The sequence below is a fragment of the Nothobranchius furzeri genome, chromosome 16, assembly GCF_043380555.1.
Source record: "Nothobranchius furzeri strain GRZ-AD chromosome 16, NfurGRZ-RIMD1, whole genome shotgun sequence".
NCBI lineage: Eukaryota > Metazoa > Chordata > Actinopteri > Cyprinodontiformes > Nothobranchiidae > Nothobranchius > Nothobranchius furzeri.
In genome coordinates this window covers 37,948,150-38,182,781 of record NC_091756.1, presented here as the reverse complement: position 1 = coordinate 38,182,781, position 234,632 = coordinate 37,948,150, and the positions used below count along the sequence as shown (strand labels likewise).

Below are 234,632 nucleotides of genomic sequence, written 5' to 3'. Positions count from 1 at the left end.
ATCACTGGAGAAACGTTATCCCTCTCTTGCAGAATTGATTGAATTTATAATTAGGTGTTTTCCAGTCATGTTAAAGGTCAAAGGTCAGTCCTCCTTCAGGCTGTCTGCTATATCCAGTCCACTTTATTTAAAGAGCACTTTATGAGCAATGTGGACAAGTTTTGAATAATGCAAAAAAAAAAATTTTTACATCCGAGCTATGAATGCACTGAACAGCAACGGAACCCCCAGACCATTGCACTGCCACCACAGTGTTTGATTGTTGTAATGATGTTCTGTTAATGTAAAGTTTTACAACAGATACCGTGAGATGCGCCTCTCCAACAGTTCCACTTTACTAGTCCACAGAACAGTTGCCAAAACATCGACTTTTTTGCAAATGTGGGTTGAGTCTTTATGTCCAGCAGAGAGTTGGGCTTTGGAACACCCCCTGCTTTGTTGAATCATGAGTTCTTATCTTAATTTGAACTAAGTGAGGCAAAGCTTTACATGTTTTATTTGGTTATCTTGACTGTCTAACCCTCAGGCTTCATTAGGGACGTTTTTGTCCATTTGGGCAGGTTTTTTTTTGCTTTTCTTTTGGATGCCATTTCACCATTGTTTGTGCTTATGGTACAAAATTTTGTCACAAAGCCCCTCTGGACAAATTTTGAAATTCAATTTGGAATTTTGAAAATAGACCAAGGGAACAGTATGAAAAAAACCCCATCACTATACACGTGAGTCTTAAGAGGACAAAAACGCCCCGTTGACTTCCATTCAAACCAGTTTTTTATCCTGTAACAAATAATCATGCTTTCTGTGATATCGGGCTCATTTTGGAGAAAGTAGTCTCTTTGATTTTTACTGTTCACCACCAAATTAATTTCTCCATATGTGGTCCAAGCAAGAAACCACATTTCTTTAGATCTTCTGCTGTTTGTGTTTAATTCAAACGGTCAACCTGACCTCTGATAAGTAGATTAAACACAGTTTGACTCTCTGAACTTCAAAGTGTAGAAAACAAAAACAATTAGTATTTATTTTTGCACCTGGGTAGAGTTTCTCACTTGGACCACATATGGAGAAATGACTGAATTTGGTGGTGAACAGTAAAAATAAATTTGACTTTCTCCAAACTGAAACCCTGATATCACAAAGCATGATTTGTGGCAGATCTTAAAGAATCAAAAACTGGTTTTAATGGAAGTCAATGGGACGTTTTTGTCCACTATAAGATCGATCTGTTGCTAAACAGCACCTTGTTTGGTTGTAATGCCTTGTGAATGCGCTTTATAAATAAAATTGGATTGGATAAACAATAGCTATTGATGCAAAATGTGTATTTTTTTTTAGATATTTCATAACATGACCAAGACTGACTTCTAATAAATGCCCCAGGAAGAAAAAGTAGTTTTTTGGGGGGGGGGGGGGGGGACTAATTTATTTATTTTTCATAAATTACAGAAATGACTGAGTAATCAAACTGGCATTTTGGGTTTTAAATTCTCAAAATGATGGAAATTTTTATATGTTTGAGCAGGACTGACATTGTTTAGCAGATTTATGGGGGGGGGGGGGGGGGGTAATTAATGAATACATTTTATAGCCATTTTACCAGCGCACGTTTTTATCCTCTAAAGGCTCAAGTGTTTTGTAAACTTTAATTTACTATACACTGAGGGTTAAAACAGGACATGGTGTGTTGCTTTTTGAGATCTTGTAGTCCGCTTCATGGTCTCAGGTGCTATTGGAATGATTTCCTAATGATGTAGATCTGGTAGTAATCAGGTCTCAAAACTGAACACAGCTTTCTAAATAATGTGGTTAATCAGTTATCTTTATTTTTTAAGAGGGTCAATTAGTTTTCACATAAGAGCTGGTTGGTTCAGGTAGGTTTTTGTTTTCTTAATTGAAAACCTTAATTGGTAAAAGTAATTTTTTTTTTTACTGAGTATTGATTTCTGATCTGGTCTGTCAGGCTGAGTATAAAACGGTCTTAACACACCTGGATGAGAGGACAGACTCCTGCAGGTATACCAGAGGAGGGTTAGGAGTGGGCGTGGCCGCTGCTCTGGGGCAAAGCTCTTCAGTCAGAGCTGCAGAATGAGAGAGGACCACTTTGCGAAGGAGCCGTGAGCACATTCAGGACCTGATCAAGGAGACGCAGCGGGGTGAGGGGAGTCATCGGTGTCAGAGTGGGGTGCGTTTGTTTTACCCACCTGCAGGTGGTGGACCGATCATCATTGAAGGAAACAGGTTTGGTCATTTCCGTGTTAGAGTAAGAAAATGCACGCTTAGTGATTTATTTAGGTAAAAGAAAAGTGAGTTTCTGTCTTTGTAGAACTGACGCAACCCGACAGCGCGTCCATCCTGACCTCTGACACGTGACCAGATGTTGACAGCTAACTAAAAGGTAATAAGCTGGCAGGAAAACTTCAAAGGCTGAACCAGTAAAGTTACGTTTACTGCTCAGGTCGTTATATTTTAGCATCCATGAAGAGTTTAAAAAGATGGAAAGAGGGTCAAAGTTCACATTTAAGACCTGCTGTTCTGTTAGACATGATTGATGGTTTTCATCATTACAGGGCAAACATTTTGAACAATAATTTTAGAATTAAATCTATATATTTTCTTTGTTTAGGCTATATTCCTGAAGCTGTTTATATTAAATATTTTCTATATTTTCACAAATATTTAATTGCAAATTTAATATATTGTGATATTACTATGAGGCTCTATTACCCACCCCTCATGCCTTATTTCCCCTAAAACACCTTTCCTTTTATGCTCATCAGTTGCAGACATTAATCTTATTTCTGCAAGGTTGGATTTTTGCAAACATTTCAAATTAAAAACACATTTTCAACATTTTAGTGTGAAATGCCTTACTGTAAGAAACATGTTGAATAAAAGCAAGGTGTTTACCACTAAACAGCATTTGCCGTGTGTGTCTCCCATATTTCAGTTATTTGACAAAATAACACACATTTCAGATATAGGTTGGTTGGCTGGGTTTGGTATGAAGCTGGCTCAGAAGGAGTGCTCCTTTCTAATTACAGTGTTCAGCATGAAAGCATTTTCCATCCTAAGAACTTAAACAATCCATATCTGAGCTTCAGACCTTTCTTTTACTCAATTGAAGGGACTTCTTTGTGTCTAGATGAGTTTTCTAAACAGTTAACATGAGAAAGAACTAGCTGACAAGAGAGGGAGCCGGCTAGACTTTTAATAGTATTCTCCCCTCCTGTTGATGTGTAGCGGTTGTTAAGTACAGGCTTGTTCAAAAGCATGGCGACAAACTGAACGAGGCCGGTGAAATCCAGTGGAATGCCTGTGAAGAAGCAGCCAATTTTTCAGACAGGTGTGTGTGTTTTAAGTAGCTTGGCAAGCATACACACCCCAAACTGCACCCGGTGGCAGCAATGAAACTTTGTCATCGAGATGTTGCAGCGAGAGAGCACAGTAACGCATCAAAAGCTTGTGATGATGATTATCCACTCAGGTCTTCATAGTCTGCCGCCATGTCAGCTCCGCAGATCTCTATCACAGACGCCCATACTCTGTCCTGCACACAAGTCCATCTCTGTCTCAGAAACACACACAGCTCAGCACAGAGGGGTCTCCCTCCCTGGCACGTCCCTCTTCTTTGCCTACCTCAGTGCACACAGTTGAACAGCAGACAAGCAGGATATTATAGCTGAGCTTATCATCAGCTGGAGATAATCAGACCTTATCTGCAGCGTCCACAGACCCTTTATGTGCAGCCAGTAATGACCAAATACAAAGCTGACAGATGACAGGTGGGATTATCAGGCTAATAGGATGGTAACGAGGTCAAAATGGATACTCCAGAAGGTTTTTATTAGCTCCACGTGTAATCTGATGTCTTAAACACAAATAAAGGCCCAGCGTCACCTATGCACACTGCTCATTGTCCTTCATACCAGAGTTGTTAAATCCAATGTTGGTAAATGTTCAGTTAAAGACATTTTAGTCACATTTTGAAAATAACATTATGCGTGAACTCATTGTGTGCAGTCACTTGCAATGACATCACCTTAAGCTCAGCGTTTTAAAGCTAACTGTTTGTGTTAGCCTGTTTGTTCTCTACCTGTGGTGGTCCTTTTGAACTGGGCTCACTCCAAAGATAAAATTGAGTTCCTATCATTAAAATGCTTCAAATTATTCATATGTGTGGGTGAATGACAGGATGTATTGTAATGTGCCTGGGGGTTACACCCTAGAAGGTGCTATATAAATACAGACCATTTTGTTCTGCAGTTGTTTTTGTTGCTGCATGGTGCTTTTCAATCATACATTTTTGTGTGGCCTCAATGTCATATTTTTGAAAATCCCCAACACCAAAGTTACAAATTATATGATTTCTATGCCCATAACAGTACCGGGAGCTTTTGTTGTTTACCTGCATTAAAAATGGGCTCAAAAAGATTTGTGTAATTATTATTTTTCCAAGTCTGTCCAAGCCTTGTAATCTTGTGCAGAGTGGGAGTGAAAGACATGGATGGGGTGGATGTAACTAGAACTGAAATACCTGTCTCTATAAATCACAAGCTTGTTCCATCATAAGCTGGAAATCCTGCTCCCATTGGAGCTGATCAGTGTGCAGACAGAATAAAGAACAGACTCAACACGCGTGCTGAGAATCCGCCTCACGCAGACAAAACGGTTTCATGTGCAGGTGTTGGTCTGAAGTCAGAGTGCTGTGTTTTGTTGTTTTGTGGGCTAGTATGCCAACTTGACACGAGTTTCTATTATCTTGCAAGTTCTGACCTGACCTGTGTAAAAGCAAAACACAGTAATTCTTTCAAATAGATGCTTCTTGTTTTTGTTTTTTACGGACAAACTTTGTCCAAATGTTTTGATTTGAAGTTCATGTTCTGTGGAAGCCCTGAAGGCAAGCAGAGAAAAAACATTTCAGGGTTGTCTCATTTTTTTCCAGTTTAAGTTAAAAGCTGATATTTAAAAAAATGTAGAGAGAGAATGGACTTTTAAAAACCTTTTCCCTTTTATTTTTCTGAAAGAAGCACAAATGGGAATTTCCATTTTTGTCTTTAAATGCATCTTTCAGAAATATGAAAATTAGCTTATGTAGCTTAAATATCAATCACAAGGCGGCAGGCACGTTTGTCAACGTACCAAGACTGATGAACATTTCATATGGACTAGTAATTCTTGGGGGGGAAAGATATATATATATATATACACACACACAAAATTTGCACTGGAGGTTCCCATCAAGCCAAATATTTAATTCATACAAAGGAATCAGAACATTTAAGTTTATAAGTTGAGTCATAATAACTAAAGTGACACAGGGAAAAAATATTGAACACACTTTATTTAATACTTTGTAGAAAAGTCTTTGTTGGTGATTGCAGCTTCTAGATGCTTTCTCTTTGTTATCTTCATGTGTTTAACACTTTTCCCCCATGTCTTTTCATTTTATTACACATAACTTAATTTATGGTCTTTAGATGTCTTTGTATGAATTAAACACAATATTGACTTGTGGTGGAACTTTTGTGTCAATAGCCCGCTTAGAAAAACTCTTACTGATGAAAATGCTGATGTGTCAAATTTGTTTTCTCCCACACTGACTTGCCGCTGAATTTTTCTTCCAAAATTGCCACACAAAGCTTAAAAAGAGCACTAGAACACACCTCTTTGATGCTGTTAGCTGATCAACAGAAGAGAGTCGCAGCAGCACAAGCCGTGTGTGTTCACACAGAATAATCTGCTTCTGTTTGTCGTTCCAGGTTTCCCGACATGTGCCCTGGTACCTGCGCCACCCTCGTCCTAACTCTGCTGCTCCTTCAAGGTTGGTTCATGGGTTGGATTAAAGCTCTGCACTTTATGTTTCCCATCTGGTATTCCAAGCCTCTAGAGATGGTTTAAAAGGATGGTTTTCATTTATAGTTCTTTTTTGTTGCTTTTTGTGAAAAGAAAAAGAAATGAAAGCAGGATCATAATGGGACTAAACACAAAAACATAAGACGTGCTATAATAGATGTGTGGAGACCACAGCGGGTGGTCCTTATTTCTGTTGGTTTCTCCACAGAAGTAAAAGTGTCGGTTTCACAAGATGTTCTGCTTTTTCTTCCGTTTACTCTAGCATAGAGAAGATCTTGTTTTTGTCTGTTTTTTTTTGCATGGCATCGGTTTAACGTGCGTGTGTTTGTGCAAAAGGAAACCCCCGATATGTGATTCAGCACCCCCTCACGCCTGCTGGTGGTGGTCGGAGTATTCAGCAGCCTCACCTTCGTCAGTGAGCCCCAGGGCAGCTGTGGCTACGTCGTAGCTCATCACCAGAGCGTGAACGTGTGTGTGAATGGGTGGATGCATGATTGTGTTGTAAAGTGCCTTGGGGGGCTGTGGAACTCTAATGCGATATACAAATACAGGCCATTTATCATTTAAAGCGATTCTCAGTTTTCTTCTGCTGAAAATGTTTATTTTTCTTGTTTCATGGGCCGTCTTCCATCTTCATCTTGAACTAAAGTGTTGGTATTTGTCTGAGGTAGTTGTGCAGGAATATAATATTTAAGTTGTATTCCAAAAGGGCAGCTTTATCACTGTGTCGAGCATTTATTGTGGACCATTTTAAGACTTTGTAACTGAACCACACAAGACAGTTTCACCTCATCAGGAGGCTCCTGCTCTCTCCTCCAGCTGTCAGCATGGGTAACTTGTTGAGGTGTTAATTCTGTCAAATTGAGTTCTAACAACAAGCATAATAGTAGTTGTTGCTGGCTCGTTTAGAGCTCTCCATAAATCCCTCTGTCTGTGATGTGAGAATGGCCAAATGGACATCAGTCCCACAGCAGGAGGATTTCTGCTCATTATCTCACTCCTGGTTTCCCTCTGTAATTATGCTCACATTAAAGACAGACTTTTACTTTACTGGAGGGGCTTGGCTGCACGGTTGGCTTCTCTGAGCTCCGGGGCCCCGCTGACCAGAACACGGCCCTAAACTTTCACTTCCAGGAGAGCTTTGAGGCGGGAATCTTGCTGAAATCGGGGGCAGATGAAAGGGTCAGGAACGTGAAAAGGTCAGACAACATGGCTTCTGGTTTGCAGGTGGAGATCTTCTGTCATCATTTGGTTTCTCTTTAATCGCCAGTGGTGGGATTCCTCTGCTTTCTTTTATTTTAGGATTTAGTCTTGTACTGTTCTCTATTCTTTAGAGTTAGGATGTTAGGGACTTTTAAAGTAGGCCTACTTGTAAATATTCATTCATTTTTACCCTTCTCTGCCTATAAAACCCAGCCTGCGACACATACAGAGAAGAAAAAGCAACTTTTAATTCTAGCATCTAAACCACATTAAACTGACACAGATGTTATTTTTTCTGTGCTTGCATTAAAATGTCTGTTTTGTTCCTCTCCAGCGATGCATTTTGCATCTTGCTGAAAGCTGAAGAGTTTAATCTCTAATTTCTGACTAATCATAAGTCATTTCTGTCAAGTCAGCACTTCACATCCCAGCATAAAATAACACAAATTCTAAGATTATGTATGTACATATAATTTTTAAATATTTAAATATACATTACTATAACATATAATAATGTATTTGTTTTATTCCAGTTGCCACTTGTTAGACTGAGTACATTTGATTAGAACATACTTGTATTTACATCCTCTAGTGGGGGACAGGAGTCGATCCTGTAGAAGAGATGGAGCTCTTGAATCAAATGTAATATATTTAGTGTTTCTAGGGTTAAATGAGTTCTAGTGACGGTTGTTTCCTGTTTATGTCTGTAAAATGACTAAGTTGTGTCTTAATGTAGTTTTACATGTTTGCGTACATAAATGTACTTGCATCATTGAGAAAGCAGTAGATTTGACTTCATTTTAAAGTTTTAAAGACTTTTAAAGTTTTCTGTATTTCTGTAAGTTTATTTGCTGTTTTGAACGTTCCAAAAATGTTTCCAGCAGCTTCTAGTTTTACAGAAGATGCTTTCTGACCAGTGCTGAAATGCACATTCATGTTCGTGTCTCTGTGATCTGTTGTGGTTGCCGGGGGTGACGAGGCATGTTGGCAGTAAATCACATAACACCCCCCCCCCCCCCCCCCTTCTCCTATCCCTGGTGTGCATGTATCTGAGCAGAGGAATGTCCCGTCAGTGAATGGAACAGCAGAAGGGTTTTCTTCACTTGTCTGTTCACATTAGCCTGAATTAGTCAATTAGGGTTTGCAGGAAAGGGGCCGAGTGTAAATCTGTGCTGGCTCAGTGAAAAGTATCTGATTTACTAGATTATTTTTTATCTTTACTAGGATTATAGTGATGGATGCATTTGTGTGTTGTCTATATTTCAGTGTGTGTGTTTCTGCATGCAGCTATAATGACTTAAATACACACAAGTTCAATTTTAAAGAAATCTGAAGTGTTACAAAGATGTTTTTTTTTCTTTTAACAGTAATTTATAAATTCTAAGAATAAAAGAGATTAGCAACCGGAAAATGAGATTTCAGTTCAAGCCTCAATTTTTCTTTGCCAATTCTCTTATAATCTCTGTCAGATTGTTAGTATAGCTAATGTCAAGATGTAAGACTATGAATTCATTAAGGTTTAAAGCTACTGATACCTTTCTCTAAAGAGGCATCCGTCCTGATATAAACATTTTTTCAAGCGGAAAAGAAAAAAATCTACTTTTTTTTTTACAATGTTCCATGTCCACTGACACTTCATCAGTGACACATTTACTAATATTAACAAACTCAACAAATCCCACAACAGTTCCCTTTGAAATGAAACCAAATTTAATCAAATAGACTTTGTGGTTAGAGAAATATACTCCATAACGTGTGGGCATGTCATTGTTGAGCAGATTTCTCAAAAAAAAAAAGGCCTAGAGCTCAAACTCATGTGGGTCATGGACAGAGTAAGCAACCACTTCATAATAAAACCTTCATATTGAGATGGAGTTAACACTTTTTTGGACAAACAGCAAGGAAATGTTGAGGTCTGATCCTTTACCTCTTGTGGCTCCTAGTTCAGCAGGGTAAACCAGTGCAAGAGATCAAAACCAGCCATGACAACATCATGAAGATCAACACAGCAGCAGAAAGTAAGTGTCTTATTCAGTGATTGTATAAATATGTAGTGAAATATTTCATTCAATTGTTTCTTTGAAGAAATTATCTAATTAAAAGAGAGTGCCCCAGTCACTGTAATGATTCTAAAGATAATCTCATCAGATATTCCTGCCATGTGTGGTGTTAAGAGCACTCTGACCTGGCCTTGGAACATCAAGAAGGCTCCAGTAACAAATTTGGGATATTGAAAATGTTAGATTAACTTGCCATGATTTCTTGGACAAAGGACCAAAACTGCCTGTTGATTGTGACATTTAGCCAATCCGAGAGCGAGGGGTTTGGGCTTTGGGCTTCCTGACAGGGTTGCGGAAGGCGCTTTATAAATAAAGCTTTGATTGATTGATTGATTGATTGATTGATTGATTGATTGATTGATTGAGGTGACAAAGTGAGGTATACGAGGTGAGGGAATTCCAAATCCTCATCATATTTGACATATAGAGTATTTTTTGTTTTGTTTGATCTCGAGAGATCTTTACGAGATTTCTTGTAAGAATGTCTGTGAGTCTTCAGCACATCCTGAGCTCCTTTAAAGGAATCTGCTACCATTTTTATGCAGATGACATCTCCTTTAATCTCCATGAGATGTCTAAGCTGCAGCTGATACACACCTGCGTAGACTCTATTAAAACCTGGATGGCTGGGAGCTTTCTACAGCTGAATGAAGATAAGACTGAGATCCTCATCTGTGCCCCAGAAAAGCTGGTTCCCAAAGTCAGAGATTCTCTTGGTCAGCTTGCTTCTCACACCAAACCCTCTGTCAGGAATCTTGGTGTGACCTTTGACCCAGCTCTCACCCTGGATTCTCATCAGTTCTCTTGTTCGCTCTTCCTTCTTCCATCTCAGGAACACTGCTGAGTCTAATTCTGTCCCGTTCTGAACTTGAGACAGTTCTCCACACCTTCATCTCCTCACGCTTAGACTACTGCAACTCTCTCTTCACGTGTCTGAGCAGAACCTCCCTGAACCGTCTACAGGTGGTTCAGAATGCCTGTGCTCGGTTTCTGACCAAGCCCTCCAAACACACCCACATCACCCCGCTTCTCCTCCAGCTTCATTGGCTGTCAGGCAACTTCAGGGATCATTTCAAGGTCCTGGTTCTGGTCTATAGGGCCTTACATGGACAAGCACCATCTTACATTGGTGATCTTTTCAGTCCCTACACCCCCAGCAGGTCCCTGAGGTCCCGTGACCAAAGCCTACTGTTTGTTCAGCACCAGCCTAAAGACCAAAGGTGTTAGATCATTTGCTGCTGTGGCCCCCAGACTCTGGACCTCTCACCCCCTGAGCCTGAGATCAGCGGACTCAGTGGTCTCCTTTAATAGCAGCTGAAAACTCACCTGTTCAGGCTGGTTTTGGTGTGATCTTCAGCACCACCCTCTCCTTATTCTGCTATTTCCACTTATTGCGCCATTGCCGCGATATGTCCACGTGTGTGGTCTTATGTTTGGAAAATCGTCCAACAACTTTTAAATTCCTCTATGTGAACTGTGCCCTTACATCACACAAGTCCTGAGCCTGGTTTGACTAACAAACAGCATTTGCAAAAAGGTTTGGGAAAGTCCCTTGTGTCACGCCCACTCATCAAAGATGTCTGGAACCCAACTCAGCTGCCTTTTTTGTTATTAAACTTTTTAATTACTTGCGTGAAAATCCCAGATTTGTTGACCCTTTCTTTATATGATATAGGTTTTTGTAGCCTTATAGAGAGCTTTAAATTGGTAGAAATGGACAAATAGAAGTGTGGAGACAGTGATAACTAAAGTGTGTGTGTGTGTGTGTGTGTGTGTGTGTGTGTGTGTGTGTGTGTGTGTGTGTGTGTGTGTGTTTCCATTTGAAGCGATGCAATGCTCAGCAGCCATGGACATCCTCTTTCTCATGGATGGCTCCTACAGTGTGGGGAAAGGCAGCTTTGAGAGGTCCAAACATTACGCAGTCCAGCTGTGCCAAGCACTAGACGTTGGTCCCGACAAGGTGTGTTTTCTGTAACATTTGTCATGTCTTTTTCAGCTTCCCATCTATTAAACTTCTTGTCCCCCACTGCCGGCACTCGCAGAGTACAGACGCTTCTGCTTTTGCTCCCTTATCTTTTTTTCCCAAGGCTCTTTGTCCTGTCTTCCCACAGAGCGCTTCTCTGCATTTCTTCTGAAAAACCCTATTTTTTAGAATGGATTTAATTAATTGGTCATTCAACGCAATTGACAAGATTTTTTCTACGATGAGAATGGAAGAGGGGGCTCCCACTTGCCCGCAAGGGACACACGCAGCGGGATATATGCTCGATCCCTGGAGGGAGTGGAAGATCGTATGCCTCTCTCAGTTGTCCATTGAGGATGTCGAAGATGTGTGGATATTTGGCCTGATGATCACTGGATTTCTTCTGATTGGAGAATAGAATAGAATAGAATAGAATACTTTATTTGTCAATTCTTCGAATGTGCTTGCCATACAAGGAATTGAAATTACGTTTCACACTGTCCCATGCGTAGACATTTACATAAAGTGCAGATGCACAACAATAACAAAACAAAAAACATCCCTAACAATAAGATAATATTAAACAGGTAAATATCGCTAATAATATACAAAACATATAGCAGCAGGTGTGTGCAATTTCTATGCAGAGGTAGTTGTTTACAATCAGAAATGTTTACCCCATTATTGGTTCAACCACTATTTCCTTTTTGTATAATGTGTATGTGTGTGTGTGTGTGTGTGTGTGGTGTGTGGTGTGTGGTGTGTGTGTGTGTGTGCGTGTGTGTGTGGAGTGGGAGGATATTTGGTTTTCTGGAAATTTGGGAAGACGGGAGCGATTGGAGGGCGACCCACACCCACGGAAAGCACCGTCCGTGTGGAGACCTCACAGACTGGGACATTACTCGAGGTGAATCGTAAGCTGGACAATGTTCTAGCTGCGATACCGGTATTAGTGCGCAAAATGGATGTTATCTCGGAGAGGGTCACTGGACGGTGTGGAGATGTTTAAAACCTGAATTGGCTTCACTGGAGGATTTGAATGATCAGTTACAGACTTCAAGGCAGAGAGGAAAATTATCTCTGCCTGACCCAAACAAAGTCTTGTTATCTGAACCTGACGCCATGGCAGCCTTGTGAATGCCAACAACAAACCCCCACGAAGGAATGCAGACAGATGCTGTGAAAACCCGACCTACCCCCCGCCTTCAGATTGGTGGATTTCAGCCTGGCAAGGTCATCAACCTGCAGGTGTCAATGTGCTCTGCGCTCCTCCCAAGATCTCCCTCCCACCTGTGCCTACAGTGGCTGAGCGCCATAGGGCTGCTCTTGCTGGGGAAACAGGATCCCAGCCGCCCCCCCCCCCCCCCCCCCCCCCACCCCGCCTTCCTCTCGGTGTCTCGTGTTGTGAATTGTCGATGCTCGTGCTTATATGTTTGAGGCGTATGTTTTTTTTTTTTTTTTTGCATAGTAAAGCTACGCCCTGCCGGGAGTAACTCTGGTATGCCTTTTTTATCCCTCCCCCAATTTATCCTCATGTGATCCCCTTTTCATCTAATTAACGGTAGCGCAACTCTTGTTGCGAATGACCACAGTACCAATTCTTCTGTACTGAAACAATTGCCCCTCGGGGATGATTAAAGTTTTTTTGAATTTGAATTTGAATTTGAATTAAATGTGGTATAATTCTGATTTTGAGCAGGTGCGAGTTGGTTTGATTCAGTTTGGCTCGGGCCCTCAACTTGAGTTTTCGCTGAACTCGTACTCCACCAGGCAGGAGCTGAAGAAACAAATAAAAAGGATTTCCTACCGGTGTGTTTCCTTTCATCTTGCACACAAACTTTGAATGCTTTTGTTTTGAAAAGAAAAAATTTCAAATCAAATTCAAATTATTAGAATCACATATTGGTTGAATAGACTTGCACAATCTTACCATCAAAGAGACTCCAAGACCTACAAGCTATACTTCCATCTTTTTTATTTGTATGTTAGCTAAACATTTAGTTTAAATTTGCCACTTTTATATTTTGATTTTAACATTAAGCTACATTTGTATTTAATTCTAAATATTCATCTGTATCATTATCAGTTGAATTTAACATTTAGACATTGTAATGGTCTATATATACATATATATATATATATATATATATATATATATATATATACATATATATATATATATATATATATATATATATATATATATATATATATAATAACTTTTGCCCTATTGAATTGTTTATATTTAGTAGTTATTTAGTTTTTTTGTCTAATGTATTTTTTAAATCTTCATGGTTCTACTATGTAATGAAATATTTCTCCAAATGCAGAGGAGGCAGCACACAGACAGGCCTGGCTCTAAAATACATCCTGAGGAAGGGTTTTCTGGGTGGCCGTAACTCCTCTGTCCCCCACATCGTCATCCTGCTGTCAGATGGGAGGTCTCAGGGCAACGTGGTCCAGGCGGCAGCACAGCTAAAAGAGACAGGCGTGATCTTGTTTGCTATTGGTTTACGGTACCCAAAGTAAGTAAGAAAACATGAGTTGCCTGTAATTATTCAGTAAAGTGAAAATATGTTTAAACCCCTGTTTTTCTGTAGGTGGGAGGAGCTACATGCTGTTGCCAGTGAGCCAGTGGAGAGCCATGTCTTCTTTGCTGAGGATTTTCACGATGCCATCAATGGCTTGTACACCACTCTGAGCACTTTCTCTGTCTGCAGTGCAGCTCCTGCAGGTTGGAGTCTTGACTGAATCTAGCTAGGAACACCTCCCATTCCAACTATTTAAACTTTCCTTTCCTCCTGTCCCGTCCCGCAGGTTGTCAGGTGGAGTCGTTCCCATGTGAGAGAAAAACTCTAGAGACTGTGAAGGAGCTACAGGGGAATTTCATGTGCTGGAAAGGCTCCAAGGGGTATTCCCCATACACTTATCTATGTCCCTACTACAGGCAAGTGTGAAGCTCCTTCCGGACAAAAAAAGTGTTCACTGATAAATGCGGAAGTTTGTTTCTACACGTGGTAATTATGCACTTGACAAAATAATTTGGTGTTCTTTCATTTTCAATTGGAATTTGTGTGAATATTTTTTTATTGAACACAGAAAAATGAACCTTTAAGATCCAAATAGTAATTAAAATCTATCAGCCACAAACACTCCTCCTTGAACCGTCACCTTATCGTGGTGGAGGAGTTTGAGTGCATTGATCCTAGGAGCTATGTTGTCTGGGGCACTTTGTGCCCCTGGTAGGGTCTCCCATGACAAATTGGTCTTAGGTGAAGGGTGAGACAAAGAACGGTTCAGAGGATCTTTCATGGATGTACAATCAAAGAGTCGGAGTACCCGGCCCGGAGGGTTTCCGGGGTCCCACCCTGGAGCCAGGCCTGGGGTTGGGGCCCGTGAACGAGCACCTGGTGGCCGGGCTTTCGCCCATGGGGCCCGGCCGGGCCCAGCCCGAACCGGATACATGGGCTCATCCAACTGTGGATCCACCAGCTGCAGGAGGAACATGAAGGGTCCGGTCTCAGTGTGGATCGGGTGGCAGATCAAGGCGGGAGCCTTGGCGGTCCGATCCCTGGACAAGGAAACTGGTTTTTGGGACATGGAACATCACCTCGCTGGCGGGGAAGGAGCAAGAGCTTGTGGCAGAGGTTGAGCGGTACCGGCTAGATATGGTCGGACTCACCTCGACACATAGCATTGGCTCTGGAACCCAAGTCCTTGAGAGGGGTTGGACACTCTCCTTTGCTGGAGTTGCTCCGGGTGAGAGGCGGAGGGCTGGGGTTGGCTTTTTGTTAGCCCCAAGACTCTCTGCCTGTGTGTTGGGGTTTACCCCGGGGGACGAGGGGGTAGCTTCCTTGAGCCTTCGGGTCAGGTAACGGTTCTTGACTGTTGTTTGTGCTTATGCGCCAAGTATCAGTTCAGAGTACCCACCCTTTTTGGAGTTCCTGGGACGAGTGCTAGATAGTGCTCCATCAGGGGACTCCATTGTCCTGCTGGGGGACTTCTATGCTCACGTGGGCAATGACAGCATGACCTGGAGGGCAGTGATTGGGAGGAATGGCCCGCCTGATCTGAACTCGAGTGGTGTTTCGTTATTGGACTTCTGTGCAAGCCGCAGTTTGGCCATAACGAACACCATGTTCGAACATAAGGATGCCCATCGGTACACTTGGTACCAGGTAGCCTAGGTCGCAGGTCGATGATACATTTTATAGTCATATCATCTGACCTGCGGCCATATGTTTTGGACACCTGAGTGAAGAGAGGAGCGGAGCTGTCAACTGATCACCACCTGGTGGTGAGTTAGATCAGATGGCAGGGGAAGATGCAGCATAGACCTGTCAGACCTAAACGCATAGTCAGGGTCTGCTGGGAACACCTGGCAGAAAAACCTGTTAAGACAGTCTTCAACTCCCACCTCCGGCAGAGCTTTGACCGCTTCCCGAGAGCAGTGCGGGACATTGAGTCCAAGTGGGCCTTGTTCCACTCTGTGATTGTTGAGGCGGCTGTTGCTAGCTGTGGTCGCAAGGTGACCGGTGCCAGTCGTGGTGGCAACCCCCGTACCCGCTGGTGGACACAAGAGGTTCGGGGAGCCGTCAGGCTGAAGAAGGAGGCCTACAAGGTGTGGCTGGTCTGTGGGTCTCTGGAGGCAGCAGACAGGTACCGGATAGCCAAGCAGGGTGCAGCAGTGGCAGTTGCCGAGGCAAAATCTTGGGCATGGGAGGAGTTTGGTGAGGCCATGGAGAAAGACTATCAATCGGATCCAAAGAGGTTCTGTCAAACTGTCCGGCGCCTCGGGAGAGGAAGCAGCAACTCACTCATTCTGTTTACAGTGGGGATGGGGAGCTGCTGATGTCAACTGGGGCTATAGTTGGACGGTGGAAGGAATACTTTGAGGAGCTCCTCAATCCCACCTACGCGCATTCCGAGGAGGAACCAGAGCCGGGAGACCTGGGGATGGACTGTCCGATCTCGGGGGTGGAAGTTGCTGAGGTAGTCAAACAACTACACCGCGGCGGAGCCCCGGGGGCGGATGAGATTTGTCCTGGGTATCTCAAGGCTATGGATGTTGTAGGGCTGTCATGGTTGACACGTCTCTGCAGCATTGCGTGGTCATCGGGGGCAGTTTCTGTGGAGTGGCAGACCGGGGTGGTGGTCCCCATCTTTATGAAAGGTGACCTGAAGGTGTGTTCCAACTTTAGGGGGATCACACTCCTCAGCCTCCCTGGAAAGGTGTACTCCAAGGTACTGGAGAGGAGGGTCTGATCGATAGTTGAATCTCAGATTGAGGAGGAGCAATGTGGTTTTCGTCCTGGCCGTAGAACTGTGGACCAGCTCTATACCCTTGCAAGGGTGATGGAGGGGGCATGGGAGTTTGCCCAACCAATCCACATGTGTTTTGTTGATTTTGAGATGGTTTATGACCGTGTCCCCAGGGGCACCCTGTGGGGGACGCTCCAGGAGTATGGGGTGGGTGGCTTTCTGTTAAGGGCCATTCAGTCCCTTTACCAGAGGAGCGTGAGTTTGGTCCGCATAGCCGTAGTAAGTCGGACCTGTTCCCGGTGAGGGTTGGACTCCGCCAGGGCTGCCCTTTGTCACCGGCTCTATTCATTACCTTTATGGACAGAATTTCAAGGCACAGCCGTGGTGTGGAGTGTGTCGAGTTTGGTGGCAGGAGAATCTCGTCTCTGCTTTTTGTGGATGGTGTGGTCCTCCTCGCTTCATCCAGCTCTGATCTTCAGCTCTTGCGGGGTAGGTTCGCGGCCGAGTGTGAAGCGGCTGGGATGAGGATCAGCACCTCCAAATCTGAGACCATGTTTCTCGACCGGAAAAGGATGGCTTGCCAACTCCGGGTCTGGAGAGAGGTCCTACCTCAAGTGGAGGAGTTTAAGTATCTCAGGGTCTTGTTCACGAGTGAGGGTAGGAGGGATCAGGAGATCGACAGGCAGATTGGTTCAGCGTCTGCAGTGATGTGGACGCTGAGCCGATTTGTCGTGGTGAAGAGGGAGCTGAGCCAGAAAGCCAGGCTCTCGATTTTTCCGGTCGACCTACGTCCCAATCCTCACCTATGGTCATGAGCTTTTGGTAATGACCAAAAGAACGAGGTTGCGGATACAAGTGGCCAAAATGAGTTTCCTCCGTAGGGTGGCCGGGATCAGCCTTAGAGATAGGGTAGCCTTAGATAGCCTTAGAGGAGCTCAGACATTCGGGAGGGACTCGGAGTAGAACCGCTGCTCCTCTGGATCGAAAGGAGTCAGTTGAGGTGGTTTGGGCATCTGGTCAGGATGCCTCCTGGACGCCTCCCTGGGGAGGTGTTTCGGGCATGTCCTGCCGGCAGGAGGCCCCTGGGTCGCCCCAGGACACGTTGGAGAGGGTACATCTCCAACCTGGTCCGGGAACGCCTTGGGGTCCTGCTGGAGGAGCTGGTGGAGGTGGCCGGGGAGAGGATGGTCTGGAGCTCCCCAGTTGGGATGCCGCCCCCACGACCCGGACCTGGACAAGAGGACGAAGACAACGACGACAGCCACAAACATTAGCACAGACCACCTTAAAGGACATTGCTCCTTTTTGAGAGATCTAGAGTAAAATAACAAAACAGTCTAATGTCTCAGTCATGGTAGAAGGGAGGTTACATTGAAACAGATTTCATTCTCAGCTGGCTGGGGGTGCCATCAGTCTCCTTTCATAAAAGCCAAAGAGGGACGTAGCTAATTTTTTACAATCTGTGAGCCTGTGAGGTTCCTGAGTCTGCACCAAACTAATACTGCAGTGCCAGCGTCTGTACTTTTGCATCTGCTAGCAAAAAGCTCCAAAGGTGTTTAAAGGGCTGAAGCCAGTAAATAGGAGCGACATCAGCCGTCCTGTCCAGAGCGGCCTGGGTGGATGCCCATGCCCGTCTGGCCCCCCGGAGAAACTGAGAGACCGACGATGGAGCTGAGGACTGCTGGGGAAACAGGGATGGCTGGTAACCTAGAGAGGCTTCAAATGGTGACTGACCTGTAGCGGTAGAAACATGGCAGTTGTGGGTGTACTCCACCCAGGCGAGGTGAGAGCTCCAGGATGACGGTTTTGCGGAGCAGATGCAGCGCAGCATGGCCCCGAGCTCTTGATTCATGCACTCACATTTTCCATTCATCTGTGGGTGATTTCCAGAAGTGAGGGAGACCTTAGTCCCCAGAGCTTCAGCGAACTCCTTCCATAATCTGGAGATGAATTGAGGTCCCCGATCCGAGAGAATCTCCTCTGGAATCCCGTGCAACCTGAACACATGCTTAACGAGGAGTTTAGCGGTAACAGAGGAGGAAGGGAGAGACTTTAGGGGTACGAGGTGGCAAGCCTTAGAAAACCTGTCCACTATGGTGAGGATGGTGGAAAAACCATGCGAATCAGGCAACCCACAGACGAAATCTAAGGCTATGTGTGAGCAGGGACGTGAGGGAGTAGGAAGGGGGTTTAATAAGCCTGCCGGAGACCAATGGTCTTCCTTCTGTTGGGCACATACGTGGCACGCCGAGATGTAGTCCTTCATGTCCTTGTACATAGCAGGCCACCAGAGAGTCCGTTTCAATAGGGCAATAGTGCAGCCTGCACCTGGGTGCAGGGAAAACCTGCCGGTGTGTGCCCAATGGATGACCTTGCCCCTTAAGCCTTGTGGCACATAAAGCCGGCCAGGCAGACCCTTACCTGGACCTGGGTCAGTTTTAAGAGCCTCCAGCACCTGATCCCGGATCTCCCACATGACTCCTCCCACCATACATGCTGGGGGGAGAATGGTGGAGTGCTCAACCTCCTGATCCGGAGCGTACAACCTGGAGAGGGCGTCTGGTCTTGTGTTTTTAGACCCAGGGCGGTAAGAAATCTGGAAATTGAAACGTGAGAAGAAGAGAGACTACCGTACTGTCGTAGATTAAGCCTCTTAGCTTCTCTCAGGTAAACCACATTCTTGTGGTCAGTCCAGATGACGAAAGGTGTTTCTGCCCCCTCCAGGGCAGTGTCTCCACTCCTCAATAGCGAGCTTTACAGCCAGCAGCTCTCGGTCACCCTCTTCATTTCTGCTCTCTGCGGGAGTTAAATGTTGAGAGAAAAAGGCACAGGGATGAAGTTTATTACCCGTGGGAGATACCTGAGAGAGTACAGTGCCGACGCCTGTGTCGGAGGCGTCTACTTCAAGGGTGAACTGGCGTTGCAAATCAGGTCTGTGGAGCAAAGGGGCGTTAGTGAACCTCCTCTTTAAGGTCTGGAAGGCAGCCTCAGCTTCTGAGGACCAAACAAAAGGGCAATTAACAGAGGTCAGGTTGGTCAGCGGGGAGGCAGTCTGGCTGTAGTTCCTTATAAACCTCCTGTAAAAGTTTGTGAAGCCCAGGAACCTTTGTAACTGATTCCGAGAAGTTGGAATGGGCCACTCAGTGACTGCAATGACCTTCTCAGGGTCTGCCCTTAGCCTCCCGCTAAGGAAAACTAAACTAAGGAACTTTACCTTGGGGACGTGGAGCACACATTTCTTTGCCTTTACATATAAGCGGTTCTCCAGGAGGCACTGTAACATGGCCCTAATGTGTCTTACATGTTGCTCTAAGGAGTTAGAAAAAAATCAAAATATCATCTAAATAAAAAGTCACAAACTTATTTAGAAAGTCTCCTAAAACAGAGTTCACTAAGGACTGGAACACGGCTGGTGCATTAGTTAAACCAAAAGGCATCACCAAGTACTCGAAATGTCAGATAGGAGTCTGAAACGCGGTCTTCCATTCATCTCCCTGACGAATTCGAACCAGATGGTAAGCGTTCCGGAGATCCAGTCGACTGAAGATGCTGGCATCCTGAATGGGCTCAAAAGTAGATGTTAGTAGAGGCAGCGGGTATTTGTTCTTAACGGTAATCTGGTTCAGACCCCTGTAGTCAATACAGGGCCTGAGTGTTCCTTCCTTCTTCAGAACGAAGAAGAAACCCGCTCCTAGGGGTGATGAGGACGGTCTGATGAGGCCGGCGGCCAGAGACTCCTGTATGTTGCTCTCCATGCTCTCCCTCTCTCTCTGGTTTAGAGAGGTGGTAAAGGTGGCTGGAGGGAAGAGGAGCCCCCGGCAGTAGATCTATGCTACAATCGAATGGCCGGCGTGGGGGGAGAGATGATGCCCGATCCTTGCTGAAGACTAGGCTGAGGTCGTGGTTGACCAGTGTCAAAGAGGACAGGTCTATTCTTTCTGCTGGAGGAGCGGCGGGGCTGCGGAGAATGGGTGAGGCTGAGCGGAGGCAGGTCTGTGAGCATCATGAGCTCCATTCCTCAACTCTGTGTGTCTCCCAGTTCACGTGGGGGTTCTGGAGAGAGAGCCAGGAATGTCCCAGGACCAGAGGTGACTGAGGAGAGGGAAGCACATAAAAAGCCAAAGCCTCTGTGTTGTTACCTGACACTCGTAACTACAACGGGATGGTCTGGTGAGTAATGGTTGACAGGTGCCGGTCATCCAAGGAAGACACAGAGAGCGGAGTAGGGAGCCGAATGGTTGGGATCTTCCATCTCTTTACTAAGTCTGGGTCCAACAAGGACTGCTCACAACCAGAGTCAACAAGTGCTTCTATAGGAAACTGCTCAGAGTTAAAAAACACAACACACTGAAGTACACAGCGGGAGCTTGCAGAAGAAGAGTTACTGCCCACCAGTAGTCCCGTCTTTACTGGTGGACTCTGCCTTTTAACAGAGTCGGACAGGCTCTAGCAAAGTGTCCTGGCTCCCCACAATGTAAACACAGACCTGACCTGATCCGATGTGACCTCTCCTCCCGGCTGAGGTGTGTCCTTCCCATCTGCATGGGTTCCTCCATGGTGGTGGGCTCCATGGAGGGCCATGTGCCCGACCCATGGTGACGGTCCAGTGTGGGGAAGGTTCTGGTTCTGGAGTTCTGGTGCCGCAGTTCATGCTGGCGTTTATCAATAGAAATGGCCAGGCGGAGGAGTTCCTCCAGCGACTGGGGTTCTGGGCACAGTGCCAGCTGGTTCCGAACTCGGTCGTTGAGGGACTCCGTGAAGGCAGCGAGGAGGGCTTCCTCATTCCAGGATGACTGAGCCGCCAGGATTCTAAACTCCACAGACTTGTCAGCAACCGATCTCCGCCCCTGTGATAAACTCCACAGTCTTACTGATGTCCTTAACAGACTCAGTACTGCCAAAGGTTAATTTAAAATCAGTCAAAAAGTCCTCTAGAGGTCCCGACAGAAAAGTAGCACAGTGACTCTTTGCCTCAGCCCATCTTAGGGCTCTCCCACGAAGTAATCCTACTATGTATGAGATCTTGACTGAGTCCGAAGAAAAGGCTCCTGGTGAGCGCTCGAAAGCGAGCAGACATTGTAGCAGAAAACTGTAACAGTCCTCAAACTCACCACTGAATGTGGTGATGGCGTTGAGGAGGCTGGATGGAAATAGGCGACTACCGGGGTGGCTGCTGCTGCCGGCCCGGGCACTGCAGGAGGAACGGGGGCAGCGAGCGGAGGCTCCACAGAGTGGGCCTGGGGCTGCGGTTGGGACAGTCTGAGTTGTACCTGTCGTACCATGGCCTCCAACTGTTGGAAACGGTTGTTAGCAGCTTGAAGCTGTTCCATAAGCAGTGGCAGGACTTGCTCCTGCTGAGATAACCTGTTGAGTAGATCGGCAAGAGATGAATCTGCGGGATTAGCAGCTTGGCCGGATGATTCTGACATGTTTTGGGACGAGTTTAACCTAAGACATGCAGAATTCACCACTCACAAATCAATTAGAAAAACTGAAGAATTTTATTTTAAAAATCGGGAACTGAGGGTGCACTGGATAAGGTCCAGTGGGGATTGCATCGGAACCGCAGCATCTGAGGAGGGGAGAGCAGAGGAACAGGTGAGTCCAGGGAGGTAATTCTAAACTAGGAAGGTGCAGAGTAAAGACTTACGGGAAGCTGGGGGCTGAGGAATTGGGGAGGGTAGGTGGAGTGCCGGGGTGAATCCAAGAGGGGGTGTCCAGGAGAGGGGGCGCGAGGAGAGCAGGCTGGCAGGGAGGAGAACGGTGAATGCTGCATCCAGGAGTTTTATGGGGGCACAGGTGAGTAATCCAGCGGGATTATGGAAATGTCCAAGTAGTCAATCAGAGGAGCCACAGGAAAACCAGAGAAGCTCCAGAAACTTCAGAAGTCCAAGGAGGTCTTGAGGAGTCAAGGTAAGGTCCACAAACAATCCAAAAATCCTGGGAACAGGTAAGCACAAGAATATCCACAAGGGTTCTAAATCCAAAAATCACTAGAGTTAACCTGGAGACACAAAAGGCTGGAACTACCAAGTTGTAGTTAATCATCCGGTGTGTGTTCTCCTCCTCCTCTTATATCTTGACCCGCTAATTGTTAATGAGCTGCATCTGGAGCCTCCGTCTTCTGAAACACAGCAGCTCAAAGATGGAACAAAAAGGAGAGGAGCACTCATCCCGGCACATGACACTGGGCGTCCCGGCGTAGGCTACTGCCCCTTCGACCTAAGTGGCCAAAAATGGATGGATGGATATTATCTCGGTGGATTACCGTGGCCGCGGTGTAGGCGCGATGACCCTTACCAGCCACCATTGCATCTGTTGAAGTTGCTCGAAAATTTGACTTATTTAAAAGAAATACCGCAATAATACTTAAAACCGTGATAATTTCGGTCACAATAATAACGAGGTTAAATTTTCACACTGTGACAACCCCAGTTAGTACCAACCCAGTGAGGGGGGGATGGACACCAGGAAATACATAAGATGTGGTGATGTAAACAACAGCGGCAAACAGAGAGAGCAGTAGAGTGCTGTATGAGATGGTGGGAACTCCACATATTTCCAAAATCTGGGAAAATCTTTGATTAGATCTGCTGCTCCTCCTTATCAACTGGAATCAGTCTAGATGGTTCAGGCATATTTTTTTAGGATGATTTCTTGGTTTTATTCCTCTGGAGGTAGGACAGACCTAGACCTCTCCAGAGGGATTATACATCCTCTCTGGCCTGGGAACACCCTGTATTCCTCAGGAGGAGCTGGACATTTGCTGGGGAGATGATTACCATTGTTATATCCTGAATCTGTCATTTCTGCTACCCAACTTTGGGAAACAAAATGATGAAAATGGAGCCAATGAATGGTGTTTCATCTACAAAATCTTCTGGTATACTCCATTGTGCCTTCATTACTTTTTTCTAAACCCAGTGGATCCACTCCCACTGCTGTCCTGTGGTCATTCCCAGTTGGGTCGGCGGTATTTGGAGAGTTGGTTAAAAGCCTGGCGGGTGGGTTGGTGCACCCACCTTCAAATTAAAGGAAACACATTATGTATAGTCTTACTATGAGCAGATCAGTGCCCAGCTGTTAATATGCTGTTGTGATGTTTTAATAAAAACCGAGCCGCTCCCTCCTGGGGCACATTTAATTGGCTTTAGCTAAACTCATTTCACACTCTGCTGCATCTTTGTCCTCCCCCCAAAAGGGTCCCGAGGCTTGTAGAGCTCAAGTTAGAGAACAGCTGCACCAACGAGTCAACGTCAGCTCCTTATGTTTTAAAACTTAGTAGAGTTGTAGTTTTGGAGAGCAGCTTCCAGACACATGGAGAACAGCTACTTTGAAACACTTTGCGAACATGTTCTCACAAAGAAAAAGACAGAAAATCTGTTTTAGTTCTATCCCTCTAAACTAACCTGTGTTTTTCAGGTACAGCAAGGTCTACAGGAGCCACCTGTCAGTCTGCCACAGAACCATTTGTACAGGTGATAGCCCCCTTCCCATCTCTTTAATTCTCTGACATTGTTCCCTCTTTCATGATCTCGACTTCCATCCTGTTGTCAGAACCCTGCGACTCTCAGCCCTGTCTGAATGGAGGGATGTGTGTGTCAGAAGGCTCAGAGGGGTACCGCTGTGTGTGTCCACCTGGATATGGAGGAGACCCTCACTGTGGTCAGTACTCACCCTCTGCATGTAAAAAGGACATCAGACATACAGTAATTATATACTAAAACCCTTAATCCTCCCTCAGCTCCTGCGTTATCTCTGGACTGCTCTGTGGATTTGCTCTTCCTGCTTGAGGGCTCTGCCTCGCTGACTTTAGAAGACTTCCTACGCCTTAAATCCTTCTTAAAACGCTTCTTGCAGACTGTGATTGGCTCTGACAGCCCCAGTAAAGTGGGCCTGGCAGTGTTTGGTGGAGAGACCCGAGTGGAGGCCCAGGTTGGAAAGTTCAACGGGAATCTGAAGGGTTTCCTTAAGGCTCTGGATGCACTTAAACCACCTGGTGGCCAGACCCTGACGGGCCACGCACTTCAATATGTTACACGTAACGGGTTTGTCAGCCAGCCCGTGTTCGCTGACGTATCAGATGACCTTCCTCGTGTGGTGGTGCTGCTCACTGCCACTCCTGCTGCTGACGATGTGGTCAAGGCCTCTAAATATGCACGAGACAGAGAGATCTTCCTGATCGGGGTGGGACCTGATGGCCTAAAGGAGCAGCTGAATAGCATCACAGGAAACCCTCAGAGGACTCTCACATACACAGCAGCTGATCAACTCACTGGGAAGATACCAGAGCTGAAGGCCAAGGTCTGCAGCGTAGATATGCAAGGTACTAACTAGGGATGTGTATTGGTGAAATTCTGATGATACGATACGTATCACGATACAGGGGAGACGATACGATATATCATGATATATTGCGATACATTCAGCCAGACGATATTAGCAATTTTTTAGACTGAAATTATTGTGGGAAAATTCAGTAAACGGTCCAAACTGATATGTAGCATGTTTAACATGACGTATCTGAACCATAATAGAGGGATTTACAATTCAGTGGTGGAAACAAAACCCATTGCACACTGCTGCCAAGTAGCGGTTGGTGTTTGAATTGCACCTAAGGAAAGGAAAATACACAAAAGCTGCATGTAAATTCTTACAAAAATTCGATACACGGCTTTTGAATATCGATACAATAGCACAAGAAAAATATTGCGATATATTGCCATGTTTTCTTACATCCCTAGTACTAACTGTCTGATGAGCACCTTTAAAGGTGGAAAGTGGAACACGAACGCCAAAGCAACATGTGTAACAAGGTTTCCAGCCGTCGGGATACCAGGTTCGCTGCTGATATGTGAAATATTTTATTTGGGTCCATCTGTTGTAGGCTTCACTTAAACTCTCTCTGGTTTTAGATCTTTAATGGTCGCTCCTCTTCTGAACAGGATAATGGCAATGGTCCAATCCCAATACTCATACTTCCACCCTTGTGCCCTTCAATTGCACGTTTCAGTCCAGGAGTGCGAGTGTGTAGAGTGTCCTGATTCCCAAGTGGGAAATTTGATCCGCACTTGGCCGAAGTCTGCATCGATGTGGACTTCGGTCAAGGGTATTCTGCAATTCATTGCTGTGTGGAAAGTTTGAGAAGAGGCCAAAGCAATGGCTCAATAGCCTTTTCTAGAAATGTGTATTTTCAAATGAAAGAAGTTAATTTTAAGATGATTAATTATATTTATTCATGGTGTGAATGTTTTAGATTAAGATTTAATGTGGACAGCAATTAATGTAAATTCAGTCGAGAAATTGTTGGTTTAAAAGTTGTTAAAGAAGATTTTTTTTTAAGTAGCACAAGCAGCGAACGGCCCGCGCTGCGGTCGATGACGCAACGCTCAGTGTCCCACTCTGGCAATTATTTGCACACTTGTATACTATGCACTCATAGCCTTACTGTGCACTTCCTCCAAGTGCACTTTGCTAAAGACCACAGGGTGCAGTTCGAATATTGGGATTAAGCCATCTTCTGAGCTCAGAAGCTGCTGCTTGACCTGACAAGTTTACCATTTTCCACAGTGCCAGCCTCGCTGTGCCAAGTGGACTGTTTGAAAACCCACAATGGTGCTCTCCATTGGCTGGTAGATGTAAGCATGAACTATTTTAATTTAAATATAGCTTTTAAATGAAAAGCTGTACCTTCATTCTGCACACCTCTAAATGCCCTGTGGAGGTAAAATAAAAAAAAAAATAGCTTTTTATTAAATTGTTCAATATTCAATCTTAACTCATTAATTAAACTAAATGATTTGTATGCACCTTTAGCCCTTATTTCACATAATGGGATAGGAAATTATTTCTATTTAAATCTGGTCTTTAAAGTGACTGTGTGTATTTTTCCTGGCATTATGGGGCAGCAAGCAAGCTGTATTTTTGTGTCACCAATGGATGCCCATTAGGGTCAAAAAGCCTCAGGGAGTGCAAACTTCAGCAAAATGATGAGCACACCAGACTCCCTTTCATCACTGGCAATAAGTGAAGAGATAAATGTGTAATATCAACAACGTTTATGAATGGTGAAATTTTTTTACTGTTTGTTACAAATCAATAAATGCGTTTTGTCCTTAAGGGCTCCCGTAGAAGGAAACATGGCATCTAATATGAAGTTGCCCAGAGACTTAGACCCGCTCCCATTTATTTTAGACCTGATTTTTATGGTTGTGTGTTACGAAGCCGCCAATAGTTTTCAATAACTGGGCATCATTTAATTAATTTTCAACAACATTTTGATTGATATTTACATAGATTAACAGTAAAAACTACACACTGTCACTTTAGAGTTATTGCAGGCCTATTCCTGTAAAAGTCGGTACATTAGCACCACCTTTAGGTCAAATGGTAAATGCTGTTGTATCATAATATGGAAACGTTTTGCATCTTGTATTCCAGAGTTGATTGATAGTTGACGTGTCTGTAGGGCTTATAGTCTAGAGTGTAACTAATTAAAATGTTAGATCGTAGAAATATTTTGGATGTACCTGGGTCTGAAACGAGCCTCTGGCAGGGATCTTAAAGTTCCGTTTATAAATGATCTTACAATCATTAAAGTTGTGTTTTCAGGTTGTCTGGGTCAAGCGGTGGACCTTGTGTTTGCCCTGGATGCCTCAGGCGGTGTTGGCCGGGAGAACTTTGCTACGCTGAAGGATTTTGTGCGCAGCCTCACCGTTCAGTTTGACATCAACCGCGACGTGGCTCAAGTAGCCCTTGTTATCTACAGTCGAAGAGCCCACACCGTCTTTGGCCTGGACACCCACGACTCCGGCTCTGCCACCCTCAGGGCTGTGGGTGATGCCAGCTATATGGGAGGAGTGGCGTCAACTGGTTCAGCTCTTCTCCACATCTACTCCAACATCCTGACCTTCGCTAAAGGTGCACGGCCAGGAGTTAATAAGGCCGTGGTGGTGTTTACGGACGGTTCTGGTGGGGACGATGCTGTTGTGCCCGCTCACAAGATAAGAGACAGTGGAGTCTCTGTTTTTGTGGTTGGCATCGGAGACATGCAAAGAGACCGGCTGCTGAAGATCGCAGGCTCAGAGCATCATATGATTGCTGTGCCGTCTTACGAGGATCTCAAGTACCATGAGGATGTTCTTGTGCAAATGATGTGCACAGGTAAAGGTTTTCATTTAGAAATTTCCCTCATCAGTACCCAACTGCATTGAAACAGAAAACACAAATGAAATTTTAGACACAAAAAAACATAATTTGTATAATTTGTCTGCATATAAATTATGTTGGAAATTCCTTTCATCAGAAGTGAAGAAACCTGTAAATATGTGCACACCCATACTGTCAGGAGGGAGCTTCAGGTGTCAATGCAAAGGCTACGAAGGACCACATTGTGAAACAAGTAAGAGTACATGCATTTTAGAAGTGTCCCAGATCTATTTCCTTCCCTCTGATATCTGAATTACATCAACTTTTCTACTTGTAAAGGTAATCTGTCATTATGTTGGATAGAAAGTAATGATGAAAAAGCAATGGTTTTATTATCTGTAGAAATCGTAATCTATTATTTTTCTTACAGGAAGCGATAGGTCTTCATCTAGAGGAGATCTCCCAAAACCAACTGGCCTGAGGAAGAGCCACCAGGAGCTTCCACGTCACTATAAACTACACCGTCGAAGACCCGTTGCCTGATACGCAAATAAAACACACACACACACACACACGCGCGCACACACACACACACTTCTGAACCAGGGATGTTTGTGGAGTAAATACAAAGCTGAGATTTTCCTAAATGTCTTGTGTATTTCTATTTCTGTCGCCTCATTAGTCTTGTTATATTGGTTTCTATGTGGTTCTTTTAGCTGTTTAAAGATGCAAACTATAATTTTATTTTGTAATACATGGGCCAAGATTTTCACATTTCCTTTTTTTTAAGCCAAAAACTGTAATGTGTGCATTTTAAAAATCACTTGAAAAGCAGAGGCTATTACATTAAAAAAATAAAATAAAATCTAAAATGGACTCATGGGAGGGGCCAAAGTGGTCAGGTGCATTGTGTGCCAGGTGGTAGCCGAAGGCAGGGACCTTTGCGGTCTGATCCTTGGCTATAAAGTCTAGCTCTCAATACGTGGAATGTCACCACTCTGGTGGGAAAGAGCCGGAGTTGGTGTGTGAGGTTGAGAGGTTCTGATTAGATATAGTTGGACTCACCTCGACAGATGGCTAAAGTTTCCTCCAGAGGGGTTAGAATTTCTACCACTCTGGAGTTGCTCCCAATGAGAGGTGCCAAGCAGGGGTGGGCATACTTGTTGCCCCCCATCTTGGTGCCTGTACGTTTACCCCCATGAACGAGAGGGTAGCCTCCCTTGCCTACGTGTGGGGGAACAGGTCCTGACTTTGGTTTGCGATATGCACCAAACTGCAGCTCAGATTACCCACCCTGTTTGGAGTTCTTAGAGGGGGTGCTGGAGAGCACTTGTTTTGGTGACTCCCTCGTTCTGCTGGGGGACTTTAACGCTCACTCAGGTAACGACAGGGAGGCTTGGAGAGGTGTGGTTGGGAGGAATGTCCCCCCGATCTGAATTTGAGTGGTGTTTTGTTATTGGACTTCTGTGCTAGTCATGGATTGTCCATAACAAACACCATGTTCAGACATAACGGTGTCTATATGTGCTCGAGGGACTATATTTGTTGGCTGACCAGGGAACGCATTAGGATTCCCCCCAAGGGGCTGACCCAAGTAGTTGGGGAGAGGGAAGCCTGGGCCTCTCTGCTTAGGTTGCTGCCTCCGCGACCCAATTCCGAATAACCAGCTAAAAATGGATGGATGGACCAAAATGGACAATCAAATCGATTTCAGGATGGTTAATACTTTTTTTTTATTTAAAGGGATATTATGCAACTTTTTCATATTTTTAAATTATTTACTTGAGCCAGTATGTGCTAAAATGACCCTTTACATGGTTAAAGAAAGGCCACTCAGACCCCCCACTGCCCTCTGTGGCCAGAATATCACACTTGCAACTTCAGAGTGGCGGGCCTCCACCTGTTGGGGGTGGGACATACCAGGCACTGTAGTCTGCTTCTAGCAAGTTTCCTGCATGTTTTAGATCATGAACACAGCTGATTTGTTTTACGTAGTGACGAAACACTCCTGTAGACACTAATGAAGGCTAAGGACACATTTCAGTGGTTAGATTAAGATGTTAAAAAGATGAGCGCACAGTTAGGAGAAAAGTTTCATTTTTGGTTTAACCACAGAATTAATGGACATTAGAGGGTGCTAAAAGCAAAACTAAAGGGTAATACTGATCTTCAGTCCTTGTTAAACTGTTTAAATGGTATTTATTTTATAAAAAGATTGGTTATTTACATAAATGATTATTTTCTGTAAGGAACGAGATGCTCGAATCCTTGTTTTTAGGACCAATTCCACCTGATCTCAAACAACTTTGAAACTGTGGTCCGCAGCTTGACTCCATCGAGGACAGGAGATGATTTTAATGTTTTAAATGGCTGTCGCCCCCCTGTCCCCTTCTCCCTTCAGGAAGTAGCCACACCTCATATATATAGCATTGCACTAACGAGGGCAGCTTTGGCAGCACACCGGCCGTTCTGGGATTCTCCAGAACTCAGATTGCCAGTCCACCCCTGCTTATGTGGCAGTGTGAGCGTCCTGTCACAGTGTCCCGATTGATCATGCGCCCTGGCTACTTGGCCAAAGGGATGTCCCTTTGGCTGACTGGTTAGTGAGCATGACTCTCACCCGGGAGTCTGGGGATTGAATCCCGCCCAGGCATCGTTTCTCCACCTTGCCACACTTAGTAGAAATACTTGTGAATTCTTTAAAACGAGGAACAACTCTGGTTTAAGCCACAAGGGAACTCACTCTACACAATGTTTCTCTTATTTGGCTTAAAGCACAAATTCAATGGTGTTTTTGTAACACGCGCAGATTGTGCAGTCAAAGTGGTAAACCCACCTAGCTACAGTGCTCTAAACTCAATTTTTAATTGATTTCCTATGAATGAATGGGGTATTGATTCCCTCCATTGCAACAAACTGGAACAGTCCAGACGCTCTAGGCTCACGTAATGATTTGTTTTGGTTACAGGCCGGGGGAGGGACTGGGGACAAATATAAATTATGAAAGATCACTAGATTTTTGAGCTACCTCCCCCATGCCCCAACTTTAATAAGGAATTTGTTTGATTTGTGATTGAAAATTGTGATTCTGTAATTAAAAGCCTTTACATAAAACATTTTAAATTGGCTGCTGACTAATTTAGCCTTTCATGGTTAATATTTGCTGAGCTCAATCACCAGATGAACACAAAGCTTTATTAGAATAAAAAGTGCAGTTTAGCTAGCAATATAAGTCAAAAGGCAGAAAAATGGCGTAAATATATTTACATCTTGGCTACCAGCATACATGAACCAAGCTACAATCTAAAATGTACAAAATGGTCATTTTAAAAAAGGGGCTTCTTTCTGCTTTAAAATATAGTGGTTTCTGTTTTTTTATAGAAATTGTCGAAACGTTGAAACAACCCACTTGTGCATTTTCTGCTACTTCATCATCAAATGTGTTCCTTTGCAAAACAACTTAAAAAGTCTGTGTTGAAGAATATCCAGTGGTGATCAGAAAGACTGCTTGTGCTTCCTTCTGATTGGTTCTTCACTCTAGGTAGGATCAGGATGAAGACTCAGACGAGAGGAAGATGGATTTGCTTCTAGGTGGTGGATTTTTTCTCCCATTCCTACAAATACATGCAAAGAATTTCATTTATTTTTTTGCCTTTCAAATTAATTGAACTTAACATCTGTATATTAAAATAATAGTTCTCACTTTAGCTTTCAGCAAGACTTTGCCCTTCGTGGCCATCATGGAAGACGGCCTGTTTTTGAGCGCTGAGGCAGAGTTGACGGGAGAAGCAGAATCTGCCACGGTAATGTTGGGAGGTTGAGGCGAGGCAGAGGAGGGTGATGATAGTGATATGGGAGAATTGGGTAAGGTTGCTGATTTAACCTGAGTAAGTAAAAAGTAGAAGGTGTTTAGGTTTAAAAATGAAATTACATGAAGAAAATCAATGCTCTCTGGACTAACCGTGTTTGTCTCATGGAGACTGCTGTCCAGTGTGGTACCCAGTGTGAAAGGCCCCGACTCCACTTTCTTCAGATTTTCTTTCACTTCCACCAGCAGAAGCTCTACCTCCACCCTGCGGCCCTCCGCTTCACGACACGCCTCCTCTTTCTGCTTCAGGCGGGCCTCTAGGGAGGCCTGCTGCTTGGGGTCTGACGGTAGCAGACAGCCGTCAGTCACGGGCTGATTATTCATCAGCAACAAAGAGTCGCAGGAATAAACATACCCTGGCAGGCATTCAGCTCCTCTTTTACTTCCCTTTTCTCCCTCTTCAGGTTGGCCAAACTGCTCTTCATTTCCTCTTTTTCTTTCTCTAGACGATTCCTCTCATCCGTGTAGCGTCGCATGTCGGCTTCGGTGCGGTTCTTGCCAAATTTTACATCGACAGAAATTGGACTTCCTGGGGGATTAAAGTGTTGATCATTTTAAGAAATATCACCAGTCAGCATGCACATTTTGGCAACTAAAGGGAGCAGGAGAATGAAAAAGATGTAAAGCAGGGCCTCTAGGTGTGAATGATGCTGTTTTCCAGTAGAGGGAGCTAGAGCAGTGAGAAGGTGGCCTCTTGTTTGAGAAGCCATGGCGTTGACAGTATTGGATTTAAACGCCATCATCCCCATTTCTACCCACCTATGGTGTGTGCCTTTTGTCTTCCTGCCTGTGGGCTCTGAGGGAATTTGCTGGCAGGAGTCTGAGCTGATGGACTCCTATGGATCTGTGCCCCAGAAGAGCTGAAGACTTGTGGGATTGTCAAGGCTGTCCTCTTTGTGCTCTCCTGGCTTTGGGATGAGGTCTGTGACTGTTGCTCTGGTTTGCTGGTAGTGGGGGAGCTGGACTCCTGTGATGAAGATAGGTTGGGTTAAAATTCTGTTTCTCACACACACCTGTTTGTTACCTTTAAGGTGCATCACCACTGTGTGACCTGGAGGTTTTCATTACCCTGATATTAAGTTTCCATCAATATTTCACTCAACCACCCCAAGAGTTACAGGTGTTTTGGAAAAATAAAATAAAAAAAGACACTTCCTCCCTAAAAAGACATTTTGTGGGGTAAAATTCTACCCTGGTGATCTGCTCTGGCCCTTTGGTACAGGTGAAACTTGAAAAATTTAAATATGGTGCAAAAGAGAATTCATGTCAGTAATTCAACTTAAAGGGCGAAACTAATATGTGAGATAGACTCATTACAGGCAAAGTCAAATGTTTTAAGCCTTCATTTGTTATAATTGTGATGATTATGGCTCACAGCTGATGAAAACCCCACATTAAACATCTCAGAATATCGTGAAACGGTTCAATATTCTAGACTCAAAGTGTCACACTCAGATCAGCTAATTAATCCAGAACACCCGCAAGGGGTTCCTGAGCCTTTAGATGGTCTTTGGATTTCTGAAATTAATGGACTTCCGCACCACATTGGTATTTTTCCAGTTACACCTGTAGAAAGACACCTTTAGAGTGGTCGAAATTGACTTAACCAACCTCTTTGTCCACAGCGACAGGAGACACTCTGGAAGTGTCATTGACAGGAGAGGATTTATGTCCACTACTTGTGTGGAGGAAGGATGGCAAAGGGACTAAATCCAAATAAATTCGGCTGTCGTCTTCCTCTGATTCGGTTGACTTCTGAGCATTCTGCTCCTGGTCTTTGTTGACCTCACAGTTTGTTGTGCTGCTTTCCTCAGCATCCTTTATAACACAGGAGGTGGATGTTATTGATGGAGAGCAGCCAGAGGAAAGGGGCGTGGGTCAAAATGAAATCGAACCCACAGGGACTCCTAATCCGTATGCATACCTTAAGATCAGCTGGAGATGCCACATCATCATACAACTCATCTGAGTTTTGAGAGATGGAAGGTATGGTGTCGATGTACGTATTTGGCTCAGAGTATTTTCTTTGCATCAAACTACAGAAACAGAAATAAACACCTGAATACCACAAAGTAGGGCTGGGCAACAAATCAAAAATTAATCGAAATTTCTGACTCTTAGATCATTTTCCCATGTCAATAAATTTGGTAATAAAAAATGAAAAGATGTGTGTAGGTTGGCAACGTTCATGTCCCTTTAAGAAGCTGTACTACCTAGAGGCACGTAAAAATGTGACTCAACGTAATACACGTGACAGCTCCATCTAATAGGCAACTTTTGTTTCTGCGCATACCTGTAGTTATCGTCCATTTATCGCTATCGAGGTGAAATCCTCATATCGTGATGTTGATTTTAGGCCATATTGCCCATCCCACCACAAAGGCATACAGATCAGCATCCTGTTGAGAGGACGACTTACTATAACGAAGCCTTGGCAGCACTGACGATGCTAGAGATTTTGTCAGGGCTGACGTAGTCATATGCGAGGTCTTCTGGGTCGGTTTTGGTCCCCGTTTGTGACAGCAAGAGGCCCAGCCAGTGACCCATGTCTGCTGATGTTTTCGCCTGTTTGAAGGATGGAAAAAGAGTAAGAACAACACGAGCTCTTGCAACATCATGCAAAAACAAATGGGCTCATTTAGCATGCCATTCGTCGCTTTGAATTAATAAAGTGATTGCCACAATCCCATTTATTATTTTAATCCTTTTGAGAAGTGAAGTGTTTAGAGGTTTTTTGAAGGAAAGAGAACCTTTTATTATTCATTATACAGTAGATTTCCAAAATAATCTGCCTTTGGACCAGTTTTAAGGTTCATAAGAACAGAAAAACAACAGGAGACCTCAAGGCTAAGTATCAAATTCCAAACGCTATGACCAAATACGCTGCGTGGCAGTGGAGAACTAATGAAAAAGGGTGTAGCATGAAGTCTGAAATCCCAGCTCATCCGCACCCTCACCATCACATGGACCACCCTTGTGTGGATATTCCATAGAGCGAGTCAGAGGCAGGCTTCATTCAGCTTGTTTTCAGATCACTCAGAAACACACCATGACGAAGCAGTAAGGTCTTACCTGAAGCAGAAAAAACCTAGCACATGTATCAAGATCTATTTACAGAAGCTTTAGCTGAAGCATAGCACTCTGATCCAGTCTGAAACCTGCTCTGTAGAATGGGGGTTAGCAAAGACTCAAGCATTTTCTCCTAATCCACACCTAAGTGAAAGAAGTTTGTTTCTACCTCAAGAGTTGCCAGCTGCGTGCCGTCCATCTCAATCCTGAAGGAGTAGAGGTGTTCAGGGCTTGGGTCGGGCAAAATGTTGCAGCCCTCCAGAGTCAAAGCTGGCTGGTTCATTTTGTTCTTGCCCTTGTCTTGGTAGAACCACAGCTGTTGGTTCTTTATGAGACACCAACAGGCCCGCCACTGGCTGTTCAGCAGCACATTCAGGTACCCTGAGCAACGACGGAGGCGGGAGTAAAGAAATGCAGCGTAAGGAAGGGTTTATAAAAGACAGAGTCATGTTTTAGTAGCATGCTGCTATGTGATCCAATAGATTTGACTGGAGATGTGTTTATTTTTATGTTAATTTATTTAGCAGACGCTTTTATCCAAAGCGACTTACAATTTATAACCTATAGGGCATGTTGTGATCTGTGGGGGAAACCGGAGTACCCGGAGGAAACCCACGCATGCATGGGGAGAACATGCAACTCAACGCAGAAAGGACGCAGTCGAGTTTCGAACCTGCAACCTTCGTGCTGCGAGGCAACAGTGCTAACCACTGCGCCACCATGCAGCATGACGTGTGCCTTAACTGAGTTTTGATGCCTGAATGTAACCTTGATGTGGCTAAAAAGAGAACTCTGTGAAATCCTCCTACAAGATCCAGACATTTGAATAAAGAGGTAGATCTGGGTTCACCTGAGGTTTCGATACTTTTCTCAGGGCTCTCGAGGACCGAAGGCTTTCTCTTCCCGATGTTGATCAGGTTGCTAAACATCAAACCTGGACCAGATTTTTTCTTCACTGTGAAGAAAAAAAAAACAATACTGAGCCTGTGCTGAGAAAATCTGAGTGAGGACACTAGAGAAATCAGATTGTGAGTTCACCCACCATCTTTGTTTTCTGCCATCTCAGCGTGGCTGTCTGTACTGCTGCTACTCTCTGAAGCCAAAGAGTGCCTCTCATTCAGCTCTCCCTGTGGTTGTTTTAACATTTATGGTTTTCAAATGCTTCATTTTCAAAAGTTTTTTTTAAAGAAAGATTATTTTACTGAGCCGGGTCTAAAGGATAAAATCAGCATACCTTTGTGCAGATGAGCTTCGGTGAATCAGAGTTTTGCAGGTCCTCAAGTGGTTTGGGACTGATCTCTTGAATAACCTAAAGTGCATAAAGAGATATAAGCTAATTCTACACAATTACACAAAACTCAATTTAAAATGACAGAAAACGCTGAATGTGTCACCTTCAGCCACTGCTCGGCCTGGTCTTTGCTCTGGAGGCCCAGCACTATGGCCTCCCCTCCAACAGGAATGATCTTCAGCTTGTGCTCTTTTTTCTTGAGGTGCTTTTCTTTGTAAGTCACACTGCAGCCCAGCAGACTCACATCCAGCAGGGGCGTCTGGTCCTTGGAGCTTTTGTAGCACTGAGAAGCAGAGAAATCAGAAATGTGGCCAGAAGTTCTTGTCTTTTCACAATGTAAACTTTGAATAAAGAAAATTGTGTCAAAAGTCAAAAATAGAGTAAAAAATACACTTAAACTTGATTACAGCACACATTCACTGTGGGGTTGTTTCGATAAGCTTCTGCAATGTCACCAGATTGATCTTCATCCAGTGTTGCATTAATGTTTCACCAAGATCTTGCATTGATGATGGTAGTGTCTGACTGCTGCACAAAGCCTTCTCCAGCACATCCCAAAGATTCTCGAAGGGGTTAAGGTCTGGACTCTGTGGTGGCCAATCCATGTGTGAAAATGATGTCTCATGCTCCCTGAACCACTCTTTCACTATCTGAGCCTGATGAATCCTGGCATTGTCATCTTGGAATATGCCTGTGCCATCAGGGAAGATGGAACAACCTGGTCATTCAGTATATTCAGGTAGTCATCTGACCTCATTCGTGGAGCACATCCTGTTGCTGAACCTAGACCTGACCAAGTGCAGCAACCCCAGATCACAGCACTGCTGCCACAGGCTTGTACAGTAGGCACTAGGCATGATGGGTGCATCACTTCATCTGCCTCTCTTACCCTGATGATACATATCAATTTAAATTAAATTACAAAAAGCACATGTCACAAAACAGTCAAAGTAAACAAAAAGGAAATCTAAGTGCAGTAGCATTGTCTGAAAACTGACGTAACCTTGTGATATGCTGGTGAAAGTTCTCAGTCATCCAGGCCATGGTAATCCAATGGTGCTTACACATTAGCGCCAGCACGGCCGGCGTTTGGTCGGGCTGGATCGGGCGGTATAGTGTTCACATATATAAATCTGAGGGACTTCTCAAGAATGCAGAAATCCCCGAGCCTGTGGGCGGTGCTTAATACGCGCAGGAAAGTCCGCTCCATAAGGTAAACAAAAGGCAAACATGAGCTGTGTATGTCCTCATAATCTTGTCTCTCTCTCTCTCTCTCTCTCTCTCTCACACACACACACACACACACACACACACACACACACACACACACACACACACACACACACACACACACACACACACACACACACACCTATTCTTTTCTCCCGTTCCCACACTTAACGGCAGCTCTGGAACAGCAGTTCCATGCTACAGACAGAAGTCTACTCAACAGCATCCAGCATGAAAATAAATCGCGTGTGCGGGAAACTACCCCGCTGGCTCATTCTTGGAGGCGGTAGGCGTAGTTTCAGCCAGCCAATCAGTCCATAGTGTCGCCTCGTTCCCAGTCTGACCGCTGGGGAGAAGGTTTGAGAAAAAGAGTCGCCTCGTCACCGAAAACGCAAATCGGACCTGTGTGTGAAACCAAATTCCGGTGCCGGTCGATACCGTATGGGCCCGTGCCGACGCTAATGTGTAAGTGCCACAAAAGGGTCCAAATGAAGGCAACTGGACTTCTTTGGTTTATGTTTATTTCTTTGGAAGCCACTTTTATCCAAAGTGACATACAATCGTTAACCTATAGGGCATGTTGTGATCTGTGGGGGAAACCGGAGTACCCGGAGGTAACCCACGCATGCATGGGGAGAACACGCAACTCCCTGTAGAAAGGCCGCAGCTGAGTTTTGAACCTGCAACGTTCTTGCTGAGAGGCAACAGTGCTAACAACTGTGCCACCACGCAGCCCGAGGAGCTTTGTCATCTCAAATGAGAAGCGAAACATCTTCAAGAAACCAAAGAAGTCCAGTTGCCTTTATGTGAACCCTTTTGGATAGCTTTGTGATTTCACACCTTTTTACCCACTCTTTTTTACATCTTCAGTTTATTGAGGTTTTGTGGACAATAAGCGTTCCTAAAGCTCCATTATACATATTCATCTCTGGACTGAGTTGACTATTGCAACAGTTGCATCCCTTTCAACTGTTCCGACCTTTGCCCTGGTCAAGCAGCAGCTGTCAGATGCATACGTTCACCTCTGACTCAAGAATACACTTGTATATAAAAGTTTACGGTCAACTGTAAAGCCCAAATTATTGACCTTCCATCATCGTGCTCTATAGTTGGTTAAGAGGTTTTGACCAGATATGAACATGGACATTGGGTTTATATTTAGCCTTCAAGAAACACGGTGCTCTGCATTATGGTCAGTCATTTCTATTTCAACCACATGCCATTTGGGTTGTTTTAGATGCAACTTTGCGACGCTAAGCTGCACAACCACATCCTTTCTGAGACTTTCGACTTTATCTAATTGCACTTTTATAAACGATCAACCTGGTGAAGGATTCTTGGTGAGAATTTTCATTTTATGCACCATCTTACCTTCATCTAAATTAGCAGAGACATTCACTCCTGGAAAAATTAAAAGCCATTTTGAATGTTTTATGTTTATAAACAATTATTTGCAGCACTAGAAATTAAATGATTGAAACTAAACTTAGAGCCCTTTCTCTAAGATCACTGCTGACGATCTTTCCCTGGGACTGTGTAAACCCACACCTATATTCTCCAGAGAAGCAAACTGGCACCTTATAGAGGCGATTATACTCCTTGGTGTTAATTGAACTTAATCCATCTTTTTTCCTCTGCTTATCTGAGGTTGGGTCTCAGTGGCAGCAGCCTGAGCAGAGAGGCCACCTCAACTAACCCCAAAATTCCACTACCTCCGCTCCGCCCCCGCCTTCTGCAGCCACTCGCTTCCGAACTCAATTTTTACAGGTACCCGCTCTACAACGGCTCCGCTCCGGTGCGGAGACCTGAGGTGCGAAAACAGGCATGCGCGGGATTTTCGAGATCTTGCGATACAGTCCGAGCAATAAACGTGGAAGTTAGATCCAAACACCCGTTGTGTGGGAGAAGCATCGAAATGAACTGTTTAATCTGCCCATCATTTGTGTTGAGATATCAGCAGTGGAAACTGTATTTATGGCTTATTTTTGTGCATTTAAAGTTCAACCGCCATTGATAGTTGTTAAAAGTTGTTAAACCTGTGCATATGAAACAAAAAACGCTTTTTGTTTATCGATTTCTTGTGAAATAACGGAAGTTGTGCTTGCTCCTTTTCCTGTTGGGTGGTTGTGATTTCTGTCCATTGACTGCGGAGGTGCTCCGGGGTCCGGCAAAAATAGAATCGATCGAATCGATCCTATTTTTGCCGAATGGCGGAACGGCGGGTGGCGCACTGCGCCACATGGCCGCAGTAGTGGAACAGCTCTGATTGACTACAACGGGACAGTTTTTGCTGTGGAGTTCGTAACGGAGCGCAGCGGAGCGGAGCGGAGATAGTGGAATTTTGGGGTAACTCCTCCCAGGGACGAAATTTTGATTTCAGAAGTGGGGGGGACACAGCAGGCTTGTGCGGATTTGGGGTGGGGGGTGTTATGTAAAGACCCCTTGACACGTCATGTGCCCATCTCAATAATTTTTCCTCTCTCTCTCTCTCTCTCTCTCTCTCGCTCTCTCGCTCTCTCGCTCTCTCGCTCTCTCGCTCTCTCTCTCTCTCTCTCTCTATATGTCAAAGTTAAAAAATGTACAACTCTATTATTATTTTTATTTATTATCATTATTGAAGTGCAGTTTTGGCTGTTGACAATGGACAGGCTATTGTATTTATTGTTTTGGGTCTTTTTTTTATTGTTTTTGGTGCAACATTTTCTAACAGGGAGTGAGATTCCTTTTTTATTTAATTTTTGTTTGTTATTTTTATTCATTTAGAAGTTCTGGTTCTAGACATTTCAATGTTAAATGAAGGTTTATTTGTTGCATTTTAAAGGGTGTACTTGCATTATTATGATATATTAACATTATATTAGTGGTTATTTTGGTCTAGATAATGTTGACAATGATATCGTTTATCATCAACAATTTGTTGGACAAAATATCGTCCAGCAAAATGTGTTACTTTCCCAGGCCTAGTCAAAAGTATAAAAATTATTTATACATAAACGGTCCCTCCTGAGATCTGGCCGTTTGTTCATTTGCTGTGTTAGAGGACATGCTGAACTAATGTTTTACACATGATCATCACCCTAACATTTGAGTGTATAAAAACATATTAAATATGTTTTTTTTCCCTTAAAAGTGTTTAAACAGTTGTTGCATTTCAACACACAAAAAATAAATGGAAAAAATAAGATAAATCTAATGAAAAGTGTACATCTTTGACATTAAGCTTAAAAAATCTGTTGACGATGATGATACTGTTCATTTTTCAGAGCTTTTTAATGTGAAAATATACATTGCAATAGATAAGTTTACAATAAAGTTAAATGATAAAAGTTTTGAAGTTACACTTCTACTACTACTACTACTACTAGTAATAATAATTATGATGATAATAGTAATAAAAAAATAATTATTATAATAATACGAATAAATTGTGTCTGAGGAGTCAGTTATGTGGAGGAGATGAGTTTGTAAAAGTTAGTTTTGAGTATGTTTGTGAAGGAGGAGGCGAGTCTGAGCTTAATGCAGGGGTGTCACATGTTCCAACTTACGTTTTGACTTTGAAAGAAGTCTCTTATATTCACTTTTCATTTTCTTGACATGCTGCCTCCTGGCTGTGCCTAACTACCAAAGACTCACAAATGAACACTTATTCAAATGTTATGTAATGGAAGCTGAGCTGAGCTCTTATATTACACAGCGTCTAGTTGACGATGTGACTCAGTACCGGTGTTCCCTAGCGGCTCCAAACTAGCAAAACAACGTGAGCACGTTCTGACTGTTTACAACTTGAGTGACAGCAGCAACAGCCAATAATACGTTAGCAAGTATCAGCAGAGCCAATAGATTAGCTTTTGGGCGGGTCTAATAGTTAACTGGTTTCCGTTTCGGTCCTAGTGCTCAACCAAATCCTTTTAATGGAGCGTAACATTGTTTTTGGACAGAAAAAAGTGCAGGGGACCAAAACTGCCTTTTGAAAAAGTGGGGGGGACATGTCCCACCCGTCCCCCCCCCCCAAAATTACGTCCCAGACTCCTCCCCATGTGGAGGCGCATGGGATCTACTCTGAGCTCCTTCCAGATGATCGAGTGTCTCACCCTATCTCTAAGAGTCCAGCCACCCTGTAATGGAAACTCATTTTGGCCGCTTGTATCTACAATCTAATTCTTTCTGTCACTACCTGCCAACAGTTTCGGCTTCTCGGCTGAAGCCTTCTTCATGGGGCAGCCCATGAAGAAGGCTTCAGCTGAGGAGCCGAAACTGTTGGCAGATAAAGAGATTTATACACTAATATCCCGTGCCTACTAGAAAAAAAAAGTTTTTCTTATTGATTAACTGTGGCACAATGAGCGTCATTTCAATGAGTATTGACAAATCGAATGTGCTCCTGATGTTTTACAAAAAAAAGCAACTCGCTCTGAGTTCAGCATTCATTTGACCAGAGTTTGTTACCCACCAAGAGGCGATAATCTTTGATGACGCAGAGCTGTTTGGCCCACTGGCCGAGCCACTTCTTCCTCCACAGGAAGGCGCAGATCCGAGCATCCTTCATCAGCTCAATAGACGCCTCAGTAGATGGCCACTGGTGCTGAGCTGATGATGTAGACTTCTCTCTGGTCACTTCCTCCTCATCGTAGGACTCGTATGAACTACTAACTGCTTCTCCATCATCTGAGAAAACAAGAAAGGCAGATACAATGATTTACAGTAATGTACAAAAGGGCCGGTCGATTCTAAGCAAGCAGAATCTGTTGAATGAGTATGAAGGAGTTAATGAGGTTAAAGTCAGATTTTTTTTTCACCCTCTTGAATGAGAGTTTTCCTGAAAACACTCAAGCAATTAAGAAAACTGAAATAATTGATGGGTGGTAGCCAGAAACTTGATGTCAGGTTATGATGGAATGCATACATGATACGTCTGATGATTGATGATGATGTTCTGACTGGTAGTTGTTGGTTGTACATGCCAGGGCTCTGTCCATGCTAATCTCCCCATGCACATGTTGGTTGACAGTGCATCTCAACAAGCTGCAGACATTCCATACAGACACACAGGTCCCTAGCTACCACTGGTGATAACAGCATAGACCACATGGTCAGAGCAGTGCACTCGCATCCAGGGCCCCGACAGGAGGCCAGAACCCTCTGGATCTACACAGCATTGAGGGGAAAAACAATAACGAAGCAGCAAAGTTGACATTCTTTCTGAAATTAACAAATATACAAACAAAAATACATCTCCAAAACATTTTCATCAATGCTCCATTGAATGATGCTTATAATTGAGAGCATGTGGAGACTACTTTTAGGCTAAATCACTTCAAACAAACTCCAGTTACTTGTATTCTAAACTTTCCTCGCTAGATGGCACCAAACTCAACTAAGAGTTAACCTAGCAGTTCCCGAATTAGCCATAGAAGAAATGATGAGAAAGATTTAGTTACAATTCCTACCATTATCAGCTTCTTCGTAGGGCTGAGCCTCCTCGTAGTAACCGTCAGAGAGGTCTATACAAGCAGGAGCTGGAGCTGGAACTGCAGGCAAAGGGAACGGCTCCCGAACTCCCATACTCTGATAAAATTGATGGAGAAGAAGACATGAAATTTAACAATAAAAAAAGACAAATCTTCTTTTATCAAATACATTTTAACATTCATTATTCAAACTTCATACATTCTTTAAGATAACTGAAATAAGAGTAAGTAGCTAAATCAGCCGTCTCCTCGGGAATAGGTTTGGGGACCATGTTGCTTCAGTCTGCTGGACAATTACACGTTGGTCTTAAGAGAATGAATGACTGAGGGAGTGTGTTGGCTTGTGTTTTTGTGTCTTTTCCTGAAATCAATCCAAAGACTGGCTTGACATTTGTCTTTCGTCATATCCTGTGCGATAACGACTGACCGTTCGCTTCATACCAAGAACTCAACCAAATACAGGAAATGAGTCACATTATTCCAAAGGTTTTGAGTTATTTTGATTGTCCTTGGGGAGAACTGACCGGGAATGTGAAAGAATTCATTCTGATACATCTTTTACATTAGCTCTCACTTATTAGCTGCGTCCCAATTTTGTAAAATAATTATGATTACTGGCATGTAAAATAAGGTATTTTTAAGATTAAGTCAAACAGACGTTTCTTTTGGTGCAACTTACAGTGAAAGAAAAATAAAATGAAACTCAGAAAATGTTTTACAACTCAATATAAAATTATGTTGAAACAATTTTTGTGCAATCAGATCATTTATGTGCAGTTTGTCATCAGGCTCTCGTCACTGAAGTCAAAACTCTGCAAGTTGAAACTTTTCCCTTGAAAATCTAGAGCTTCTCAACTTCTCAACTAATCACAGATCTAAGAATGTTGGGTTTCTACAATGATGACAGATAAGACAAGTTTGGGCTTGCAGCTCAAAAACAAACAAAGCTGCAAGTAAAAAGATGCAAAAGTGATTGAGAATGAAGATATACTTGCTGGATGGAGGAGGATCCCCTATGAGGTCACACAAACAAGTCAAATAAATGACAAAGTCCTTTAATGGTTTCAAATAATTTAAAACTTCTTGAAAGTTTCCTCCCATTACTGGCATAACAAATGCTGCATTCTTTCACTTTTGCTTTGGTTCCAGTAAAAATTACGATATTTGTAAAAAATCAAAGACATTGAACTCGTAACCACTGTAGCTGAATATACCAGACTAACTGGAGAGGCATCATCAAACAAAATGTTCATCACTTGGATGAAAATACTTGCCCTCAGCACAACTAAAGCTGAAACAAAAATGTCCAACCTCTTAAAAAAATAGAGTAATTTTGTCATTTCTGTTTGGTGGGGACCTTCGTTTGACCACAACTTAAATTAAGAGCAGAGTGCTGGGTTAGTCTTTGAATTACAGATGCACAAAAATGAGAAACAAATCAAATTTGCCCCTTTAAGTGAAAATCTAACAATCATCATTTCTGATGTGGGCTGTTAGACACCGTTACCCCGTAACTCCCATTAATCAGAAAGGTCCCCGCTCAAGGGGTTTTCCCACACTGTTGCGTTAGCAGTTCAACACGTTTCCAGTAATGCGCAGCAGATGCACTAAGCTGTCATAATAACTGGTGTCATGTCACAGTCTACACACAGTTACAGTGACAGAGACTTGTGTGAGTAGCCTGCATGCCAAAACATGTAGGAAGGCATCCACGAAGACACACGGGCGTGGGACCCAGACGTTATCATCACACTTGAAAGAAAACACATCAGTTATTTATTTTAGGGTGGCTTGTTCAGAATGCAAATATCAGCTAATTTAGCCCTCAGAAGAATGTGTGCATGTTCAGCAATATTCAGTAATGAAAACAATTTAAAAAAAACAAAGATATTTCAATTTTGACATGAAACATTAAAGCTGACTTAAAAAACACAGAAAAAGTAATTGCTCCATTAGTTGACAGCAGTTTGACCAAAGAATGCAAGCAAGACCAGGCCAGTCCGTTGCAAAGGCAATATATGCAAATGCTAAGAGCACCATCCACCAGGGGGCGCCACTAACAGAGAAAGAAAAATGTGTAACATTTTTACTATCGTTAACCCTCCCACTGTCCTAATGGGTGTGACCCCGCGAGGAAAGTTGATCATGGAGCAGGATTGATGGTTTAGCCCTTGAAGTCCACGTGGCAGGGGTGAGGGGGTGCTCGCGCCTCACCCCTGCCACGTGGACCCAAGGGATGAACCATCAACCCTGCTCCATGGTCAACTTTCCTCGCAGGGTCACACCCATTAGGACAGTGGGAGGGTTATAGCTAGTAACAAGGCCACCGTGGCACCCCCTTTGTGTAATCTAAATAATAAACATAAACAATAATATAATAATTCTATTTTTTAAAATGACCTCTTTCAGTGCTGACTGCTGAGTCAGGTGTCCTCAGGGTCACAGGTTCAGATTACAGACAGATCTGTTCTTCCATAGACTTTAATATGTAAATGCGCCATTGGGTGCTGGAGAGCGTAACTGCGTTGCCGCCATATTGGGTGGGTTCCTCACTCTCCAATCCCAAGTGGAGTGGAGTCAATGCAGAGTGAGCAATTATGCACGTTTTTTTGTACAGCCTAGAGTTTTAACGACTGGCGCACTGGTGACAACAGATTACGTGTGATTACTATAGACTTTTGAAGCCTACCTGTTGGGGTTTCATTTTTTTTTAGTTAATTATATTTATATATCACTACCATGCCATGCCATATATCTGATTTAGTCAAAAATCATTATAAATGTGTTTTTTAGTTGGGTAAGCACCTTTCTTGGTAGAAATAAATGCACAGGGGCAAATGGGAACCCATCCAAGATGGCAGCCACCAGGTAGGCAAGCTCCAGTCACAGACACTGGCATTGCCTATTGGAGATGGCGTTGCAGCAGGCCGACATCTTGGATGGGTTCCCGTTCGCCCCCAGTGTATTTATTTAAAGTTACATCTAAATGAATGCGTTACAAAATAATTCACCCCCTCAGAGTTGTCATGATGGTAAACTTGACCTATTGAACATAAAATATTATTTGAACCAGGCTGTAAACATGTTTATTTCAGCTGTGAAGTTAGTATTTTTAACTCATTCACTGCCAGCCGTTTCCTGATCGGTAAAGCTGTTCGCTGCCAGCGTTTCTCACCATTTTTACAGTTTTTTTAAGAGTCACAGAATGTTGCGCGCTAGGATGATGTCGATGCCAAAACAACCAAAACAAAGAGGAGACTCACCTCTTACATCAGGAAGAATCCGTGCATTTCTAGCGTTATCCGTTCTTTCATAATACGTTGTTGAATTGTGATCGGCAGAAGCTTTTCCGGTTCGTGCCTCACTTTTTTTACAGCAACGGCCCAAAATGATCTCCTAACACATGGATTTTCTGCTTCCTGATCATGTGACATGTGACGCACGCGGAAGAAGATCGGCTTTGGAGCTGGGATGTTTGTTCTTATGGTGTGGGGGCTCGTTCCGACGCCCACACAGTAAAAAGATGCAAATGACGGCTTTAGTCGGCTTTAGTCGACATTGACAGTGAATGAGTTAAGATGGGAGTCAAAAAGAACTTGCTCTTTTCTGGTTCCAGCCCCTAGTGGGTGAGGTAGGAACTGCGATTTTTGTCACTTCCGTGTTTGCTTCACTTTTGGCAGATGGTTTACCACCCTTGGTTTTTACATAAAGTGAGTATTTAACCTTGTCGGAACAAGCGAGTGATTTCCAGCCGTAAAAACTGCTGTTAGATTTTAGAGGATATAAATCGAGTTTTAAATGAACCATTGTGACCCATCAGTCATTAAAAGCACATGACAAGAACTTCCTGCGACACGGTAATTCACCTGCAAATGAAATGAAGGTTAAGGCTGTGCTGAGTTGGTTATTGGCTCCTCTTAACTTTCATCAGAACCACAACTAACCCAAACACTAAAACAAGATGGCAGTGTCAGGTTTAATGTTTCAGATTATGAACACATGCTATTTGTCCCCCACTTAAAGACACATCCCCTTAATGTGACTGCTAAACAGATTACGCAGAGCAGAAAAGACATCTGTTATTAATTAAAACCCCAAAAAAAAGGCATTCCAGAGCAGCAGCACCCCCCCCCCCCCCAGTGACTGCCCACCCACTGTTATCTCTTTCTCTTTTCCCCGTTTTCCCCTTAATGCATCACTCATCGACACAAAAAAACTAAAGCCTAAATCTCCTTGTTGTGTGGGCTAAAGGGCAGTAGAGTGGACTGACAAGAAAAGCGGCACATGCCAAGTATATGCACTTTTTGCCCCTAAAAGACTTTGGAGTCCCTCCAGCCATTAAACAGCCACTTTATCCTCCTCCACTCACACTCACATACACATACACATATCCTCACCGCAGAAACACCGACTAGACAGAATGGACTGAGCATAAATAACACGAGCAACGAAAAGGGGGTGTTAGGGGAGGGAAATGGGTGTGGTGGTGGAGGGGCTTTGAGGAGAGAGTGGGAAAAAGGGCCCAGAAAACGAACAGCCAGAGGAACATGGAAAATCCCTGGTTCCCATGCCAAGAATCCACCACACACACACACACACACACACGCACGCACGCAAGCATACGCACACGCACACACACACACACACACACGCACACACGCACACGCGCGCGCACACACACACACACACACACACACACACACACACACACACACACACACACACACACACACACACACACACACATGGCAAAGCAGAAGATAGTGATAAAAATCATCTGTGCAGCTCTGCTCTGGAAACAGAAATCCAGAGAAATCATGCCTTTCTGTAGAAGTTACAGGACTTTTGCAAAGATTAAGAAAAAGAGAAATGGGACAAATGACACAGACACAACCTGGATGTGCAAAAACTATTTATCTCACATTATTTGGCCGCCATGGGAACAATAAGCTACACTTTTTAATTTATATTATTTAAAGTTTAACACATGCCTCACCATAAATCATTATAAAGAAACATTTTTAAAGTTTCAAATTTAACAACCAAAAAAGTGTTGGCGTAAAAGGAGGAGCCATCATGAATAATTCAGCACAAATGTCTGCTAGCCACTTGCATTGCGGTTATGATAATGACCAGTTGCAGGCGGCCACATCACAGCTCTCAGCCAACATTTTTCTCTTTCGTGCCTCACAGTCGCAAGTGGTGCAGTGGCTATCTATAGTCCGACACTATTTTCAGCCCACGAAGACAGATGAACTCAAGCAAAGCTTTTATGCCGTGAAGTCTCGGGGACATTAGCTCATCTACTTTCAGTTCACACACAAAATAATTACTTGAAGATGGCTTCAGAAAGAAAATAGATCCCGGTTTAAAAGATCATGGAAGCGCCTGAAGGGCTGGGAATCAGCCAGGATATTAATGACGAGAATGTGACCCTTGGTCGGGAGGAAAGAGAGGAGGGCTGGCTGAGAGTGAAAGTAGAGGAGAGCTGGTTCACTGTAGAGCGGAGGTTTCTCAGAAGGCACAGCGACTATTTCCGGGCTCTTTTTCACTCTGGGATGAAAGAAAGCAAACAGGAAGAGATCCACCTGAAAGATGGAGTGCATGCAAGAGGTTTCCTCATTGCTCTTGCTGTCTGCAGGGAAGAGAATCCCCCCATCAGCGAACCTGACGAGCTGGTCGACGCTGTGGAGTGTGCTGCTTTTCTGCAGATTGCACAATTGGTTCAGCATCTGTGTGACATCATAGACTCGGACAACTGCCTCCTGCTTTACCACGCTGCTGCCATCTTTGGACTGCGTCGTGTGTTCCACAGTGCTGCTCTCTTTCTTTGTGATGCCTTTAATGACCTCAAGCAAGAAGCAGAAAGCAGTATATCTGAAGAGCTGCTATGTTATGCTCAAACATTGTCTCCTGCTTCTTATGTTGCAATAGGAACCCATACTCCTTCAGTGGAGATGCTGAATGACTCTTTCAGGGTTGTCTGCTTCCTTGATGAAAAACAAGGGGAGTGGAAGCATCTGACAAACTTGCCAACTCTTTGTAGTACCTCCATGGCTGGGGTAGCAGTGCTAGACAATCGACTGTACATTGTCGGGGGAATTTATGGTTATGGTAAGGACACAGTGGACAGTAGCTTCTGCTACAACCCAGAATCAGGGGTTTGGTCTGCTTTTGCAGGTCCCCAGCAACCAAGGTGTGACTTCACCCTGATCGGACATGAGGGGCAACTCTATGCCATTGGTGGGGAAGTGCAAAAAAGAATCATTTCCACAGCAGAGAGGTACGACATTGCAAAGGGAGAGTGGACATTTATTCAACGTGCGCCAAGACCTCTAACATCTGCAGCCTGTGCAGTCGCACGTCGGCGAGTGTTTGTGTGCTTCTGGAAACCTCCCAACACCACAGACATCTATGAGTACATACCACTAAAGGACGAGTGGAAGCTTACTACCACGATGATCAGACCTCAAAGTTACGGCCATTGTATGGTGGCTCACAGGGACAATTTGTATGTGATGCGCAATGGGCCTTGTGATGATTTCCTGCGCTGCCTGATGGACTGCTATAATATCACCACAGGCCAGTGGACAGCCATGCCCGGTCACTACATCAACAGCAAGGGGGCACTGTTCACTGCCAAGATAAGGGGGGACTCCGCATTCACAGTTAAACACATGCTTACGCTGGAATACACCATAGCTGCCAATGTCTGGAAGCCTCGCAGGCAGATGAAGGGATTTCCAAAGAGTGGCTCACTGTGGACATGCTTACTCAGGCTTCCCAAAAGTGGACCGGTTACACCAAAACTGGATGCAGAGCAAGAAATACCTCTGTCAGGTGCATCAGAGGGATTTGTAGACACTACACAGCACTTGTGAACTAGTGAGTCAATAAAGAATCCAACAGATCAATAATACAAGTCTAAGAGTAAAAACAATCTAGAGGCTGCACAAAATAAATGCTCCTTTTTCAAATACTCCATCTCTCTCATGCACATGCATGTACACACACACATACATAGAGACAAGTACTGACACAAAAGATTTGTGCTGATTAACAACAGCTGCTACTGTAGTTCTTAAACTGGAGGAGTCTGATTGGTATGTGTGTGTGTGTGTGTGTGTGTGTGTGTGTGTGTGTGTGTGTGTGTGTGTGTGTGTGTGTGTGTGTGTGTGTGTGTGTGTGTGTGTGTGTGTGTGTGTGTTTGTCTTTATATGTTTAAGTGGAAAATATTTGACTTTTAACCTGTAGTGTGTGGACATTTCCACATTGTGTTTGGCTGGTCGACGCAATGTGGATGTGTTAATTAGGTTTTAGTTTAGGTTAGATATAGTGGAGTCCCAAGAATTAATCAAAGTCAGTGAAGGTCCACACAATGATAAAGAGACAAGTGTGTGTGTGTGTGTGCGCGTGTGTGTGCGTGCGCGCGCACGTGTGTGTGTGTGTGTGTGTGTGTGTGAAGCTTAAAGGAATTAATGCAAGAAAAGGAGGCAGAAAATGGTAGGATTTGTAGTAGTACTCATTAATATTCCTGATATTCTGACATCTCGCCTCTGATTGCCTAAAAGCAAAGTAACTCTTCCACTGCATCTGTTCACTAGGCAACACTGATGTTTAATCTCCACAAAAAACGCAATCCTGAAGGAGTTCTGCCGTGTGGTGGAGCTACTTCTACTAGCTGAGACGTGCTCTGGTCTCACTCCTGACTCTCAGAACTTGCGTGGTTAGCGGTGCAGCTACAACGTTAATTAGCTAAAACACGTCCACACGATTTAACTGTTAGGACAATTATTGTCAATGATGTAATTTCACAGTTTTTCTTTCTTGTTCGATGCGCTGATGGGTTTCTATTTTTAGCAGCCATGTCCTGTTACCTGAAGGAAAAGTCTAAAGCTACATAAACATTAGCATTTAGCAGCACGTCTGCTACTGTGTGGCTCTATTCCAGCAACATGACTGGTCCAACGTGGAGCCTCACTTAATGACTTAATATGATCTGTTCTTTATGGAAGTTCTAAACATCATTTAAACTAAAATTAGCTGTTATTGAGATAAACTGATCTGACATTCACTGAACCATTTCATTTAAGTTTACTGGTCAGACATCCCGCTATTCCCACCAAGATGTGATTTGTATGATAGTTTATTCATTCTGTTAAACCGAGATGATATAACTTACAGTCCTGGGAGGTGGCAGGTCAGGAAGGCTCTTCTGTGGCACCAAGACATGTTTGGCTCCTTTTCCATTGACCAGAGCATCTAATCGCTCATCTGGATCAAAAAAAGTTAAAGGAGGAAAATGAATAAATAAAATTAAATACTTTCTCCAGATTATTTTCTAATAACCTTGGTAACACAATACTGTATAACCTTACTGTTAACTTTTGACCCAGAGAGGGATCCGGTGGTCTGTTTCAGACTAAACAAACTGCTGTATGACACCAACAATATAACAGCTCTGAGGTTACGATAGTCAGGAAGTCTGTCTGCTCTTAGGAATTAACTTTTTACTCAAGCATTTGAGCCTAAAATGTTCGTCTCAACTGACTGAGAACTCTTTGATAGCGTTGCTGCTGAACTGACGTGTTAAATTTGGTGTTTGTTCAAACCACATTCTTCATCACCATCCAAACTAAACAGGTCAGCAACGAGTTGCTTCGAAGAACCAGGCAGGAAGTGGTGAGCAGGAGGGGGGTGAAGGGGGGCTGGTTGTCTCCGCTTGAAGCACTTTATCTTTTCTGCTTTTATTTGAATCTAAATTGGCCTTGATATGTGATAGCAGTGCGAGAACGCACGGTTCTGCCCACTTAGACAAACACAAAACATCATTAAGAATCCAAGTGGGGAAACTTGGGCTGTTTGTGTCATGAATGCTTTTATAAATACCTACAGAATTTTACTTGGAAGATTTCTGAAATACAGTAACATTAGTCGCTACAACAGGTTTGAGATGAGATGGTTCAACCTACTGGAAAAAAATTCAACACTATCTATTAGCTTATCAGTCTGATTAGAACTAATATCCGTTTCTTCAAACTGAGGCTGTTCAAAGCATTGTCTAAGATAAGACCAGAGTTGTAATAACATTTCCACAAAAAACCACTAGATCAAACACTAGACCAACCTGAGCCTGGGCATGACTTCACCAGGGTTTCACGCACTCGTGTAATCAGTGATCTCAGATAAACCTCCTCTTATTGTTGTTTTGGTTATGTTATAATAAACTAGTTGGTGACAGAAACATCCCAGTTTCCTAATAATTCTCCACCCTTTGACCATTTTATTTGATGGGTAAACAGCAACTGTTCTATTTTAATGACAATGTTCTCTTGTATCTAATGAAGAAATTAAATATTTATATTATATATATATTACCTTCTGGGTTAAAAATGTAAACAATGGTTAATATTGTTTAAATATGTTTCTGTAGTTGTATTAAAGAAGTGGCTCTTATGGTTTAGGTCTAATATCATAATAGCCACGGCATAAAAATGAACAGAAAAAGCAACATTTGTAGGTAATCATATTAATCATCATTTCCAGAACTATGACAGACTGCACTTAGTTCACAGTTCTAGAAAGGTATTTAATCAAAAACCAAATCAATCGATGGCACAAAATGTACTCTTCACAAATTATTTACCAAGATAAACTATTAAGTATTTCAATAGAAGGTTTTAAGATTTATAGACAGGATGAGATTACAGAGAAAGTCAGAGAAAGGTTTCTCCCTGTTTAAAAAAAGCTACACAAAACAATATCACCTGTTACAGACACAGATAAAGTCATTGGTACCCTTTTGTCCCACATAATGGTTACAACAGTGGACATCTACACGGGATCTATTTAATTATTTTGCTATTAAGCTATGCTGATGAAGACTTTATTGCATTTTATCTCCACAGAAGTGATTTCTTTCTCATCTTGTTTTCACTTTAATAATACTTGGACCCAAAAATGGATTCTTGTCTACGAGAGGTACAGGATCTCTGTCCATAGCTTAATCAGCAGAAATAGTTGGACCGGGAAGGTTGCTTGAGACAACTCTGTCCTCAGCTTTTTGTGGTCCACACCCTGACACCAGACAGTAGTGTGCCTACCGTTCACCCTTTAAACAGGCAGACTGATTCTAAGTGTGAAAACAACAACCCTGCAACATTACAGTTTAACGTGTCCACAAAACATGTAAATCTTTGCGGTATGAGATCAGTTTTACTCATTGGTTTTTCCTCCTTTTTCTCGTCTCGTCTTCCTCCGCTTATCCGGGTCCGGGTCGCGGGGGCAGCATCCCAACTAGGGAGCTCCAGGCTGTCCTCTCCCCGGCCTTGTCCACCAGCTCCTCCGGCAGGACCCCAAGGCGTTCCCGGACCAGATTGGAGATGTAACCTCTCCAACGTGTCCTGGGTCGACCCGGGGGCCTTCTGCCGGCAGGACATGCCCGAAACACCTCCCCGGGGAGGCGTCCAGGAGGCATCCTGGCCAGATGCCCAAACCACCTCAACTGGCTCCTTTCGATCCGGAGGAGCAGCGGTTCTACTCCGAGTCCCTCCCGAATGTCCGAGCTCCTCACCCTATCTCTAAGGCTGAGCCCGGCCACCCTACGGAGGAAACTCATTTCGGCCGCTTGTATCCGCGATCTCGTTCTTTCGGTCATTACCCAAAGCTCATGACCATAGGTGAGGATTGGGACGTAGATCGACCGGTAAATCGAGAGCCTGGCTTTCTGGCTCAGCTCCCTCTTCCCCACGACAGATCGGCTCAGCGTCCGCATCACTGCAGACGCCGAACCAATCAGCCTGTCGATCTCCCGATCCCTCCTACCCTCACTCGTGAACAAGACCCCGAGATACTTAAACTCCTCCACTTGAGGTAGGACCTCTCCCCCGACCCGGAGGTGGCAAGCCACCCTTTTCCGGTCGAGAACCATGGTCTCAGATTTGGAGGTGCTGATCCTCATCCTCCTTTTTGTTTAAACTAAAATTCAAAATCAATTTCTGCTTCTTATTAGTTCTTTTATTAAATTACTTTAGTCAGTTTCGGGTTTTTCCAGTGACCACTGTGGGTTTTTACTGTTCTTAATTGGAAAGGGTACCAGCAGTTGTATGCATGTCTGTAATGATACATTTTCAGTGTTGCACCCTGCTGTAGATACATAACGGACCACTTAGATACACTATTATTGAGCCTTTATAGGTTTGCGTTCATTTTAAGAAGGGAGAAAAAAAATCTAAAAGTAAAAAAAAAAAAGGAAGGACGAAAAAAACATTTTTAGTAACATTTCTGACCAGACTCTTTAAAATTCCCACCTTTGTCATTGCTGTCCTTCCCTGCACCGAGCACTTTGTTCATGTAGATATACTCTTGATCGGCACCTGGGTGAGACAGGAAAATAAGAAGTGGTTGCCAGTTTTAAATGTGTGAAAATACACGGTAGTTTTCCACACCAGATGCCTATTGTTTATTCAGCTTGTCTTCACATCAACTATGCCTCCCTAACTGCGCCTTAACTTCCAGCCAGACTTTTGGCTAAACAGATTAAGATCCAGATTACCATAAGAACCTTTGCTGGGCCTTAGAACCCAGATTTTAACATGCAAAACGTGCAAAAACTGCAGCAGTAGTTAAATTTTGAATATTGATTATTAAACTAACTGTGGTCATACTGTGCTAAATGCTGATAAAATCACACCAATATATTCACCATTTTTAGGTCCATGGAAAGAAAAGGACAAAATAAATATATTTTACAATAAAACAAATTTTAATAACAACCAGAATTTAAAATCGGGCAAATTTCATATATTTTAGACTGGCGGTTCTGAGATTTTCCTTCAAGGATTTTGCAGTAAAAGGGCGCACGATTAGTGACATGACTGGACCTAAAATGTGTTTTACAAGAAGAAAAATCTATGCCAATGACAGAGACCAGAGACTGATGGATGGATCTCATTTGATTTAAGTTTGATTGTTGATTTAAGGGGCAGCAGTAGCTCAAGAGGTTGAGCAGGTTCGCCAGTAATTGGAAGGTTGCAGGTTCGATCCTGGTTCCGGAAAGAGAATTCTGCTGTTGTGTCCTTGGGCAAGACACTTAACGCACCTTGTCTGCTGGTAGTGGTCAGAGGGACCGGTGATACCTGTGCCTGGCAGCCTCACCTCAGTCAGTGCTTCCCAGGGCAGCTGTGGCTACATCGTAGCTCATCACCATCAGTTAGGAATGTGTGTGTGGGTGAATGGATGAATCATACGCCATAAAGCACTTTGGAGTCCTCTGACTCAGAAAGGCGCTACACAAGTTATTGATCATTTATCATTTTAGAACCTAAAAAAAAAAAAAAAAAACGATAAAAAGATTGAATACCAGTTTGCTGGCTTGTCTTGGCCTCAGTTGCTAAAGGGGCCATGTCACTTTAGATTGTCATTTTCTTATGAGAAATACCCCCAAATACGTTTTTGGCAGCATTATGCATTTTATTGCCTCAGCTTCAATTTGGTCCATGTAAAGAGTTTTTCCTGCATCTAGGAGAAAGTCACCCGCATTCGCATCACCAGGCATTGCTTCAGCTGGCTAAATACATGACTGCAGACACTGGGAGTCAAACCCACGTCAGCTCATGGCAAAACGAGACAAAAGGCAGGCCCTCAAACCGCTGGACTACTATAGCCAACACAACAGCAGGCTTGCCCAAAGCCTGGGGCACACAGGAGACAGATGTGCTACGCCACGGAAGTGCAGTGGTTTTGGGAAGTCAAAAGGTCAAATAGGACTCACTACACCACTGAAAACTTCTTGGAAAATCACGCGATAGTCACAAGATCACGCGGGACTTGGGAACAGGAAGTGGAAAGTGACTCTTTTGTTTATACGTGATCAGACTTGTCATTGTATTTTGTGAGACTCTAATTAATTGAAAATGGTTAAGTACGCTATTTATTAGAATATTTAAAGATCAATAGTACTTTTAAGTCATCAGTACTGTAATCAAGTAGCATTTATAAGCTCCTCGTCCATCTTTTGGGTTCGTGCTGTGGAGCCATTCTGCATCATAATCTCTCTTGTAAAGTACTCCACAATATTGTAAACAGTTACACCACGCTGCTTGAAATAGAACTGGCGCCTGTCTTCAGCGCCTCTGTGTTGATGGACGCTGCCGGGATGTGATGTTGTGCTTCCGTGTAGCACCGCTCAGCAACTATAATGGCTTTTTTTAATGCCGGCGAAGGCCTGTTGCAGCACAGCGCATCCGTCTTCTGCGTGCCCCAGGCTTTACGCTGCTGTAGGTGTGTTTTGTCGTCGTGAGCGGAGCTTCACCGAAACAAACCATTTTACTACTGAGAAAGCAGTAGCTCATGAGGTAGCGCGGGTTGTCCAGTAATCGGAGGGTTGCAGGTTTGATACCGGCTCCTACCAGAGAATGCTGATGTTGTGTCCTTAGGCAAGACACTTAACCTGCCTTGCCTGCTGGTGGTCAGATGGACCGGTGACACCAGTGTTTGGCAACACTCTGTCAGTGCACCCTAGGGCAGTTGTGGCTGCATTGTAGCTCATCCCCACCAGTGTGTGAATGTGTGTGTGAATGACTGATTGTGTTGTCATGCCACTTCCTGTCAGTAACAAGATGGCGCCTGTGCTTGACTTAGCCGCAGTCACCGGCCAATTTTTGAACTTTTCTCCTCTAACCTCCTCTTTTCCACCTTGCTCCTGTCTGCGATCCTCTTCAGTCGTGTCCCTGCTACCATCTCCTATGATTGCCAGACTCTTTTGTCTTTATGTTCGTTCACGATCGCCCAAGATGCACTGAGGATGTACCTCCCCATTTGTTTATCTGAGTGACGCACTGACCCGAAGCCAAACGACGATTCCAACCAGGGCGCCTCCAGCGATGTTTATTCGGTCCTGGGAAAACATCGGACGAAAAGAGGTAAACGAGCAGGAATCCAGGTGAGAATAAGACTTCTCTTAAAGCGTGGTTTATCTAGTAAACATCGGCATGATCTTCTAGCTTCTTGTCCTTTGTTTGGCGACTTGAGCGCCACTTCCGCATTCCCGCCAGGCCGCGTTGCTGCGCGGCTTCTCTGTTCAAGTTTTTTTAAGGTCGGTTTATCCTCATTCCTCTGTGGTTTCTCCTCCTGTTCCCTCCATAAGTGGTTTTTGTAAACACCGTGGATCTAACCCTGCTAACTTACGTCCACTAACTCCAGCTGTTTCTGTAGTATCTGATTCCTCCACCTCACTCAGCATGGCTCTATTAAATTCCCGCTCTGTTAACAATAAGTCCTTCCTGCGCAATGATCTAATTCTCCCTAAAAACCTAGATTTTCTGTTTCTGACTGAAGTTTGGCAGCAAACATCTGATTATTCTGCTCTGATTGAACTCTGCCCGAGTGATTATTCTTTTCTTAGCCAGCCCCATGGTTCTGGTCGTGGTGGAGGCCTAGCTGTTGTTTTCAGAGACCATCTTCCATGTAGCTCTACAAGCTCTGGTCACTTTGCTTCCTTTGAACTGCAGCTGATTAAAGTTGGGCGTAAGGACCCGTTCTACCGGGCTGTGGTCTATTGTCCACCTGGTCCAAACAGTTCTTTCCTTCAGGAGTTTAGTGACTTTCTATCCTCCACTGTGAAGCTGTCCAGACTGGTGATTGTTGGTGACTTTAACATCCACATTGATGATCCCTCTGATCACTTTACCATGAATTTCTCCAGCCTTATGGACTCCTTCAGCTTTACCCAGCCCGTTTCTGGCCCCACACACACCAGGGGGCACACTCTAGACCTTGTTTTTACCCTGAGTCTAAACGCTGACAGTGTTTGTCCTGAGAACGTTTATATTTCAGATCACCATTGCATTTTCTTTAACTTGTCAGTTTCTGCATCCCCACCTCCTACTCGCCGCATGGTTAGTTCTCGTTTTCTTAATGAGAGCACAGCTAGCAATTTTTCTGCTGCTTTTGATCCACCCTGTTCTTCTGATAACGACCCAGATTCCTTAACTCCTGAGTTTATTGAGCACTTCCTCTCCATTCTGGACAACATCTGTCCCGTCAGAACCAGATCAGTTCCTACAGTGAACCCTACTCCCAGCCTTCGCAGCCTGAAGCACCAATGCAGAAAAATTGAGCGCTTGTGGAAGAAAACCCATCTCCACATCCATCTGCTGCACCTAAAGGATCTTCTGACATCCTTTAGCTCTGCAGTCAGAGATGCTATGGTTTCCTATTTTTCCAACCTGGTGTCCCAGAGCAAAGGGAACCCCAAGGTGCTGTTTAACACCATCAGCAGCATTGTCTCTCCTGCCACTCCTACAGCCTCCATCCACTGTTGCAGACTGTGAGAACTTTCTGTCTTTCTTTGTGGACAAAGTCAATAAGGTTAGATCTAGCATCTCTCCTTCAGCCTTATCGCCGCCTCTCCCAACTCCAACCAGGCCCATCATCCTAGATAGCTTTGCTCCTGTTTCTTTGCCTGAGTTAACCAAACTAGTTAACTCTATGAAGACCTCTGCATGCCCCCTCGGCATCTTACCCTCATCTCTGTTTAAAAGTGCTTTTCAGTCCATCAGTCCCAGCGTGCTCTCTATAATTAATGCTTCTCTGGTTTCTGGTCAGGTCCCTGCTTACTTTAAGAACGCTGTAATCCACCCGCTTCTTAAAAAACTAAGTCTTGACGCCTCTCTCCATAGCAGCTTCCTACCCATCTCTAAACTTCCGTTCATCTCCAAGATCTTGGAAAAGGTTGTGGCTAAACAACTCACAGCTGCTTTTGATGAACATAACATCTATGATAGCTGCCAATCCGGTTTTCGTAGAGCTCATTCTACTGAAACAGCTCTTCTTAGGGTCTCTAATGACCTTCTGACTCACAGTGATGCAGGGGACTGTTCTGTTCTGGTCCTGCTGGACCTGACTGCAGTCTTTTGGGCCATTCCCATCTGTACCGGGTCGGCCCGGGCCGGGTAGCCCCAGTCGGCCCCAGCCTGGCCCGGTTGATTCCACACATCCTTGCCTTAAGCCCATGTGGGCTGATTCTACCCACCAATCAGAGGCTTGCTCTAATGGAAGGTGTGAATTTGCTGTCAGCAGTGGGTGTGTTGGCCCTGGTCGGCCTGAAGCAGACCCCCTCGAGAAGAGGGCTGAGAATGAGCCTTGGTTGGCCCGGAAAAATACCAGGCCACCCAGATATATAAACAACCTACGCTACCCGGCCCGGGCCGACCCGGTACAGATGGGAATGGTCCATAAGACACTGTTGACCATCACCTGCTACTGGAGAGGCTGAGAGACTGGGTAGGCCTATCAGGATCTGCTCTGGATTGGTTCTCCTCTATCTTTCTGAGCGCTCCTTTTCTGTGGCCGTCTCCAAGTTTAGGTCCACCACCACCTCCCTTACCCATGGTGTCCCACGAGGTTCTGTGCTGGGGCCTCTGCTCTCCTTTAAGCCCCATGAGATGTCTACGCTGCAGCTGTTACACACCTGCTTAGACTCTATCAAAACCTGGATGGCTGGGAACTTTCTTCAGCTGAATGAAGATAAGACTGAGATCCTCATCTGTGCCCCAGACAAGCTGGTCCCCAAAGTCAGAGACTCTCTTGGTCAGCTTGCTTCTCACACCAAACCTTCCGTCAGGAATCTTGGCATGACCTTTGACCCAGCTGTCACCCTGGATTCTCATGTCAGTTCTCTTGTTCGCTCTTCCTTCTTCCATCTCAGGAACATTGCTAAGTTGAGTCCCATTCTGTCCCGCCCTGAACTTGAGACAGTTATCCACACCTTCATCTCCTCACGCTTAGACTACTGTAACTCTCTTTTCACGTGTCTGAGCAGAGCCTCCCTGAACCGTCTACAGGTGGTTCAGAATGCCTGTGCTCGGCTTCTGACCAAGTCCTCCAAATACACCCACATCACACCGCTTCTCCTCCAGCTTCATTGGCTGTCAGTCAACTTCAGGGTTCATTTCAAGATCCTGGTTCTGGTCTACAGGGCCTTACATGGACAAGCACCATCTTACATTGGTGATCTTCTCAGTCCCTACACCCCCAGCAGGTCCCTGAGGTCCAGTGACCAAAGCCTACTGGTTGTGCAGCGCACCAGGCTAAAGACTAAAGGTAACAGATTTTTATCTGGAGAGGCACTATAGAAATTATATTTTCTTCTTCTTCGTCGTCTTCTTCTTCTTCTTCTTCTTCTTCTTGTGAAGCATCTTGGGGGTTGGAGAACCCTAAGAAGGTGCTATACAAATATAGGCCATTTAGAATTGTTTTTTTTTTTACCATTTATTTATTTATAAATTCAAGCTGATGAAATAAAACTCATATATATGAAAAACAACATGTCAATATTACCAACAGTAAGACATGTTCATATACATGTTACATGTAGCATATATGGAACCTTTAAAAGTGGAAAACAGTCCTGGGATCTGACATCAAAATGCTTTTAAAACCTCTTCCTGGTATTTCCTCCTTTTTGACTCATTCATCAGTGAGATCCTATCCACACATACCATCATTACATCATTGGTATGACTACACATTCTTTGTATGTGTTTTTACACGTTCTGATAAGTGGACATTTCTTCTGTCTACCTCCGTTCTCCAACCCACCATTACACCTCTAATCTGCTTTGCTTCTTGACCCATCAGTCTTTGACCCCTAAGATCTTACCAGCCTTCCTCCTTCCACTTCAACCTCCTTTACCCAGAGCACTTTAGGATTTAGTTGCTCACATTCTTAATAATAAAATATTGGTACAATAAAAAAACATAAAGATGCAGAACAAGAAAATGCCATTCTTGGGACCACATAGGTCAATGCGCGTTTGCGAACTATGGACCTCGTACATCACCGCGTGCTCCATAAACTGAACTGTATGGCCGGCGGTGAGATGCCTTTGTGTCCCCTCGTGGAGTTAACCGCCCACCGACCTTCCTCCTTCTACACTACTACCTCTCGCATGGACGACATCTTCATTGCGTACCACCTGCGTGAGTGGTTTCTTCTCGTTATGCGCGTTGGGGACTATCCCGTTTCCTATCCTCTTTGTGCCTGATCAGGATCAAAGACCAAAGGCGCCAGGATCCAAGACAAAGACCAAAGACAAAGGCGTCCAAGGAGACCAACGTCCTAAGGGACAAACCCACCTGTGCTTCCGACAATCAAGTCGACCTACGTTCATGAGGAACAAACCCATCTGTGCTTCCGACGATCGAGCTTTGGGCGCGATCCCCGAAACCAAAAGGGGGAATGTTGAGGGTCTGACCTCATGAGGAAATTACTATGCAGTGATTTTCTCCAAAATGACTGTGCTTAAATTGCTCTGGAAAGCAAATAATCACATCAGCGCCAAGAAACTTCATTTCCCATGATGCTTTGCACACGGAAGCATTGGGTGATGTTACCGCCTAGTACCAGAAACACGTTCTGCGCATGTGCGGGAGGCCGTGGAGCTGTTCCCGCGAACTAAGACCATAAATCTTCAGCAGAGACAAAGAAACCTCGTTCTTTTGCCCAGGATACCTGGCGGTAAGGACACGCTTGTCGAACGCTCCGACAACTTGAGCACGCGGAAGCTCTAAGTGCCCAAGTTGAGCCACGCAACCGCTGGAAACCACTCCACCATTATCGGGACCTGACTGGGAACGAGCGGAGCTCCATTCAGCTCTCAGAGACGCTGTAAGTTGTCAAACTCAGCACAAAAGAAACTTCGTTCTCTTTGTGTCCAGCCCGTGGAGAAACACTCCCAGAGAACGCCAAACAACGGAGAAAGCATTAAACCGACGGATGACGCTGAAAACTGCGGAGAAAACGGAGAACCGTCAAATCAAACAGCTGGGGACGCCTTGCTGCTCATCTGGTGATCAGAAAACTCATTTCTCTCTCTCCTTTTCTTCTCCCGTTTCCTCTATAGTCCAGAATAAGCAATAAAACCGCGCTATTGCTTAAAAAGTAGCTTCGTGTTTTCCTCTTTCGCTCCCAATTCGTCCTTCGGGTCATTTTGAAAGAATAAACTGCTTATTAATCATTGTTTGGTATCTTTAAATGTTTCGGCCATGGCCAGGCTGATAAACTAAGGATATTAACTTGTGATTAATCTTTTATGTTGTTTCATGATCCTTTGAAATGTTTTGAGTGATTTAAGGTTAAGTTACTGATGATTCTAAGTGCCTTGGAAGTTAAAGTGCAAGTTGCCACTCACACTTTAGCCAGACAAAGGGGTCAGCCATCTTGCACACAGACTCCATTTTAGAAACACACACACACATACATACACACAAAACACCTTGAACATTATTTTGAATATACATCCTTTTATTATATCACATGGTTATTATTCATTTATGCCACTGTTTATTCATTTGACAAATTGTTAATTAAACGTTATAAAATTCAGATTTTCGTCTCCAGTAGCTTTGTTGTGTCGAAGAGAAGTCTCTGCTCCAAGGATTCTACGAACTTCAAGAAAGACTGATAAGAGTTTTGGATTCAATTTTTCCCCGGTTAAAGGGGAATGGTGCCCCGTATATCTAAGAATATCTTAATTAATTAATAAATCAGTAAATATTTACATATTTACAGAATTTATTGAAGAATCCAAAAGTAAGTTGAAGCTTACTAATTGTTCGCTCCTAATAACCCCAACATTAATTGGTGAGCCCGCATGAGGCTTGGATACACAGAGATTTCTATCCGGCACAAACAAACAAATAAATCCAAAGAGCTTGAATTAAAAATAATCAGTTGTTCAGCCTTGAACCAGCAACAGAGTGGTGCTGATTTCGCTGAGCAGGAAGCTGCATCGAACTCTCACCAGTAACTCAGTGCTTCTTTAAAGGTGCAACGTGTAAATTAATTCTGGTTGACCTTTTAGGTTAAAATTCAGTTTTTCCTTAAAGGTGCATCGTGTAATTAATTCTGGCTAACCTTTTAGGTTAAAATTCAGTTTTTCCTTAAAGGTGCATCGTGTAATTAATTCTGGCTAACCTTTTAGGTTAAAATTCAGTTTTTCCTTAAAGGTGCAACATGTAATTAATTCTGGCTAACCTTTTAGGTTAAAATTCAGTTCCTCATTAAAGGTGCAGTGTGTAAGTAATTCTGACTAACCCTTTTAGGCAAAAAAAAATTAACTGCTAATTTAGCGACTTTAACTCACAGTGGCTATTATAACTAACTGAAACCTTCACTCAAAGACTGATAACACCCTGTTTGCTAATATTCTGAAGGAATAACTAGCATATTTAACACCACAAGTGTTGTAAGACGTTGCTACGGCAACGCACCAGCTTTTGCTAAAATACTGAAAGGAATAGTATTTTAAGCGTCAGTCACGGCATTCCGTGCAATCTTAAAACGCTAAAACCTGTGCGCACAAAGGTTAATTTAGTGTTTTTCTGCTACAAAGCTAGCAGTTTGCTGCCCAAAAGGTGCAGTTTGAGCTATCTGCAGAAGCTCTACTAGGCTATTTTTGGTTCGGTTGTTAAAATGGAGGGACAGAGTAGTGAACTGACCAACTCCCAGCAACCAGGTGGCGCTGCGGCCCACGACTATGAACCTGGCCTACTTTCTGGACAAATATTGTCCAAACTGGTCGCGGTTGCTCGAGAACCCGACTACCCTTCTAGGGATTTCACTGAAGAACAGCGTAGCGACGAGCTAGAAGCTGTAATTGATCAAATAGAAAACCCGGATGGTACAAAACCAATCCAGGTTCACTTAGCTAAGTTAGCCCTGATCCTCTATCAGAGAGGACTCCAATGTGGTCAGAAGATCATGAACCTCCAGAGTATGCTAGCTGAAAAACAGCGAAATGGAAGGCTGATCGAGGAAGACAACACCAGCACCGATTCTGGGGAAGATGGGGAGAAGACCCCGCCCCCTTCTGCTGATGACAACAGACAGTGGGAAGGGGGGAAACACCATGACTCTCTGGACGGACGCACGCCGCAGGGGAGAGATGAAGCTCATCTGTTCCAACCTTCGGCCCCGTTCCCTACACACACTATAGGGCATTCAGGACCACCTAGGGGCCGAGAGCAGTTCGCCCTCGAATCCCAGGTTGGACCACCACCCTCATCTTCACGGCCTTCTCAATCAGTGAGAAGTCGACCAGCTGAGCGGCACCTCTATTTAGACCGCTCCCCCAGTCCACAAAGGGTGCAAGGTGCCGATTGGGGTTATGCACCCCAAGCTGCACCTCAACCATCCACCCATCCTAGCTACTCCGGTATTCGGCATGCCGGTAACCAGCTGCAGGACAAAGCATCATACGCCAGTCCGTATCCGGACAAAGTGTATTACGCAGAAGCCCCAGTTGAAAGACGCAGGCTGCACTACGCAGACGTGCCCCGGGAGGAGGACCTCCCAAGACACCCACGTGACGTGCCAGCAGCCCGCCACAACATGCCGGACCCCGATTTGGGCCCCAGGAGTCAACATTGGGAGCCCAGAGCACACCAGCGATATCCAGCGCTCTCTGAGACAGACCGTGGGTCAGAGTCAGAGGATGACGCGCCGTACCGTGAGTCAGGGCTCCGTGTACGTCAAATTGAATCGCTAGCTAAAGACATAGAACGCTTTGATCCTAACACCAATGAATCCAATGTCGACGATTATCTCAGGGAGATAGAACGTTGTCTGCTTGATCTTCCAGCACCCTCTTCAAGGGAAAAGCTCAAGCTAATTTGGAAAACCACATCTAGAACGGTGCACGGTTTCATGGAAACTCTACCACCTGACATTCGAGATCGGTACTCCTCGCTCTGCCGAGCGTTGAGGGATGAATACGCCACTTATGCAGACTCTGCATCAGCTACAATGGGGGCCTTCTCCATCAAACACGGGAGGAACGAACCCCCCAGAGAGTATTATCGCCGACTCAAAAGTGCTTATTTCCAAGGTCGAAACGGCCCTGGGCTCGAGGAAGACCCTGCCTTCAGATCCCTTTTCATTCACAACCTGCACGAGTGTGTTCGCTCCGAAGTCTCAATGTATTGTCGGATGAAAAAACTGACAACTCAGGAGATTAGGAGATATGCTCAACAGGCTTGGGAAGCCGGCGGAAAGCCCCAAAAGCCTGACGCACATCACCGCGTCATGCACCTAGCTCCCGACACCGAGCCGCGTTTGGAGCTCGAAGGCACAGAAGCTCCACCCACTAAGCCAAAATCTGCTAAACCTAGACCTGCTAAACCGCGAGAGCAGTCCCAATCTCCTCAACAGGGGAAGGGGGGTGCTGATTGGCCACCTAGGTCTGGACAATCAGACAGGAAGTGGCCCAACCAAAACCAACGGCAGGCAGGTTGGAACAGTGGAAGGTTTAAGGAGCGCCGCCAACAGGTAAGTCCTGAATGCAAGTCCGCAGGTGAGTACTTGACCAAAGCCGACCTCCAGGAGATGTTTCAGCAGTTCCTAGCTAAACAGAAGGAACAGCTGAGATCTGCAGAAGAGACCCCTGCACCAAAGTCTTCTTCTAAGAAGCCAGACCCAGAGCCAACGTCCGCATGACTAGGCGTGGCTCAAACCCCCAGCGTGGCCAGGACCTACCTGATCAGCTGGGGGAACACTACTGGTAGATCACAGGAGTCTCCTGAAATCTACCCCCCAGAGAAACCTGATACTAAATTTCTGAAGTTCCTTGGTGACTTAACAAACCATGATCATGCTCGCCGTTTGTACTGTAGCACCAAGGTAGGTGGATGCATACAGGTTGATGCTCTGCTGGATACCGGCTCAGAAATCACCCTGATGTGCTCCACACTGTTCCATCGCGTGTCTGACACCATGCGGTCGCTCGGGAAACCAGTCCAGGTAGAACCCTGTGACCTGAAAATCACCAGCTACACCCAGACCCGGGAGTGTATCACTCACCGGGCGTGGCTGGACATCACCTTCCAAGACATGACTCTGGTTCACCCATTTTATGTCTGCCAGCTAGACACTGAACCACTTCTCGTTGGTCAGGACCTGCTTGAACGTCTAGCTCCCCTCATCGACTGCCAGAAGGGTCAACTGTGGGCCCAGGTGGACACACCTAAGCCCTGGAACCCGGATAGCAGCCGACCATCCTCCATTCTTGAAGTCAGCATAAGTGAGCAGCAAAACCCTTGTTCCAAGGCCATGCCCCTCCCTACGGCTCCCACAGACGATGTCCGCCTGCAAAGGCATGAAACCGCTCCTGGAACTCCGTTCCGCACACATTCATCTTTTCTCTGCTCGCTGAAGAACGTCAGCCTGCAGCCATATGCACCACACATAGTTGGTGGTCTTACCATCAACTGCACCCACATCTCAGATGCTCGCCTTGCTCTTTGGTCGGAAAAGTCAGCCATCAGCCAGCAGACGTTTGAACACCTGCGTCAGAAGGACCCCCTTCTGGTCAGTGTGACACGTAGCCATCAGCTCTTGTCACCTACTTGGCCGCAGAGGCTCCTGAAAGCGCCAGAGGTCTGCTCCCTGACTATCCAGCTTGGAGCAAGACAGCTCACACATACATTCAGCATCATACCACAGCTTGATCCACCTGCACTCATCGGAGCAGATCTGCTGGTTCGACTCGGTGCCCAGCTGGACACTTGCAATCAAGTCCTTTGGGCCCGAGCCACACCATCCTCTGAGCCTCGCTCAGAAGGCCCTGAACACTTGCTGTCCGGTCAGACCATTCCACAGGCCTGCCGTGCAGTGGTTGAGGCCAGCACGGTTCTGCCCCCACTGGTCAAAGGAGTGCCTGTTCGTCTGACTCTGATGAAGCATCAGAAGCTGCCAGGCACACAGGCCTTCTTCGAGCCATCACCACACTTCTTGGAGCTCAACTTAGCCGTCTGTGGCACGCCACTCTTGGAGCTGAACAATCGTTCTGCCTACTTGTTGGTCGAAAATCCGACCCGGAGTCCTATCCACATGCCGGCAGGAAAGCCCTTGGGCATGCTGATAGATAGCTCATTCCATGACTTCGAACTTTCAGTCCCCGTGATCGGACAACTTCCGTTGTTCTTGAACGACAGACAGGTTGGTGCAGACACATTCAGTACGTTCCCCTCACAAATGATTACCATCAAGCGGCATGAAGCCCTTCCTGAGGAACCCATTTGCAGTGCAACCTTAGATACTGACGGCGGTCAGTGTCTAACGGTTTTTGCAATAAATACTCAACCCTCTGAGTCACCGGTTGAAAGCCCGGAACACCAGAGACCCTCCTCCTCTGAACCTTATGACGGCTTTGAGGCCGAAGTCAGCCAGCAGCTTGACAAAGCGGATGCGCTGGAGTCAGAGGAGCAGAGAGCAGCGCTTAGAAGCCTGTTCTATGATTTTCAGTCCATCTTATCCAGGGACTCCCTGGACTGTGGACTCACAAACCTGCACACGGTTCGCATTCCGACGAACCCGAATGCCCCTCCTACTTTTGTACGTCAGTACAAGATTCCCCTCGCTGCTTATGAGTCGATCCAGGAGATCCTCGATCAGCTGAAGGAGAAAAACATCATCAGAGAGTGTAACTCCACTTACAACTCTCCCATCTGGCCGGTTCTGAAACTGACTGGGAAATGGCGTCTCACCATAGACTATCGTGCACTGAACAAACAAGTACCTCTCTCCAGGTGGCCTATGATCCATTTAGATCAGGAGCTAGCCAGAGTCAGAGATGCTCGTTTCTTCTCTACGGTTGACGTAGCCAACGGCTTCTGGACCATGAAGGTTGAGCCGGCGGACCAGTATAAACTGGCTTTCTCCTTTGGAAATCGCCAATATACTTGGAACCGCTGCCCCTTTGGCTACTCTAACTCACCTGCCGAGTTCAACATCTTCCTCCACAAAGCCATGTCAGATGCTGCTTCCAGAGGGAACCTCATATATGTCGATGACATCTTGATGAGGAGTCGAACCTTCGAGGAGCACCTGGTTGAGCTCCGTCATGTGCTGCAACAGCTCGCTGACGCCGGAGCTAAATTGGCGATTCTCAAGGGACAGTGGTGTCGAACCAAAGTGGAGTATGTTGGACTGCTGGTTGGCCCTAATGGAGTCGAGCCCCAAGCGGGACGCATTAGAGCCATTCAGGACATCAAAGCCCCAGCTAATCTGACTGAACTCAGGAGCTTCCTCGGAGTCTGCAACTACTCCAGGCAGTTCATTGAGGAGTACGCTGAAATAGCAAGGCCCCTCACTGAGCTGCTTCGGAACGACACACCTTTCGTGTGGGACAGACCCCAAGAACTCTCCTTCCAGTTTCTAAAACAGAAGTTGGCGTCCGCACCCTGTCTGGCTTACCCAGACAAGGATAAAGAGTTCTACATAGAGGCTACTTTCTCCTCTCACTGCCTGAGCGCTGCTTTGAAGCAGAAACACGATCAGGACATGAGAGTTGTGGCATACGCCAGCAAGCCTCTGAGCAAGGTGGAACTCCAGTTCTCTGACTGCGAGAGAGCTCTCCTCTCTACAGTCTGGGCCGTCGAACACTTTCGTAGTTACATCGGTGGACAGAAAGTGATCATTGAAACGTGTCATCAGCCTGTCACCTTCCTAAACAGCCAGCGACTGCGCGAAGGAAGAGTGTCAAACAGCCGCATTGCGACGTGGATGATGGTGCTCCAAGGATACAACATTGAGGTCAAGTATGGTCAGAACACCAAGCTAGCGCTAGGACAAGGGCTAGCAGGCGGCCAGCACTGTGACTCTGACTCCGTCATGGGCCCCCTGGACACACCTGCCGCAGTCTACCCGACCGCATCCAATCATCGCTACTTTGATGAGAATGTTTGCCAAGGGCTTCCGAAAGTTTACACTGACGGATGCGCCTACCTTCACGAAGGCCAGCTCCGTGCCGGGGTTGGAGTTGTTTGGGTGGACTGTGACACTAAGCAACCAAATCACTACCGGTTGGGCCAAAAGTCTAGTCAGTACGCCGAAATTGCTGCAGTGTTGATAACCCTCCAGCAGGCGGCAGCCTTGGACATCACTCAAATCGTCCTTTGCTCAGATTCAAACTACGCTAGACACAGCTTCATTTCTCACTTCCCCATGTGGAAGGAGAACCACATGAAAAACTCCAGGAACAGAGACGTGAAACACTCGGAGTTATTCCTAGCGTGTGATCTGCTCACCACTGAGAAAGGCATAATGGTCTACTGGAAAAAGGTCAAAGGTCACTCCAGGACCCTAGGTCCGGAGAAAGATGGTAATGACGAAGCAGACCGCCTTGCTAAGCTCGGTGCTGACCAGGGAACCTGCTGGGAATTCAAAGACGAGTGGCTTCCATCCAAGGCCGTTCACGAGGTCTGCGTGATTACTCGTCGCCATGCTAAACAGGCAGACGGACCTCGGACCGTTGGGGTACCCGTGTTTCTAGGCAGACAACCACAGGACGCGGACTTAGTCACCATGCAGGAACAAGATCCTGACCTGAAGCTCATCCGCGAGCTTCTCCAAAAGGGCCCGATGTCTAAACAACCGTCACCACCTACTGGCGCAAGCCGAGATTTGGTAACCCTGCATCGTCAACTCGCGCACCTGAAACTACAAAACGATTTGTTAGTTTACATGCGTGACGATCACAGCCCGCCGCGCTGGGTCGTTCCACTCGACCACAGAGGAGTAATGCTTGCCTACGCCCACGACACTCCGGTTGGAGGTCACCGCGGAGCAAAAGCTACGCTCGCGTCACTGACAGAAGTAGCATATTGGCCGTCGATGTCCAAGGACGTACACAGCTATGTCCAAGGCTGCCTCATCAGTGCCCAGTTTCTACCCTCCCAGCCGCTTGCTAGAGCACCACTGCAACGCAGGGGAATAACCTTCCCTTGGTCCCATCTGCAGATCGACTGGGTCGGACCGGTTCCCAAATCGGCAAGAGGAAACAAATATATGCTAACTGTAACTTGCAGTTTCACAAAGTGGGTGGAATGCCTTCCAGCGCCAAACGATACAGCTGTCACAACCGCTGTACTGCTGATTAACCACGTTTTCAGTCGATGGGGACTTCCACTCTGCATTGACTCTGACCGGGGAACTCATTTCACATCCAGTGTAATGACGTCCCTGTTTGAACTTCTGGGAGTGGAAGTGAGATTCCATCTCCCCTATCACCCACAGTCATCCGGACAGGTCGAACGGATGAACCGCACGGTCGTCTCTATGCTCAAAAAGTACGTCTGCTCCACTGGGAAGGACTGGGACGTCAAGCTCCCTCTGGTCCTGATGGCCATACGGTCCACTCCACAGCGATCCACGGGGGTTACGCCCTTTGAGATGATGACCGGCAGACTGATGACTCTACCACTGCACCTCCTGTATCACCCAGAGGATGTCAGTGTTGCCACTGCCTATACCGCTCATCAGTATGTGGCAGACTTGAAAACACACCTCAGAGCTACGTTCGTGCATGCTCAGAAGAAACTGGAGACCAACGTAGAAGGCGCTAAAGCCTACTACGACCAAAAGACAACCGGCCGCGAATACGAGGTGGGTGACAAAGTATTCTTCTTTCGGTTCGCCCAACCAGCACGCAAACCTAAGAAGTTCCTGCCCTGCTGGTCAGGACCATTTGAGATCGTGGCAAAACTCTCTCCAGTTGCATACAGGTTACGCATCACCAAAGCGAGACAGGAGCCTGTCTACAAATGGGTGCATGCAAACCAAATCAAACCCTACGTCAAACCATCCCCGCGGGTACAGCGACCAGACTCCCCGCAGGAGGTAGCCGTAGTCTCTACATAGTTCTATGCATGGAAATGGAAAGGGGGGAAAGTGCACGTTTAACCCACTAACATGTACTAACCAACAAAGAACAAGGCCCCCCCGCCGTCCCTTTCACTAACCAAGAGACACTCCTCCTAAAACGCTAACAGGAAGTACTTACTAAAACCTTACAGGGTACTCTGGTACCTGTCAACCTACATTCTGCTCTGATTAATGAATCTCTACGTGCAATCAAGACTTTGTCTGCCACCATACATCAGGATATTGTGTACACACGAGTGGTGAGAGATTTGATGCAGGACCTGCTCAGGGAAGTAAGTTCCACGCTAGACAGCTTGGTTGAAAGTCGTATTTCCCCGTACTTGGTACCACTGGACCTGCTCAAGGTTAGCTTGACAGCTGCTACCCCTCTACTGTGCACCTTTCACAAATCCACCTAGCGTACAGCTTAGGTAGTGCAACTCCCATTCACGTTGATGCAGAAAATTAGAACTCGGTTTCCTGTTAAACGTCCCATAATTGTGACACCTCACATCTATAGGTTTAGGTCGATGCTAAACTTTGATATTTGAAAGGACGGTAGGCATTTCCACCTTGAACTAGAAACCTGGCACTCCATCATCTCAACCTCGAACAGCATGACTCAGAGATTGAGATCATGGACGCTTTCCAGGGTTATAACTTTGCCTTCGATTTAGAAATTGACCAACAATTACTGATTGAAGGAACCAAATTTAAGTTCACACAAACCCGCGTGAACTTACTTTGACGCCCAAGACGCTACATTGACACAGATTATACCACCTTAATCTGCACATTGGTCGCCCTGGGGATGTGATCGCTCATCACGGCCGTGATTGCTTATTCCGCCTACAGGTGTGTTAAGAAACTCCAAGATAAGATGCACTTGCTCACCTACGGTGTGCCTCGTAACTGCGTTCGGGTAGACTCCAAGCGTGAATGTACCACACCTGTCTAAAGGGGGTGAGCAACATTTTCTTTGTTATTCTGTAACCCTAAGAGTAGTTCTCATTTTAGTCTACCTCACATATTTATCTGAGTGTTGCAGTATGTCACATTCTTTATAAGCTACACACTGAATGTATGACCTAAGAATATATTGTATGAGACCTCAAGGTTGCTATGAATTTTCTTGGATGTTATATGTTTTTTTTTGGGGGGTTTTCTGTATTTTTGTTTCTTACTTGGTCACATATTAACTAGTGGTTATGTGCCGGCCCAGCTCAGTCTGTCAATGACTCTGTCTGACGCACCAGCACATTGTAGTACCTCTTAGTTTTATGGTCCTTGTTTTAGCCCAAAGACTGTCCTGATCCACCCTTTGGACCAAAAAGGGGGGAATCTTGGGACCACATAGGTCAATGCGCGTTTGCGAACTATGGACCTCGTACATCACCGCGTGCTCCATAAACTGAACTGTATGGCCGGCGGTGAGATGCCTTTGTGTCCCCTCGTGGAGTTAACCGCCCACCGACCTTCCTCCTTCTACACTACTACCTCTCGCATGGACGACATCTTCATTGCGTACCACCTGCGTGAGTGGTTTCTTCTCGTTATGCGCGTTGGGGACTATCCCGTTTCCTATCCTCTTTGTGCCTGATCAGGATCAAAGACCAAAGGCGCCAGGATCCAAGACAAAGACCAAAGACAAAGGCGTCCAAGGAGACCAACGTCCTAAGGGACAAACCCACCTGTGCTTCCGACAATCAAGTCGACCTACGTTCATGAGGAACAAACCCATCTGTGCTTCCGACGATCGAGCTTTGGGCGCGATCCCCGAAACCAAAAGGGGGAATGTTGAGGGTCTGACCTCATGAGGAAATTACTATGCAGTGATTTTCTCCAAAATGACTGTGCTTAAATTGCTCTGGAAAGCAAATAATCACATCAGCGCCAAGAAACTTCATTTCCCATGATGCTTTGCACACGGAAGCATTGGGTGATGTTACCGCCTAGTACCAGAAACACGTTCTGCGCATGTGCGGGAGGCCGTGGAGCTGTTCCCGCGAACTAAGACCATAAATCTTCAGCAGAGACAAAGAAACCTCGTTCTTTTGCCCAGGATACCTGGCGGTAAGGACACGCTTGTCGAACGCTCCGACAACTTGAGCACGCGGAAGCTCTAAGTGCCCAAGTTGAGCCACGCAACCGCTGGAAACCACTCCACCATTATCGGGACCTGACTGGGAACGAGCGGAGCTCCATTCAGCTCTCAGAGACGCTGTAAGTTGTCAAACTCAGCACAAAAGAAACTTCGTTCTCTTTGTGTCCAGCCCGTGGAGAAACACTCGTGGAGAACGCCAAACAACGGAGAAAGCATTAAACCGACGGATGACGCTGAAAACTGCGGAGAAAACGGAGAACCGTCAAATCAAACAGCTGGGGACGCCTTGCTGCTCATCTGGTGATCAGAAAACTCATTTCTCTCTCTCCTTTTCTTCTCCCGTTTCCTCTATAGTCCAGAATAAGCAATAAAACCGCGCTATTGCTTAAAAAGTAGCTTCGTGTTTTCCTCTTTCGCTCCCAATTCGTCCTTCGGGTCATTTTGAAAGAATAAACTGCTTATTAATCATTGTTTGGTATCTTTAAATGTTTCGGCCATGGCCAGGCTGATAAACTAAGGATATTAACTTGTGATTAATCTTTTATGTTGTTTCATGATCCTTTGAAATGTTTTGAGTGATTTAAGGTTAAGTTACTGATGATTCTAAGTGCCTTGGAAGTTAAAGTGCAAGTTGCCACTCACACTTTAGCCAGACAAAGGGGTCAGCCATCTTGCACACAGACTCCATTTTAGAAACACACACACACATACATACACACAAAACACCTTGAACATTATTTTGAATATACATCCTTTTATTATATCACATGGTTATTATTCATTTATGCCACTGTTTATTCATTTGACAAATTGTTAATTAAACGTTATAAAATTCAGATTTTCGTCTCCAGTAGCTTTGTTGTGTCGAAGAGAAGTCTCTGCTCCAAGGATTCTACGAACTTCAAGAAAGACTGATAAGAGTTTTGGATTCAATTTTTCCCCGGTTAAAGGGGAATGGTGCCCCGTATATCTAAGAATATCTTAATTAATTAATAAATCAGTAAATATTTACATATTTACAGAATTTATTGAAGAATCCAAAAGTAAGTTGAAGCTTACTAATTGTTCGCTCCTAATAACCCCAACACCATTTTTTTAAAGTTTATGCAGCCAAATTCCATCTGAGCTGAGCCTTGATGCTATCTGGCTCCGACTCAAAGATGGAGGAGTGTCCAGACAATGTGAGGATTTGACTTTCTTTCATCCTGTGGATCCCATATGCCCATGGGAAAACACTGATGTCACCTTGGTGCTAAACACACATTAAGGGTGTCCAGGATTACAGGAGCTTCACCCAAACAATCAGGCTTTTGTGTCGACAGATGGGATCAGTTTGACACCCACCCTCACTGCGGCGAGCATTCATCAAACATTAGTCAGAGCCCTCCTCGGCTGCACAGATAAAGCTCTGTGCCACTCCTACTGTATCTTTGATGTCTGTAGATCATCAGCTGGAGGTGGAATGCAGCTTTACATCTGAGTCTCTCTGTAAATACGCGACTAAAAAACAAAAACTATGTCACATATGATCATGGTTTATGTATTTGTTTACTTTATGCAAATCTACACCAAAAAAGAAATGTGAAATAAAAAAAATGAAAGGTCCTGGTTTTTGTTTTAGAGTGTAAAATCACTTTAGAGGAGGCTTAGGGTTTAAACATGAACATAAAATGTGAGGTTTGGCTGAGTTTTGGTCCAAACAGCAGAAAGGACTGCTTTCTGAAGCAGACTTCATATGAGATTCAACACAAAGATGGTTTTTATGGTTGCATTATCTCCATCAGCATAAAATGTGAAGTGATCCAACATTCACCAAGGCAACACATACGGGTTTGGATAACATGGACGAAAGTTCAGAAGGAGTTAGGACCACAGAAAAAAATGGGTTGAGTTTTATTACTCCTCCTACTACAACGAAGCCCGGTCCATCGTCTCTCTGCTACTTCTGCCAGCTCCTTCAGCGAGAGATCAAAGCATTCCCATTTTAAAGAAAGAATCTCTCTAAAATGTCCCGGGTTGGTTCTGAGGTTCACCACCTCCTTCTGTGAGGCATCCTGACCAACCCACCTCAACTGGCTCCTATTGATGCAGAGGAGCAGCAGCTCTACTCCAAATGTCTTCAGGATGTCTGAGCTCCTCCCTCTCTCTAAAGCCTAATTTATACTTTTCCTTCTGCGTCGGGACGGAGACATGCAACACCATTATCCGTCTTTGCTAGCCAGCTAGAGAGCCCTCGCAAAAACAGATGGAGTCAAGCTCCCTTTTCTAAACGCACGTCTGACAAGGAGAACTCAAGCACGTGACTGGTCAGGACGCCACTGTCATCAACAGCGCTGCCATTGTGCCCTCAAAAACATGAGAGCCGAGGATATCTAGAGGCAGACCTGGAGAAGCTTGAAGAATCCCTCGCTGAAAAACTCTAAAAATATGAACGTTTTATTCCCCCGTGACTGGAGGAGTGAAAAGATGCGCAGCGAGCGTTTTATTCACGGACGGAAATGACGGGTTTAGAGGTGGCGACCGCATGAAGAGGTGGAAGAGGATGAGGGACAAATTTGTCTGTGTTAAAAAGTCTCTTAAATACACAAAACACAATATGAACACAATAGCAAATGCACTATCTTGGACAGGGCACCACAGAACAGCGCTAGCCCTCTGTTGTCCTGGCGGGGAATTGCTTTGCAACACTCCCCAGGAGACGAAGAAGTCCGAAAGCAAAACGTCTCCGTCCACGCGCGCGTCTCTCCCTTGTGGAGCTGATGGAGGTATAAATTAGGCTTAAGACTGAACCTGGCTGCCCTGCAAAGGAAATTCATTGCAGCAGTCTTCACAATCTTGTTTATTTAGTCTAGATAAGGGTTTGAACAAATTCCTCCCAGCTTAGCTCCCATTTCTTCACAACAAACAGTTTTAGTCTTCCCACTACTGCCAACCTTGGCTCAGTCCACCTGTCCCTCACTCTTGAACAAGACCCTGAAATTCCTCCACTTGACGAGGAACCTCCTCACCAACCTGGAGTCGGTGATTTTCCCATTTCTGGTTGAGAAACACGGTGTTCCTCGTCGCAGCTGCTTCCCATTCTAGAGCAAACTTCCCCGTTAACGGATGTTTGATGAAGCTAAAACAGCAGAAAACAGAGACAAGATGCTCCTGCCACAAAACTTGCTTCTATCCTTCCATCGCAACACCAAACTTGAATGCGCAACAGCTTCATTCTCCAGGCAAAGATAGTGCTGAATTTCCAATAATGTGATTTTTTTTAAAAACATGAATTGACCTGAATGGCAGAACTCCATATTTTGGTTTGTTTCTAATAACGAGCCGAGAATAATGATCCGAATATGCACAAATGTTTTTCTGTTATTCAAAGCAGCAAATCAGTTTCCCCCCTTTCCCCTGCCAAATACACCCAAGGCTGCTGGTAACTGTAACCTGTTATGTGAATTTGTCCTGAAGCTGTAGCACAGTTCGGAGGAGCGCTGCTTCATTGAATTAAACATTTCAGCTGACTAAGATCGTACCCTGAGAGGAAATCAAACCAAACTCCAACCTCTGGAGAAGCCGTCTCCTTTGAAACCGATCCGGCGAGGAGAAAGCTAACAGCAGCTAAACAAAAACAATGTTTAGCCTGTACAGTGAAAACAGATTTTCAGGGACCGGCGGTTAAAAGGCTATTTATAAACTACTTTGCAAAGGAAGTGAGCATCCCTGGAGGATAAATGCAGCTTTGGAAAAATGATACAGCTTGGAGCCACGAGAGGAAGTACAGAGAGACGAGTCCAGGACCTGAACATGGAAAATTGGGACTGCTTAGAGGATGGTTCTCTGGGAAAGACTATTTTTTTCAACCAACCCAAAAAACAATTCAGCTAATAATTCAATACTTTCAACTAAACACACACCTGCAGGCTGAGGTTCACACTAAAACTAACCAAACTTCTAGGAGACATGAAGCACATCAGCCCACCAGCAGCTGCAACACTTTCATGGAAAGTCTCAGAGCCAGCAGACAACTCAGCCCGTCTGTCACCGTCTGACAGGAAGCATCAGCGCGCCACGCAGCACCTCAGAACGAGGTGAGGGGTCGTCTGCAGGGCCTGTTTATGAGCAGAAGCAGTTATGATTTAAAACAAGGAGAACTCTGCCACCAGAAAGTGTTTATTGCCACAAAATTGTGTTAAAGGGTCCTAAACTGTAATAATAAGAAGCATTCAGGAGCAGATTTACAACATGGTGGTCACTGAGGGGTTAGAACGAGGAAATGAAAGCACAGCAGGCTGCCTTTTAGGTCAAAGAGTGGAACTCCTGTTTGGTGCAGAAACAAAACCAGAAGCTGTTCAGAGGGAACTTTGTGTTTGCATTTTAGCTTTGAAATGACTTTAATGAACCTTTAAGGGTTTCTTATACGTTTTATTTTGAGCCACCAGTGTGGGCTGGATGATGTGAAGGCTAACAAAGCTTTGAATGCTTTAACCAATGGAAAATGCTGCAAAGAATCAGAAGAGGGAAGCTTTTTCTACGTTATCGAAGCCCCAAAGCTTCCTTTTCAAACAACTTTTATCACCTACCAACAAAACTGAAGTGGTGGTCGTGTTTTCTCCTGTGCTTCCTGACGAGTGTTTGTAGAAAAATACCTCACAAACAGCAGGATAGGTATGAATAAAGCTCAATCATCTGATCTCTTTAAGAGCACAAATACAACTGGGCACTTAGCTTCTCTGCGGGCACACACCCCTTCAGGTATGTATGCCCGCAGAGAGCTTGTTTTTGGTATGAAATGACCTTTTGTCTTGGCTTTAAATTGCATCTAAAGTTAGTTTTGTATGTTTTTACACATTTGAACTCTGGTCCTCTAATCCAGGTCTTTCCAGAGCTTAATCTCAATACAACATCAGGCTATACAGCACATCACGTGGTTGTGTTTGTTAAATGAAGAATAACACCAGGGTGTACCCCGCCTACTTGCCCGTTGACTGCTGGAGATAGACTGAACTAAACTACCATAACAAAGTTACAACAGACTGTATTTGTGTGTTTACCTGGAGGAAGGTCTGTTAGATTAGTTAGATTAAAATAGTCTGCAGATGTTTACAAAAATGCGTTCAGTTTACGTCACTTATTAGCAATTTTTGTAAAAGCATCTGGTCAACTCAACCCAGTCGTCTGAATCTTTGACATTTAAACAAACTGGATTCTCAAGCAAGTAGAATAACTTTCTATTTCACTAAACTTGTTGTCTTCAAACGATTCTCATGCTGATGTTTTTCAAGGTTCATGATCAGTGTCCAACCTTTCATTTTTTGTGTGTGTTGGTAAAAATAAGTGAAAAATTCCCAAAAAATATCTATCAGAATAATTTCTTGAATAAATTTAAACTGAGAAGTCAATCCTGTTTGTTTCCTTTCATATTCAAACTAACTTTTCATTGTAAACCTTTTCTTGTTTGATTTGAACCGTTAAACCTGCTAAAGTACACAATGGATTTAAGCAAAAATGTTCCTCTCACCACTTAATGACTTGTAGGACTGGAGGAGATCCGACAGCAGGCCCTTCTGGATGGTGGCGTTCCCGCTCAGGTTCTCCTTGTCCAGGATGAGCAGGAAGCGGTGGAGCTCCATCAGGATTTGATCCAGCACTGAAAGCCCACACAGACAAGAGAAACTTAAATTTACAGCTAAATAAAAATTCCTTTTGCATATTTCTTGGAATGGCAGAATACTATTTAGAGGTATTTCACAGATTTCGGAACAGGATAGTCACAATTCTAACTCAGACATAACAAAAGGTCATGGGAGAAAAAACCCAGAAAAGTCTTTTAGGAGCTAACATTTTACATGGGAGAAACCATTTTCCACTTCCTCTCAACAAGCTGCTGTTCGCACGTCTGTTTGAGGTTGTTTGGGGGAGTTTGGTAGAAGGTCACATTCAGAGGGAGGTGGGGTGGGGGTGGGGGCTAACGTGTCTGGGTGCAGCCCACACACATCCTTCAGGGGTCAGCGCTGAGCTCACAGCCCTCTCCGCACTGTAGGGAGCTCTTTGTGTTGCTCTTCACTGTCTCTTGGCCTCATGAATAGGCCCCTTGCTACAGTGGGCCTCCGCATGAGAGCACTTCTTCAGTAAGAGAACAGACAGAAAGGGGTAAAGAGGGGAAAAAGTCTTTAATAAAGAAAAAATGTGGGGCTGGTGCTTGTGGGAGTAAATGTGGTGGTATTTTGGAACTACAGACTAAAAATACCAGGTTTGGGGTCAGTGAGTGAAAGGAAAACGTCGAGTCGTTACACAGTTGGGGTTGGCATGAACTGCACGGGTCTTTAGGTGTGTTTTTCATATAAATATTTGTAATAAATGCAACCACACTGAACAGCTACCACGGACACCATGGTGCAACACAAGCAACGCAACAGCGAAGCCACTGAATATCAAACCTTAAACACACAAACGCTGAACTTCAATCTGCATAAAATAATACAAAACATCAAAAACTCTTACAAGGGCAGTGAACTGCTCCTGCATGTCTATTAAAACTGTCAAACATTTTGTTTTAGTGGCTCCTTCCGGCTCGGACTCCGACTCCGAGCCTGGAGGCGGGTGGAACAGAGTTCTCTCAGACAAACTTCAAAGTCAAAAACGGGAAATTTATTTTGCACCATGAGGCATCAGAGCTCTATTAGCGTCGCCTCTCGGAGATGAGAGGCTTTCTTATACTGGTAGCACGCTGTAGGTCGATTTAAATGAATCCTGGAGTTTGAATTGAAAGTTAGGATTTAAAGTCATTACATAATAGCTGAAGCAGTCAGATTCTGGCGGGATTATAATACTAGTTTAAGAGTTCAAACCATATTTACTACAACTCCGAGTGGCTCATGGCTGCTGATGCTTGACGGGAATCTAAACATTTTTCCAGCTTCTCCTTCTTGTGTATTTGCAGAGATTGACTCAGATGGCCTTTTGGATCAGAGGACCCTGGGAAACGGAATCAGCTGACAGGACAGGGAGGTCTGTAGCTGGTCCGTTTCTGTGGGCTTTGGGTTGGCCGGACGCCCACTGCACAGCCAGTGAAGTGACCGCATCCGCACAGCATAAACAGTCCACTTCAGCAGAACGGGATTCTGTCGGGATTTGGAACTGTTCTAGTGAAAAAAAAATGTACACATAAAAATGAATTCAAAAGGACACTTGATTCTCTGAAAGACTTTAAATGACTTAAAGGTTTCTGCAGTTAACACTGGAAGCTGCTGTTCTCTTCTTCCATCCTGAAGGTCGAACTTCCTGATTAGCTTTATTATTAAGCACATTTTTGTGTACTTTTCTTTTTTTCCTATTAGCCCATTTGTAAGCCTTAATAGTTGGACTAATTTGATGCTCATGCAAATTTTGGTGCTTTTGTCATAGTAGGATTGAATGAATAGGGAGCCCAAGTTTCCTCCCTTTCCGGTCGGCTCATGAGTCCCCAGAAGTATGAAAAAATGAATGCAAGTCAACGGGGCTATAAGAGTTTGGCCTCTTGCCCTGAATCACAAAGATGCTGTACTCCAATTGAAAGCAAAAGCAATGTTGGGTGTTTCAAGCACGACTGTCAGCTTGTAGAAGCTTGTATTCACTATGACTGCAAATCAGATGTCTGTACGTTGCATATATGACATCCCCATATAATCTCCTCTCCTCTAGCGTAGCTGCTACTTACCACATGGTCAGATTTATGGTGGTTCTTTCCTCCTGAAGGAAGGATTTGAAGTTCACTGAACTTAGAGCCACTTTTCCCTCAGTTTCTTCCGTGTCTAATTCAATGACGTCAATTTGATGAAGCGCATTTGTAGTCCTGGACTTATTTTTACACAAAACCTAAAATAGCATTTGCCCCCTTTCAAAAAAAAAGCTCGTTCTTGGCATCAAAATGTGTCTTTAAAATTTACAAACGTCAAATGTGAAATCCATGCCACGTAACAAACAGAATGAGAAAATAGTGTTTTTAGCCCCATTGACTCGCATTCATTTTTTCATTCTTCCGGGGATCCATGATGCGGAAGTAGATGGGCATGACTTAGGCTCCCTATAGGGAAGAGGGTACTTTGGTGTGCCTGTTTCAGGAAGTACAATTCAGTTGGAGGTGAAAGTAGCTTTGGATGAGTCTAATTTCCTGATATTTCAACATCTCTCCTCTGATTGGCTAACAGCAACAACTCTACCACTGACTCAGTTAGCTCTGCAATGTTGAGGTTTTATCTCCACAAACAACTCAAGTCTGGAAAAGTTCTGTTGTGTAGTGGAAATGCTAACACCAACAGTTAGCTTCTACTAGCTGAGATGTTCTCTGCTGTTTCCTGGACGCTAAAACAACAGCCTTCCTCGTCATGAGTCAACATGGGTGAGTCCATGAATGTTAAGTGACAGTGTGATGTAGATCTGTCAGGCTTTTCATATCCTAGAGATCCATTGTCGATTTTCTAGCAGAAGCTAAAGCAGGAGATAGGTGTAGGAGACTATCTTCATGTTCAGTCTGCATGTTAAAGCTGCAATAGCAAATTTGAAAGAAAGGGAGAAAGAATGAAAGAAAACAATCTTTTATATAGCACCTCTCAAAATAAAAATCACAAGGCACTTCTCAAGAGCAAAAAGAAAATATTAAAATAATTTTTTTTAAATATTAAAAAATGACTAAAAACATTGTGTATAATGCTGTGGAGGAACGCAGGGATGATACGAGGTAGTTCTGCTCACATCCTTTTTTCACTCCAAGTGAGTGCGCACAACAGAGAATACATTTCTGTTTAATCATCCAGCGGACATTAGGCAATCTTCACCCTTACATCTGGATTAATGGACAAATTATTATTTATTTTAACAGCTTGTCACCACAGGTTTTTGTGGAAGAAAATGAGAAGTTTACTGAAGACAAAAAGTCAAGTTTTGACACAATCTGCTGGTTAACTTAATTTATATTTAATAATGAAAACTGATTGATTTCGAAAACATTTCCAGGCAGAACTTAATAATGACTTGTTATAGAGGCAAATTGGATGGAAAAAGTTAGTCTTTCAATGATCTCTGAACTTTGTTCAGGGGTAAAATAATTATTCACCACATGTCTTTAATGGTAAAATCCATGGGAGCCAATATAACATCTAATCTAGGTCCCACATAGAACTAAAAAGTTCTTATTCCTATTAATACATGTTGCAGATAGCTTCCTGAAGGGCATTTGTTCAGAGAAATAGCTTTGGGGATGTATAAACTAGAGAAACCCAGACCAAAGTGAGTTGCTGCCACATTTAAATGATTCTAAAAGTCCAAAGCTGTTCATGCAAACATTTCTTTCAGAACTTTTACACCTCCATCAGTTTAGCTGGTCAGTCATTTTAATGTATAATGTATGGTTATTTCATACAAGCACACATGTCAACATTAGCACCTAAATATTGCACTTCCATGCATTCAGGGATCAAGTCTAGCAGGAGTTTCTTAAAACCTGTTGGTAGAGTTGTAAACATGTTTAAAATAATGTCTTGTGGCCTGCTGTGAAAGGTTGGGGAGTTTGAGCCATTTTTATAACGGCAGCAGGACACCTTGGTTAAAGTCAAGCTCAGTCTAGCTGTTAGCTCTTCAGTTCCAAACAGTCTTCATCCTCCTCATGTTCCGCTCTGGAGACATTTGAGCCAACTTCACTTCCTGCTTTTTAATCTTTTAAAATCTCTTCCAAATGGCCTTTGACACAGCGTGAGTTCATCACCATCCTTTAAATTTTTCAGTTTCTTTAGTTTGTTAATTGATCTGTCCTGTTCAATTTAGGCAGACAACTGGATCTGAGTGGTCTACTCAGCGTCGGAAAAGTGTTGAATTTATGGCACAACAAACACACTTTGTTTCTGTTTCACTTTCTGTTTCTATTATTACCTGTTTTCCTCCTTTTACCCCTGTTGGATTTTTATCTGATTATTGTCATTTGTGTCTTGTTTTGTTGCTGTACCGCGCTTTGGTTTAACATTTTTTGATTTATTTATTTTTGTTATTTTTTGTGATTTACAGATGTTATGTTTGTAATTTTTTTTAATTGATTTTCTAAATTGGATGCATGAAATACAAGAATGGAAACAATATATGTTGCAAGATTCAGCAATTGTGAAATTTAATTAAAAAAAAAAGACCCCTGACTTATTCACTTACGATCAGTGACCAGGAAAGACAACTGAAATGAATGAGATGCTAGATGGCAGCCAGAGATCTGTCAAACACAAAGTATGATCTGAATATTAAAAGAAGTTTAGTAAAAATTTTAAGTCCCATTAGTCATCATCACACACTGTTGAAATTACATCTCACATTTAACCCATCCCCATGGGAAGCAGTGGCTGTGCTCAGGAGCTATTTGGTGGTTTAAGAAGAAGAAGAAGAAGAGATCTTTTCTATAGCACCTCTCAAGATAAAAATCACGAGGCACTTCACAAAAACAAAAATTTTAAATATACAAAGAATTTTAAAAATTATTAAAAATATGTTTAAAATGAGCAAAAATAGACAATTGTGATTAAAAATGTTAAGAAAGAGAGAGAGTGAATAGAAAAAAGGGAAATCAGCGGAACCTGAGGAAGGTGGAATAGGTAGGGAGAGCAGAATAAGGAGAGGGTGGTGAAGAAGGTCACTCAAAAGCTAGCTTGAACAGGTGAGTTTTCAGCTGCTTTCTAACCCCACAAATCCAACCCCCTAAAGCAGAGTGTCAAGCAGGGAGGTATTGGGTCCCATTTTTAAAGTCTTTGGTATGACCCGACCAAGATTTGGACCCCGATCTCCCAGTCCCAGGGCAGACATTCTATCACTAGGCCACTGAAGACACTATGATGTTCCAGCAATGTCTTTTGGAGCCATATACAGACAAGTGGAAATTTCAAAAGCATCCATTTGAACATCTGTAAGAAAAAGTCAACAGTTATCAATCCAACAGCAGATGTGCCAATGTCTAGAAAAAGTTATTCCTACTGTTATCACTTCCTGTCTGGATGTGTGTAATGCTCTCTGTTTGTTGGCTTGGGTCATTTATCTCTGCATAGTCTAAAAACTGTCAAGAACACAGCTGCTCATCTTCTATGACCTCATAACTCCAGTCTTTGCATCTCCATTGGTTTCTTGTTCACTTTTTATGCCAAAGATTCTACTGTCAATGTTTAATCGTTAAAGTGGTCCTGCCTCATCATGCTTAGCAGGTCTTATCAACCCTAACGCCTCAACGCGCTGACACGAGTGTCACTTCAGAAAAAACACAAAAGACTCAACTTTTTACTTAGGATTTGGCTTGAAATAGTGTACAATTTTAACCAACCCCTTAGTTGTTTTTGCTATATTGTTACGTGGATTGATGGTAAACTATTTTAGTCAACTTTAAAACAGACTGACTCACTGGGTCTCAAAGTGAGGCACATGATACTAAAACCACATTAAAATAATTTGTACTAAATGTAGTATTTAGGAACAATCTTCCACTTTACTGCTGTTCAATCTGATTGGAAATTTGAGGAAAATTTTTAAAAATAACATTTTAGAAACTAAAAAACCCAACAAACAAAGAGACAATGTGTATTTATTTTATCATTAAACTCTGGAAATAATCACCATTGAAACATTGTTGAAAATGAATAAAATTATATCCAGCTGTTGAAAAACATTGGTGGCTTTGTACCAAATAACCATAAAAATTGGGTCCAAAGTACATAGGGAGCAGGTCTAGCATCTTTGGGGGACTCCGTGTTTCCTTCTGGTCAGCTTGGGGTCCTGCACCTGTTGATGACATCACACTAGATGACTGGCTGGACGCATGACTTACGGAAGTTACGTTACCATGTTCAAAAATGTTTAGGCAGTAAAAAACAAACTTTATACCAAAACTGCTAAACTCTTTCCAAAACGTTTCTGAAAGAACAGAATTGAAAAGGAGATGTAATATATTTTGGCCGAGCGGTATTGCCATAGTATGATGATGTCATCTGCAAGCACAGGACCCTGGGCAGATCCAGGAAATACAGTGCCAATCGGCATCGCCTTCTCTCCATGGAATTAACTGAAGGACCATCAAAGTCTGAGGAGTCGCACAGATATGTACGTATAATGTCGATGGTACGTACATATGTACTGCCCCCTAGTGGCAGGAAACTACACACTGTCACTTTAAGAGAAATGCATCAATTTTGCCAAACAGAGAAATCGTGTAACACACACACGTTTCTTCTAAAACTACACAGCCTGACATGTTTTTAACAGTTATCTTGATAAAATTGAATTTCTAGTGTCATGTTGATTTTCTTGTGGAGTGTGTGTAAGTAACTAAAGAAAACCAGGGATGCATTCAACAAGCAACATGCTTTAGTCTAAAAGTTGATTTTTGGTTTAGGAAAGAAGAGAAAAATGTTGCTCCAACATTCCTTATTAACCTTGACCATCGGCTGAACAAGGTAGTCTTGTTGAGATTTTGGCCACATTTCCTGTTTTGAAGTCCTTGAGGTTCTGGATCCAAACTGACCAACCGCATGTCACATTCTTAATTAGCTTAACAGCCAAGGGCTATTATCACATAAACACAACTTCCAGGCCAAATGACGGTTTTCCTAAACCTGTAAATAAAATACTGGCAGAGCTAGTCCTTAAATATGATCTTAAAAGAGACAGTTCAGTTTTCATTTTCACTTATGAATCAGAACTATACTTCAGTCCTAAAAATCAGCCCCATTAAAGAGCAGAAACAGTCTTTGACTCCATCTTGCCATCTCTCTTTTTCAGTTGTCCAGTTAAATTTTTTGTATCATCTGTATGTCATTTCCCTTCATCTGTTCTGCTGTAAAAGCAAATCCTTATGTTCAAGTTCATGGTCAGGAAATACCTAACCGATGCAATATTTATGTTTGTTTATAGTGGGTTTGGTCAGCCAGAGAACGAAACACAAAAATGTACTGGGTGGAGGGTCAGACGACAAAAAAATATATAAACTACTTCCAGTTAGTGATGCAATAAAAGCTGCTGAGATGTAAGATTTCCATCTCGTCGGGCTCAGAGCAGCTGGTTACAGGCTGCTTGGGCGCCGTCTTCACTCTGAATCGCTTTCATATTTTTAGATGTGAGGCAGATGTTGAACTTTTACACGGAGCTGAACATAGATGGAACGCTAGATCTGTGTGTTTTTAAGGTGAGAACTTCTGTTTGTCTGCATGTTTTCAGATCTCATCATCAACACAGACCACCTAGACCTACCACACAGTCCATCAGTTTATCTTATGACTCATCTGCATGCCCAGCACTTCACCAACAACAGAAATGCAAAAGGTTTTGCCAAACATCAGCTGGTCTGAAGAAAAATTCTCAGTGTTCACTTACAATTAGCGATACACAATATATCGGCATCAATATCGTATCGCTCCGATAAATAAAACTGGGCCGATATTAACAACAGATATTCTCTCCAGTTTGTTTCCATTTCTTTATCTGTTACAGAGGGTGAGGGTGGTGATGTGTATTTGTTTAGTCATTTGATTGTAATCATCTCAGAAGCATCAATGTGTGCGGTGTGTGTACATAATAATGTAAAATTCAGCTTTATAATGTTCATTCTATACAAAATCTGCAGATTTTAGAACATTAATGTCAGTATATTGGTATTGGCAAATATCGGTTATCGGCCATAACAGCGATATTAATATCGGTTATCGGTATCGGCTCAGTGCATCACTACTTACAATAGTAGTTCTGTAGTTTTATGAATGGGTGTAAGAAACTGGTGAAAATGTTATTTTTAGAATGCAAACCTCAAGCAGATGCAGTCATCTGCATTGAAAGTTTAATATTTCAAATATAAAATAAATAATTAAAGGGTACTCCAGCCTTTTGGAGCAATAATTTGTGGATGCAACACCACCATGCGGAGGATTTTAAGCGTTTTCCTGCCTTGCCTGCCCTCTATTTGTGAGAAACAGTCCATCGGACTGCTCCTTTTAATTTTGAGATGTTAAAACCGTTAGCTATTGGGACACTGGAAATATTTCTTGGTAACTGAATGTCCCAAACACTTCAGTTCTTTGAGATTCAGACACTTTTTACCACGGCAAAAAATGTACAAATTTTAGACAGGTTTTCTTCTAAATAATAATAAAATATCCAGCTTAAATAGGGGCAAATGGCTCCTGAGCAGAGAGGTGCTGTTTGGTTGCTTGGCCAAGTGGAATCATCCTTTTGCAAGGAATTCTGTAAAATGTACAAGGCATAACGCTTTAAGGGCTCTTGCAAGTAATATTAAATAACATTTGTTTTATGAAGTTATTCAGGTCTACGGTGAAACTCGAAAAATTCTAATGTGGAGTACAAGTCCATTTATGTCAGTATTGAAACTGAGAGACCATCGAAAGGCTCAGGAACCCTCTGCAGGTGTTCTGGATTCATTAGCTGATTAAAGTGTGACCGTTTAGAATATGAACCTTTTCACAATATTCTCATTTTCTGAGATTTTGAATGTGGGGTTTTCATCAGCTGTAAGCCATAACCATCACAATTATAACAAACAAAGGCTTAAATATCTGGATTCGCATGTAATGAGTCTGTCTCATATGTTAGTTTTACCTTTTAAGTTGAATTACTGACATAAATTAATTTTAGCACCAGTTTCTAACTCTTCGAGTTTCTTCTGTATACGCTAAAAAAGATGTTTGATTTGACAAAATGTCCAGACAAAAATAACATAAAAATACAACAGTAAAACCTAGACATCTGTCATCTGTGTGATATAAGAATAAATGTATTTAAATGTATTGTAAAGATTAGACCTTACATCTGTTACTGACTGAGGGAGCAACTTCATCTAAAAGGGAAGTGGTGACAGAAAGGAGAATTGGGACAGATGACAGAACATCACAGCAACGTTGGTGTACTTTTTACAACGTCAGACTAAAAGGTGCTTTTTCGTCTGCAGACGTGTTCAACTGTAGTGGCAAAACGTCCAAATTTTCACTTTGTTAAAGTCTTCACTGGGACAGGACTTTTTTAAAATGTCTGTTGTCTTTGTTCCCTAGACTCTTTAACAGATTATTCATGCACTTTATGACATGCCAAATATGGTATAAAAGGTATCGTGTGAAACCTCAATAATGTTGGGAAACCAGCAAATAACACCCATAATAGGACAATAACAAGAGGGTACTTTAGCCTAGCACTAGTTTTCTCATGAGTCTGATCAAAACACAACAAATGCTTTGTTCCAGCCTTACATTGTTCCTGTATCAGTAGCAGATAATTAGCTGATGTCGAGACCCAAATAACTGATCAAACACCCGCTTGACTGGCGGTGGATTGTTATTGGCAGCCATTGGTCTGTCTTCCTGGACTGAGCAGCTGAGGCAGAAACTGAGTCGGCTGGTTAAACCAAGCTGTGCTTTAGTATCACTGCTGTAGAAACCAGAGTATACAAAAAAGAAAAAAAAGTTTAGCTTTGGAAATAAAAGAAAGTAAAACTTGAGGTAAAATCCTAATTCCTTGTCTTTGATTAATTTTATATCAAAAGAGTTGGTTCAAATTATTTGGAGCTGGAGTAGTTGGGAGTCGACAGCAGCATAACTGTAGTGGAGGAGTCAGAGCCACACCAGTCAGAGGATCTGGGTCAGCCTGAGTCAAGCTAAGAGATCAAAGCGGCTGTGAATTTCCACCAATTTCATGCAAGCATAATGTTGTGGAGCTTTACTCAATATTGTTTTTACAGCAGATGATTATGCAAACTGGATGATTTTTATTTTACAGCAGTGTTTCACAAGTAATAATAATAAGTAATAATCAGTCTTCAGTGTAAATAACCGTAAACATCCATGATTGTGTCTGACACAAAAGCAACTTAATCTAAAGGTTTGCTCATCAGTTTGAGGAATATTGTTTCTGGAATTGATTCTTCTTCCCGTTAGCCATTAGCATGACGCCTGTACCAACAGAAACCAGACTGAACAATCCCTTTAGGATTCAAATCCATGCTTATAACATTAGTGGTTTAAATACGTGAATATTCTCAAAGAGACTAAAAAAAAACCTTTCCATCTGTTCAAATGTTTAAAAAGTGAATTTTTAGAACAGTGACATTTTCCTTGTGAGTAATTAAATTTAAACAATGACATCTCACAATGTAACTGTATTAAAAACTTGTTTCAAATAAACAAATGAAGTGAAATTTGTTTAATTTGTGCCACAAATTTAGCAGGTTTGTTTTAGAATGATCCATTTCTAAAGCTAAAGAGATGTTTTCTGCCAATAAAATATAAAAATAATTTTTTATTAATTCAAAATGTAGGCAGTTATAATTCCCTGAAGATACATTTGCAACAGTTTCATGGTGATCGTGTAGAGATGGAGCTAAATGCAAGTCAGACATAGTCTTTGTTTATGATGCTGATTTGAATTTAGCCATGAAGGAAAAGTAGTGGCAGTGTCATGGTTCAGGTGTGAGAAACAAGGGTCAGGGTATCCTACGCTGCATCTCTAAGCACCAAATCATTTTTCAAATGGATTTTTTTATTACAGTTTGAAAAATTAATCAGATTTTTTAAGTTTTCCATTAATTATAATTTGTAAGACTAATCAAAATAAACTACAATTGGTGTCAGTAGGTCAAAGCTCAACTCAACTTTAATTTATATAGTGCCTTACAGACAAAGGCATGCCACCAAAGTGCTTTACAGAACAATAAAAGTTAAAAACATTTTAAAAACAAGTTAAAACAAAATAAAAACCAAGAATACAATAAGATCAGATTGCATAAAAGCAATAGGACTAGTTAAAAGCCAGATCATAAAAGTGAGTTTTCAGTCTTGCTTTAAAAACCACCACAGAAGTAGAGGCCTTAATATTCAGTGGAAGGTCATTCCAGAGCTTACTGCCAGCCACGGCGAAAGCCCCATCTCCCCACGTCTTCAGGCGTGACCTCGGGACGGAGAGTAAACAGGTTGTTGTCCGAGCAAAGCGACCGAGCTGGGGCATATGGCTGGAGTAAAGACACCAGGTAAGGTCGCACAAGACCATTCAGCATTTTAAAGACCAATAAAAAGATCTTAAAACAAACTCTCATGTCATCGACCAACCAGTGCAGGGCTGCCAGGACTGCAGTGATATGATCATGTGGGGCTGCAGCTATCGAATATTTTTGTAATCGAGTACTCGATCAAATCTTTTATCGATTAATCGAGTACTCTAATAAATTACCCTTTTGGGTTTGTAAACCATTATATCAAATAGCATGTTATAAAATATGAAAGACCTCTTAAAATGAGCAAGCAATTGCCGGTTATTCTTCAAGTTTTATTCAAAATTAATTTTTACAACTTCAGCACTTCAACTTTACTTCACAGTAAACAAATGCCTGTACAAAAAATAAGTACACAACCTGAGCGGATTTTCCCCTCGCGCGAGAATCCACCAGCACCAGAACCACAGCGCATGCGCAAACATGGCTCGCCAGCTACTACCCTATTAACACACGTCCGTTTTAATTTCGACACTTTTTTTTTCTCACAATAACAAGGATTGTCAAGAAAGCATGTTTGCCGTTGTTATGTCAAATTATACTGATCACAAAACATTTATTTACTTTCTTTTGTTTTCCTCTGCCACTCTCATAAATACCTGTGTCCTCCTGCAGCAACCCAGAGGGACAACAGACATCAATAACACCATAAAAAGTCCGGCGTGTTGTGTAAAAACTGCTATTTTAGCACATTTTTAGGTCCGACATGTTGCTACCAGACACACAGTGTGAGCTGAAACTGAGTGCTACAAATGAAAAAGTCGCACAGTGTTCGCAGAATCTATAGCGGAGCTCCGAGTCCGCTTGCAGAAGTGACATTTACTTGTGGATGTTTCCTGGTCAGGTGCTGCAGCATGGAGGATGTGGTGTTGTGGTAGGCTAAATCCATTTTACAGTATTTACACTGGACTACGTTTTCTGCCTTACGAAGTGAAAAATGGTCCCACACCTTTGACATTTTGTCTTTTTCGCTCTCCACCAGGGTCCACGTTGTCCGCCATGGCTTAAGAGAAAGTTTAATTACATTCGTTACTCGCGTGTGCATTCAGTGCAGTGTGTATGTGTGTCACTTATTTCGGTCCGGGTGAAACATGACCCCGGGCGATTGCAAAGCCATGAATTAATTAAACATGAATTAAATGATGCCTCAAGGCAGAGAATTTGACTCGAGGATTTTTTGTACTCTAATAATTCGAGCTACTCGAATCGTTTCAGCCCTATGATCATGTTTATGCCTTCCTTATAAAAATCTAGCTGCAGCATTCTGGACTAGCTCCAGCCTTGCTAGTGAACCCTGGCTCACGCCGAATAAAAATGAGTTGCAGTAGTCCAAGCATACTGTAATAAAAGCATGAACCACCTTATCAAGATCATGGCGTGGTAACAATGGTTTCAGTTTTGACAAACGGCGTAGATCAAAAAAGGAGGATGAGACCACTCCGTTGATGTGAGTCTCAAAACAAAGTGCACTATCCAGTTTCACACCAAGGTTGGTCCCTGATTTCTCTAGCTGACCATTAAACATCCCACAGTCAATCACAGCGGTATCTGTACAAGAAACCAAATTCATGAACTGGAACTGGAGCAAGTCTGAGTTTTATGGGGATACACGTTTAGATTTTTAGGTTTTATTTTGCATTTCCTCCACAGATCATTGTAAAAGGGAAAAAATACTCTTCCTTCCACTGGTTTTCCTCACAAACTGACAAAAAAATCTAAATCAAAGGAAGCTCAGCATGGCTCCAAATCCTCTTCCTAATCCACCACCGAGCCTGGCCCGCATCTGTCCGTCAAACTCTGTCTCTAATTCCACAATCCTCACAAGACTTCTCCACAAGTCAAAGATTCATAGCGATGACGACAGGATTAAGACAGAAATTAAGCTCAACGAGGCATTGCATAGAATCAAAGTTGACCACATAAAAGCCTCTCCTCAGTTACCATGCCACAGAAACATGGCCAGGAGGGCTGCAGGTAGAGAGAGGACATGTTAACAACTGTGCATGTGTGTGTGATTACAAGTGTGTAAGCTCCTGCATTAAACAGCGTTTCATCAGGAGAGGTGAACCTGCTGAGAGGCAGACAATGCAGGTCCGGTCCCCAGCTACTGTATCCCATAATCAAAGACATGTTTAATGTGCTGAGCGAGAGTGAGACCTTGAGGCCAAAAACCCACACGGAGCCCCCCTCCTGCCACAAAGCAGGAAGAACGTCTTTCTTTTCATCATTTTTACAGCCCAGTTCAGCTTCCTGCATTACCCGCGCTCCCCGTTGGCAAGTTCATAACACATCCAAGGGAACCAGAGGACCTGACTGCCAGCCCTGATGGCCTACATCTGAAGTCTGCTGCTGCTGAGTTTATAACAGGTCAAAGCCTCCGGACCCGCTGACTCCGTTACATCCACGCTGTGCTGAAATGCACCTTTTACAACCAAACTACCCATGGTTCCTGAACCACTTCCTCGCAGGGTGTTTAGAACCGTGGTGCTATTTAGCATCAATGCAACATGAGACTGCATCAAATGTTCACTTCAGTGCATTCCCACATTCAGAGGAAACATGGGGCGACGGTGTAAAGGAATGAGTCACTTTTAACACGAGGAACCAGGACCAGGACCAGGACGGTCTTCTGCTCTACCGATTTGACAGGTCAAAGCAGAGACTGACAACACTGTCAGAAGTAGGATGGCTTGGGCCCAAACTGTTGTTTTTTTCATTTAGGTAACAAGATCATTTATTTCTGGATGATCTGGAAATTTTACAATTAAACACACAGACCAGTTTAAAGCTTCAGTTAGTAGGGATTAAACTATGAAGGCCAGTCTGTTTCAAATGCACAGCCTTTTAGATCTGTTGTGTGTGTGTGTGTGTGTGTGTGTGTGTGTGTGTGTGTGTGTGTGTGTGTGTGTGTGTGTGTGTGTGTGTGTGTGTGTGTGTGTGTATGCACGCAGTACATAGAATGTGAGAAGCTGCACACCAACACGTGCAAACCTGTATAAATGTGGACTTGTAAGAAAAACTCACATGCATGTGAAATAAAACAAAGTTGTGTGTAACATTTCCAACTACATATCTCAGCTTTTCTATTACAAGTGCATCGTTTTCTCGCACGTCTGACTTAAGAAACATTTGTCACAATCAATATGTTTCAGAATAGACAAGCTTGTAGATCTGTTGTGTGTCGTACGACATGAAGTGGGCTCGAAAACTGCGCACGCACACACACACATTCGCGCGCGTGCACACGCACACACACACACACACCATTTTCAAGCTCAAATCATGTTGTACAAACACACACACAACAGATCTACAAGATTGTGCATTTTGAAATAGACTGACTTTCAAATCACCGGGGCGACGGTGGCACAGGAGTTAAGTGCTCGCCCCGTAATCGGAAGGTTGCAGGTTCGGGCCCCGCTCAGTCTGTCGCTGTCGTTGTGTCCTTGGGCAAGACACTTAACCCACGTTGCCTGCTGGTGGTGGTCGGAGGGACTGGTGGCGCCAGTGTTCGGCAGCCTCGCCTCTGTCAGTGCGCCCCAGGGAAGCTGTGGCTACATCGTAGCTCATCCCCACCAGTGTGTGAATGTGTGTGTGAATGGGTGAATGACTGATTGTGTTGTAAAGCACCTTGGGGGGTTCCAAGACTCTAGAAGGCGCTATATCAAATACAGGCCATTTACCATTTCAAATTAAACAGTTAAATAAATAAATGATCAAATGTATTTTGTTTTTGAAATATAAAGAAAAGAAGCTAAGATGACATATCTCTATTTAATGAACCTTTGGGTTTTACAGCTTTTGTTGCATTTAAGAAAGTAGAACCCCGCCGTATCAACCAGAAAGTAAATTCAAATCTCACATTCCTCATAATTCAGCCAGTTTAAAGGCGGAGTGTGTAAGAATATAGTGATAATTTTACAGTGGGAAAATCCCAAAAGAGTCTAATGTTTCAGTCTTTTTGGAAAGAAGGTTATACTGAAACATATTTCATATCTGACACCCTGTGGGGGACTCTCCAGGAGTATGGGGTGGGTGGCTTTCTGTTAAGGGCCATTCAGTTCCTTTACCAGAGGAGCGTGAGTTTGGACCGCATAGCCACTAGTAAGTCGGACCTGTTCCTGGTGAGTGTTGGACTCTGCCAGGGCTGCCCTTTGTCACCAGTTCTGTTCATTACCTTTATGGACAGAATTTCTAGGCACAGCCGTGGTGTGGAGTGTGTCGAGTTTGGTGGCAGGAGAATCTCATCTCTGGTTTTTGCGGATGATGTGGTCCTCTTAGCTTCATCCTGCTCTGACCTTCAGCTCTTGCTGAGTAGGTTCGCGGCCTAATGTGAAGCGGCTGGGATGAGGATCAGCACCTCCAAATCTGAGACCATGGTTCTCGACCGGAAAAGGGTGGCTTGCCAACTCCGGGTTGGGGGAGAGGTCCTACCTCAAGTGGAGGAGTTTAAGTATCTCGGGGTCTTGTTCACGAGTGAGGTTAGGAGGGATCGGGAGATTGACAGGTGGACTGGTTCAGCATCTGCAGTGATGCGAACGCTGAGCCGATCTGTCGTGGTGAAGAGGGAGCTGAGCCAGAAAGCCAGGCTCTTGATTTACCGGTTGATCTACATCCCAATCCTCACCTATGGTCATGAGCTTTGGGTAATGACCGTAAGAACAAGATCGCGGATACAAGTGGCCGAAATGAGTTTCCTCCATAGGGTGGCCGGGCTCAGCCTTAGCGATAGGGTGAGGAGCTTGGACATTCGGGAGGGACCCGGAGTAGAACCGCTGCTCCTCCGGATCGAAAGGAGCCAGTTGAGGTGGTTTGGGCATCTGGTCAGGATGCCTCCTGGACGCCTCCCCGGGGAGGTGTTTCGGGCATGTCCTGCCGGCAGGAGGCCCCCGGGTCGACCCAGGACACGTTGGAGAGGTTACATCTCCAATCTGGTCCGGGAACGCCTTGGGGTCCTGCCGGAGGAGCTGGTGGAGAAGGCCGGGGAGAGGACGGTCTGGAGCTCCCTAGTTGGGATGCTGCCCCCGCGACCCGGACAAGCGGAGAAAGAAGACGACGACGACACATTTCATATCCTGCTGGCGGCTGGGATAGTCAGTTTTTCTCCTTTCAAAACAAAGGAAGGAGGGACGTAACTGTTTACCATCAGTGAGTGCGGGGTTGCCGTGTCTCCTGCTAACTAATACTGCAGCGCCAATAATTGTAATTTGACAACGACCAGCAAAAGGCTCCAGAGTTGTTTAAAGTGGTTGCGGTAACCAAATTTTACCACAGGATGTCATTTTTACTTCATTTCTACATAATGCACCTTTAAACATCCAAAATAGCAATCTGCAACCCTCATGAACACACCTCCTATTATGATATCCTCAAGTTTAGCAAGCTCCAAATGTGGAAAAACAACCTTCTGCTGTTGCAACAATTCAGTCCAAGTGAAATATCAATAAATTAATCCAAAAGGGTTCAAATGAAGGCAACTGGGCTTCTTTGGCTTCTTGAAGACATTTCACCAGACCTGGATGACTGAGGGCCTTCACCAGCATCAATGAATGAAGTGAAGTTTCTTTGTGTGACATAAACAAGGAGCAAAAACAAAGCTAACAAACTATTAGCTCAACAGTAAAACTGATAACTGCATTTCTCTTCATGTTTTTGGTGAATTTTGGAGCTGAAACGATGGGATTCGTTTATTTTAGGTGTCATCAAGAGCCTCGGGCGCTTGTGTGCTAAAAAGAGATTGTGTTACGCTTCACTCAGAGTTTTTAACTTTTAGCCAATTCCATCCTCAAATTTAGAATTGTTCATCTGAAATGTTGGATCCAGGTCAATACATCCCCAACAGAACACAACCGATTCCATACAAGAGAGGAAAATGTGGGTTTGCCTGGTGATTCTATGGGTGAAATCAAGATTTAATATTATAATGAAATCAGTGTTTTATCCTGAAAATGCTGCGACTTATTTAGAAAAGAAGGTGTCCAATACAGGAGAGAATCCCACAAAAATACCACTTGAACGTGTTCTCAATCCGAGGAGGTTTTGGAAAATTAACCTACCTTTCATATAATTTAAAATGTTCTATTATGGGGAAAGTTTAGATATTTTGAAATGGAGCTCTGTGGGAAGACTGTTAACAGCTGATATTTTATTTATATCAAATAACTCTTATATCAAATAACTCTGAGAAGTTCAGTTAAGATTGAGATCAGTTCTGATCAAACATGTGGGCTAACAACTAGTCACAGATGTAACAAAACATCTAAAAACAACTCCAATCCAAAACGTTTTAAAATGTTATAAAATTTACAGTTTATGGATATTCCAGCAGATTATTATTATTACTATTATTAATTAGATCCAGTCAGATGTTCTGCAGGAGCTGGCTAGATTGATTTCTGCAGCAAGTCAACAATGGATTCTGTGCAAATAACCATAAAAAAGAAATGATAAATGACCCGCACTTGTATAACGCCTTTAAGAGTCAGAGAACTCCAAAGCACTTTACACTACAGTGTATCATTCATCCATTCACACACTGGTGGTGATGAGCTACATTGTAGCCACAGCTGCCCTCGGGTACACTGACAGATGTGAGGCTGCTGACGACAGGTGCCACCAGTCCCTCTAAACACCACCAGCGGGCAAGGAGGGTTAAGTGTCTTGCCCAAGAGCACTACATCAGGATTATGTGTTGGAGCCGGGATCAAACCTGCAACCTTCCGATTACTGGACAACCCGCTCTGCCTCCTGAGCTATTGCTGTCCCAATATGCACGGTGGTGTAGTGTAGAAATTAGTGAAATAACTTGTATGAATTGTTGCGCACTTTTGAGATCAACCAGTAAAATAAGCAGCAGCTTTTCTTCCAGTGAATAGTAATCTCAATTTCTCCAAACTGAGGTTGTTCAATGAGGCTATAAGTGTTTGTAATCTTTCTGAAGAAAACCAAATTCAAAGGTGTGAACTTTACCAGTAAAACGTGTCTGGTGAAGAGGATGTCTTCCACCATGCGGTGGCATCTGAGGACAAATGTGGCAGAGTCAGTTAGGATTTGAAGAACACTGTTTTCCAACAATGGTTCTGAAACATGAGCAACGAAAGCTGAAAGGTCAGTCCGGCAAAACAAAAACTGCAGGTGGTTCCACTAATCTGATCTAGTTTTCTGGCACAAGGTGTGAGAATGCGAGGCCTCGGCTGCTGGGCTGCTCCTCAGGACAACACCCTAAACCTGCCAGGTTTCATCAACATGCAGCTTATCATATCAGGGAGCGTTCCCTCATTGTCGTGACTTTCCTAAAGTTTTCCTTGCATCCTACCCCCTCCTCTACTGCCTGCCTGAGGCGTGTTAGTATCTAATTTACTGTCCTGGTGATGCTGCTCACAGCTGCCAAAGGGGTCCACACCAGTTTCTGTATGTCATTCCCGACACACCAGCCTCTTTTCCTGCAGATCTACTTTTCCAGGTGCAGGATTCCTGCCCTCCAGCTGACTCTATGAATTCATGGGATTCCTATTGGTGGCGTGCTGCCTCAACCAGCCAGTTTCACAGCTGATTTAAATATCAGGTTTTGCTTTAAGTGAAACTCCAGGCTATTTATGAGGTTTCAAAGACAATGTCTCCCAATTGCTTTCATGTAAATGCTCTTATGTGACCATAAAATGATTTTGTTGCTTAGGTTTCATTATAATACAACTCAAATTAGTCTTTTTGGAGCTATAAATAACATTTTAGAGATGTTTTACCCACCCAGTTAAGAAAACAGACCCATTTTATTAAAATAAACGATGGTAAGGTGTAATAAATTGTTTAATGAGGTCACTGTTTCAGAGCAGTCAGGAAACATGGTGCACACAGAAACACCTCTGCATCTATGTACTCTGGAGCGTGTGGGGGTAAACAGACTGGTCTGTGTGGTCAGCTGGTGAACAGGAATGTGGAAGATAGACTGTTTTCTTTCAAACTGCGGTGATTCCACGCTACTCCAACTGGTTGACCATTGTTCCCAGTCCAACCAGACCAGTGAGGGCTTCTCAGTGTCCCGTAGAGCCTCTGCATTTGACAAAGCAGCTGTCAGTCACTGTTTTGGCTCTCTGTCAAGTATTAAGCTGCTCATCCTTCATAATAAATAAAGGAATGTTATGTCAACAGCGTTGGAGTTTATTAGCTGCCACATCAGAGGCAGTTTTACCACCAACCACACAGCCATGGATAATCATCAGATGGTGAAAGTGGAGTTTGCTTCCTGCGGATCACAAGTTTTGGGTGCTTTAATGGGCAGGTGTCAGACCAATCACAGCTAAATGCAGCTCACCTTGAGAGGGCTTCACCTGCTGCAGATCCGAAGTACAAAAGTTGTTCTTTACACTCAGAACTGTGTGAATGTTTACTTTCACTGCGTTGGCCCAAACAAAATGCATCCACTTCAACGGAAGAAAACAGCCAATTTCTCGTGTTTATTCGCAGAAATCTCCACCTACCTTTGTGCTTCTCCATTCGGGCACCTTCACTCGCTTTACCCCGCTCATAAAATGAAACGATCCCAAAAGTTTCTGAGGAAAGTGCACGGCAAACTTTGGCGGAATGCAACAAGAACCTCTCGCAGTCAGCGACACACTGACCGATCACTATTACACACTGGTGAGACGGAACAACAGCGCTTCCCACTTCTTCTTCCTCCTCCTCTTCCTCCTCCCTCTCCAGCCAGTCTGCTCCGCAGCATCCAGACAGAAACAAGCAATTCCCGTTTCTTCACGGTGCACACCCTCATTAGAGAGTCATTCAGACATTCCCGGTGGTCTCGTAGCAAAACAGAAGCTGATCAACGCGTTTTATGCGTTAAACAGCTGTTGAATCAGACCAAATCAGATCTTTAAGGGATAGTTCAGATCTGGAAGGGGAGACAGAGGCTAATGAACATAAACATTTTCTGATGTTTGAACTACAACCCCAGTTTGGAGACATGATTGATAAGCTAGTGGCTAGTCTGAGTGGAGCCAATTAAGACCTACTGGATTGTCACCATCTTAAACCCAACAAACATTGGTCCAACGCCAACGTGGTGTCCACGTCCAAAAATGGTGGCAGTAGGATGGCCCGAATTTATAAAAAATATATAACAGAACATGTCTTAAAAACCCATTCAGATAAATGTGAGCATGCCTACAGTTATATGTATATTAGTTATTTTGACAATTAGTTACGTGTAGTTAAACATAGCATGCCAGCAAATATTGGTCCGACGGCAACGTTGTGTCCACGGTAGGGGTTGTATGAACTAGTCGACTAGTCGACTTCACGGCTCTGTAGTGACTTTTTATGCCTGTCATTGACCACTCGCTGTCACGTGATAATGACTGACAAGATGCATTCCTCCAGCAGGTGATGAGCCCCTGCGTCGGGAGGCGGAGGCGACGTGCTGTGCCAGAGCGTCGGTACTGACACCGGCGGTAAAACGGACATTTAACCAAACTGTGACCTTTTCCCTCTTGCAATTTTACCTTCCCCTCACCCCCATCCTAATCTTAACCAGTTTGCGCATGCAAAGCTCTGATCGTTGACGCGCTCCAGACATCTGCGTCCTGAGCACCGCCAAATCAGGTGTCACCACCTCAAAAACAAATTAAACACGCGTTCATGTTGGCTCATTTCCTTTCATGTTTCCTGTCTGTTATTTGTGCCTGATGCGTTTCGCTGCTGCGGCGCGAGGCTCTTCACCTGTTTTGTTCTCCGGTGACGGCGCACCCCCAAAATTCCACTATCTCCGCTCCGCTCCAGCACGAACTCCGCAGCAAAAACGGTCCCGTTGTAGTCGGCCGGCGAGCAGCGGCACTCCGCTGTTTTTGTGGTCGGTAGATCTTTTAGAACTGCAGTTCAAAGGTAACTCATGAGGTGAATATATATGAACCCAGGTAGCAGTTTCTCTTTAGGACTGAGAGGAGATGCAGGAAGATAATAAACAGACAGGGCAGAAAAATTGTCAAATAAAAACAAGTTTGTTTTTGTACCTGGTGGTTGTAACAAACAGACACCATTGGAGGTAATCAGAAGTGAGGAACATAAAATAAAATGAACATTTAGAGCAGCAGCAACTCTGAGAGGCTGCAGGCGCATCAGTGAGTTTGTGGCCGCTGCGCAGGGGGAGGGGGGAGAGGGCTGAAGTAGGATGCAGAAACTACCGTTGTCAAAAGAGATGTGTTAACTTAGAAAATGTGGGCGCAATTTTAATTGTCAAAAACTCCAGCGAACCTAGCGACCCCACCCCCCACCCCCCCGCTTCAGGTGTATGACGTCATCAACGACTAGTCGAAGTCGACTTGATTTTCATTACTTGACTGTTGACTTAAAAAAAATTAAGTCGTGCAACCCCTAGTCCACGGCCAAAAATTGTCGCGGTAGGACCCTACAAAACAAAACATTGGTCTGGCGGCGACGTGGTGTCCACGGTCAAAAACGATCACGGTAGGACGGTCCAATTTTGAAAAAAAAAAATTAACATAACATTTCCTGGCTGCGCAGTGGAACAGTGGTTAGAGCTGCTGCCTTGCAGCGAGAACGTCCTGGGTTCGCTTCCCGGCCTGGGATCTTTCTGCGTGGAGTTTGCATGTTCTCTACTCTCACCAGGAAAGAGTTCGACACAATGTGGACCAAGCTCTGAGACTGATTATAGACGGACCTAACAGCCCGTATCAGAGGCTTAAAATATCCTTTGGGGAATGTTCCCTAAAGTTTACACTTTGTAACCTTCAGAAAGCCTTTAGGGAACGCGGCATTTATTAAACCATTATCAAGTGAATTGATTTTTAGATTAGAAGTGTTGTAAGATGACAGCAATCTGCTCTGGTCTTTATTCACATATAATTAACTAGAAGTTAGCTGTTTCTCAAAACTGAGGTTGTTCCATCAGTTGGTGTTCACAACACTTCCATAAAACCCCATTCCAAAACGTTCCAAATAACCAGAGGGAATTTTGATTTATTTTTTCAGCCAAAAACATCTGTAAAGCCTAACGTTTAGTTTATTAATGGGGAAGGTTAAGAGACGTTGACTTTTCCAGCTCTCACGTGGACTCAACTCAGACACTGATCTTTAAACAGCCTTTTCTTTGTCTCACGCAGCTGAAAAGATAAGTTTGCAGTTTTAACAATCGAGCACCCCCGTGGGAGATCCATGACCGGGTGGAGGTATGAGAAGAATTTCCAGCAACACAACACACTCCTGGAAGATGGAGGATTCCAGCGTTTCGTACGAGGCTTTACCTGGATCCTGTACTTAAGTAGGGAGAGGACACACACTCACACACACACAGAGATAACTGGTTATTTAATGCAGCCTAGACAGGGATAATTATTATGTGTCTCTCTGCACAAGATCAAGTCCAGAGCAGCTACTTGTCTTGAGATTTAGTTTAAAACACTCACTCACTCACTCACACACACACACACACACACACACACACACACACACACACATACACACACACACACACTCACACTCACAAACACACGCACGCACGCACACACACACACTCACACTCACACTCACACACACATACACACACATACACACACACACACACACACACACACACACACACACACACACACACACACACACACACACACACACACACACACACACACACACGCACACACACACTCAAACACTCACACTCACACTCACATTCACAAACACACGCATGCACGCACACACATGAACACACAAAAACAAAGCCACACACGGTTGTTTGGATTTTATATAATCTGATTTTGGCTTTCTTTCCAAATTGAGACCAAGAGATTAGATTGGAACATGTTTTATTTCTCTTTCAGATGACATCGTGAACACAAACTCCACCGCTGAGGTTCTGTGGTGGAGAAACGTTGCAGACTTTACAGAACGCCTTCAGAAGAGGGATTGCAACACCCGATGAATAGGAACCGTTTCAGAGAAACCAGAGACATTTCAGACATGCATCAAATAAACTTCATACTACAGTAAATAATGTCTGAAACCTCTCCTCTAAAGTATTTTATCAAATACTGTGTCGATAATGAGTCTTGTGACCCAGAGGAGCTGCTGAGCAACAGGGAAAGAGTCTCCAGGAAGGGAGATGGGAGTCACTGGGGAGTTTCCAGAAGGCAGATCCTATCACACCTCCACATAATCACCCTGCTAGCTTCCAACCGCACCAGAAAACACTAAGACCCCTTCTGCTTCTGTCTTCCTGGTCGTCTGTGTGCAGCAGTCAGGTGAAACAGGAGAGACAGATAGGTTCTGCAGGTCCTGGCTGTGGATGAACCAACATTAACCCTAAACCCTAGGGTCCCCCAGGTGGGGGACTCTGGGATATTAGTTCCTTAACAGGCCCAAAACAACCCTCACACTACAGAAGAAATAATAATAATTTCCATCAAACTAATCAGCAAACTCAGCACTGCAAGGTTATCTAAACTATTTTTCCCATTAAATACCATTTTTACCATTTTTCGAGGAATAGGCTTCAAAATAGGTGCAGGGCTTAAGACCCAAACAAAATATCAAAAATTACTCCTGCACTGCTGGTCTGAAGCTCTTAGAGTTCATTTTGGAATGAAGAACACCATCTTGTTGGCATAACTGACAACATGGGGATGTTTCTGCACAACCCAAGCCAGACAACTTTTCAGCTTTCTTATCAAAACACTTCAGGGGTACTTCCGAGTTAGAAAATGCTCATGAAATACGTATGTGGAGTAACCAGGGAGGTAGGTTTTAACTGTTGCAAATCTGCAACGCCTGCCTCCAGAGGGTTAAAAGCATACTTTTCTCTGTGCAAGAAGAAAAACTTTTCAAGATATTTATGTTTTATATTCCTGTGAGGTCATGACCTTTATTTAACCTGGTAAAAACAGCGTGTGCCATGGCCAAAGGCAAGGCCTTTTGAAGGAGGAGAGTTAGCTGTAACATAAAACAAAAACAAAATAACACAAATTAGACAAAATAAATGCTCCCATTTCACAGCATTCTGGTGTATTTATGAGGGCTGCATTCCATTTAGAGGAACTTCTGCTTTATACACATTTTTCACAGAACTGTAACTGCAGAAGTGGTATGCAGCCCTCAACAACACACCTGCTACTTCCCCACATTGACCATTTAAAGGTTGAACATGGAACAACTGAATAAAAAGCTCAATAAAAAAATAATACAACAGAGCATTTACAGATGTGCAGAACAAAGGTACAGTATTTCCTTTAAAAGCTATAATTTTAATTAAAAAATTATCCTATATTTATTTTGATGGGCACAACACTGGGTTTATGTTTACATCTACCAGCCAATAGAGGGCACCATTGCGAGCTGTCAAACACTCCGCTCAGCACAGCCAGGCTGACACTGTGGAAAATGGCGGATTAAGCAAGTCAAGCAGCCTCTGAGCCCTGAAGATGTTGTTGTCCTTCTCAGAAGAAGAGAGGCCATAAAACATCTAAAACCAGAGTGAGTTTAGGTGAAGCTGCAATAGATGGACCCAAATAAATAATTTCACGTATCTGTAGCGAAACTGGAAACCTCCTGTCGTTGTAACTACAACCTGCACACACTAGATGTTGCTTTGGTGTTCATGTTCAATATTTCACCTTTAACCACCAGAGGTGTGGACTTGAGTCACATGACTTGGACTTGAGTCAGACTTGAGTCATTATTTTTGACTGCTGACTTGACTTGATAAAATCTATAAAGAATTACGACTTCACTCGGACTTGAACGCCAATGACTTGCGACTTGAATCGACTTGCATCTGTTGACTTGATGATGACTTGAGCATATCTGATATTTTAGCACAAAAGTGGCACGACATGGAGAAAAATCATAAATCATTCTTCGTTCTGGGTTTGATGTGCTGCTAAATGCAGCAGCACTTTGTTTATAATCAGTTTCAGTTGCACTTCCTGCTTGTTTGAGCAAATAAATGAAGCTTTAAGAAGCTTTATTTCTGGAGTTTATTTATTATCATTGTCATTAAACAGCAATTTGACCGATGACTTGATTATCACTTGAAAATTCAAAGTTAAGGACTTGGATTTGACTTGGACTTCCACATCATTGACTTTGGACTTGACTTGGACTTGGTTGTCTTTGACTTGGACTTGACTCGAGACTTGACTGGAAAAACTTGTGACTTACTTGTGACTTGCAGGGCTGTGACTTGGTCACACCTCTGTTAACCACCAACAGGACAAATTCTAGTGAGTTGTTGAACTAGCGTTTAAACGGTTAAAGACAGCATCTCTACGCACGTAAGAAAGAAACAAACACAAATAAACAAACGAGTTCAGAACCATTTGAGGGAAGAACTAACTTTAGATGTTCATGAAGTTTTGGTGATGAAGACAGGAATCTGTTGAGCTGGCACATCTTCATACTCAATGCTCCAAATCCTGCGAATGATGACAGCACACAATTAGTAAAAGTCAAGGTAATCCTTTTTACTCCTAAGGGACGATGTAGAGCGGACAGCACTAATCCAGAGTAAAGAGAAAAATATCTACAAGCATGTTTAAAGCTAAACATATAAAACAACAGGACAGGGTCACCGAGAACCACCAGGACAAAAGAAAATGGGTTAAAAAATTCTAGTTATACCAGCATGTTGGTTTATGCTGAGGAGACTCTGAATGAAGTCGGTTTTTGCAGGTTTGGTTCTCACGTGTGGTTTTTTTTCTTACCATTATCAACAGAGATACTGAAGTAAGCTCACACGGGAAATGTTGAGATGTTGATGATAGTGCGGGGCGACAGTGGCAAAGGAGTTAAGTGCTCACCCCGCAATCGGAAGGTTGCAGGTTTGAGCCCCGCTCAGTCTGTCGCTGTCGTTGTGTCCTTGGGCAAGACACTTAACCCACGTTGCCTGCTGGTGGTGGTCGGAGGGACCGGTGGCGCCAGTGCTCGGCAGCCTCGCCTCTGTCAGTGCGCCCCAGGACAGCTGTGGCCACATCGTAGCTCATCCCCACCAGTGTGTGAATGTGTGTGTGAATGGGTGAATGACTGATTATGTTGTAAAGCGCCTTGGGGGGTTCCAGGACTCTAGAAGGCGCTATATCAAATACAGGCCATTTACCATTTACAAAGTTTACAAGTTTGGTGAAAATCTTCTGACATCAGTATTTTGCAGCCTTTCTGCACGGAGCAAGCATGTCATCCCCTTGCACGTGTGGATTTCCCCGGTTTCCTCCCACAGACCAAAAACAAGCTTCTTAGGTTAGTGACTCTGAATTTTCTCTAGGTGTAAGTGTGTGATTGGTTGTTTTTCTCTGTGTGTTTCTGTGAGGGATTGCCAAACTGTCCAGCATGTCCCCTTCCTTTAGTCTAGCGACCACTGGAGATGGACATTTGCTCCCCATAACCCAACTGAGAAAAGTGTTTCAGATAATGCAAAGATAGTTCGGTTTACATGAAAATGAGAGAAGATGAATAAAAACATTTTCAGCCACCTGAAGGGAAACTGGAGTGGATTGCATTCATCGGGGACTTAAACCTGATTTTGGGCAGATCACGTCTTTCTTTGGAGAGCGGATGATGTCAGTTCTAAGCCCTGATTAGGTGGTGTGAGTGTGAACGGCTTGACGGTTGAGTATGATGTGAAAACAGGGGTGGTCTGTTAGCCCACAGCTAAATAATGGTCTTTTTAATCCATCAGGGGGAATTCCTTTTGTGCAGCAGACCCACAGAGGCCCCTGGCCGTCAGCTAGAAGGCCTTCTGCCCTCAGCTCCGATAGTTCAGGGACATCCTGAGATATTTACAATTACAGACAAAAGGTGCAGCAACTTAAACAAAGGAGCAACAGATACTTGAGTTTAGGAGTGAAAGGCGCAACTGTGGACTACTCTTCCATCCTACTGCTGACTAAAACACAAAAAGCATTCCTCAGCTGTGAGTCAGAGCAGAAAGGTCACAGACTCAACCCCAAATAAGCCCTGAACCCCTCTTTGATTCAGTGGTACCTTCCACGTTTTCACACACTTCCTAAATTACCTCAAAGGAGACCTTCCATCTATATTGGTATTTTTATCTAATCTAATCCAAACCAAGCGCTTTCTCTGATTATGCTGGGTACGCTCCTAAAGAGAGAAGAACCTGCTGACTCTGGACTACCTCCCGGTTCTTCTAATAACATTTGGGCCAAGAATGCAGAGGGCACCAGCACCAGACACACTACACCTTGTGAAGATGGAGCCTCTTATCCTGCGCCGCAGAGACATGTGCACCTGACTAAACGCCAGCAGGCTCTCCAGCTGGTGTATGTGGAGCGGGGGGGGAATGTGAAGTCACAGCATAATAATATTGTTTTTGGTTCATGCGCGATCAGGTTAACAGCAACCTCGGTGGAAAACAAACAGTGGCTCATCAGATTTCAAAGCACGATGTGGGTGACTTGCGCTGAGAAAATGTTCCAGTAATCATTTAGAGATGTCTTGAATTCTGCAAAATTTTGAAAGATAAGATGCTAATTTTCCTGCAATGAGGCAAAAGAATTATTGTGGCTTTTGGTGAAATTATGTTATCAAATTCTAAATGAGTGATATAGTATAGGTTAATAATGCCAAACTGAACTATTACTGTTACATTAAAGTGTAAAAGCAAATGATGGTTATGTCTGAACTAAACAGGATTTATGAAACTTCTCTAATTTTCCATCCTTCTGTTAAAATAGTGATTACTCAAATTAAAGAAAGGCTTGTGTCGGTGCTTGTGCTGAATGCTTGTGCAAGAACAAAAGTGTAGGATTTCTAATTGAGGTGAGTGCATTTTATTTCTGTATGTTCCGCAGTGCAACACTGCCATCCACAGGTGCTTTGATAATAGTGCTGAAAACGTTCTAGCTCAGCAGCTGGCTCTGGCAAGCTCATCCATCACATCTCAGGTAGGTCAGCTCCCAGAGACCCAACACAGAGCGCTTTCATAGGAGTTTCTTCAAATGTAAAAATATTTGGTTTTGAATACTTTTTTCAACATCTGGTTTGGACACATTCTTCATGCCGTGTTGGACTAAAATTGAAAAATTATTAACTAAAGGTTTTAAAGATATTCTCTTCAAACCTTAGCTGCCTTTTCAATCGGTTATTGTTAAAGGACTTGACTTAATATGCGAAAAGACAGAAAATGTCTAAAAAGTAATTTGAAACAAAACAACAAACCCAATACTAAGAGAAAAACAAAAAGGCCAAGTGTGCCCATTTCTTTCTCATTTTTGTTTTATTTGTGGAATCATAAAGCTGCAATGACAAATTTGGAAAACAAATTTGCTTAAAACATTTTTTTCATGCCTCTTAATAACTAACTCAAAAAATGCATGTCCTAACCCTTACCCCAACCTCAACCCTAACCATAACCCTAAAACAAACATAAAAATCGTGCTGCACAGAGTAATTTCATAAATTATGCAAAACATACCTCCTAGATGCCTCCTCCCTGGTGAGGTTGTCTGGGCTCGTCCAACCGGGAGGAAGCCTAAAGGTAGAACCAGGACTCGTTGGAGGACTGTCAGCTGGCCAGGGAATGACTAGGAATTTCCCCGGAGAGCTGGCCCAAGTGGCTGGGGAGAGGGTGGTCTGGGCCTCTCGACTTAGGCTGCTGCCCCACGACCTGACTCTGGATAAGCGGATGGATGGATGGATGGATGGATGGATGGATTTTTGGTTACAGGGTGGTTTTGATTAGGTTAAGGGTTAGGGCAGGGCACCCAATCCTGGTCCTGGTGGGCAGGTATCCATCCCCTCTCACGGGCAACTTCAAAGCTTTCAGCCCATCTCTTTGGCCTGTCTAGAAAAAACTGTTGCAGCCATGAAACCCTCTGGCTCCCCAGATGATGTTATCCCACCTCGACTCCTGAAAGAGGTGTTTCCTTTAATTAGCAATAACGTGCTCCGCATTATAAATTGTAGCTTGACATTGGCTGAAGTTCCTCGTGCCTTTAAACACGCTGTTCTACAACCAATCTTGAAAAAACCCGGCCTCGATCCCACCGATTACTCTAATCTACGACCAATTTCCAAATTACCGTTTTTATCTAAGGTCCTTGAGAAAGTAGTCTATGCACAGTTGGTGAACCATCTAAATGAATATCAGGTAATGGACACCTGTCAGTCTGGTTTTAGACAACAGCACAGCACTGAAACTGCTCACGTTCGGGTGTTTAATGACATTTTTCTGGCTTTAGATTCAGGTTTCCATGTGGTTCTGGTACTTTTGGATCTATCTGCAGCATTCGACACGATCGATCATGACATTTTGATCACAAGACTTCACACTTGGGCTGGCATTTCAGGCACTGCCCTGGATTGGTTTAGGTCATACTTTTGTAACAGGTCTGCTAGGGTCATGTTGGACGGCTGTTCATCAGATTCACAGCCTCTACGTTGGGGTGTCCCACAAGGTTCAATTCTCGGCCCGTTACTGTTCAACCTCTATATACTGCCCTTAGGAGCCATTTTCAGAAAGCACGCTGTCTCATACCATCTTTACGCTGACGACTGTCAAATCTACTTTTCATTTAAGCCAACTAAGTCAACGCAAGTTCTGTCTGATTGTATCCTTGAGGTCAAGCAATGGCTAGCTGACAACTTCCTCCATCTCAATGACTCCAAAACTGACTTAATCGTTTTCAGTCCTAACAGTATCACGGCAACTCAACAACCTGACCTCAACTATCTCTCACCTAATGTATCCTCTGTAATCTCCAACCTTGGAGTAAAAATGGACCAGGCTCTGGAGATGGATGCCCAGGTCAATAACACAGTTAAATCATGTTTTTACCAACTAAGACGCATCTCAAAACTAAAGCACATCCTGAGTGTACGTCTTCTGAAATCAGTGGTCCACACTTTTATCACCTCAAGGCTGGATTACTCCAACTCCTGCTTATATGGCATCAGTAAAGCAGCTCTCTCTAGACTTCAGCTGGTCCAGAATTCAGCAGCTAGGTTGCTGACTGGAGCTGATAGAAGACAACACATTTCTCCAATTCTGAAATCTCTCCACTGGTTGCCCGTGCAGTTCAGGATAAACTTCAAAATTATGCTTCTCACTTACAAATCCTTGAACCATCAAGCTCCTCCATATCTGTGTGAACTTGTCCATTACTACAACCCGCCGCGTGCTCTCAGGTCTGAAGATAAGCTCCTCCTAGCTGTTCCCAATGCACGTTTAAAAAGCCGTGGAGAGAGGGCTTTCTCTGTCTGTGCACCGAAGCTGTGGAACGCATTACCACTGCTAGTGAGGCAAGCACCAACAGCTAGCATTTTTAAATCACGCCTGAAAACTCACTACTTCAACCTAGCTTGTACAACAAAATTATGAACCTCACTGACATCTGCACTGTTTATAAACTGACTCCACAATTATCGACTTCCGTATTATTGAGGTTCTTTGTAAAATGTATTTTTTTTCCCTATTTTTACTTCACCCTGTGTCTTAATGATTTTTAGCTGTTATCTTTGGGAATTTTGTTGTATTTCCTTTTTATCTTTTATCTGTGTTCGACATGTTTATATAACGCCTGTTTAATTAACCAACATTTTTAGTGTACAGCGCCTTGTTTGGTTGTAATGCCTTGTGAATGCGCTTTATAAATAAAATTGGATTGGATTGGATCTTATTTTAGTTTTAGCTGCTGCACAGGTAATTCAACCATTGAATCAAGTGTGTTGGAGAAGAAAACCACAAAACCTGCTGGATACTGGCCCAGGAACAGGATTTGGCTCCCCCAAGTTATTGTGAGGGTTATTTTTTGTGAGTGGACAGTTCGAACTGGCAGCTGGATAGAAAAGAAACAGATCTCCACCAGGGGAACTCATATCGACATACCACCGGCAGCGGGGAGGAGTGAGTGTTCCATAGCTGAGTTTATGGTCAAACCCAAGCTTGATTGCAGATTCGCTATAACAGCTTTAACTTCAAATGACTTTATTTATCTTTAATAAAGTCGCATTGAACAACCATGATACTTAGCACTGTACCTTTAAGAGGTGACTGTTCGACTACGCATGCGCAGGTTGTGTTTAGTTTTCTCCAACCTGAGGAGCTGTCTGTCGCTGCTGCGCTAGCCAAGCGGCCGCTGCCTGTTGTTTTCATGTTAAAGGAGACTTTCCCCCTTCGGAGTAGTAAGAAGATGACACCCGTCCTTGGAAGCTTCGTTTGAGGACATTTAACCCACCGTGAAGACTAGCTAACAACAGTTAGAGTGTTTGCTCTGTGCACCCCCCAGTCAGTAAGGGCAAAGAGCCCTCCAGCTCACTCATCACCCCACCACCACATCCATGTTGACTGCGGCAGCCTGCTTCTGAGTCCGGGTCTTCAAACGTCGCGACCTCTTTGTTTGTGTATGGGCACGATCCGGTTAAACCGCAGCAGCTCGTATTAACGACCACCGTAAGCTCCGGTCTCCGCCGTAGTCGGTATGAAGCACCGTTAACGCATTAAAATGGCTGCTGAAATGGCACTAGGAGGAGAATGGTATTAAATCAACGCAGTAAGTTGATATCGCACAGCCAAGGCCAAGCTTCCTATAAGCTACTTTGGCTAACAAATGATGGATTAGCTGCGCGAGAGGCGTTGATTGATGTTGGGATATTTAGGAAGGTCTTTCCAGCAAGAGGTAGTGTGCAGGAGATTCCTCCTGCTTCAGATCTATGCATGCGGTTAACCCACACGCTTTAGGGAAGACATAAATAATTATTTACGCTTTGTAATCAGACTTAGCTAAGCCTTAAATGAAGCATGTCTAACTCTGAAAGAATATGCAGAACTCCTTGTTTATAACGGAAATAGTCTGAGGCTTGCTCCCAAAGCGGGTCTCAAGGCCCCGGCTTTCTGCTCAGGTCGGATCTCCCTGGAAGTAAAAACCAAAAGGCACACCAAACTATGGATCCTCGTGGGAAATATAGGAGCACGTTTCCCTGTTTTGGACCCAAACTAGCCACCACCATCAGCGATCCGAGGGGGATCAACAAATACTTGGTGGCGTATGTTTTGTTTTCCTTTGTACTGTTGACTCACGCCTCGCCGGCGAAGTCCTGTGAGAAGAACTGTCTGTCGGGGAAATGTGTGAACGGCTCCTGCGTGTGTGACCGAGGATGGGTCGGAGATCATTGCCAGCACTGCCAGGGGAGGTTCAAGTAAGTGGCCTCAATCCGATACTCCAATTTAAACCGAGCTATGGAGTAAAAACCTCACATTTCATACAGCGGTCTGAGGTGTGAGTCTGATGGTTACCTGTAGTCATCAGCTGGGACCCTGTAGTTGATTTTCCATTGATGGTGAAAAGTCATAAACGGAGACTTGAGTTTCACCTTCATTGGAAAGACAAAGCCTTGTTACTTGACCTGAACTGACCATCTAAAGACCACAGTCTTGACTTGAAATCAGCATCTAATGACAGGCTTGAATCTGACTACCCTTTTAAAGACATGTCTGCTTTCCAAAGACTTGTGACTTGACTTTAAAATGACACCCAAATACTTGCAAATTGATTTCTCTAATGACTTATGACATGCCTGCCAAAGACTCCTGACTTGATTTGGACTTCCCCCTAAAAAGTTGTGACTTTTTCATCCTCTAAACTTAAGGCTCATGAGTGACTTGATTTGGACTTAGAAAAAGGACTAGTGACCATCTCTGCCAAACATGCTTGTACTTTTTTAAACGTGTCGTTGAATTTCACACAGTCTAATTGTAAAGTTGTTTGTGAAAAAGGCTAATTTCCTTAAAGATTTTGTCTTCAGAATGTAAAATGTTGATCTGAATCTTGCATCGGAGTGGTATCGAGTGAGACTCAAACAACAAAAGCATCACATAGTTACATGTTAACATTTATTTTTAAGGGGAAGTGATCCATGTTTCACCTCACTCGTGGGTGTCATTGTTTAATGTGCTAGCTGTGCATGTCAGTGCATGCATTAATATATGCAAGTGGGTATTTTTTAGTTGTTGATCTAATTATTTTTTCCTGTTCTGATTTATTCTTTGGGTAACAAAACATAACAGAACACCTACAAGTATTTTTTTAATCTCATTGCTCTTTAGTCACTTGTATTTCTTCAGTCCTGTGTACTTTTCTAGTATCTATTGTGGATAACAATGCAAGAAGTCAAGAAATGTATTTCATTATGAGATCTCCTGATAAATGAGGGGAGGGAGTTATTCTGTACAAGAACACATTTTCCATGTCTCCTGTATTTACTGGTATACTACCTCTAAAGTTCTTCACTTTTTGAAAATAATCTCAATAAAATCCCCAAATAAATGTTTCATTTTGCTTTCACGACAAAAGAGTGGCTTTGAGGAAACATCTGTAATCCACCAGGTTTTACATAAACCCTTCCACTCTCAAGGTGATTCTGTTATTGGCTCATTCTTCTGTTTATGACATGTGTGGGAAGATTTGTGTTGGAAGCACTAAAGGCAGAAACAAGACTGCAATGACACAATAAATAAAATATAACAATGTTCACCTCAGCAGCAGTTTAAAGGCTTCAGTGGCACAGAGGCAACTCTCTCTCTCTCTCTCTCTCTCTCTCTCGTGTGTGTGAGCGTGTGTGTGTGTATGTGTGAGCGTGTGAGCTTTGACGCGTTGTGAAATAAAATCCCATCGGCAAGAGACGGAGCTGTTCAGCCATGACATGACATGATGAAATTTAAACTCCTGGAACACATGAAGTAGAGAGCGCTTTTGTTGCTCAGACATTGTAGCAACATGGACAATCAATCTTTATTTATTTATTTATGGTAAACAGTGAGTCATTGTATAGCAGTACAATTAGCACCACGTCCCTTTTTACAGCTTCTTTTCTCCACCCAGGTGTTCAATTCAGAGGTAAAACTATGTTTATGTAATCAAAGCAACATAAAAATTAGATATAGTCCTAAAACGGTTGGTAGGCCCATGCATAATGTCTCATTGTGGGATGTTTTAGTGTCAGATTAAGACTTAATACCATCAGATAATCATAGCTACAGCCTATCTAGGGGGCAACGGTGGCAAAGGAGTCAAGTGCTCGCCCCGTAATCGGAAGGTTGCAGGTTTGAGCCCCGCTCAGTCTGTCGCTGTCGTTGTGTCGTTGGGCAAGACACTTAACCCACGTTGCCTGCTGGTGGTGGTCGGAGGGACCGGTGGCGCCAGTGCTCGGCAGCCTCGCCTCTGTCAGTGCGCCCCAGGGCAGCTGTGGCTACATCGTAGCTCATCCCCACCAGTGTGTGAATGTGTGTGTGAATGGGTGAATGACTGATTGTGTTGTAAAGCGCCTTGGGGGGTTCCAGGACTCTAGAAGGCGCTATATCAAATACAGGCCATTTTACCATTTATCTAGTCCATAATTCTGTCAGCCGCCTTCTGTTGGGTGAGCACAGTCATGTCATAAATCAGGACCCCAAAAATGAAACTTTGCTTTTGTTGGACCAACAAGTGAACATAAACAGGGTTAATTCTAACAAATACCAGCTTTGTCTACCTCAAGGCTGACTCCTATGAAAGTTCAAGGAAAGAAAAATGTTCATAAACAACAAATGTTGCTTGATCTAGTAGAGGATTTTAAGGTTGGCAAATATGAAACACCACTGTGGTGTTTTTCTACGAATTTGTGTTTTGCTTTTCATTAAAGCATGCACTGAACTCATGTGTATGGTAATTCTAAATATGATAGAGAAAACTTTATTATTTTCAGCATTATTGCCTTATAAATAAATGCTAGCCAAGTCCACTGCAGCATGTCTCTTAATTGTAAATGTATGACAGACTCATGTTAATTTTACCCACAGTAGTTAACTATTGTTTGAAGAATTAAAAGGGCTCAGGCTTTTTGGGCTCCAAACCCGGAGTGCTCCCGCAGGATGAAAATATTTCATCACTGGATAAAAGCCACTCACGTTTGAAGTGACCTCTTCCTCAATGGCTATAAATGGCTACCAGCTAAATCCTCCACTTATCACTACTGAATCATCACTTCCTCCCACTGAGCAGTTGAGAGTTTATACTTTTCTCTGTTGAAAGTCTGTGGCATAATGGTTATTTATTTTTGGTGTTCCAGACTGACGGAACCTTCAGGATACCTCACCGATGGTCCCATCAACTACAAGTACAAAACCAAGTGCACCTGGCTTATTGAAGCCTAGTAAGTACTTATCAAAGTAGTCCCAGCAAGCTGCTTAAGACTCTTTTTAGAAATAGGCACACACATTTTCCTTGAATGACCAAATGTAACAAAAATTTTGGAGGTTTAACTTTGTTATTTATTGAGTTGCGTGCTCCTGCCCTACCTTTTGAGGCTTTTCACAAACTCAGCCATCATTTACAATCTTTTTAAAGGGGTCATATCATGGAAAATCCACTTTTTGGAGCTTTTTATCGTGATATTTGTTATTTCCTCATAAAAAAAAACCTAAATCCCTTGTTGGCTGCATTCATGTATTTTCCTGTCTCAGCTGCAAATTTCGAGTTTTAATTTGAAAATCCTGTAAAGCCTCGTGGGAAACATATTTCGTCATCAGGCCCTGCTCCTCTCCCAGAAGCTAGTCTCTGAAAATAAATCTACTGGATAGCGGCCTTCCACGAACAGAATTGGCACCCCTGCTCTAGAATCTTCCACAACTTCTCATCTGCATCGATAACGACATCAAGGTTATTTAAAAAAAAAAAAGCCAAAAATTGAAGTGATGCTCAGAACTTATGAAGAAACTAACATTTTAAAATTTCTCAGAATAGACCTTATTTATTTTTATTTGCATGATGGTCTTTGCCCTCAAATGTATCAGTAATAAAATTATAATTGTTCATGTTCATCACAACTGGCTTGAAATGTAAAAGTACAAATAATACCCATCAGATGGATAAAGGTTACAGTTCAGGTTGGACAAAGCCCTGCTTTGATGCGAATGAACCAAATAAAGATTTAAATATTCATCCAGGAAACAGAAACCCTTTTTTTTTTCTCCCTTTAGTCCAAATGCAGTCCTGCGGTTACGATTCAACCACTTTGCTACAGAATGTAGTTGGGACCATTTGTACATCTATGACGGAGATTCGGTTTATGCTCCTCTGGTTGCAGTTTTCAGGTAAGTATCTCTAAAACACATGGCTCCTATTTACGTCAGGTACTTACAGAAGATTCATTACATTCAGTTTTATTGTAAATCTTAAGTGTTATCATTCATAGATGATGTCTGTGTCTGTTTCTGTTGTTTATGAGTTTTAGTTAAGTCATGTCGTTGCGTTTTGTGTGTATTTCTACAGCGGCCTTATCGTACCGGAGATACGAGGTAATGAGACGGTTCCTGAGGTGGAGACAACTTCAGGCTATGCGCTATTACACTTTTTCAGCGATGCAGCCTATAATCTGACAGGATTTGAAATTTTTTACTCGTAAGTATCTTAGATTAAATACTCAATGAATTCATGAGGAAAAAAACCCCCACAAAATGCTGACTTTTTATGGGTAGGAGACATCTTCTAAACATATTTATAAATGCAAGTCAGTTTTTTTGTTACAAAAAATCTTTATTGTCTAAAAACTAAATTCTGCTTTATTTGATCCATCCCGATTAAAGAGATACTTTGCAACTTTTTCATTTTTTTAAATAGATTTCTTGAGCCAGGATGTGCTACAATGACCCTTCAGTCATCGAGGGCCGGTATCCTGCATCTTTTTGTTGTTTCCCTGCTCCAACTCAGTTGATTCACCTGTGCAGCAACACATAAGCCTCTCCAGAAGCCTGTTAATCACCTGCTGATTGAAATCAGGTGTGTTGAAGCAGGGAAAACACTAAATCGTGTAGGATAACGGCCTTCGAGGACTGGAGTTTGACTCCTGTGCTTTACGGGGTAAATGAAAGGCCACCCAGCCCCTATCGCCCCCTGTGGCCAGAATATCCCACTTGCAACTTCGTCCTGCAGGTTGCTCCTTTAGGACCTAAAATATTGAACTGGCATACCAGGTGCTGCAGTCTGGTTTCAGCATGTTTCCTGCATGTTTTAGATCATGAACACAGCTGATGTGATTTAGTGATGAATCACTCATGTAGACATTAAGGAAGGCTGGGGAGACATTTCAGCTGTTAGATTAAAGTGTTAAAAAGACCAATGCACAGCGTGGAGATACGTTTTCCTTTCAGTTCTACAAATGGACACTAGGGGGTGCTAAAAGCAAGCCAAAACTACCTAGTTCCTCTTTAAAGGCCTGCTCATAAGGCTGTGCAATTTATTGAAGTAGTATAACAGTTTTTATTTGGTCTGCCAATGATGCAGTCAACAACAAAAACATATCAATGAAATTATTTTGTCACATTCCACTTCGCAAACATGCACTCAGTATTTCATGCCATCTTATAAAGCATTAGAAGGTCAAACTTCCAGTGTTTTGTGGTGGTATTTTTAAAAAGTCAGCACATATACAAGGGTACACCGGGTGCATATGATACTCATCAAAAATATGCCTCCATTATTTCAAAAGATGACTCGCACACATTCTGTGATAGAGCATATATATAAATGTCTCCATATGGTTCCATTTCACTAGTGGAAAAGCTTTTTATTACGTTACGTATGCAGCCAAACCCCATCTGCTTGGACAGCAGCTTTGCTCTGCTTTATGGCAGCACTCGTGTCCCGTGATTTCTTCATGTGACTGACCAATTGTTTCATTATTTGTCAGTTACGTGTGTTTTAAAGTAATTTCTAAATGTTACTGATTATTTCTTTTAATTCCTGTTCTAAACAGGCCTGACATTTTTATGTGAGTCTTCACTGATTTTAGTGTGGTAAATGTTGAAGTTTTACTTTTGAATGCACCAGATGGAGCAGCGGCGCTCCAGTGTTGTTGCCAGCTTTGCTTTAATAAGGAAACTAAACACAAATCTTCCACCTGCTGAACAAATAAATGTGAATGAGTAATGCCGGTCTCCTTAAAACATGAACTCTGGATATTTTACGCCACATAATCAGAAAACCTCTGCTATAAAATGTCTTGCCAAGTCCATTGGTGATTAAATCAAATAATTTTGAAGGTATATAAGGTTTTAGAAGGCTGGGAAACTGGTAAAATCCATGCAGACCATAATAAATAACCCATTCCTGTGGGTGTCACTGCATGCGCTCATTTTGATGAGTCACATATTTTCTCTATGCTTTTGTCTAAAGGGGAGTAATAGAGGAGGCGTGTTTCCTTACTCTTTGAGTTATCATGTTAAATAACCATGTTTAGGATTTTTTTTTCTCTATAACTGAGCCACCCTTACAACTACACTAACAGATTACTAGTCTGTGTTTAAATCAGCTAAAAGAGAACTGCGTTCATTTTCAGGATAAACTCTTGTCCCAATAACTGCTCCGGTCATGGGAAGTGCACACCAGGAAACTCGGCTGCCAGCAGAGTGTACTGTGAGTGTGATAAGTACTGGAAAGGTGAGGACTGCGGCATCCCCTATTGCAGGAACAACTGCGGGAGCCCCGACCACGGCTACTGCGACCTCACCGGCGAGAAGCTGTGTGTCTGCAACGACAGCTGGCAAGGTGGGAGTCAGTCAGTGCTTTCTTTCTTTTTTCTACAGTCAAGTGATTTGGAGACATTTCTAAGGCTCTATATTCAGGTCCTTCTAAAAAAATTAGCATATTGTGATAAAGTTCATTATTGTCTGTAATGTACTGATAAACATTAGACTTTCATATATATTAGATTCATTACACACAACTGAAGTAGCTAAAGCCTTTTATTGTTTCTAACGGAGGAGGGGGCTCGCGCTTGTCCTCACGGGACACATGCAGCGGGATATATGCTCGATTCCTGGAAGAAGTGGAATGTCGTCAGTCTCTCTCAGCTGTCAATTGAGGACGTCGAAGATGTGTGGATATTTGGCCTGATGATCACTGGATTTCTTCTGATTGGAATGGGAGGATATCTGGTTTTCTGTAAAATTGGGATGACGGGAGCGATTGGAGGGCGACCCGCATCTATGGACGGCACCGTCCGGGCGGAGACCTCACAGACTGGGATGTTATTTCGAGGTGAATTGCAAGCTGGACAATGTCTTAGCTGCGTTACTGGTGTTAGTGCGCAAATTGGATGTCATCTCGGAGAGGGTCACCGGATGGTGTGGAGATGTTTAATCACTGAATTGGCTTCACTGGAGGATTTGAATGATCAATGCAGACTTTAAGGCAGAGAGTAAAATTGTCTCTGCCTGACCCAAACAAAGTCTTGTTATCGAATCTGACACCATAAGCAGCCTTGGAGTTGTGTGCAAAAACCCCCACGATGGAAGGAATGCAGACAAATGCTGTGAAAACCCTACCTACCCCTCCCCGCCTTCAGATTGTGGTCTCATCACCGAGGTCATCAAGTTGGAGGCACTCGCTGTGCTCTGTGCTTTCCCGTGACCTCCCTCCCACCTGTGGATTCAGTTGGCCGAGCGCCACACAGGCTGCTCCCGCTGAGGAAACCTGGGTCCCAGCCCCTCCCCCCTACCTACCGGGTCTCATGTTGTGAACTGTGACGTTTGTGCTTGTATGTTGGGTGTTTTTTTTTTGAATAGTAGAGCTACACCCTGCCGGTGTAGCTCTGTTAATGCCTTTTTTCTCCCTCCCCTAACTCTCCTCATGTAATCCCCTCTTCATCTACTGAAATGAGTGCCGTTATGGCTGCTCTCGCGGTCTGCCTGTATCTGTCCTGTCTATATGTGTGTGTGTAATCTTGGTCTGGCTGTACTCTGGAGTCAAGTTCCTATGCTCTGGATCGCTGGAGCGCTGGCAATAAAATTCTTTCTGATTTTGATAATATTGATGATTTTGGCATACAGCTCATGAAAACCCAAAATTCCTATCTCAAAAAAATGAGCATATCATGAAAAGGTTCTCTAAACGAGCTATTAACCTAATCATCTGAATCAACTAATTAACTCTGAACACCTGCAAAAGATTCCTGAGGCTTTTAAAAACTCCCAGCCTGGTTCATTACTCAAAACCGCTATCATGGGTAAGACTGCCGACCTGACTGCTGTCCAGAAGGCCATCATTGACACCCTCAAGCAAGAGCGTAAGACACAGAAAGACATTTCGGAATGAATAGGCACCTCACCTCAGTGGGAAGTCTGTGGTGTAGCATCATGAATGTCCTGTTTTTGACCTAAAGGTCATGATCTGCTGCTTCTGCTCGAGCAGAGACATAAGGTCTCTGACACAGGCCTAATCTACATGAGACATTGGCCAAGGTCTTTCATGCCCTCTGCTCATCTGAACTGCTTCACCGTTTACAGCTCAAGACGAAGACAAAGAACTCTTTTGATAAACACATGATCAAACAACTTTGTTATTACCAATAATAATGTGAGCCCAATATTCAATCTGTGAAATAACAATGTTATTACTTGATATTATAACCCTGTGATCAGTAGTATTTTACAAGTAATTATAATATTGGACATTTGCACTAGACACTGATGACACGTAATGCTAAAGTCACACGACACATTTCCTTTTGTCTGATCCAATCAGAGCCTTCGTTTCTGATGCAAGGCGTGTTTTTTTTTTTGCACGTCAAGTTCTGATTTGCCAGTAAACCAAAAATATGACAAGTATAAAAACTATTCCACGCAACGTTTTCTTTAGTTCAAAGCGTTCTAGAGAAGTCTCGGACAGACCATCCGGACTTCCTCTTCAGCCAAAAGAACCTCGACAAGCTGGATAAAATCTGTAACAAGTTACACCTGACCGCAACGGCTCCTTCAGAATAAAAGCTGAACTTCACGACCCCTTCAGGGTCTCGCTGACGCCAATGAACCTGTTGTGGCCTGGAAGCATTCCCAGACTAGTTTGGTCTGCACCGCTGCTTTTCTACCGGCTTCGGTTCCAAGGAGGGTCCAAGAGGACCTCGACATTCTGGATCTAAACGGAGGCTTCCCCTGGGGTACGTAGACCGACAGATGGCGTCTCATGCATGTTATAAATCTTCAACTATAGTTTAGAGCGAAACATTCACTCCCACTCAGAACTAAATGCTTCTCCGGATCCGCTGGTTCTGATAGCAACATTCCACACATACACCATCATCTCACTTCTCATTCCACCTAGTCCATCAGTACACAGAGTGTTAAAGTTAGTCTTGTTTAAATTGTGTAGAAATACATTTCTTCACTATTATAAACCTGACTCTCTCTCTTTCCTCAGAGATAATACGAAGTGTCACGTAATCCCTGCAATAAAAAGTTCTGATCTTCTGGTTAAAATATTCAAAGATCCATCAGATTGATATTTCATATCTCTATGGAATCTTACATTTTATGATTCATAAGTAAGATGTAAACGACCCATCGTTACAGTGGGAAGGAAAAAGTGTGGCAGAAAACGCTGCACAACGAGAAGAGGTGACCGGACCATGAGGAAGATTGTGGAGAAGGACCAATTCCAAACCTTGGGGGACCTGCGGAAGCAGTGAACTGAGTCTGGAGTAGAAACATCCAGAGCTACCGTGTACAGGCGTGTGCAGGAAATGGGCTACAGGTGCCGCATTCCCCAGGTCAAGCCACTGTTGAACCAGAAACAGCAGCAGAAGCGCCGGACCTGGGCTACAGGGAAGCAGCACTGGACTGTTGCTCAGTGGTCCAAAGTACTTTTTTCGTATGACAGCAACTTTTGCATGTCATTCGGAAATCAAGGTGCCAGAGTCTGGAGGAAGACTGGGCAGAGGGAAATGCCAAAATGTTCGTTTCAGCCTCACAGGCTCAAGGGCACCAGATTCAGATAAGAAATTGTTTTGGGGCCAGACAGAGATAATTTCTTCTCTGTCTTAAAGTACCAGGGCCTCCATAACTCCTGAGCAGTGCCACAGGCTGATGGCCTCCATGCCACGCCACACTGAAGCAGTCATTTCTGCAAAAGGATTCCCGACCAAGTATTGAGTGCATAACTGAACATAATTATTTGAAGGTTGACTTTTTTTTGTATTAAAAACATTTTTCTTTTATTGGTCGTATGAAAAATGCTAATCATTTGAGATAGGAATTTTGGGTTTTCATGAGCTGCATGCCAAAATCATCAATATTAGAAACAGTAAAAGGCTTGAACTACTTTTGAATCTAATATGTATGAAAGTCTAATGTTTTTCAGTACATTACAGAAAGTAATGAACTTTATCACAATGTGCTAATTTTTTGAGAAGGACCTGTAGCAGCCAGCAGAGATATATAGAGATGTATGAAAAGCTTTTTCAGCAGATCTTCTGGATAGAAATAAGTATTCTATATTTTGTGAACATGGACAGGTTAGGAAAAAAGACAATTTATTACAAAACGCCTCAGCAAACTTTAAAGGGGCCATATCATGGAAAATCCACTTTAGAGCTTTTTACCATGTGATGTTATTTCCTCATGAAAACCACCCCCAAACCTGATTTTGGCTGCATTTATGCATTTTCCTGTATCAGTTGCCAATGTAGAGTTTTACTTGTAGAGTAAAAATCTGAAAACGCCTGAATGAAAACCACTTGCACCATCAGGCATTTCTCCTCTCTCTGAAGCTGGTCTGGTCTTGGTTCTGAAACCTGGATATTCTGACAAAATACTTCTGCATCGGGGACAAAACACCATATAAACCATGCATCCTGTCTACAAAGACACATGTAATGACCTGCACAGGATATGTGTGTTAGGCGACCATTGTTTTGTAAAAGACTTGGTGGTCCAGTGGTTGGAGTTCCAGACTGACATGTAGTTTTGCGCAGGTTCACCTCTCGGTCACAGCAGCAACATTTTTTCCTTCTTTTTTACTACACGTGCCAGTATTATGTTTTCAACCCTTTATTGGTAAATTGTGTAAAATATAAGGACTGGTCTGTTTTTTTTCCCATTGTTTATTTAGCCAGTGTGAGTCCATGTGAGGTGAGCAGAGTAAATCCACAAAAATGTTAGGAAATTACCCAATTCAAAGATCTTTAGAGACACAACATATTTTGCAGAAAATAATCAATAAAACTAAATGAAATCTGCTTCAGCTGGCTAAATAACTTACTGCAGACACCGGGAGTCGAACCGGTGTCAGTACATGATAAAACGAGACAAAAGGCAGGCGCTTAAACAGCTGGATTGCCAAGACCGATACAACAGCAGACAGTGTTGTAGGTGTGTTTTGTCGGAGTGGGGATGGGCGGAGTTTCACTGAAACATTTCCAGGTATAAATTCAGCCCGACAAAAATAACTCATATTTAAGACAATACACATCTCATTAGTGCCAAGGGTAATGCTTTATTTGCCCTCAAAGGTTTAAAATAGCATTATCTGGATCCTTTAAGTGGTCTAGTGAAGCCCATACCTCTTTGGCGATAGTTGTTTTATTGTTTTGTAAAGAAAAGGAGGAATTACTCAAAATTTAGCTGGTGGTGATAATATTATGGCTGGCTGTAGAAGAATCTTAGAATGTGTTTGCAACACTTCTGTAGCCAGTCTTTATGAGAACATCACCTCTCCCGTGATGATGATGATGATGATGATGATGACATAATGAAGAGGGTGTTATCAGGCAAGCTCAAACATCTGTGTTGTGTTAAGTCTCACTGTAATACAGACTGGTGATGTTTCAATATGTCTGTGCCTTATTTTGGTTTCCAGCTGGAGGAAACTAATGCTTTTGCATGATGAAACATGACAGACGCTTTAGCGGATGCATGCTGTCCTCCACGGCTTTCAGAGATGCTTCATTATCCTTTTTGTCGTTTTAGCTAAAGTAGGAACATTGTTTTTAAGTCACTACTGAATGCTTTATAAAAACAAGAAAATTCAGCTGCTTGTGTTTAAAAAATTGCTCTATTGCTTTTGTACTGGTTTCATTTCCAATTGTAATGCTCTCACTTCTTGTTTCTGCAGGCCCAGATTGCACACTAACTGTACCTTCAACCGAGTCCTTCTGGGTCCTGCCCAGCGTCAAGCCCTTTGGCACCTCCCTCGCCAGAGCTTCCCACAAGGCCGTGGTGCAGGAAAAGGTCATGTGGGTGGTGGGTGGATACACGTTTAACTACAGCTCGTTCCAGATGATCCTTAAGTAAGTCACGTTTAATCTGCTTTGATTTAGCAGCATCTGTGTCTGTTACTCGTGCTAAAAAGCTCTTCGTTTAAAACGATTTATAATTTTTGTTTTTAGTCATGCAGCGATAAACAGAAGAACCTTGACTGTCTTTTATGAATAGAATTGGAATCTTGGTGTATAAATTCAGTAAAGCCAGTTTTGGCAATGTAAGATTTTGTTGTTTTTACGTAATTTGTTGTTTGTTATAAACTAGAGAGTTGTTTATTTATAAACCTCATCAGACACCAGGATGCAGGCATACGATACCCTGGTATGAGTTGCTCCCGGCGGTCTGGAGGGTTGCGGTCAGAGTGGTGAGGTCACCGGACATCAAAACCACAATACTCAGAGATTAGTATCTTCCTCTTGAGTTCAGCTTCCCCGGCCATGAGATGCAACCCGGGGTCTGCAGGTTAGGTGTCCAAGGTGGATGTCTGAGTTGAAGTAGCTCTGAAAAGAGCTGTTGTGTCTGTAATCACTTGCAGCGTCGCAGAAAGGTTTTGACTTAAGGTCAAAGAAGATGATTTCAAAAGAGGCTTCTTTCCCAGTTTGGCCTAATCGGGGGTCAGCTGGAAACTGAATTAAGCGGGAATTAAATCCTGTTTTATTAAACCACAATGTTATGATTTCCGGCCATTCTGGCAAATCTGAACGTGCCATGTGTGGAAGGCTTTACCAAAACATTCCTCAGAAAGCCACATCTTCCTTCAGATACAAAATGTGAGATGAACCTTAACCTTAATTTGTATCTTATGAAGATGTGTATGAATGTAGATAATGATGAACTTGTTAAATCGAACACATACTGATTTGTGATATAAATGGATCATTGTAAGAACAATATTCATTTAAAATTCATTGATTTAAGCACAGATGATTCAAACATCTTGTTCATTAATCACATATGATTATTTAACTTATAAGTTGTAAAAGTTCACTTTTTATTCAGAGTGAGGTATCCAGCAGTCTGAGATAAGACTTTTGTGTCTGGTGAGACCACGACAGTTTATTTATGTCTGCGTTGAAGAACAATGAGTGAACAAAAGGATGATTTGTGCGTCTGAATCCTCCAGCTGCCGTAACTTTGACTTTGCAGTTCTGGCGTGCATGAAAGGTTATGCTGTGTCAATTCGATGGTGAAAATTGACCCTTTTTATTCATTACATATAGATAATCTTTCAGCTGGAATTTTCCACATACAGATCAATTTAAGCAACAAATACAACATATAAAACAAACTCCATCTAAAAATGAAAGGACATCCTAATATGGTTTGATGTGAAATGATTTCTGAAATTAGAAGGTGTTAAAAGAATTTGGATCAATAGAACACACATGAAAAGTTTTCTTAATTTCTTCCTTCAGCTGAATGTAAAACCCTTTTTTACAATGAGTTTTACATAAAAACAACTCCTGCAAACCTGTAATAACGTGATCAGACTGAGGGAAACCAGCTGACCGATGCAAGACGCTGAGCTTGTTAAGTGTGCGACACAATCAAACAGAACCAGCTGCTAGCATCATCTGGTTTGGACGAGGATTTCCTCAACCCGCTTGTTATCCTTTCAGTCATCTGGGTGTTGCTGCTGATTGTTGTGACTTTTTCTGTAAAACACTACTAGTGTCGCCAGACAATTAGCACAGAACCATTCCAAACGTGAGACGGCGTGCGAGCCAACATTTTTGGATTGTAGAGGTTTAGACACTAATGAGGAAAAGGATTTAGAATGTGGTGATTTTTGCTTAATTTGAATAAAAGTAAGAGTAAACACAAGTCCTGCTTTTGCTCAGACGAGCTTTCTCTCTCTGCTCAGTGTGTTCATCACCAGATGGGATAATTCTGATGCTCCAACAGAATCTTGTATAAATAACTGAGTGTTGATGTGACCAGGTGGTCCTGTTTTTACAAACTGCAAGTTGTGTGTGCTCAGCACTGTGCAGAGGCTGCAGCTTAACAAAAGCTTTGTTTGAGACAGGAAAACTGAAATGTAGCTTGAGGCGCAACGGGCCGTGCTATCGTTTATTTGCTGTAATTAACTCAGCAGACCATGTAGGAAACATCCAGTCACAGAGGGATGAAGTGAGTCCCTGCTTTGTGTGTTTTATAAATATGTTCAGCGTGTCATTTCAAGGAGGTATGGATTTGAACTGTGATGTTTTTTCCCCTCCTGTTTCCTGCAGCTACAACCTAGAGAGCGGCGTTTGGAACACCGTTCCTATCAGTAGTGGCCCTGTGCCAAGATATGGCCACTCACTTTCTGCCTACCAGGTACACACACGCACACACACACACACACACACACACACACACACACACACACACACACACACACACACACGCGCACGCACGCACGCACACACACACACACACACACTAACTCGCAGACAAACCCAAATCTATCTGAGCACAGAGACACTAAACCCTACGGCAGATGGGTGTGAGGAAGAATTAGCTGCTGAGAAAAGTCTATGTCACAAAACAGGAGTTTCAAAAAATTTAAGGAGAAAATGGGTCATTTCCTCTAGCAACTGTAGTCATCAATGAGCCACAACTAGTGTTATTTGAGGAATTAAGACACCCCCCCAAAAAACATAAAACATAAACCTTGATGAAAAAATAAGTTTTTAAATATTCAGTTTTAGTGATTGCCAAGTGGTGGCTCCTGGGCCACATCCGGCCCACGAGATCATTTAATCTGGCTCATGAAATATACAATATTATTAATTATGAAGGCTAATTAAACAGTTAATGATGGTGTAGGTTCCAGATGGGCTCTGGGATTTGCACCTGCCGATGATGTCACACTACGTGATTGGCTGGACGTTCACATAGAAGATTCTGGTGTGTCTAAATAAATTACAGAAGTTACTTTAGTATGTAATATGCTCGGGGTTGCCGTTTTTTCGGGTTGTAGTTCTTTTTAGGAAACATGATTACTCAGGTTTCCCCCATCGATCATAACATGCCCTATAGGTTAACAATTGCATGCCACTTTGAACAAAAGCGTCTGCCAAATAAATAAACATAAACATACAACGGCAGTGCTTTAGCCAAGAGGGCTCCCTCACATCAAGCCCGACAACCTTTTTGAGGTGCAGCACTAGCTCCTCTGTGAGCAATAAACACAATAACATGTTGAGATAAGTCTTAACTCTCAATTGGTCCTGAATATCTCCATCTAAACTTGGACAACAGTCTCATTCTGTGGGTTGTGTGATCCTGTAGGTGTGGCTGGTTAGCTCAGTAAGATGGAAGAAACACCAGAGAGGTTCAACCTCAAGTATCAGTTTAACGTTAATTCTAGATTACAGTTTAAACTGGGTTTAAAGCTCTGCTGCAACAGATATTATTACATGTAAAGTTGGTTTAAACTGATCTTAAAAGACAGGTTTAACATTTATTCAATCTTAGCTAGGTCTCACCTTTGGTGCAACAGAATATAAATTAGAATTTCATCTGAGTTCAAAGTCAAACATTGTGGGTACAATCCAGTCTTAATATGCTCAGGTCGTAGTTTCAATATCTATGGAGAGTTTGGTGTAAGGACGCCTTTTTCTGCCTCAAAGATGTTCTCTGCTTCCTGAGCCATAAACAGTAGAAAATTCTTCTGCAGAAATTGTGATTTGCTGCAAAAATATTAAAATGCTGCTCCGGTAGATTATTAAATTCAAAGTTTTAACCTGAAGCTAACAACAATAGTATTAATGAAGAGTGATTAGCAGTGGTGTCAGCTGCAGTTGCAGCAGGAAGACTTTTCAAAAATATATTAACTGTTGAAGTAATTACTAATATTTGTATCTATTGAGACAAAACTCAAATGATAGTAAATGTTTTTAGGAAAACACACATTTTATTGCTTTTCTTCATACATTAATCTGATCAAAATCAAAACTCTCCATTTATTTCACATGATCTGTTTGAGCTTTAATCATCATTTATGAGCACGAGCATTACATGTACTATATAAAGTGGTTTAATAGGAAAGTCTCAACAAAAATCCTTCCAATAAAAGAAAATAAAGTGATTTATCAGCTTTATAAATAAAAGAGCAGGATGAATACCATCCACTACATAAACTGAAGTGAATAAATCTGCTGTCATTAGTAGAAACACGGCTAACTAAAGGCTTATTCTCTCACTGCCTGCTTAGAAAACTTTTGTACCTTTGAGCAAATTTAGCTGATGATTTATAATATGTGGCGTAATGAACTGAACACCAAGTTGATGAATCAGCTTTTGTCCCGCAGCATGCCTCTGTAACAGACTAATCTCTCCTCAGGATGATATCTATATGTTCGGTGGGAAACTAGAGGCCAGCTGGGGGAACGTGACAGAGGAGCTGTGGGTGTTTAACATACCCAGTCGCACGTGGCAGCGGAGAACCCCCGTCGTTGGCTCGCCGGCTCAAGCTCAGATCTATGCTGTGGAGGGACACACGGCTCACTGCGTCCAGCTGAGCAGCGGCGAGACCATCATGCTGGTCATCTTTGGCTACTCCCCCATCTACAGCTACATCAGCAACGTTCAAGAGTACAACTTGAGTGAGTTACAGCCTTTAGTCTGTAGCTTCCTCTGTGGGATTTTGTCAGAAAATTAGTTTTAGAAACGCACATCTAGACATGATGTTAATACAGAAGTAACTTAGTTCAATTTCATAGAAGTGAATAAGGCACGATTCTGGCGTCACGTTAACTCAATCATGTCTTTGCACCAATTGTTGGGGTGAAATTTTAAATTTAACGCTGAGCTCATTTTTTGTCCCCAGTACATAAAATAAATTGTTCGAAAGTACAGTGTCAGTAAACCTGAGAACATCTGTCCATCTATCTGTCTGATGAAAATGGATGAACTTGAAAACAGCTTTTAAATCACTAGTTAGCCATTTTCCATCAGATATAAGGGTTTGAATAATTTAAATCTGAAACGTTTCAATTTTTATGAAAAAAATGACACAAGTGTGGTTCAGTTTTTTTCCTATTTAAGTGGAGTTTTTGGCCAAATGTAGGACGGATTAAATACCTCTAATGACACGATTGAGCTCAATTTCCTAAACTAATTACAAGAAATAATCATTATGCTTCATCTTTAAAATCTAATGAATATAGTCAACTTAAAGTTTGCTGTTTTTAGTTTAGCTAAATAGTCGGAATAATTATTTAACTTGGGCCTTAGGGGTGTATGAACCTCTTGAAAATGCGTACATTTTATTGTTGTATTTACCTGGTTTTGTAACTGCTTGGATTTTTGTTAGAGTGCTTGTAACGGTAAATTGGTTGTAACTCAGGGACATTTGCTTACTAAAGTTGACTTAAAGGTAATTAGAGTCCGACCAATATGTGTTTTTTAAAGGCCGATACCGATTTTTCAAGAATTTTTGTTGCCGATATCTAAAGCCGATATATTTACGTTTTATCAGCATATTGATTCTGAAAGATAACTAAACTCTCACTGTGTGCGATATAAATTTAATAAGTCAATAAATCTCTTAATATTTATTTGACTTCAAATATAAAACAAACTCAAAACATAAAAAAAAAAAGGTGTGTTGGGGTCCTTCGGGTCCTTTCTCCAGTCTAGTAGTGGTGGCAGTTGGCCACACAGGTGCCTGATTTTTTTTTTTTATCGTCTTTTGAAAGTATTTTTGGCTGCTATAGAAAAAATTTTAATATATCGGCCGTCCTCTAGAAATAATCACAAACAGTCAAATGTCTCAATCAAATTGGAAGGAAGGTTACTTTGAAACAGATTTCTTTCTCTGTAAGCTTAAGAGGGACGTAGTATTTGTTTACAATCCGTCCCACCTCCATACTTCCTGGTTCCAGAGCCAATCATATTTGAGAGTGCTGAGTTGCCAAACACAAACCCAGTGCCGGCATTTGTAATTAACTGTCAAAGAGCAGCAATGTTGTAGACCGAATCAACGCCACTTACAGAAGTAGCCCAGAAGTTATTTCTAGTACCCCTAAGAAGCCTCGGCAACCTTTTGTTTTACTCTAATATCAAGTAAAGAAGGCTAGAGGCTAACGTTGAGCCAACAATGCCAATGGGGAATAATAAAAAAAAAAATTGTGGCTCAGAAAATATCTCAAGCTACTTTTTATCCACTGTGTACTGTCATCTAGAATCTTCTGGTGCGATCCCTAACTGGCACACGATGCCATTCTTACCAAATGCACCTTTCAAATATAACCATTTGTTTAAAACACCTGGAAAAAAGCCTCAATGTGAAATTTCTAATTATTTCTGCAAATTTTGCCTCATTTTGAAGGACTTTAGTGCAAAGCTCCTGTTGGTGTAAACCATGTGAGGTGTTGGCAAAGTCTTAAACGCTTCATGACATTTTTACATTACAGAGTTGGATGAAAACTTTAAGCAAAGGGAGTGTCTTCTTGTTTGTGAAAGCTGTCCATGTGTGCTCTGTTGTTAGAGTCTAACATATGGTTGGTGCCTGAGACAAAAGGTGCCATTCCTCAGGGAGGATACGGCCACAGCAGCACATACGACAGCGCCAGCGGCAGCATCTACATCCATGGGGGCTACAAAGCTCTGCCAGCCAACAAATATGGCCTTGTTGACGACCTCTACAGATACGACATGAACACGCGGACGTGGTAAATCACCAGACTCGTGTGCTGCTCTCACCATGCATTATGCTCTACAAACTGTGTGTGGCTTTTTTCTCCAGCTGTCCCTGACACACTTGTCATGCAAATTTGCCAGGTTCATTCTGAGAGAAAGCAGCTTTCCACGGTACTTACATTCAGCCGTGCTCCTCAGTGGCACTCTGCTCTTCTTTGGTGGCAACACACACAACGACACGTCACTCAGCAACGGGGCCAAGTGCTTTTCTGCCGATTTTCTCGCCTACGATATCGGTAGGAGCATATGTTGGTGTTTACTAATGCTCTTTGCTCCTTTCTGGTGAAATGTAATAATTTATTAATGTTATTTACCAAATATTAATCCATTAAGTTTATCAAGGTCATTTTTGTCAGAATGAAATTATTTGTAATCATTTATTTATTAGATAATCAGAATGTTTGATATAAGTAAAACAATAATTAAACATGGCTGTTGTTTCATAGCCTGTGATGAGTGGAGAGTCCTGCCCAAGCCAGATCTGCACAGGGATGTCAACCGCTTTGGTCACTCCGCTGTCGTTAGCAACGGGTAAGTCTAGCAACTTCTGTGAGGTCCTCGTCTTCAGCTGACGTGTCACACCAACACCTGGTGACACCTGCAAGACTGGACTAAAGAACCTGACAGTAATAACAGTTGTAACAAACTGGAGAGTGTAACGATTACATTTACATATTATTTAATGAACCATAAAATGTGAGATTCCATAGGAACTATGAAATCAATCTTATGGATCTTTGGGTAATTTAAACCAGAAGATTAGAACTTTTTATTGCAGGGATTATGTAACCACTTTGTATTAACTCAGAGACAAAAGAAAGAGAGTCAAGTTTTAAAAGTTTAAACAAATTAAAACTAGACTAACTTTAAACACAGTTTGTGGAAAGTAGAAACAGTTTAGATAAGGGCAAAGCATGAGCGGCCTTGACCCATCTTTGGAGATTAGGTTTGTGTCAGAAACTTCTGGTTTTGCTTTGAGCAGAGCAAACCAGAGCCGGGCCTTTTAGGCCAGAAATGGATGCTGAAATTCTGTCTTTTGTTGTGATGTTTACTCTCACATGAGAAATAAGAGTTGTAAGTCATATTTCACCTGCAGGAATTTCAAAAAGAAAAGTAGGATTTTTCTTTAAACATCTTTGGTGTGGTCTTGCTGTGTTGAAATTCTAATTCCATCTTTTAGTTCTTTTTAAAACACAGAAAGGTTTTTACCTGCAACGTTTCGTTTGCGGCTGCAAACTTCGTCAGGCTGACGAAACGTTGCAGGTAAATAAAACCTTTCTGTGTTTTAAAAAGAAGTAAAAGATGGAAAAAGTAGGATTTGTTCATCTTGCAAGACTTAAAATTTCCTGAACATGAGAAAGTAATCTTTCAAAGTTTTGAAGTCGGGCCCGGATGTAGGCATGAGCAAGGAGGGGCAAAGCCCCCCCAAAAATAGTGACTGCCCCCCAAATGCAATGACATGTAGAAATCCCAAATTTGAAAAGATTTGATGAAAAAGGGGTCGGCTGCTGCTTCTCAACTCGCCACAACCCTCGTGTTAGGGCACTAGTGTTGCACAAGCACCGCAGCCCCTCCTGCTGTCCCCGTCGCTACCAACCCAGCCGTCGCTGTGGGTGACACCGGCCTGAACAGTAGCGCACCGTCCCAACCCACCGCTCTTGTTTTCCCAAAGCGCCATTTTGGGAAGAACATGCACTCATTTTGCCCTGCCTGGTATCGTGGGAGACCATGGCTGGAATATTCAGTAAAGCTGGATGCGTGCTTTTGTTTCCCATGTCGTAAGTTTGGGGGGAACAATGATAGGGATTTGGCTTTCACAAAACAAGGATTTAATAATTGGAAAACAGCACTGGAAAAGGACAAGGGATTCACAAAGCATGCATCAAGTCAATGCCACATAAAAAATGAAAAAGCCTGGTCTGAAATGTCCCAAAGAGTGGCCACAGGGGAAACAATGGGTAATTTAATAAGTCCCACTCAAATCGAGAAAAACATACTACGTAAAAACGAATGGAGAAGTAGTTCATTTCCTAGCAGTAAATGAACCAGTGTGGAAAGCTCCAGTGGTGATGATTTCTCTGCAGGACTGTTCTTAAAAATGGTCGACTACACACTGGCCAAAGACTTCAAATTAAATTAAATAAACAAGCACATCCCAGAAAATGCAAAATACACGTCTCACAACATACAAAATGAAATGATTGAAAAACTGGCAAATATGGTATTAAAAAAGATCAAAGATAATTATGACAAAGCAGATTATGCTGGGTTTTGCATTAAAAGTGATGGAACTGGGGATAGATGCAAGGTGGAGAATCAGTCAGTCATAGTTAGATTTGTCTGTAATGGCATTCCAGAAGAACACCTGATCGGTCTGCTTGACCTCGGTCAGTTAGATGCCGAATTTATTATCACCCAAATTCTTGAGCATCTCTCTGACTGACTACAGTGCAGCTAAAATGATCAGTCAGTGCTATGATGGAGCTTCTGTCATGAGTAGGGTCAGGGGTGGGGTTCAGGCCTTACTGCAGAAGAAGGTAGGGAAGGATATTCCCTACATCCACTGCTACAACCACCAGCTGCACTTGGCAGTGGTCCATGCTATGCAGGCAGAGCCATGTGCAAAAAAACCTTTTTTGATCTTTCAGGATCTCTCCACTCATTTTCCCACCATCATTATGAATCACAGAACTATGACGTTCCCGCCCTGAAACGACTGTTGGAGATCAGGTGGACAAGCCACCATGATGTGACCAAGTGCCTTGTGGAGAATCAGGATGCTGTTATGAGTATCCTGTCAGAGGTTACAGAGGACAGCGCTGCTGCTGTTGATATCTGTACAGAGGCATCAGGACTGTTGATGATGTTAAGGAGGCACAATTTCCTCCTAAAGGTTCTGGGCTCCTTGAAGTCTGCAAGTTCTATGCTGCAGTCTCTGTTGACCTGTGCTGTGCTTCAGAAGTAGTCAGTGCATCTCTGCAGGCTTTGAGGCAGACGAGAGAGGAGGAAAGTGAGACATTGACCAGCACACCTGCACCAGCTGCTAAAAGATAAAGAAAAAAAAAACAAGCTCACTGCTAACAGGTAGTGTTGTAATGTCCACTGTGGGCCACGCAGAAGACTCCACAACTCCTAGCCAGGCTCTGAAGAGAGCTCTTCCCAACATTTTGGACATGGTCATTGTAGAGATGGAGACAAGATTCTCCAAAAGCAATCTCCATCTCATGAAAGCAGTTAACTGCCTTCAACCTCAGTCTCCCTCTCTTCTGGATCCTGACATGTTAAGGCTTCTGCAGAAAATGACAGGAAGTGACAAACTTTCCAATGAGATTCTTGTTGCAAAAATAATGTTGGAGAGAGAATTCAAAAAGACTGATGATGATAACAGTGTAGAGTTTGTAGATCTCTCCACCGTTTGCAAATATCTACATGGGTATAAGAATGCCTTTCCTCAGCTCCATCGCATGTATGTGACCTCCCTTGTGATTGGAATATCAGCAGCATCATGCGAAAGCCCTTTCTCCACTTTGTCTCGTGTTCTTACCCCGTTCCACCGTACTACACTACATGAGAGATAAAGAAGTGCAGTCATTCTGGCTCATGAGAAGGCCATAACAAACTCGTTTATCTTGTGAGTCACCTCATTTTAACAATGGTGCTCTGCTTGGGTTATTATAGGTTTGCTTAATGTACTCATTAAGGTCGTTCTCCAGTAAACAAAACCAGTAAACAATGTCTTGCATCCCTTCACTCAGCTGCTTTTGTGATTTGTAGTTCCAGTTATTCTACCTGTGACCAACCGTTGGTGCATTTGCACCATTTTTCATTCCCTGTAAACACACTGTATTTTTGTCTTTTATGTTGTGTATTCAGTATTTGGATTTATAAATCTTTGAGTATTTAGAATCTTTGAAGTAGTTTAGCATTTGTTTTCTTGCTGTTTACGCCTTAGTCTTAATTTATTCTTAATTTTTTACTCACATTTTTGCTCCTACTGTGAATGTGATTGCTGCTGCGACACAAAAATGCTCACTGTGGGACAATAATGGGACATTCTATTCTGTTGTTTGTTTTATTTGAGACTTTTTTATTGTCTTTTTCAGGTCCATGTATGTGTTTGGAGGCTTTTCCAGTGTGCTGCTCAATGACGTGCTAGTGTACCGACCCCCCAGCTGCCAGGCCTTCCTGACCGAGGAGGGCTGCGTGAAGGCTGGGCCGGGGGTTCGCTGCATCTGGAGCAGAGGTCGCTGTCTCCCCTGGGAGCCCAGCACCACTAACGGCAGCCTCGCACCTGCCTCATTCTGCCCTTCTAAAGCTGGTGAGATCATTTCTGTTTACCTAAAGCACTTCATTTTCTTCTTTTTTTTTTTTTTTTTTTACCTGCACCTCATGTTGTGTTTTAACCAGGTGCATCCTTACTTTCTCATTTTTCTCCATGTTAATGAGCTGTTCTGTCTGTTTTACAGTGACGATGGATGAGTGGTGTTACAGGTTCTCTGACTGTGGCAGCTGCACAGCAAACACCAAAGGCTGTCAGTGGTGTGACGACAAGAAGTGCATCGCTGCAGCTAGCAACTGCACATCTGTGAGTGTACCAACAGGGGGCAGCAGAGCCCTTCAGATCTCATCTATTATTGCACGTTTATCATGCACATTTCCTTAACCATTCTCGCAGGTTGTTTTTGCTGGAAGCAGAGAGGCAGACCAAGTCCCATTCATCTTGAAATTAAAGCTTCTTTTCCCACAGCCTTTTTTTCCCCCCTTGTTCTAGAATGTGAAGAACTTCACGGAGTGTCCGGTGCGGAACGAGCAGGTGTGCAGCAAGCTTGCCAACTGCAAGAGCTGCTCCCTGAATCTAAACTGTCAGTGGGACCAGAATCACTCCCAGTGCCTGGCGTTGCCTGGTAAGCTGACTGACGGACCATAAAGCACACGAACACACACGTTTTTCCTAAAGCGTCCTGGTTTTTACTCACTTTCATAAGATGTGGGTGTGTTCAAACAAAGATCATTTGATTTGTGTGAAATGGTGTTTTAGATGTCAAGCGTAGACACAAAAAGTGAGCTCTTTGTAGCTTTAACAGCCCCTATAGATTGTTGTGATGTCTGTAATGAATAGATCTATAGACATCTAAAGCTGAAGGGGGTATTTAGACAGAGATTCTGTGAATTTCTTCGTCAGGCTTTGGCTCACGTAATTACACGTGATGATAATGCGGTTAAAAGACAGCAGTGAGTGTTTTCAGTGATGTGTTTTCAAGCTGTCACCCTGATGTTGTTTATCAGGTCTGCCAGTGTGTTTAGTTTACCTCTCAGCCACTACCTCCCACCCAGCCTGTTGCTGATGTCGACGCCGGGCTGAGTCTGAAGAAATGCTGCTGTCACTTTGTCCATAATTTTCTGCTCATGAAGACCTGTCGCCTGAGGGGGAGTGCAGTGGGAGCTGCAAATAAATAAATATATGTGTGTGTGTGGATTTGTCACGCCTGAAAGGGACTCACTGATCTCTCTCTCTCTCTCTCTCTCTTTCTCTCTCTCTCTCTCTCTCTCTCTCTCTCTCTCTCTCTCTCTCTCTCTCTCTCTCTCTCTCTCTCTCTCTCTCTCTCTCTCTCTCTCTCTCTCTCTCTCTCTCTCTCTTTCTCTCTCTTTCTCTCTCTCTCTCTCTCTCTCTCTCACACACACACACACACACACACACACACACACACACACACACACACACACACACACACACACACACACACACACACACAAATATAAAGCCAATGGATGCATGTTACAAAGCAACATCCATATGTACTGTAACCTGAGTGTTTTGTATTTTTGCTCAGAGCTGAAACCAGTTTCTAAATGATGCTCTTTGCCTTTTTCACAAGATTTGTTTTCTTCTGATCATAGTTATGCTGTTTCTCTCCTCCAGCCCAGCAATGCAGCGAGGGTTGGAGCCAGGTGGGCGACGCTTGCCTGAGGATCAACTCCAGCCGTGAGAGCTACGACAACGCCCAGCACTACTGCAAGAACCTGAACGGGAACATTGCCTCCCTCACCACCTCCAAACAAGTGGACTTTGTGCTGGAGGAGCTCAAGCAGCTCCAGCAACAAGAGAAGGTAAAACAGGAAGTTTTGTAGATGAGTTCATCCTGAGCTGTTCACTCCCGATCCTTTTAGCTCGTGTAATTCTTGCACTCTAGCTACATCCAGCTGAGTTTGTTTTCCTCAAGGTTGTGATCTCGTTCTCGTGCACGAGACGGTGGTAAACACTTCTCATTTCTGATGTTTCTTCATACAACAAACCGCAGCCACATGATATTGTCTGCAGGCACATCTTAAACCCTTTTAGTATCACAAATCCTGACAGCTCAGTCTCATTTGCTTGTTATTTTTCTGCTTTGATCAGAGCGTTTGCCTTAATGTAGGCCACTTTCAAAGAGGACGCGTTTCTGTTTTACACAAGATGCAGTCAAAAGGGCCAGGCCATATCTCTGACAGCTTCTAGCAAAGTTTTTTTTTTTTTTTTTTGTGTGTAGAAAACTCTGTTTCAATATATTACATTAGACTTTGGAATTTGGGAATTCACACAGAGGCAAACTCATGCGTGGTTCAAAGGGAATAAAGAGTGTGCTTGTTCCTCTGATCTGCCACTCCTTTTTCAGGTCCTACAAGATGTGTGTGTGTGTGTGTGTGTGTGTGTGTGTGTGTATATATATATATTTATATATATATATATATATATATATTTTTTTTTTCTTTCTTTACAAATCTTAGCTGTAGAGCCAGTAGTGATTCGAAGATCTAATCCACCATTTCATCAAACCGTGGGCAGTTGTGGACAGAGTCCACCTGATGTTAATTCTGACCCTGTTCCAGGTCAGATTCAGTTTTGGATGAGAGGATGAACTTGAACGACTGCAAAGTTGAACTAAAATGTTGGAATTCCAGTTTGGTTTTAATGAGCCATTCAAAAGGATGAGATAGCACCCATCTACTGCAGGCTGTCAGTAGGTTGATCAGTTAGAAGTTGCAACCAATCAATTTAGCTGTGGAATTTACAATAAAAGCAAAAATGTGGTTTTTAAAAGACAAATACTTCGTATTTTACTTTATCTTTTTTTTTTATTTACTTAATTTTTTAGACCTAAAATCGGCAAAAACAAAAGAAAGATTTCAACAAAGTGTCAGTCTGCATCAACAGCTTATGGCTGAGTGTCGCACACAAAATTACTGTGAGGGCTGTGATTTGGACAATCAAGATTATAAAGTCAGAGCTTTAATTGTAGAGTAAAACTCTAAAAGTTTTAATGGTAAAAACAAATATATTCCAACATTTGAGGCGCTTAGGTTTTAGATTTTTAGCTGCTTCACTTCACATCAGCGTATCAACTAGGATTTGTCTTTTTCCACCTTCACAATTTCACTGTAAATCTCTTCATGGACTTCACAGCTGCACATTCTTGCGCAGCCAGAGGAAAATGCTGCTGATTCCAATTCAGTCATGCTTGCTGCTCATGAGACTATAATTTGCTGTCAGTCTGCTTAGCGTAAATTTAGTTGTTTGTTCCAAACAGAACCTTGACGTGCCTCAACACATTATTTTCCTATTACATTAAAAGTCGAATCCTGAAGGCAAATAAGTAATCATATCTGTGAAATTATGTTTCGTAGACTTTTAATGGCATCTTTTGTTCCCAGGTGTAAACGCAAGAGCCATTAATTTTTCTCTCTAAATAGCGTGACTGCACAGAAAAGGAGCCACATTTCTGATATTTTATTGTGAGTGTACATTTTTGCTGCCTTCCTACAGCGTCTGTCCCCATGGGTGGGCCTGAGGAAGATCAATGTGTCCTACTGGGGTTGGGAGGACATGTCTCCTTTCACCAACAGCAGCTTGCGTTGGCTGCCTGGAGAGCCCAGTGACTCTGGTTTTTGCGCCTACTTGGAGGAGCCTCAGGTGTCGGGCCTGAAGGCCAATCCGTGCACTGCTACTGCCCATGGGCTTATCTGTGAAAAAGCAACAGGTCAGACACTCATGCAAGCACCTACCATAAGATAAATTATTGCATATGAGAAAAGTTAAATCAATCTTGGCCATTCACTATTTTGTTCTTGTTTGTCTTGCAGGAAACCCCAATCAGAATAGCCGTTCTTCCTGCAAGAAGCCTTGCTCTCTGCACACAAACTGTGCCAACTGTACCAGCCAGGCCATGGAGTGTATGTGGTGTGGCAGCACACAGCGCTGCGTGGACTCCACGGCGTATGTCATCTCCTTCCCCTATGGCCAGTGTCTGGAGTGGCAGACTACAGACTGTCTGGGTAAGTGTGTTCCACTCTGCCTAATTAGCATGAGCTGTTGGAGGTCTATGGTGGCATTAAAGGGGTAGACAATAGGCTCTGCTAGATTTGTTTCTGTAAGCAGTCGATGTTATTCACACAGAGGGGAAAAAAAGGTCAAAATAATAAAATGGATAAAAGTGGAAGGTGTTTGATTCACAGGGAAACTCGTATCGGTTTTCTTGGGATGGACTTTGGAACCTGTTTTTGGCTTTTAATAGACAATTACTTTTGCATTTAATCTCACATCTAGTTGCTGACTGAACATCTGTAGATGGGCTTACTTACATCAGGTGCCCTTTAAATAGTCTTGGATCAAAAACAGGGACTAAAGGGACATTTAAACATAAGGGAATTTGCATATGTCAGAGAAATAGGACTTAATGTTTGATATTTAGCAAATTTGTCTTAGTACTGGGCTTTGTTAGCTAATTTGTTTTTGTTTTTGTGATTTTATATATATTTTGCATCTGAATGGTATTGATAAAAAATTATGACAATGGTAAAAAGTAAATGGGCTATGTTCTGTGATGGCCCCATCACTAAAGGTCAGTAGGTAGTTTTAAGGTAGATCTGGTTCTTGAGACATGCCTGGGCCAGATGCATTTTTGCCATTAAATATCTGCTGTTGTGGTGACTTCATTGGGCAGATGTCCACTGCTGCTGCCTTGTTAACTTGTTCATTTCTCTCTTCACACATCCACAAGCCACCTTAAAAACCGATTTGAGCAAAACTGTAGCAAGCTGGGGGCTCGTCCAGGATGCCAAACACTCACTAATGAAAATAAATGTAAATCCTAAAAGTGTTGAAGCTCTAGAAAACTTCAAACAATGCACATGTTCATGTTTTTCTCCTCATTGTCAGAGCTCCTTTGAGGTGTCACATGATAACTGACAGGTTATTTTGAGAAACAAAAATACTGAAAGAAACATCCCAGAATCTTCCCGCGTGCTGCAAACAGATAAGAGTTTTGTTGGCTGAGAGCTGATGTCAAGCTGACTGCCGCCTGTGAGGTAACTGTAGCAAAAATGTCATCATTTAAGATGAAGGGGAGAATACTTCTGCAGGATTTGTTTGTATTTCGTTTGTTTTAGAGGAAAACTAGATCTTGTGACAACGAGTAGAGGTTTTTGCAAATTATAACCTCGGCTAAAGGAACAGAATAGTTGAGATTAGAATGGGAATGTAAAGGTTGGTTTAGGACTAAATTATTTGGGCTAGTGAATTACAGACTCACTATTGCCCCCTTTCCTTACTGAACATGCCTCAACTCAGCTCGGTGTGACTCAGCTCTATATAGTGGGGGTTGGTTTTCTAATTTATACTGGAAAACTGCTGTTTGTTAGACTCTGAAACTGGAAACAGCTGCCGGCAGTGAGGCAGCTGCAGGCGGAAAACTCTGTAGCAACCAGTGACTCTGCCCCCTATCCTATCAGTGACAGACAGTTGCTGACATTCCAGTTTTTGGCCCAGCTTGGTACACTTAAGCTGAGAATATACTTGCTTTTAATTACGCATAAACATGGCTTCCTCACGTAACTTGTGTTTATCTGAAATGTTGTTTGTGCAGTGTCCTCTGAAGTTAGTGCAAGCCGTTGGCAATATTTGAGTAACCAGTAGCGGTAGTTGGCAAAACGAGCGAGACATACTAACCATTGTCACGCCGTCTGTGGTTAGGGGTCTTACGTACCATATATGATACCACCGGTGTCTTCTTTTTCTGTCGTGATCTCAAAACTACACAGCTGCTGATCTCTTCTTTTGTCGCCATATTTCTTTTGTACCCTACAAATACCGCACTCTGTTCTGTACTGTCCCCCAGCAGAATCCACCAGTAGTATGTGCATCTTGCTGTCTGGGCCAACCAGAGGTTTAAAATCAAGTATAGTGAGGCAAAAAAGGATTTAGTCGGCCACCGATTGCGCAAGTTCTTCCACTTTAAAAGTTGAGGGAGGCATTTTAGGGAGACAAATTGAGGGAAAAAAAATTCCAGAAAATCACATTGTCTGATTTTAGAATGATTTATTTGCAAATTATGGTGGAAAGAAAGTATTTGGTGTCCTACAAGCAAGCAATATTTCTGGCTCTCACATAGGACTGAACAATTATAGGAAAATATTGAGTTTTGATTTTTCTAGGAGGAATTGCGAATTTAGATCGATTCACGATTTTCTTCAAATCAAGGTTGAACACAGTATTCACAGTATAGTCAGAAATCATACCATAAAAAACATTAAAGCTATTCATTTTCCCCTTGTTATCTTTTTTAAAGGTGTGGAATACTTGTTTAATTAATAGATTTGCAGTGGTCTGTAGAAGGAATGAATGTCTTGCAGGCAAAATTGGAAAACCCTTGATGTTTAAAATACTGACAACCGATCCTGGGTAAGTCAGAAGTGCTACAAAAAGAGTTTGAAATTGCAACTTTGGTCCAAAAATGATAGATCATGCATCTAACCCTAACCCTAACCCTCACAGACCTGTAGCTTCATCTGTAAGAGGATCCTCTGTTATCCACTCATTACCTGTATAAATGGTACCCGTTGGAAGTCATTGTCAGTATAAAAGACACCTGTACACAACTTCAGTCACACTCCAAACTTCACTATTGCCAAGACTAAAGAGCTGTCAAATGACACCCGAAACAAAATTGTAGACGTGTGTTATGGCCACCAGCCTGGCCTCTTCAGTTGCAGGAGCCAGGATCACCCAGCCCGGTGATCAGTCAACTATGTTGATATCAACAAAAGATCCCTTTGGATCAACTCAGAGTTCTACCATTTTCTTTTTAGTAAAAACTCATCAACTCAGAGTTAAAACTTTTAAAGTTAAAACTCATCAATTCGAAGGGGTTTAAACCAACAAGAGGCCTGGAGGACAGCAGAATCCCCGCACTGCTGCCTGCTCAGACTGCTGAAGGCACAGCCTTTTTATCCCAGGTGTTGGTTGTCAGAGAGATTCAGCTCAGCTGTGCTCCTCAGCAGCCTGGAAGAGAGGAGGAGGAGGGGCGGTGTCGGGCTGATCACCGGGGCTGGGTGATCCTGGCTCCTGCACCTGAAGAGGCCAGGCTGGTGGCCATAAAAAACTGCACCAAGCTGGGAAGACAGAATCTGCAAAAGGTAAGCAGCTTGGTGTGAAGAAATAAGTGGCGGGAGCAATTATTAGAAAGTGGAAAACAAACTAGACCACTTTAAACATCTTTTGTATGCTCTTTCTGTGTTTGTCTTCAAATTCCATATTTGGTTCTTTTTTAAACACAAACAAGGTTTTTCTTTACCTTGCTGACGTTTCATTTGTGACTGCAAACATCTTCAGAGCTGACGCTGATGGTGGCGTCGCTTCCTACTCCATTTATCCGCAGGCAGCAGAGGACGTTGTAGCCCTCTGCTGCCTGCTCTCCCCTCTCCGATGATGCAGTCCCATGCACGATCCAATGAAGCTCTGAAGATGTTTGCAGCTGCAAACTAAACGTCAGCAAGGTAAAGAAAAACCTTATTTGTGTTTAAAAAAGAACCAAAAATGGAATTTGAAGACAAACACAGAAAGAACGTACAAAAGATGTTTAAGGAAAAATACGGACAACAAGGAACAAAGGACTTTCGCCGTTTGAAACGTTTACACCAAAAACGTGCACGTCTTAGGAACCACCTTCATTTCAATTTAAGATGCCTGGACGAAAACATCACACCAACAAGCCTACAGCTGAAAACACCGATCCGGACCAAGACAGCACAAAACATAATGGAAAGAACACAGAGAGCACTACTCAAAGAAAGGATAAGAAATGTTGCAACCAAACAGAAGCAAGTGGATAATGAACTGGAAAGAAGACACCTGGACTTAAAAAGGAATTACAAACTTGATAAAAAAAACGGAGGAACAAATTGAAGGCCACATGATGGAAAACAGGAAAAAGAGTTCACAAAGTAAAAGAAAGACACATAAAGAAGTTAAACAAACTCATCAACAAGAAAAAGAGAAAAGAAAACAAGATAACACCACACAAAGTTCATGGGTATGTAACCTTTTACAATACAAACTAACAGAAGCAGAAGAAAGCATATTAAAAAACGTTTAAATTTTGCAGTAACACCAAATAAAATACCATATGATGAATTTATTGTAGCAACAGAACAAGCATGTCAACACATCACAGATGAGGGAAAGACAGCAGAGCTCAGAAATAATGTAGTTGGGATATTAAAGAACAGCAAAATTCAACACAGCAATATTACAAAAGAAGAACAGTCAGCCATGACAGCATTATCCAAAAATGAACAGATAATTATTCTACTGGCAGACAAAGGAAGAACCACAGTAGTAATGGACAAAGAAAAGTATAAACAAAGAAAAGTATAAACAAAGAAAAATATAAACAACAGATGAAACGGATGTTAGAGGACAAAAACACATACAAAATACTTTAAAAAGACCCAACAGAAAACATTAAGAAACACATGAAAAAAATTACTGAAGCCACTACAAGAAAAAGACAAAATAACAGAAAAAATGTACAAACACTGGATCCCTACAGCAAATATAATACCAAGAATATACGGAACTCCAAAAATACACAAACAAAACACCCCACTTAGACCAATAGCAGACAGCATAGGTATACCAACATACAACATGGCAAAAGAAATCAGCAAAATCAGCCCGTTATTAGGTAACGCAGATCAACACTGCAAAAATAGCATAGAACTGGCAAAAGACTAACTAAAAAATACTACAATAGAAAATAACGATATACTCATCTCAAATGACGTCACATCCTTGTTCACAAAAACATCAACCCAAAAAACCATAGACATAGTAGTTAACAGAATCAGACAGGACAAAACTTTACACAAAAGAACAAACCTCACAGCAGATAACATAGCACAACTCACAGGGCTGGTACCTAACTCCACTTAGCAGCAATACCGCAGCAATTTCCTAATGTTGTGACCTGGCACAGATATGGCAATAAAAACTTCTGATTCTGATTCTGATTCACTTACCTCACATACGATAACACAATATACAAACAACTGGAAGGCTTCGCCATGGGTAACCCATTATCAGCCACCCTGTGCGAGTTTTTCATGGAAGACCTAGAACAAAAAGCTATAGCCACTGCCCCCCTAAACTGCAAAATAAAATTATGGAAACGCTACGTAGATGACATACTGGAAATCATACCAAAAGGACAAACAGAAACACTAACACAACACTTGAATAACATTGATGACACAGGCAACATAAAGTTCACTTATGAGTCAGAAACAGATGGCAGCATAGCATTTATGGACGTGATACACCATACACAAAATGTTAGTAATCAGAACATTATATCACTGAGCAAACATGATAACAGAAGAAAGAGCCCGTAAACAAGAGGACAAACACATACAATACGCTTTAAAAACCTGCAGATACCCAACATGGGCAATAAACAAAGAAAAACAACAAACAAAAACAGAATGAAAAGAACAACCTAAGCAAAGAACCAGAAACCCAGAAACACAAGAACCAAAACCAGTGATAATCCCACCATACATCAAAGGCATAACAGAAAAAATAACAGCAACAATGAAAAAACAACATAAACACACCAACAAAACCATACACAACAGTTAGAAACAGACTAGTACACCCAAAAGACAAGATACCAGCTGGACTTAAATGTGGAGTCGTTTACGAAATCCCATGCAAACTCTGCAATAAAACATACATAGGAGAAACCGGGCGCCAACTCAACACACGAACAATAGAACATAGAAAGGAGTGTGAGAAAGAAACAAGTCGAAGACACACAAGAGCAGCAAAAGAAGAAGAAGAAAGTACAATAAAGAAATCGGCCGTAACAGATCACTGCACAAGAGAAAACCATATAATGGACTGGGACAACACAAGGATCATAAACATAATCGACATAAGGAGGCGTGGATGTGGGACCATGAACAGAGACGATGGAGTTTACTCATTGGATCGTGCATGGGACTGCATCATCAGAGAGGGGAGAGCGGACAGCAGAGGGCGACAACGTCCTCTGCTGCCCGTGGATAAACGGAGTAGGAAGTGACGCCACCATCAGCGTCAGCTCTGAAGATGTTTGCAGCCGCAAGCAAAACGTCAGCAAGGTAAAGAAAAACCTTATTTGTGTTTAAAAAAGAACCAAAAATGGAAACTAGACCACTGCTGATCTCCCTCGATAAGGGGCTTCACACAGGATCTCACCCCATGGGGTCAAACTGATCACAGGAACGGTGAGCAAAATTCCCACAACTACACTGGGGACCTAGTGAATGACCTGAAAAGAGCTGGGACCAAAGTTACAAAGGCTACATCAGTAACACACTACGCTGCCAGGGACTCAAGGCCACAAAGAGGGGGTGCGACCCGCGGGCCCACTATTGAGGTTCACTGGCTTATACTGTTGGAAAAGGTTGTCTAGCCTGACCGAACCAATTCAAATCATGTTGAGTAGCGCTGTTGGAAACCCCACGCAAAGCCTAATTTATACTTATCTCTCAGCTCGATTGTAGAGTCGAGCACAAGCACTGACTGAGATTTTGGAGACCCCTGAGATAGGGGCTGTAGGGGCATTTGAGAACCAGGGTTACAGACCTCTGCGTGCTTAAACGATGTTTTCTTAAGGCATGACATCTTCAATGAAATCATGTGTAGCATTTATTTGTACTTATGACCAGGAAGATGTGATATTCTATATAAATATAAAATATTACCCTGCTTGATCTTTATTGTAAATATCCGAAGATTATAGGGCTTAATCAGAAGATTCTAGGATTTTTGCTTTATTAAGTAATTATACACACTTTGTTTTGATTCAGAAAAGTCAGGTTTATAAAAGTAAGAAATTATTTTATTACAATTATAACATAAGTGAACTAAGCATTTTCTGTGACCGGATGGAGCTAAATGTGATGAAGGCTATGTGTCAATGTGATGTAGGTCAGAACTTCCGAATCTCGGAGAGCGGCCGTCTCCGGATGAAAAAGAATTTGGTTTGCGCTAAACTTTGAAGTTGTTATCTTTCATAAACACATCAGACACAATCTATCATGTATACTTCACCCATTTCAGAGAGACCCTCTTGGTGGGTCCGAAAGTCACAGGGGTCGGCTGACCGCTGGCTCCGGAGGGCTGTAGAATACCGTGGTACCGACACTTCAGTCCAGAGATGTCTCGAGTCACGACAGCTGGATGGAACCGTGAGCCTGGAGGACTCTTAAGGAGTCTAATAATAATATCAGCTTTGTTCTGCAGGAACTGTTTTGCTGTCTCAGTTTTGTAGGTGCAAAAAGGTTTTGACGACATGCCAAATCTTTGATGGTTAAAGAGGTTGCGACAGGTGGCCGGTCTGAAGCTTTCTCTAGAACTAACGAGTCACTCAGCAAGATCCAGTTTTAAGGTTTTGATGTTATGATTTGCACAGCCAATCAAAGACTGACAGCTTGGGAGATTTTACCATGACAACTCAGAAACACACCTTCTTTGATACCGGATGTTCTGACTGGTTAAAAGGGCAAGTTATGTGTTGGAGTTTAACTTAACCGTACTTGTTATTGTGTGAGCGCAGATGTTAAGGACCTGTCATCTAAACATGCTGAACACACTACAGTGGTAGAAATAACATAACATTTATTGAACACAGATTAATGAGGCATTTTATTACAATGTAATTATTATAAGTAGCAATAAACAAATGTTTATTTAATGATTATCTAGATTATAAGTCATAGAAGAAGTTCATATTGATTTAGGAAATCATTCTTGATTTTAGCAACTGATTCGAGCTGGAGTTCCTTCTGTGGAGGCAGACAGATGGGACCTTGGGAAAGAAAGTTATTGTTTGTCTTTCAGACTTGCAGAGTCTGTGAGTCCCAGCTGGTATGAAGGCAGGCTCATTTAAAGGGAACACACAGTGTTGTGTCTCCTTTCTGACCAGATGTTGAATAGATGTTGAAAGGCCAGACTGTACCTAAACTGACCATTGCTGGACGTTACACTTGAATGGTAAGCTTAAATCAACAGAGGGACTTACAAAAGTACAAACACTGAAATTGTGTGCAAAGATTACATTGACATGAAGAAAAGCCAAAATAAACGCTCCGATCTAGATCCTATTACTGGACACACACCAAGGAGAAACCATATTTTCACTACCCTGCAGTAAGTCGATTGGGGAGCTCCTTCACCTGAAGGTCGATGTAGTTCGGCTTTGCGCTGCTGTGTGATGTATGAATTATTCCCACAGTCGTGTCACATTGAGAAAACATCTCTGATCAGTTTAGCGAGTAACAAATTTAGGGAGCCCAAGAGTGCTGTCTCAAATTCATTTGTGTCTGCTGGCGTTGGGTAACGCAGAGATTCTGTTCGCCGAGGATATTTGTCTTGAGGAATTAGTCTCCTTTGGCGTGAAGGGCAGGGAAGGTCGTTGTGTAAATTCTCAGTGTGTTTTTCTCTCTTTCTGTTTGTGTGGGCAGTCAGAAGGGAGGAGGTTTCATTCGCTGCACAAGTCTTAAACATTTCACCTACTTTTATTTATTTCTTCTTTAATCTGAGTGTTGATAAATCTTGAGTCTGGGCTGAACACATCGAGACATTTAGGAACACTAATGCTAGAGAATACACACTAAACACTGCTGCCCATTATATTCCCATATAAAGGCTGTGTTGCTTGTTCCTCTCAGTTGAAGTTCAAGTCTGCATACTTGAACTTGGACATGTTCTTTAGTTTTTGCTATGATCTGCTTTGCTGTTAGAACTATTTCTTCATCATGGGTTAGGAGAACAAACCCCCTGCAGCTGTGTTCACTACAGACAGCATTTTAAACAGGAGCTGAGTCTCTCCTTTACCACCATCCATTTTTCTTATTTAGCCAGATTTTGTGCAGAACTGAAAAATAATCAAGTAATTTTTCAATAGATGGGGTTTTTGATTTTCTTTGCTGTTGAAATCTAGTAAAAGTCTGCTGGAAGTTTTGGTGTTGTCAAATAATTACTTGAAGCAAAAACAGCTTTTGTTGCCTGGGGGCCTTGGAATTATTTTGTGTTTATATATATTTTTTTATAAACAGCAACGTTTGTATATTATGAATGTGTGATATGAGAGCGAGATATGGATTACAGTTAGCAGACAACAGCAGTAAGATTTTGTTCATGTGTTTTGGTGACACCATTTAGGGTAAGTCCATTACAGATAGTTAAAATACAGGGTATGATAGATTAAATTCAGCTAAAAGCTATACTAAAAAGATGAGTCTTGAGCCAGGCCTTAAAAACATGAATGTTCTTTGCGGCCCTGAGGTCCTCTGGCAGACTGTTCCAGAAATGAGGGCCATAAAACTTGAAGGAAGCCTCGCCTTGAGAGTGTGTCCTGACTTTTGGGATGACAAGGAGACTTCTCCCAGAAGAGCACAGAGACCTTGAAGGCTCATATGCTAGAAGCAGTTCTGCAAGATAAGAAGGCCCAAGAACATTAAGACATTTAAAAACTATTAAAGAACAATGAAATTGATCCTGAAACGTATGGGGAGCCAATGCAGCTTCTTTAGGATGGGTGTAATGTGCTCCTTCCTCCTGGTCTTTATCAGGACATGTGCTGCAGATTTTTGGAGAAGTTGTAAACCTGACGTACTTTTTTTTGAGAAGACCAGAAAGCAGGAACATACACAGATTAAAAAGCACTGGGCCTAAAGTCGAACCCTGGGGCACACCACATGTAATTTCACTGGCCTTAGAACAACAGGTATCTAAACTTACCATAAAACTCCTGTCTGTGAAATAAGAAGTAAACCATTTATGGACAGAACCAGAGAGGCTAATGTGTTTTAATCTGGTTAAAAGAATGTTGTGGTCCAATGTATCAACCAGAACTGTCACTCTCTGTGCAACATAATTTATCCTTAGACCATTCAAAACTCTTAAAAGGACTATCTTGGTGCTGTGGCTTCCTCTAAAACCAGACTGAAATTTCTCAAGGACATTATTAGCATTAAAAAGATCCTTGAGGTGGAGTTAAACATACTATTAATGGCCTGAAGTTGTTAAAATCATTAAAATCTAAGTCAAGTCAAGGGAAGGGACTGAAGCCTACTGTTAAGATTGTTGACTATAAAATAACAGGGAGCAGGTAAAGTGATAGGAGATAAATTTTCTAAGATATCAATAAAAACTGCAGCCACTTCAGTGGTTAGATTACGTTTCCTCACGGTTCTCACAGAGGTCTCTCTCTGGGTAAAACTGGTGATATTAAAAAACACACAATGATGGTTGGAGACAGCCAAGTCAACAATGAGAGTACATTGGTGGACAGGCCACACGTGATGACCAAGTCTAGGGTGTGCTCTCAGTTGTAAGTTGGCTGTGTGACATGTTGGCTAAAAATCCATATAATTCAGATTATTTAAAAAGTTTGTTGATAAAGAGTCTAAAAAATGATCTACATGTAAGTTAAAATCACCAGCTAAAATGATTTGTTCATAGGAGTTGTGTAAGTTTGATTAAAAAAAAAAAAGATGTGCTCTTTTTTAAAGGCCTATAAACTGTGACACAAAATCTGAGGAGTCCCAAAAACAGCTGCATTATATTCGAAGGTACTCAAACGTCATTAGTGCCAGCGTGGATAAAAACCTTACTCACACGTGGATGGAGATCAAGAAGGTCAGGAATTTTTGCTGCAATATCCATCATGGTTGCTCCAGGGAAGAATAGAGTGAAGGCTCCTCATCCACACATTCTTCACGATGGAATGTGGTGGGTGTGTCTGCATTCTGATCACTGTTGCCAGAAGTTTGGACACTCTGAGGTCCAGGTGGGGTAGCATCTTCAGGGCTGCTGTGACGTGTGGTCAGCACAGCGGACGCGTTCATTGGATCCAGGGTGAAGTGAATAAATCCTCGACAGGTTCTGGCTGTGATCTGCGGTTTGGCTCAATGAGGAGGGCTGTAGTAGCTTGTCTGCAGCTTTGTGCAGGCTGAGGAGGGTCGAGCAGTGATCCTGTAGAGCATTGGGGCCTGGGTGCTTTCACAGGGTAAAAGTCTGGATCCAAGGCAATTAACCTGTTTGTCAGTGGCAGGCGGATGGGAGGAGAGCGGTGGCGAGCACCCCATGCACCCTTAACGTGGCTGGGCACAACTGTGGTCCAGGCACTTGACACAACTGGGGTGTAGCTGAGTGGGGCTTTAGGCTCCCCCCCCCCCCCCCCCCCCCCCCCCCCCGAAATCAGCGGTTGTCCTCTGCAGCAGGAGATGCATGGGCACACAGCATCCCAAGTCCAGTCAGAGACTCTGTAGTGGATCCCCGCTCTGTATCCTCGTCTTGCTGAAGGGGAACCGTGTTAGCCAGCTGGGCGCTAGTGGTGGCGGAGAAGATCCGGCCCAGGATAAAAACAGAAATCAGTTTCCTGGGTTTGGTGAAGAGTTGTAATCCTCTGCTGCAGTTCGAGAACTCTTTGACTGAGCCTGTGACAGCTGTGACCTCCAGGGCCACAGTTGAGCAGAGGCATGGAGGGGGAAGACTAGTGACGTCCCACACACTACCACTTCAGTAAAGTAAATACAAGCTCTATAAACAACTGATGATTATAACAGAGCAATGTTAAAAGTGATAGGCAATTATTATGCCCAGTTGTTCAAATGAAAAGTGATTTAAAAAATTGATAAAAAACGTGTTTGTGTCAGGAGCCGGTCTGGCAGTTCTTATGGACGCTGACGCGTGCACACTTTTATGAAGCAAAGAGCAAGTAGTCACATGAGGACAAAGCAAGATGAAAGTAGAGGTGGAGGAAATTAATTTTCTTAATAGCTAAATATAATCAAATGCACATTTACTCTAAATGTTGCAGACTATTTCAGAGTTTTTATGGACACCATGGGTTAACCATTTAATAAATACCATGACACTAAATTCATTCTTAATCATGGTCCTATAAGCACTTTAGCCGTCAGACTTAATTGCAGAAAGTCTTTGTGAAGATGTGGGTTTTATGTTTCACCATGCTTTTATGTTGTGGCACAGCACACAAAAAAGGCCCTCACGCAGCTGCGTCTATTTCCAGCTGAGCGCGCTCCAGAGAAATTCTCCACTTACGGCGTGTCGTTGAAACAAACTTGAATGGCCTCACTTTGTACTGATTGCTCTTGTGTTGTCATGGTTTCACATCCATTAGCAGAATAGCTGTAGATTTGTTTGACATAAACGGAGGTTAAAGCACTCAATGTTTGTCTTCTTAAAATAGTGGTGGCATTTGTCCAGTCTGTCGGGCAGGCAAAACTTGTCAAGCAATTTAATGGCCTTAAAGTCCCTCAGCTGACAAAACAGCATGTCTCCTTGGGTGCCTGAAGCTAGGTTGAGGTGGCACTGCTTATGGCACGTTTAATCCTTCTGGGGAACTTGGCTAAAACCACAAACTTTTGTGATTTTACTGCACTTAAAAGTTAGAAACATATAGCTCAGTCTTAAGATTGTCCCCTAAATCCGTCTGTTAAATGCTAGAGGCTTGTTTATTATTCTCTAATGATCTGTTTTCATATCTCTTGTCTTGACGCCAAACTAGATAAAAAGTTTGTGCCTAAGTGTAAAGTGTGTTAAACCTTCTTAATCTAAGGATTGGGGATAAATTGCAAGGGTTTGTTTTCAGCCATAATGGACATTTTGCTTCTTTTGCTACTGAGTTTGTGTGTACAGCTATCCACTGTGGTAACCAATACGAGTGGTCCACAAAACAGGAAGAAAACTAATTTTTTGCCTTTTTTTCCCCTTTAGCTCAGAACTGTTCAGGATTGCGGACCTGTTCCCAGTGCCTGGAGCAGCCGGAGTGTGGCTGGTGTGGAGATCCCAGCAGCACAGGAAAGGGGCTGTGCATAGAGGGTTCCTACCGGGGCCCAATGAAAAGATTGGCCAAGCAGGGCCAGCAAAGCCCTTCCCGTGACATGAGCCTGGAGCCAGGCAGCTGCCCCAAAGACAAGGGCTTTGAGTGGGCCTTCATTCACTGCCCTGGTGAGTAATCATCATCCTGATTCCCGTCTATAATTTCTTACTGAAATTACAGATCATGTATTGCTAAAGCATCTGTGTGAGAGGTCCTTATTGGGTATTGATTGTTTTCTTTTGGATTTGGCTTGAAAAGATGTTCATATCCTGGAATCTTGTTTCAGCTTTTTGTTGTAACTAATCCCTCCCTGATGAGTCCAAGCAACCCTATGCATTCATTAACTCCCGTCTATACAACTACTATATGTTACATGACGATACCCCCAGCTAGTGTAAAGTTTAGTGACAGGAACTCTGGCTCTTTTAAGCGAACCATTTCCTACAGTTCGACTCACTAAAATTTTACTCTTTTGGCTCTCAAACAGCTCCTCACATTTTTTTGTTTTTTAGATTAATTTCTCATCAGAAATTCTGTAGAATTGTTCATAAAATCAATTAATCTACAAACATACATTATATGAAAAGTTTATTTGAATGAATGAATAACTTAAATTTCATTTATAGGGACATTGTACATTAATAAACATTTTACAATGCAGTTGTATCCAATTATTATCAAAAGGCTAACTTTTATTGGTAGCCCCCCTGAAGTCATGCACCAAGGTAGTTACAACATTATACATTATTACATTTGCCAAACTCAGGCTGGTTAAAACTATATTATTTCAATTATAATAATTTAAACAACTGTGGCACAAAACACATTTTAAAACAAACAAACACTGTAAGTAAAATATTTTCAAACTTTTAACTATTAGAGCCTGTTCGATATATCGGGTTGTAGGGATTAACCGGTTTGACTATTAACCGCGGTTAACCCCCCACAAATATATATCTAATATAGCTGAAATATTCCCACACGACACTTTAACCCCTTCTGAGGTGGAAATGGAACAGTCCCGATGGTTGTTGTCACTGGCTCTGCTTCTGCTGCATGCACGCGTTCAGTTTCACTTTAGTTTTTGTCCGTGCGGGTCGCGTTATCATCTTTCTGTTTTTTTTATAGGCTGCATTGGAGACATTTTTACGAGGGGTTAACCATGGTTAATAGTCAATCTGGTTAATCCCTGCAACCCCTTTGCATAATTCACATTCTGCCTTTGAACTGCCAATATAGTTCAAATGTGACCAAATCTTGCTGAAATTTCCTGCTTTTACTAATTTCCTCATCTTTCTGTAGAGCTGTTTTTTTCTCCATGTTCATATCCTCCTGCTCTTGTGCTTGGATCTGTGCCAGTTTGTATAGGCATCACTTTAACTGGGGGCACCGGGGACATGTCCCCACCAATATTTACAGGTCATGTCTCTTAAATGTAATAAATGTCCCAAGCATCAACACCCCCACCCCCCAAAAATGGAGTCTGCTTTGATAGGTCACTTCAAAGTGCCAGCTCTAAGAGCTGTTTTGTTCATGACCGACACATCACTAGAGTTGATGGGATGAGACACTTTTTGTTTGTGTCATAATGACTTGGAATGTAAGAAACACTGAAAAAAGGTAATATTTCATGTTATGGTGGTGAATTGATATTTAAAAGCAATGTTTTGATTTTTCATTGAGAAATTACATACAAACATTTACTGGATTCCTTTTATGTGGTGCATTTCTAACTCCGATTGCGTGGTGGCAGTACTTTTCTGTAATAATTTTGATGGAATAAGATTTAATAACACTGGATATGACTTGGTAGTGTCTGGTCCAAGTTTTCTAATTCAATTCTGTCCTAAAATTGCATTTATTGTCTTGGTTTTAGTATTTTATTATATCATATTGTCTCCCCTGAATTGTGATGTCTGTTGTATTGCCAGATTTTTGCCATTACACACCCCTAATAATGAGCTTATTAAAATACCATGCTTTGAATTGGAAAATAAACAAATACTTTCATATTATATCAATCTTTTTACGATGTGACCCTTTGAATAAAATGTTTAAGCTTTTATATGATTTTCATCCAAAATGTTTAAGGCATCTATGTGATTTGAGTCAGAATTAGCTTTTCTACCAGCTTTAATTTGGCAAATTAAATGTTGGTTTATTTTGTTATTTTCAAATGAGGACATCAGTTTGGACCCATATTTTGCCCATTCATAATCTGATTGATTAATTTTGGCAATTTCATGGGAAATTATGCATTATCCTGCTTTTAGATTATAGTAAAATACAATGAGAAGTACTGGAGTACTTTTTCTTAAAATATGCTAGTTATAACACACTTAAGAAGAGTTATTCTTGTCACCTGAAACATTAGTACAAGCTACCAAACTTATTCCAGTTGCAATTTGGCTCAAGCTAATTAAAAGTTGTTGCCATGAAAATACTTTAAAAAGGCACAGCTGATCAAACAATAATTAATATGACACGGCAGACACAAGCTGCTTACAGCTCTAAAGGGTCTGTTCCATTTCTAAGAAGTAATAATACATAGATGTAAATTTACCCACATATGTCTACATGTTATTCATGTCACATTTTCTCCTCAGCCTGCCAGTGTAACGGCCACAGCACGTGTGTCAACGGAAGTGTGTGTGAGCAGTGCCGTAACCTTACCACTGGTCTACACTGCGAAACCTGCATGCCCGGTTACCATGGAGACCCAACCAATGGTGGAAAATGCCAAGGTGAGTTGCCCGTTCCGTCAACGCTTCCTTCCATACCAACAGGACCGTGAAAAGATATAGTTTGACCCTGAAGCCATGACCTTCCCATCATTTTTAAAAAGAAATAATATAAATACATATTAAATTCTCCCATTTAGCTCCTCCTCTTTTAGTAAAATATGACTCGCATAATAAAAGCCTTTATGTTTATTTGAAGAGTAATATTACATAATCATTCTGAATTATATCCAACAGAGGGCGCTACAGTGTCCTGGATTGAAGTAGCTAAATGGATTATTTGCTCGTCTTGGTTTACCACAGGCGTCAGATTTGTCTGGTTTAGCTGGCATGTGTTTGGTTTGCTCCTCACATGACAGGTTTGAAATTTTTCATGTCAGTGGAGTTGGTGAGCATGTGTGGTGCACTGCAAGGTCAATTGTTGTGTTGTGCTTTTTTTCATCATCCCAAATATATTTTATATAAATTCTTATCCTTAATCCAGAAATGTAACATTCCTGCTGAATTCATTGTGCAGAGTGGCTGCAATCAGTGTAAGAGTGGATGTAAAATCGGATCATTATATTAGCCTGCGTCAGGGTTTCTTTCTAATAAATGAGCCGTATATTAGCCAGACATGAGTTAAATGCTGCCATACCATCCATCTGGGGATGGATGGTTCCTTTTAACTTTAGGACTTCAAAATTCATCATAATAGAACCCTACTGCAAGCTGTTCGTATAACAAAGAAAACTCAGATTTCTGTTTATTTGGATAAACTTTGCTTGATGTGATTTTTGTTCACTGAGGTGCAAATTGTTACTTAATTTGCCTAACATCTCTTAACAGGGCAAGTTATTTCACAGTTTCTACAAATATGGGATTAAATCATAGTTCTGAACAGGAACTTTAGTTTAAAAAGAGTCATATTAGAAAATGCATTCTCAATGTTGAGCACTAGGTTGATTTTGTGGCTCTTAATGAGAATACCCTTTCATTTCTGTGTGATGTACTGGGGGGGCCTCATCGCAAGCAGACCGTTTTGCTACCACGGGGGGCACGCCCCCCTCCCTAAAAAAAGGTCACTGAAATTTGTAGTTGGACTGCCTTTACCTTTGATTAGAAAGAAAGAAAGAAAGAATATACTGTATCTTTATCACCTAAGATAAAAACCACTCACTCTATTCTACTATAGAGGCAATGGACTGCCCCTTCAGTGGCAAACTGAGACATCTTGGATGTCTCAGTTTGCCCCTTCAGTGGCAAACTGAGACATCCAAGATGTAAAACTGAACCCTACCATAGGTCATTTATTCCCACTGCAGTAAGAGTGTATAACTCCACAGTTTAACTGGTACTTACATTATCCTGTCACACGCTAACATCAATGCAATATTCAGTATGTGTTCAATACAGATGTATATTAGCAGGTACCTGTACTTTTGTATAAGTGTTTGCGAAGCTGTAACAAGTGAAATTTAGTCGTTTCTGCAATCTCCTTAGATGTTTCCTCTGCTTGATGCATGCCAATGTTCTGACCCTTCTCAAACAGACTAACATGTTTTCCACGACCACCAGATGTGTCTTTCCATGTTTTTGTTTAAGAAATGAGAAGCAACTCATTACACCAGTTTGGGTTAAATAACTTGTTGCCAGCTGAAAAATAATCACCCATGCAGTAATGATCCAATAGGAGGCTCTTACCTATTTGCCAAGTTAAATCCAAGTGGGAACTTTTGTATATCGCTTTGCATGTAATGAGTCTAGCTCAAGGTCAAGGTCTGATTTATTTAAATGGGACATTTTTACACCAAGGCTGCCCAAAGTTCCTCACATGTCAAAAATTCCATTTAAACCAAACAAAAATATTTAAAAAGCTAATAAAGTTAGAAAGGAACACAGTAACAATTCAGCTACAGTTAAAAGTTCAATTAAATAATCAGGTCTTCAGTGATGATTTAAAAGTTGTCAACGTTTGAGCAGACCTGATTTCCAAAGGCCGACCATTCCAAAGTGTAGGTCCAGCTGCTGGGAATGATCTGTCACCCCAAATTTTTTGTTTAGTTCTTGGAACTTCATAAAGTTGCTTTGAGCTGGAGCGCAAACCGCTAGTTGGAGCATGGGTCACAAAAATCTCAGTGAGATAAGAGGGGGCTAAACTGTTGATGGAGTCAAAAACAAATAGTAAAATCACATCAAATCAAAGTTAAACCGTATATATTACTTCCACCATTTAGGGTGAATTACTGAAATGCACACATTTTTGCATGATATTCAAATTTTTTGAGTTTCATTGGTATGAAGTGAAAGTCAATATTGGAGGAATATTCCTCTCATTCTTTCAGAAATACTTTACCCGTCCTAAATCTTTAATTTCGTCGTGTTTTAATCTGAGATGAGGGCATTTAGTGTATTATTAGTAATGTGACTCATGAAGAGTGTACACAAAAAGTAAGAATTGAGATGGTTTTAAATAGGGATGTAAGAAAATATCGATATGGCAATATATTGTGATATCCTTCTTTAGATATTATATCGATATTCAAAAGCTGTGTATCAAATTTTTGGAAGAATTTACATGCAAACATTTGTGTATTTTCTTTTGGTGCAATTCAAACGCCAACTGCTAGTTGGCAGTAGTGTGCCATGGGTATTATTTCCACCATTGAGAAGTAAACCCCCCAATTATGGTTCAGATACCTCATGTTAAACATGTTATGTATCAGTTTGGACTGTTTATCGAATTTTCCTACAATAAATTCAGTCCAAAAAAAATCGCTAATAGCGTCTGGCTGAATGTATCGCAATATATCTTGATATATCGTATCATCTCCTCTGTATCAAGATATGTGTCGAATGGCCAGAATTTTACCAATGCACATCCATAGTTTCAAATTATCCTAAATGTTCATCTGCTCAATGCTGGTATGTGTAAAGAAGACAGGTGTGCAGGGTTTGGAGGACCCACTGACCCTTCAGTAACAAGTCTTCTTCATGTTTTAAACTCTGAACTGGAAGTAAACAGGTCCCCCATTTGTCCTGCAAAAGCAAACGTAAAAGCCTGCCTCTGCAGCAGCCAGTTCACCCATCTTTTACCCATCATTTCAACAATTCAGACACACTTCTAGACCTGGTGGGTGGTATAGCCTCCTGGCGGGAGCTTTGGGGTTTTTCCCATGTCTGTCTGATCTCAAACGTTCAGCCAGACTTTTGGGAAAGGCAGTTGTTTACCACCTCTCTCAGATCAATATCAATTTCTTCTCTTTGTGTTTGGTGTTACAGAAATAATCTGATTTAGCACAAGCAACACAACCAGCAAGAAACTATGTGCCAAGTTCTTTAAATTGGAAGAATGATTGTTTCTGCGTTGACTGTGTGAATTGTAGAATCTTTATTGACTTTTGGTGGTCTTTTTCTCAGATGTTTTTGTCTAATAGATCATCATTGAAAGCAATTTTAATCAGGGATGTTTATTTTCTTCCATCTGTGCTTATCTTCCAATCCAGCTTGTAAGTGCAATGGTCACGCAAACGTATGCCAGGTGTTAACGGGCAAATGCTTCTGCACCACCAAGGGGATCAAAGGAGACCAGTGCCAGCTGTGAGTACATCAGCAACATATGCACACACCGACACCTCATTTGTTAAAAAAAAAAAATACAACAACAAATCAAAACAAACAATGCAGCTATGTCATTTTAAGAACTTACATTTCAAATACAGACATTCAATGCTCTAATACACATGTTAGACACAAGGCCCACGGAGCATTTTTATGTGGCCCGCGAGATGAATATCAAAAATATATTAAAACTGACCTGCTGGCCAATTTTACCGCAAAGACTACAACTCCCACGATGCTTTGCTGCGTTAACGCGGAGCCGAAGCGCCCCGTCCTTTGTGTTTTTTCCAGCGTCTGCTGCCAGTGTCTGCAGCTCCGCTGTCTCGGACAAACTAAACACTCCTCTCACTCAGTGCCGAGTTTACTCAGCTATTTGCCGACGTTGAAGCCCAGAAATGGAGATTTTAACCGCTCAGTTATGTGTTCACGACTGAAAGAGAAAGTTTTCCAAACAACTTCCAGACAGAGCTGATATAACTCCAGCGAGCAGCAACACGCTCAAATCAGCATGACTCTGTGGCTGCTGTAGTTTTTATTTTTCCTCCCCGACACACAACAACGTGGTCAAGATGCTCAGACATGTTAAGCAGCACAATCCTATCTGTCCTTTATGCCACACCAGTTGGACAGGCTGGCCACACTTGTACTCTGCCTGACCCAGATCAGTAACTGGCTGTCCAGCAACTTTCTTGTCCTCAATGCTAACAAGACAGACACCCTGATCTCTGCACCCCCGGAACTTCAGCCAAAAATCGAGCAAGAAATTGCCTCTTTTTGCCCATCATCCAAGGCAAACATTAGAAACCTAGGAGTTATTTTTGATCCAGCTTTACGTTTAGACTCACACGTCAAAACCATCTCCCGCTCTTGTTTCTTTCAACTGAGAAACATTTCAAAAGTCCGTAAACTGGTTTCTTCTGCAGATCTGGAAAAAATCATCCATGTCTTTGTGTCATCACGCTTAGACTATTGTAACGCTCTTTTTACTGGTCTCAGCAAAACCTCCCTCTCACGCCTTCAAGCCATCCAAAATGCAGCAGCCAGACTCCTAACCAAATCCAGCAGACGAGCTCACATCACCCCAGTTTTACAGTCCCTCCACTGGCTCCCGGTAGAATATAGAATTCAGTTTAAAGTTTTAGTCCTGATCTATAGAGCTCTTAACAACCAGGCTCCAAGCTACCTATCTGAGCTTTTATCCCCACACACCACCTCTCGGAACCTTAGATCCACATCTGAAAACCTCCTGGCTGTTCCTCGAACCAGACTGAAAACCAAAGGGGACAGGGCCTTTCAGACTATTGCACCCAGACTTTGGAACAGTCTACCTTCTAATCTCCGTCTCTCTAACACTGTAGAGGTCTTTAAAAATCATCTAAAAACACCTTTTCATCCAGGCGTTCCCTCCCTAAATGTTTCAAAAAGATGGCTTTGTTCGGGTTCACACCTTCACTTTGTTTATACTCATGATTTTATTTTCTGTTTTATCACTGCTATTGTTTTTCTGATGTTTTTATTGGTTAGAGGTATTTACCCTGATCTTTATCATGTTGTACAGCGCTTTGTGATTAATATCTGTGAAAGGCGCTATATAAATAAACTTTTACTTACTTACTTACTTACTTACTATATGAGCACCTGTTGTCATGTTGTCATTATTATGATGAAGATGAACAAAACAATATGTGAAGATCCTTCATTTTTAGTTTCACCTTGTTCCATCACCTCCTCCAAATTATCATCCCTGTGAAAATAAAATACAAGCACAAAAATATGATTAGAATCAATACATATTTTGTCATTTTGAAGGTAATAGGCTTAGTCTATTTTCACGTGTCTGAGCAGAGCCTCCCTGAACCGTCTACAGGTGGTTCAGAATGCCTGTGCTCGGCTTCTGACCAAGTCCTCCAAACACACCCACATCACCCCGCTTCTCCTCCAGCTTCATTGGCTGCCAGTCAACTTCAGGGTTCATTTCAAGATCCTGGTTCTGGTCTTTAGGGCCTTACATGGACAAGCACCATCATACATTGGTTATCTTGTCAGTCGCTACACTCCCAGCAGGTCCCTGAGGTCCAGTGACCAAAGCCTACTGATTGTGCAGCGCACCAGGCTAAAGACCAAAGTTGACAGATCATTTGCTGCTGTGGCCCCCAGACTCTGGAACTATCTCCCCCTGAGCCTGAGATCAGTGGACTCAGTTGGCTCCTTTATAAAGCAGCTGAAAACTCACTTATTCAGGCTTTTGCGTGACCTTTATCACCACCCTCTCCTTGTTCTGTTCGTATTCTGCCTTTCCCAGGATCCATTGATTTCCCTCTCTCCTATTAACTTTCTCTCTCCTTTCGCTCACATTTGTTTCTCCTTTTAAACAAATTTTTATAAATTATTGAAATCTTTTTATACTTTCATATTTTTTGTTGTTCTCTTTCTTAACATTCGTTTCGATGTCTCACTATGGGATACGCCCCTCCGCGGATTCCTCAGAAGCACTTATCTCAATACGCCAATCCTGATTGGCCAGTGACCGTGACGTACGCGTCCCCCTGCTACTATAAGTAGCAAGCGTCCCAACGTACGCACTATTCAATCACCTCTTCTCGCTTCGGTGGTCGCTTATCTCTGAGGTAAGTTAGCTCAACTGTTCACAGACGGAGCCTTCTAATATTCTCTCCGTCGCCGAACGTTAACTTACCGTCCTTCTGTCCTGACCTTCACCATAGGCTCGGGGCATAACGAGCAGCTTCACACTCCAGTGCATCTGTTCGTTCTATGCTAACACACCAGTTAGCCAACATGGAAGCCGCTCCTCCCACCAGAGGAGTCGACGGTGCAGGAGCTCGCCTCTGTACCTGTGGGAACAAAATCTCAAGCAAAGACCCGCACTGGGTCTGCTCGAGCTGCCTCGGGCTGGAACACGCCCAGCTGGCATTGGAAGTCCCCGGGTCATGTGAGAGCTGCGCTTGCTTCACCCTGAAGAGCCTTCGCCGGCGGCTAGCGCGCCAAGCTAGCCTGTCGGGGAAGGACCCTTGCCTGCCGGCCCCTGGGCCACCGCCTGGGGACGCCAGCGAACATGTCCTCCCGGAGCCGGAACCGTGTGCCGAACTCAGCTGGGGCTCACAGCTCGAACTGGCCGGTCCGAGCCTCCCCGCCGAGGATGTGTTGGAGTTGGACTACGGAGACGACGAGGACACCTCGGAACTCCTCATTTCAGAGGAGGACGAGGAGGACGACGTCTTTCTCCCCATCGCTCAGGCCTCCATGCCTAGCTTTCCGTCCTCTCCCAGGGATGGAGCGGTTTCTCCGGCCGCCCACCTGGACATGCAGTCAGTCTGCCGACGCGCTGCGACCAGGCTCAACATCCCTTGGCCCACCGTGGTCACTGAGGCTGTCAGATCCCGCTACAAGGGAAAGAAGCTGCCTCAGGCCACGAGGGCGGCAAAGCCCCTCCTCCCCGCCTTCCCGGAGCTACTCCAAGAAGTGGGGTCCTCCTGGGACAAACACCCGTTCAGCTCCAGGTCTCCTGTCCAAGGAGCCTCCTCGCTGGACTTCGAAGGGATGGAGACGGCTGGCATGCTTCGCATGCCGCCGATGGAACCGCTGGTTGCAGCCCACCTGCACCCACGGCTCTCGGCGACTTCCTCCAGGCCTCCCGCTCTCCCTGCGAAGGCGGACCACTTCCAGTCGGCGCTGAACGAGAGGGCGTACAAGGCTGCCGCCATCTCGGTCCTAGCTTTGAATGTCTCCTCCATGCTCTCGGCGTACCAAGCCGAGCTCTGTGAGGACATGAATACGAAGCCGGACCCGGAGGTGCGGGAGGAAATCACCGTACTGACCGACATCTGCCTGCATGTGCAGCACTGCGCGGTCCATGCTACGGCTAAAGCTATGGGCATGATGGTGCTTCAAGAACGTGCACGATGGCTGAACCTCACCAACCTCTCTGAGAGAGAGAAGGAGGACATTTTGGACATGCCAATCGTGCCTGAAGGCATTTTCGGCTCTGCCCTGGCATCAATGCAGCAACGGTGTGCGGCTAAAAAGAAAGAGGATGAAGCCCTTCATCTCTGCCTTCCCCGTAAACCCTCACAGGCGCTGCCGGCTCGGCCGAACCTGCCTCAGGCAGCTGCCCGAGCCCAGCCTCAGTTCCGGATCCCAAAGCGCCCGAAGCCTCAAGCTGTCCAACCAGCTCCTTCGGGCTCAGAGCCTCGACCAGTTTGGCCTCAGGGATCCGGCAACCAAGCTGCTCCGCCACCGGGACAATCCACCAGACACGGCGGTCAGCAGGTGAGGAGGAAGAAGTGGGCAGCCTGTCGGAGTTCTTCCCTCCCGACGCTGCAGCTGGCGGTTCCCCGTTCGCCAGCTCCTCCTGTTGGATGTTGCCATGGTGCTTTCTCCCCCCCCTCACGGAACCCCTCCGGCAGAGTTCCCGAGCGGTCCAGGGTGGGGCCAGGACGTGCAGCCGGCGGTGCCGGCTCAAAGCACACGTCACAAGCACTCACATTGTTTTTCACAAACATGTCACGCTCAAGGAGCATTAAAAGGTTCGCTGTCGCATCCAGACAAGATGTCAAGGGCGCAGCAGAAATCAATATAAATGTCACCCATGAGCGGTTCCAGGCGGGGGCGGCGCCACGGGTCGTCCCCGTAAGCCTGGGCCGTCAAAGCACAAAGCCCCCGCGCATGCGCAGTGGCTGCCACGAGCACCGCTGCCCCACAACCTCTGGAGGGAGCTGGTGCTCCGTGTGTCACGGCTGTGTCACCGCTCTCCACTCACAGGGAGGAATGGACAGCGGTTTCTGCTTCACGTTGGGTGCTGAGAACAATTTCGAGGGGTTACAGGCTCCAATTCGCTTCTGTTCCTCCTCGATTCTCCGGCGTAGTGTTCTCCCACGCCCAGGGGTCGTCAGCTCACATCCTTCAGGGAGAAATCTCCTCCCTGCTGGAGAAGGGAGCGATATGCATTGTGCCTCCTGATCGGTCTCAGAGCGGTTTCTACTCCAGGTACTTCCTGGTCCCGAAGCGGGGAGGGACCGGGATTCGCCCGATCCTGGATCTGAGGGCCCTGAACCGATGCCTCAGAAAGTACAGATTCAAAATGCTCACGCTCTCATCCCTTTTGCGTCTGATTCACCAGAGCAACTGGCTCACCTCAATCGACCTGAGGGACGCATACTTTCATGTTCCCGTGTACCCTCCACACAGGACATTTCTGAGGTTTGCCTTTCAGGGAGTGTGTTACGAATACACCGTGCTCCCATTCGGCCTCTCGCTGAGCCCAAGGGTGTTTGTCAGGTGTACGGAGGCGGCGATCGCCCCTCTGAGAGGGAGGGGCATTCGGCTGGCCACGTATTTAGACGACTGGCTCCTGCTGGCACGGTCCAGAGAGGAGACAGCGTCAAACACGCTGGTTGTGATCCCTCCCTTGTGTGGTCTGGGTTTCAGAATAAACTGGCAGAAAAGCGCTTTCCTCCCCTCCCAGAAAATAACCTTTCTAGGTCTGAATCTGGACTCAGGGGCGTTCACGGCCCGTCTCTCGGCACCGAGCGTGAACGCGCTCTCGTTCTGCCTGGCGCGCTTCCGCCTACACAGTTCGGTGCGGTTTGCGTTATGCCTCAGGCTTTTGGGTCTCATGGCGTCGGCTATTTCAGTGGTACCACTCGGCCGTCTACACATGAGAGATTCTCAACGCTGGGTGGCTTCTCTGGGTCTCTCTCCAGTACGCCACAGAGCGCGCAGGGTGACGGTCTCTGCAGCGTGCGTCACGGCGCTCCGCTGTTGGCGTCACCCCTCCCTCTTGGCACAGGGGGTGCCTTTGGGGTTGGTTCTCGTGAGGAAAGTGGTCACGACAGATGCGAGCCTGTCAGGTTGGGGGGGGCTCCTGGAGGGTCGCTCTGTCAGGGGTGTGTGGAGCAGAGAGCTCTGGGGGACACACATAAATTATCTGGAACTCCTCACGGTCTTTCTAGCCCTGAGGCGCTTCCTGCCTTTTCTCTCCGGCCATCATGTCCTAGTGAGAACAGACAACACCTTGACTGTGGCTTATATAAACCACCAGGGGGGGCTGCGCTCCGTGCGGTTACACACGCTGGCACGCAGACTGATCCTATGGTGCAGCAGGCATCTCCTCTCAATCAGAGCCACCCATGTCCCGGGTGTTCTGAATCGGGGGGCGTATCTGTTGTCCAGAGGGACACCCCTGTACGGGGATTGGAGCCTGCATCTAGCAGTGTTGGAACAGATTTGGATCCGGTTCGGCACAGCCGTAGTGGATCTTTTTGCCTCCAAGGAGAATGCTCACTGTCCTCTGCGCGACCGAGACGCTCCACTCGGCGTGGACGCGCTGGCGCACGACTGGCCACGGGGACTGCTTTACGCTTTTCCCCCAGTGGCCCTGATACCACCCACCTTGCTGAGGGTACGAACCCAGCTCCACACTCTCATTCTGGTGGCCCCATACTGGCCAGCTATGCATTGGGTGGCGGACATTTTCCAGCTCCTGGAGGGCCAACCTTGGAAACTTCCGCTTCGCAGGGACCTGGTGTCCCAAGCGGGAGGCTCGATCTTCCACCTTCATCCAGAACGGCTGGCCCTGTGGGCCTGGCCCCTGAGGGGTGCGGGCTAGTGTCAGCAGAGCTGCCCCAGGCGGTCATTCGAACCATTCAGAATGCTAGGGCCCCCTCCACTAGGTCCCTATATGACTGTAAATGGAGGGTGTTTGAAGCCTGGTGTCAGGGCAGGGAGGTCTCACCCTTCCAATGCCCGGTGAACGTCATTCTGTCTTTCCTGCAAGACTTGTTGGATGGGAAGAAGGCTTTCTCCACCATTAAAGTGTACCTAGCAGCCATTTCCTCCCGACACTTGGGTTTTGGGAAGAAACTGGCAGGTCAACACCCCCTGGTGTGTAGCTTCATGAGGGGCGCGCGCAGGCTTCTCCCTGTGTCTCGACCCCTGGTGCCCTCATGGGATCTGTCCTTGGTGCTGTCGGCCCTCTCCGGGCCTCCATTTGAACCTATGGACGGCCTGGACCTTAAGATCCTGTCTCTTAAGGTGGTGCTACTCCTGGCTTTGGTATCTGCAAAGCGAGTTAGCGACTTACAGGCTCTCTCTGTGCACCCATCCTGCACCCAGTTTGCACCCGGTGACATGAAGGTGTCCCTGAAGCCCAACCCTGCCTTTGTGCCTAAGGTGGTGGGCTCCTTTTCTCCTATAATCCTCACAGCTTTCTACCCGCCACCCTTCTCCTCTCCTGAGGAGGAGCGGTGGCACAAGCTGTGTCCGATTCGCGCGCTCAAGGAGTATGTGAATCGGACGGAGAACCTTCGCAGGGGGGACCAGCTTTTTGTGTCATGGGGTGGGCCTCGTAAGGGGAAACCCGTCACAAAGCAGAGGCTTTCCCACTGGATTGTGGAGGCTATTTCTATGGCTTACTCCTGTCAGGGCATTCAGGCTCCTGTTGGGCTCAGGGCCCATTCTACTAGGGGCCTGTCTGCTTCTTGGGCCCTTTTTCGGGGGCTGTCAATCCAGGAGATTTGTGCTGCAGCAAGTTGGGCTTCTCCACTTGCATTTGCACGCTTCTATAAGCTTGATGTTTCGGTCCCTGCAATGACTCACACGATTCTGAGTGTGGGGTCTTTGGCGGGCCAAGACGTATCCCTGTAGGTTGGTGATCGCTGGATAAGCTGTCTGGCAATACGGGAGTCTCCATATCCCATAGTGAGACATCGAAACGAATGTTAAGAAAGAGAACTTTAGGTTACTGTCGTAACCCCGGTTCTCTGAGTAACATGAGTGAGATGTCTCACCAGACAACCCTTCTTGCTGGGCGAAGCGAGAAGAGGTGTTTATCTTGAATAGTGCGTACGTTGGGACGCTTGCTACTTATAGTAGCAGGGGGACGCGTACGTCACGGTCACTGGCCAATCAGGATTGGCGTATTGAGATAAGTGCTTCTGAGGAATCCGCGGAGGGGCGTATCCCATAGTGAGACATCTCACTCATGTTACTCAGAGAACCGGGGTTACGACAGTAACCTAAAGTTTTTGTTTTTGTGAAGCTTCTCGGGTTTTTTTATCTTGAGAGGTGCAATATTAAAGATCGTTTTCTTTTTCTTTCTTTCTTTCTTTCTTTCTTTCTTTCTTTCTTTCTTTCTTTCTTTCTTTCTTTCTTTCTGAAAGGATGTTTTAAATCAACCAACGTTACAAGTGAGAAGCAAAAACCATGAAAAAATTCAAATCTTTCTCTTTCTGTCATTTTAAACTGTTGTGATGGTAATATACAGTACTGTAAAAGAGTGGGCAAATAGGTTTTCATATCTCTTTATTTATGTGTACACCATGGACACAAAGCAGAACTGATGTTTAAGTCTCATAACAACATTCATCATTATATAATTAATTTAGTGCACTGATTCATGCTTCTTATGACGTAATCAGTAGTGTTGATGTCAGATTGTTGTGAGATCACCATTTTTCTCCTCATATGGAGTCAAATGCTGATAATGCAGTGGGGTAAAAGCAAGTGAAGATCAGTTTTCATCATCAGCCTAAAAGTCCACCTCCTGAATAAATTCTGCTGATCTTACATCAGTGTGGGAGGACCATTTCCTATAAGCTGTCTTTTTTCTCACTTGTAAGCAGAATGTTAGCAGAATGGTTCTGTTTTTAATACCTTAATGCAGTAAGAGTTATGGAGGAGCCCTGGCAAACCTGGATACGTGCATCCAAATAAAATGTACCAGATACGTTCTTGTGGTTTTTTTCTCTTATGTAGTTTGCAAACACAAACTTTTGAGAATAAAATAGCTCATCCTTTAGTTTGCACATTTAACACTCGCTGATTACATACATTTATAAATGTGTAAATATTTATAAAAACATTCGACTCCTTAGCGCCACTCATTTCAGAGTAGGTAGGTATTGCAGCTACAGTAGCCCACAAGCATCTAAAAGACATAATCCATTACTTTGTTAGTTTTTACACAGCTTAGTAAAAAAAAAAATGTTTTTTTACATTACGTTTCGGCTAATGACTCTAGACATCATCAGAGTTCGCTGTGTTGGTGGTGTCACTTCCAGTTATCCGCGGGCAGCAGAGGACGATGTCGCCCTCTACTTTCCACGTCCTCCTTGCTGATGGCACTGCCCCTATTTTTTTGCTAAGCTGTGTAAAAAAAGACCAAAGTAATGAATTATGAATTTACACACAGAACAAATGTACAAAAGAGATCTAAAAGGCAATGTGTCAGCACTGACAGCTACTTGAGGGTCACACTCACAGAAAACACCATACACCAGCTTTTGACTGTCTGCACCTTTTATTTACAGTTTCTGATTCACTGCTGCTTTCTACAGCCAGCAATCTATCTGTGTCCTGTGAATATATGTAGAATAAGTCTGATCAGTCATTTGCAGCAGCTGCGACTTCTCGCTCCAGTGCTGCAACTTCTAACACGTCAACCGTATCTCCTGCGTCACTTCTCCCCTGCGGCTGTGCGCACACCGCCACAGCTATGTAAGGCTTCCAACATTTAATCTAGAGATCTTGTGCAGTTAGGGCAGGGCAAGCAACCCAAAGGGAAGGAGCATATTTTTTCCAAACCAACAAGGCTGCCTTAGAGAGAATCGGGGCCACCCACGCACAATGTTTAGAGGGAGAACTTTCATGTCGAAATGCAAATGTTTTATATCTTCTATTGCTGGGTTTCACATGACGTTACATATACCTCACTAAATGCAGATGGGGGTCCGTAAGTAGCGGACACTGCACAGAACACTATTACTTTGGTGACTGGGCATTAAAAAGCCGGAATTCTAGGCATTCTATGGTTATTACAGTTACTCTAATTGGGACAAAGACAAATGTTTTTTTTTTCAAGTCCCGAATGTTGTGGGCCGCAAAGGACCTACTTAAAAAAAATGGACTGAAAGAAGACAACAGAAGTAGATCAGTAATCTATGGCACAAAGCAAGAGCTTAAATGGACAATGCTGGAGTTTACAGCAATCACTTTCAGGCAAGAGATTACTGAGTGGATTTAACTAGGCATAAAAAGTTTATTACAAGTAGATCCTAACACATACTGATCGTTAGCGTTAGCGATAGCATTGTTATCATGAGCTAATGAATTAAAATAGCACAACTCACTACCAAGCAAAAACAGTATGACGGTTTTTTAAAGCATCTCCTCATTACTAAATTGTTAACCAACCTGAAATAAAACATCTGTAGGCTTCCAGGCTTGTAAAAGGCTTTTGTTTGGTTTGCAGTGTAATATGAGGCATGAAGCAAAAGGTAGTTTGTTAAGCCAATCGCTTCAGCACTGGGTAAACCCTACATAGTGTACGAAAAGTTAGACTTTTAAAGTATTGTAGCAGTTAATACATATTAGTTATGACCAATAAGATGTGATATTCCATACAAATATGAAATATCAATCTGACTGATCTTTGAATGTTTAATCAGAGGATTCTAGGGTTCTTTGCTTATTCAGGGACCATAAACACACTTCATATTAATTCAGACAGAGTCAGTATATAGTTTATAAAATGAATTTAATTCTTTTTCCTAAACTAATAATGTATACATGACAAGATATGAATAATGAGATGTGATGTGGTGGATGTGAGGTGTTGTGATGGAAGCTAGATGTTGTAGCAACCGTTGTTTGTATCTGAGCGAAATAGTGAAATCTGGGTGTAAAAGAATTTGTTGTTTGTTATAAACTAGAGAGTTAGTCATTGATATAAACCTCATCAGACACCAGTATCCAGGCTTACGATACCCTTGTATGAGTTGCTCCCGGAGGTCTGGAGGTTTGCGATCAGAGTGGTGAGGTCACCCGACGTCGAAACCACAATACTCAGAGATTAGTAGCTTCCTCTGAGTTCGGCTTCCCCGGCCATGAGATGCAACCCGGAGTCTGCAGGTTAGGTGTGAAGTAGCTCTGAAAAGATCTGTTGTGTCTGTAATCACTTGCAGCGTCGCAGAAAGGTTTTGACTTAAGGTCAAAGGAGACTGTTTGAAAAGAGGCTTCTTTCCCGATTTGGCCGAATCGGGGGTCAGCTGGAAACTGAATTACTCGGGAAGTAATTCTTGTTTTATTAAACTACTTTGTTATGGTAGTTTGGCAAATCAGAATTTGACACGTTTCTGAGAATTTACCAACATCCCTCAGAAAGCCACGCCTTCCTTCAGATAATAAATTCTTTACCTTATTATGTTTCTTGTTGTAATGTGTATGAGTGTAAACAATGATTAACTTGTTAAATCAAACACATACTCTACTTCTGGTTCTGGAAGGCCAAATAGAAAGTGGATTTATTTCTGTAGATGAAAGGTTATTATGTTGATCAATATATAGGTGAAAACTGACCCTTTTGGATGTTACCCCCCCCCCCCCCCCCCCAGGTCACGTGGTCATGGCAGAAGACCACGAGGCGTTGGGCAATCTTAGAGGCCCTGAGGACTCAACAGAGGAAGACAGAGTTAGTTCTCAGGCACTGAAGCATCAGGAGTGAGGAAAAGCAACCCCCACACAGAAGAATAGTCAATAGATATCCCAGTCAGGAAATAGTAATCCCACTTAGTGAAGTCCGCAGGCAGGGACCACGATGAGAAGGAAACCAGAGACATTAGCAGAAACAGACCAGATCCCAGCGATCCGTAGCGATCCAGCAAACCATAGCAGGAAAACCATAGCATGTCCAAAACTCCAGAAGAACCAGAACCCAGAGCAGCAGGCAGCAGACTCAGGCGATGAGGCGGCGATGTTATCTCATGAAGCAAGGACATCTGGCGAAACTCTGCAAAGTATCAAAACACTCACACAGAGCATTTGACTGTAGACCCACATGGATGGCGTCTGATGGAAAAGAACAAATAAAAAACCCTAGGACTATATGTACCTGTATGTGCTATGTTTATGGAGATTATGTGAAAAGAGGTCAGCTTAAAGGAGTGGATGCAGTAAACTACATGTACTGGAATAGTGTTGCAAAAAAGAACAAAATAAACAAAACCCTAAAATATATGTAAGGGAAAGTTAAAGCTTTTGAGCAAAAATGTTATCAAAAATGGAAGAGCAAAATAATCAGTAGCTCATAACTGGCAAAATTTTAAATTGAAGGAAATCATAAAAGTTATGTAATAAAGTAATCAGTGGTAATCAAAATAATGCAAATATGTATATATTGGAATGTATCTTTAAAAGAGCATTATAAAAATGAAGAAGAAACACAAGAAGTTAATCAGTGTTGTTAGTAATCAAACCTATATGTGAATGTACCACAGAATGAATTATAGATTAGTATTGTAAAATTGAAGTATAAAATGAACTTAAATCAGTCATAACATTTGTAAAATTTGTACAAATCCTTAAATCTCTAGTAATTGAAAAATGAATGAAAATGAAATTTGGATTCACATAACAGTTAGTGGATTTACTCACTTTTAACTGTTATGGACTCAGCCATAGTTCTATAGAAACCCACAGCATGACCACAACAAAGTCAACCAGGCCTGTATGTTATGTTTAGACATGAACTCTATCCACGCACACACATACACTCAACAGAACTTGTGTGACTTGAAACAGAGAACCGAGGGAGAGCTGATGGAAAATTCATGCTGCGATTCAAATTGGGTTATCAGATTTATGGGTGGTGTTATCATCCAAGTTTGTGGAACCCGTGTGAGGTTTGATTGGTTCCTGTGGACCCACTTGCACATGGGATCTTTGTTACTTTTGGTGATCTTGATCTTATACATGACCGGAGAGAGTTTTTCAGTGATCTGGTATGGACCTGATCACTTTGGCAAAAGTTTCTTAGCCAGTTTACCAGGGGTGACTTTTGTCTGACCAGACTTAGGAGCAAAGATGTAGAACCAGGCCTTATCACCTACTTTGAGTTCAGAATGTGAGGCCTTTTGATCATAGTAAGCCTTCCTGCCCTCAGCTGATTTCTCCAGATTTGTCTGTGCAAAAGAAAAAGCTGCAGGCAGATGGTTAGTCAAGTCTTGTAAATACTGCTCGTTAGTGTCAGCCGGAGCAGCATTGGACTGAACTGACTGATGCGTCAGGGTTATCTGTCTACCCGTCATCATTTCAAATGGGGAGATGCCTGTATGTGGCCATGAGGAGTGGCCCGTATGGCCATCGGGACCAACGACAGCTTCGCATCCCAGTCTCTGTGATTAGAAGACACATATTTCTTTAACATGCTGACAACTGTCCAGTTCATTCTTTCAACTTGGCCAGAAGACTGGGGCCAGTAACCAATGTGGAAATTGGCCTTTACCCCCAACATCTGCCAAAGGTGTTCCATCACTTCAGGGGTAAAGGGAGTTCCCCTATCCAAGTTAACACGTGCGGGGAGACCGAATAGGGAAACTGTGATTCATCAATAGGACGGCAGTTGTTTGTGCTATGTCATTAGGAGCTGGTAAATATTCAACCCATTTGGTGAATGCACATGTTACGATCAAGAAGTATTTGTTACCTCTGCTGGACTTGGTCAGGGGCCCCACCCAATGAAATTGCAGGTCTGACCATGGTGTGGACATTTCCCTGCTTTGTAGAGGAGCTCTGTGGATGGGGTTTGATGGTTAAAATTGACAGCAAACCAAACCGCTCTGGACGTAGTCTGAGATTTCTCGAAACATCCACGGCCAGTAAGCAACCTGGCTCAGGGCACCGAACGTGGCCTTGACACCTTTGTCTCCAGCGGAAGGAGAGTCATGAGCTTGCGTGATCATACCCCCCCTTAGGGACTGCGACACCACAAGAATAGGCGACGATGGAGGCTTGGAGACCTGCATTAGCAACCCTTCAACCATTCTCAGTGTGACACGAACACAAAAGGGAGCACAGAGCTCCGGATTGGAGTCAAGCTCGACAGAATAAGGTAGATGAGATGTTGGATCAGAAAGGTACAGGATGATCCTGCTAATAGCAGGGTCCTGGGACTGAAGACTGAAAAGGTCATTCTCAGAAAAGACAGGTTGAACAGACAAAAATCCATTGGATGGTCGAGGGGTGGACGTGTTTGCGGCCTGAGCTCGAGTCATGACACACATGCGGGGTGGGTCCGACTGGGAAGACCCATCGTCAGGGAGCCACAAGGGGTTGAAGGACCATGGGATACCAACAGCTGCACCTTGTTTGGCAAGAGAGTCTGTAAGGTTGTTCATTTCTTTATCAGTTCTGGGTGCACGGGAATGTCTTTTGACTTTACGCCAATAGATCTGCATGTCATGTGAAGTCGCTAGGCCATCACAAGCCATGAAAAGGTCTTGATGTTTAACGGGCTTCCAGTTAGAGGTTAAGAACTGTTACTTTTCCAAGACAGTAGATGACAAGTGAAACTGAGACACGCGTAGTCTGAGTCGGTGCAGATCACCAGCTTGCGGACACCACAGTCAGTAGCACTTTGTAGCACTATCAAGATCCCAGCCACTTCTGCAAACTGTGAGGTCTTAAGGTTGGTTTATGCTTGACGCGTCCGCGAGGTCCGCACGGCGCCGCGCGGAAAAGTTGCGTCATTTTGCATCATTTTAACAACCACGCCTCTCCACCGCGCCTCTGCACGGCCCAGAATTTCCGCAACGCCACCTCGGAAATTTTCTAACCACGCGGACGGACGGACGCGGAAAAACATGGCGGACCGGCAAGAACTAGTATGGCAGAGGTTTGTAAATACCGACATTTGTATGATTCAGCTCTCAGAGATCACCGTGATCAACATGTTGTTAATAATTCTTGGAGAGAAATAGCTCGCACTGTCAGAAAAGACGAGGACGCTGTTAAAAATGCTGAAATGTCATGTTGTAAACAGTAGTTTCTACTTCTACTATGGTGTAGTGTTGGATGCATGCCATAGAGCTCCATGCTGCCCCGTTCAGTTTGGGAGAATATTGGCTCACCGCAGAGACGAGCCGCACAAACCATAAACGCTGCGAGTTGTGAAGCGCGTTCCATCCGCGAGCCGCATCACTGCGCGGAAAGTGAATGCGTCAATCATAAACCAAGCTTTAGGACCCAACTGGTAACACCGAGTCTTTCTGGTTAGTGTATAACCAAATGACACCCACTCTTGAACTAGGTTCAGCACCATGTCGAAAGGAACTGCCATCAACGTACACAGTTGGCAAATCCATCCACACAGAGAGCTTGGTCGAAGTGGTGGTGGTTGGGTTCAGCAGAGTCTGGAGAGGGTTAGCTGGTAGGACTGATGCGGCAGCGTCGTCCGAACAATGTTGGCACGCAGCCAGGCCCATGCCAAAAGGACTACAGAGGTTTTGAGCGTAGTGTACCTCAATGTTGAAGCTTTGAAGAGCAAACAGCCATGACTCAATGCGTCACCACACCATCTCTGATGCGTTGCCTGTTAACCCTCTGGGGTCCATGGACGCGTATCCGCGTCTTTTGAACAGGTCTGATTTGGGACGCTGTAGCAGCAAGACTCCGCCTCCCTGAGTTTCTGTTTCAATTCAGCTTTAAAAAGGAGATTATAAACTACACCCCAGTTTTTTTTATTTTGTTAATAGGCAACGTAAACGCAGAGTTATACTAAACTAAAAAAACGACCTATTTTTAGACAATCTGATAACTTGTCAAAACAGCAGTTTATTAATCCGTGAGAGGGAATGTGCTTGTGAACATAAAAACACCCCCACAAAAACATGAGATCCTTTTGCTGTTGGTGGAAGTCTCACATATTCAATTGATAAAAAGTATCATTATGTAGCTGAGAGAGAGAGGAAGGCTGCACGAGTAACGAGATGTGCGCAAAAAGGAGCCGCTTCGCGGGGAAAGGAGTGGCGCAAACGGAGTAACAAAAAACAATTAGACAGATGTTGACGGTAAACTTCATATTTTGGAGCGATCCGGACAGATATATTGTCTCTGCAGTTTAGTAGGCTTTTATTAGGCTTATATAAAGGATGATGAGAAGGATAAATGTCCACCAGGCAGTTCAGATAGTACGGCTGTTTTTTGAACTGGAAGCAGAGGAAGTGGACTGAGACTCACAGTCGGAGTCTGAGGAAAATAGCGAGGATGTTGATGACGATGTGGCAGATCCATCCTTTCTCATAGAAGAGTTGGGTCATGATGAGGTAGAGCATGAAGGCAGAGATCCAGCTCCTCAGAGATCCAACAAGAGGAGTGAGCACCGCCGCGCAGCTATCAGATCTCGATCTCCGCGGCGTGAGACAGAGCCACTCCCCACTCCAAAATGCATGTACATTATTGCCAAATTAATAAAGTAAGTATAAATTCAGATAGTCCAGGTTGTCCTGAAAAAAGGATACCCATAAGGCAATATTTATTGTTTTTATTAGAAAATACAAAAGAAAAACCAAAATGAGTCAAAAACGGTGATTTACACCCTGGACCCCAGAGGGCTTATCATTTTTGAAACATTTGCTATATTTATTCATATTTGTTATAAATGTACAGTCTAGATTACCATTCTAAATTATAAAAAACATTCTTCATAAATGTTTGTTGGTTTCACAGTAAAATAAACAACTTTTTTCCAATTCGGATTTTATGTTTTTGAGTGATTTACGGTCTAATATGCAACCCCTTTATGTCCAAATATAAAAAATAAGTATAAATTCATAAAGTCCAGGTTGTGCTGAAAAGATTGATACCATATAAGGCAGTGGTTATGGTTTTTATTTTGGAAATACAAAGGAAAACTCTAAATTAGTCAAAAACTGCAATTTACACCCTGGACCCCAGAGGGTTAAAGAAGGTCACTGGCTGATGTTGAGTTTCAATGATGATTTTCTGTCCACCGATGTAGCTGGAAAAGTGTTTAATTGCCCACATGGTGGAAAGCAAAGCCTTTTTACAGTCAAGAGTATTTTAACTCAGGACCGGACAAGATCTTACTAGCATAGGCTATGACGCGCCTGTCGCAGTCATATACTTGATAGAGACCGGCACTCAAGCAGTTGGATGAGAACCTGACCTAAAGGTGGAGCTCTTTGTCACAATCAGGAAGTGCCAGGCATGGAGCTGAGCATAACGTGGCCTTCAAGTCATCCATGGCCTGTTGCTGCTCAGTCCACTCGAAAGGCACATCCTTTTTCAGTGGTGCAGGTCAAAGGTTCAAATTGTTGGCCTCTTGTGGGACCAGGGAGTGCAGCCTTTACACTGTATGGGTCATAACGTAAAGGAAGATGCCTTTTTTTTGCGATATCACGTCAGTGCCAGGTCATTTAAAGCCTTAGAAAAATCTCTTTCATCCATCATCTTGTTGATTTCTTGTGGAGCAAAACACTTCCTGTCACCCATTTGAGTTTTGTGCGACTGTTGAGTCATGTGAGTGAAACCCAGCAATACAGTATTCCAAGATGACAAATAAATATGGAGCACCGACCACAGTTTATTTATATAAGAATGTAAATTTTCAAGCTAATAGGAATGTTATGCTTTCCATTATGTATTTAATGCTTTTAATAATTTTTCTATGTAACAAACAAGTTCCGAATACAGGAAGTTATTTTCTGCCACAGAAAACGTGACCCCAGACTCGTCCTAAACATTTTTCTCATAAAGAAGGATGAACCCCCCAATTAAATTGGTATTATATCTGCCAGAGGCTGTGCCATTAATCACATTTTAACTTTGACCATGATTATGCCTTTCCATAATTAAATGAATCCGATCGACCAATACTGATATTTTCTCTGCTACAACACAGAGCAGATTAAGAGCTCTCTAAATCCCTGTTGAAGAGATTTTATCAGGCTACTTCTTTGATGTCAAAAGAATATTATAACATTTTTAATTCAGGCGAACATAACTACTTAATAATAAATATCACAGAAAAACAGGGAGCTTAAATATAATACAACCTTTACAAACGGCCAACAGACAGACTGTCCATTCATTTATCCCCCACCCATCCATCCATCCTTCTTTACCTTTTTTTCTACCTTTTTTCTTTCTAGTTCCTGCTCAGAGTCTAAAGCTTGTTTCACACATAATGCAGTACAGGGTCAGCCTGGTTTCAGTCCGGCTTTTGTGTGGACTGCCATTCACTCTGACTGCAGTTTGAGTGCTGAACGTCTCAGGAAATCTAATCCCACAAAAGCACCTAATGTTTAGAAATTGGGCATAATACATTTATAAAATACACCTGCAAAAATAACATGAACTATCATGCCCTGTAAACAGATATCACCGTCATTAATAATAAAATAAAAGCTGACAAAAAATAAATCGACACAGCTTTAATTTGAAACTTAATTGGATGCACCACTGGTCCAACCCCCCCACCCCACCCCACCCCACCCCACCCATGCTCAAATGGAAACGTGGTGGCAAGTTACTACTCTGCTCTTTACTGGTACCAAGTTCCCAGCCTTAACCAAAGACAAAGTCAAAGACATGCTCTAACGTAGGGATGATCCAATCTGATCACGTGACTGGAAATCAGGCTCGATCAGGTTATTTTGAAAAGATTGGGATTGGTAGGAAAGATTGGGTTTAACCTTTTTAAACAACATGACTTTTTAAATTCATCCTGAGCTAGAGATTGTCAAATGGAATAACAGTGTCTTAATATTAATTTAAAAAAAATTCTCTATATGATAATTTTTTTTCTTGAACAAAAAGAACAAAGTAACGTCATTCAATATACAGCAGGCGGGGATTCAGACACCAAGGTGCAGCTGTTAGCAAGCAGGCTAACGCAGAATAAACGTGTCTCCGCAGGAGAGCTAACATGTCTTTAGCTTGGTAGAATTTTAAACCGAGCAGTGAAGGCAGCTCAATAGCCACTTGTAATTTGTTCGTACTGGGCATTCAACATGCTGGAAAGGCCACAGCTCCATGATTTGCTGCCTTCAAAACAGACTACTTTCACATTAAGCGTTTCCCTTCAGGCATCAACAAAGTGAATCACCTGTCTTCATTAATTCCCAGTTTGCCACTAATAGTCGCTCTTCACAGCAAAGTCAGACAAAAATGTGGCGCCAGTTGACAGAGAAAGATACGCTAATAAACAAAGAGAAATTGCCAGTAGACTGCAAAATGCCGGGGTTTCTAAGTCTCTTACAGGACCCTGGCTGCTCGCTGTAGCAACAGGTGTTGTGCTGGGAAAGGTTAGCCTGCCTGCCGAGGCGCTACATGCCTGCTCCATCACGGGAACACACATCGCTAAATACAGCTGCATATTGAGGGAGTAAACAATTTTAAGCATGTTCATAATATTAACATGTTTTTTAATCAATGCACTTTCTAAACAAGTGAAAGTGAAAGTTAAAAGTCAACTTGAGTGTTATTTCTTTTTTTTTATTCTTATTTTAATGTTTTCCTGAAAAGTATTTCACAAATCTTTATAGACAGATTCTCAAAATCAAATGACGTGGAATTGGATTTGGAGCAAAAAACGTGATTGGAACATCCCTACTCTAAAGCTCTGTCTTTTTTTCCCAATGTGTATGGCGTAAAACTGATCCTTCCACTGTTAAAAAGCTGGTCCAAGATAAATTCTTTGCCAGTCTTTGACACACTTTTCACCACAGTCTGTGGGCTTTTCTGTACTTCTATCTGTTTTTGAGTAGAAGCAAATTTTTTTTATGTCTATGAAGGCAGTTGTAGCTGTTACATGTCTTGCAGCTTTGTAAATAAAATGCCACTTAGTCTCAGACTCCTGCAAATATATGCATGCTTGTGACTGACATCTCCTCACGCTTAGACTACTGCAACTCACTTTTCACCTGTCCGAGCAAATCCTCCCTGAACCGTCTACAGGTGGTTCAGAATGCCTGTGCTCAGCTTCCAAGTCCTTCAAACACACCTACATCATGGCTTTGGTGTGACCTTCATCATCACCCTCTCCTTATTCTGCTCTTTCTACCTATTCCGCTTTTCCCGGGAGCCACTGATTTCCCTCTCTTATTAGTTTTCTCTTTGCCTTTCTTACTCTTTTTAATCTTTTTTTTTTCATTTTAAACATACTTTTATTCATTTTTTGAAATCTTTTTATATTTTATTTTTTGTGATGTGCCTCAGGATTTTTATCTTGAGAGGCGCTATATAAAAGATTGTTTTCTTTTCTTTCTTTCTTACATAATCTTGCTGCTTTAAGGTCCATTCTTGCTCAGTGTTAAACATGTACATGCACAGAGCACTCTGTTCATTTTATGCAACAATTTCATGTATCTTTCAGCTTTTCAGATAATTTTTCATCGTAGAATAAAACAAAAGATCAAAAAAATTTTAGATTGCAAATTTTACCTGTACATAAAAACTTATATATAAAACTATACTTTACATTTATTATAGTGCTGTCAGTGTATAAAAACACTCCACAATAATTAGACATAAGTAGAGAAATAGGATGGAGGACAGCAAGATATCTGTAAATCCTGACGGCATTCTCTGATAATGTGCACACTATCGTCATTTAGACTTCCACAAGCTGCACTGATGAACTAAAAGGGCATTGGTGCAGAATAATAATTGTTGTGAGTAAAAAGACAAAACAAAAAAGAGGCCTGTGCTGTGCTACAGTGATCAGTCATCAGGAAATATTTCTTCCATGGTACTTGTTTAGATTATTTAATTATGGAACGTCTGATGCGGTAGGTAAAAGTAGTAACGAATGTTTACCACAGTCTGCTAGATACTGTTTAGGCTCTGAGCACATTTATCTTGTTGTGTGTATGCTTATACTGTGCACATAAACAGAAAAAGGTTCAAGCTGAGTGTAGATCAAATTAAGATACAGTGAAGGGGGGTCTGCCTGAGGTTTAGATTTGTGCATGGATGCATGCAGGTGTAGATTAAATTAAGATACTCTGTAGAAGAGCTGCATTATACTGATGAGCATGTGGGCAAGTGTACTTAGCCCTCTACAAATGCCAGTCAGTTGGAATACTTGTATGTTTTGGAGCTCATGGCAACATTTGTCCCTCTGTCATTTGCACTATGGTGAAAGAGCACATGACTCAGGTTTTAACAGCAAACAGTGAGGATGGTAAAGACAGCGGCTTTAGTTTTATTTTGTTTTCCATTTCTTTTTAAATTATATGCATTTGAATAAGTCATCTTGAATGAAGCATGAAAGCCAAATAATTTAGATCGTGTCAGTTAATTCTTATACTTCGTACTACACTGGTAAATATTCCTGTGAGTAGTTAATTGTTAATCTGTTGGATCATAGTTATTACCTGCCATCAAAAACTTGAATACACACTGCCTGACCAAGAAATAAGTTGCCACCTGGATTCAACTAAGCAAATAGTTAGGAGCCTCCTATTGGATAATTACTGCATGGATGATTATCTTTCAGCTGTCAACAAGTTATTTAACACCAACTAGTGCAATGAATTGCTCCTCTTTTCTTAAACAAACACATGGAAAGACACATCTGGTGGTCGTGTAAAATATGTTAGCCTGGTTGAGAAGGGTCAGATCGCTGGCCTGCATCAAGCAGAGAAAACATCAAAGGAGATTGCAGAAAAGACTAAAACTGGGTTAAGAACTGCACAACGCATTGTTAAAAACTGGTCTGTTGAGTCTTAATGGGCCTTCTTTGAGAGTGATGGGTGCATCAGGGTAATAAGAGAGGCAGAAGTGATGCACCCATCATGCCTAGCGCCTACTGTTCAAGCATGTGAGGGCAGTACTATGGTCTGGGGTTGCTGCAGTTGGTCAGGTCTAGGTTCAGACCAGGTTATTCCATCTTCGCGGATGACACGGGCATATTCCAAGATGACAATATCAAGATTCAACAGGCTCAAATAGTGAAAGAGTGGTTCAGGGAGCGTGAGACATCATTTTCACACAGAGGAGGCACTTAGAATCAGTGATTCATTCGTATATAACCTCCCACCTTGACTATATCAACACTTTCCTAATCGACACCCCTGTCTTGGCTCTGAATCGCCTTCAGTTTGTCCAGAATGCTGCTACCAGGTTTCTGACAAGCACCAGCCACTGTAGTCATATTACTCCTGTCCTTGCACAGCTTCACTGGCTTCCCATTGCTTTTAGTTTGTTTTAAGGTTTTGATTTTCACATTTAAATTCCTCAATGGCCTGGCACCAATGTATCTTTCTGAACTGCTTGCCCCTTATGTTCCTGGGCGAGCACCAAGGTCCACTGATCTTCGATTGCTCTCCTGCCCCGGATTAGTTATAAAGCACGGGGAAACTCGCATTTATGTGTGCGGCCCCTACTCTTTGGAATGCACTTCCACAGTTGGTTAGACAGGCTCCATCACTTGCCTCTTTCAAATCTCATTTAAAAAGGCATTGTTATGATTTGACCTTTGGCCCTTTGGCCTACGATTTTATGACCATGTTTGTGGTTATATTTATCTGTTGATCTTATTGTTTAATTTATCAGTTTTTAATTTATTGTGTTGCAATGTATTTTATGGGAAGCACTTTAGGTCAGCTCTCCTGCTGTGTGTAAACGTGCTATACAAATAAACTGGTATGGTATTCAATTCAATTCAATTCAAAAATACTTTATTAATCCCAGATGGAAATTGATTTGAAATTGAATTGATTGTATGGTATGGATTGAGTCCAGTCCCCATTGAGATTCTTAGGGAAGTGCTGGAGAAGAAGGTTATTCTAGTTGTCTGAGATTTTGAATGTGGGGTTTCATACACTGTAAGCCATAATCATCACAGTTATAACAAATGAATAGGGATGGGTACCTTTGACATTTGAATCGATCCGGTACTAATTCCCGGTACCTAGGAATCGATACCGGTACTTAACGGTACCAATTTTCAATACTTTTGAGCGTTTATTATTTTAATTCTCTTTTATAATTAAATATATGTTTTTCTCAATATATAACAATATTTGATACATATCACGATAAATAACATTCAACTGTTTGTATTTTAACATCGTCCTTGTAGTTTTATAAGCTGATAATTAAACTGAAGCAAACATCTTTACTGTGAACTAAATTTACTGCGTATCTTCATTCCTTTTGCCATCTTTTTTCATTTGATTTTTCCTACTCGTAAGTTAGAATTTCCGAGGAGAAAGCGAACGCACCATTAGCTGATAACAACGGTGGCAATGGAAGCTAACATATCAAGCTAACGTTATCTTTAACAGTTTATTTAGCTGCTGGAGCAGATTAAAACGATGATGCCTCACACTTAGATCGTTGTCACTGGTTTCATCTTCACCCAATCACCCGTCGCATTTAGTAAAGTGAAGCCAAACTTTAGAGTGCGTTCATGTTCTAGTCGGAAATTCGGAGTTCCGAGGAGAAAGCGAACGCACCATTAGTGAAACGGAAGCTAACATATCAAGCTAACGTTATCTTAAACATTTTATTTACCTACCGGAGCAGATTAAGATGAGGATGTCTCACTTAGATCGTTGTCTGTCGCTGGTTTCATCATAACCCAGTTACCCATCACATTTAATGAAGTGGACCCAAGCTTTAGCGTGCGTTCTTTCTACCATGCTGCTCTGTTTACAACTCGCTCGCAGGGACCGACGACATAACGCTCTTGCGCATGCGCAGCTGTCTTGGCAAGTTCTCGTTATGAAGGACGGGTACCGAAACGAGGCACCGTTTGAAACGACGTGAATCGGTGCTCGGTCGGTACTATGGAATTCAGTCGGTACCTTAAAAAGTACCGAATTTGGTACCCATCACTACAAATGAAGGCTTGAAATATCTGGCTTCCATCATTCAGAGGTCAGCCCCATTCAATATGTCTGCCACAGCCTTGATAGAATCCTCAAACACAAATTATCTATAACTTAGTCAATGTTACGGTTAGTGAGCTAAAATTTGGTGTCCTATAGTAGCATCAAATACTTCAAGCACCAACAAGAGTGACATGTTGGCTTAAAACTTTGGCATTAGAGGTTGAAATCATTTTTGTTAGCGAATGATCTCCTAAACCACTGGACTGACTTTTAATAAAACTCACCAAAGGCAGTAATTGGTCGTAAAACAGCTTTGTCTGTTAAATTGATTTAAGATGGCCAATCCAGCTAACAAACTGAATTCTATCGTTTCTCCAACAAAGATGATTGTAGTTTAAACAGTTGTACAAAAGTGGAGGGCAATATGCAATCCCTCAGAGAATGCTAGGTCTTTTACCCCAGTCTTCATTTAATGTTACACTTTTCTTTTTTGAAATCTGAATTTTCAGGTCTTACTTAGTTTTCACTTCTTTAGTGTTTATCTTTTTGTTTTTTCATACACTCTCCTCAGAAATGACTCACTGTCCAGTGAATCTATACATGAATCTATACGTGAATATAGATTACTCTAAATGTACAGCCTCTTTCCCCCCATACGCCATGCTCATTTGTCTCACATTCAGCCTCCCTCCCAAGCCCCCTGTCCCTTCTAACTCCTCACTGCCTCTGTTGTCACATTCTAAGAAGTTTATCTGTAACATGGAAAAACTGTGAAATGACATGATTGCTAAAATAAATTAGTAATTTTAGAACCAACTTTACATTATTCACTTTGTACAGCTCTAACGCATGTGTGATGCTGCGCAAAGGGTAAATTTTGGAGAGATAGCATCGCAGTTCAGATTAGGTTGTTGACAGTTGAGGGTGTAAAAGATTGAGGGATGAATAAAGGACAGTGCAGTCCAGTGAACATTGCCATATGCTCCTCTTGATTAGAGGGCTTTGGAAATACACAAGCCTAATGAAACACACTAATCATCAAAGCAGTAGATGGCCCCCATGGATATAAATTAATTGTTTGTACTTGGCAGCTTTTCATTGTGAAGTTTGTCTGTTTTGGCCGATTCCACCCTATCACGCTTGCTAAGTGATAACAGTGCTGCTCTGGCAAACTACAGATGTTTTCATTCCTTTGTTTAATAGGTGTCAAATAAAAAGTTGTTTAAGTCTGGTACTTTAGAGATGTCATTTTTGTTCTTGTCAGAGAACATAGTAACTGTTTGCTTGTGTTGTTATCCAAGCTGTTGTTGTAGTGACAGATAGTCCGGCTGCCAGTGCTTGTTGATTCATAACTCAGGAGCTATTTTGGATTCTGGATTTCCTCTTGTAAATAATATCTATTTATTGGTAAATGCCTTATATTAAACTAAACTCAACCTTGTTTTTCTTTCTTCACAAATGGCAGAGATCTGTATGAAGGACTCTATACTGGGTTTAGCAGTTTTTGTACTTAGTTTTTTTAAAATGTGAATTTGCACCTTTTAATGAATGATTTCAGGTTATTTTTACTTTATAGGTGTGGCTTGTTTTAACTTCTCTATAAGAGATGGAGAACTTGGCCCTGTGTAGCATATCATGACAAGCTTCCTGCTACTCAGCATGAGTCCTTTGAGACACCTGATTAGGTTTTCTACATGTTTTCATTGTTTTCTTGAGTTTATTAACTACAAGCTGTGTAGACATGTTGATGTATTGAGATTAGAGGACTGCAATTGTTGAATATTTTAGTAATCAAGCTTCTAACTGAAAGTTTCTCCTTACAAAAGCATTGCTAGAATACAGAACGCTGATCATATCGGCCGTAGCAGCATCACAAAAAATAAAACAATTAGAAAACAAGATGCGCAGTGCACTGCTTCGTGAGCTTGGTTCAGTTCACTGAGCTCCAGCACATTCTCTCCCACCCCTGCTAGCTGCTAATACCACCGTAACACTTATAAAACCAGGGGAAACCCCGGATGTCTACTCACCAAGCAAATAATTCTCAGATCGTCACAACTACTGCTTTTATTCACAGCCATGGATATTTTTTCCTATTAGACATAACGTTTACAGGCATGAGCATCAGTATATGATGTCTGGTTAGCTTGCTCAAAAAGCGGTGGGCTCCGCATTCTGATTGGTTCTTTTCTCATCTAGTCCCGCCTGTTTCATTTGCTTAATGGTTCTTTTTTCTGGTCACCCATCTTTTCTGTTTTCTGATTTTCATTTCTGTCCATTTTTGTTGTCGTCTTATTCGTCAACGGAAATGTCGGTCAATTTAATCTTTATTGGCGTGTATGTTTTTGTTTTGTTTTAGTCAGCAAAAATTAATTTGTCATGAAAAAAACACAAACATATTTAGTCAACAAAATGAAAACTGCATATTAAAAATATAAACTAGCATGAAGCTCATGGTAGACATTATATTGAGTTTAGTTTTTTTCCCTTAGGCAGTAAAGATTGTGCCCCTTCTGGATCCAAAATCCTGTAACCATATCTTTGGTCAGAAGGCATTACACAATAACAACTAGAACACTAAAATAAAGTTTAAAGGTTCTAACACAGTCGCTCAAAATGCATAGATCTCCCTGGATGAGGAGTGAAAGAGCTTTACAAAACTGAACACGATCAGTTTCTTTCATTTGAACTTACTAGGTAGGATGTTGTTATTCTCTGGTCTTAGTTGAAAGGAACCAGCTGGTTCACGTCACTGTGTTGCTTTAACAGAGAAAAGGTTTAGGAACTTCAAATGAACTTTTTCAAGCCATCAGACCGTTTCCTTTTTGTCAGAAGAGTTACGACGAAGCACCAGCAGCAGGAGCTCATGCGTTGACACTTGGCACACACACACACACACACCTGACAAGACACATTTTTGCTTTCAATCTGTTGGCACTCTTAATCACATCTTCATCCCGTCTCCTTTCTGTTTTCTTTTCTGCAGATGTGACTCAGAAAACCGTTACCTTGGCAATCCACTCAGAGGAACCTGCTACTGTGAGTAATTCTCTACTGGACGGCTACGGCTCATATGTGCTTGCACATACACGTGCACGCATCATTGGCTGTTCTTTCTCTCTACTTTTCCTCCTTTCTTTACTTCTACACTTGCACTCTTCCGCTCAGGGCAGATGGCGCATCTTAGCACTTTGGCATCAGGGGTGCTTGTTCGGTGACAGAATGACTTGTCGTGAAAATGTCAAGTGCATCAGAGGGAATGAGTGATTGAGCTAATCAAGGAGACGGAGGAGTAAAATTTCTCCACTTGTCTACTCACTCAATCACACAACTATTCATTAATTCATTTCCAAAGTTGACAAAATGATGAAGTGACTTTTGAAGTAAAAGGGAAATCTGTCAAAGTAGGAGGTGCTTACATAGTGGTGGTACAAGTCTGGCTTGTTCGTCAGAGCGCACTGTACATCCTGTTTGTTCTTGGGGTGTTTATTTGCACATTGGGGTGTCCTTCACAGTACTACTTTGTACATAGTGGTTTGTTATCTGCCTTTCAGCACTCTTCTACTGACATCAGAGCCTTTTGCCAAGGTCTTGTCCCTTTTTGAAATGTCATAGCCTGACAATAGGAATAGCAATCAGGAAGGAGGAGGCAGAAAACTAGACGCCAAAAGCTTGTTTTAACCTCTGGACACGACTGGAACTCCTTGAGCTTTGTTACGCTGCATTGTAAACATGACACTCCCCACAATGAAAAAGGCCACTGAGCTTAAAGCAACACCAAGCACTCAAAGTGAGATTTAGAGCATTCACTCTGTAGGTAATTGATCATTTTGATCATACTGTTTGTCTTCTAGACTTTTGTTGCATGCAGGTAATGCAAGTGCATTACCTGTAAAAGTTATAAAATGGGATTCACAAAATACAAAATCCTACTCTGCAATTTGCTGTTCCTGGATCAAATGGTAGGTTGTCAATCTGATACCAGGGAAGAAAAAAATTTGGTCAATGCTGGAGAATATATACAAACAAGTCAAATTTCTGTCATTACATAGTCTAATTTTCTTGTCAAAGGCTTCTTGAGTCATTTCATTTCAAATAAACAAACATTCATGACAAATTTTGGGTGGTATATAATTTGTCAGTGAAAAATAAACTAATGATATTTTACCAATAGATGTACTTCAGATCTAATCTTGCTAATTGCATTGTGCTTTTGTAGAAAACGCCTACACTAAACAAGTTAGGTCTGATCTAGTTGTCCAAAAAGCAGCAAATGGCATCTCAGCTCATAAAGTCTTATCCTTTTTTATGAAACTGTGTTTTGTGTCTGGTTTTCTTAGATAATCTTCTGATCGACTACCAGTTCACATTTAGCCTCATCCAAGAAGATGATGACCACTACACCGCCATCAACTTTATGGCCTCGCCTGAGCAGGTGAGCTCTTTAAGTCTTCCCAATTAATCACAGATTCATCACCTATTGTCCTGCACTTAACTGGTGTTTTTCTGTTAAAGACAAACAAGAACTTGGACATGTCCATCAACGCATCCAACAACTTCAACCTCAATATTACGTGGTCAGTGGGCTCAACAGGTAAATCATTTGTTTTCCACGTGTTACGAAGTCTTATAATACTTTGTTTATATCAATCAGTTTCCTGTTTATTATTAATATTAGAAGTGATTCATCGGTTCTCTAAAAGCAAGTTTAATTGTATTCAAGGCTGACAGATTACTCATAACGGCAGCATCCCACTGGGCTGCAGCTTTTGGTGAGACGTTGCAAAAAGCATTCTTCAAGGAGTTTTGAAGATGTCTCAAAAGGTTTGCAAAGGTTCTCAATTCACCCATCCAATCCACATGTGTTTTGTAGACTTGGAGATGGTGTTTGACCATGTCTCTTGGGGAGCCCTGTGGGGGGTACTCAGGGAGTACAGGGCAGTTGGCTAATCGATACGGTCTGCTATGTCCCTGAATGATCAGTGCCGGAGCTTGGTTTGTTTGCCAGCAGTAAGTCAGGCTCGTCCCCAGTGAGGGTTGGACTCTGCCAAGTGTGCTCTTTGTCACTGATTCTGTTCATAATGTTTCATGGTGGTGAGGGGATCCGTTTTTGTGGTCTAAGTATTGGGTCTCTGCTTTATGCAGACGATGTGGTCCTTTTGGTTTCATCAGACCGTGATCAACTGTCGCTGGGCTGATTTGCGGCTTACTGTAAAGCAGCTGGAATGAGAATCAGCTCGTCTAAATCCGAGACCATAGTCTTGAGTTGCAAAAGGATAGAATGCCTTCTCTGGGTCAGGGATGATGTTCTGTCCCAGCGGGAGGAGTTTAAGTGTCTTGGGGTCTTGTTCATGAGTGAGGGAAAGATGGAGCAGGAGATCGATAGGCAGATCGGTGCTGCATCTATGGTGATGCTGGCATTGTACCGGTTTGTCCTAGTAAAGAGAGACCTGAGCTCGGAGGCGAAGCTTTTTTTCACTGGTTAATCTACGTTCCAACCCTTGCCTATGGTCACAAGATCACAGATACAAGCGGCCAAAATGAGTTTTCTCTGCAGGGTGTCTAGGCTCTCCCTTAGGGATAGGCAGAGAATCTTGGTCATCCGGGAGGGGCTCAGACTAGATCTTCTGCTCTTCCACATCGAGAGAAGCCAGTTGAGGTGGCTCGAGCATCTAGTTAGGATGCCTTCTGGATGTCTCCCTGATGAGGTTTTCTGGGCAGCTCAACTGGGAGGAGACCTAAAGGAAGACCCATAGCTGGAGGAACTATGTTTCTTGTCTGGCCAGGGAGAGCTTCAGGATTTTCCCAGGTTCCCCATGTTTTGCTGCCTCTTGGCCAGGACTCCCTTGAAAGTTTGGTTTTTGATCTCAGTGGGACTTTCCTGGTTAAACACAGTAAAGAATAAATAAATGAAATGTCCCTTCCTGTCTCCGCCCTCCCCCCTGCTTTTCACACTCACAACTGCTGCAGAAAGCTCCAGTCCTTCTTTATAAACATCACTAGAAAAGGTGAAAATCTCATGGAACATTGAAACTGTGATGAAATTGGGACAAAAAAAATTTGCAACAATATTGCAATTATATCATACGCCATACATGGCTGGCCGGTGCATCTGTGTATATCTAGTAAGTCAAACAAAAACAAAAATTCTGAGCTGATGTTGGCTCATAAATCTGGTAATTTGTCACATTTGACATCAAATTAATTGTTAATTTCACTAAAACATTAATATGAAGGATAAGAGTAACACTAAGATCCCTCTTGTTTATGGGGTCACTGTTGAGTAGCTGCTATAGTTTTCCTGAGGAGAGACACCCAAGGACACTGCAGTCACTAGTCTAGAGCTGCTGTTCATCTCCCTTTTTACTCACGAGTCATCCAACCCTTTCTCTTTCTTCCACAACATTGACATTTTCTGTCCACTGAAACACGCTAGCCTCGCGTGCTCCTCCCCCACCGCCACCTTAACCTTTTCAGAGCGCCGTCATTAATATTTGAAGTCGGGTCCCCTTTCTCCTGCAAATATATTGTGTCTCAGAAGGAATGAAAGCCTCTTCACAATTGACAAGAGCATGAGGCACCTTTAGGTGGGAGGGGAGGGAGAGGGGGTAGAAGGGGGGAGGGAGAGGGGGTAGAAGGGGGGGCGATTTCAATTAAGATAAACGTGCGCACGTAGCCACACTCAAGCTGTCATTTTTGCTGCTTTTGTTTCAGAGCTGTGGGTTGGAATATCAATGCTGAGAAACCAGTGAGATGAAGAAGAATGAGAAAGGACTGGAACATTAGGACAGATGGGAAATTGACAAATTTTTAAGAGTTTTAGACAAAAAAAAAGTCATCTTTTGGTTTTGTGATGATATCAGTAATTGTAACACACAGCTAGATGACACGTTTCAATGACACAAACATGTCCAGACAAGTATTCATGATGAATGTTAGTTTTTTATAAGAGTTTTGATACATTCCTGCAGTTTTTCCTGTTTATATTTAATGTTCAATTCTCGTCGTTGTTGTTGTCCTCATCATCTTTCTCCGCTTATCCGGGTCCGGGTCGCGGGGGCAGCATCCCAACTAGGGAGCTCCAGACCGTCCTCTCCCCGGCCACCTCCACCAGCTCCTCCGGCAGGACCCCAAGACGTTCCCGGACCAGATTGGAAATGTAACCTCTCCAACGTGTCCTGGGTCGACCCCGGGGGCCTCCTGCCGGCAGGACATGCCTGAAACACCTCCCCAGGGAGGCGTCCAGGAGGCAACCTGACCAGATGCTCAAACCACCTCAACTGACTCCTTTCGATCCGGAGGAGCAGCGGTTCTACTCCGAGTCCCTCCCGAATGTCCGAGCTCCTCACCCTATCTCTAAGGCTGAGCCCGGCCACCCTACGGAGGAAACTCATTTTGGCCGCTTGTATCCACAATCTCGTTCTTTCGGTCATTACGCAAAGCTCATGACCATAGGTGAGGATTGGGAATAGATCGACCGGTAAATCGAGAGCCTGGCTTTCTGGCTCAGCTCCCTCTTCACCACGACAGATCGGCTCAGCGTCCACATCACTGCAGATGCTGAACCAATCCGCCTGTCGATCTCCCGATCTCTCCTACCCTCACTTGTGAACAAGACCTCAAGATACTTAAACTCCTCCACTTGAGGTAGGACCTCTCCCCCGACCTAGAGTTGTCAAGCCACCCTTTTCCGATCGAGAACCATGGTCTCATATTTGTAGGTGCTGATCCTCATCCCAGCCGCTTCACACTCGGCCACAAACCTACCCAGCAAGAGCTGAAGGTCAGAGTTGGATGAAGCTAGGAGGACCTCATCATCCGCAAAAAGAAGACGAGATTTTCCTGCCACCAAACTCGACACACTCCACACCACGGCTGCGCCTAGAAATTCTGTCCATATCTGTCCAAATTTCTGTCCATTGGGGCAGCAGTAGCTCAGGTGGTAGAGCGGGTTGCCTCATGATCGGAGGGTCATGGGTGCGATTCCAGCTCCCGCCAGGGGTATCCTGCTGTTGTGTCCTTGGGCAAGACACTTCACCCAACTTGCCTGTGTTAGTGGTGGTCAGAGGGGCCGACAGCGCCAAATGGCAGCCTCACCTCTGTCAGACCTCCCCAGGGCGGCTGTGGCTACAAGTAGCTTACCTTCACTAGCAGTGTGTGAATGTGAGAGTGTGTGAAAGCATCTTTGGGTGTCTAGAAAAGCGCCATATAAGTTCAATGCATTATTATTATTATTATTATTATTATTATTATTATTATTATTATTATTATAAAGGTAATGAACAGAATCGGTGACAAAGGGCAGACCTGGCGGAGTCCAACCCTCACCAGGAACAGGTCCGACATACTACCGGCTATGCAGACAAAACTCATACTCCTCTGGTAAAGGGACTGAATGGCCCTTAACAGAAAACCACCCACCCCATAATCCTGGAGCGTCCCCCACAGGGTGCCCCTGGGGACACGGTCATAAGCCTTCTCCAAATCAACAAAACACATGTGGATTGGTTGGGCAAACTCCCATGCCCCCTCCATCACCCTTCCAAGGGTATAGAGCTGGTCCACAGTTCCACGGCCAGGACGAAAACCACATTGCTCCTTCTCAGTCTGAGATTCAACTATCGATCAGACCCTCCTCTCTAGTACCTTGGAGTAGACCTTTCCAGGGAGGCTGAGGAGTATGATCCCCCTATAGTTGGAACACACCCTCAGGTCAACCCTCTTAAAATGGGGACCACCACCCCGGTCTGCCACTCCATAGGAACTGCCCCCGATGACCATGCAATGTTGCAGAGACATGTCAACCATGACAGCCTTACAACATCCATAGCCTTGAGATACCCAGGATGAATCTCTTCCGCCCCCGGGGCTCCGCCGCTGTATAGTTGTTTGACTACCTCAGCAACTTCTGCCCCCGAGATTGGACAGTCCATCCCCAGGTCTCCTGGCTCTGGTTCCTCCTCGAAATGCGCGTAGGTGGGATTGAGGAGCTCCTCAATGTATTGCTTCCACCGTCCGACTATAGCCCCAGTTGACGTCAGCAGTTCCCCATCCCAACTGTAAACAGTGTGAGCGAGTTGCTGCCTTCCTCTCCTGAGGCGCCGGACAGTTTGCCAGAACCTCTTTGGAGCCGATCGATAGTCTTTCTCCATGGCCTCACCAAACTCCTCCCACGCCCGAGATTTTGCCTTGGCAGCTGCCACTGCTGCACCCCACTTGGCTATCCGGTACCTGCCTGCTGCCTCCGGAGACCCATAGACCAGCCCCATCCTGTAGGCCTCCTTCTTCAGCCTAATGGCTCTCCGAACCTCTGGTGTCCACCAGCGGGTACGGGGGTTGCCACTATGACTGGCACCGGCCACCTTGCGACCACAGCTAGCAACAGCCGCCTCAACAATCGCAGAGTGGAACAAGGCCCACTTGGAGTCAATGTCCCGCACTGCTCTTGGGACGCGGTCAAAGCTGAGGTGGGAGTTGAAGACCGTCTTGACAGATTCTTCTGCCAGGCATTCCCAGCAGACCCTCACTATGCGTTTGGGTCTGCCAGGTCTACGCGGCATCTTCCCCTGCCATCTGATCCAACTCACCACCAGTTGGTGATCAGTTGACAGCTCCTCTCCTCTCTTCACTCAGGTATCCAAAACATATGGCCGCAGGTCAGATGATATGACTATAAAATGTATCATCGACCTGCGACCTAGGCTACCTGGTACCAAGTGTACTGATGGGCATCCTTATGTTCGAACATGGTGTTCGTTATGGCCAAACTGCGACTTGCACAGAAGTCCAATAACAAAACACCACTCAAGTTCAGATCAGGTGGGCCGTTCCTCCCAATCACACCCCTCCAGGTCAAGCTATCATTGCCCACGTGAACATTGAAGTCCCCCAGCAGGACAATGGAGTCACCTGATGGAGCACTATCTAGCACTCATCCCAGGGACTCCAAAATGGGTGGGTACTCTGAACTGATACTTGGCCCATAAGCACAAACAACAGTCAGGACCCGTTCCTCGACCCGAAGGCGCAGGGAAGCTACCCTCTTGTCCCCTGGGGTAAACCCCAACACACAGGTAGAGAGTCTTGGGGCTAACAAAAAGCCAACCCCAGCCCTCCGCCTCTCACCTGGAGCAACTCCAGCAAAGGAGAGTGTCCAACCCCTCTCAAGGACTTGGGTTCCAAAACCAATGCTATGTGTCGAGGTGAGTCCAGCTATATCTAGCCAGTACCGCTCAACCTCTGCCACAAGCTCCTGCTCCTTCCCCGCCAGTCAGGTGACTTTCCATGTCCCAAAAACCAGTTTCCTTGTCCGAGGATCAGACCGCCAAGGCTCCCGCCTTGGTCTGCCACCCGATCCACACTGCACCGGACCCTTCATGTTCCTCCTGCAGGTGGTGGGTCCACAGTTGAATGAGCCCATTTATCCGGTTCGGGCTGGGCCCGGCCGGGCCCCATGGGCGAAACCCCGGCCACCAGTCGCTCGCTCACGGGCCCCAACCCCAGGCCTGGCTCCAAGGTGGGACCCCGGTAACCCTCTGGGCTGGGTACTCCGACTCTTTGAATTTACATCCATGAAAGATCTTCTGAACCATTCTTTGTCTCACCCTTCACCTAAGACCAATTTGTCATGGGAGACCCTACCAGGGGCACGAAGTGCCCCAGACAACATAGCTCCTAGGATCATTAGGGCACTCAAACTCCTCCACCACGATAAGGTGATGGTTCAAGGAGGAGAATGACTGACGTCAGCATCTTGTTTTTTCAGTTCTAACATATGAATCACAAGTGAGGTTGTTTGTAATTCAAAATTAAAAGATGGTTGTGTGGTCAGTCTTTCCCCTCTGAATCAAATTTAAACAGGCATGTTTAATTCCACAAAAAAGCTGCACACATTATTTTGTTCTGTCCACATAACAGAAGTTAAATGCAGTGAAGAAATAATAATTGCCTGTGAGTGGTTTCCTGTTGTTCAAAATGGCTAAATAAACCCATTAATGCATGCATAATAATATGTTGTAGCTAAAGCAGCTTCATTTCAGTGTGTGTAAGCTGTCTGAAAGCTAAAAGGCATTGTGCTTAAAATGAACTCTTTATCCCAACAGCTGGAACCATCTCTGGAGAGGAAGTGCCCATTGTGTCCAAAACAAACATCAAGGAATACAGAGACAGTTTCTCCTGTGAAAAGTTCACCTTTAGAAGCAACCCTAATATTACTTTCTACGTGTATGTCAGTAACTTCTCATGGCCAATCAAAATCCAGGTAAGGACTGTGACTCATCGAATCAGAAATAGAAGGGTTTTATTGTCACATGTGTGAGCAGGTTCACATTAGGTAAATGCTGCGGTACTTGGTGTAAGAATAAGAAATAAGCTCAATAAAATAATCTTATAGAGCAGCAATAATTAGAAAACCAAAGAATACATACAAGGCAGTTTGCTGATCAGAGCGGAACATTCAGGTGCAAACACAACACAGGGTGAAGTGACTGAAACAAAGTGACTTGAGTGGGCAGTTCTAGGATTGTCACTCATGAGTCCAACTGCAGAGGGGAAGAAACTGTTCTTGTGGCGAGTGTTCTGGTTCAAATGGATCTGAGCCTCCTGCCAGATGGGAGCAAGTCGAAAAGACTACAGGGTGACACGGGTTAGCTGTGATTTGACCTGCATGCCCCAATGTCCTGGAGGTGTACAGGTCCTGTATGGAGGGGAGTTTCTAGCCATTGACCTCCTTAGCAAAGCACACAACACGAGACTCACTTTTATGATGCCATTAAACATATCTGACCCTCTGACAATATCCCCATTTGTTTTAGAGAAATTTGGGTTTTCAGGGAAATACCTTTAAGAATGACGTAATATGAAACATAGAATGTGATTAGTAAAATCTAAACTTCTCAGATTTAAAGTTGAGGAGAAATTGGCATCAGGTGTTTGTAATGAGTATATTAACAGTTGTGAAATAGCAATGATGGTGTTGAGTAGTGTATACAGAATTACACAGTCATTTTTAAGAGTCTGGACCACTAACATACGCGAGGAAAGATTCCTCACAACTGCTGCTCATTTAGCCCTTCACAGGAATTACATAATAACAATCCCAGAGCAAAACTTGGGATAATCTGAAAAAGTCAAGTAGCAGCCAGTGAAATGTTATCCTGTAATAATGGCTGAAAAATACATTTATTTATCTGAAATAAATAAAAATATTTAAAGCATATGTATGTAACATAAAGACTAAATTATGACACTTTTGTTGAAAAATAAGACGACAACAAAAATGGACAGAAATTAAAATCCAATCAGAAAATGGAAAAGATGGGATTCCGGAGGAGAAAAAAAACACTCAGCAAATGGATGAGGTGGGACCAAGGGCGCCCCCAAGGGGTGGTCAGGGGTGGTCATGGCCACCCCTAGGAAATTGCTGGCTCCTCCCAGGAAAAAGCAGTGTTAACAAATCATATTAATGTTCAATCAAACCATATATTGATCTTGTTTATTCAAGACATACGTAATTGTAAAACAAAATAAAAATGTTACAATTAATGAGTAAAGAAATAATGGGAATTAAAAAAATACATATGTTTCTGCTGCTCACCATTTTAAAGAAAGTTTTTATTGCCATAGTTTTTTTATTTTTTTGCAAACACAGCCACAGGGGAATTAACCCCCAAAATATACATTTTTAAATAAAATTTTGGATAACATTTTAAATAACTGACATGCATTTTTCTAAAATGTTTGTGTTTGTAAAATTAAAGTTAAATGTTTTGGATACGTACTGTTATTTTAATAAAAACAAATAAAGGCACAATGCAGTACATCGCCACAGACTAAATTCAACCAAAGTTACTGTACCACAAGGACCAATTTGGTGTGCCACCCCAAAAATTTCTTTGGCCCCATCTGGCCACCCCTATCAACATTTTCTGGATGCACCCCTGGGTGGGACTAGACGAGAAAAGAACAAATCAAGAGAAGTCCTATTGAAGCTTTGGGAAAACAATTCAAAATTTTTACCTCAGCCTGCTTATTCATAATATTTATGAGAGGAATAAACTAAAACTCACTGTTATCTGTTTTAACAACAGTAACTGTTCGAACTCCTGCTACTAGAAATGGCTCACAAAACACTTATTGATATAAACCACAGTGCATCCCGCTATTCAGTCCACAAATGTGTTAATTAGTTTTATGGAAAAGTTGTAATTATTTGACGAATGGTGACTTTTGCTGAAACACCAACAGCAACCTTCCTAACACTAAACATGTTTGTTTAAGCTTAAAACCATAAGGCGTCACATAGAAATACTATACAGTAAGATAACAAGAGTGACTCCTAATAATAGAATCCAAAATCCATTTTGCTAATCAACCCACCCCAAATATTGATTTTTATTTTCCGCCCCATCATTTCAGATGGTAGATGAGTGGACCTTCTTGGAGTGATACCATCTGTGGGGTTGGTCCATCTGTGGAGGTGGTGCTGTAATAGCTTTCTATTAAATTTTCCAGCCAACAGTCACTTACTTATTGTGGACCTAGTCTGAGCTGTGAAAGCAAAAAGCTTCTATAACAGGGTGCTGTCTCTTTCCTTGTTGGACCTCATGATGCTGAAAGTGTTTGAGATAAGGCTGTATTTTAAATGCCTTCATACAACTCCATTTTAAGGAAAATCTGAGCATTTGGAAGTAAACTAAAGGCTATTAAAGGTGAAATCATTCAGTGACATTATCGTTTGTGTGATTGAAATCCAAGTGATTGCTCTGTTCAAAAGCAACAATTTTCTAATAGAAGAAAGCTTAAAAGTGGTGTGATTGATGGGCAGAGATCTAGTGAAATTAAATGTGCCTTACACATATTGCTTTGAGATTAAAGGCAGGTTTAGTAGGAACAAAATAGAAGTGTCCCATTTATTATAAAAAGCCTGCTAATCATCGGTACTTTTCATGTTAGCCGTGTCAGTGAGCATCACATTTCAGATCAAGGATTCTCATTTTCTCCTTGATAAGGTTGAAAAAAGTCAAAGGTGGTTGAAGTTTGTGAGGGTAATGGAGTTGCCAAAGGAGGATGTCAACTCATCTAAAACATGCACATTATTATCTCTGAAATAGTTACAATCTCAAATATTTAGTCATCTCTAGCTTGTCAATAGCTGATAATGAAGCGATAGATGAACTGTGCCAGAATTATTTGCCTGCAAATGGTTATAATAATGAATCATTGCATTCATTCTCTTTAAACAACCAGCGATCATCTGTATTTTTTCTTTTTTGAATATTTCAAACCATTAAGTGAATCTACTTTTGAAATTTGCATAAATGTGATGCAAACAACCCACCTTCAATAGCACAAATTGTGCTTTTTTCATCTGAACCTACATGCTGCTGTTCAGAGGCTCCATACAGCTGCAGATGACATTGTGTTTGTGTGTCTAAATGCTTTCCGGGCAGAAGTGGTTCAAAACATCTGTAGCAGATAATGACTTGTCACGGTGATGTGGCTGATCATATATGATTTTGCTGCCAGGGCTGTGTGTAATCTCCATCTTTTAATGAAGATGAAACATACTTCTGACTTATTATTCACAGGCTTCTTCTCCTATGAGGCACGGAGATGGAAATAACCAACTACGATTATTCTCAAACTTGAACCTCAAATTTTTTTAAAGCTTCATTATTTCTTGGTAAACTGCTGAAATAATTTATCAGTCCAGATCAAGCCAGTTCAATAGTTTCTACGGGCAACCCCCATTCCTTCACTTCTCATCCATCTAATGGATTCAATAAAGGCTGTTGTCTCCTGCCACAAACTCTTACCTTATTCCCGTCTCATTCTACTAAAATCAAACTGAGTGTTTATTTTACCGACAGTTTTAGTAGCAGGGCCTCCAGTGAGTCAGTGACCTTTACCAAGCCAGTTTTGCTCAGAGTGCTCACTTGACCTGTGGACGCCACGTCATATTAACCTCCACACAATGTCACAAATCAACCAGGAGAGCTCAGTCAGAATTCACAGGCTGTTCTCAGCAAATTCAGTGGCTGTTTGTGATGTAGAACTACTGTAAACATGATTTGACTTGTGCCCGTGATAGCTGCATTGAACTTTAGTCACATTTACAGATTTTGTTATTGATTATAAAGACTTTAAATTATGTGTCTCTGAGTTATAATAACTTCTTATTATTCTCACATAGATTGCCTTCTCCCAACACAGCAGTATCATGGACCTGGTCCAGTTCTTTGTGACATTTTTCAGGTAAGTATGTCGGGAAAGCTTTAATTGACCTATTTGTGTGTGTGTTATGGTAGGAAAATGTTGAACAGGAAAACATGTACAAACATAAATTAGAATAAAATATACAAGCCAGAAACAAATTGCATCACATTGATATTCTTTAAAGTCACTATTTAAATGGGAAGATATTAAAAGTTATCCTATGTTCATTTGAAAATAATTTATAGTTGGGGTTAAGGATGTTTGTGCTCCTGCAAAGTAAATCAGTCCATGGTACTTTGCTGTCCTTTCAAAATGAAACTACATTCTCATACCATATTTTTATTTAATTCTTTGAACATTTTAAAATATCTCCCCCTTCATTGCCTACCCAAATATTCTAGTGATTAATTTCTTCTGAGATTGAATTCTCTCAATGGACACTGATGATGACGACCCCACAACCTTTTAATAACACAGAAAGTTTGGCCCTGGAACTAAAACCAAGAGTAATTACAGTCCCTGTGCATCGTTTGCTTTGAAATTTGAGTTCAGATTTGTACAAATCTTTTGTCATCTGGTAAATTGTTTATCTTCTGTCCATCTACCTTCTTGACAGCTGCTCTTATTTTGAGATCAATTATGTCAACATGTTTGATAAATAAATGCATCTTCTGAAAGACTAATTGTATATTTTATGGTTTTGCTTCTGAAAAGGATAAAAAAAACTATTTTCAACAGCCTCTCTCTGAGAAACAGCCTATCCATCATTCATATTATTTTAGATGTGTACTTTTGTATTAGTAATTCCTTACCCAGTTAGTGTTTTATTATTATTGTGTTTTGCAAAATTTTCTGGCTTGTGTTAATACAACACTGGTCTATCTCTTGAAAACTAGTGCCCTTTATGCTGATTCATTGATAATGGTACAGTGACATGCTTTTAGCACCCCCCTAGAGTCCGTTAGTAAAAACCAAAGTCAAACGGATCTCCTCGCTGTACGTTTGTCTTTTTAACACCTTAATCTAACAGCTGAAACGTCTCCCAGTTTTCATTATTGTCCACAGAAGTGATCCATCGCTAAATTAAACGAATCAGCTGTGTTCATGATCTAAAACATGCAGGAAATGTGCTGGAAGCATACTGCAGCACCAGGTATGTCAGCTCCACTTTAGTGGCTAATAACCAACAACATTTAGAGTTTACTTATTGAAAACCTAAACCCCAGGACTACTTTTTTAGGAATTACAAAAAGTCAGGTTTTTGTAGAGAAATGAACTGTGATGCCAGTGACTGATTTTCACTACTTATACAATGAATCTATAACTGCTATTATAGAACTACATGAGTCATGAAACCTTTTCAACCACCTCTTTGTTCTTTACTATTGTCTCTCAGGACTTATTGAGTTGTTTGGGTCTGTTTGCATGTTTTTTTCTCAAAAGCATGTAAAGGCTTTTTGTCTCTTCAAGCCAGTTATTTTCTTTTTCCAAGTGGCAAATTAACTGCTGGTAGCAATTTAAGTAGGTGCATATTTCCCTACAAGTGCCATCTGAAGAGAATCAAGATATGAGGGCTCTTAATAATTTTTCTTCCTTACTGCTGCAATGGAGGCTCTCCATCATTTAAGTGTTTTAAAGGACTCAATTGGGCTGCTTATAAAGTACATTAAAGCCTGAGTACATAAAGAACTGCTTATGAGTTCTAAATGTAAATTTTTTAATTTCATATTAATGTGTTGGAGAGTCTACATCAAGAATCTCCAAATTATGTCATACCTGTGCTGTTCTCAGCAGCTGTGATGCCTGAAAGCCAAGTGATGGGAACGCCGCCAGTCCGGTTTCTCTGTATGTGTTCGTTTACCTTTAGACAGGAGTTTACATGCAGTCATGACAAAGAGCATGGACAGGCGCTGCCCAAGGCTCCTGTCCATCATTGACCATTCAACAAAAGGTTTCCAGTAAAGCTGTCACACAATCAGTTCCCATCTGCCTCCAAATGATCACGTTACACTTTGAGTAGTCCAAATCCAGGATCCTTTGAGTAAACGATGAGAAAGACTGGACTTAAAAAAAACATTCCATGCAAAAAGCAGATATCATCTTTTATCCAGGAAACTCTGGTTTCAGCTAAACATTGTTTTGCTGAATTAGCTTTGAACTACCATCCAGAGTTGCAGCTATTTTCTTGTTGCCACATTTAATAAATTCTTTGAGTTGTTTTTCCTGTTGGTTGAACGGTCATCATGTATGTTATTTAACCTTTTGTCTGCTTCTTTAGTGTCCAGTTCTTAGTGGCCCATAAACTCAAGAAAACAAGGCCTAAATGCACTAATGAGCTGTTTGTGTGGGTGTGTGGAGATTTGAGGAAAGTTGAACCTGCAGGAAACATAATCAGCCTGATGACAAAATGTCACATCACCCCACAGGGTGTTTAGACCTCCTGAAACGAGAGGATAGAGAGTAAAGAGAAGTTATTATCCTTTCCTGAGCTTATAGAAACAAAGATAAACCTTTTTATTAGATTTTTTATTGAAGGCACATTCATGCAATGCTTATCTTCCTGTTTGTGTTCCTAAAGATATGGTTGAACCAGACTAAATTCCTGAAGATCTCACGAGAGGTTATGAATTGATGTGTTATTTACCATTGAGCTTTTTTGAAAAACATCTTCTTGGTTGTGTTTGTATCTGTTAAACAGTCTAAAAATCCTGAAGGCAGCAAGTATGGATAGATATTGATTTTTTTACTTGGTGTAACTCAAGTGCTGCGGTTACAGAAACAGCAGTAGAAAAGAACCTGGTGTTGTCAGTATTCTTACCTGTCTTTTGTTCTGTAGTTGCAACATACCAAAGGACTCAGTAAAATGTATTTCTGTGGGAACAGCCCAAAACATATATTTCATATTAAATTTGTTAAATGCAGGATATTTTCCTCCCTTCTGCCTCCGCCCTGCTTGCTGATTCTTTCCGCTATCAGCTTGTTCAAACATCTAATCAAATACATCTAGAGAACAAATGCTTGTCTAAAGTTTACATATCAAACAAACCGGCCCGTGATATTGGAGATGGCTGTGTGTCTCCTGTGAAATGAACTGATTATACCAGTCCGACCATCACAGAAGTGGGGCACGTCCCTGAAGACAAGGGGCTGCTGCTCACATTGCAGCGAGTGTTTTTACTAGGATTGTCTTTGTCCTGTTTCCTGGGTGTATACACCAGCCCCTTGTTCTCAGTTAATTCAGTAGAAAGTGGAATAATACAATATATCTTTATCTGTAGTGTACAACCGAATAACGATACTTTATTGAATAACATGTGTTTAATTAAGACTACATGGACAGTAATGTTTGAGCTTTTAGTTTAATTCATAAGAACACCTGCAAAGAAAGTAGATGTAAAATTATTACAAGCAACAACAGAAGATCTTATTTTCTAAATGTTCTTCGTTACAACTCAAACCAAAGCTGGCTCTTAAAAAGTGCAGACTGTCTCTTTAGCACATAATCATCTTTACATTTATGTCTAAGGGATAATGAAGTGGGAGATCTCGATCAGTCTTATTTTTCTATATCGGTCATGCTTGCATCTCGCTGAATTTCCCTTGACTAATGATTGTACTTTTGGGTTGTTAATCGAGGTAATCGGCCAAACTATTCAGTCTGCTGAGACATTATTGCTCAACCTTCTCATCATCTTTCCTGGTTTGTATTTTTAGAGTTAGTTAGAAATGTAGAATATTTAGATCTCTTTTTGTTTTTGCATAGTTACACATTTAACCACACCACACATCCATGGATTTTGTTAATCAGCTTCACTTTCTAAAAAATAAAATATAAACAGAATTGACTCAGTTTGTTGGATAATTTGTTGTCTGTAAAAATCATTTTGATGCATTTAAATCCATTTTCCATTAGGTTGTGTAATTATTTTCACAAGGTAATTTTAGAGAGTTAGCAAAAGAAAACTTTACAAAAGAAATCCTTCAAGATGAAACAGCAAAGTGATTGAATTTGAGTACATGATTGTTCTTAGTAATAGCTTCTCTCAGTAAGTCTCAGTAAGTATGAACGCTTTTTAGTTGATCACCTTGTATATTGTCTCTCTTTGGCCACAGTTGCTTTCTGTCTCTACTCCTGGTGGCAGCAGTGGTGTGGAAGATCAAGCAGACCTGCTGGGCTTCGCGTCGCAGAGAAGTAAGTTCATGAGCTGTGCTCCATTAGCATGAGATCACTGATCAGATTCTCCTCATGTGTGATCAAGTTTCAGCGGACTGCACATCTTCTGCAGTTGTGTGGTTTCATCTATAAGCACTCTTAAAGATCCTGCTACACAGAGAAGTTGAGCACATATTTTACTTAAAGAGTCCATAACATCTGGAAAAGGCCATGTAAGTTGAGTTGTGGCTGTGTGAAGAATAGGGATGTAAGAAAATATCGATGCACTGAAATATCTCAATATGTCATATTAGGAATTTTAATCAATATTTAAGACTAGTGCATTGATTTTTTTATTTAGCATTTACATACATTTACTCTGTCTTTTGTGTAGCGCAATTCAAACTCTGACTGCTAGGTGGCAGCAGATTTTACTGCCTTCATTTTGACGCAACAGTGAGATCTTGTGATAACACTTGACGTGTCCTGGAAGCATCTGGCCAAAGTTTTCCAATTAAATGTAGTCTAAAAATGTGCAAATATCATTTATCTTTCAGTATCACAGTGCATCATATCATCTCTGCTGTATTGTGGCATATAGCATATCACCAAATTCTTACCAATACACAATCCTAGCACATCAAAAGTTCCCGTCTTGTTTTAGGTAAGGCAGCTTTATTTATGTAGCACATTTCATAAACAGAGGCAGTTCAATGTGCTTTCCATTAGGAAGACTATCTTGAACATTAAAATGATAGTGACAGAAAATACAATATAAAAATGAAAAAGAAACAACGTTAAAGGGTGAGCAAATACAGTGCAGATTGTGCTGCATAAGAAACAGTCATGCAAAGGCTTAATTCAGCAAAAAGATTTCAAAGCCTCAAACGAGAGGAGCTCTCAACAAGTGTACACATACAACAGTTCACTTCATCTAAAGGTAGAGTAAAGTCAAGCTGACATGAAACGCAAAAGAAACAACCATTAGTTACAAAAAGGTTTCACTTAGGTTCGTTGTTCTTTTTTGTGCAAGAGCAAAATAAAGGGCTTCCTGCTGTACAGTCACAATCCAAAGCTGTCAATATTTTTGGCATTTTTGCTGTTCTTTTACTCAGTTTGGCAGCTATGACAAGTAGACAACCGTGCGATGGAACATGTTATTGTGTGACTATATGAGTAAAGGCTTTTCAAACTCCAAACATTTTAGCAAAACAGGATAGAATGGTTCTTATAGCGCTAAGTTCACAAGATTTTCGCTAAGTTTTCTTTACAAAACTCCCCCAAACAGCTGTTCTGTTGGAGGCAGGAGGACAGTCTGCACTTAGCGGGGGAAGACGGTTTGCTGCTAAATAATATAGCTAATCGTAGGAGAACCCTTCTAGCCATTCACAGGGGAGAAGGGTGGTATCTTCCTTGGATTCCAAATGATGTGTCCAGGAGTCATCTTGACCAAATGCCCGAGCCACCTCAACTGGCTCCTCTTGATGTGGAAGAGCAGTGAACTTCTCACCCTATCTCTAAGGGAGAGCCCAGACACCCTGCGGAGAAAACAAATTTTGGCCGCTTGTATCTGCGATCTTCTTTTGGTCACTCCCCAAAGCTTGTGACCATAGGTGAGAGTTGGAACGTAGATCGACCGGTAAATCCAGAGCTTTTCCTTCCGGCTCAGCTCTCTCTTCACCACGACAGATCGGTACAACGCCCGCATCACTGCAGATGCAGCACCACTCCACCCATCGATCTTGCGCTCCATCTTTCCCTCACTCGTGAACAAGAACCAGAGATACTTAAACTCCTCCACTTGAGGCAGGACTTCATCCCTCACCTGGAGAAGGCATTCTACCCTTTTCCAGTTCAAGAACATGGTCTCGGATTTAGAGCAGCTGATTCTCATTTTTAATTAACATTAGAAACAATAGGATTTTTCTAAATATTCATGTGTTCACCTGGGCACTTGTTTAGCTTTAACATATTCACCTCAGCACTCTTGATTAAGCTGTGATAATTGTACCACATTAATATTTCCTTTGTAGTTTGCATTTTGCTTATATAACAGAGCATGTTCAATGATCATTAGAGAAAAATGATCTTCTGTAACAGTCACCAGAATATGTTTCCTCTGTACAACAAACAAAATGAGTTCTTTCCTGGGGTTTTTGCCAGAGTAAACAAAAGTAAAACATGGACCAGAGAAAGGAATACTATCTTCTCCATTAGGAAATAATCTTTGTTCTTTTGTTTAAAAAACTGAAGTCACCCTTTACATTCTATTCAATGGGGAACTACAAAGGAATAAATCAGAAAAAATACTTCTTGTCCACAGAGTAAATAACCCTAATTTTTTTCCAAATTGATAAGTGTGTGTGTGTGTGTGTGTGTGTGTGTGTGTGTGCGTGCGTGCGTGTGTGTGTGTGTGTGTGGCTGAGGTTTTTCGAATAAAATTGCTACATGTACATCTATAACTATAAGTCAACCCAATTAAAAACAACATACTAAAGAAAACAGAGTTTTGGTTCAATGGCTTTAGTTCTTTCCTCAACATAAGATTATTCTAAATACTGTAGCATGAAAGGTGAAATGCATTTCCTCAAGAACACAGTAAAGCCAAAGTTATATGATTTGGCCACTACAATGAAAATGCTTGTATGACTAAACAATAAAATAGTTTATTTTTCAAATGCAAATCAGTTATGATAGCAGATATTAATTTGGTTGCAATAGAAAATGATAATTTAAATGAGGTGAGGGTTTAAGTTTAGTAGATTAGTAGAAAGAGGATTGAAAAGTCGAATGTGAATAAAAAGGGAGAAGGGATTTTAGTCGTTAATATTCAGTGTTGGAAATGAAAGATGAGGTCACAAAAGGATGAGGATGAAAAGCAGTGGAAGATGAGATGATTGGCAGTGGAAATCATAAAAAGTGGGTCAGAAAAATACTGTGTAAAAATGGAGGAAGAGAGCAGGTGTATGCAAATTCACCACTAGATCATTTGTGGTTCCTGGAGCCTCCCTAATTTCCATCACTTCACACAAAATCTCATATTCTCCAGAGTTCTGTTACTCAACACCGGGAAGATTCATTTGGGTCCTCCTCATGACCTATAGTCTGTTAATAAAGCATGCTCAAATCATTTTTACTCCCTGAATGACATTGATAATTCAAGGTGCATATTTTAAATCCTCTAATTGATAAATGAAAGTTAACTAGGACTATTACTGATGGGACATTGAGTCATACCTACCAAAAAATTTACATCAACACAAATTGATGCAACAGATGTCTTGCATAATTTGAATTCTGCTCACTACTTGTTAAAATCAACTAGTGCAGTACCATTGATTGTTTACCAAACTGATTGTAACCAGTGATGGGAATAGCAGCGTTACATCTAAGTGCATCACGGCCAGCGAGAAACGAGGAAGACATGACCGCAACACTCCCCATAAAATAGGGCTGCTTGATTGTGGCAAAAAATGATAATCACGATAATTTTTACAGAAATTGAGCTCTCGATTATTTAAGATGATTTTTCATTAATGTTGATTTTATTTATTTATCTTATGGTAATAAAATTGCACATACACAATCTGAGGGGGAAAAAATTAAAAATAGACAGAAACAAGATGATCACAAATACAGCTCCTGATTCCTAGTATAAAAGAGCCTAAACACTTGCTCATAGTTTATGACCCGAACGGTTTAGGCTGAGGTTAAATTTATTCAAGCCTACCCAGTACATACCCAATTTGATAAAAAAAATATTTTGCAAATACTGACAGCAAGAGTTATACAGTGCATTTATATTAGAAAATAAATAGAAACATATAAACGTCTACCCTGGCCTGCCAGCCTCACCCTCTATTTAATTCTGCACAGAGAAAGAATCTGGTAACTCACAGGTAAAGAGGCACATGAGGGGCGGGACTAGCCTGTTCTAAAATAGCCAATCAGAAAAAAGACAGAAATGCCAAGTGGACCACGTGTCGTTTTTTTAGCTGTAGTCAAAAATAGCATCTGGCAACGGCGCAAACATCACATTTTTTTAGAAGAAAGGCTTTTAGGCTTTACTTGTGGTTTTAAAAAACAACCAAGTCATTTAGAACAGAGGAAAGAGCCGCAGCGAACACCGCTGCTGTCTTCGTTGTTTATGACAAACTGGGCGTCGCTGTGTTTTTTTAGTTGTAGTCAAAAATGGCATCTGGCAAAAGCGCAAACATCTTTCTTTACAAGAAAGGCTTTTACGGCTTCTACTTGTTTTAAAGACGTGTCCAAGTCATTTAGAACATAGAAAAGAGCTGCAGCGAACTCCACTTCACTCGCCATGTTTATGACAAACTCAGCGTTGTGATGTGTGACGTACGCTACTCAGCGCTGATTGGCTCGGTTAGAATTCTCACGGGGTGGGGTTATTTGAATAGGAGAGTTCCCAAACCCTTTCTATGCGCTGAATTAAACAGAGGAGGAGTCTGACAGGCCAGGCTAATAAACATCTATGTTGAAGTGAATATAGTGTATATTGGTTATGTATCTTAGGTGGAAAATAGGGTAGGCTAAAATAAGCATTGCGTCTGCCTATTCCTTTTTTGGTTTAAATTCAAGTTGTTAATATTGTTGTTTTGTTTGAAAAGAAAAATTTTATGTTAATGCTATAAACCAAAATAAAGACCGAAAGAAAGAAAGAAGAAAAGTCGACAGATGTCAAAGTCCTATATGATCTTCCTAGATCATCCTCCATTCATCCAACTGGAACCAGTTAGTGTCGCTGATCCTTTCCTTAGTCCTGTTGTAACACTGATTGTGTCAGAATACACCATGGGCACTCATTTAAAGAAGTACACTGGGAGTTGAGTTCAAGTGTTGGGTCAAAAACAAGTTTTCCAGGAATTAGACAGGTCCGTCCTAACCCAAAGATTCTGACAGACAAGCTGCTGTGGTTGTTGTTTCAGATACAAGCTAAACCCTTTTAGGAACATCTTCCCTACATATGTTATATAAGATATTTGAATTTAAGAAGAAGAAAAACTTGCAAAACAGTATGGATCTGTTTTCAATGAGATGTTATTGGTGGAAAATGAACATAAATAGATCTAAAGATGTTACTGGTACTTTTACTATCATTCTGTTGTGGAAAGTCAGCACAAATATTCAGTGAAAATGTTAAAAAGCTGCTTAAACCTTCATTATTTTATAGTGGGCCTGTCTATCTTTATAAAATCAGTTGATTGTTTAAAGCAGGGGTGGGGAACCTTTTTCTTATAAAGGGCCATTCAGTTTTTTTAATGGTTCTCTGAGGGCCATGCTATAATAAACTCATACTAAGTGATGCAATAGAAAGTACAATATAAAGTCTATAACTACTGGGAATTGCTGAATTTTTGCACATCAGACTCACCTAATGAGATGGCTGGAACTGCTTTTCTTTGGAGAGGGGTTTGATGTCAGCTAGTAGGGTTGAAGATACTATTCAAAGCTGGTTTTCCAAGTTTGGGTTAGTCAGTCAGTCTTGAGCGGAAGCGACTCTTTGCAAGTGTCAGTTTTGAGAAGAACTGTTCACATTTGTATGTTGTCCCAAATAGAGATGCAAACTTCAAGACATGTCTCCTCAGGTTGGGAAAATCCTCTGCACAGATGTGCAGTTTGTAAAAGTCCAGCAGAGAGAGGTTGTTGTACTTAGCTTTGAGCTAAGTGTTATTTTGCAGTTCAATTATTTCCATTTGAAGGTTGTCTGGCACATCAGATGGTTGCACATTAAATGGTGTAGAAAAGATGTCTAGTTCCTTTTGAATATTTTTCACATCTTGAAACCTGTTGTCAAATGCCTGGATGAGTTTTGCACACTCAACAGCATAATCAGTTGTAACATCAGGCTTTTGCTCTTGCAGGGTTGGAAAGTGCACTGTGTTTCCCTTTTCCAGTTGTCCTTGCCAGAGCTTTAACTTTATTTCAAATGAAGTGACATTTGAAAGCAGGGAGCTGATGAGCTGTTTGGGACCTTGCAGCTTGATATTTAGCCCTGACAGGTGCTTGGTGATGTCCACCATAAAGGCCAGGTCACTGAGGAACTTGTCATCACTGAGCTCCAAGACAGGTTTCCGCTTCATCTCCATGAAATGTCTGACTTCTTCCTGCAGTGTATAAAATCGTACAAGCATATTTGCACAGCTCAGCCAGCGCACTTCACAGTGATAAACAAGATCTCCGTACTCTGACTCAAGCTCGCAGAGGAGCTCTTTGAACTGGCCCTCAGCTTTTGATGAAGTTTATGGCTGACACAACGGTTTTCATTATGTTGTTTAGCTTCAGGGGATGTGCGCAAAGACTCTCTTGATGTATGTTACAGTGGCAAACAAACAATGAAATCACTTGCATCCAGACCCAAACGGCTCATTTCTTTTTTTACCAATGCAGTCAGTCCTTTCTGACCTCCAACCATTGCAGGTACTCCATCAGTGGCGATCCCGCTCAGCTTTTTGAATGGCAGTTCGAAATTGTTCATTGCCACAACAACTTGTTGAAACAAATCTTCACCTTTAGTAGTGCCGTGCACGGCTTGCACAGACAGCAACTCCTCCTCTGTTTCAAAATCGACCGTAATTCCACGCACAAAAATTGCTAGCTGTGCCGTGTTAGTGATGTCTGTCGTCTCATCACAGGCCAAAGAAAAATACTCAAAGTTTCTTGCAGTGTCCTTCAGTGTATTTTTAATATCTTCTTGTGCCATATCAGCAATCCTATCAGACACGGTTCTTCGAGACAAACTGATGCTTTAAAATAATTGCACCTTGTTTGGGACGAGCAGCTCTGCGGCAGCTACGAGGCACTCCTTTGCAAATTCTCCTTCAGCATGTGGTTTCAGTTTCTTTGCTATTAATGCACTCACCTCGAAACTTGCACGCATAATATTCTCTCGGTCAGTCTGTGGATGTGTGAAAGCTGCTTGTTGAGCAATCAAACTCAGACGAAGAGCACTTATTTCATCCAAGCGCATTTGTCCTTTTAACTCCGCAAGTTTACCATGTTTTGAAGTGTAATGGCGCTCGAGATTTGCCTTTTTCATTACTGCCAGCGCATCACCACAAACTAAGCACACTGGCTTGCCTTTCACTTCAACAAAGAAAAAATCATTTGTCCATTTTTCTGGAATACACGGCATTCTGCATCCACCTTCGTCTTCTTGACAGCAGCCATGATTAATGCTTAGTCGTCTGTCTCAATCACATAATGATAATAATAATAATAATAATAATAATAATAATAATAATAATAATAATGTTCATCTCATGGTGCATTCACTGATGCTGAGCCTAACTCGGACATACAATTCCATCTGTTTTATCGCTGAAAAATAATTCCCCCCCCCCCCCCCCCCCAACTTTCTAACTTTCATTGATAAATTCTAAAGGTTTTTGGTCTGGCGGTCCGATTAAAATGGTCTCGCGGGTCTTATACGGCCCTGAGGCTGGACGTTCCCCACTCCTGGTTTAAAGTAACTGTAGCATAAGTTACTCAGAGCCACTGTAGAAGGTCCAGTCTGAATTCATCTGTGGTAGCTGGAGAGGAGCTGAGAAACAGCATTAAAGCTTTTGCAGTTTGCTTGTTCAAGTTGAATTCAAATATTATATAATTGATGTCTTATATTCTAAGTGTATGTATATTTAACAGTCATGTTAGAAATAAAAGGCAGAATAGATAAAAAATAAACATTTACACTTTATCTGGTTGCGCTGAAGTTCCACGTCCCACAGTGAGTAGTCTCTGTCCCCCATTTGGTGAGTTGGGATCTGGTCATCCTACTGAAGAATGATTACAGTAATCTTGAATATTTTTAGATGTTTTTATATTTGATGTTCTGTGAATGAGTCTCATAATAATTGTTAATTATTATATGATGATCCCTAATCATTATCTGATCAGTTCTGTCAGTTTATTATATTTAGCTCTCTTGAACAGTATGACTGGTAGAAAATAGCCTGCATTTTGCAAAAACATCACGTACTTACATTTATTTTATTGAGAACAATTAAAAAAAATGTAAATGTCAGAGGTCACTACAAAACCCTGTAGAATAGATGCAAATTTGCAGCATGCGAGGACCTTGTTTGGGAGGAGTTATTTTAGTTGTCACTTTTTTCACAGCCAACTATTTTTTGTTCTTCTATGCGCGCGGTTTGCATTTTTGTACCACGTGGCTTTACGTATTATTGCTACAGCCTCGCTGTCCTGGATGTGTTGTAACCCGACATGAAGTGGAAAACGAAGCGATGCAGTATTTAACAACGATATGAGTGTTTAACAGTTGAATAGTTCTTTGTGATAGAGTCTTAAAGGAGACATAACATGCTTTTAAGTTATTCCTTTTTACATCTAAGTCATTCAGTTGGGGTCTAAATACAGTGGAACTGCAGTTCTTTGGTCTGATTTCCTCATTATTGTTGCTCTGCAGACCCCTCATCTACCCCTGTTCTGAGGCGAGTCTGAGAACGAGCCGTTTTTGGGTACTGTCTCTTTAAATCTGTAGAAGGAGCTGCAAACTCCGCCCCCTTCCACAGTGCAGACCTACTCTCTTCCCCCAGTCAGACTTTGTAGTTCTATAGAGAAATCATTATGTAACGTAGCAGAAACATTATATTAGCATTTTTAAAACGTGGGGAGAGTTGTCCATCAAGCTGTTTCAAGGCTGCCACACACACACACGCACACACCTGTCACGGCCGACGGACGTACAAGCGAGCAAGCACGCACACAAACACACACACACACACGCACACATCCGTCACGGCCGACGGACGTACAAGCGAGCAAGCACGCACACAAACACACACACACACACACACACGCACACATCCGTCACGGCCGACGGACGTACAAGCGAGCAAGCACGCACACAAACACACACACACACACACACACACACACAAGGAATGCTGCTTGCTTATTTATTTCTATTAAAAAAAAATTTAAAAACATGATACAGGTCATTAAAACACCATTAAAAGAATATATTTTATTAAGATCTCTCTCTGTATGTGTGTGTGTATATATATATATATATATATATGTATATATGTACATATTATTTTATAAGTAGTCTTATTTTACATTGGGTGTCTTAATGGCTGAAAATGGATAAAAAGCAGTTGCATTTTAATTTAATGGTTTGAGATTCTAGTCACAAATAAAGTACATTTCTCCAAATGTTCTTTAATGTGATCATTATAATTCTAATGCGTACAACTTTACGTTTTTATTGTCTGCAATGTGTAGCCTATATCTTTACTAAATGTGTGTTTAGCTGTAATCGTGGTAATTCTCTCCAACGTGTTCACAGAGGTGGACATCAGTGCTGCAGTGAAATTCCCAAGATCGGTCTGCTTTGCTAACAAATATAGTTAAATGTTACCTGCATTCTAAATAAATACCGTTAGGTGAAATCCAGAATGGAAGAAGAGCATGCTGGATCATCCTGGATCTGAGACTGTTCTGTGTATTTACCTACAGGATGCAATAAATGTTTATAAGGCTGAGTTTGGACCATTACATCTAAAAGAAAACATACCATCAGTGATTTTTTGATTTTTTTATTGTTTATATTAATGTACAAATTTTCAAAGTATTAACCTCACAGCAAACAAGTAGAACAATATAATAAACAGGCTTTAGTAGTTGAACAGGCGTTGTGCACACAGGTGCTTTGTGTCCCGGTGCTGGGGGTACCTAGGTCTCAGACAGTGGCGGCTGGTGAAAAATATTTTTGGTGGGGTTGTGCTATTTTTTTTAAAAAACAAACTTGTGCTTTCTGAGCTTTGTGCACAACTTCACTATTTCCTGAATTAAGCACAGCTCTTTTATTTCCTGTCTTACATCATTGGACAAACTGATTAATCCAGGTGTGTCTGACTATTGGCACGCTGCCTTGCAGACCAAGGTTGAAAAATACTGCATTAAATTGCACATAAAATAACATGACCATAAATGGTAAATAGGCAATGCAAGAGGCAAGTAACAAAAACCATTTTGTTTAATTTCAACATTTGAGTGAACACGAAAAATTATGAGCAGGTCACTGTTACAGTAATGGTAGTAAACACTACTTAGACAAAATGCCAGAAATTTACACTGTTAGGACTTATGGAAAGTGGAAACACTTTCATAGGAAATAATGTCATCAGTATCCTCTTACAAATGTCATATTTCCCACTTTTTGGGACAATAAAACATTTCTGGTTCTCAATCAGATGTTTTTACTTCAAATGTAGTAACGAACGGATACTGGAGAAGAGACCGAACTGAATTCAGTGGCTGCTGAGATCCGGTATCCATGTTGTAGGCGCACTGGCGTCCATGTCTACGTCTGCGTCATGACCGTCACGAGTCACGACCAAAAACGTGCTGGAGTCGAGACTCTCCGAGTTCTACCGAACACCAACGAAAGCCTTGGCGGTAGCTCTATCCCCATCATTCTTCTGAAACGTTCTGAAACAACGTCGACGCTGATTGGATACATACCCATTCCTACCCTTTGATTTTCTTGTCAGCAATTGGACAACTGGTCCCGTCTTGTTTGGGCGATTGAAAAACAGCACACAGCCTCCACCGCTCGGCAGAGACCGGCAGAGATCAATATATATATATATATATATATATATATATATATATATATATATATATATATATATATAACTTAGAATATGTGATTATTGTTAATTTTATTTATTTATTTTTTAAAATAAAAATTAAAAACACAGGCGAAACTGGGAGGGCGGCGCCCTATCGCCCTCTACTGGCCAGCCGCCACTGGTCTCAGAGTTCGTGTCTTCCTGCCATCTTCTGTTGTCCTCAGGATACGGATTGATGATGAGGGAGGGGCAGTATGTGGGCTTCAAACTGGTCCTGGATAAAAGTGGGAGACCTCTGTTGTCTGATTACCGAGACCAGAAGATTGGTGGGATGTTGATCTTCTCTACCTCGTCTAGAAACGGAGTTGGTTCAGGGAAAACTTTTCCAAAGACCAGTTCCATGATGTCATCACCATATTCTGCAATGATAGACAATAACTTCCTTAAACCCCTTCCTTAAAATGAGGAACAGTTTTGAGCTGTGTGTGGCTTAAATGACCACACATTCTGCATTTTTCCAATTGGACTACAAAAATCTTGGCGAGAAGAAAAAATGGTGGATTGGCTCTGGGGAGGGCCATGACCATATTTGGTAGTTATCATGACGACATAAATTTCAGATGTATTGGGTATTATGAAAAACTGAATGGGTGGACAAATATGCCCAAAACTGAATTATTAATTATCTAAATAGCAACTCTAGTGAATAATATAAGCCTTTTTTCTCACTTAGACACTTAAAATGTGAAACACACTGTGTTAATGGATAAAAAAGTGGGTTTTTCATGTTATGTCTCCTTTAATTTTTAGAAGGTCTTAAACAGTGTCTTGAATTTAATTAGGAGATTCCTGCATATACCCTGATATAGGATGGCTTGCCAAGCTAAGGATAGACTATATTTGAGTGTATTTTGCTGTTTCTTTTTAACAACAAGTTTCGTATAGATAAGTATTTATTTATTTTCACCAATCTTTGTGTCTTGTCAATTTTAAAGCTCTAGTGAACAACTCCCACACATACTAGACTTGCTCAAATAAGGAATGAAAGAGGCTGGGGATAATTTAAGCTTCCTTCTCATATAAGGAAATGGAATGAATGAGTTTAAATGAGGCTTCAGAAGTAGCTGGGTTAATAATGAGTCTCTGAACCAACCAAGTGTCATATGGACATCAAATTGAGTATTTTGCTTTTATATTTTAACTTGCTTTCTGGTGTGAAATTTGCGACAGTAATTGCGAAGAAGTTCTTTTTTTCAACTTCATTTTCCACTCCGTTAACAGTTTTAATATTTTTTTAAACATTTTAAATATCAGGGTTTGTAGCAGTGGATAAAGAAAGGCAATTCTAAGAGTTTTCCAGAAAATTCTTTGTGAAATTTATCATATTTTACTCAGACAAACCTTGTTCTCCACTCTACAACATTAATTAGATTTGGGGGGGTTTTGTCTGGAAGGAGATTGCAACAAAGGAGCAGGTGCTATATTTGAATAATTTTGGTTGAGGTTGGGTGACGAGACTTGGATCTTGAGTGCAGACCAAGGGAGGAAAAGACAACAGCTTTAAATGCCACGAAGGAGGACGAGGGCTGACCTCCATGAAGCTACCTGTGGGGGGAAAACAGAAGGGAGGAGTGCGTTGACATTTCACGCAACCAAAACCCAAAGATTTTTACACACAAAAATAAAGATTTTTCCAAAGCAGCTCCTCTCTCTTTATCTCCCTTGCACATTCAAACAAATATATGCAGAAAACAAACCCTTCTGCATCAGTGGTGTCCAATCCTGGTCCTCGTGGGCCACTCTCATGCATGTTTTAGATGTTCCAATGCTTGGTTCAGAGATTGAATTACCTGTTCAGCATGTCCTTTATTTCTGCAGAAGCCTGATAATCACCCATTCAGTCAAATCAGGTGTGTTGAAGCAAATACATTTATAAAACATTAAGGAATTTGGCCCTCTAGTACAAGGTTTTAACACCATTGTTCTTTATCCAACTATTGTCAATGACCTTCAGAAAATCCCAAATCGCTTCATTCTTTCCTTATTTGGAACTTTTGTAAAAGTTTAAACTTTTTTCTTTCATTTTCTTCATGGTAACTCCATTTTCACTGGCAACCACAAAACTTTGGCATGGAAATTGCTCCTAAAGTCTATGGATAAACCATTGTATTGAAACATAAGTTAAAAAAGAACCAATTTTAAGATATGCATTTAAGCTTTTTGTTACCATTAACATGTCACAAAAACTACATTTATTACATTTTTAAGAATTCATATAATATTATAAAGAAAACAGTTTGACCCACTTTAATAGTTAGCACAAAACTACTTCTGGCTTTGAGAACCTTTTTGCAAAAGTGTCTTGTCAAATGGTCAAAGTCTGGGATGTCTAATTTCTGGCTGACAAGAATGACAGGAACACGTTGGTACATTCACATGTCCCCTGCAGGGTTGTTGGTCTTTTATTCTGCTCTTGAAGAGCACAATCAGCAGTCATTGATTGCTACAATAAGATAATCTCACTCTTAAGTCCCTTCTCACCTTGATTGTCCTTTGTTCAGGGTAAAGTTTTGCCCTCTAATAATTTCTGCTAAAGCTACACTTGGAAGGTAACTGCCTTCACCTCTTTCGGTAGATATTTAGAAGCTACCACTCAAAATAAATTGGTGTTTCATAATTTAACTTTTACCGTACATTGTAATTGGTCAAGCTGTTTATATTCTGTTCTTGGTATTTTAGCCCACATAAACCACTCAGCCAATAATTGTAAGTCCATTATTTTGTTCTACATCTATCATTGAAATACAGATTGGCAAATCAAGTGCCTGAAAGATACTACCAGGTAAAGAAAAACTGTCCTAAGTGTGTGTTTTTAATGTGTTTTGCTAGGAAAAATTTTGCCCAGTGAGAATGCCCTAGGGTCGGCCCTGGTTTTAACGATATTATTATTACTTCTCCATTCCTATTATTAGGTGACATTGCACCTACTGACAAGCTGTGTGACCACTGTCAACAATAGTTGCCAGTCATAAATATGCCTTTTTCTTCCCCAAAAACGTACATAATTGAAAAAAATTATATAACATGATTCAGAGGGACTTTGATAAAATGATACGCATTACGACTCTGAAAAATATTTGGGCACAAATGGGTTAAAGAGGACACTGTGACCTGCTTAGGTGTAAATATGCTCAGAGGCGGGGTGACATCCACCCCTTCTTAAAATCCAATGAAGGGAACAAAATGTTGCATTCACCACATAGATAATTCATGCCCTCACTTGCCAAATTAATCAAGTTGCATAGCAATGCACTCCATGACCACCCTTATCAGAACCGTGAATGGCTCCAGCTTGTATTCGTAACAAAATCTGTCTGTCGTTGCATGAACGTTAATTGGTTTTACAGAGTTCAGCATTGCCTTTTGTCATTTACTTAGCATTCATTTCTAGAATCTCCCTGGCATTGTGTTTGCCCTTTTGATGATTGTATTCCCCACACAATTTCCATGACACACATGCATAGCACCCATTGAGCTAGCTTCTTCTCTCCTGTTGTGGTTTGTTGCTTTTAAAATGAATTCCCAAACATGATAAATAACATTACTGTTATCTGACATTTAGGATGAATGTTGTTGGATTTGAAGCTTTTGTGTCGGGAACCGTAATAAGCCGTAAGCTGTTTTCTTGTTTTGCAACAACCTCGCCGGGTCCTCCAGCCTGTGTTTATCTTTTCGAAAAGGGCAACATTTCTCATTTTGACCTGTTGTGACCCAGCAGCTCAAATCTATAGGTTTTGTATTGCTAGTTTGATGTTTAATGGCAGAGATGTACGACAATTTAACACTAGACCTCAGATATGAAGTTTAAAAAAGCAAAAATCAATCAAGTGATCAATGTCAATTTCATGTGGTGGCTGTTTATTTTTTCCTCCGCACTAACTCCCTTAGGGAATGCTTTCACATTGAACAAAGCCATGCCACTTTCCTCTCTTCAATCTGAATCAATGGGGCTGCACAACTGCTAAACATAGGTTGAGTCTTCAATTTTATTTTATTTTATTTTATTTTTTTTTGCATTTGATTGGTCATTAGAGGGCAAAGGACTGGGCATTTGACCGATAAGCATATATAAATGTCATTTTGCAATTATGTGTTAAAAAGAGTTTAATAGTCCAAAAAATACATTTATAAAGTAAATGTTGATCCTTTACCTGTCAAGGTTGTTGGATTATTTTGTGTTTCAGGAGACTGTTTTGTTGTTGAATTTCTTTAGTCTAATCCTGATCCTAAACAGCCACTAATGTGCATTTTTCAAATGTTTCTCTGCTGCAGCCCACCTGTTGCAATGGCTTAATTACCATTTCATTATTTCTTCAGGTTGTAGAAACCTTTCAGTCATGTAATGGTTCCATTTAGGTATGTTGAAGCAGAGAAACATATGAAGCATGCAGGCTGTTGGTTCTTGAGGACCAAGATTGGATATTATTGTATTAGATTATAGACAAACCACTTAAAATATCAGTGTGAAGGCAACAATGATGTTGCTAGTACCTTCTTAATACTCAGTTTAATTTTTCTTGCTACTTAATGCATACTACCTGTTCTTCAAACATTACCACATGCAACCATTATACAAAACTCTTCAGGACCTATGACTTTGTTGGTCTACTTGCTAAAAGATAATATGCTAGCTCAACACTGATTGTGCAATGAAATTATATCTTAGACATGTGGTTAAGTACACTACCCAGCCCAAAAAATAAGTTGCCTGGATTTAACTAAGCCAATACGTACAAGCCGCCTATTGGATAATTACTGCATGGGTGATTATCTTTCAGCTAGCAACAATGGTGCAATGAGTTGCTTCTCATTTCTTCAACAACCATGTGGAAAGACACATCTGGTGGTCGTGGAAAAGATGTTGGTCTGCTTGAGAAGGGTCAGATCTGCATCAAGCAGAGAAAACTTCTAAGGAGATTGTAGAAAAGACTAAAACTGGGTTAAGAACAGGTTGAGTGGGTTGTCCAGTAATCGGAAGGTTGCAGGTAGGATCCCGGCACTGGACAGAGAATTCTGCTGTTGTGTCCTTGGGCAAGACCCTTAACTCACCTTGCCTGCTAGTGGTAGTCGGAGGGACCGGTGGCGTCAGTGCTCAGCAGCCTCGCCTCAGTCAGTGTTCCCCAAGGCAGCTGTGGCTACATTGTAGCTTTTCACAATCAGTGTGTGTGAATGGATGAATGATACACTGTAGTGTGAAGCGCTTTGGAGTCCTCTGACTCTGAAAGGCGCTATACAAGTGCAGGTCATTTATCATAACTTTCCAACTGATTATTATAAACTGGTCTGATGAGTCCAGATGGACCCTGTTCCAGAGTGATGGGTGCATCAGGGTAAGAAGAGAGGCAGATGAAGTGATGCACCCATCATGTCTAGTGCCTACTGTACATGCCTCTGGCAGCAGTGCTATGATCTGGGGGTTGCTGCACTTGGTCAGGTCTAGGTTCAGCAACAGGATGTTCTCCAAGAATGAGGTCAGCTGACTACCTGAATATACTGAATGACCAGGTTATTCCAACTTCCCTGATGGCACAGGCATATTCCAAGATGACTATCAGGATTTATCAGGCTCAGATAGTGGCAGAGTGGTTCAGGAGCATCAGACATCATTTTCACACATGGATTGGCCACCACAGAGTCCAGACCTTAACCCCATGGAAAATCTTTGGGATGTGCTGGAGAAGGCTTTGTGAAGCGATCAGAATCTACCATCATCAATGTAAGATCTTGGTGAAAATTAATGCAGCACCAGATGGTAATAAATCTTGTGATGTTGCAGAAGCTCCTCAAAAAAAAAAAACAAAAAAAAAAAACAAAGCAATTGTGTGTTGTAATTAAAGCTAAAGGCTGTCCAACATAGTATTAGAGTGTGTGATCTTTATTTTTGGTGGCAGCTTTTTGGGGGCTGGGCAGTATAGGCCAATTCAGCTTCACATTTCAATGACCATACGCCTCTGGTGTTCCAAGTCAGAGATATTGTGCCGCCATTTTTGTCAGGACCCATATGCTGCTGTGCAAAGATCATCCACTTTCAAGATGATTTTTATGTTGTAGCAGGGTCTTCATCCATTGTGTAGGGGCCGTAGGTGTAATAGTAGCCATCACCACTGACAGCTCTTAGGATAGATGAACAGAGTTTATCTAAACGATGGGTTACAAAAAAAAAAAAAGAAAACAATATGGAAGGCTTTTGCCTCTAGAAAATGTGTTGTCTTCCTCCAGAGATAGTCAGCCAGCTGTGGTTGGCACTACTCCATTGATCTGATTGGCTGACCCTACCGTTGATAAATGGTGATAGACAGATAGTTTATCCATTCACCTGCCAAATATTTATTTGAATCTGTGTGACATTTACCAAACAGTTTCCACGGGCGACATTCCAGATGGTTCTGTTTGTCAAACCATCTGGTGCGTCAGGTTAGTCATCTATGTCTGGGGAAAGAGAGACCAGTCATATAAAGCAGATCAAATGAATCTTTTAAATGTTGGGATTTTATGGCAGAAGACATAGACACATAAAGATCAAATGTTTTAGACATTGTGATTGTTTGGATTGCTGGTGAGAAGTTTTAATATAAGTCTAAATACCCAAATATCAGATGATTAGGGCCTTTTTATGCCCAGATAACAGTGACTGATTACTGTATCCTGACCTAGTCTTTAAATAAACCTGTCACAATGAGTGTGTCCTTGTTAAGGACAGAGACACTGATTCAAATTGTCTTCTTCTTACTTTTTCATTTCTGCAATGTCAACCCCTCCAGACCTCATACAAATTTTGTCAAGACTAATGAATACCTAATTATTTCAGTGTGAATGGGGGTGAGGGTGTAGGCAAGAGACTTCTAGGGTTCATTTCAACGTCAAGGACACATTTGTGTAAATCAGTGTTTCTCAACCCTGGTCCTCAGCGCCCCCCTGTCCTGCATCTTTTCTCTTGCCATTTCCAACAGCATTGTTTCTCTGCTGCCACACACCTGACTTAAATTACCGTAGTTTCCGGACTATAGAGCGCACCTCAATATAAGCCGCACCAGCAGAAAAAAAGGTTTTCTACACACACACGCCGCACTCAAATACAATCCGCGGCGCAGCAGCCACATGCAGGTCTCCGGCGCACAGCGCATGTATGGCCATAACATAAGATAATTAGACAGAAAGACGCTACACGGAGGTTTTTCATTGTTGTTTTGATTCAATAACACGAATTTTAAACACGGGTGAATGTGTCTGCAAGTTTAGAAAAGAAAACAGCACTTCAGCATTCATAATGCATTCATATTTCTGGATGGTTATAAAATAAAAGCAGAACTGACACATTATTACCGGTAATTTGCATGCATGTTTAGAAGAAAAGAACAGCACTGGATGATTAGAAAATAAAAACTGCACACAAAACATGCCTGGTTAGTAAATAAAACAGACTTGCCTACCAGAAAAAGTCATTCGCTCTCATCTTCATCTTGTGCACTAAAGCCATTAAAGTCCTCTTCTTCAGTGTCGGAGTTGAACAGCCTCAGAAGAGCTTTGTCACATACCTTTTCTGTGGCGATGTCAGTGTCGCTGTCCGTGTTGCTGTTCATGCCAAGCTTACGTGCGGCAGCACCGTTTCCCTCCTTTACTTCCCGATCGATGGCCTTCAATTTAAATGCGGCAACATATGAACTCATACGTGTAGTTACCATGATGAGGGTGGTATGGATTTGAAAAAAATTCTTCATCGTGCCGGCTGCTTGCATGTGCTAAATTAAAATGAGCACTTTCTTCGATTTCCACTTTTGACTTCCACCTGTTTCACTTTCTGCTAAAGCGACCCTGGCAGGTGAAGGAAAATCTTCAGTAAAGCCGCACCTCATTATAAGCCGCATGGTTCAAAGCGTGGGAAAAAAGTAGTGCCTTATAGTCCAGAAAATACGGTAATGAGTGATTAACAGACTTCTGCAGCACTTGATGTCAACCTAAGCAGGCAATGCAAATATGTCTCTGTAGCAGAGACATGGAAAACATGCAAGACAGGGGGGCACTAAGGACCAGGGTTGAGGAACACTCGTGTAAAGGAATGTCTCAAGAAATGTTCTCAAACACAACCTTTCACTGATTTATTATTCAACAGTTCCTTATCAAGGGATAGATAGCCTTTAACAAGTTGACTGTAGTTAAGCAATCAGAGAAATGTATTTCTACAATAAGGATAAAAATGTAAAATGCTAGACTATATTTTACAACTGTACAGGTAAGTTTTTAGTACTTTTGAAAAAGTGCTCAAGTTTGGTTTAAGTTATAGTAATGATTTTAGACTAAAGTCTAACTTATACTACTCCGTCAGCTCCCTGAGGGAAGGATGCACACACATTGACAGAGACGTTTTGCTCTCCGGGAGATTCCCCCCCAGCTGAACAGAGGGCGTAGCGCTATTCTGAGATTTCCTGCCACCATTACAGTCACATATCCGATCCACGATAGTGTATATACTATTGTGTTTACATTGTTTTAATGTATTTCAGAGACTTCTCAACATGGAGAAATTTGTCCCTCATTCCTCTCCACCTCCTCATACAATCTGCACCTCTAAACCCACGTTTCTCGTCTTTTCCATCCACAAATAAAACTTGCTGCATATGTTTGTACTCCTTCAGTCACGGGTGAATAAACGTTCATATTTTGATACCTTTTTTCAGCTATGCACTCTTCTGCCGTTAAATATCTTTTTATTTTTTGATGGTGCTGTTGATAAATGTACAGGAAGCGGTGTCCTGACCAATCACAAGTTTGCAATCTCCATCTCTTTTGACGGATAGTTTAAAATTGGGGCATGTCTCCGTCACCCTCTGTGAGCCCGTCGGAGAGCTCTAGCACCGACGCCTAATGCTGTTGCGTGTCTCTTTCCCGACGCAGACGGGGAAGTATAAATTAGACTTGAGACATTACTGGTGGTTTGTTTGTAAAAATAACAGCTGAACTGTCTGAGTTTTACATCAGGAAACGGAGTTATGCAAAGCACACAAACATGAAGTTGAAAATTCCAGAAACCAGAAATATAAAATAGTTTTTTTTGGACTTACTCAGGTTCAAGTTGAGAAAAGTAGAGAAGAAGGGCATTTTATTATCATTGATAGTACACCTATCAAAACCATTTGAACCACTTGGTAATCTGAAATACAATTAGATCTTAATGCGACACACTTGAGCTCATCACAAATCCAATAACAATCAGCGATGTCCTTGGCGCTAAAACGGTGACCTGTGTAGATATTGATCAGACTGTGCGTTTCTGATGAAAGTGTGGCACTAGTTGTTTTACAATATTGATTAGTGAAAAACGAGGAAAAAGAGTTTTCTGCCCAGTCTTGAACAAGAGGAATTCTGTAAATGAGGTTTGTGGAAAAACCTTGGCACACCGCAGGTGTGGGTGAAAAAGTGGGGGAAGTTATTGGTTATTGTAAACCATCTAAAAGAACCAAAGCAAACCTTATGTCTTTTAGAGATAAGCTGCTTTTCTTTTGGGTTTTGCATCCTACTGGACAACATGATCGTGTGTTGTCCCTGTCATTTTCAGAGTGCAGTTTAAGTTACTGACCTTTGTATTTAAAGCTCTCAATGACCTGGCACCTCCCTATCTCTCAGACCTGCTCACTCCATATGTGCCCACGCGCACGTTGAGGTCGTCTGACCTTTTGCTGCTGTGCACACTGCGTATGCAATTTAAATCGCGGGGTGAACGAGCATTTGTCCATGCTGCCCCAAAGCTATGGAACTCATTGCCCATTGGAGTTCGGCAGGCTCCATCTCTGGCGGTTTTTAAATCTCGTTTAAAGACCCACTTTTACGCTTTTGCTTTTAGACAGTGACTCGTTTTAGTGTTTTATTGTATGATTGTTTTAATGTGTTCTTAGTATTTATCATGTTTGATCTGCTATTGATTGGGGTTTTTATCCTCTGTTTTAATTCTGTTGAATGGTTGTGTTTTGTTTTAGCCTGTGCAGCACTTTGGGCAGCTCCCATGCTGCATTTTAAATGTGCTATATAAATAAACTATCCTTTGCTATGCTAATAGAGTGTTTCCTGTTTTGTTTATTATTACAGCAGCTGATGAGAGAGCGTCAGCAGATGGCCAGTCGTCCATTTGCATCCGTCGCTGTTTCCCTGGATGCCAGAGGAGAGCTAACAGAATTCCTGCAGCCTGTGGTGGATGTGAGTCTCCATTGCTTTCTTAAACAAAGACACATTACACACAAAGCCTAAGTTCATGCTTGTTTAAAATGTGATTCTTAAAACAACCAGTACTTTAACGGATATACATTTATTGCTACAGTATGTTGTTATCACCCACACTTTCTTGTTATAACTCTAGTAATCATGAGCTCTTTTAAAAAACAAAGAATACTTTCTTAAGAGTGAGATTTGAGGACCAACAGCGATTCCTCAGCCAGGCACAAACTCTTGTGTCTCCCGCTCCTGCAAGAAATAAAATCACTGTGGCAACCTGCAAAGGAGCACTGCATTAGAGATGAGTGTTCTGCTGAGTGGTACTCACAGGGCATTATGGTGTTGCGAAGGGCAATGTAAAGCGCAAAAGAGAAGAAAAACAATACTTCTCAGCTCACTGAGTGCTTCATGCTGTTGCACTTCTAAAACCATCAGAGTTCTGTCAGAAATAGTTCTTTGCTTTGATTAAAGGAAGGTGTTCATTTTATTTGTCAGAGGCATGTGTGCCCCTTTCAGGGACCAGAAGAGCTCCTTCCTTTTTCTGTACAACTCTTTGGATGATCAATCTTGACTTTGAACACAGATATGAATGTGTGACTTTTGCATGCATCCCTCAGATTCCTATTCATCCTGCAAAACATTGGTAAACAGATTTTTTTCAACATGTTTTTGTACGTGATATAAATAGCAATATTTTAACAGGTTTTATTTGAAAAGAATGAATTATTCTAGAATGATTGAGGTCATTTTTGTGGGATACTGCATCTGTGGGCCCTGCAGGGTTGTATGTGCTACAATCCTGCATGAGCAGCGAGCTATTACAAGATGCCACTGTTGCTCATAAATAAGTCCACTTCTGCAATCGTTGTTAAAACAAACATGCATTTTCAGCATTTATTTCCATTTCCTAGCTCGTTTTGCTGTAAAGAGGCTTTGCGTCACTAACTGGAAACCAATTTTCTTTTAAGCAATTTAGGCTTAAAAATGTGCACATCCAAACTGAAAACTATCTGAAAATATATATTACTCCAGAGAAAGCAGTCGCAGAGTTATATAAATGTTTGTATTAAACATGTTTACTTCTGTCCTTTCTCCCCAGGAGGCAGCTGTGCCTATATTGTAGTTCATCACCACCAGTGTGCAAATGTGTGAATGGGTGAATGACTGGTTGTGTTGTAAAGCATCTTGGGGGGCTGTAGAACTCCAGAAGGCACTATATAAATAAAGACTGTTTATAATTTATTGTGTCTGCTTCGTATTCATAACAGTCTTGCAGGAGGAACTTCTGTTTCTCATTTTTGGTGGTCTTGGTAGAAAACTTCTGTTAGGAAACACTTTGTAATTTTTTTATGCACGCCCATTTGACTTAATCTTGTCTTCTGAATGCTATGCACCAACCCCCTCCACCCCTGAAGACTCAACATTTGTTAGTGAAGAAAACACAAAAAAAGAAGTGGAAGATTGACAAAAAACACACTAGCCACGTAGGGCTGAGCGATCTATCATTTTACAACCAAATATGTCTGCGTTTTTTTGCAGTGCTTCTGACTGGCTGACCCAGGAACTGTAGTGTCAACTATTTTAGTTCCAACAGAACTAAAGGTGACATTTAGATCAAATGCTGCTCACACACCAGGATGAGACGAGATATCTCATAATGGTGAGGCTCACAATGCTAAATGAGCATACCGGGTCTGGTACCGGGTACGTCGGGTTTAAGAGTTAAAAAAACAGACAAGTTGAGTTTACACCCTTGTTTATTAATGCAACCAACCACGTTGCAAACTGTTACCATTTTGCTGTAAAATCAACTAAAGGAAAGTGATAAAAAAAACTACAAACTGGCTTGGTTTGACTAGTTTCAATAGAGTTTCAATGTGTCTGAATAGTTTTTCTACCAAGCATTAAAGGGGGCGGTCCAATAAGCGCCGTGATGTCACTTAGAATGGGGAAATATGTTTTTACATAGAACTTTTGCCTCGATCGCTCATAATCTGAATACATAATTTGTCTAGTGTATAATTATCCCCAAATGCATCAGTAAACAAGATGTATAAATCTTATATTTGTCTCGACGGGCACAGTATCATTAACCTGTCCCTGTCAGCAACGTCATGAAATATGTTTTATTTCAGACACAATAATTTTTACAACTTGGTTTCTGTCGTTTTGTTTGTTTTTAGGCACTTTCATTTGGCATTCAGCCTTATTTTTGGCTTGGCACCAGCTGAAGGTGAAACAAATGAATCAAGTTTAATTCTGTTGCGCTGTGTCAATTTGTCAGCATCTGTTGCCACTTAGCTTTTGCAGATATTTGGTAATGACAAAGAGGACGTTGATCCTGTGTTTGATTGTTCCACCAGTACTGATTGTGCTTTTAATCTGGATCCATTTATGATTGATGTGTTTCTGTAAAACTCAAGGTATCACTTAAAAACACCGTAACTGGAGAAACCAGTTAGTCTTTTTGTAAAGGAAACCAGAGAGACCAACAGTTTTAGGGACAAACACAAAACCTTTCCTCTAACTGTGCTGATCTCACTGCATTACCTAGTAGCTTCTGTTTGTTTCTGTATTCAGATCCTTCAGCTGGCCTGAGAAACTAAATCAGTTTTTTAGCCAATTTTTCCTCCATTCGGTTGCATTAAACAACCAAAATGGACATTACATTTGGTGACCAAGGTGTCAGCAGCTGCTGGACAGAGAGAGTGCGATGGCAGTCATTCAACATATGCACCCACTAACGAACAGCAAGCATGATGGATGAGAGCTGTCAGTCCAGAAAGGAAAGCAGAAATTGTTGGTGTGTGTGTGTGTGTGTGTGTGTGTGTGTGTGTGTGTGTGTGTGTGTGTGTGTGTGTGTGTGTGTGTGTGTGTGTGTGTGTGTGTGTGTGTGTGTGTGTGTGTGTGTGTGTGTGTGTGTGTGCGTGTGCGTGTTTGTGTGATTGCAGGGTTATGAATGACCATACATTTCCTCAGGCTTGGTAAGTGGTTAGTAAAAGAGACAGGCTGTATAAACAGTCTTTGGAAGGTCTAGGATTGGGAAAATTTCTACACTGTGGAAGGTTTTTGTTAGCGAAAGAACATGAGAAACTAGAAAAGTGCCAGGGCCTCAAGGAATGACTTGAGAAAGCCTGGAGAGTGAAGACATCGGTGATGCCTGTGGTCATCGCGGCACTCTGGGGCAGTATCTCCTAAACTTGAGGAGTGGCTAAAGCAGATCCCAGAAAAAACATCAGACATTGCAGTCCAGAAAAGAGCAGTTCAAGGAACAGCTAAGATACTGCAGAACCCTCAAGCTCCCAGGCCTCTGGTAGAGGACCCAAGGACGGATAACGGCGTTACGTGTCTCTATACCGGCGCAGAATCATAAAATAGGCTTACAGATATATGTACACTGAGATGACACGTGTTATCAACGTGGCTTCAGTAGAATTAAAAGGGAGCTTAGCCTGGAAAAAGTGATGTCGGGCTGTGCAGGCGAGCTAACAGGCACCGTCTTTTCTGTCAACGTTTGTAGCATACCTTTGTGAGGCAGTTCCTGCATTCAGCATCGTTTTCATCCGGCTTTGTTCCATCCACACAAATAATCCAAAGTGAGCCCAAACTTTTGGTCTTGCTGGTGAATCTTTGAACAATTTTCTTTCCTCATTGTGCAACTCCAGCATATTGTCTCTGGTGTTCTTCTTTGCCAGATGTTTTTAGCTCATTCTCTTGAGGAGCACCCCCCAATGGACTTCTGCGGTAGTGGTTAAAAATGATTTTGGAAAAAAGTGTTCTGGTACTCGATCGTGAGATGAAATATCATAATATTTAGTCAAACTGGTATTTTGTCCCACCCTTCATTAAACGTGTGTGTGTGTGTGTGTGTGTGTGTGTGTGTGGGTGTGTGGGTGTGGGTGTGTGTGTGTGTGTGTGTGTGTGTGTGTGTGTGTGTGTGTGTGTGTGTGTGTGTGTGGGTGGGTGGGTGGGTGGGTGGGTGTGGGTGAGAGAGCAAGTGTTTGATTACGGTGTATTCATGTGTACAGGATACAGCTAAGAACGGTATACTCCTACCTAAATCAGTTTTTATCAAATCTGACTTTGCGTTTTGACTTTTAGTTCCTGCCTGTTGTTTGAGTATGTAGCTTGTCGTTGTTGTTGTTTACTTGAACGTACTCTGGTTTGACTTTTTGAACCAAAGTCCTTCAAGTAGAACCAGAATCTCACTGGGCAGTAGTGATGTGTCGGTCGCGAACGAACCGGCTCTAAGAGCCGGCTCTTTGAAGGGAACGATGGGAGCCGGCTTGTCATTGGGAGCCGTCCCCTCCCTTCTTGCTTTGGTGAAAGCTACAGGTGATTGGTCAACATGTGTAACTGCATGTCCAGACTGTCCACACACAGAGCAGTAGGGGGCGGGGAAGAGGGAGGATCAGACTCAGGCACACAGCAGAGCACATGCAGGTGGAGGGAGACGAGAGGGAATGAGGAGGAGGAAAAAGGCGAGCGAGAGAGAGGAGAGTGCGACGAAGATGGTGAGAAAATGAGCACCAGCATTTGGAAAGTGGAGATTTCTTAAAGTGTTCAGTTATTAAATCCATAGAAATGATAAATATTTGATATATTGCATTTTTTTACATTAGTAAATCATTTTACTCTACGCAACAGAAAATCTGAGGAGCCACTTGGGAGCCAAATGAGCTGGCTCTTTTTGGTGAGCTGAGCCAAAAGAACCGGCTCTCTAAATAGAGCCGGAATTCCCATCACTACTGGGCAGCAGCTGTCATTAGAAAGTTTCCAAAATGTCTCCAAGCACTCGCACAAGTTCTCACATGAGCAGAGCCTCGCTGTTCCTCTTGCTGCAATTTGAATCAGTTCAAAGAATTGTAGTGTGTCACTCAAAGTTGTCTGAGTCACTACGGGTGTAGAACTTTTTTTTATTGAGTTTTTCTGAGTCAGATATGTGAGACAACTAATTGAGGAGTTAGCAGCCAAACGGTGGATAAAATGAATGTAAACTACAAACAAATCGAAGCATAATTAAGACTCTTGACAAACAATGAAATAATACCAGTTGGTTATGTCTCACACCCCAAATGACCTGATCATATATAAGACTTCCCACAGAAGTATCAGACATACTAATTCTTTGTGATTCAAACCTAAAATTTGCATCTTTTTCTCCTCATTTTGTGCCTCCACTGTCATCTGTGAGATTCGTTTTCATGCAGGGGTGGATTTGTTTAGGAAGGGTCATTGTAGCTGAACACTAGTTAAAGCATCCCAATGCTCCCGCCAGCCCTCCTCCTTCCCAGAATGCATTCTGGGGCCACATTTTTCTCAGGTAAATGACTTCCATGAACTGGAAAACATGTTTCATCTCACTACCTTATCCAACTACTTCATGGTCCAGTTCTGATGGCCGCTTTGCCCATTAGAAACACTTTAATTATGTTGTTTTTCTGTAGAAACCATATTTGAAATGATGAGCTACAGTAGCCCTACTATTAGAGTAAATAACAAGGATCAGTCTTTGTTCCCTAAAGCCATGTATTTGTACACATTCTACCCAGCTGCTTATCTTCTGTCTGTTATTAATTAATTTTCCATTCAGTGGCCCCTACTGATTGACGTTAGCTCACCATCACAAATCTACGCTTGCTTATGTGAGTGGAACCTATATAGATATTCATTAGCAGAGCCACATGAATGGTCATGACATTGCAAAGAATTTAATTGCACAAGTATGTCAGCATTTAGATTAAACGTGCCATTCTTAACCATGAATTTGCATGAGGAAAATGGGCTCTGACCATGAGTTTTAATTAGATTATGAAAGTGCGCTTAGATTTTTATTGTTGTGCTGGAATGCTGAAGTTGTTCACTCAGAAGATTTCTTTTGTTTTGAGGTTTTAGGCTTTGATTAGTTGAGGGGTTTGGAGCTTCCTGGACTGGAGATCACCTGTGCCCCATGTAAAATAGTTCTACAGCTTTGCAAAACAAAAGAAATATTTTTGGATTAGGATAATGTGGATTAAAGTTTGTGGTTTCTGCTATAAATGAATGTCTTGTAAGTTATTGTTTGTTTAAAAAAAAAAGCTCTGGCACTCCTGTTTCAGGAAGTAGTAGTTACCCAGAGGTGTGGGGGACAGAAACAACAGGATTTGGGGTTTTACTTGTTAATATCTATGATATTTAAACATTTCTATTCTGATTGGCTAACAAGAATGCAACTCTTTCTCTGCCTCTGTCCACTCCTCAGTTTTGGGAACAAAACACAACATTCATGTATTATCTCCACAAAACTAGAAGTAGAAGACTGTTTTCATGTTCAGACTACATGTTAAACTCGGAGTGATTGATCGTGTTTTAAAAACATATATATCAAGTTTTTCACTGAACGACACCTTCAATGGTCAACTTCACTGAAAAAATGTTTTAATGATTATAATCGGTCACTCTGAGTTTTTCATGCAGGCTGAACATGAAAATAGTCTCCTTTACTGCTGCAGTAGCTTCTGATAGAAAATAGATGGTGAAAATCTAGGATTTGAAAATCCTGACAGATCTACGTCACACTTTCATTAACATTCATGGACTCACCCATTTTGGCTCACAACAGGGAAGGCTGTTGTTGGTTTAGCGTCCAGGAGACAGCAGAGAATGTCTTGGCTAGTAGAAGCTAACCATTAGCATTAGCAACTCCATCAAACAGCAGAACTCCTTCAAGCTTGTGTTATTTGCAGGATTAAACGTCAATGTTGCAGAGCAAACAGAGTTAGCTGTAGAGTTGTGTTGCAGTTAACCAATTAGAGGTGAGATGTCTAAATATCGGAAATAAATCCTGAAACAGGTGCACTAGAGCTTTTTTTCCCCAAAGTACAACTTACAAGGCATTCATTCCGACAAAAAACACAGTAAATGAAATAAAAGTATTAGTAAAGTGGACCCTTTAAATTCAAAAACAGTCCAACAATTGATGAAAATTTTAAAACCTCTTCTTTTATAAAACATTTGTTAATCTAAACTCTCTCTCTCTCTCTCCCTCTCTCTCTCTCTCTCTCCCTCCCTCTCTCTCTCTCTCTCTCTCTCCCTCTCTCTCACACACACACACACACACACACACACACACAGGCACACACTTGTATTTATATGCTTGTGTGGACCTCCATTGACTTCCATTCATTTTAGTCACTCCACAATGTCTAACCCATACCTTAACCAGTGGGGTTCTGTTCCTAAAGGTTATTTCACAGCATACCTCTAAAACCAAAGTTTAGGGTGGACCAGCGAAATGTCCACACGTTGCAGGTTAAAGTCAAAATTTGTCCACTTAAACATATAAAGACGAGTACAAACACGCACACACAAATAACTTTTTTCAGAAGACATTGGGGAAAATGAGAGAATCGTACCAAGGTGGGCCTTTGATGTGGACCAAAAATGTAGTCTTTCCCTCCATCGACTGGAGCTCAACTCCTCACACAAAGTTGTCATAAGTCTTATGTGCTCCCAATTACAAATGTGGTTATTTTCTCACAGTTTTCTGTCTCCAACAGGTCACCAAAGTCCCAATCCCAGTAGGCTACTAGCTCTGGGATGTTCTCGCTGAATTATATAAAAGCTTGTTGGTCTTCAGAAGGAATCAACAACTCATTTGATCTATCATCATCAATCATGGTTCACCTGAATTATAGAACATGTCCTCACATGACATCACACCACAGGATTACACACCATAGTGTTTTATCTTAAGGGTTTTTAAAGAGAACAAATAAAGGCAGCAGATACATCAGAATGCATGGTAAAGATGGTGTGCTCACTCCTGGGAAATAACCAGGCAACCTTAGTAAACGTGATTTGATCACGTTTTTCTCTGAATCGCAGCCACATACCTTTGATTCAAGTCTGTCTGCAGACGTTGTTGTTCCCATAAAGTCCAGTTATTGTCTACGAAGCTTTAGGGGTTCTTGTTCAGTAAAAGATTTTAGTAACTTAGAAACATGCAGTCATTAAGAAACTTGGTATTTCAAACAGTAAACTTAATTGGCAGGTGGATAGAAAATTACACTACACCTTTCATAGGAAACGAGACAGAATTTACTTTAGGTCTTGAGTAGGTGGAACACCACTTTGTCTTTCAGCTGCTTAAATAGAGCTTTATATTTTCCTTTGTAAGGACTATATTAAGGTGTTAATGTAAGTTATTATTCAGATGTACAATTTAGCATCAAGTATTTTGTTTTTAAGTGAAATATACTAAGAAATCACTGCATCCCACTCCTCATTTACTCATGTAATTGCCGAGGCCCATTTTCTCTCTCATTTTGTCTCTGATGTCTCTGTTATTTTACATCCAGCCACTCAGGGAAAAAGGGTCTACTCTATTCAGACATGTTGTTATTCCACCATTTCTGTCCTTTCATGCTGTGAAACCCTTGACATTCATTATCAGGATGACATGTTTTTCACGCTTGAGACAAGCAGTTTTGGCCATTACATCTGAGGGTAGGTCATTGCCTCTACACTTGGAATGTCTGACAGGGACACGAGTGTTTTTGTTGTGTGACCAATCAAATCATTTGTCTCGGGAGGAGGGCGTCTTCACGCAAACGCAGCAGCTGTCAGCTGATGGTCCCCCACAAGAAAAAGCATTTATTAGTTCTGTAAAATGTTGAGCTGGTAAAGCTGGAGCGTACCATCCAATGGAGCAAAAAAATAAAAAATAAATAAACAGTCTGTTCATGTATTATTGCAGTTTTAGATTTTGTTGAAGCTGAAAAGTTTTTTTGTTTGAAATCTAATTTAAAGCCTTGAATCTGCACTAATAGGATCTTTTTTTCATAAGGGTGTGCCTAAGCCTGTTGCCATGGAGCCTTGTTCTGGAGGGAAAGCTGCCGTGTTGACGGTCCTCATGCGTCTACCTTCTGGACCCTCAGGCTTACCTCCACCTGGACAGTCAGGTAAAAAAAATCTGTTACTGGCTGAGTCAAGGTTTTCTTCCAACATACAAGATTATCATCAGTTTTACTGAGGTCTGAACTAAAAACTTATTAAGCAGCCATTAAACTGTATTATAAGCTAGAGAAGGAGAGGCCGTTTTGTTTTTAATTACCTAACAGGTACCCATGAGATATGCTGGTATTATTACTCGAAGTTATCGTTCCATCAGAATGTCACCCGACCCTGTTCCTACCAATCACGTGACAACTGTATTGACCCATACTCATTTACAGCCAATGCACCATCACAATCACATCCAGTTGTGTGAGAGTTTACTACCTGTAGAAAAAGAATAGCTTCTTGATGTTTCCTCACTCTTCTCTTATGTATTTTTCCTTCCGTAGGACTCATTGTTGCCAGTGCACTGATAGACATTTCACAGCAGAAACCATCCGACTTTAAGGACAAGTCTCAAGCTTTAAAGAACCGAAAAGCCCTTCCTCCAGCTCACCAGGGGACCTGTGTCTGACCCGTAACCTTTCAACTTGTTGGTTACCTTTTTTTGCACCATCTGAGAGGTCACAACGTCCCAACATGTCTCAGGTCCCAGCTGGAAGCTTTTGTTTTTCTCCAGGTATATGACATGGCTTAAAGACATGGCTGCTTGTAGAAGATTTTGTTACGCTGCTACCAGTCACCTCTACGGCTCTCGTGTTGCAAGAGCAAGTTGCCTTTACGTGAGTCAGAAATCATCCACCAGCTTCTGCACCAGGCTGCTGAGCTCCATCCTGTTTTTTTGTTTTTCTTTAGCTAATGCAGCAATGTTGATGGCTCTGCCAAATCAGGTGGAGTGTAACATATGATCAGAAGAGGCTGCCCGTTGGATTTGTGACCTTTTTGTTTTTCCTTTGGGTACTAAAGCATTTGGTTCACCTGGCTCGGCCTTTGCTGTGTCAAGTGACCTCATTCTGCTCACCTGGGCTACAAAATCTCTATTTAAACTCCCATTTCTAAAACCAAACTACCATCCTAATTCTCTCTCTAGTGAAATCCACCAATGATTTGTTTTTACCCCCTCCTGTACCTGCACCTGGATCATCCGTCCAACAGAAGCTAAAGTCTGTATTCTCATTGGGAGACGTAAACTCATGCTGCAGACCCATGACCCGAGGGAGAAGACGGCGGGACCTGACGGAGGCACGAACAAATTGTTTAGCATGAAAAGTTTCTTAACAAGTTTGATGCATTTTATTAAGAAACTGGAAGTTACTTTTTTGTGTAGTTACTCTTTAATAAATACAACAAAACAAAAAAATCTCTGAAAATCTGGTTTGTTCTTTACTGTAAGTATTTTTTGGGAGGGTATTTTGACACTTTTGAACCTGTTGGAGTGGATGGATGCTGTTTCAGAGCTCCACACTCAGAATGAGACCAGGGACAGGATTTTTCTCTGGCTGTTTGTTTTGTACATTTTTTAACAGTCCCCTGATTTTCTGACTTGATTTCAGGCTCTTTTTTTTAATGCCTTGTCTCTATGAACTCTTGTGCAGGGGAGATGAGGATCAGAATACGTTTTTAAGCTGTACAGCGTCTTGTTCGAACAAATCCGTGTCTTTGTCATTCACACTTCCTGAGGTTTCATGTGCTGACGTCACGTTTTTATGACTGAATTGCAAATATGTTTTGGCTATTTTAGGCCTTGTTACCTGATACTATAATATCTATAGTAAATTGTTATTTGTAAAGAGCTTTTTTTTGTTTGTTTATTTGTTTTGATATTTAACAGATTACTGTGCAATGGAGCATTGGACTTGATTTATTTTTCATGAACCTGATTTCAATCCCTTTTAGTTGTGCATCTTTACAAACTGTTTGGGCATTGTCTTGCTTTTTTGTTGTTGTTGCATAAAGTGGTCACTATGATGCATTGTATGGCTAATGTATGCCAGCTAATGTGTTTTTCCTTTGTGTTTGTAAAGTAATTCTTTAATACTGTTGTTACAGGAATCAGGATCCCATTGTACCATTAAAGAAAAGATGCATATCAATAACCACCAATGTATTTTAAAGTTAGAAGACATTGCGGAAAATTAAAAGAAAAAACAAAATATATAACAGAAAGCATTTTTGTTCTGTGAAGTTTTTTCCCTTCCTGTTTGAGTTCTCACTGTGCGTTTTCTATTACCATGTTTATTCCCCAAGATTTATGCCCCAAGACTCTCTGCATGTATGTTGGGGGTTTTCTCCGGGGGACGAAAGGGTAGCTTCCCTGTGCCTTCAGGTTGGGAAACACGTCCTGACTGTGCTTATGCAACAAATAGCAGTTCAGAGGACCCACCCTTTTTGGAATGGGACGGATACTAGGTGGTGCTCCAACTGGTGACTCCATAGTCCTGCTGGGGGACTTCAGTGGTCATGTTAACAACGATAGCATGACCTTTAGTGGCGTAATTGGGAGGAACGGCCCGCCCAGTCTGGACTCGAGTGGTTTTCTGTTATTGAACTTCTGCGCAAGTCGCAGTTTGGCCATAACAAACACCATGTTCAAACATAAGGATACCGGTATGCAGCCTAGGTTACAGGTCAATGATTGACTTTGTAGTTGTATCATCTGACCTGAGACCATATGTTTTGGACACTCGAGCAAAGAGAGGAGCGGAGCTGTCAACTGGTCACCAGCTGGTGGTGAGCTAGATCAGATGGCAGGGGAAGACGCTGCGCAGACCTGGTAGATCAAAATGTATTGTGAAGGTCTGCTGGGAATGCCTGGAAGATGAACCTCCGGCAGAGCTTTGACCACGTCTTGAGAGCAGTAGGGGAGATTGGGTCCGAATGGGCCTTGTTCCGCTCTGCAATTGTTGAGGCGGCTATTGCTAGCTGTGGTCGCATAGTGGCCGGTTCCAGTCATGGCAGGAACCCCCGTACCCGCTGGTGTACACCAGAGGTTAGGGGAGCTGTCAATCTGAAAAAGGAGGCCTACAGGGCGTGGCTGATCTGTGGGTCTCCAGAGGCAGCAGACGGGTACCGGAGGGCCAAGCGTGGTGCAGCAGTGGAATTTTCTGAGGCAAAATCTCGGGTGTGGGAGGAGTTTGGCGAGACCATGTAGAAAGACTATCGATCGGCTCCGAGAAGGTTCTGACAAACCATCTGGCACTTTAAGGGGAGGAAGGCAGGAACTTGCTCACACTGTTTACAGTGGGGATGGGGAGCTGTTGATGCCAACTGGGGCTATAGTCGGGCGGTGCAAAGAATAATTTGAGGAGCTCTTCAATCCCACCGACACGCATTTCGAGGAGGAACCAGAGCTAAGAGACCTGGGGATGGACTGTCCAATCTCTGGAGCAAAAGTCGCTGAAGTAGTCAAACAACTACGCAACAGCAGAGCCCCTGGGGTGGACGAGATCCAACCTGGGTATCTCAAGGCTTTGGATTTTGTATGACTGTCTTGGTTGACACGTCTCTAGAACATTTCATGGTCATCAGGGACAGTTCCTGTGGAGTGGCAGACTGAGGTGGTGGTTCCAATTTTTAAAAAAGGGGGACCAGAGGGTGTGTTCCAACTATAGGGGGATCACACTCCTCATCCTCCCGGGAAAGGTCTACTCCAGGGTACTGGAGAGGAGGGTACAGTCAATAGTTGAATCTCAATAGAGGAGGAGCAATGTGGTTTTCGTCCTGGCTGTGGAACTGTGGACCGATGCTTTACTCTTGCTAGGGTGATGGATCATATGGGAGTTTACCCAACCAATCCGCATGTGTTTTGTGGATTTGGAGAAGGCTTATGATCGTGTCTCCAGAGGCACCCTGTGGGGGGCACTCCAGGAGTATGGGGTAGATGGTCTTTTGCTAAGAGCCATTCAGTCCCTGTACCAGAGGAGTACGTTTGGTCCACATAGCCGGCAGTAAGTCTGACCTGTTCCCAGTAAGGGTTGGACTCCGCCAGGGCTGCCCTTTGTCACCTGTCATGTTCATAACGTTTGAGTACAGGATTTCTAGGCGCAGCCGTGGTGTTGAGGGTGTGGAGTTTGGTGGCAGAAGAATCTCATCTCTGCTTTATGCAGGCTCTGGCCTACAGCTCTTGCTGGGGATTTGCAGCCAAGTGTGAAGCCGCTGGGATGAGGATCAGCATCTCCAAGTCTGAGACCATGGTTCTCGACCTGAAAAAAGGTGGCTTGCCAGCTCTGGGTCGGGAGAGAGGTCCTGCCTCCAGTGGAGGAGTTCAAGGTTCTCTGGGTCTTGAGTGAGGGAAGGAGGCAGCGGGAGATCGACAGGCAGGTTGGGACATCATCTGCAGTGATGCGGACGCTGAACCCATCTGTTGTGGTGACGGAGGAGGTGAGCCGGAAAGCAAGGCTGTCGATTTACCAGTCGATCTACCGCCCAGGCCTCACCTATGGTCATGAGCTTTGGGTAATGACCGAAAGAACAAGATCGTGGATACAGGCGGCCAAAATTATTTTTCTCCACAGGGTGGCTGGACTCAGCCTTAGGGATAGGGTGAGGAGCTTGCTCATTTGGGAGGGACTCTGAGTAGAACCGCTGCTCCTTCATATCGAGAGTCAGTTGAGATGGTTTGGTCATCTTGTTAGGATGCCTCCTAGATGCCTCCCCAGGGCGGTGTTTCAGGTACATCCTGCTGGCAGGACATCCCCTGGTCGACCCCGGACATGTTGGAGAAAGTATATCCGAAATGGCCCAGGAACGCCTTGGGGTCCTACCGGAGGAGCTGGTGGAGGTGGCTGGGGAGAGGACGGTCTGGAACTCCCTAGTTGGGATGTTGCCCCCGGACCAGGATAGGTGAAAGAAGATGAGACGTTTATTATGTTGCTGAAAGTTTACATACATTTAAATATATTTTCTGTAAGTGGAACAAATGGGTTCATTTAAAAAAAACAAGTCATATAAGGGATTTTCAGTCACTTCCAAGCATGTTTGTGTAAAAACTTTAACCATTACTAGCTTGCCCATTTTAGATGGGTTTTCAAACAGCCTCTATTTGGAGAAATGAGTGTTACATCCTATCAGACTGATAAGCTTAGAGCTTTTCAGAATATAGCCAGGACCAAAGTAGATGCTGTCTTAAATCAATTATAATTAGAGGTTAGATTAATATGCAGCTGGCCAACATTCACTACAATCAGCTTGATCTTTGTTTTGCCAGCTGAGAAACATAGTCTCTGCGGTAAGAGTGTATAACTCCTCAGTTTAAGCTGCACTGGCATTATCCTGTTACACAATAACACAATGCAATATTCAGTATGTGTTCAATACTCATTCTGTACCAGATTTACATAG

The 234,632-nt window shown here is 42.6% G+C and overlaps 4 protein-coding genes across 7 annotated transcripts; 3 read left to right on the top strand and 1 right to left on the bottom strand.

The window, feature by feature from the left end:
- The first annotated feature begins 2,088 nt into the window (after positions 1-2,088).
- Positions 2,089-28,601, top strand: vwa2 (von Willebrand factor A domain containing 2). 2 transcript variants are annotated; one of them, XM_054749206.2, is made up of 15 exons: positions 2,089-2,238; positions 2,324-2,395; positions 5,760-5,821; positions 9,000-9,074; positions 10,943-11,076; positions 12,779-12,888; positions 13,410-13,604; positions 13,680-13,813; positions 13,897-14,026; positions 23,764-23,819; positions 23,899-24,006; positions 24,086-24,667; positions 26,953-27,504; positions 27,647-27,742; positions 27,920-28,601. In XM_054749206.2, exons 3-15 carry the CDS (start codon positions 5,770-5,772, stop codon positions 28,030-28,032), a joined length of 2,337 nt encoding a protein of 778 aa, XP_054605181.2. In that variant the 5' UTR covers positions 2,089-2,238; positions 2,324-2,395; positions 5,760-5,769; the 3' UTR covers positions 28,033-28,601. The 2 variants fall into 2 exon arrangements, with proteins under 2 accessions (XP_054605181.2, XP_070401733.1); XM_070545632.1 differs by having other exon boundaries at positions 26,941-27,504.
- A 2,061-nt stretch (positions 28,602-30,662) lies between these two features.
- On the bottom strand, positions 30,663-97,938 carry afap1l2 (actin filament associated protein 1-like 2). Of its 3 annotated transcripts, XM_070545631.1 has the most exons (20): positions 97,726-97,938; positions 96,218-96,266; positions 77,729-77,857; positions 53,725-53,790; positions 50,598-50,689; positions 42,395-42,512; positions 41,398-41,612; positions 35,821-36,000; positions 35,661-35,735; positions 35,469-35,553; positions 35,277-35,381; positions 34,596-34,807; positions 33,777-33,922; positions 33,282-33,393; positions 32,969-33,175; positions 32,117-32,324; positions 31,713-31,886; positions 31,451-31,638; positions 31,193-31,372; positions 30,663-31,103 (listed from the first exon to the last, which is right to left on the bottom strand). In XM_070545631.1, exons 1-20 carry the CDS (start codon positions 97,771-97,773, stop codon positions 31,077-31,079), a joined length of 2,616 nt encoding a protein of 871 aa, XP_070401732.1. In that variant the 5' UTR covers positions 97,774-97,938; the 3' UTR covers positions 30,663-31,076. The 3 variants fall into 3 exon arrangements, with proteins under 3 accessions (XP_070401732.1, XP_015818624.3, XP_015818625.3); XM_015963138.3 differs by lacking the exon at positions 96,218-96,266 and having other exon boundaries at positions 97,726-97,937; XM_015963139.3 differs by lacking the exons at positions 96,218-96,266; positions 97,726-97,938 and adding an exon at positions 78,050-78,089.
- On the top strand, positions 47,560-49,561 carry LOC107387889 (kelch repeat and BTB domain-containing protein 13). Its single transcript, XM_015963140.3, has one exon. The coding sequence runs from the start codon at positions 47,794-47,796 to the stop codon at positions 49,294-49,296; it is 1,503 nt and encodes a 500-aa protein (XP_015818626.3). The 5' UTR covers positions 47,560-47,793; the 3' UTR covers positions 49,297-49,561.
- Positions 97,939-109,927: 11,989 nt separating the features above from the next.
- atrnl1b (attractin-like 1b) lies at positions 109,928-230,050 on the top strand. The gene is made up of 29 exons (XM_015963142.3): positions 109,928-110,401; positions 113,309-113,392; positions 114,219-114,332; positions 114,511-114,639; positions 116,576-116,784; positions 122,125-122,299; positions 124,505-124,592; positions 126,604-126,865; positions 128,752-128,935; positions 129,045-129,199; positions 129,410-129,494; positions 133,067-133,281; positions 133,430-133,548; positions 133,735-133,867; positions 134,884-135,071; positions 136,765-136,978; positions 137,082-137,273; positions 150,067-150,300; positions 152,779-152,916; positions 156,399-156,492; positions 183,154-183,206; positions 184,508-184,602; positions 184,683-184,761; positions 191,270-191,427; positions 195,361-195,422; positions 199,497-199,575; positions 220,293-220,400; positions 229,243-229,357; positions 229,742-230,050. Exons 1-29 carry the CDS (start codon positions 110,148-110,150, stop codon positions 229,864-229,866), a joined length of 4,140 nt encoding a protein of 1,379 aa, XP_015818628.3. The 5' UTR covers positions 109,928-110,147; the 3' UTR covers positions 229,867-230,050.
- Positions 230,051-234,632: the final 4,582 nt, after the last annotated feature.

What these genes read in the sequence shown, in the direction of transcription:
- atrnl1b (XM_015963142.3), top strand. Translation starts at nt 110,148, where the DNA reads ATGGATCCTCGTGGGAAATATAGGAGCACGTTTCCCTGTTTTGGACCC. An exon ending in TCGTTCCAGATGATCCTTAA is followed by an intron (nt 122,300 to 124,504) that starts GTAAGTCACGTT and finishes TGTTTCCTGCAG; the next exon opens with CTACAACCTAGAGAGCGGCG. An exon ending in TCCGCTGTCGTTAGCAACGG is followed by an intron (nt 129,495 to 133,066) that starts GTAAGTCTAGCA and finishes TGTCTTTTTCAG; the next exon opens with GTCCATGTATGTGTTTGGAG.
- LOC107387889 (XM_015963140.3), top strand. Translation starts at nt 47,794, where the DNA reads ATGGAAGCGCCTGAAGGGCTGGGAATCAGCCAGGATATTAATGACGAG.
- vwa2 (XM_070545632.1), top strand. Translation starts at nt 5,770, where the DNA reads ATGTGCCCTGGTACCTGCGCCACCCTCGTCCTAACTCTGCTGCTCCTT. An exon ending in ATAAAAAGGATTTCCTACCG is followed by an intron (nt 12,889 to 13,409) that starts GTGTGTTTCCTT and finishes CTCCAAATGCAG; the next exon opens with AGGAGGCAGCACACAGACAG. An exon ending in TGTGCAAATGATGTGCACAG is followed by an intron (nt 27,505 to 27,646) that starts GTAAAGGTTTTC and finishes TCCTTTCATCAG; the next exon opens with AAGTGAAGAAACCTGTAAAT.
- afap1l2 (XM_070545631.1), bottom strand. Translation starts at nt 97,773, where the DNA reads ATGAGCGGGGTAAAGCGAGTGAAGGTGCCCGAATGGAGAAGCACAAAG. An exon ending in ACCTGCCACCTCCCAGGACT is followed by an intron (nt 42,513 to 50,597) that starts GTAAGTTATATC and finishes CAATTTTATCAG; the next exon opens with AGTATGGGAGTTCGGGAGCC. An exon ending in CTACGAAGAAGCTGATAATG is followed by an intron (nt 41,613 to 42,394) that starts GTAGGAATTGTA and finishes TTGTTTTCTCAG; the next exon opens with ATGATGGAGAAGCAGTTAGT.